This window comes from Gobius niger (assembly GCF_951799975.1).
Source record: "Gobius niger genome assembly, chromosome: 11".
Lineage (NCBI taxonomy): Eukaryota > Metazoa > Chordata > Actinopteri > Gobiiformes > Gobiidae > Gobius > Gobius niger.
This window is the reverse complement of record NC_136862.1, coordinates 21,924,594-22,187,376: the sequence shown is the minus strand read 5'-3', so window position 1 is coordinate 22,187,376 and position 262,783 is coordinate 21,924,594. Positions and strand designations below refer to the sequence as shown.

General features: G+C 41.0%; 26 protein-coding genes, 1 long non-coding RNA gene and 1 pseudogene across 37 annotated transcripts; 14 read left to right on the top strand and 14 right to left on the bottom strand.

Annotated features, from left to right (window-relative positions):
* Nucleotides 1–1,435: 1,435 nt before the first annotated feature.
* On the bottom strand, nucleotides 1,436–9,950 carry LOC306969959 (protein unc-119 homolog A-like). Of its 3 annotated transcripts, none has more exons than XM_079565761.1 (5): nucleotides 9,283–9,950; nucleotides 3,527–3,640; nucleotides 3,206–3,296; nucleotides 2,644–2,816; nucleotides 1,436–2,316 (listed from the first exon to the last, which is right to left on the bottom strand). In XM_079565761.1, the coding sequence occupies exons 1-5, from the start codon at nucleotides 9,557–9,559 to the stop codon at nucleotides 2,204–2,206; spliced, it is 768 nt and encodes a 255-aa protein (XP_079421887.1). In that variant the 5' UTR covers nucleotides 9,560–9,950; the 3' UTR covers nucleotides 1,436–2,203. The 3 variants fall into 3 exon arrangements, with proteins under 3 accessions (XP_079421887.1, XP_079421886.1, XP_079421885.1); XM_079565760.1 differs by having other exon boundaries at nucleotides 3,206–3,299; nucleotides 9,283–9,949; XM_079565759.1 differs by having other exon boundaries at nucleotides 1,440–2,316; nucleotides 3,206–3,305; nucleotides 9,283–9,946.
* cryba1b (crystallin, beta A1b) lies at nucleotides 9,422–14,775 on the top strand. Of its 3 annotated transcripts, none has more exons than XM_079565764.1 (7): nucleotides 9,422–9,542; nucleotides 12,922–13,099; nucleotides 13,316–13,378; nucleotides 13,454–13,572; nucleotides 13,718–13,859; nucleotides 13,951–14,093; nucleotides 14,231–14,775. In XM_079565764.1, the coding sequence occupies exons 3-7, from the start codon at nucleotides 13,340–13,342 to the stop codon at nucleotides 14,376–14,378; spliced, it is 591 nt and encodes a 196-aa protein (XP_079421890.1). In that variant the 5' UTR covers nucleotides 9,422–9,542; nucleotides 12,922–13,099; nucleotides 13,316–13,339; the 3' UTR covers nucleotides 14,379–14,775. The 3 variants fall into 3 exon arrangements, with proteins under 3 accessions (XP_079421890.1, XP_079421891.1, XP_079421892.1); XM_079565765.1 differs by having other exon boundaries at nucleotides 12,922–13,103; XM_079565766.1 differs by lacking the exon at nucleotides 12,922–13,099 and having other exon boundaries at nucleotides 9,444–9,542.
* Nucleotides 14,776–15,600: 825 nt separating this feature from the next.
* Nucleotides 15,601–24,790, top strand: LOC306969948 (Golgi SNAP receptor complex member 1-like). Its single transcript, XM_079565742.1, has 9 exons — nucleotides 15,601–15,665; nucleotides 16,390–16,510; nucleotides 16,709–16,784; nucleotides 16,879–16,980; nucleotides 17,056–17,147; nucleotides 19,549–19,623; nucleotides 22,046–22,075; nucleotides 22,307–22,389; nucleotides 23,851–24,790. The coding sequence occupies exons 1-9, from the start codon at nucleotides 15,635–15,637 to the stop codon at nucleotides 23,973–23,975; spliced, it is 735 nt and encodes a 244-aa protein (XP_079421868.1). The 5' UTR covers nucleotides 15,601–15,634; the 3' UTR covers nucleotides 23,976–24,790.
* Nucleotides 24,791–25,274: 484 nt separating this feature from the next.
* On the bottom strand, nucleotides 25,275–26,923 carry LOC306969947 (trafficking regulator of GLUT4 1-like). Its single transcript, XM_079565741.1, has 3 exons — nucleotides 26,032–26,923; nucleotides 25,650–25,776; nucleotides 25,275–25,559 (listed from the first exon to the last, which is right to left on the bottom strand). Exons 1-3 carry the CDS (start codon nucleotides 26,434–26,436, stop codon nucleotides 25,537–25,539), a joined length of 555 nt encoding a protein of 184 aa, XP_079421867.1. The 5' UTR covers nucleotides 26,437–26,923; the 3' UTR covers nucleotides 25,275–25,536.
* A 1,687-nt stretch (nucleotides 26,924–28,610) lies between these two features.
* Nucleotides 28,611–38,490, bottom strand: LOC306970817. The gene is made up of 3 exons (XR_013793416.1): nucleotides 38,415–38,490; nucleotides 29,117–29,695; nucleotides 28,611–28,663 (listed from the first exon to the last, which is right to left on the bottom strand). It is a non-coding gene; the product is annotated as an uncharacterized lncRNA (long non-coding RNA).
* A 7,933-nt stretch (nucleotides 38,491–46,423) lies between these two features.
* Nucleotides 46,424–48,533, top strand: liat1 (ligand of ATE1). Its single transcript, XM_079566481.1, has 2 exons — nucleotides 46,424–46,712; nucleotides 47,188–48,533. The coding sequence occupies exons 1-2, from the start codon at nucleotides 46,613–46,615 to the stop codon at nucleotides 47,541–47,543; spliced, it is 456 nt and encodes a 151-aa protein (XP_079422607.1). The 5' UTR covers nucleotides 46,424–46,612; the 3' UTR covers nucleotides 47,544–48,533.
* Nucleotides 48,534–50,388: 1,855 nt separating this feature from the next.
* Nucleotides 50,389–55,944, bottom strand: LOC306970781 (apoptosis-inducing factor 3-like; the record flags this gene model as incomplete). The annotated part of the gene is made up of 18 exons (XM_079566811.1): nucleotides 50,389–50,531; nucleotides 50,610–50,685; nucleotides 50,798–50,896; nucleotides 50,976–51,093; nucleotides 51,182–51,258; nucleotides 51,328–51,391; nucleotides 51,468–51,539; nucleotides 51,613–51,728; nucleotides 51,970–52,100; nucleotides 52,170–52,261; nucleotides 52,406–52,492; nucleotides 52,571–52,683; nucleotides 53,364–53,445; nucleotides 53,522–53,566; nucleotides 53,888–53,997; nucleotides 54,066–54,175; nucleotides 55,389–55,485; nucleotides 55,926–55,944. 18 exons carry the CDS (start codon nucleotides 55,942–55,944, stop codon nucleotides 50,393–50,395), a joined length of 1,647 nt encoding a protein of 548 aa, XP_079422937.1. The 3' UTR covers nucleotides 50,389–50,392.
* Nucleotides 55,945–57,244: 1,300 nt separating this feature from the next.
* Nucleotides 57,245–61,367, bottom strand: LOC306970780 (F-box only protein 40-like; the record flags this gene model as incomplete). Its single annotated transcript, XM_079566810.1, has 6 exons — nucleotides 57,245–57,463; nucleotides 57,783–58,122; nucleotides 58,428–58,559; nucleotides 58,790–59,076; nucleotides 59,313–60,461; nucleotides 61,350–61,367. 6 exons carry the CDS (start codon nucleotides 61,365–61,367, stop codon nucleotides 57,245–57,247), a joined length of 2,145 nt encoding a protein of 714 aa, XP_079422936.1.
* Nucleotides 61,368–61,638: 271 nt separating this feature from the next.
* LOC306970779 (F-box only protein 40-like) lies at nucleotides 61,639–66,451 on the top strand (the record flags this gene model as incomplete). The annotated part of the gene is made up of 9 exons (XM_079566809.1): nucleotides 61,639–61,668; nucleotides 62,036–62,059; nucleotides 62,174–62,756; nucleotides 63,331–63,791; nucleotides 64,486–64,665; nucleotides 65,050–65,288; nucleotides 65,509–65,640; nucleotides 65,884–66,160; nucleotides 66,233–66,451. The coding sequence occupies exons 2-9, from the start codon at nucleotides 62,057–62,059 to the stop codon at nucleotides 66,449–66,451; spliced, it is 2,094 nt and encodes a 697-aa protein (XP_079422935.1). The 5' UTR covers nucleotides 61,639–61,668; nucleotides 62,036–62,056.
* A 1,166-nt stretch (nucleotides 66,452–67,617) lies between these two features.
* ccdc92bb (coiled-coil domain containing 92Bb) lies at nucleotides 67,618–70,964 on the top strand. Its single transcript, XM_079566424.1, has 4 exons — nucleotides 67,618–67,884; nucleotides 68,115–68,266; nucleotides 68,831–68,878; nucleotides 69,353–70,964. The coding sequence occupies exons 2-4, from the start codon at nucleotides 68,134–68,136 to the stop codon at nucleotides 70,072–70,074; spliced, it is 903 nt and encodes a 300-aa protein (XP_079422550.1). The 5' UTR covers nucleotides 67,618–67,884; nucleotides 68,115–68,133; the 3' UTR covers nucleotides 70,075–70,964.
* Nucleotides 70,965–109,193: 38,229 nt separating this feature from the next.
* LOC306970045 (clustered mitochondria protein homolog) lies at nucleotides 109,194–119,204 on the top strand. Of its 2 annotated transcripts, XM_079565870.1 has the most exons (27): nucleotides 109,194–109,580; nucleotides 110,003–110,148; nucleotides 110,714–110,885; nucleotides 110,951–111,091; nucleotides 111,163–111,266; nucleotides 111,894–112,048; nucleotides 112,125–112,250; nucleotides 112,377–112,524; nucleotides 112,617–112,709; nucleotides 112,937–113,155; nucleotides 113,485–113,660; nucleotides 113,740–114,054; nucleotides 114,344–114,471; nucleotides 114,960–115,061; nucleotides 115,341–115,441; nucleotides 115,658–115,810; nucleotides 115,977–116,039; nucleotides 116,123–116,355; nucleotides 116,626–116,710; nucleotides 116,877–117,030; nucleotides 117,480–117,619; nucleotides 117,704–117,784; nucleotides 117,930–118,055; nucleotides 118,134–118,255; nucleotides 118,436–118,529; nucleotides 118,617–118,748; nucleotides 119,112–119,204. In XM_079565870.1, the coding sequence occupies exons 1-27, from the start codon at nucleotides 109,439–109,441 to the stop codon at nucleotides 119,187–119,189; spliced, it is 3,729 nt and encodes a 1,242-aa protein (XP_079421996.1). In that variant the 5' UTR covers nucleotides 109,194–109,438; the 3' UTR covers nucleotides 119,190–119,204. The 2 variants fall into 2 exon arrangements, with proteins under 2 accessions (XP_079421996.1, XP_079421997.1); XM_079565871.1 differs by lacking the exons at nucleotides 118,436–118,529; nucleotides 118,617–118,748; nucleotides 119,112–119,204 and having other exon boundaries at nucleotides 117,704–117,795.
* Nucleotides 119,205–120,361: 1,157 nt separating this feature from the next.
* On the top strand, nucleotides 120,362–137,479 carry pafah1b1b (platelet-activating factor acetylhydrolase 1b, regulatory subunit 1b). Of its 2 annotated transcripts, XM_079565543.1 has the most exons (11): nucleotides 120,362–120,525; nucleotides 126,813–127,051; nucleotides 130,699–130,783; nucleotides 130,858–130,932; nucleotides 131,903–132,109; nucleotides 132,916–133,084; nucleotides 133,248–133,350; nucleotides 133,604–133,832; nucleotides 134,882–134,983; nucleotides 135,058–135,214; nucleotides 136,338–137,479. In XM_079565543.1, exons 2-11 carry the CDS (start codon nucleotides 127,020–127,022, stop codon nucleotides 136,409–136,411), a joined length of 1,233 nt encoding a protein of 410 aa, XP_079421669.1. In that variant the 5' UTR covers nucleotides 120,362–120,525; nucleotides 126,813–127,019; the 3' UTR covers nucleotides 136,412–137,479. The 2 variants fall into 2 exon arrangements, with proteins under 2 accessions (XP_079421669.1, XP_079421670.1); XM_079565544.1 differs by lacking the exons at nucleotides 120,362–120,525; nucleotides 126,813–127,051; nucleotides 130,699–130,783 and having other exon boundaries at nucleotides 130,858–130,931; nucleotides 131,901–132,109.
* A 6,874-nt stretch (nucleotides 137,480–144,353) lies between these two features.
* On the top strand, nucleotides 144,354–161,834 carry mntb (MAX network transcriptional repressor b). 4 transcript variants are annotated; one of them, XM_079566031.1, is made up of 7 exons: nucleotides 144,354–144,694; nucleotides 148,417–149,005; nucleotides 149,089–149,130; nucleotides 149,507–149,599; nucleotides 149,703–149,814; nucleotides 158,857–159,049; nucleotides 160,535–161,834. In XM_079566031.1, exons 1-7 carry the CDS (start codon nucleotides 144,622–144,624, stop codon nucleotides 161,341–161,343), a joined length of 1,911 nt encoding a protein of 636 aa, XP_079422157.1. In that variant the 5' UTR covers nucleotides 144,354–144,621; the 3' UTR covers nucleotides 161,344–161,834. The 4 variants fall into 4 exon arrangements, with proteins under 4 accessions (XP_079422157.1, XP_079422158.1, XP_079422159.1 ...); XM_079566032.1 differs by having other exon boundaries at nucleotides 144,355–144,694; nucleotides 148,417–148,975; nucleotides 160,535–161,833; XM_079566033.1 differs by lacking the exon at nucleotides 149,507–149,599 and having other exon boundaries at nucleotides 144,357–144,694; nucleotides 160,535–161,832.
* Nucleotides 161,835–166,230: 4,396 nt separating this feature from the next.
* On the bottom strand, nucleotides 166,231–173,579 carry LOC306970829 (septin-5-like). Its single transcript, XM_079566860.1, has 12 exons — nucleotides 173,569–173,579; nucleotides 171,899–172,276; nucleotides 170,909–171,005; nucleotides 170,238–170,324; nucleotides 170,043–170,166; nucleotides 169,665–169,799; nucleotides 168,121–168,238; nucleotides 167,628–167,729; nucleotides 167,397–167,493; nucleotides 166,810–166,972; nucleotides 166,452–166,551; nucleotides 166,231–166,359 (listed from the first exon to the last, which is right to left on the bottom strand). Exons 2-12 carry the CDS (start codon nucleotides 172,223–172,225, stop codon nucleotides 166,288–166,290), a joined length of 1,422 nt encoding a protein of 473 aa, XP_079422986.1. The 5' UTR covers nucleotides 172,226–172,276; nucleotides 173,569–173,579; the 3' UTR covers nucleotides 166,231–166,287.
* Nucleotides 173,580–180,728: 7,149 nt separating this feature from the next.
* Nucleotides 180,729–181,706, top strand: LOC306970687 (olfactory receptor 1E16-like; the record flags this gene model as incomplete). The annotated part of the gene is made up of 1 exon (XM_079566715.1): nucleotides 180,729–181,706. One exon carries the CDS (start codon nucleotides 180,729–180,731, stop codon nucleotides 181,704–181,706), a length of 978 nt encoding a protein of 325 aa, XP_079422841.1.
* Nucleotides 181,707–183,594: 1,888 nt separating this feature from the next.
* Nucleotides 183,595–184,581, top strand: LOC306970686 (olfactory receptor 6C2-like; the record flags this gene model as incomplete). The annotated part of the gene is made up of 1 exon (XM_079566714.1): nucleotides 183,595–184,581. One exon carries the CDS (start codon nucleotides 183,595–183,597, stop codon nucleotides 184,579–184,581), a length of 987 nt encoding a protein of 328 aa, XP_079422840.1.
* A 3,355-nt stretch (nucleotides 184,582–187,936) lies between these two features.
* LOC306970685 (olfactory receptor 1-like) lies at nucleotides 187,937–190,186 on the top strand (the record flags this gene model as incomplete). The annotated part of the gene is made up of 2 exons (XM_079566713.1): nucleotides 187,937–188,899; nucleotides 190,157–190,186. The coding sequence occupies 2 exons, from the start codon at nucleotides 187,937–187,939 to the stop codon at nucleotides 190,184–190,186; spliced, it is 993 nt and encodes a 330-aa protein (XP_079422839.1).
* Nucleotides 190,187–195,133: 4,947 nt separating this feature from the next.
* On the top strand, nucleotides 195,134–199,282 carry LOC306970684 (olfactory receptor 1500-like; annotated as a pseudogene). The gene is made up of 2 exons: nucleotides 195,134–195,752; nucleotides 198,461–199,282. The product of its transcript is annotated as an olfactory receptor 1500-like (transcript).
* A 2,944-nt stretch (nucleotides 199,283–202,226) lies between these two features.
* Nucleotides 202,227–203,501, top strand: LOC306970683 (olfactory receptor 1500-like; the record flags this gene model as incomplete). The annotated part of the gene is made up of 2 exons (XM_079566712.1): nucleotides 202,227–202,855; nucleotides 203,471–203,501. 2 exons carry the CDS (start codon nucleotides 202,227–202,229, stop codon nucleotides 203,499–203,501), a joined length of 660 nt encoding a protein of 219 aa, XP_079422838.1.
* A 1,021-nt stretch (nucleotides 203,502–204,522) lies between these two features.
* On the top strand, nucleotides 204,523–205,470 carry LOC306970682 (olfactory receptor 1J1-like; the record flags this gene model as incomplete). Its single annotated transcript, XM_079566711.1, has 1 exon — nucleotides 204,523–205,470. The coding sequence occupies one exon, from the start codon at nucleotides 204,523–204,525 to the stop codon at nucleotides 205,468–205,470; it is 948 nt and encodes a 315-aa protein (XP_079422837.1).
* A 3,046-nt stretch (nucleotides 205,471–208,516) lies between these two features.
* Nucleotides 208,517–212,202, bottom strand: LOC306970681 (olfactory receptor 2AT4-like; the record flags this gene model as incomplete). The annotated part of the gene is made up of 2 exons (XM_079566710.1): nucleotides 208,517–209,516; nucleotides 211,970–212,202. The coding sequence occupies 2 exons, from the start codon at nucleotides 212,200–212,202 to the stop codon at nucleotides 208,517–208,519; spliced, it is 1,233 nt and encodes a 410-aa protein (XP_079422836.1).
* A 2,705-nt stretch (nucleotides 212,203–214,907) lies between these two features.
* On the bottom strand, nucleotides 214,908–215,858 carry LOC306970680 (olfactory receptor 5B2-like; the record flags this gene model as incomplete). The annotated part of the gene is made up of 1 exon (XM_079566709.1): nucleotides 214,908–215,858. The coding sequence occupies one exon, from the start codon at nucleotides 215,856–215,858 to the stop codon at nucleotides 214,908–214,910; it is 951 nt and encodes a 316-aa protein (XP_079422835.1).
* A 21-nt stretch (nucleotides 215,859–215,879) lies between these two features.
* LOC306970679 (olfactory receptor 5B2-like) lies at nucleotides 215,880–218,344 on the bottom strand (the record flags this gene model as incomplete). Its single annotated transcript, XM_079566708.1, has 3 exons — nucleotides 215,880–215,888; nucleotides 215,989–216,093; nucleotides 217,406–218,344. The coding sequence occupies 3 exons, from the start codon at nucleotides 218,342–218,344 to the stop codon at nucleotides 215,880–215,882; spliced, it is 1,053 nt and encodes a 350-aa protein (XP_079422834.1).
* A 21-nt stretch (nucleotides 218,345–218,365) lies between these two features.
* On the bottom strand, nucleotides 218,366–220,830 carry LOC306970678 (olfactory receptor 5B2-like; the record flags this gene model as incomplete). The annotated part of the gene is made up of 3 exons (XM_079566707.1): nucleotides 218,366–218,374; nucleotides 218,475–218,579; nucleotides 219,892–220,830. 3 exons carry the CDS (start codon nucleotides 220,828–220,830, stop codon nucleotides 218,366–218,368), a joined length of 1,053 nt encoding a protein of 350 aa, XP_079422833.1.
* Nucleotides 220,831–220,851: 21 nt separating this feature from the next.
* LOC306970677 (olfactory receptor 5B2-like) lies at nucleotides 220,852–223,316 on the bottom strand (the record flags this gene model as incomplete). Its single annotated transcript, XM_079566706.1, has 3 exons — nucleotides 220,852–220,860; nucleotides 220,961–221,065; nucleotides 222,378–223,316. 3 exons carry the CDS (start codon nucleotides 223,314–223,316, stop codon nucleotides 220,852–220,854), a joined length of 1,053 nt encoding a protein of 350 aa, XP_079422832.1.
* A 21-nt stretch (nucleotides 223,317–223,337) lies between these two features.
* Nucleotides 223,338–225,802, bottom strand: LOC306970676 (olfactory receptor 5B2-like; the record flags this gene model as incomplete). The annotated part of the gene is made up of 3 exons (XM_079566705.1): nucleotides 223,338–223,346; nucleotides 223,447–223,551; nucleotides 224,864–225,802. The coding sequence occupies 3 exons, from the start codon at nucleotides 225,800–225,802 to the stop codon at nucleotides 223,338–223,340; spliced, it is 1,053 nt and encodes a 350-aa protein (XP_079422831.1).
* Nucleotides 225,803–225,823: 21 nt separating this feature from the next.
* On the bottom strand, nucleotides 225,824–228,287 carry LOC306970675 (olfactory receptor 5B2-like; the record flags this gene model as incomplete). Its single annotated transcript, XM_079566704.1, has 3 exons — nucleotides 225,824–225,832; nucleotides 225,933–226,037; nucleotides 227,349–228,287. The coding sequence occupies 3 exons, from the start codon at nucleotides 228,285–228,287 to the stop codon at nucleotides 225,824–225,826; spliced, it is 1,053 nt and encodes a 350-aa protein (XP_079422830.1).
* A 15,482-nt stretch (nucleotides 228,288–243,769) lies between these two features.
* On the bottom strand, nucleotides 243,770–245,801 carry tpbgl (trophoblast glycoprotein like). The gene has a single exon (XM_079566438.1). It carries the CDS (start codon nucleotides 245,558–245,560, stop codon nucleotides 244,484–244,486), a length of 1,077 nt encoding a protein of 358 aa, XP_079422564.1. The 5' UTR covers nucleotides 245,561–245,801; the 3' UTR covers nucleotides 243,770–244,483.
* Nucleotides 245,802–262,783: the final 16,982 nt, after the last annotated feature.

The following is a 262,783-nucleotide window of genomic DNA, read 5'->3' as shown; positions in this document are numbered from 1 at the left end:
ATACCAGTTTTGGCTCTCAATGCCTTATAAACACAAGTTTATATGGGCATGCTGTATGTCGTTTTAAAGCTAAGAGTTAGTTTTAACCTCGGCAAATGTATTTTTGATCACCGCACAAAATGCTGCGCTAGCAATAGCATGCTAAAGCTAGCGGGTACATGCTAAGTATAACGAAAACTTATCAAGGCTGGGTCAAAAACTTTGATAGAAATACCTAAAGAAGCCGAGTACAATAAAGTAACCACTGCCGAAGCCAAGTGTTTGTTGTTTAGTTTAAGAAATATCTGATCTAACATATTTGAAATGATCAGATCACTTCATGTGAGTTGTTTATATTAATATAACCTAAAGCCTGTCATTTACCCAAGGATAATTAGTGTAGAAGTCCAGTGACCCTTGTTTAATGTTTATCCATTAGTTTATCAGTAGATATGATTGATATTTGATCATGACAATAAAGTATGATTTTATTGATCTTAAAATGGAGAAGAGTCAATAAAATGTTTCACTCAGAGAAAGCCACTTTTAAGAAAGTCTCTTGGTATCGGTAGATATCGGATATCGGCAGATACTCAAACCCCAGTATCGGTATCGGTATGAAAAAAGTTGGATCGATGCATTTCCATATGTAACCTGAAATGTTCCGCAGAGTGGCTTTAAGCAGCGCAACACACACAGGTCCAAACTCACTGGAATGTTTCACAATGTGAATTACCAACAAAAAACATTTACTTTCATGAAAATACCAATTTAATAATAAACAGTGACCAGGTTTTAATCAAGTCCTTCTGAAAAGGAAAAATACCCTTTATATTTTCTCTTTAACAAAGTAACAAAAATATACCTTGACGTGGTCCACAAATAGTGCAACTTCAAGCCTTTTTTTTCTTTTCTTTTTTTAAATACCAGTAACTACCATTGAAACTATACAGGTCTAAAATAAAATAAAGGTTTGTTACACAAAATGACAACACATTTATGGCCACTGAAAATGACCATTTCACTAATTTGTGCTTTCAGCTCAGACAAAAAACTACAATAAAATACAAGTCACACAACGAGCAGAAATAAATAACAAACAGGTCGCACTCTATTATTTCTACGGTGCTGTCTACAAAAGGTGCTATTGGTCTCTGAGTATTTTTATTATTGTACTGTAAACCGTCAAAAGTCAATGAACCAGAGTTGAAAACATGCTTCAGACAAATGCACAGAAAAACAGGTCTAAAGGGGCTATATGCAGTGATGTAGGTAGTGTCGATGTTTGGTGTGCAGTTCTCCGTTATATTATTGGGCCGATAGTGTGTTGGGTGTAGATTAGCTGCTACTGGTCTGTCCCAAGGCTGCTGTGACTACATACAGTACAAAGCTACCACTGAGCACGAAGCGAATGGAAAATTACATGAAGGGCTTTCAGAAAGTTGTGAAGCATCCGAAGCATAATAAATGTATCGCAAACCAAAATTCTTCTTCTTTATTCTATTAAATCGCTTTGTGTCAGTTGTGTTGGAGGTGCTCTATTTTTGTAAATATAATTGAATAAAGTCCTCTGCAAGTTACAAAATATCCTGTTTCCAGGGCTGTCATGTATAACTGCCAAACATGTTCTGAAATGCAAGTGATTCGATGTGATTAGTGGATTATATTACCGTGAGCACACTGTGATAAAGGGCTGTGCTTCAAAACAAAATGCAAATCTACTTGCAAGCACAGTCAGAAAAATCACAATTAGTCCAGCCTCTTTTTAAACATTGTCTTATTCGTTGAATGGGCCGATTTTTCCCTGAGAATGTGTTAACAGTGAAATGTAGAGATGCAGAGTTCACTGAGACAAAGTAAAATACTGCTGTTAATAAATGTATTATTTTTGTTCTCTCTACACACATTCAAGCTACATATAGCCCCTTTAATTCCACAAATTATTGTTCAAGACAAAACATTTATTGTTTAACCTGAACAGGAAAAAAAAAATCCTCTATCAATATTTTGACTTTTAAGACGTGGCAAAGGAGCGAGGATTTGACTCTTGTTTGTTACTTGCTGGTTTTGAACCCACCACAGACCAGACCAGTGTGGACATGTTTGGAGGGCGTGTCTTTAGGTCCTCCCTTTTTAGTTCAAGTCCAAACCTCCTTGGTCTTTCTGAATATTGAGTCTTTCTGCCGTCTGTATTTGTCGTATTATTTTTATTTTTTCCCCCCCTCTATGTGCCGCCGTTGTAGGAGTAGTCCGCCTTGTTGTGCATCACCAGTTTATTGTTCACAAAGTAGAAACTGTCGGACTGCGTCTCATACGGGTGCAGGACCATCTCTCGGACTGTGGCACAAAAACAAAGCAGCAATTAAAAATCCTGACGTTTTTTTCCTGAACTTTTCCCTTCACGTGACGTCACACCAATTCAAGGGTGCACTAATTGCTTTTCAAGGTCAAAACAACAGTAAGTTACATCTTGCACCTTTAACTAATCTTTGATTGTTTTTAACTGTATAGTTTGGTTCAGAAGGCTAGCGCCCTCTACTGTTCTATTTAGGGAAGTGACCTTTTCATGAGCTGCACTGTTCACAAGGACGCCAACATTGCCCCAGTGTTTCATCCATTTCTCATCGTTAATTTAAAGCAATAAAAGTAAAAGTGCTGACTTACTAGTGTCCTCAGAGAGAGGGGGGAACTCGTAGATGTGTTCGCAGGTGTTCTTGCTGTTGGGCATACAAAACCCAAACTCAAAATCAAAACTCTTCAGCAGCTTCTCCCTGAAATAATGCCTCTCGATCATCCGGAAGTTCTCAATAGGCATGTCCCCAACAGTGAACTCAACCCTGCAGTCAGCACAGAGATTACACTTTAATGTGGGATTATTGACTGTTTGTGTAACTCAGTCATGCAAGAGTTTTCCATTGTAGACAAAGGCTCTTAGTCCATTATCGATACTGTTTTTTTTTAGTATTGAGAACAATTTGCCTCTCACTTCAAGAGGCTACATCGGAGTAAACAGAGGGATTGATACCGATTCTCACTGACCAATAGAGGTTATAGGGTAATAGTTATTTTCGGGAAAATAGACTAGTGGTACCAATAAGTACTAAGTATAAACTGTAGCCTTCTGCTAAAAGACCGCTGACAAATCAATCCAGTACAGACGACTGACTAAGAACCTACGTCTACGATTATTCTGGACTGGTTTCGGTGAGAATAATGCAGGACTTACGTGGCGCCAACTTGTCTCAGTCGTAGGAAGGCAGGAGTGAACTGGTACCGAACGAACCTCCCTGCATTCGGGTCAATGTCCCTCTTCTCTCCTGCTTTATCTCAAGGTAATACAAACATTTGAATTAAATAAATAAATAAGTGAAAAACCGCCATCATCATCAAACAATATTATCATGATCCAGGAAGTCACAGTGGACGCACAAAACACACAAAACATGAATCAAGTTATTGCTGGCTCTTTGTTCCAAACGGAGCTGCATATTGAGTTGTCCTGTTTTGCCTGATTGGGAAAGCGTATTCTTCGTATCACGGGGCTGACCTGTTAACGGAGGTTTGGTGATCTCAAACAGCACGGTGCTGGTCTCCATGTCTCTGATCTTGAATCGGGTGAAGTCGATGTTGTAGATGTTTTCATCTGGACTGCACAGGTAATCTGAGAGAAAACAGTTGCACATTTCAGAGTTAGTTTGCTACAGATACTAGATACAATCAATACTCGCCAACACTGAAAGAAAACATTGTAGGGAAATACTAAAAGCTAAACTCAGATTCTTCCCCTTTGTCTTTATAAGGTCAAAGTGGGTCAAAGTCAAACATGCCCCGCTGGGAAGAGGGGATTCTTATTTGGCGCTTCAAGCAAGGCGACAGCTTTTTACCATTAAAGGAACAGGCCACTGTTTTTCTATACTGAGATATGTTCTTACCTGAGCTTAGACGAGTTGATGAGTACCTGTCTGGTCTTTGTGTGTGCGCTCAGTCACGCAAAAAGACCAAAGATGTTATAAGCATTTAGCCTCTCCTCCTCTCCTCTATGGATCCAAATGGGGATGAAGCTTTAAATACGATTACGTAGTTACACGATCCAAGTAAAGTGAAGATATTACTGCGTGGACGTCGAAGTGCTCCTAAGGTGTTATTACGCCTCACAATATAGTGCCCCTTTTTATCCGCTTAGAAAACCGATGTTTCAATTTGTGTGACTATACTTGGATTGTGTAGCTACTCACGTAACTGTATCTAAATAGGGGAAAAGTGGAAGAGCTTGGGCGCTTCTAACTTCTTTTGCATAACTGAGCGCACACACAAAGACCAGACAGGTACACATCAACTCGTCTAAGCTCAGGTAAGAACCTATCTCAGTATTGGAAAACGGCGGCCTGTTCCTTTAACCTTTGTCGTGGTAAGCTACATAAAAGGGACTAAATCATTCTGAACACTTGAACCAATGCTGATCTTGATAGAGAGGTTTTAGCTTTAATACATCTTCAGTCAATTCAAAATGTTATTTGTCATAGATTAAATGACAAATCTATAATGCATCCAGGACCTTTTAATGAATTAACAAAGGATCAGGCTTGTTTTAGAGATATTGTGTTGTGAATAGTTCCTTAAAAGGAGGAAATGACCTGTTCTTTTTACTACCTGACAAAAATAACCATATTGTTTGTTAGTGCCAAAGATTAAAACTGTGACCAAATTTGTGATGTGACGAAATTAACACCAACTCAAACACAGTGGTGGTGAAGAGGAGGGTTATTTCTGTTCTTCTAATCCGTGCTGCCATGTCCAGCCTGTGTCACTGCTCATTACCATCCCACGACAGCCTCTCACTGAGGGCTGACAAATGCACGTGCACCGTCCTCAAAATGTGCCTGACTCTTATATACGTTTATCGGTCCATACTTTGAGTCTTATGCTAATGCTCTTGGGATGTGTTTAAAATGTGCACAATGGACTCAGTCTTCCTTTTAAAACACAAATCGCAAATCGGGATGAAGCCCAGAAAATATAACGCATTCTGTTGAATACCTTTTCGGTCCACAGACAAATCATTCCTATTCCCTTTGCTCACAAATCTCCTGAGGATAACTCTCTGCTCCCGATTAGGTGTACAGTGCCGTTCAAATTCACGCATTTATGTCACAATCTCAGCACACAAAACCTCCCGAAAGTGGGGCAGGAAGGCTGTCAGCAGCACATTGTCTGGTCTATTTATTGCAAAGTGACGAGTCCTGCTTTTTTGTGTGACAAGATTTAGTGTGGCAACAAGCTGTACGTGCGAGTGAAGAAGTGTGACGTGAATTCATACTTATCAGCAAAAGGTTAGCCTGGCATAAACACTGGAGGCTGCTGATGCTTAGCTATAGCTAGTAGCTATGGCCTAATGATGCCCCAAGAGGAAGGCTCAGTGAGAGACAGAGGAGAGCTGGAAAAAGTGTGATTTACGTACACAGATCTATAAATAGTTACAGGACTTTTGGGCAATTATTACTGAGCATATTCTGTGTCTGGAGAAGATGATAACACATGGAAATAGGGATTGGGATTTGTGAGTGACGGAGTAAGAGGGAAATACAGAAAGTTATTTTATTGGGGGGAGGGAATGTTGCTTTTTATGACCAATTTAAGTGCACAAACCGTGATGTTTTGGCCATAAACACTGTGATACCAGCATGAAAATATCTGATATAGTTCAGTGTATATGCAGCGGAGGCCTTCGTTTTTTGATGTCACTATTAGTTTTGACTTTGAACTGCTTTGACTTCAGCGACAGCATTTTGTTCTTGTTGTAAAGTGTCGTCCGAGATTAATTCCAAAATTTGGGATCAGAGCGGAGCTGTGGGTCTAAATTAATCTGGACAGCCGCTCCGTTCTGCAGAGAAACACGGTGCAGCCGAATCAAAGGGATTTTTGATGGAAACAAAAAAGACTAAAAACATTTTGCAGTTTGATTCTGTTGTAGAACATAAGATCAAAATGCTGTGTTTGCTTAGAGAGAGAGACAGAGAAAAAGCACAACACAACTTCAGAGTTTAAAATGTTCACCTTGAGGCTTAAGTGTGTAATCAAAATCGCACCCGTTTGTACATATCACTGTGTTTGAGTGAGTTAACGTTGCTTTTTTTAGCTCTTGTTTATGCGTGGGTGTGTGCAGGTGGATGTGGGTGCAGGGATTTGAGAAATCTTCAGACTGAGGGGGAGTTGGATGAATGAGTGTATGGAGTCATATGTTTGAGCAGGCTCTCAGTAGTCCAGGAAGTATTAACCGTAGTGACGCTTAAAGTCATCAAAGGGTCTGAGTTGATATGGGGACATTTCTCATCTATCTACAGCTTCTTCTCGCTCTTGTTGTCAGACGTGTGACAAGACAAGACAAGTCAAGTCAGAGAGGTCTTATTTAAGATATAGGCCCCTCCAAGGAGGATGGGGCTTGACTGCCAACACCCCTCCGAATGTTTGCAGTTTCACTCCATGAGCAAGTCTTGGTTTTGGGCTCGGACAGAGACTGAGAGGCATGAAGACCTACTGTATTAGATAAATAAGAAAAAGAATAAGAAAGACCTCTTTAACTTGTTCTTTCTGATCACACGACTATCACAAGAAGCTTCTGTGGATAGACTCAATCAACTCAGTCCGGTCGAAGACTTAAAGCGGTCATCTAAATGGGTGGGTTTACATTTAACGATTTCTTTGGTTCTGATCATGATTTCGATTTGTGCCCTTAGTATTTGTATACAGTATTGCCTTTTAGAAGCAACTCAAACCATCTGCTTCTTCTGAAAGTTCACCCTTGCAGAAGCAGTATGTTAAGAAAAGCTGCATTAAACCATCGTCACATGGATCAGATGTTTGTTTTCTATCCAAACAGGGACAGGAGTTGAAAATCAACCATGGCGATAAACTCATAGCATCAGTTCCAAACTTTGTGTTGTAACTATGTCTAATTTGTCGAGGACCCAAAAACGTATTATTTGAAACTTCATCATTTATAACATTGCTTGTTTGTGTCACTATGGCCTTTCAAAAACACTTCCACTCTAGCTTCTTTATCAAATCTGCAGCATAACTGTGTATCGACAATGGGAAGCCAATTGTAATGTGAAGTATTTATTAGTAATACAAATACATAACAGTGAATCAAATAAAAAGTGCCTTTATTTGCGTTTAGTGCCATAAATTAGAGTCGAGGAGGAGGAGGAGAAGGAAGTGTGTGGGAGCTTGATGTTGCCGTAGAGACTGCGTGGCACGTTGCCATAGTGACAGCGTGGTTGTTGTGACCGATTTGCACATGTCTCTCTCCACCTCCGGTGATGACACTGCCGGACCACGCTAGGATTCAGCGTGGGAGACAAAATCATTCAGAATTGCACTTCCTTGGACAATGACAGGTATAATAATTCTAACTCCAGCTCTAACTTTAGAGCGAGTGTGATGCAAAAGCCACTTTTCATTCTCCTTTCGCGACAGAACAGAAACACTCAGAATGCTTTGTGCTAATAATGTAACATTGTTGTGTAAGTGTTACTCTCTGCTTTAAATAGTCGAGTGCCCTGCTGCCATCTGTTAGCTGACGGCTGGCTGGAGGTTTCTTTTTAAAAGCCTCATATGAATTGATAAAGATACTTTTAACAAACATGGAATGGATAATAGATGAAGCACAGCAAATTAGTTAATATGCAAAATTACTTTCCTTGGCAATGCAGACCAATAAAATAGTTTTTTTTTCTACTTTCTCTCAAGTTTAACATGTAACAAAGGAGACCAAAGCTTAGTGGAGACTCAAATGTTGGGCACTGGTATGAAGTTTGCCTCTTCATGACATGTGAAGCCTCCTCATTGTATTACATTTCATAGAATTGTAAAAAAAAAATGCAAGTTGGGGGTAAAATTGAAACAAAACTGTCTCTGTGAAAAAAAGTAGGTCAAAATGAAACAATCATGTATAATCCACTCCTCAAAATCATGTCAGCTGACCAACCACAGCAAATGCATTCATCGCACAATCCCTCCTTGTGCCCAAAGAAAAAAGTGTTTGCCATTGAAATGTGTATTTTTAGGGCAATAATTAGGGCTTCGCAATTTAGGAAAAATACTAATAATGAATTGGAGATAATAGTTTTGCGATTGAAAACTCACTTTGATCATGTTCAGATGCATAAATATTTGAGAAAAGACTGAAAAGTTACAGTGAGTGCTGCTAAACTAATACAAGAATCCCATACATTTCAGGCAATGGTCTAAACTGGGCCATATACCGCCTTCGCTCTGCCCGATCCTGTCAGGGATCGGCACACTTCCGTCAGTCTACCCCAGGGCAGCTGTGGCTACAATAGTTGCTTACCACCACCGATTATGGAATCCCATATAACCCCACATAAAAGACCCCAAAGTTGTGATTTAATTTCCTGTAATTGTAAATGAGTGACTTTTCTCTCCGCAGCACACAGGGGTCTCCACTTCCTTCAACACTCGTCTGCAACATACTTTACACACTTGTAACATAGTTTGACATAGTTGAAAACCTCACACCAAACTGAGCTCTTTCCTTTTCCCCATGATGAAAACAAGAGCTCCATTTGTTTCTTACACACTGAAATCGACTGCACATTATAAATGACCAGTTTTTGTTCTTGAATAGCTTCATTATTAGAGAAGCGCCTCAGCACCAACTCGGTTCATCATCTGCGTTTGACCTTTCCCTGCTCAACTACACACTATATTTCTCTATAGACAACAGCGGATTACAACTTTTTATTTTTCCTCGAGTACTTCAACATGACCATGACTTGTGAATGAAATGTTTCCTACGATGGGCTACACACACATGCTGATGCCAAGGTGTGAATAATAGACTATATGAAGCTGTTGCTCAGTGACCCTTGCAGTGAAAGGTTGTGGTATGTCTTATAATAATGAGGATATTGTGTCGGGGTGGGATAAATCATATGGGGTATTGCTTTTTTGTTTAACCCACCGGCAATATGTTCATTCAAGATCTATTGTCATGATCAATTCACCATCCTAATCGATAGCGGGGTGGAGGATGCAATGATATTTTCCCAGCATATGTTAAGAAGCACATTTTGTTCGTCCAGCCCTGCTTAATCCCCACTGCAACTACATTTACTCGTCTTCATTCCTGGGCCGGAATAGATTATCAGCCTATAGACAACGAGGAGACACGAAAATGACATGAAGTATGAGTCATCAGTCAGACTGCCCCCCCACCCCCCCACCCCCACCTGTCTCCTTAAACATCGCATCAACAACATCGCCGTTAACATGTCTACTTACTGCCAGTGATTTTCTGTAAGCCCAGCACGTCCTCCGGCGTGATCCCGGTGCTCGTGAGCAGCTCCTCCTCCGTGGTCACCGGGACCCCCACTACGTCTCCCGAGTTACAGCCTTTTTTGACTTTCATCCCCGCTGCTTTCTCCTTCGGGCTGCCGCTTCTGCTGTTCCTGCCGCCTGTCTCCGCGTCCGCGGGTGGATTATGGGTCCCGCCGCCGGCTGCTGTCTTCGCGCTCGCTGCGTCCTGGCTGTTGCCTCTGCTGGTACAAGAATAGCTCATTCTCCGCTCCTCCTCCTCTCGTGCCCCCCTTCTTCCAGCCCAAGATACTAAACAACTGCGTCCCTCGCGCACACGGACGCTGCCTGGTTATCCGCAGCTTAATTAGAATCTTGTCTATTGCGAGGTTGCAGTCTGTCTCTGTTTTTGAAGGTGGCGCACGCGCGGCACGCACGAGCCCTTTCTCCAATTTGTCTAAAAACAAACGCATACAAGACACAGCGCCTTCTTGGCTCGCCTGTTTGCTTTCAATCAGAGCAAAAGTCGATGTTGGTGCGCTGCAAATTAAACAGAGGCACCAGATGGTCGTCACTGACAAGGAGATGGAGGAGGAGGGCGCGTGGGGGGCGTCTCTTTCGCGCGAGGCGGACAAGCGGCACCTGACTGCTCTGCGCTCCTCGCGGCGCGCAAATGCGTTTTTACGCGCCACTCGACACCCAGACACGCACAACCATCATATTGTTCGTACTGTAGGCTATTGCATTATGCTCATTCAAATAATATGACTGATCGTATCGGTTTTGAACCATATTTCTCCAAGTCTTAGGCAGTGAGAGTAAAGACAGAGATTAGAAAATGCAGACAAACAATGAAATAAATTAAGTTCAATGGCGCCAGAATTAAATGAATGAAAAAGTAACGTGGCCTTGTTTATTTGTTTATTTACCTATTCGGGTCTCCTTTAGCTGTACCCCTGGACCTAACCTTCCTGTGGTCCTTAAAAAAATAATAACAATAATAAGACTACACAGTGTATACATGCAATACGCCGTTTATCGATTGCTTCACTGAAATTCACCCTAATCTTATTCTGTCACGAAACAATTTTAAATATATCCTTTTACCTAACTACTAACTACACAGCACAACTCATCTTTGACCACCAACTGAGAGAAGATCATTTAGTAGGCTAATAATAATATTTGTGAATTGTGTCGCCTGAATGAACTGTTCCCGAGTTACATAATACGTCTCTGTCTGCAGTGACAAAAGACTTAATTACCACAAAAGGTCATTCATTAACTGTGAGATTATTCCCTCCATAAATCACAAATAAAAGAAACTGTGGTTCTGAGCAAATATGGAGAGGACGCCCCCTGGAGGCACTTTGTATCAACTGCAACCTGTAGCCCATAGATTCTGAAGGCGACAATTCGATTTGGAAACTTTGGAAATTGAATACTTCATCAGCCCATATGGGTGGGACATATAAAGACAGCATGTGAACAATTATATAAATACTGATAGAATAGATCAGCCTTGTGGACACTTAGATAATGTTCACTCAAGACAGACAGTCGTCAAGAAAGGATATGACTAGAATTTACCAGAAATTTCATAATATTTACCCAAATGTTTGCAGATTGAAGCTCCTGATGAGAGACCAACAGGCCCATTTAATGGCCGACCTTCCATGGACCCACCACCTACAGGAGGAAACATAAGGGGCTGGTGCAATGTGATTTGGGCAACTCCAACAGCTGCCCCCACGACCTGGCAACAGAAAAGTGGAAGAAAATGGATGGATGGATGTTTTTGTGTAAGCATGCATTCCGAATAAAACGAAAATGCAGCTAAAATATAATTCATCAAGCCTATTTAGAAATGGAGAAAGCCTTTGGACAGGGCTTAAGATTCTGGTGTCTCCCGAGCTACTAGTTGGAGATCCCTAGATTATGTTGTTGTTGGGTTTTTTTTTATCTGATTGAAAAATGTCACGATTCAGTGCACCCCTGTTTGTTCCAATCTGCACCAATGAACCCTCCAACTGCCACCAATCACAGTACTGAATGTTCTAACCACTGAGTTTTCTCAATTATGGGATGCTTGATTGCAAATTTTGCCCACCAACATGAGGCAGAAGTAGGACGCAGGCACAGGAAATCTTAATTTTTAAATCCTTTTGCTAATATTTGAAGTAAATGTCCCTTCCTGTCTGTTACGTTTGATCAGTATAGTTTCACATGTTATACAAATCACAATTTAAGATAGGAAAAGTATCCTTTGTACCAATTCACTATTCAGTTTGTCGACAATATGGGAGAAAATTTGACCAAAGGGTTCCACCACGAGATCCACTGATGATGTTAAGCCTTATTATGCTCAGCCACTGTCTGCTCACTATACCTATAGCGTTTGGTGATGTGCTTCAGTCCATAGGCAGCACCTCACTCCTGCCTCTTCACTTTAGCCTGCTGACTTTGCTGGTCTCTTTGTCAGGTCTGAGCTGCCGCTATCAGCAAAAATACACACGGACATTTGCACTATTGTGAGGACTTTCATTCACATAATGCATTCCCAAACGCCCTTTACACAAACGGCACCATCACAGCAGTAAAGTGGGAGCAAGTACAGCAATGAGGGGTCCAAACTTCCCAAAAGGGTTGATCCTGATATTTACTCAATAAGCAATAAGTCGCTACTGGTCAGCTATTAAAATGCATTGGTAAGAAGTACAATAGTATTTGGTAGAGACAGAAAATGTACTCATAATCAAATAGAAATCACAATATGACATATGGCAAATCCAAACTGCAATTATTTGGCATATTTTGTACTCATATAATGTAATAATATATAAGATGTAATTCCTTGTGTGGCCAGTTGCAATTCATTTAACTTGTATGAATAAATAATCTTTATTATTCAGCCTTAAACCATGTTGCTCCTGCCTTATTAAGTCAGTGGGTTAAGATGTTCATTAAATATTATAACGGCTGCTCTGGTAATGTGTCGACTTTAGCCAGCATTGTTTATAGTTCAGTTCAGGGCAAAAGGATGATCTCATTTTACAGGTGAAATGGATGATAAAGTCTTACAGTCCATTTTCAAAATATTCTAATTTTACGAGATTTCTAATTTGGGGTTTTTACAAGCTGAGCCATGATAATCAAAATGATAACAAATAAAGGCTATACTTATGCCACTTTGCATGTAATGAGTAGTTAGTTTCAGTTTAAGAACAACAGAAATGAAAGCACTTTTTAACGATATTCTAATATTCCGAGTTTCAACTGTTCTTTGAAGTGACATATAACTTTATTCTGAAATCTTTGCTTTAAGCATGCACGAAGCTGTCGGTCACAGCTGCTGGCGTCTGTGTAAAGATACTGCAACAATAAAGTTTACGCATGTGATTAGTTTTCACTACAACTCACATACAACAACAGATTTTTTCCTTTTTCTATTTGATTCAATAATTTCTACTTTGCTATATTCATGTAGAGTTCTGAAACCAGATCCTCAGCTTTGTACTGTATGTTACAGTTTATTACCACTGTACAGCTTTTCCAAAACAGAGTGCGTTTTCGCTCTGTACCTCATACAGCCATGACGGCATGTTGTCCTCTTTGTATGCTGCTCAGTGTTAACCCCACAGAGGAAAAACAATGGAGGCCAAAACAAACTGCTGACATGAGTCCAGGCTGTGGACCAGGCGTGGCTGCCCCAGGCCAGAGGCTATCAGCAGTATATATACCCCCATAATCCACCACTACACAGACCGTTCAGTGGGACCCTGCGACGCTCCAATCACCATTTTGGGTAGGTCAGTGTTAGACAAACATACAGAAACTCCATATTTACTTGTGAAGAACTGCCAACAGATATTAGTTATTGATCTTTACTTATTTTGACAAAACTAAACACAAGCGAGATACCATTTATATTTTTAGGATGAACCTAAAGTTGACAATAGTTTGAGAGACTTTATCATTTTCATATGTTTCTGTTTTATGTGTTTAACTTTCTGTTTTATAGGTTACTACTGATAAACAAGACAAAATGGCTATGACAAACAACATGCCCATGGGCCCATGGAAGGTGAGGTCGCTGTTAAATAAAACTATTACTATACGATACCATGTTAGTTGAAGGCTAAGTCTTTGTTGTTTGTAGATCACTGTCTATGACCAGAAGTGGTTCCAGGGCAGGCGTATGGAGTTCACAGCCTGCTGCCAGAACATCATGGAGTGTAATATGGAGAACATCCGCTCCCTGAAGGTGGAGTGTGGCGCGTAAGTGTCTCTACTTCTCCACTAGCTTTTAGTCTGTGTAGTAAACATGTTTCTGTCCATCTCATGTTTCTTTTTCTTTTCTAACAACTTAGAACTTGGAATTGCTCAAATAAAAACTAAACTAATGTTGCGTTTCTGTCTGTAGCTGGGTGGGCTATGAGCACTCCAGTTTCTGTGGACAGCAGTTCATCCTGGAGAAGGGAGACTACCCCTGCTTCGAGTCCTATATGGGCAGCAACTCCTACCGCATTGAGAGGATGATCTCCTTCAGGCCTATCTGCTGCGCCGTAAGTAACAGCTTGTGTTCCCTCATATTCCGTACATAGTGTATGTAACAATTTCTCTATAAAGTTAAACGGATTTCTTATACACTGACAGAACCAGAAGGATTCCCGTATGACTATTTATGAGCTGGAGAACATGATGGGACGCCAGTTTGAGCTGTGTGACGACTACCCCTCACTGCAGGGCATGGGCTGGATGCACAATGAGGTCGGCTCCATCCACATCCAGTGTGGCGCGTAAGTAATGTTTACTAACTGATATTTTCTAACTATTCTTGTATTTTTTTATTTTGTTTGATTCTTCATATAAACTTTATACATAGCATATAATTGTTTGCAGAGATAAGTTTCATATGACCATTTTTCTGCCACAGCTTTGTGTGCTACCAGTATCCTGGTTACCGTGGATACCAGTACATCATGGAGTGCGACTGTCACGGAGGAGAGTACAAGTGTTACCGCGAGTACGGCTCCCACGCCCAGACGCCTCAGATCCAGTCCATCAGGAGAATCCAGCACTGAGAGGAAGAGCCCCATCTCCTCTCCCCAGCCCGCCCCACCTCTCTCCTGCACTGCTTCCTACTCCTCCTCCCGAAACATCTTCCGGCTCTACGGGACCAGCTAGTTCAGACTGCCCGGTCTTGAGCTGGACTTCAGGTGCTCACTGACGCCAATTGTTCACAGCATGTTGGCTTTTATTTTTTAGAGAAACATAATTGAAAAGTCACAATATAAGAAAGACAGAAAACAGGATTGACATTTTTTGAGATCCAGCTGAAACAGAGGCCTCACCTGAACAGGCTCAGGCTCCAGCGATGGCTACTAACCTGTCTGTCTTTTAAATCAATCACTTTGCTGTAACTGTGATATCCATGACTGACTGCCTATGTACAAGAATAAAGAGAATGAGTGAACATCACACAGGTTTACCAAATGAAAGTCATGAATTTTAACCACAGATGAGTCCTTTCATTCTTTATTTGTTGTGTGTTGTATGACATTGAAAGAAATAGAGTATTATTCAAAGGAAACAATAATGCAAGCTGCGGAAGCGGACGATATAGAAATGCATGTCAGTGCAGGATATGTGTGGTCGGTTTTTAGCACTCAATGCCATCTTCATAAAGGCTTCAAGTTCATTGTGAAACAATAATGCACATTAAATGGGTTGTGTTATTAGTCCTTATCTAGCGTGGGCTAGTGAATCATTTGAAGGCTCTCACACAATGATTCCCAACCTCAAGTCCCAAACCATGAAGCTTCACATTGATTGGGTCCCCAAAGCTTCAAACAAAACAAAAAAACATCCAAGTAGGTTGACAGAATATAATGAAATGATGGTATTTATTAATGTGCCTTTAATTGTTATAGGCCTAATTGAAGTTAATATTAATCATTTTAAACCTGTATGGGTAAAACTACATACAAGCTTACGATTTAAAATATGGAATGGACACAAAAACTATTATCCACGTGACGTTGTTTTGCGAGTGAGTCATTGAGATATTATGATTATGGTTTGAAATTGTGTTCAAAGAAATCACTTTCTACTTAGGCCAAGCTGTTCTAGATGTCTGTGGGTGGTGTGGGAAGATTAACTCACAGGATCCAAGTGTTCGCATTTCGCTCCAAAAAGGCACTCGCTTGAGTCTGGCTGGCAGTGGCAGTGAACACAAAGTAGTTACTCCAAACGCCGCAGGAGGTCACTGTGGATCGAAAACTTAATTTGCGACACTAGCTTTCACTTTACGGCGGTTGATGACTTGTCAACAACAAACATGGCGTCAAGTAGCAGCGGATATTGGGAAGGTAATAACATTTTTTATTTAAATCTTAGTTTATGGTTTGGTACACTGGTTACGAAATTATTTAAAGGTCTGGAATAAATGGTAATCTAGTTTATCTTTTAGCTTTGGAGTTACATGACTGGCAACCTGTTAGCTTCTGTGTGTTTGGCTACTAGCTAAGTAGAAACTGCTAACAGTAAAAAGTTAAAAGCTTGATGTCAAAATGGTGGATTAAAGATACTTCCTACATAGGCTACCTTACTTCATACAGATTTTATATGATGAGTTAAATATTGTACAGATCCAGTGCAAACAGGACTGAAAACTTGGTCGCAAATAAAATGTTTTATAACGTAAAGAGTTCGGGGAATGTGACGTCATATTGCTAAGCATTATGGGATTAGCAGCAATTGTAAACTAATGGAGATTTTAAAAGTTAAAATACTGGAGTTATTGTTCACATTAAAACACTTGGACACTGCAGTGTGTTAGATGTATCTACCAGCAGTAACACAGCACCTAACGGTGTTATTCCATGGCTATTTTCTCCAGTTTTTATACTGTTTTTAGCTAATGTTAGTCAATGGAAATGTATGCTCACAGCTGCAAAGATGGCGGACCTCCATGGTAACTGTGGAATTTCCCGAACTCACCTCAACAAAATCAAACCTGCTAAAACCTCCCTTAGGATTTATTTGTGTTTGCTGACCATAATAATCACAATACTTTTGACCTGTAATCTTTAGATTTGAGAAAGCAGGCGCGGCAGCTCGAAAACGAGTTGGACCTGAAGTTAGTGTCTTTCTCTAAACTCTGCACGAGTTACAGCAGCGGCAACAATGGCCTGGGCATCAGCCAGAGGACGAGGTACAGCTGGACAGTGAACTATTACACTTTGTTGTTTGACCAAATATTTTCAAAGGACATTACATTTTTAATAGCTAAATGCTTTTTTTATATTCATACAGGCTCATCATTATTATGCCATATCTCAACAATGACCGATTATTATCTTTATCTTAATGCTTTTTTGTGTCTAATCTTCTATCCTTTTGCTGTGGTTAGGTCTGATTCTGTTGGATCTCCTCACGACAATTTGATGGTGGCCATGACCACTGAGATCGAGCAGCTCCTGTCAAAAGTAGGTTGTTCATTGACCCTTGTAATGTATCTCTTTTTTGTTTACTTTGAAATACACATTTTGTGACAAAACTACACTCTTTATCTTTTTATAGTTAACAGCTGTAAACGACAAAATGGCTGAATTCACAGTAGGTGCTTTGCCACATAACGCGGGGTTGATGCATACGTTACAGAGACACAGGGACATTTTGCAGGTTTGTTGTTGTTGTTTTTTTATTGTCTTTTAGTTTTCATTGAGTTTTACTGAACAATTACTTTTTCCTTTTTAGGACTACACAAATGAGTTTCACAAAACAAAGACCAACTTCTTCAGCCTCAGAGAAAGAGAGGACCTGCTGGGCTCCGTTCACAGAGACATTGAGTAAGCACTTTTTAGAATCAATTCAGAGCTTGGTCATTTGTTAAAGCCACACTGTGTGATATTTCACCCCAGAAATGAGACAAACACAAGCTTATTTATTTGTGGTGTTTTTTGGGTGAAAATGACCTAAAAACACATGAATCTTTACTGTGAGCAGGCTAATCGTACCTGAATTTTACATTTGCCGGGAGCAGGACATCACCAGCTTGTCTCTATGGAAATGTGGCTGCTTTGCTTAGAATTCAGGTAGCAAGGCTGTTGCAATGCATGTACGTTAATGTCAGTGTACCCAGCAGGGGGCAGTAAAGTCTCAGTTGTGGTTTTTGCCCCATACCGTGATCATTACAGCTCTCATGTTTCAGGCTAATGAGGGGCACCTCCTCCTGTTGCAGCGCTCTCTGTCTGTATCTCTGCCTTCTCTGGGGAGATTCTCTAAGTGCCTTCTCCAGTAAATCAAACCACAAGGCTTTCATTCGGCCCGAGCTCGGGGAGAGCGGTTACGTCACGTCCGACCAGCCCTGGCCTGGTTTTAGATGTGAGAAGGGAAAGTGCCATAGATGATTACGATTTATGAATAACTAGAAGTTAGTTATGTGTCAAGTTTTTTAGTTTAGAGAGCAGTAGACATCAAGCTCAAAGCAGTATTTCAAAGGAAGTGGTTTACCTGGTAAATTGAGCTTGGAAATTAATTTCACACTCACAAATCAAGTGTTAGAACCACTTATATTGATATCATATTAACCCTGAAGTTAAATTATTCATGAATATAATCGCATTAAACAGGCCGTCCGGGAACCCCGAAGTCGTTTGTAAAAGCCTGTTCATGTGATTATAACGCTTCATTGAGCTCCAAAAAGAAACAGTGTCTTTCTGCAGATTAAGTTTAATTTATGAAAGTTTTAGTTCTTAATGTAGGTGGAAAAGCGCGGTATAAATTGAGACCATTTACTGTAAATTTTAGAATAAAGGATTATTTTATGGAAAATCAGTGGAGTTTATTAAAATGTTGTCCAATGCATTTTATAAAATTATTACTCTGTTGCAAATTTGAGTGAACACAAAAAATAAAAAGTGACGGGCACTTAAAGCCTCGAGAGACTCTTCAACGTTAAGACAATTCAATTTGGGTTTTTCACATTGGAAATCAATGGACACTAAATCATGATCATTCATGTCAGGTATCTTTTCCTTTACGGTCTATGTGTAATGCTTGTGCAGCAGTTTTGATCATTCTTACCTTCTGAAGTTGTTTCTGTTTTTTGCCTGGAGAGTTTTGTTGACTCAAGCTTGGAGTAAAAATTGATCGCTTCTAGCCAAGGCAGTTAGTTAAAGTTATTTCTGTGACACTGTGACCAAATGGGCTGTAAAACTAATGGCCAAACATTATAAAATCAGGCCGAATGGGTCAGGTGTATCCTCTGATAGTCACATGGGCTGTGCCATTTGTAGCATTGCGTTTATATGCTGTGTACATATGAATATTGCTGATTTGGCAATATTTCTGTACTGGTGATATATTGTCCGGCCCTATAGGTAATCAGTGAAAGGTTTAGCCATGATGAATTGTGACCGATCAGAACAGGGCGGAGCTGGTGTAAATAAGAAATGGAGGAGGCTTAAGCAGAGCTAATTACTTAAAAGCCTTAAACGCAGGAAGTCCACAATCAGCACAAAGTCATCACTTAATAGGAACGATACCTGCTTTTGGCTCAAGTGTAAGTTGATAATGATCCGTGCATTATAATGTATATCAGCTACAGTCATTGTAATTAGATAGAGTCTAGAGAACGTTAACTTAATACTCCTCTTGGCTCCAGAGCGTGACGGACGAGTAGTTGACGAAACAGAAGCCTTAATGATGGTTAAAACAAATAATACATTTAATCACACAGACACTCACTAGGCTTCTGTTGCCATGCTGGTGCATTGCTTTGACATAATCTGTATACAGTCTATGACATTTGTTCTCAACCCAGTAATTAGACAGATATTACCATTAGCCTGGTCAAATCATGGGCATTTTGAGAGTTAATAATTCTATCATAGAGAACTCAACTCTCCTCCAGTTGTTTTCTTTGTTGAAACTAGATGAACTACAGGCTCTTTAATGTTATGATGTCACGTAAATGCAACCCATGCATTTCACTTAACTTTGCTCTTACTTTAGATAATCATTTTGATAACCAGACAAAGTGGGAGTAGAAATGCCAAGAAACCCCAGTATCTTAAAATCATGTGCGTTCTATAATTGAGGATACAGTGATGCAGAGTTTTGTTCCTGCCAAGATCAAGTTTGATATCTCCTGCATGGTCGTTCTAAGGGAAGCTTCTGAGCCGTATCTTCTTTCTGTCTGAAAGTCAATCTCATTTTCTTTATCTGTGTCTTGTCCTTTTGGTGAAGGTCGTACAAAAGCGGCTCCGGAGTCAACAACAGGCGGTCCGAGCTTTTCCTGAAGGAGCACGAACATCTCAAAAGGTAAGTATAGTAGTAAAGCTTAAAAATGTCTTTTTAACTTCAAATGAAATGGCTGAGTGGTTACCGCTCTCACCTCACAACAAACGGTCCCATGAGATCTTTCTCTTGGGAATTTAAATCTTCTCCAAGCAGGTTTCCTCCATCAACCTAAAACATGTACAATACTGTTGGCCAGTGGTTTTAAATGGTGGTACTCGGGCTTCTTCGGGTGGTAGTCAAGGTTATCTGCAATTTTAGAATTTATTCATTTTAACTTAAGCCAAGTTTCGTAGCAATTTATTAAGGTTAGGTGTAATTTTAGGTTTTGACATGGTCTAGATCCAGTTTAGACATAATTCAGCCCAATTTAAGTATAGTTTAGTTTAGTCTTGATTTCCTCCTCTCCTCCAGCTAGGGTGAGGCTTATCTTAACTGTGATCTGAGTTCAAGAAGAGGAGATGGGTTCCTGAGTGCTGCTCCGGACAGGTTGCCCTTTGACATTGAAAGATGGGTTAAATGCAGATGACAAATTTCCCATCGGTGCCATTAAACATTTCTGCTGAGGCACCAAAATGGCTCTGCTCTTGAGTGTGTCAGGTCGAAGTTTCCTGGTCAAAGAGTGACATCCCATTTTAATTAATTTATTGTCTTTTATTAAATTTGTTTTAAAAAAATGTTGTTTTCCACAATTTTGTTTTGTTTTTTCTTGTTTTGACACAATTTGATAAAAACACAAAGTGCTATTTAAATGAATATTATTGTTCAAATTCGCAACATTAAAGTTATCCCAAAAAAAAAGTTCATATTGTGCCGCCCTAGTCTGTGTAATTAATTGTTGCAGATATTCGGGAATTTAGAGAGACATTTTAATAATAATGATAATGATGATGATAAGAATAAGAATAAGAATAAGAATGCATTGGTTTTATATAGCGCTTTTTTAGACACTCAAAGACGCTTTACATTGTATTATTCATTCACTCCATACTTTGTGGTGGTAAGCTACTATTGTAGCCACAGCTGCCCTGAGGGAGACTGATGGAAGCGAGGCTGTCAGTCTGCGTCTTCGGCCCCTCCGACCACCAGTAACATTCGCTCAGGCTTCCTGGTGTTACCAAACAGTCTCCCATACAAGCACTGACCAGGCCCTTCCTGCTTAGCTTCTGAGGTCTGACGGGGGCGGGCAGAGCAAAGCCGGCATGGCCCTGATGACCACATGGGTATGGTCATCAGGGATGACCTCTGTGCATTTGGGAGTTCTCAATTAAAATAGCCAGATCTTTATTTACAACAACAAAACATGAAATTCAATAGGTGCAGATCTGGTTTACTGATGTGTGTGGCCCAAACAGTAATTATGTAAGAGGTGAAATGCTATATGCCCAAAAGCATCTCATATATTGATATGAAAACCTCTGCTCCGAAAATACTCTCTGTACAGACCTGAACTCAGGAGGTATTCGTCTCACATAACTATCTGAAAACCACACTCTATATAAATACTGAAAACTTAAAGTCGAGCTGCATGATGTGATATTTTACTAACCCATTTGAACAGGGTATGTTCCTCTAAATTTAAGCAAAATTATTACCATTCGTTTTTTCATCAAATTGTGTGAAAACTAGGCTCAAAAATAGCAAGTCAGGACCAAAACAAGGCTGATATGGAGTTAAATTTGGGAAACCATGAGATTAGACTGCAGTTCTAAACAAAATGCTAACCCAAAACCACAAAAAATGAAGAAAATGGTCTCCACTTAAAGGCCAGAGAAGTGCCGATGAACCTAAGTCAGAAAAGTGAGGTACTGATGAAGAGGGGAGATGGAGGCAGCGGGAGAGGATGGACAGACAGAGGAAGTATAGAGCTCTGTATTGATTTTTGGTCTCGAGTGGAGTCTGCTCTGCACACTTCAGCCCTCGCACCGTCACTTAGTGCTGGGATAATGGCAGCTGATGTTGGCCCTTCATGCACTGTATACCATAGGACTGTACACACATGCTACACTTGAGTGAGAGTATAGAAATGATTAGTCACTGTTGCACCCAGAATCCGCCGCTTGTGATCACCAGTTTGGCGGCATTTTCTATAAATAAAACATTTTCCATTAACTATTATTAACCTCATCATATTTTTAGTAGATGGTGGAAGGGGAACAATTTATAATCCTACCTGCTATGACCACATCAACATGTTTACTCAGTTTTTCATATTGTTCTGTATTTAAAACTCCTTCAAAGCCTGACTTATTTGACTGTAACACTGCTCTCTCGTAGAATAAACGTTTTCCATTGACATCAGAAAGGCTTGTAGCCCATTGAACTTGTTTTGTTGAATCTATTGCATGCAGCTTTCTCAACTATGTGTCTGGTGAGGTTTTTTGTAAGCGAGATCTTATTCATATTGCATTTAACGTCTATGTTTTTCCGCTGTCCGTGTTCACAGCTCGGATCGGCTTATTGACAATGCAATAAGGTAAGCTTATTGGTGCATTTGCCCCACCTCCAGTTACTCTTCTCTCTCCCTCTCTCTCCCTCCTGCACTTGATCTGTTACATTCCTACAAAGACCATAATCAAGCCTGTCCACTTCCTCAACCTTAAAACAAGTTCACCCGTCGCTGTTGCACGAATTTTACATTCTGAAGCCCTGTTTTAAGTTGAAGTCCTTTCCCCTTTCTCATTACTCTGGTGGTTCTGTATTTCAGCATTGCCATGGCGACCAAAGAGAACATGACGTTTCAGCGCGGGATGCTTAAGTCCATTCAGACCAGAGTCACCACTTTGGCCAGTATCCTTTATCACTTACTGCTTTTGTAGGCGCTCAGTTTCTTCTTCTTCTTTCTTCTTTATTTTGAACATGTGAGCAACGCAACGCACCTTTACAGTATTTAGTCCTGGGGTTTCCAACAAAGCAAAGGTTTTAAAGGGCATGTGTTATGCAAAAAAGTCATTCTATCACAGGGGTCACCAACCTTTTTTCAGACGAGGGCTACTTCAAGGGTATTAAGTTCTTCAAGGAGCTACTAGTTAAAAACAAATCCTAGAGACTTAAACGTACACTGTTTACTTATAGGATATTATATCAACATAGCTTTATTTTGAACTCATACTGAGTTACAAGAACAGAAATAACTGTATTTTTAAGAATCAGATTCAAGAAAATTAATTGTTTTTCACCTTAGAAAAAGTCTTACGGGCTACTGGGTATACCTCAAAGGGCACCACATTCCCCACTGCTGTCAGACTGTACAATAAGACTGTAAAGTAACATGTGCAATTATCTCTGTATCAGCTGCACTTTATTAACTCTGAGTGATCTTCTTGAACGCCGACTGTAACAAGTGAATTTCTTCTTTGTGAGATCAATAAAGGATTATCATATCTTATCTTATCTTATTGGTGACCCCTGTCTAGCATGTTTGAGTAATCTGGCACATCTAGTACATTTTGCTCTTTCACAATCAAAACACACTCTGGTAAACGTCTTATAGAGGAATCCATGATGTTCCTCTGAGTTTTATTGTCTGCACATCTTCACTAAACTTCTCATTCTGTCCACAGTCTAACTCTGTTTTCCTGTTTCCACCATTGTTATTACTCCAGTTTGAACCAGTGATTTATTTATTGTTATAACTACTTACATCATACGGGGTACTTTCTCCAAATATATCATACTCCTTCACAGGCCAAGGTGTGAATAATGTAGCACCTTTAATGTTGTCAACTGGACTGGATTGTTTTAGTCGAGACATTTCTTCTGTTATCCATGGAGCTTCTTCGAGCTCATCTGTTCATCCTCTGGAGCAAACTGGCTTTAAGCTCCCCCCCTTGAGCACCCACACTACTCAAACAACACAGTCAAGATTACTTCTTTGATAAACCTCTATGATCTGTCACTTACTGTTTATCACTGCTTCAGAATCAACTACATCAGTTTTAGAATGTATCTCTATTGCTGAATGTCTATCCCCTTACTGCCCTCTCTCTACTATGAAGCAGTAATGTAGAGAAGCAAATACTAAGGTAGACCTGGTTAGATTATTAGGAAGTGGATTTTTTTTTTTTTTTGGAGTGGATAACAATCATATTTGTGTGCTTTCACTCTAGCTGCTTGTGTGACAAAGTTGCAGTTTCTTTTTTTGTAAACAGGCAGGGTTTCCCCATGTTTGGATTGTAAGTTTAAAAGTGCTGTTCAAGCAGATCAGGCCTGTAGGATCACACTACTATTCCTTGACTCTTCTGTCCTCAGACCGTTTCCCTGCCATCAACAGCCTCATCCAAAAAATAAATTTGCGAAAGAGGCGGGACTCTCTGATCCTGGGCACAGTGATCGGTGTCTGCACCATCCTTCTGCTGCTCTACACTTTCCATTAATGCACCTTTTTTTTTTTTTTACCAACAATCATTCACACAAGGACTGCACAGTATGTCGCCAAATACTTGTTATTACAATATTAGTTGACGCAATAATGGAGGGTGACAATTTTAGTCATGGTTTTCCTGATTTAATTGAATTTACTTGCTTAAGTTCTGATTTAGTAATTGTCTGGCTTTAAAAAACAACAAATTGCGCACAATGTAATAGGACATGCTATGCTGAAATAGTCCAGTAAAATATTGAAATAACATCATAATAATCAAGACGGTTATTGAATAATGCAGTTTTCTCTCATATTGTGCAGCCCTAATTCACACCCCAGTCATACTTTTACGATACACCATATACAGCAATACTTTATTTTGAATAAATTTGGGAAGAAAAGGTTTAATTAGGGATTTATTGTATTTATTTACCTTGTTTGTATGACACAAATTATTTTACACATTGCAGTTATTTGTAAACATGAAGTTTTCCTGTTGTATTTTCTATGCCTCAGTGGCAGCGCCGAATAAAACAGTCACTTTAAACTTTGGTCATGCTCATTCCGGACTTTTATTTCCAACATGCAGAACCTATGGCACAGTTGCACAGTATAAATGTAGAAACATGGAGATGGGAGTGCCAAGACCAGTGCATACAGTAAACGGCCCCATTCAAGTTAAGTAGCAGAGTATTCATTTTTGGACAAAGTTTCAGACAGTATAGGCTCAGTCCAGTCAAGCACTACAGTCTGATAGACCTGGACACGGCAAGACCACAGGCGACCACAAGGAAACACGCAGTTGATTGAGATTAAGTAAACATAAAAACACCACAGAGGCAGATGAAGTGATGATGAGTAAATTATGAGGATATGTTTTTGAATCTTACAAATTGATATTTATATTTGCACTTGCTTTTCCCAAAACCTTTGACTATTCTAAAGATGGAATATTCTGTTTTTAAATTGTAAATAGCCACTAAACCAATTTTGCATATTTTCGGCTGCATCTTATGCCTTTTGTTGACAGGAACCATGTGGCTACTGCCTCAACAACTATGGGCCTTCAGGGGGAACTTGGTCAATGACAAACAGAAACAGGCAACTTTTCGCTCACATTCAACTGGACATTTAGAGTCACAAATTACACAACACATGCATGACATTCGAGGGTAGGATAAAGCCCGAGAGATAGCCACTCTGTCACTGACACATGGTAAATATTTTTGGCGGCTTTTACCAGTAACTGAGTTCTCAGTTTTATGGTTGCTCCAATAAAACCTACAGCAACTTACTTCCTTACTTTCCCATTAATATAACAAAGTGCATGATGTCCATTGCACCACCAGCAAAATTATAAATCAAAAATCCTTAATCAGACTCTGCCTATACTTGACCTCCACTGCAGAGTTTGAAGGATTTTGTTGGAATAAAAGAGAATAAAAGTTGACTCCATCTGTTTTATCTTGACTGGCGTCCACTTGAGATACTGTAATGTCTTTGGTGAGTGATTTTGTGCTTCTTCAAAAACGGCTTGAGACCGCTGCTCTGTCTCATGTGCAAATGTAGTTCCTTCAGTCTGAATGCTGCTGAAGCTCTGAGGAAAAGCAGACAAAACTTCTGAAAAACCGGACATAATGTAATACTAAGCCTCAGTAATGCATTTGGCTCATTGCTCTGTAAGTACCTATAGTGAGCACGATGAAGATGATGACTGCCACACCCAGCAGGATGGCCAGGCAGCTCAGCAGCATCGATAGACGCCCATACTTCCGTGCGCCTGCAACGTCTCCGGTATGCAGCACAGACTTGGACTGAGGGGAAAGAGGTTAACATTAAGTGTACATAAAACACACACGTCCAACTTAACTGTAAAGTTAAAGATTACAGTCCACCAGACGCTGAGCAATGCAATCTTCACAGTAACAAAACATGGGTCTCAAACTCTCGTTTGGTGATGTGTCTTCAGCATCATCCCCTCCTGCTACATCAATTATTTAATCTCTGAGCTAAACGGGTTTGATTAAACTTTTAAAGACTTTTACGCACAGTGATTAGAGGTAACTCACCACATTAGCGTACCACAGCGCACAGATGTTGAACGGCCAACCGGGACAAAAGCAGGCCACCACTGCCAGCCACAAGTAACTGTCTGGCTTAGACCCAGGGGGTACCGGGGAAGAGAGAGGGCCGAGGCTCATGCGGGACGTGGACTTGGGTGGGGTCGCCAGCTGCCCCACGGAACCGGACTTCAGCGGTGATCGGTGCCCATTTTGGTCCGCATCCAGGGAGCGCACACTGCCGCGGATGTTGAGCGAGAACGAGTCTGATTCTTTGATGTTGCCATCGTGGCCCGTGGGCTCCGTGGTGCCGACGCTTAATAATTTCTCGGTGTCCTGGAAGTCGGTGAGGTTGGACACCTCGCGCTCACCCAAGGCGCTCTTCTCGAAAGCCGCGTCAGTGTTGATGGCCATCACTGACAGATGAAAGTGCGAGGGGCGTGAGACGGAGCTCTTCCTCTGTGAAAAAGTAAACTCTGATTTTAGTTGTTTTCCATTAGTGTCATCGACTTAAGAGAGACCTCGTGTGTCCAAATTGTCCTGGTTAATTTAATTCAACTCCATGTAATTCCTTTTCAAAGATCGGACTTAAAATGACTCTCAACCGCCTTTAGCGTCCGGGCGCACGCTCCCTCTGCCCCTCTGTCAAAGTAGCAAGAAATTAGTGGACTCCTCTCATCCCCACATCACCAGTGTCTGAAGTCTACTTAGGCACCGCACAAGTCGTGTGACAGTGCAAAAAAAAAAAAAAAAAAATCCCACACAATTAATGCGCTTTTGGGGTGAACACGCGCGGTGCGTAAAAGGTTTCCATTTACGCGCGGCGGCATCGGCTGGATCAGCATCTACAGGAGTGACTGAGGGGAGGGCTGGGCATCACTGCACAACTTGAACCACATTTGAGATGCACACGCCCCGCTGACTCAGGGCAGCTCCACGGCACTTATTTGACATGAAACTCCCTCAACAAAACATCTCGATAAACGCTCTTTGTAAAGACAACTTAAGAGTGATAATTTTACTGCATCAAGAATGTAACAGTAACTGATATGCCCTGGCCTGTACATCTTCCCTATGGGCCCCAGTGACGTATAGTCACGCAAACCAGCCACGGGTTTCCCATTCATGTGTAGCACTTTTCCAGAGGCTTTGCAATTATTACTCCAGTAAGCTACGCAAGTAGCCACAGCTGCCATGGGGCAGACTGACGGCAGTGAGGCTGACAATCTGCGCCATTGGCTTCTCCGACCACCACCAACCACACGCTCACTCTATGGTGTTCCCCAGTGGTCTCCCATCCAAATACCAACCACGTCTTCCCCTGTTTAGCTTCCGAAATCTGATGGGATCGGGGCGGGCATAGCAAAGATTGCTTTTCATTTTGTACGAATCGATTTCCCAGATCCTAGTAGTTTTGTTATACGTTTTTGCTCCTTTATTTGTGGGGGTAAAAAAAACCAATAAGTTCATGGTAGGGCTTATTATTTGGTCCGATCACAAGTTTTGCTGTTTCACAGTCTTGTTCTATGCTTCCATCTTCTGGCAGTTTTAGGAACTACAATGAAGCCTGTAAAAAGGTGTGTGTAGGGCTGAATTTAGTCTATTGGTTTAGTCTCGTGCTGAGAAAGATGTAAGAAATGTCATTGATATGGTGGAGGTGGGAAATGCGAGGCTGTTAAAATATGCAATAGAAAAATGCTTTTTTGCTTGCTGCAGGCTCATAGAAAGAACACAGTTCACAGTGTGAATTCTAATTTTATTTTTATTGTTTTCCTGCCTGAATCAAGCGCCAGCTTTGTTCTTCCTTTTGTTTTAATGATGGTGGAAAAATGCTAAAAAACAACACGTGTCATATTGTGTTCAATTGTTACTGCATAAATGACTGTTTGTATTCATTTACCCATCTATCTAATCTATCTAATCTGTCTGTCTGTCTGTGTGTGTGTGTGTGTGTGTGTGTGTGTGTGTGTGTGTGTGTGTGTGTGTGTGTGTGTGTGTGTGTGTGTGCTATACAAAGCATATATATATATATATATATATATATATATATATATATATATATTTATTTTTATTTTTATTTTCTTTATTAATTATGTTCATGTTCATGTCCATGTCAAGAGAGTCAATAGTGATTCTTTATGAGGTGCTGTGTGACATATGTCTAAAAAGCATTTCAAATAAACACCTAGTATAAATTCAGACCAAAAGATGTGTCTTGTACAATCTGGAAATACAACCAGATATTCTCTTATTTTATTTTTCTCTTTTTTCACATGTGTCTCAAGTGAAGTTGTCAAGAAAATGATTCAATCTCTATTTTTGAGTCTTTTAGCCTTCATATGCCTGAAGCAGTTGGGCATTTTTAAGTTTTATGACAATAATAGCTGTGTATTTCAGTAAATGTAACAAAACACGGTAATCACACACTTTTATTGGGCAGTTTAATATGTTTATCAGTACAGGAAGTGACACAGGGCATCTGGCATATTGTAGGCTTGATACTTCTGGCTATGCTTCCATGAGGAAGAAGAAGATCTTTATTTGCATAGCGCCTTTCACAGACATGGTCATAAAGCACTTTACATGACACCACTTTATGAGGGAGAGGCTGCTTTGTCATTGTGGGTTAATCAAGCCCACTCTTTTGAATCAATTTTAAAATTCTGCTGATTGTTTTTAAATGCCTAAATTCGCTGGCACCTAAGTATCTGTCAGAACTGCTGCAGCTCTACTGTCCTTCCAGAGCTCTGATGTCTGCAGACCAGCTCCTTTTGTCTGTTCCTAAATCCAAGCGTGTGTCCAGAGGTGATCGAGCCTTCTCAGCGGCGGCCCCTAAACTTTGGAACAGCCTTCCTCTACATGTGCGCTCGGCTCAGTCTATGGAGGAGTTTAAAACCAAATGAAAAACTCATCTTTTTGCTTTGGCCTTCGGTTCTATGTAGACCAGACACAGTTTGTGCTTTTATATGTTACCTGTTTTTAAGTTTTATTGTGTTTACTGTACATATTGTTACTGTACTTGTACAGCACTTTGGTCGACTATTGTTTTTTTCTTTAAATGTGCTTTACAAATAAAATTGACATTGACATTGACATTTTGAATATTGTTTAATTAGCCCTTAAAAGTATATGCTTAACATTTGAATTTTTATTATTTCAAGCCTTGGTCAATGTAAAACATGTGATTTATTGAAGTAACCAAATGGAAAGAGCTTAAAATGATCTGAAATTGCTAGAGCCTGATCCGCATTTATGTACCAAAAAGAGGCTGGGACTGGGAAAGTCGTGATTGGACCATGTAATAATATCTGCCTGTCATCTATCTGTCTATATGTCTATCTACATATCTATCTGATAATGTAACAGAGGAAAAAGGCTTGTAACAGTTACATTGTTTGTTGAGGAATCTTACAACAAAGGGAGCAGTGTTATGTTTTGTAACCATAACAGTGTCTGATGAACAAATCCATCACATTTTGTAGCCCTCTCTGGTCGGTCTTCCTCCCATGATGCTCGTGTCCACTCGTCCGCGGGCAGGGCAGACCAGAGCCGTTCTTCAGCTGGCAGCTTTAGCATGTGAACACCAACATAAAGCTCGCCAGTGAAGAACCGCTGTGTGTCCGCCATTTTGGATCAACGGCGTCTGCGTCTTTAGCTTCAGGTGCACTCATTCCTGTTGGAGAGAAACAAAGAAGAAGCATTTAATTTCCTGTGTGGCCTTAAGCTAGACAGTAGACAAAACACAGATAGTCAGCTCTGGAAAATATGCCAGACTATTGCATTTGATTCTCAGTTCTCTTCGAGTGCACTGCTTTATTTGTGGTATGTTTAGGTTGGGAATTTCAATGAAATAATGTATAATCTGATCAAAGTGTAAAGGTCCTGGACCACGTTTTGTTTTCTAACCCAAGTAGCAACATTCAAATTGTAAAAGCAGAATTTGTGGGGGAAAAATACTGTGTTTTATTTGTTTCCTCATTCATTGCTGAGGTACATGGCCTTTAGGTTTTATTCCCGGTTCAGTCCTGCCTTAGAACTGGTTTGGTTAAGACACAATAAAACATGTTTGTGTAGGCTCTCATCCAGAAGTGTTAGACATTTAAAAAAAAAAAGTTTAATGTTGACTTCTGGCCAAGAATATAGTTAGTATAGTATAGTTAAAAAGACCTAGATCTCTTTCCAAAGGCTCCACCCGACTTCTCCCAGTAGCAAACCATAACAGAGGGACATACTTAACTTTATGCTACCAATACGAGATGAAACTTTGCCATTTTCCCTTTTTGACCCTACAGCTGTGCAGTAGATGGGTAGCAGTGAAGTGCACTGGGCTGTGAGTAACTGAGTGAAATCATCTGAGAAGAGCTACATGACCTGACCCTGCCACGCACTGCCGCCTGTGTCTCCTCAACCACAATGCAGGAGAAGTACTACTTTGATAAGATTTTAAGTCCGTTTTGGTCCCGTTACTGTGGTTACGAGGAGAGAGTGCGAGGTCTTCTTCTGAATCCTGCCACAGATAGCTGAGATGTGGGCATGTATGGTTGGGGTAAACACTTCCACGATAAAAGAAGATTGTTGAAGTGTTGGTGTCAAGGTCAAGCAGCACACTTGCCATTTTGACAGTATTCCAGAAAGGCATGTGACAAAAAGATGAGGACATGAAAAACAATGTTCATTACACAGCTATTTTTAATATTCACTCGTTGTTGGTAGTGTATACCTAATTCATCCCATGTGTTGTTTATTATCGTAGCAACTCCTATTAAAACGGATGGCAAACCTCTCCCTCACTGTAGTTACACAAATGCCGCACATTCCTGAGGCATAAAGTGGCAGAATATTGCCCGTTATTTTGACTGCAGCGTGGGGCGGGTCACTACCATCTAAAAAATCCCAACAATTCCCTGATAATAAGAAGAACTTGTGGTTGTACTTTTCCACTTTGCGTTGCTCATTCGAAACAGTGACTCAGCGCCCTCTTCTCGCCGCCTGTTCTGACTTGCAAAAAGTTTCCATCCTGTTAACTTAACTCCCGCTCGATACCTTTATTTGTCAAACATGCGTCTCTTATATTGTACTTGTTGATGCATCGTTCGGTCCTTTCATTGCATTTTAAATTGTTTTTGTCTACAGTTGCAGGAACCGGCGGTCACATCCTTCTTTCTGTAATTACAAGCCCCGGACAGGAGAAGCATCCAAGACTCTGTAACAAGATGAGAGTCTGACACAAAATGGCTCCATAGTCATTGTTGCAAATGGAATTAACGCAATGGATGAAGTGTGAGGAGGCGCCTGAGCTGCCCATTTCCTGAAAGTGTGAAGTACATGCACTGTCAAACAACAACGGGAACAAAGCTCGGAGTTTAAACTTTCTTACAGGCCGAGTCGTTTCCGAATAAAACGATTGAAGCCAAATCTGTGACAGCAGTTGGTGGTTTGATCCTAGTTCTGGCCAGTGCATACAGTGTTTGTATGATTGGGCAAGGCATTTCCCCCTCCTTGCCTCTAAGAGTGTACATACACAAAGATTTGCGGGATTGAGACGTAATCTCTCTCCCTTATACAATGGACTCTCTTCAAATCTTGACCATGGAAACTGCCGGTGCAAAAGAAATGCAAGTGACTCGACAACCCTTTGTGTCGCCCACAGCTTATGCCAAATCTGATCCGAAGAGTGTGAAAAAGCGTCTAAGAAGAAACTTTGGAAAGCTTTTCTAACAATCCCGGGACAATTTTGCAGCAAGTAAAAAAGCGCCGTCTTAAGAGTACACAAAAAAAAAATTGGATTTTGAGATGACCAACAACCAGTTTGGTTCACAAAAGTAGGATAGAAGGGCAATATTGCATTTGGTTTGTTTGGAAGAAGCAGTCAGGTGAGAGTGAGTCATGATTATCTAACCCAGAGCCCGCTCCTGTGGTTACAATCAAGTGATAAACTGATAATAATGTCCTAATCACTGTCAGTCACATTATAAGTACAAGTTCAGTGTCCAAAAACACAGTAAATGTTTTGGCCTGGACTCCATTTTGGACTTTCTAAGCACCAGGTGGAGTAATGAGCTAGAAAAGCAAAATTCTATGAAGAATGCCAGGAGAAGGATTCTTACAGCAATAGTTACTTGTACTGAAATCAAATAAGAAACAAAATGTGTTGCACTGCTACAAAATGGACACGTAATAGAGAGAAGATTATAGGCCTTCTGTAATATCATTTTGTACCACTAGATGGAGTCATGAGCAACAGTTATTATACAACCACAAAATGTTTCACCTTCTGTTCTAGTTTGTTAGCCCAATCAATAACAGGGCAAGACATTGATCATTTAAGTTGATGATTCATACAGAATAAGCTAAATCAGAAGAAAACTAAATGATGGTAAGGGGGTATTGAAAGTCCAGGGCTGCCTGCCGTTCAGGGCGGGGCCTCTCTGAGTGGACTTCACATGTGTTGCATGTTCTCCGTGTGTCCGGGACAGTTTCCTCTCAGTGCTCTGCTTTCCCCCCCAACGCCCTCCACAAAAATGCACCGCACAATAGACACAATATCATTCGGCCAGAGAGGGTCAGTGCACGGTGGAATAAAAAGCTATTACTGCAATCAACAAAATGACAAACAGTCCCCAGTCATGGTAGTTACCGCTACCAAGTTTGACCCAATAACATGACACAAAGGACAGTGCTTATTACATTTTAACAGTTTATATGGAAGTTTATTTTTCCTTTTCCCTTTTGTGGTTATCACTCTGAGGCGTTGGACTGAACACCTCACTGCTGATTGTCTGCTTCCATTGTGCAGTGATTTACATATTCATGTGTCAATGATAATGCCAGATGCCCTTCCTGCTCCTATCCCCCCATGCGCAGACTTGGACATGACCCAAGGAGTTTGACGTTTTGTGGTCCTTTGTGACCGGGTAAAACTGGCACAATGGATGACCAGACCGTACTGCAGTCTATAGCATGTGCATATCACACTGATCTATTTTTACGTCAAAGCATTTCATATCGACTGCTCTGTCTGTCCTCTCCACCTTCTCTGCGTCTCTTTCTGTCTCTCTCTCAGATCAGACAGTCCAGCATTCCTAACATTCCCGCTGCGTATGTTAGAAATTCCATCCGACTGCGGGCTCAACGAGTCACTCCTCCTTTTCCAGTTTTTAAAATGTACCAGTTTTTTTTTTTTCTCCACATTTTGGACCGGTGCACTATTCAGCTTTGTATAAGTGATAATGACGGTAAGAGCCGACTTGCTTTTGAATAGTCTCTGCTGTGAACAATTTTCATTATTGCAATTGTGTAGCTTATTACATAATATCCAATAGAGCTCTATCAAAGCCCTTAACAGAATAAAGAGTGCTTTTGGTAAGTCTACCTTCCTGGAATATTGCTGTTGTTTTCTGCCTCTTATGCACCTCTTACAGATAAATTGCTCTCATCTCACGTGTCTTTGTGATTTAGGCAAAGACAACACACTCATAATAATGTTTGAATCTTAACTTTGATATGATTTTTTTGATTTGATTTGACTGTGATATTACATTAACCTAGTATGAGGCTTGAAAACATTATTATAGGTACATCTGCACTGACATCTTACAGTTAAAAGACAGTTAAGTCTGAAAAACTGGGCTGTCCGGGATTGCAATTTGGCCTGGAGTGCCGAAAGTTAGAAACTGTGAGACTTGTTTCACCCAACCTCATGCAAGCAAATCGATGGCACTGGATGGATGGATTATAGGGTTATAGAATGTGGAGGATTGTCTTGTTTTCCCTCTAAGACACAAACAAATACAGGAAATCCAGATCGGAATGCTCCATAAAAAAGTCAATTTAGCATTATATTGTCTTTGGTGAGGTACAGCCTGGATGTGCCAATCTAATAAGGCTACTTAATATTTAGAATAATTAAAAAACATGGTTATGTTATATACGCCCCCAACACCAACTGCCATAACATCTATCAATTTAGCTATCAAGTGAAAAGGAATATGTGGGGAAAAGATACATGTTTATTTCCAAATGCGATTGGGGTATGCAAAGGTTTTGGTTGAAATTTCCCTTTTTTCAGATATTCTAAATTTAGTGCATTGTTGTCAGGAAAATAAATAAATATACTCCTTTGATTTTGGTATAGGACTATGACAAAGAAATAAAATAACAAAAAATCTAAACCCACCATTACTATTTAGTTACAAATAAGGCCTGTTACAAAGGCACCACTAGGCAACGATGCCCCTCTTGCCCCACCTGTAATTCACATCTGCGCCCTATCGTCATCCATTCACTACATATCACACACCCTCCATTTCCTCCACTGAGACACATTGCAGCCAGTGTGAAAAGGGCCTTGAGACGACCAGGTTATTTTCCATGCAACATGCAACAGCGTTTGGGAGATAACGCACATTCAAACACACAAAACGCTGGCCTTATCTGGGGGCTGTGGACGTGCAGGCATGACCAGGAGCGAGAGAGGACATGGGGAACCGGGACAGGCGTGCCACGGACAAAAAGACTGCACCATCATGTGGTGGCCGGTGCAATTGAGCAGCGCAAAGTAACATAAGGCGAGATAGTGGCATAAAGGAAAGGATGTGGGTTGACCAATGGGGGTAAAAAAAAAAAAAAAGGATTTCTATGGTTACGGTAAAAAAGAATAGACATAAAAGCACAAAAGCTGAAATTTATCACGTCAATAACACCTAACATGGCGGACATTTCAAAGGCCATTTATAAGTTTATGTGCTAATGGGTGGCTCTCGACCTTCTAAACAGAACTGAATAAACTGTCACATTTATATCATGTTTTCAACCTCTATTACTGTAGTTCTTCACTTTACACCAGGAAACCATTCACCCCCTCCACACACTACCAGTGCGTGTAGACACTGGGGGAAAGGTGAGTGAAGTGTCTCTCCCAAGGACACAACAGCAGTAGGCCGTGGCAGGAACCAGGATCGATCCAGCGACCTTTGGATCAGTAGATGAACGCTCTTCCAACTGAGCTACTGACGCCTACATTATGAGACCCTATGTACCATATGTCTATCAATGGTCCAGTGCAGTATAACAGTTAATAGGAGACATATCCGACTGACTCGCTTTAAATACTACCACAACTACAGTGAATACTCCATACTGCTGTGTTTATAGGTTGTGAAATAAACATTAACACTACTAAAACTGGCTTTAACACACTGAGATGTATAGATTTTTGCCAAATCACGAGGCCCTATAGCATTTGCTTTGGATTTTACACAGCGCGGCTTTGGTGCGGCTGGAATTCATGCTTCTTGAAAATGAAACGTACTGAGTAACCCGTCCCTAAATCTGAGTCACGAACAAACGCTGTGTTTAAATATAATGAAAAGCTGGAAACTGCTGCTGTTGCATTGAGGTTTCACAAGTATGTCATCTGACCTTTTTTACATACGCTGATGAACGCTCAAGTCTTCGTGAGACGACCTGGAGGCTCATGCAAAGAGACGAGGGGTTTCAGGCTCATTATGTGTGAAGTGTAAAAAGAATATGGTGGAAACACAAGATCTGTGGCAGTCTGGGGGGTGAATGTCATTGATAAAAATGACAATCAATATTCTTTTTTTTTCTGGTCTGCCTCAATGTGTAAAAAGAAGCGGACTGACTTTACAATTCACTACCAAAGCACTGAAGTGTCACTTTAAAGTAAACCCTTTTTTGTTTTGTTTTAACACAGCCAATTATACTTGATATGATAACTTTGTATATCGTCCAGTGATCTTGCAGTTATTGCTCTGTCCTATCTGTCACAACATGTCAACAACACCTTTTACCTTTTACATAATAATAAGTAATAATAGTGTTTACAATATTATGAGACAAGGCCACAATCCAAAAGTGTCAGTGCAAGAGCAGATGAGGTCCAATGCAGCCCTCACTATTATAGCAAATTACAGTATTTTGGGTTCAGTGAATAGAGAATTTACCCCTGAACTAAATAACCAGAGTTGGCCTAAGCTAGTTGTTTTACCCTATAATATATTAACAGACTAAATAACATGTAGTTGTTGCACATGAAATCTAACAAATGCACACAAAAAAGTGACAATGCAAATACAACACCTGCCCAATAAGCGCTCCCGGACGGTTTACGTATCAATGAGGTGCATTCCTGCCTGAGCTGAGGGCGTGAAGCTGGTGGAGGGAGTCAGCCGACTGTCCCAGATTGCAGCGTGAGATAGAGACCGTTCATTTTAGAGCAAGAATGGGACAAATACCGAGAAAACAGACAAAAAGGGCGGCGGCTTCAGAAATGTGCTGATCAGAGACACTGCAGCTACTGCATATGCGCGGGGCTATAGGGCTATGCGGACGGGACAGAGCACGCAAAATCAAAATGGAGGAAAAATGTGCAAAGTTTGGGCATTTGTTCAATTCAAAATGTTTGAATCAATCTAGTTGCAAGGGGTGTAAGGTCTACAGCTGATATTTGCATCAAAAGTCAAAGTTTGGATAATCTATTTGAAAACATGTTACATTTAAGTTATTCTTTTTTACATTATAATATCCTATATGCCATTTAAATCTCTTTGGCAATGCTTAATCCAGCCACAGGACTCACACAAGCCAGTAAGTGCTCAAGGTGCCGGTCCCAAGCCAGAATAAATAAAGTAGAGGACTACTGTATGCATTGTGTACTGCAGTTTACAAGCCAGGACACACAGCGGTAAGAAGGGCATCTGACATACAGCACCTTCTGCTCACAATAGACCTGTTCTAACGTTCATGTCATGGATGTACAGTAAAACCAGCTCTGGGGGAATCTGCCATCCGCCATTTTCATCTATCAGTGGAGCCCTTCTGAAACAACATACACACAGGACATGTTGTAGTAATAGGGCTGCACACAATACTGCTAAATTACAGTAATGGTAAATCAATAGAGCAAGAACCCACTATATATCAAAAAAAAACCTTGACATCTTCCATCTGACTTAGATTTGTACAATTCTTGCTAAGCCTTGCACAGCCTAATGGAACAACGTATGAATACTAAAAACGGTTAATTTGAGTCCTTTTAGCCTTTGTTTGATCCTTATTTTCTATTCCTACATCTTAGTTTTCACTGAATTCCAATGAAAGGGCTTAGTGACATATCCGAGTAATACTGTTAACGCAACATTCAGTTATTCTTCATCTGACGTGCCGCCCTAACACATAACCTGACATCCCTTCTTTCTTTTTTTCTTCTTGCCCCTCTCTGACACAGACACGCAATATGAAGGAATGAAGGGTGTAACCTGGTTGAGCAAGATGGCCTCACTTCTGCAAACATGAGGCACACACACAGCCCCACACACATAAGCCTATATGCACCGTGAGGGGCTTGAGAAATCGGTACATGCATAAGTTGCTGTTTAACTGGAGAGATTGCCCCGCGCCATGTGATCCTCGCTGATAGGCCCTGGCTTATGTCACAGAGTCCGCGTTTGCAATGGGACCAGTGCATCTCGTGACAGGGCCTATTGCGCATTCCTACCGGCGTACTGAACCCTGCTGCCTGTACAATTATGTAAGACAGGGCTGCCTGCAACACTGTAACATGCCACCCCCCCCTCCTTCTCCTTTAAAAGTACTCATTTAAACATAACCCCACTGCACCTTTTTTTGATACCAACACAGGAAATACAGAGAAGCAATGGGTTGGTGGAGGAATTGTATATTGTGGTCGGGCCTGCTTCAGCTCCTACGTCATCAGATTTCGAAAAGGCACTCACTGTTCCTCAAAGTTTTGACTCTGCTTTGGTGTGTCTCGGTTAAAAGTCTGTCAGCGTTTTCTCAGAAGAAGTGGCTTGACATGTCCCTTATCTTCCTGTTTTTACCTGTTTGCGCTGGCCTTTTCCCTCTTAGGCCTTGTTTCCTAAACTTACCCCATGCAATCATATAGTTTAAATCACAATACATCACGTCAATCAACCACTATAAAGAAATGCTGCTATCAAGACACAGCCCAAGTCTTCCCTGCGTTTCATTATGTAACTAAATTAATGGCACATTTATCAAGGTGGTCCAAGAAATGATCACTAAATTGTCACTCAGATTTTTTATTGCAACTCGCCCACGTGTTGCTGGGAGATGCAGTGATTTTAAATCCCCTAAGAGTGATCAGATGTACTTATAAAGGTTCAATATGTTCTCCTGTTTAAAGGCCTGGGCTGTGACATATCTCAAGGCCTAACAGTCAGGCAGCCACAACTCCCCAAGCACCCAATCTGTATGCCAGAAGAGTCACACGACGTAAATGCATAGGAAATTTAACCCTGTGAAAGAAATGTGTTAAGATCCGAACAGGCTATCCAGACTTGAGTCAAACAAAGTGGCGTTAGGTTATTAGGGTTGGGTTATCGTTTTACCAGGCGAAGTAGGTCATCCGGTCCGGTACACACTGAATCACACTTGATAGGAGAGGCACGGAACCGGCGCAGAATCACGCGAGGGAGAGACCGACACCGAGCCGTGCGGAGTGCCCCGCCTTGACCGCGGGCTGGGTCGCTCCTCTTAAGCAGGCGGGCGGCCACTGGATCCGGAGGAGTTCGCGGGAGCCTCGCCCACCTCTCTGCCCCCCCTCTCTCTCAGTCTGTCCGGGGCTCTTCCTCTTCACATCTCCGACTGGGTCTTTGGTGCTGGAGCTTTTGGAGAAATTTCAATCTAAAGGCGTCCCGGGGAGAGCACTTTCCCCGCACGTAGACTGCTGTGGAGAAGAGAGAGATGGCAGCTTCGCAGGACTTCAACCCCCTTTTTACACAACTCAGTCACTCCCCTCTCTCTCTCTCTCTCTCTCTCTTTCTCTCTCTTTCTCTCTCTCTCTCTCTCTCTCTCTCTCTCTCTCTCTCTCTCTCTCTCTCTCTCGCGCGCGCTCAGTACACCCTCCCTCTGTCAAATACACACCCATCTCGGAGCCACACACGCAGCCGGCTTCTCCTCGATCAGCTGGCAGCGTCATGACGTCGGCCGCGGACATGGGAGTGTGCACGTCAAAGTACGCGCGGGTGACGTCAGCACGCAGGTTTGCAGCAGGTTATATAGCAGATTTCTTGGGGGAACAGTATAAACAGCTTAGTATTTCCTGAACATTCTGAAGAAGGTAGGCCCTGCTTTGTTAACCTAGCTGTGTAGCTATTCAAAACAGGAATCAAGAGACGTACAGAGTAAAACCTCGACATAATATGGCCCAGTATAGCCTCCATTCACATCATTGATAATAGGCCTAATTAAAGATGCATTATGCAACTTTTTATATGGGAAAAAAAGTTTGACCTTGTAGTGACTCAGCGGCTTTATGAGTAGTCTCTACAACACCGCAGGATCAATTGTTCATTTTTTTCACTGTTGACGGACCCTCTCACCAGAAAACCTACTAAACAATTGATCCTGGAGCGTTGTAGAGACCACTGTGATCGAAAGTAAAGGCGTCATGCTGACCACTCATACAGCCGCTGGGTCACTACAAGGTCAAATACGCACAAATATCAACTTTTTTCCACATACAAAGTTACACAATGCACCTTTAAACTCTAATTATAAGAGTGGTAAAGATTCATCAATGTGACAATAGCCACTCATAAGGCTTTATGATTATAAAAGCACAAGTTGTCTTATGTAATCTAATCAAGTTGTTGCATAATGACAAATATTTCAGTGAAAATACTAAAGTTATTCTATTTTATACTTGACATGGACAAAGACAAAAGTGTGCAAAGAGCAAATGGCCTCCAGAGACATCAGCAGGTCAAGATGAACCTGTTACCCCTCAGCCGCCCCCACCTTCACCCCTTCTCTCCCTCTTTCTCTGACGCAGGCCTTTTGGCATCTCCCTCCCACACTCCCACCTTCTTAAATCTGGTCTTCTCACTCGAGTCGAGAAGCTCGAGTTCTTCCCTCTCTCTCTCCTCAGCTGACAAACCAGGCACGCAGCAGAAACCATGTGTACAATCAGCTGTCGGTTCTCCTCATGTTATGCCTGCTTCATGTTTCAAAAGCTTCATCAGTCATTTTTATGTGTTGCATATAAAAGTTAATGAGCTCAAAGCACACGGTTTCCAAGACATCTAAACCCACAGCAAGCAATGACAATTGAGATCCTTTAGCAATATCATGTAGGCGGGTCTTTCAAAGTTTAGGTTTCATACTCTAAATTTGCTTAAGGGAAAATGACAGATATACAGGGGGTGTCTTGTGTTTCTGAGGGTGGTCTCTTTATCCCCATGCACCTCTCCACCATGGCCCCCACACTGTCCAGTGACCCCTCAACTATACTGGCCCTGGCCTCCTGAGCTTGCTACAGTTTTTGACTGTGAGATGTTTCCCAGCACAGCAACATAAAAAAGGGACTGCAGCTACAACAGACTGATAAAACTTACCTAAGAATGTGTGAACATATTCAAAGGAGTGTTTCTTTCTCAATGTATTAAGTCCCTATATTCCTTTGTCTGGTTGTTCTTGAGCCACAAGGCTGTGTCGTCTGTATGCTTCTGAATATGACAGGTGTTTGAGTGGATCTTGAAGTCAGACAAAGAGGAAACAAACAAGACTCTTGTGGAGCATTGACATTGCTTTCAATAGAGTTCAAGGTGGTGTTTCCCAGCCTCTCACAGTGAGACTGACCCGTCACATGGTGAAGCTCGAATCCACCCCCAATCCCAACAGCTTTTGTTAGAGTATGAATCCACCAGGTCTGGTGCAACAGGGTATGATCCAAAACCATACTGTACATTTTGCCCTGTAAATAGAATAAAATATACATTACATTTTGGGTGTATTTTGACATACAGAACAGGAAAAATCCAGCCTCAGAGGACAAATGACCAGCATACATCAGGCCCTTTTAAAAAAGATACATTTTGATAAGATGGCGTTGATGATATGCAATGGAACTCTAAATGAATTATTACATTTCCATTATTGTTTTGTTGGTGACATCGAGTTAAATCGCACAACAAAAATAATAAATCCTCCTAAACAATTAATTTAGATTTTAGAACTAACCAAATGTTTACCAATAAAATCAACTGTATATAGCAGGCCTGTAGTTGTTGTAATTGTAGTACTGTACTCAGAGGGCCGCTGTGACCCTGCCAAAAAGACAGTTTCCATGGAGACGATAATCAGCTTCCGAAAAGGCAAACTGTCATTTCATTGAGAGTCTGCTGATTCAGACTGATGTCCTTTCAGTGGTGACTTACAGGAAATAAATCATTATCAGCCTGAATCTGACGAGATTATGGAAATGTTAAAGGAAATAAATAGTCTTAAAATGGGGTGTAAGCATCATGTAAGCCACGTCCAAGCAATAACCACTTAAAGTGCACATGGCAGGTTTTAATGCTTTTGAAAATATGACCTATGAGCTACTGACAGGAAGTGACGTGGATATGAGTAAAGTTACGTTTGTTAAGTGTGACATCATGCATAATAAGAAACTACTTCTTGAACTGTTGGGTTGAGTTCCATAGACAAAGACGGCAAAAAAATGCAACTCTATCTGAATCTCATGCTGAAATAGCAACAGATAAAAGCAAAATGTAGATTTTTCAAATCTACATTTTTGATATTCAAAATAAGTGTATGGAATTGTGTATGAAAAAAAAAAAGATAATTAATGTCAGAATAGTAATATTGTAATATTTCTTTGCGGTCATGTGTTTTAAAAAGAGCCTTGTAGTCGACTATATAGCAGATTACAATCAGCTTAAACCCATTATAGTGAATAATGGCTAAAGTTCAGTTGGACCCGGAAGCAGAGCAAAAGAGCTTTTTCTTTAAAAGGACTATGCAGAGTTTAAAAATGTTAAAATTATGTATATTCCTCCCTGTACTTGCTGCAACAATATCCTAATTTGTAGATTGAGGTCAGACCTATTCTCCACAACTGCCTCTAAAATCCTGCACTGTCACTCCAAAAGGTGTTAATTCGGGTCGGAAGTGCCGTCATGCACGAGCTTAATATAGAACCTGCAGTTACGTACAAGACCAGAGGTGGCAGAAGTGAGTATGAAAGTGACCAAATTTCATCTAGCCCCTTTAAGTTTGCATGTGTGAAAAAGCATCCCTAAAAGCACTATAGGCCGAAGTTTCTCCTCAGACCTGACCCATAATTCTGCAGCAGCAGGACCAGCATGGTTTTAGGCTTTTGATTACCATTAGCGACACATACCATTATAATAAACCAACTTTATAATGTAAATTACAGGAGTAATCATTCACAGTATTATTAGGTAATTGGATACTCTTTTGTGTAAGATAGCAGTCTAGTGGTGACACTGCAGCTAAACAAGTAGCTTCATAGCTGTCTAGATGTTTGCTTTTGCACTGTTTTGGCAACTGTAAATAAAACTATAGACACAGCTGCTCACAACGAACATGGCAAACTTTGTCCATAATGTTAAATTTGTAACATTTGATCCTGAAATCTAAACATTGGGCTCTCTTCCAAATCTTTTCTATAATCAACGGGAAAGTAGCATTGTCTGTGTTGATCACTTGGAGCATGATTGTTTGTGTTTATGTATCAGACTTTTGCATCAGTTAAATGACTCTTGTGACATAGCGAGTCGAGCAACAAAGACCCAGGAATGCTCCGCAGTGTGACTTTAAAAACACAGATATAGGCTGTTCACAGTCAGGGAATCAGGGAAAGGAAAAACAAACAAACTGAGTCATGAAATGAGTCATTTCTATGCAGTGTGCACTCAGGTGAAGGACTGATAGTCACTATGTGCATGTAGGTTATGATTCTGCTAAAGGTACATTCCAATCAAACTGCATAACAAGTAACACCTTGATGGCACAACAGGTAAACAAACACAAGCTATTAAAACTGCTGTACTGTATAAGAAATGTATGATAAGAAATGCTAGTTATGCTTTCTGAAATTTAACAGTATTTAAAACATTAGATTTTTTTTTAGCTCCCTTCAAGTAAGTATCTAGTTTGTCAACAGTGATAAATTGGTCCAAAAACCTGCCTGACTTGTCTTTCTGAACCAGTTGAACTGTTTGTTTATGCTCAGCTGAGTAGGAGCTACTTAGCAATGACGCTCATAATGTCCTGTCAGTGGAAAAGCAAACATCAGTTGGGGTTTCCGTGCATTGCAAGTCCTAGACGAAGGTTCTTGAATCATTATCTGTACTCAAGGGTTGAAGGACGTTTCATCTCTCAAGAGGTGAAACATACACTCCATCTGCAGAGAAGATGACTCTGGAACCTTCTTCTAGGATGAACTCCTGTGTTGACCGAGAGCTCACACAGACATGGATTGTGAGCCGAACACGTTTTTGAAACAGAGATTATTCTACAACCATAGAATATTTTGCAAGCAAAGGCTGAATATTTGAGTTGTCTGAAAAACAATCCGTGTTATGAAGCTACTCTTGAATGTATGTGAAATGTTGGACCTTTTTTGTTTATGAGGTGCAACGTCGTTTGTCTTTTGACACATGTTTGATTACTGTGAGTCAGATTTGTTTCTTCCTGTGTATTTACTGGCAGACTAGTTCTCTAAGTATTTTTAGTATGCGAGGCACTCTCCAAATAAACCATGACTCAAAAGTTTGCAATGAGTGTAAAACTTGATTAGTGCTAATAAAATCTTGTTGTTTGTAATCCCACAGCATGCTTGTGGTCTGAGGAAGACATGGAAAATAACCAAAACTAATCTCAAATAGGCCTTAAAGAAATGTGTACAGTTTCTGAAACATCAGAAAAAGTACTTGCCATCACCAGTCATGAATTTAATTCCAGGTTGGATAGATTTAGTTGCAAACATGTTGGAAAGTCACAAAGTACTGTGCTAGGTAACTAAATTTTAAGTTAAATTTTTAATGAATACATTTTACCTTTTCTTTTAAAACTAATTTTAAAATGTTTGTGTAGGCTCTTAGTCGTCCAGGAATTATCCATAGAGGTAAAAATTTAAATCTCTACAGCAATATATGTGACATACGTTTACTTTTAGACTTTTAATCTGATACTTTTACTTTAGTACATTTTTGACACCTGTAACTGGATGTTTTGTAAGTAAAGAAATTTAGTACTTCGTCTCAAGTAGACAGAGTTAAGTGGTGTTCTGAAATGTATACAAGTTCAATAAAGCAAAATGCAGTTATAGTTAAAGCCACAGCGCGAAACATTTCACCAAATAAATTGAAATCTGTGAGCGTTTCAACTAACAGTGTGATCCAAAAGGTTACGCAGTGTGCCTTTAAGAGCAATACGTCTTGTGTAGTGGTTGCAATAACAGATGCTGTTGATTACTAAAAAAATGTAAACAAATTTACAATATCCAGCTCTGTGTCCAAACATGCATGTTTGGACACACATGTTTGTGTATAAGCACACAGCCCATCCCCTGTGGTGCTTGCATGTTTGAAGCGTGGGGAGCTTGGATTCTTTGGGACAGGAATAGGATGGAAACTCCCCGGGAAATACCATGTTCAGAGAGAGACTGTGTCAGAGGTGAGGTATGAACACATGGAGAGGTTTAGACCTAAGACAAACACTTCAGTCTCAGCAAAGTAACAGGAAGTGCACTTACGTATTTCCCCAAAGCAGGATACCAACAAGTGTCTAAAAGTGTTTGTTAGAGCCACAATAAAGCCTTTACATTTCTGACATTTCTGTGCTGCTTTCCACTCATTGAAGGTCTACAATGTGGTTATAGAGAATCATGCTATTTCCTTCGGGTGTGAAAAACACAAATTGCAAACTAAAAATTCCCTCTAGATACAAGAGATTAGTGTAAAACACACTAAAAACATAAAGGGCCAGAGTGAGTGAAAGCCCATAATCTGTGTGGTGTTTTTACATGCATGCCTCATGTGTGTTCATTAACATGCTCTTTTCCGACCAAATAAATAAATAGGTTACAATAAATTACATATATGTTTGAACACTCCCGATCTGTCTTCATATTACGACAGGAGATAGCTATATTTTCACCAATAGGCTAAGATTTAGCCTAAATTAAAGATGAGGTTATGAGCATAATCTTTACAAGCCCAACACAATTGTTGACTTAATAACTTTTCTCTGTAGCTGTAGCTGTACCTCTCTCTTGGTACAACTATCTTATGAGCTAGAGCACTAAGATATTTGAGGCCTACAAATTTCTTCTTCTGAAACACTGAAGAGGAACCAAGAGTCCCCCACACCCGCAGCACAGTGGAGGCGTCACAAGAGGAGCTACAAGAAACAAAAAAGGGACAAACAAGGAGGTATCCGGGCAAGACTCAAAGCTAAGCCACACATGCCTGCTATTGTTCTGGCTAATGGACGTTCACTGGAGAATAAAACAGATTAACTGCTAAGCTCTTCCCAGAAGATGGTGAAAGACTGTTGTGGAGCGGAGGGAGCTGCGCAGCAGGAAGAGGAAGGAACTAGTTTCCAACACAAAAGACCGCAAGTCTCTAGCACTTTCTGTTCCAAAATTATGTCAGAAAATTGGTGATTTAGATGGCGGGAGCATCGACCTCATGGGGTTCAAAAATTAAAGTGCAATTCGACGCCCCCTCCGACAGATGACGGCCAAGGTGGCCGCCTGGGTTGTTGGTCTTGTTAAATTATCTCTAAATCGCTCTCACAAAAAGAAAAAAAAAAGAAAGAAAGAAAAACTGTTATTTTGTAGCTACCTTTTCTGTAATGTGTGTTGGTCTTATTTACAAAGGAACAGAGTTGAACCTGTTCTACACATAGGCTACAGGTGCTGAACAAGTTCATTTATTTCTGTAATTCAACTTAAAATGTGAAACTAATATATGATATAGACTCATGACATGCAAAGTAACATATGTCAAGCCTTTGTTTGCTATAACTTTGATGATTATGGCTTACAGTCCATTTTCAAAATATTATAATTTTATGAGATTTTTAATTTTTACAAGCTGAGCCATAATAATCAAAATCACAACAAATAAAAGCTATACATAACTCACTGTGCATGTAATGAGTCTATAATATATTAGTTTCACAGTTTAAGTTGAATTACAGAAGTGAATGCACTTCTTCATAATATTCTGATTATATGGCGAGCACCTGTATGTGGTCAGAAAACAAAGAGCATTAGCGCGCCCGCATGGGACTATGGTGGTAACGCAAAATTATCAGTGGTCCCTCCTTTTTTCTTTTTTTCCCCTTTTTTTTCTTTGTGGCCCTCAGTGCACTGGAAAAAACTCTACACAAACAAACAAGCAAACAAACAAACAAATAAAACGAATTTGGTTTGGATACATTCGCGCGTAAACCTCTCATTTCTTCTTTTTACGCGCTGTTGTCTTGGAGACGCGTCACCAAGCAACGCAGCGCTAATACGTGATTGTGCTTGTCCGGAGCAAGCGCACAACACACTTGTGTGTTTTTGGTAACTTTGCTTACACCTTTGTCAAACAGAATCGACTGTAGCTGTCCAGCCTTTCTGCCAGCTCGGGTTTCTTTGTGCGTAAAAGTTGCCTCGAATGGTTAACAGTCGCGCTGTTTTTGTCCAAGGTGTTTTAGCCTGCTTTTCTTCTTTTTTTTTGCATGAATCGCTACGTTTAGCCTAGTGAGTGTTCGTTCGAGAATGCCAGATGATAAAATCTCAAAATCCTCGCCACAACCACAAAAGAAGAAGAAAAAGAAGAAGAAGAAGAAAGCTGATAGTACCTCACCAAAGGATGCAGGTAAAGTCTGGATGAAATACTTGTTTACTGTACCCTAAAGTTTAAATATAAAGCACTGTCAATATCAGATGTCTCTGCTGCAACTCTTGCAACAGTAGCCTAAAACATCTTGGAGGATAACATCTTGCAACAGATGTTATCCTCCAAGATGTTATAGGCTACTATTATTACCACCACAACTACTACAACTACTACACTTCTGCTGTTTTAGTTACTTTACCTTATTTTCCTTCTGGCTGCTCAGTCAAGACTTACTTTTAAATGCAAAAGACAAACCCGCACACAATTTTAAAGCACTTTCTTATATTTGTGAAATAAGGCACGTATTTGCTTCTGAATTGGTGGCTTCAGTGACTTAAAATCCTCTCACTATGGGACACAGCCATTACCTGACCTGTCGAAGGTTATTAGTAATCTAAACCCCGCTTTTGTTTGTGGCTTTGTCCACATGTTCACACTCACTCTCTTTGCACAGATCAACTGCACACAACGGCCTCTGCCCCACCAGTGTTTCCCACAATGGGCCCATCTCGACCCCTTCTGCCCAAAGTCAAATCATCCCCCAAACAAGACTCGGAGAAGGGCAGCCGTAAGTCCAAGAAGTCCTCAGTGTCCCTGCTCAGCCTGGTGTGTAAGTCTGGGGAGTCTCCGGTGCAGAGCTTCCTGTCCCAGCTGAGTGCCCAGGCTCGGGAGAGTGTGCGCTGGGAAGGGGCACTGACCGACCCCCTGGAGGAAGAACTGCGTCTAGAGCGGTACCGGGCCAACAGGAGACTGCGCTACTTCAGACACCGAGAGACACAGCTGAAGGAGATCGAACAGGAAAACAAGTAGGAATCAGCAAAATATGATGCTAATGCGTGAGTCACAAATCCAAATTGAACATTTACAGTGGACAGGTTCTTTTGCAGAGTTCAAAATGGCTTATTTGTCATTGAAACCAAGGCTTGTACTTTTCTTTATTCATAGCAGTGGTTTTACTGTAATAGCCTTATCTGTTTTAGTGAAATTAAAATATCAAGTAATTCATTCGTGATCAAACCCAGTCACATCCAGTCGACATTTGTTTCATTCATAGTGTAATTGTATTGTGTATGTTAACAAAATAGACATTTTAGAAAAGCAAGACTTGTCATATTAACTTAAACACACTTTGGGTTATTCCAAACAAAAAGTGGCCATATTTAAGTCTACATTTACACAGAATATTTCTAAACAATCCCATGCGGGTCTGTACCTAATGCATTTCCATTGTAACCGTCTGCTCAAAGGACTTGTTAAAATCTTAATAGAGGATTTGCCCACTTCGTGCAGAGCTTGTAAATTATGTAGCGCTCCCAGAAAGATACAAAGTTGGTGGTTGTGGGCTGAAACCGGAGCCCGTTAATACCACTGACCCTCAGGGCTCGGGTCGAACAGAGGAACAGAGGAGAAAGATGGATTGAGATGAGGAGACGTGTTACTGTCCAAATTGTGAAACTCAAGACTTTGAATTACTGGACTACTGTAACAAGTGTTGCTCTTTTTTTTTGTTGCCCTTCATAATAAAGTTATATTTTTATGACTTGAATTAAAGAGTGCAGTCATTTTTCATTATGATACACTGTGCTGCTGATATAAAGTGGCTCCCACCTGGTGTCGCTTCAGGAACCAACTGTAACCTATCATGATAAGCCACAACTCAATAAAGAAGAAAAAAAAGTGGAGTTTACATAAATAAACAAATTAAATTGAGAGTTCTGTGGATTCAATCACTGATCAAAAGGGTGACGACAAACCACTAACAAATCCAGGACATTATCATCCATTGTTGGCAAAGTTCTATTAAAAATCATATTGCAACCCCCTAGTAGGGCTGAAACGACTAATCGATTAATGGACAACTAATCGATTACTAAAATAGTTGTCAGCTATTTCAGTAATCGATTAATCGTATTCTAGTAAACACAGACTAAAATAGAGCAAAAAAGACATGAAAACTATGTATTTTGGATGAAAACCTACTTTGTTTTTAAAGTTAGGATCTGCAGTGTTTTGTACTTTGTCTCGTCCAATCAGAAAGCAGAATTAGCACAAAGAGCCCCCCACAAACATTTACTTTAAGTTTACTCCATCCACATGTCCTCAAGCAGCGTCACTGTAGCTCTATGTGATGAAAAAAAAATAAAAAAATAAAAATTTTCATGCACCTTTTCACAGCCAAACGATTAATCGATTAATCGTAAAAATAATCGGTAGATGAATCGATTACCAAAATAATCGTTAGTTGCAGCCCTACCCCCTAGTAAATCAGGGGTTCACACTCACAATATTTGTTCTTATGGATCACTGGTTCCCATCCTCTTTACACTGCGTTCTCTTGGGTTCATTTAAACTTGGAGTACCCGAACGTAGGTTGTGAAAACTAAAACTTCTAATGACTAATGAAATTACTGTTAAGTTCCTTTGAAAATGATATTCAAAACTGGTACAGATTCACACTCCCTTTAAATAATCCCTGCTTCAGTACCGGGTCCCCAAATCCCTGGTTAGGAAACACTGTACTATTGATAATTATTAATCGGTTTCATATGCCTGCCTTTTCCTATTTTATGTTTCCTAGGTTGTCATTTTTCAAAGTTATCATCTAATATAGACCAACAGTAGGAGCATTAACGAACACCATCATGGTTAAGAGGTTTCTTATTCATAGAGCTGTAGTGAAAAATACACACTTCTGTTACAGCTGATGGCCAGTGGATGGCAGTACTACCCATACACACAGAAACAATGAGAGATAGTTTTTGCCTGAGATGATTTTATGTAGCAACATAAACTCGAACAGGACACAAGTGAAAGAAGTACATTTCATCTTTCTTCATCACTCTTACCAGCTTCTTCAAAATGAGACCCCACACATGTTAAAACAAGGCCTGCCCTGACATGCAAGACTTGATACTACATGTAATGTATATGGACACTAGAACAAGACAGCAGTTCTTTTGTGTTGCTTTTGTCACACTGTCATTGTGGGCTGTTTGGGATTCTGTTGTCCGTGTTGACGTAGTTGCTTATTTCAGCAGGATTCACTCAAAGAGCTGCAGTTTTTCTACCGAAACTCATTTTCTGGATTTCAGACACCAGCAACTTTTATCATTCTCTTTTATCATATTGATTTCACCCCAATTATGGCTCTATTTGACAAACTATTATTGATTGCCCACAATGTAAAACAGCAAAATAAGTATAAACTAAACACTGATAATGTACCCAATCTTTCTGTAGTTCTTTTCGGGATCTGAAATGCTCGCAGATCAGTGCAAAATTTTATTTCCGAACAAAGATGAAAAACAGAACCAGATAGTTTGTTATTCATATGCCCCAATTTACATAGCATTTGTACTGACATCTGTTTTGAAACCACAAAAATCCAAAACATGAAATTTCCTATAGTCTATAAAATGTGATACAGGAGATAGTGTATCCGTGAGGTATCTGTTGTTTTAGACTCTTCCACAAACCTACAGTCTTCGTTCATCGATATGGACAGTGCAGCTCTGCCCGAAAATGAACAAAAACATAAATGAAAGACTTTTAGGTGGCAAAAAGTCAGTGTTGAATGACCTTATGGTAAATTCATCCAGCTTAAGTCATCTGATCTGCACGGACAACGTGTTTAAGTTAGACATTTGTATGTACTTCGGTCACTGGTTTGATTCTGTAAATAGTTTCACATACTGTACTTCTTGTTTGGTGAGAACTCGTCCAGTCAGCAGCCTCTCGGCCACAGCAGACACTGGTGGATCAAAGTTAAAGCTCACCGCAGCTATCACCTCCTCATCTCTGCAAAACACAGGCAATTAACAAAAAACAACAAAATGTATGTTTGTGACTGGTGGACTGACCCAAACCAGTGCTTACTTGATGTACAGTCCTAGAAACTTCCTATCTTCAACTTTTCCTTTTAAGAGGACTTCAGTGTAGCCCTCACCAAAGCCTGCAGACCACAGGCACACTTTTAAAGCACGACACAGACAAATCTATTGTACGATGTTATATCCTCTGAAATCTGAAGGAACTACTTCTACTTCTATGCGTACTATGCTCACCTGCGTATCGCATAGTTTTGCCCAACAGGACGGTCCAATAGAAAGGGACAGAGTTGAGTTCACTCTGTCTCCCTAACATGTTCAGAGCAGCTGTCTTCCCTGAGCAAAAAGAAATCACACCATACACAGTAAAACAGTGTATGCAAATACCTCTGAGTGAAACCCTTCACATTTTTACCATGTGCTTGTGCCATCTGCCAGTGGCCAATGTTGACCTGCTGGTTTTTGGCCATAGTCAGGGGGAAGGTGCAGACATCGCCTCCACAAAACACATCTGCCACATTGGTCTTCATAAACTGAAATACACCATCAAAGGAAATTCACATTATCTCAATACGAAATAGATGTTGTGTATAATTGTTGTATGGTACAATAAACACAGACCTTATCGACTACTACAAATTTCTTGTGGTCCATTTTAATTTGAGTTCCTCGAAGTAACTCTGAGTTTGGGTTTACGCCTACAAAGACGACAAACATCAGCGCAGTAAATAAAATTGTTATTTAAAACAAAATGTTATTTTACTCACCAATACCAACAATCACAACATCAACAGGAATCACCTCCCCACTTTTTAACACAATTTCCTTCACCTTAAAAGGCACAGAAAATCATTTCAGGCGCCTACAACTGCAAGATCAATACACAAAAGTACAAATAATGCTTTACTTTCCCATTGGCCTCTCTGATCTCTGCCACAAATTGATTCATATGAAACTTCACACCTTTATCCTCCAGCATCTGCAGAAATACTCAATAACTTTAGCTCTCTGTCCACATGTATACCATTAAAACATGCGCCGTAGCTTCTCACCATGAGGGTAATTCTCCCGATCTCTTTTCCGAGCGTGTTTTGGTACGGCGCGTCGCTGCTGCCGATCACTGTGATGCTGGAGGCTTTGTTCAACATGTATGATGCCACCTCCATCCCTGAAAGGAACACAAACACAGAATCATAGGCTAAAAATGATCCACAGTGATGTCAATTAAGAACCATTGTCATAGCAAATTAGAATTAGGCCTAGGCGGGGGCCAAACATGGCACTTTTAGGAGGTTTTTATGGCCTGTATGTGGGATATGTAAAGGGTCAGTAGTAACCGATATGTTGCATATTACTTATTTTTTTCCCCGTGTAAGAGATGCGTGGGTTCAAATGGACACAACCAGTACCAACAAAAGAAGTTCCCACGAGGGCGACTCTGGTCCCCTCACAGGTCGCATGGATTTGACGAGCGTTTTCTGGCGTCTCCAGCATCAGCACATTCTTCAGGTTCATCCCTGGGACGTCAAGCGTCTTGGCTCTGCAACAAGCATGTTTATCACTCATGTGTTATCGTACATTATTAACGTCATGGCTGCAGTGTGTGCACCTGCAGCCGGTGGAGATGAGCAGTTGGTTGTAGCTCTGGATCGTCCCATCGTCAAATGTTACTGTCTTTGCATCTGTGTCCAGTGAAATTGCCTGTACCACAAAACACACACAAAAAAAGTTTAGACAACGGGCAAGTCCATGACTCAGGGGTGTGCGTGTCCGGACTCTTGTTGTGAGGATGGCAACAAAGCAGTCTTTCAGGCTTAAAAGAAAAAACAAGGCTGCAATGCTCACCTCTTTCTTGAGCCACACTTCGATGTCATAATGCTGATAAAATTCCATTCCTCTCAATAAAATACTTTCACTGTGCACATTCATAACCTGAAAATGAAAGTATGATATAGTTCTTTAAACACAGCTTTAGCTACTTTTAGCTTGGTGTAAATATCAAATCCAGACCTTGCTCAGTCTTGTTTTGTCGTACGGGAGGAGGTAATCTCGAGACACCATGATGATCCGACCGCTGTAGTTTTCTTGGCGCAGAGTTTCTGCACAGCTCAGAGAAGCTGCTCCTATGTGCATTCAGATAGCAAACAATTCATACCTGTCTATTCATGTTGTTATAAAGTCTGATATAGGAAACATTTGAATCATTGTTATGAATTTAAAATAAAAAAACAATCTACACTTTGGCTTTTAGATCAACCACCTTTCTGTGCCACACACAAACAGTTAAGAACGTTTGGGAGTAATATGTACAGTATATGTATGTGGATCATGGGCCACGAATCTGAATCGCAGTGGGACTTTCTCGTTAAGTAAATGTAAGTTTTTATTCAAACAGCATATATTGTATAGGTTTTTAATTGAGGAAGCATTACATTGTACAGTATTATTGCAGGGTAGTTTTTTTGCCCGTAGAAAACACATTTAGATTATTTTAGCTTCAGACTGCTGCATAATCAAATAGAAATAATTAAATGATAGATAAGTTTGTGATCTTAAGTTCAGGAGCAGGACCACACCTCACCTACGCCATTTCCGGTCTCCATCCTATCCTTATTTCTCTACATTTTATTCATTTTATCTTATAGGTCAGCGAGGATGAAAGCCCAACGGCAACACAATGTTATTCGCGTCATCTTGCTTGTTCAATACAGTTATTTTCCTTTAATTTGAGCTTGTGGCCCTTGTGAGTGAAAAGGCACGCTTTTTTAAACCACTGTGTATTAAGTCCAATACAATCACCTACCTCCTCCTATGAGCAGAACAGTGTGAGGGTTTCCAGGGTCTCCTACTCCCATTGGTTTTATCCTCTTCCCCTGTCTGACGTTCTGGAGCATAAATTAAACAAACTTGATTAAAAAGTAATTAATGGTCACCTCACTATTGTGATGAAATATCCTGTACCTTTTTATTTATGGACACATACACTTGGTTGTTTTGAATCTTGACCTTAAAAAACAGACAACAGTCACCTTTATACTTTAAGCTAAACCAATGCATTGAAGTCAACTGTCTCATATGTATAATTGAGGACACATATTTTTTGAGGACTTTTGACCATTCAATTGATATAATAACCATCTTTTGTATTGGTGTAATGGTGTACATTGTATCACTTGAAACATTTGGATGGAAAAGTGTGGGTTTGAGTCTCCCGCTGCCAATCCGCTGTGTTATACTGACCTTTATTTTTCCCACCTATATTTTTAGTCCATTTGAAGTTACTGGGTCCTAAGTTCCTGATTGACTGAAGTGTAATAAACAGTGTACCTTGTGGCAGGGCAGACTGTCGATCCCAGGAAACTCCTCTAAGTCTCCAGTGTGAGTATTGAAGCAAGAACCGTGCCACGGACAGCGCACTTTGGTCCCAGAAATCACCCCTGAGCTCAACAAAAACACATCATTTAAAACGCGTCACTCGGTCAGTACATTTGATTGTCTCTCTTACCTTGGCTGAGGGGTGCGCCGTAGTGGGTGCATTGGTTTTCTAGAGCAGAGTATTTTCCCCCAGTGTGGGTCAGCAGCACTGTGTGGCCCCCAACCTCCACCTCCATCATCCTAAAGCAAAATGGTAATTATAGGACTCAAAGAAGTAAAATCACTTTTCTTAGTAAGTGAACCTAGATAGCCATGTTTTTGTCTGCATTTTTCAGCAGAATGTAGCTCTCATCTCTAGTTCCTAAGCAATTCATTATGTATATTATTGTGAATATTGAAGTGTGGCCTTTAGGTGGCAGCAAAATCGTGGGTAATCTGAAATGGACTCAGGCAACGTTAAATTGAGTGAATGGTAAAGTACTTTCTATAATGTCATGCACATTGTGAACCGTGCTATAGTGATACCTTCTGATTGTGACGGGCTGTGATTGTCAGTGGGGTTGAATGTTGGGGGAAGTAAAGAATATTGTTATGGTGAGTGTATTGTTCAATAGGCACTGTTCATTCATTTTCTGCAACCAGGAACTACAGAGAGAAACTAGCTATTAAGTTGGTGTAGCTAACCTGTCTTAATAAGCCTAATATCTCATGTACATCGTCCTTAGACAAAGACATAACTTTTGAAATAGTTTTGTTGAAGTTTAGTTAGCAAAAACACTGCCTTGAATTACAGGTGCTGTTTATTATTATTGATAATAATAATAATAATAATAATAATAACAACGATAATACTAATAATAATAATACAGATAATAATAATAATAATAATAATAATAATGATAATAATAATAATATTAACGATAATGATAATAATAATAATAATGGCTTTCACATGTACAGTATTATGCCTGTATTTCTCAAAGCGGTACACTGTCGTCTTTAAGTCACTCCACACTTGGTGGTGATAAGCTACTACTGTAGTCACAGCTGCCCTGGGGAAGACTGACGAAAGCGAGGCTACCAGTCTGTGCCATCACCAACCGACCACCACTCACTCACTACATTATTTCTGGCCTATTGTACATGTTTTTAGTGGCAGACACGGAGAGAACATGCAAACTCCACACAGAAAGGCACCCTCCGGCCAGGAATCGAACCCGGGACCTTCTAGCTTTGAAGCACAAGCACTTAACACTGCACCACCGTGCCAATAATCACTGACTTACACTGCGTTTTCACAATCATTCATTATGGGACATTTAGATTTACCAGTCCCCATGTACAGGCAAATGAAAAGTACTTACTTACTGGCAACTTCATAGATATGCAGCATAAAACACTATATACAATCTATAAATAAATAAACAAAAAAACAAATAAATAACATCCTTACTGTCCTTCCTTGAGGTCAGACTCCAGACACACAGCCTCTGTCACCTCATCCTGGTTCTCTTCTGGATCTGACTCTAGAAAGGGCACATTACTGGAAGCTTAAGGACATTCATATTTATCATATATATCATATTTATTACACAGAGCTATTCTAATGTTGTTTTCTACTGTTGGACCAGGAACTATTACAGCTTTCAGTATTGTTTACACTGAGTAAGTGTAGACCTACAAGAAAGAACTCACTTTTTATAAGTTTGGGATGTTTGTCCCTCTATCACCAAGTAAGTTAAATTACAGAAAAATGAAGTATAGTACAGTTACAAGTGGTAAATAGTCATTTCAGTGGGGATAGTAATCAGTTGCATTTATTCAAGTACTTGAGTAAATTTTGAAAGAGTTTTTTCATCACAGCGTTCTATTTGAGCAATATTATATTGAAGTATAAATACTGTTAACTAAGTTAAAAATGTGGACACTCCTTCCATATGTTGTCATCTTTCAGTGTCCCTCCTGTTTAAGTGTGTGGTACGTTACTCACGTGGCTCGGTCCCAGACATGTTCGTAGTTCAGCAGCGGCTTCACAAATGAAAAAGATTTTCCTCACAAAAAGTCACACAGACAAACATTCAATTTATAACAGGAAAGCAGAGTCCGTAATAAGTTCTCCATCTCTATAAAAGATGGTAAAAAATCATATATGATGCAAGAAATGTATCCTTTTTTGGGCCAATTTATGTGATTATTTTCGGTGATGCCCTGTGCTCCGGTCCCATTCAGTATTGTCGAAAGTAAAGCGCTGGTTCTTTTGTGTGGAACAAACAGCAGAGAGAGAGAAAAGGCTGACTGAGCAGCCGCCTCTGAATGGACTCCACAAAGACCAGGTGACAACTACAGCCAATTCATTTTAAATAGTCAACTTTAAATGTGTTACGGAAAAGATCGTCCAACAGGGAAAACAATAAAACAACAGTAGTACTTTCTCACTTTTCTAAAAGTAACTTTAACTTTACGGCAAAGAAAAAATGTGGTTCCTGCAGAGGTGTTTGGATTACATTAAGTTGTATCATTTTAGATACAGAAAGTTCTGAAAGGTTTCAGACCTCTTTATTTATTGCTATTTTATGGAGTACAAATCCGATACATTCAGTAAAAATTCTAGCTGGACACCATTACACGTTGACAATTGCAATTTATAGTTTTGATAAGATCTTTGTGAAATAAGTAGACCCTAACAACTGCAGACCCACTGCTGTCACCTTTGTTAAAAATAAATATATTTATTTCTAAATCATATTCATTTATTATTGACTCATACGTGTACATTTTACTTAGTAAAACTTGTGAAATAATTGTACTTCTCAGAGTAGTTTTATCACACACTTGTTACTCCTACTTGCGTAATATCATTTTGTAGAATAAGTCCTCCTACTTAAGCTCTGCGTAAACATTTACAGAATATGTACATTTTGAGATTCTTTTTACTGTATCTGAAGATTTTTTTCTTTGCATCTGCTCTTTCGTGGGTTCTTTTATTTGTACCTCAAAACAAAACATACTAAAACATTTACTCCGGTACTTTTACAAACTAATTATTTGGATGACAAACTATTTCTCTGGAGACTCTACTCATCTCTAGTTTACAGCAGTTATCTCATACAGTACCTGGTTAGTCTCTGTCCTATTAAGCTCTAAATATTTGAATTGTCCAAATATCTATGGATAAAATGTATGACAAATTTACTTCCATAACCAGAGATGGGCAGTTATTGCTCCATACTTAATTTGCATGTGTCATTGGGACCTGTATTGTATTTATATTTTTTCATAAAAGACAATATTTCCCAAGTCCCTAAGTCTCTAGATGATGGATTTTTTGTTCTTGAAGAGGCTGACCAGAGTGTGCCCTTTACGGTTCATGTCATTGTGGACCTGTTCTTTGATTTTAGGCAGTAAAACCCTCTCGGGCCTGGGCTCGGTCTCGTAGTACGGACACACTCTGAGGTGCTCCGACAGCGGTGAGACGTCCCGGAAACACCATGCGTCCACCGGAGAGAAGAATGAGCTGAACTCCCAAACCTGAAAAATAATAATATAATAATAATGGTTTACACTTGTATTGCTCTTTTCAAGCCTGTGTTACCAACTCACTCACACCACTGTGCATATTAGGTGATGCAATATCCATATCAAGAAGCCACAATAAAAGTTACTGAAAGTTTTCTGTTTGTCGGAGATTCCCATGTTTGTTGTATAACATAAAAACAAAAACATTTGGAAAAGTTTCCTATTTTAATTCTTATTTCAAAATTAACTGCTTATGATTTTTGTTTAAATTTCATAGTTTAGTTATATAAAATGTAGCTATTTTTCATATTTCTCTTCTATGCGGACATACCTTATGCATCACTCTCCACTTTGCCGTCCCATTTGAGTATGTCTTCCTCTCCCAGTGCAGGGTAACCATGCCCCTGTCCTGCAGCTGTGAGGAGCACACCTCCCTCATCAGACGGGACACCAGAGCCATCTGGGACAGAGACAGACTGTCCAGGAAACTGGCCACGTGGCACAGAACCTCATAGGGAAGGGAGCTCAGAGGATCCTCTCCCCCAGCAGCCCGGCGCCCTCTTCCACTCTGGGGAGCAGCAGGGGGGTCCCGAGAGCTGCTGCTAGAGTACGGGAAGGCGTCCTGGGTGAGAGGAGAAGCCGGGTGGAGGCTGAAGCATCCCAGATGTTCACTGAGAAAAACAGATTTAATAATAGCACGTCAACATTACAGTAAATGGTGGTTTACAGTCAGCCTACAACGATCATAAAACATAGCAATAAATAATATCTGTAACTCATCCTGACACAGCCTGTCTCACAGATATTACTTAAAGAAATGTAGAAGTAAACAGACAATCTTTTATCACAAATGCAAACAGTTTACAAAGTGCCCTTGGTCCCCTGAAGTGTGCTACAGTAACCAGTGGAGGGTGCCAAAGATTATGTGATTGACATTTATGCAATTATTTAAAGTAAAACATCTGTTAGCGCTTACTTGTAGTTGACAGTAGCCTCACAAGTTGAGGGTCGAAATCTCCTCTGACTGTAGGTGCAGCCCAGATAGGCCAGCGGACACCTCTGCTCAAACCAGTCGTTCACACACATATGGATGTCACAGTGAATGTTCCTACAAAAACACGATCAAAATCACAATCAAGTGGGCCTACTGCTAATGTTTATCATTTTGCAGTAGCCTAAAGTTAATATACTATTATTTTTTTGTATTTTAGCATCACTGCAGTTTACAGCCACTAGGGGTCACTGATCTGTCTCAAACCGTTTAAAAAGTACAGTATGTTGATGTACAGGGAGCATATGAAGTAGCGATCTGAAGCACACAGGAAACTCCTCTCTCACTTGTAGTGCTGTCCATATTCGCGGCGTTGGAAGCTCTGGCCGCAGAGGAAAGTGAAGGCGGAGGAGGCCTTGTGATGGCGGCTGGTCACGCTCTCCACCTGCAGCTGGAGGTGCAGCTCCGGGACTTTGGCCACGGACAGGTCCCACAGAGACGCGTCGCCGCTGAACGGAGCGGACAGGAAGTGGTACGTCTGCGTCCCCTGGTCTTGGAACAGCGTGTCCGTGGACACGCTCTCCGCAATCATGTGACCCCGCTGCTCCTTCTCCAGAGAGCACAGCAGCGAGGCCTGAGGCGGGGAAGCAGTGGGGACAGGTGAGGGCGAGGACAGGTGCAGGCAGGGGATGCAGGCAAAGTGATGTAAAGACTTGCATTCGAACTGACATACAGACTGCAATGTGTAATTTGCTATATTTGCTGTACATGATGATGAGTTTACATGTTGTACTTTAATTTGTTACTTGATCTACATACTGTGGCCTACTGGTTGTTCTCCACCAATCAATCCATATGCATTTTCCTCACCTGTATCTCCTCCCACACAGGCATGTCCTGCTGCGTCACGTTCAGGTCGCTTGTGTCCACTGACTTATTCTCCCTCTTGTAGAAGCTTGGGTTTCTTATTCGGCCGAGCCTGGCTGCAAAACTGGTCGGTATTTTGAATGTACGCACTGTCACAATCTTCATGGGCTCTATGCATTTGTACATAGAATTATTCTTTTTCGCTTTGGAACCTGCAGCAGCTGGAACAAGAGCAGCAGTTTGTCTGTTCACACCTGACGCCCCAGAGCACCCCTCACTGGACTCATCTTCTTCTGCTAAAGTGCCCAGATTCTTCCCTTGCGCTGTCCCGGAACTTGCCCCAGCCTCTCTGCACCCTCCCATCTCCATACTGAACATGCGCTCCCAGGCCCTGTAGCTGTCCAAAAGCTCTGGGTCGACTTTTTGTACATAAGCCATGGCCTCTCTTTCTGCTTGGGTCGGTTCTCGCACTGGGGCAACTTCCAGCAAATCCTCCAAACTATCCTCTTCATCCTCGTCATCATCTTCCTGAGCGAGCCTACTGGCACCAAAGTGATACCTGTCAAAAGATTCCCATGTTGTTGGTTTTGACGCTGCTTCTTTTGCCAGAGCAGCCTTTTTGAGTTTTTCTTTCTCTCTTCTCTTCTTTTCCTCTTCCTCTTCTCTCACCACTGTCTTGGTCAATTCTGGGAACAGTCTTTTCATTTTTAAGGAGTGAAAAAGCCTGTCCTGATCCTTCAAAGCCATTGCTAAATCCAAACACCCCCCATCGACTTTCTCCTGCATTAGATTTTCTAGTAATTCTGTATTTTGGTGCGATTGAGCGTCTTGCACAGGCCACCTGTTCCACTCCATGGAGCAGGAGACCACGCTGGCGGGACAGTACTGCAGGTGCTCTGCCCGGGCCGAGCGGGGCATTTGGAGGGGGCAGCCGAACTCAGCGTTGATGCATGGGACGCGGACGTTGGGGCAAAGCAGCAGGTGGTCCTCCTCTTTGCACAGGTGGAAGAGCGCCCCACACAGGAGGCGACAGGAACTGAGCGGGCAGCAGACGGAGGGCTCCACCCGGGCCCGGCAGCGGCGCAGGAAGCAGGAGTCACAGTGGGTGTGGCCTCCTTTTTGACGCTCACGGGACGAGCGAGAACGGGAGCTCTGAGAGTGAGATATGGAAATGTACAAGTGTTATGCATCTATACTTTATTCCAGTGGTTCCCAACCTTTTATCCTTAAAGCCCCCACAAATGTATCAAAACATGAAAAGAATTGCTAATAAGAATTCATTGCAAACAAATAAACTGGAATTTTTTTTCAGTCATATATGATCACCCCCAAGGGAGGCCCACCCCCCAAAGAGAACCACTGCTTTATCCAACCTGAACCACGATGAATTAGCTTCAGTACACAGGCCTTTGACAAAGTTAAGTTATTTTTTTTTATTTTTTTTATTATACTATACTGTACTATACCTAGGCATAATTTATATTTTAATAAAAATTTGTTCTGAACAAAGATACAGGGCATCGTTGTGTAACTCAGTGGCCATTTTGATTATGTCATTATGGCAACACATAACACATTTCTTTTGGCTCAGAATGACATTCCTTTAAACTCTAAACCACAAGTGTCATTCATTATAAACTTGGCAGATTCCTTTTAACAGCAGTTTTGTACTACATTCTGATATTCCTCATGCATTATCTTTAACATGTTATAGAACAGTCGCAAAGACATGCAAACCCTGCTAAGACCTCCTTAAGATCTTGTCCAAACGTTCTGCGACATGCCACAAAGCTTCTCTTTACACACACTGTACATTCAGATCCTACCATTCTTAGCTCATCCATTGGATCCACCCGCTGTAGATCTGCCCTGAACAAAACTATTACAAAAAAAACAAGGTCTGTATTTCAGACTTAATCCCTAATCCTATATGAGCTTAAAGGACATAGACTCCTTGTGCAGCGTCATGTATTTTGGGCCATGTGTATCTGCTCTTTAAATGTGTGCCAGTTAAAAATAGGACTGACCATGAAATGTTACACAGGTGCTGTCTGACATGGCTAGGGTTACTGGCTCTGGACACTGACATCAGGAGGACTTAATATTATATGTCATTTTGTTTAGCTACTTAGGTTTGTAGACTTGGATTGTAAAGTTTAAACTAGAGCTTTTCTTGGTGAGTTGGATTTCGCTTTTTTTTTTTTTTTTAAGAGTTGTTAAACTTTAAGGGGAAAAGACATAGCATTTGTTCAATTTTAGGAAAGTGTGTCATCCTTTTTGTGTGTTGTTGTACTACTGTTGCCTTGGCTAATTTTAACTTCTGAGCTCACAAGAACTGACCACGTCTGCTTGGGCTTGGGTAAGACTTGTTGAAATTTTCATTTTTTTTTTACATTTATTTGAAAAGCTGTGTGCATGTCTTGTGTTAATGTGCAAATTGCATATCTTTAATGCAGTTATGATGGGCCTACAGGCTTTAAATTGTTGAGGAAAAGGTGGGAGGAAATGTGGGTTAGTAGGGCTCACAGCATGAAAAAATATCAGTGCTGTATTGTAAATAATTCATACAAATATACTGTTATTTCAAGTGAAGATAACTTATCGCACAGTCCATGAACAATTGGAGGCCTTGTTTTTGTTGTTTTTTTCCCCCGCAAAACCAAACAAAAATATGTTATGTGCATGTTATGTCTGATATTTCACACATTTTATTTTTACTTTTGCAGCATTTATCGACATAAGCAGCTATGGTGAGTGGCATTTGCACATTTTCTCTTTTATTTTGAATGGTGTCAGAACCCATTTTTTAATTGTACCATTAGATACATTACAAGGCAGTTTTAACAATGTCTTTCACCATGCAGAGTTATCGTTCCCGCTCGTCCCGTGAGCGTCACAAAGGAGGCCACACCCACTGTGACTCCTGCTACCTGCGCCGCTGCAGGGCCAAGGTCGAGCCCTCTGTCTGCTGCCCACTCAGTACATGCCGCCTCCTGTGTGGGGCGCTCTTCCACCTTTGTAAAGAGGAGGACCATCTCCTGCTCTGCCCTAACGTCCGCGTCCCATGCATCAACGCTGAGTTCGGATGTTCCCTCCAAATGCCCCGCTCGGCCCGGGCGGAGCACCTGCAGTACTGTCCCGCCAGCTTGGTCTCCTGCTCCATGGAGTGGCTTAGGTGGCCCGTTGATGAAACAAACCCAAACAGTTTTAAAGCATTGCAAGATAATGTCCTGAAGGAGAGAGGTGAGCAGAGTGAGGAGGCGCTGGATGTTGGTTTGGCGTTGGTGGATCAGTCGGAGCTTTACTCCCGACTCAGAATGAAGCCACTGTACCCAGAGCTGATGGAGCAGGGCGAAGAGGAGGAGGAAGAAGACAGGATAGAGGAGGAGAGGAAAGAGGAGGTGGCTGCCGGAGGGATGTTGAATGGTGAGGCTGAGGAAGAACCAGGTGAGACACTGCTGTAGATTTACCGTCTCTTCTCTGCCGACATAGAAGTGCTGTGACTTCCTTCCTCCGTTGATGTTTAAGGTTGAAAAAATAGCTAACAGGGCCTTTAATATTTGTACAGCTTCTGCCTGGTGTGGGTAGCTTGATTGAATTCATGACTTTTGACTCCTTTTTGGGCGTCTTTATCCAAGCGTGATCTTTATCACTTCAAAGTCTGTGTATTGATATAATATATACATCATAATAGTGCTTATTTAGGATTGTAGGACTGTATAAACTGATTTCTGGAATTCTTCATCCAATCAACACTTTGAATTTGGTCACAAAGGGCAGTTCAGGCCAGTTTAACGTGGCTTCAACTAAATATCATCTGAAATTATACTAAAAATATTATTAGCTGTCAAACATATGTTAACCCACCTCTGTCACAGACTGCCCAACTGACTGTTTAACTGACTGCCCAACTATTTGTCTGCTGCGCCGTGACCTAGCAGCCATAAACTCCTCCCACTTGGTCAACTACAGTACTGTAATATAGAATGTTTATTTGTATTTTATTGCTTGTCCCCTACAGCGGTGTCCACACCTGCTCCTGTGTGTGAACCTGTCTGTGCAGAGGAACCTGCGAAAATGACCCGGAGCCAGATGCTGAGCGCCATAAAAGAGAAGAGCAGCATCATGGACATGATGTTTGGGATGGAGCGAGGGGCGTGCGCTGTGGCCGAGTCAGAACAGGACGAGCCAACACAAAAAGGCAAGACTGGAGATAAGGAGACGAAAAGCACAGAGAAAGAAGGAGCTTCTGCCCAGCCTCCTCAGATAAACACCGAAATATTGGGACACGCCCCGTGGCAGGAGGGTGTGCTAGAGAGGCTGGGGAGGGACCTGACCCCTCAAGAGTATAACATGTACATTGTGCACCATGGACGAATGCTGATGACCTTCGGACATATCCAGGCCTGTACCCCGAGAGAAAAGGACTTTGTTTATGGAAGTCTGGAGCCTATTCCTGTCCAAACAGTTCGCTCGTTCAAGGTAAATACACTGTTATATTTTATATGGTTTTCAGTATCGGAGGCGATCACAATATGTTTTATTGTGTTTTTATAAACATTTTTTATACTATGGACCATTTAAATTTAATTTTGTCTCTTGGCACCTTCCACACAAGAGCTGAGTTATTAGCTTTACAGTGGATACGCTTAAACCTACCTGCCTTAAGGGTCTCAGCACACTGCTTGAGTGGATGTGAATAGGTGAGCACTTTAAGGTTAATGTCAAGGTAAGCCAGCACAGTGGCTGAGCGGTAACCACTCAGTGTGGAGTTTGTATATTTCTCCCCCCGTGTCCTCAGCCAAAAACATGCACAATAGATAATTCCTTCAGCCATGTGATTCTGACCATCAGCTTGGCTCCACATCTGGAGACGGCGCTGCACTGCCCAGTGCTCCTGAAGGGTGACCCCAGCGGCATCGAAGGATGGGTCAAATGCAGAGGACAAATTTCCCTACGGGGACAATAAAGTACACCTTAACCTTACTCTCAAACACTAATACAATCAACCCACTGAGCAATGACATCAAACATATGTACACAACAGAAGGGGGAAATAGGAGAGTTCAGCTTTTTGCCCGGTGTCTGTATAAACTTGTGCATAAACCGTTTTATCTTTAATGAATGTTTTCCTTTAAGTTTACTTTACAGGTTTTGAAATCTTTCCTCCTCTCAGATCCCGGATAGTTACCACTACAGACGCAAGGTCCATTTGTATGAGTGTGCAGTCAAAGTACAGACCGAGACTCGAGAGACAGACACTTCAGACCTGGGAGCAACAGAGGAGCAGTATTTCACTGATGAGGCCAAACTTACTCTACTGGGATACGCTGAGAAGGAGGTCATGGGCCATAAGGTAGGGTATGATGCGTTATTACTCTGCTGCTTATCCACTTTTGTACATACTACTCATTTTGGACATGAGCAAACGATATGACCCCCATAGATTTGGCCAGTACAGTATTTCAGCTGTTCAAGTCTATGTTTAATTTAGAGAAACCTTTACATATTTTATGTCTCTCTTTTATATTAGATATTTAGAGCAACTTTAGCCGTATTTTAGACCTGGTTCTATCCATGTTTTGACCCAGTATAATCCTTTTGTGGACCAGGTATTACTTCTCAAATTTAACATAGAGTTAAATGTATAGATGGATTTAGCATACCAAAAAAAAGTATCACGTAAATAGCTTGACTTATGGAACTGAAGACCTGTGATGTTCGGTTCACTCTGCCTTAGATTTGTGAGATGATTTCTAAGGATGGCCTCTTCGTTGACGAGGGCACGCAGACCTTTTCTTTTCGCTCGGCTCCGTTCACGTCAAATACTAGACTCTCTGACGTCACAACGGACTGCCCGCCCACTCTTCACCTCCAGCTTCAGGCCGAGTCTGTGAGCGGCCGCAACAACCGAACGAGCGCCTTCGCCTTCACCTGTGGGCACGTTTTCCACCGCAGAGAATACGCTACACATGTCAGGTATATAACTCCAACCAGCCAAAACAATAGGACCACTTGCACTCAGTTTTATGGGAGCTTTGGTTCTTCTTTTGAACAACTTGAAAGATGACATTTGCAAAACAATAATGCCTAAGATGTACACTCTTCGAACCACATACAACCCAGTCATAATAGATTCAATGTTGAAGAAATGTAAAGAGAACTAACACTTTAATAAAAACCTTTATTTTTGTCTTAGAAATGTCCACAGTGATATTCAGACAGGGCTCAGTGGCTGGTTCGAACAGAGGTGTCCTCTGTCTTATCTGGGATGCACTTACAGCTGCAGGAGGTTTCAACCATCAACACATAAAGCTACAGTCACCTACAAGTAAGGTCCACAAACAACTTACAAATAATACCTAGGTACTAAATAACTATTGTGTAAGTTATAAAGTTCAGAGAATTATGTATAGAATGGCATCTTTTTGTTGAGATCACTTTGACATTTAGGCGGTTTTTCAAACATTTACCTTTACTATTTAAGTGTAACTGGTAGCAGTCAGATCGAAATACTATGAAATTTTGTATATATAAAACAAAGTACTGTAGTGATTCATATCCATCTGTTTAGCCAGGAGCTGAAGACTTTTAACCTCCGCCCTGCTCCTGCCTGCCCTGTGTGGGACATCTCTCAAACTGCAGGAGAGGACCCTCTGAGCTCCCTGCCCTACGAGGTTCTGTGCCACGTGGCCAGTTTCCTAGATAGTCTGTCTCTGTCCCAGCTGTCCCTCGTGTCCCGTCTTATGAGGCAGGTGTGCTCCTCTCAGCTGCAGGACAGGGGCATGATCACCCTCCACTGGGAGAGGACGAGCAGCTCCCGGTTCAAGAGTAGATGGACTGCCAAACCTGTGAGTTCTCCAGAGAAGTATGTGAAAATCAATGACAAAACCCTATAGTAAATCTTTGTTTGTGTTCTGCAGGTGTGGCAGTTCAGCCACCTCTTCTCCAAAGTGGATTCTTGGCACCTCACAGAAATCGCTCCGATCTCGTCTCATCTAAAAGTGTGCCCATTTTACGAGCAGCACGTCCACAGCTCCCGTGTGGCTCTGCCCAGTCTGAGCGAGACACAAAAGAATGACCCTTTTCCACACAAACAAACTCTGGCCGCCCACTTCACGAAAAATAACAGGAAATCATGAGGATCTTCATCTATATTACGTTTACATTAATGCGCTTTGTTGTGTGTTTGTCCTGAGAGTTAAAATTGGATACGTTAATTTTGAAATTTCCTTACCTGCTCCCTACAAGATGGCAATAATATATTTTAAATATGGTAATAAATTTGTGGTAAATACCACTCTTTCCCTGGAATTGACTTAAGTGTTTATTTAAAAAATATTAATACAAAAAACACACAAAAAACTTAATTGTTTAAATCCACAAATAAATAACAAGAAAGGCATTTTAACTTTTTTATGCTCAAGATGAACATGATGATAATCATAATAATACTGATGATATTAATACTAATAATATCAAATTAAATGAGTTCATCAGGCTTAATTAATTAACAGGTAATTAAGATTATGAGCTTATTAATGATCATGGGTGATTAATCATGATGAATTCTGTGCAGCAGATACAGACCGCGGAAAGACAAAACTTTGTATAAACTTACAGCAAAAAATGAAATCAGTAGTTCATTGTGAATGTGCCCCTTAAACTAAAGCAACAGGTTCAACATTTAGCTTTGCCTTATCAAAAACATAATTTAAAATAGAAATAATGATGATAATATAGACTTGTATTGCACTTGACCAGCCTGTGCCACAAGTTTCTTAAAGCACTTATACTGCAGTCATCATTATTCATTCGCTCCATACTCAGTGGTGGTAAGCTACTATTGCAGCCACAGCTGCCCTGGGGGAGATGGACTGACGTGAAGCTGCCAATCTGCGCCATCGGCCCCTCCAACCACTCATTCACACACTGCATTCACTCAGGCTTCCTGGTGTTCCCTGGCAGTCTCCCACCCAAGTACCAACCAGGCCTGCCTGCCTAGCTTCCGAGATCTGACGGGATCGGGCAGAGCAAAGGCAGTATGGCCACATGGTATGGTTTATTTAAATCTATCTACAGTTAATTTAAGTCAACTCTTCTGGCCCTTGTCCCAAACGTAGGCTATATAATTTTTGAAAATAGTATATAGTGGCATAGTCTTTTATTAGGCTTTTCATTTCCTCATCATTCGGAATAAAAAAAAAGACAACAGGATTTAAGCTCTAATGCCTGCCCCTTTAACTCGAAAATCCGAAATCATTCAGCTGATATCCCTTTCACTGCCTTTATCCCCGAGCCCCGCCTCCACGCGCTCCAATGACAGCTGCTCGGCTCCGCAGACGCACTGCACGTACGGACAGAAGGTGATTTCTTCCATCCGCTGCGTAATACGCATTCGCTGAAAAAAAAAGAAAGAAAAGAAAAACAAAGCCGTGGTTAAGCATCTTATTGAGAGAAAAAGACGTCGTTTTGCATTGGGCTTTTGTTTCACGCCGCATCAAGGACAGAGCCATCAGAGCGAGACGGGGATCCATGAGAGGCGCTGGAGGCAGAACATCGCTTCAGTTTCAGGGTAGGCCACTGTCACTGCAAACGGAGGCTCTTGCAAACACAGGGATTACACAGGGTTGAATTAAGATGCTTTACGATGCAACATATTATTTGCCAATGCCGAGAAAGACATAAGCGTCTCCATGTTGCTCATTTACGCATTACACTGACTATCGCATCAGCTATAGTGCGATCATGTATATCCCTTGCCCCCGTTTGTGCACAACATAATGAGTGTTTCTGGTGGTGCAGGTTGTGTGCGCAGAGAGCCATGGAGGAGGCGGGTAGGCTGGAGCATCAGGTGGCCAGTGTGGAGAGGGGCATCGCCTTCCTGAAGCAGGAGCACCGGGCCATGCTGACCGGGCTGCAGCTGGAGATAACCAACCTGAAAAGACGCTGCCACGGTTCGTTTGTTTACTTCTGGTGGTAACGAGAAATAGCATCCGGCGCATAGCCAATCAATATAGTTATTTTGTTTTTCTAATCACAATCAAGTCAGTCAGTTAATGTGTAGAAAGTAAATGGTCTATAATCCATCAACCGACCAAAATCACAGCAGCAGCCGCCTTCACAAGCAGGGACTTCCAGCTCCTCCAGGTAGGAAGAGGCGTTCACAGGCCAACCAAGAGACATAGTCCATCCAGTGTCTCCTTGGTCTCCTTCTAATGGGACTAATCCAACTGGAAATCTGGAACTAATTTTGCAACATCACAAACTGTATGGTGAACCCAACTGTTGTCTCTGACTGCAACAGTACAATACTTATACACATTTTTTCTACTGCTATAACAATAGATATCCTTATTATCATGTTACGTTAATGTAATTACTGAATATTCAAAATTCCGCCTTCATAATTTTGCATCTATGTGTGTTAAAGACCTTATTTAATGTTCCACACATACCATCTAGTCAGTGACACTTTGGTATGTGTTTTATAACTGTGCATTTGTGTTTGCCTTTTGCAGAGTTGGGCTGTGAGCTGGACTCCAGGTTTCCCGACAGAAACACAGCAGGTATCAAATTATATCAGAGAAATAGGAAGTACAGATGATTTTTCTGGTCACTGTCACAGAAGAGATCGTCTTTCATCCACATCACATCGGAGCTAATGTTACACTGATACAGGGGCAGTTTTGGAGAGACACAGTGCAAAACCAACATACATTAGCGCTGACTTATCCAACATAAATAAACATGCCAGATGCGCTGTTGTGGTAGGTTTGTTTAACTCTGGTCTAAACTGCAAAGAAGTAGTTCTACAGCAGGATCAGTGAAATAAATGCCTGTGTTTCTTGTGTTAGTTTAGCTGTATATATTTCAGATATCTCTCAAATGAGCCATTCATTTTTATATTTAATGTGATCTCACTTTCTGTGCAACATGGTACTTTAAGATGTATTTGAATGATGTATTATTCAAAACGGCATAATATCCACTACTATTTGTAAGTATTTCATTATTTAACTGTTTCTTAATGTCCTTCTCAGAGGAGGAGGCAGAACTGGCAGCGCGATTTGAGGCAGTAGAGCGCCTCCTGAAGGACCAACACAGTACAATCCTGGCGGCCCGTGGGGATCTGCGTGCAGGACGGGCCCGAGTGTCCGCGTTGGGACGGAGCCTCAGGGAAGAGGAGCGGCGTTTTTTGGACGAACTCAAACGCCGAAGCCATAAGATCACACTGATGAATCGAGATCTACAGCGGCAGAATACAGCTACAACCACATTATGCCAAGAGCTGCATAGTGCCAGGTTAAAACTATATCAACAAAAACAGGGCCAGGAGGGCGGGGCAGAGGGGACAGAGGGCGCAGAGGAGACAGCCAATGACCAGGAGGCAGCAGTCGAGGAAGAAGATGAGGAGGAAGAGGACGACTATGAAGATGACAGCTCAGATTGGCTCTTGTCCCCGCCCCCTCCCGAGTCTCCCAGCCAATCAGAGCGCAGGGTCTCACGGAGCAGATTGAGCATCAGAGAGGAGAGAGTCCGAGCCTGTGTCCCGCGGGAGAGGGTTACATCCCCCCAACGGCCCCTCCCTATGCCCGACCCCGCCCTCTTCCTGGTCCCCCTGAGATACCGGCTGCTCCGACTGAACCGGCCAATGAGAGCACAGGAAAACGAGCAGCTGGATGACGAATGGGAGGATATAGAGGAGAGCGGGGTGCCCAGCAGAGTGGACATGGGTGCGGGAGAGGGAGAGACTGCCTTGTGATTGGCAGCAGGGAGGAGTAAAGAGGTCTTCCATTGAAAAAAAAACAGTGCCGACTGAGCCCTCAAGGATAATAATGATGGAAGCATGAGAGAAGTAACTGTAGTTGTTTGTAGAAGTGAGATAGGCTGTGATTGAAATGGCATACAGCTGACAACAATGTATAAGTAATGGTTAGTAAATTAACATAAACAATATTGCAATAATTAGGACTTAATGAAGATATACCTAAGTGTTTAACTGTTCATATCAGCCATCAGCAGTGACACAAATCATGATTTCAAAAGTAAACAACACGCAAAAGCCATATCTACTTATTACTAACACTACAATATACTATACAATAACTGCAACTATAAGCAGGTTTACAGAACCATCTTGGCTAAAGCTGAATCAGATAAAATCTGTCAAACTATAATGTGACAATAGGCTTTGCTTAGTGTTAAATATTTGGTCGTGTATATGTACTGTATGCCATTTCAAATATATCATTAGTTAGTTGCACTGAGGTGTGCAGTTTACCTATAAACATTTATTGAACTTGTCAAAGTTGATAGTGGACTCAGTTGTTTGGGGTAAGATTCAGCTGAAGCCTGTTGTATGTGGGCAGCGTGGTCATGAATACTAAAAGGTCTCTTGATTGTTCTCCAATGTTTTGAACAGAGCCTCACTGTTGGAGCAACGTCTTGGGGAAAACGTTTTAGGAGATTTAAACACAGCTTTGTCGTAGCTAATGAGACGCCTCTGTTTTAACCAGCCATCACAGTTCAGACTGTGTATACTGCTTCTCACTGCTGCTGTGTTCCTCCAGGTCAAATCCACTGTAGACGGCTTTGTGACATTTTGTATAATTTGCACTTTATTAAATTCATGCAATGTGCCTCATGGCAGATGAACAATGTGTTCTTGTCAGTTTTTCAGTCTTTCAATTGTAATACATTAAAACCTAAGGAAATAAATAGCCTAAGAATTTCTCAGGCTCTTATAATAGTGCCACTGGCTGCATTTTTAAATATTGAACATTTTACAATAATAATAACTATAATCTACCCTTTCCAAGTCGCTCCCCAAAGACTTTCTCATTTCACTTAAATTTAAATGTTTTGATTGCATTACATATTTGCAATGGGATTTTGGTCTCTTTGTTCATTTTACAATACAATTGAGAATTATGCATTTGACATTCTACAATGTGTTATGCAATTTACTTTTTGATAATGTATTATGTATTTTTAGTTGACTTTTGAGAATTATGCATTTGACATAAAAGAATACGTGGTGAAACAGCACCATCTTGTGGTTACAGCATTGGATCAGCATTGCGTCTCACGCGCATAAGGTCTCTTTATTCAATTGGCAATGCAATCCGCTCCTGGCCAATCAGAGAAGAGTTCGCCTCAGCAGCGCGAGCAGCCGTGAACCACAGCCAGGCAGGCTCGGGCTATGTTGACTTCTTGCTGGTGGAAATAATTGCAGTCATGACAGATTTGATGCAACAGCAACTGATCAGACTTCAGGAAGATTCAGAGCTAACGTTTTGGTAAGCATTTGTCTGTGGGTAAAAAAAAGCTAGTCAGACTGCTAACAGGGTGCTAATGCTAAGCTATCCTGTAGCCTCGATTCGAGTGTTTATGACCAACCTGGCATACCATGGTTCCCAGTGTATGCGCGTTGTGCCATCACAAGAACTCTGGTAGCAACAGCGGACATTGATGTGCACAGCGTCGACCTGCGCTCACACCAATGGTCCTTATCAGTCCTGGGTCTGTCCTGTTTACACCCAGTTTTTACCTGATTCATTGTGCTAGATATAACTATGTCCTTTGGTTTTGTTTTGCACAACACCCAGGTGCACAAGTTCTCAAAAATAGTCAAAGAGCAATGAGTCTAGAGGTTTTAGAGTTAGCCTATGTTATTAAAAGTAATAAAGCCGTATAGGCATGAGACACTGATTCAATTAATATAGGGAGAACATTGCATGAATATCCATAGACACTTTGTTTACTGCAGCATTCTGTCACATGTTGATGGGTGTTATTATGTCAGGCAGCAAATAAAAGAGTCCTTAAACTTTGTGTAATTGCTAATTAGGTAACAAAAAGTCACTTAAAATAAAAATATGGTGGAATGAGCTGTTTTGGATTCGACTGTTTATTTTTGCACAGATTGGTCAGACGAGTCTCAAAGGTATGATGGGTCCACAGCCATCCATCCTTTCACAGCCCAAACTCCAGGAGCAGATGCCCTCCTTCCAGTGTGGCGGTTTCCAGTGTTAAAAAAGACAGTGCAACATGGGTCTAAACGCTTTTAGGCAAAGGCATTGTGACGGTTCATTTGTTGTTCACATGATAGACAGAGGGATCACGCTAAAGCAGAGAGACATTGTGGAAGCGATTTTTACATCTTTTTATATCTTTATATATTGTGTAACTAATTTTTAGATGCCCATTGTAAGCCAAAAAAAAACATTGTAATTAAACTTGTATTGTCTAATTGTTACTTGTATAGAGAAAAAAGGTGTCTTTTTATTAATCATTGTAGAAAACTATAGAATCTAGTTACAAATTCCATGTAAGATAAGATAAGATAAACCTTTATTGATCTCACAAAGGAGAAATTCACTTGTTACAGTCGGCGTTCAAGAAGATCACTCAGAGTTAATAAAGTGCAGCTGATGCAGAGATTATTGCACATGTTACTTTACAGTCTTATTGTACAGTCTGACAGAGTAGGCTACTTTTTTACCCACAGACAAATGCTTACCAAAACGTTGGATTAGCTCTGAATCTTCCTGAAGTCTGATCAGTTGCATCAAATCTGTCATGACTGCAATTATTTCCACCAGCAAGAAGTCACCGTAGCCCGAGCCTGCCTGGCTGTGGTTCACGGCTGCCTGCGCTGCTGAGGCGAGCTCTTCTCTGATTGGCCAGGAGCGGATTGCATTGCCAATTGAATAAAGAGACCTTTGGCGCGTGAGATGTTTTGTAATCCGCAATGCTGTAACTACAACATGGTGCTGTTTCACCACATATTCTTTTATGTCAAATGCATAATTCTCAAAAGTCAACTAAAAACAGAGCCACCTTAACCAATGAGCTACCATAGTCAAGGGCCCTTTGCGGCATGACTAACCGTATGCGATGATTGTGCTAAGCTCCTATGTGTGTATCTGGAGTAGGCCCGCCCTACCCGGCCCAGAGGGATACATGTAGGAGTAGCAGGGTTAGGGTTTTTGTGAGATTTACGGTTAGGGTATGCGCTGAGGGGGGTGGGGGCCTACACATCTGTTTAAGCCCCGGAGCCTATGGGGGCCTGACTAAAAATACATAATACATTATCAAAAAGTAAATTGCATAACACACTGTAGAATGTCAAATGCACAATTCTCAAATGCATTGTAAAATGAACAAAGAGACAAAAATCCCATTGCAAATATGTAATGCAATCAAAACATTTAAATTTAAAACATAAATAAAATATGTATTGGCAAAATGCATAAACATAATGCAAAATACATCTTTGTAATGTAAAATACATTTTTAAAATCTAAAATGCATGTTGATAATACAAATCGCAAAGACAAATTGCACGGTGAAAATTAAAGATTGCATGGCCAAATGTCAAATACAAATCTAAAATGCATACTAAAATAACATAATGTAAAGCCATTTGACGATTGCATTACAAATTGAATAAAGCTGCCAATACGCTTCCATAGGATTTGGCTCTCTTGTCTGTCGTCGTTACACTGCTCTATGGGATTTTTGTTTAAAAAAAGTCTCATTCCAGAAGATGCTGCTGTTGCCATGGAAACCATACTAAACTGTTAGTGTTTAACTAAGTTAACGTAGTTATTCTTCAAATATTTCTGTGACGACATTAGCTCATTGTTGACAACTCTTCAAGAAGCGTCAAACCTCAAAGGATCATCTGTAAACAAACTCACCCACAACAGGATTTGAGGTTTTCCTTGGTGAGTGACTTTCATATAACGTTTATATATAAGCTTTATTCCCCCTTGCAGAATTATGTTTTAAAGATAATAATGTAATGTGAATTGTCCTAGTGATCTGCAACGGCACCAGATTGAAACAGCTATGTTGTTTGGGGCTTGTCTAACATTACCTGAAGCATGTTGTTGTTGTTTTTTGTAAAGCAACACAAAAAACATAGGCTATGTTAAAGCTGACTTTTTGTAGAGTGCATTTATTTTTGGCATCAAGCTGTAAACACAGCAAAAAGGGAAGACAGAAGCACAATCTAAATTATAGCAATTCATTGTGGGGGTGGTCCTCCTGGCTTCCCTTTGTACACATGTTATAATTTTTTCTGAACAATTCAAGGATGCAGGAGGGATTGTGAGAGCTAGAAACAAGTTTGGGCCAAAACACAGTTTGAACAGGAAAAATCAGGTACTCCAGCTTTATTTCACTTGGTTAATCAGCGTAACATTACCCAATAATTTGGTCAGAACAAAACATGTGCAGCTAACGTCATAACAAGTTAGCAAAACAAAAGTGAGGAATTGTCTCCATGGAGACGCTGAAGGCTTCCTTTGACTACAGGTGGGACAAACATGGGGTTTAATGTCAAAGTGCATTTGTTAGGTTTTAAAGCTTTTGCAAATATGACTTGAGATGGATAACATCTGTTGTAAGTTGTAAGTATCATTTTATTTCAGTGAAGCAGCAATTTAATGTAGAAATCTTGCACGGCAACAGTTTAAAAAGGTTTCCCTCTGTCTATGTCACTTCCTGTCAGTGTCCAATAAGGAAGTGAAACTATAGACATAATAAAAAATGCTCAAACTAAAGAAAGCTGGGTACAATGTTTAGCAAAATATAATTGTGTTAATTAGGTTTTAGCAAATGTGTATGATGCAAATTGCAAAAAAAAAAAACGGCTTGATGAACTCTTAAAATGTTTTACCCATCAGTGCTAACTCCTCTTATGGTGTCTGTTACAGGAAAACACCATCATGAGTGGTGGTGGTGGTGACGAGACACCACACCCAGACGAGAAGCCAGGGGTCATGAGCCTCAGTGAGACTCGGAGCTGGTGCCTGAAGGTGGCGGAGCACCCTGTCAGGAAGGTCGTCACTGCGATTGTAACAATCCTGCACTGTCTGGCTCTCGTCTTATTTGACCCCTGCGCTGATAAACGCAACGCCCTCTTATCGGTGAGATCTGTTTTTCTTTTTCTTTTTTATTTCACTCTCATTAATTCTGCTTCTTTACAAAGTGTGTCATATCTAGAATAACTGCAACTTATGACTATTATCTTTCAAATGCCATTGCACCCTTTTTTCTAAAGACTCAAATACAGTATGTTAAACAAGACTCTATATGTACTGATACATTTGCATTCATTTTTTGTTTTTGCATAATGATCACAAAATAATAAGGCCTTTCAAACACATGAAGCATACACTTAATAATAAAAACAATTACAAACAAAAGGCAAATAACACAATCTAATCTTAATGCATGCCTTCATTATGTCTAGAAACTGGACCATGTCTTCTTCGTCTACTTTCTGATTGAAATGACTATCCTGGTGCTGGCTCACAGCCTGAAAGGTTACCTGAAAAACAACTGGAACAAGCTGGATGCCTTGATTCTGTCGGCTGAGTAAGTATTATGAACACATTACTAGGCTTTGGTCTTAGAACGTATGCGTGCACTGGGACAGACTGCAGAGAGTGAACAAAATCCACACTGCATAATATTTCACCTCATTCATCATAACAACACCGCCCAATAAGTGACCTCCTGTTTCGATCCAGCACGCCAAAATAAAAGCACCATCTTATTCATTAGTTTATCAGTTCAGCAGTTCATTAATTTAACATTCTTTCTGCCAAGCTATTAACAGATACACACTTAAAATGTGTGCATTTAATTAAATTCTTGTAATGTTGCAAGTACCTGCTGAGCTATTTTGTTCCCTTTTTTTTTTAAATCTTATCTTATCTTTTTTAATCTAATACATAGATGTTATATGAACTGCAAAAATACATCAGCTTCAGGTGAGAGTTTACAACAGCAACTATCACACTGACTGATTATTCTCTACAGACTTTCATTGTCAATAGCTCGATGTATCTCAAGGTGAAAGACATGCACATCAGATGTCCTTCACTTCAGTGTAAGTTTTTTTTCCCCTGCTGAACTAATAGATACAGACGGCATCTTGTCATAGAAGGGGGCGTGGCTCTGCCGAAGGGGAAAATAGAATCTTCTGGGAAACACAATTTTTCACTCTTTTTACCCATTTTCTGGTGGAATATAAACTTATTTATCATAAAGTCAAGTGTAAATCGGGCCCATATGTATATTTTATCACGGCAGAAGTGCAAAAACTGCAGTTGTAGCTAGCGCTAGCTAGCTGTTAGCATTAGCCCGATGCTAACATGTAGCATCATGTTAGCATTCTCTGTTATTAATGTATTTATGGGCTGTTGAACCACTTTGCTCCTCCCCATGTCTTCGTATCTTTATTTAGTAGAAAACTATATTCATAATTCAGTGTTTGTTGAAGAAGTTTTTGAATAATTAGAGAAAGTTTAAATTTTTCAAAATTGTTTTCCCCCTTAACTGTTTTCAAACATTACCGTCTGTATCTATCCATGAGATGAGCTGTGTGCTTTTATTTTGGCGCGCTGGTTCAAAACAGGAAGTCACTTCTTCAGCAGCGTTGTTATGATTTGAAGTTATGCACAGAGTCAATAAACCAAGTGTTATTATTTGAGCAAATTATATGGTTGAAAATCATCAGACTGAGAAAAGACTACAGGAGCATTAACATCTTAACCCCCACTTTAACCGAGTGCATTTTCTCCAGTTCAGCTTTACCCAAATCCATAAGATCACATCTATGGGCCAGTGTAGCACCTCATTTATAAGATAAGACCAACAAAACTCATCTTAACAGATCTTTCCTCACGTCATCGTCACCTTTAAAAAAAAAGGAAAAAATGTGGAAGAGCTTGGTCGCTTCTAACTTCACCCCCATTTGGATCCATGGAGGAGAGGAGTAGAGGCTAAATGCTAACAACATGTTTGGTGTTTTTGCGTGACTGAGCACACACATTAAGACGCAGGTACGCATCAACTCGTCTAAGCTAAAGTAAGAATATATCTCAGTATGGATAAACTGTGGCCTGTTCCATTAAGGACAGCGCTATCCCCTGAGAGGTGGGCTGGTCAGTATTCGGTTTGTAAGATGGTTGAACTAATCTCAGAAGTACAATAACTTCAAAAAGTTACTCAAGTATATGTACTCGATGTATTACTTGCCTCTGCTTGGGACGTAGCAATGTATGTATGTGTGTTTCACTGTGTGGACTTGCATTGCATATAATCCAATATCTACATTTAACTTTTACTGAACTTAAACATATTATGTCTACAACACCGTTCTACAAGTGAGCTACAAGCACTACTAATATTTATCTCTGTCAGGTTCCTGGGATATGTCCTGCTGTTGTTCTCCTGGGACTTTACAGTGGTGGTGGATCCTCTGCGGCCATTGAGGCTGATCAGAAGGATACCTAGTAAGTTCAAATTAAAAACAAACGCAGCCTTATGAAAATGAGCAACTTACAGATTGTGGCGTTGTCTGCCCAGGTCTGCGGACGAGCTTGGAGATCATCTTGGGAACCTTTCCCATGTTCTTAAGAGTCACTCTTCTCATGGCTCTGCTCCATTTGATCTTCGGCGTCATGTCAGTGCAGCTGTGGAAGGGTCAGCTGACCAGCCGCTGCTTTCTCGGGGCGGAGGCTGAGTGAGTGTATAAAGACCATTACGCTTTCACAGGCAAAAAGCTGTTCAAAATCAAGTAAAAAACAACCCATGCTTGCTTGTACTTTCTAAATAGCCCCTCAATGGATTTCAACATTTTTACATAAGCTTGTTGAGTCAAATTGACTTCCTGTCTTGGCAAAACAGCTCATGTGTCTCAAGTCCTCGTTATTTATACTATTTCCCTCCATGCTTTAAATTAAGATCACAATGAACATCAGATGTAAGATATGTTTTAACCTTGCCATTGCAGCTCTGTCCTCCAAGCACACAACAGAAGCATGAGCGAGTTCTATAACAGCCCCAACCTGCTGCTGCCGTTCCTGTGTTCGACCAACGACAAGGACGGGCGCCACTGCAGTGATGTGCCCCCCACAACCGAGCAGAACATGGTGTGTCACGACGCCCCCGAGACTCCCAGCGAGTGGTCCAACAGCACCTGTGTGGACTGGAACTCGATGTACTCCGAGTGCCGCCGCGGGCCCTACTCACCGTACAGAGGGGCGGTGAACTTTGACGATATCGGACACGCTCTCATCACCATCTTCCAGGTAAACCTCCTCTCGTTTCTTTTGTTCTCGGTGCTTTCCTGGGGGTCAGAGCTCATAGAAGCCAAACTAGAGGCCCTGTCCAGTGCACATTTGATTATATGTATTACAGTTGCAACATGTCTCGGTGTCTATGTCTGAACTGTTCTCAGGTGATCACATTGGAAGGATGGTCCGAAGTCATGTACTTCGTAATGGATGCCTATTCGTTCTGGAGTTTTTTGTTTTTCATTTTGGTGACAGTCGTAAGTTCTAAAAAAACAAAACAAATTGCAGTGAGGTCGACACCGCAGCTGTGTTTTACAGTACACTGGTTGCGTGGATATGTTGTAAACTCCTGATATGATTTCAGATTGGAGCCTTCGTCATGACGAATGTGATGGCAGTGGTCATCTCGACTGAGTTTGGAAAGTGTTCGAAGGCGCACGCCCAAAGTGAGTCTGCGAGGGGCACCACTGCACACCAGATGGTACTTAGTTGTGTGAGACACTTGCAGGAGAAATATCGGTAAGATTAATTAACAAAACGTTGTCTCTGGTTAAAGCAATTTTGTGACCAAACCTGTATCTGATTTCAGCTGTCCTTACAACTTCCAACGGATCCATGTGCACAAACTCAAGAAGATAGTTGACAGCAAAATCTTCGATCGCTCCATCCTGATGATTGTGTGTCTCAGCATTCTTCTCCTGGCCTTAGAGCATCACAAACAGGTTTTGTTTTTTAAAAGAACTTTGTGAAAATACTGATATTTTGTGGTTCTACTGTCATGAATTTCTTATATATCATATATTTTCTTTATCGCAGCCCCAGCAACTGACAGAAATCCTTCATGTCTGCAACATTGTGATCAATGTGATCTTCATTGTTGAAATGGTTGTCCGTATTCTGGCTGATTCGTACGATTACTTCACAAAAATGGACACGTTGGCTGACTTTTTCATCGTTATGGCCAGGTAAAGTGTGCACATTCTCAACAGTTTTAGCTTGAACATGTGTAGAGCATGGATAGAATAAATCTGTGATAACTATGTGCTTGGCCCGTGTGATGCAGCTCCATTGAGATGATGCTGACCAGCGAGGGAGTGTTGGCCATGCTCAGAGCTTTCCGCCTGCTGCGTTTGGTTCGCCTCATCAAGTTCCTGCCGATGCTCAGGAAACAAGTCCATATCCTCACGCAGACGGTGATACAGTCCATCTCACTTGTGTTCTTGATGGTGCTCTTCGTCTTCATTTTCAGGTATTTATCTATTTGATTAAGTTTGCCTGAGGTATGTCATCTCTTTTTCAAGGGGGATCATTCAATTCAGTATTTAACACAACATGGCCAACACACGTCACAGTATTTGTCTTCACATAACCCCATTGAACCACCAAATCTCCAGATTATTACCTAGCACACAGTAGCATAATAACAACACCCCCACACCAGTGTTTAACACTGACTGGGATTCTCTTCGCTCTTACAGTCTGCTGGGATGTCACTTGTTTGGCTGCAAGTTTAAGTTTCTGACCGAGTCGGGACTCTGGCGGAAGAACTTTGACACTGTCACATGGGGCATGGTGACTGTGTTCCAGGTGAGTTTGGCTCCTGATAAACCCAGCATTGGCTCAGGATAATGTTAGAGCTGATGAATTTCCACATTCCAAGTAAGAAACCAATAGTGATTTGGAAATAATGAATACTGGGGCTTTTTTCATACTGAGAATAGGAAGAATAGAATAGAAATGAGCAAAAAAACAACAAAAAACTCCCTCATATTGATCTCAACATAGCTCAAAAAATGAATGCTTTCTACTCCTGTACTACTCATTTTATACAAACATCTTCACGGCTCTACTTTTATTGTTTAAAAAAAAACAGCTTAGTCCCTTAGTATATTGTAAAAGCCGTATGCGCTGTGCGTCTAATTAGAAAGCCTTTCTTGTTTTTGTTCTTGTTTACATTACTGTGTCTGTATTGCTCTCTGGAAGTTGTGAAATGTGCTCATAAACTCATCCCTGTGAAGAATTGGGGTGCTGGAAATGTGTTATAAAAGTTAGGAGTGAGTTTTGACTACAACTAACCATTTAAAATTCACGCACTCCTCATTCCCATTTAAATGTTCCTACAATGAAATAGAAACACTCTTTGCTGTGCAGATTCTGACTCTGGAGGACTGGAACTTCGTGCTCTACAATGCAATGGTCGCTACCAGCCCCTGGTCTGCCATATACTTCGTTGTCATCATCATGTTGGGCAAGAATTTGTTTCTCAACGTCCTCGTGGGGATCGTTGTGGACAAGTTCCATTCTCATGTAAGTGCCCACCTTGTTCTTTGTAAGACTTGTTCATAGGTAGGTGATAATAAAGCTGGTGTTTGTCTGTTTTGGCGTTTCAAGAAAACCCAGGATATAAAGTCTTCTGATTCTGAAGAGGAGGATGACGATGCCTCTGAACATGTAAAGTTCACACAGACATAAAAGCATTCAACAGCCATATAGGCAAATGGGCAAAGTAAGCCAGTACATTCTTTCTCTTGTTCTTACTTCTACTGAATTTTGTTGTCTTAGGGTCTGTGCGGGTTGATTCGGTTCTCTGTGCAACCTGGGGAGACCGCTTCACAGGACGCTAATGTAAGGCCACCACACCAGAACAAAACTGTCTTTCATTCATCACGTCATAAGTTTTCCTCTGCTTCAGGCCCCATGGTATCAGATCAGAATTCCACAATGGGTCTTACAGCGTAAGGAATACTCGCTCTTCCTCTTGTCTCCAGAAAACAGGTTTGCTTTGTTCACACACTCGGACAGATTCTGACACATTACACATTCTAATTACGAGAAGTCATAACATTCTGAAGGGCTTGTTATGGCATAACTCACACCGACCTGCATGACATGATTTTATATTTAGACTTGTGTTACTTCCTGTATGTGTACCCGAATCCAAAATGTTCCGCAGTGTGCCTTTAGCTGTGCCATGACAATCATAACAATGTGACATGCTCCTCTGTACTGCATGCAGGTTCAGACTGTTGTGTCAGAGCATCACCTTCTCTCAGGTTTTTGAGTACTTCATTATGTTCCTGATCTGTCTAAGTTGCATCACTCTGGCGATGGAGCGACCCAGCCTGCATCCTGAGAGCACAGTAAGAGCAAGCCTCAGATACACTTCACACTGTCCTCTTGAGCCGTATGTTACAATGGGAGCAAAACTACTGCTACCACACAACACTACTGCTACTGAAACTACCACTAACACTGTGACTAATTAATAATTACCTTTTGTCTGTTTGTCTACAGGAGCGATTCATCTTAACCTACAGTGACTATCTCTTTGCCGGACTGTTCTTTGTGGAAATGATCTTAAAGGTAAACAAAACAGAAAATCCAGAAAATCTATTTCTAATCTAATCATATGGCCTGTGTTCCATAGTTTAACCTGTTCAGGACCGCCGTCCCTGATCAGGGACTGATTCCAGTTCCATTGACTTGCATACAGTATTTAGGAAAATTATATTTCGACCAATATAGACATGTGGCACAGATTTTTAAACAGGCAAATTTCCCCAAAACATCTATTCCAGTCATGGAACACCATCACATAAATTAAAACATTAGTTAAGGACAGAAAGATAAAAAAAAAAAAAATGAAAATCGAGCATTAAAATTAAGCATTTCTTATCCATATTAAATTCTTTGTGGTCCAATCATAGGTTGACTGGATTTTTTTGGTCCAAAATACTCAATTTCAACAAAATACTCTTTTTGGAAAATTTGGCTCGTTATTTTCAATTTTCACGGTCAGAAATTACCTAAAAATTCTCCACAAATGAGAAAATCTTCTTGTAAACAAACTTTTTGGCAATTCCAGTTCTGTTTCCTTAATCCTAATGACTATTCTCTTCAAAATGAGCCGTTTCCCAAAGAAATCCATTGATATTTGTGCTGGCAGTGCTCAGTGGGTGCCAGAAGCACATGTTAGCCACATGTTAGCCACATTAGCATTTAGGCACAAACTTGTCTAAAGTGTCCATGGGGCCATTGATTTCCCAGGTGACAGTGGTACATCTGTGTAGAGGTTCATTGTCTCTGTCCAACAATCTGCCATTGTCCATATCAACAGTGAATGAAGACGTGTAAAGGCTCTTTTCTGAGTAAACAAGGCGGCCATTTTGTTTTTCGGGGGAAGGGTGTGATTGACCTTTGTGTACTGAGATAAATATGGAAAAGAAATGACCCACTTCATTTTGCTTTGATTTAGTCCATTTTTGGGAGGTTAGTTGTTGCTGCGGCACTTTGTTTGACACATTTGTGAAAATATTTTTGCTTTTATAACATTTGGCACTTTGGAGAGGTTTGTGCACAATGCTAATGAGATATAGCACCAAAACACTACAAGGTTTACAAATCCAACATACTTGGACTTAGACTTCTGAAATGTTGCACACATGCTGAGTGCCAGTAAGGTTACAACTGTACTAAATTTGGAGTGTGTGCTATGAAGTATATTTTCAGGAAAGACATTTCAGTTTATGTGTAATTTTCGATATATAAAAAAGCTATATTTTTTTAAATTAATTTTATAGCTAAAGAACCTTTTTACATTTTTTTGTCACAATGTCCTTCTAAATGTACAAAGAAGCTACTTCTTGTCCTGATTCCTATGATGGTTCACATCAGCAATTTGGTAGAGTATGTTGTTTAACAGTAATTTTAATATGGAGAGGTTACTGTTTAATTTAGCCAGGCGAGAGTACATCAAAATAGGTGGTCCTTAACAGGTTAAAGCCGTACTCCAGAGTAGTTCAGCCAGTGAATAAAATAACATATTTACTGTATTTAAAGGCGCACAACGGAACTTTTCCCCCAATATATAGAATAGAAATAGAAGTATTTTGATACTTTTCAGTTGAAAAATCCCCCCAAACATGTGCATTTTCTGTGAGCAGCTCACCTCTCCTCAGACATGACTATATGGAGGCAGACAAATATGGGATTTAAATCAGGTTCTCATCCAAATCCATTCTTTGATTACTCACTGCAAATATAGCATTTTCTGTGTTGAGCTGGTCATTAGGAGCATGTTTTGTATTGCTGGCAATGGTATAAGCCATAGTTATGCAGTGTGCCTTTGATTACCCGTCAGTATTGTGGGACCTGACTGTACCTTTGCTCAAAGCGAGTAATCACCAGCTCGTCTTTGTGGAAATGTTATGCTTTACTTATATAGGTAGTCAAATACATAAGATCCTATTCTTTATCTGATAAAAAACAGCAATAGGAGCACTGCACTGGGGATACACAGCAACAAAAACTGCTTAATTGTTTCATCAGCAGCAGCACTGTTGTGTGACTATACAGAGCAGAGTGGATTATTTTATTCCCTTGTGTGATCTTCATCATGAGATCGTAGATGTAAACTACAGACTCTGCTGGTGTTGACCAGGTGATCTCTCTGGGCCTGGTAATGGAGAAGGAAAGCTACGCGCGGGACCCCTGGAACGTCTTGGATGGCCTGCTGGTGATCCTTTCCTGCGTGGATGTGATCATCACACTCTCCGACAGTAGCCGTGACCAGAACAGCGTGCTGGGTGTCCTGAGAGTGCTGAGGCTGCTGCGCATACTGCGCCCGCTCAGGTCAGCCTGCATAACCAACAAGCACTGCTTTCCCATGCTCCTTTAAGGTGCAATGAATGTTTCTAAAATCACATTACATGTTAGAGCTGCACAATATACAGACAAATGATCGTTATTGCAGTATTATGTAATGTGATTATTTAAGGCACAAGCAAAGCATTCACTGAGATCAATTTCCATTTTAGTTTTGGTCATAGAATTTCTAAGTTTTGTTTTAACACAATTTGATATAGAAAAGCTTATAATTCTTTATTTAATGGAACATGTTGAAATGGCTTTGTAAAATTTTGCAATAATATTGTAACTGCAATATTCAAGACATTTATTCAATCAAACTTTTATTAGTTGCCATTAATAAATTGCAAATAACTGAAAATAACTTCATGGGGTCTTATTCAGTTAAATCTGAACCTTTGGTTTGCACCTCCACATACAAAAGTGGGTTGGGTATTTTCAGAGGGTCACAGGCCTAAATGTCTTTTAATACATTGTTTTATTTATTGAATGAGTTTTGACAGTAATGTAGCTAGCATGTTGGCATGATCAATGTTTGTCTCAGCAGAACTTTGTTGCTAAGCAGCAGATTGTTTATAGGTTGAAATGAATAACTTTATTTAGGCCAATGCTGTTGTGATATATTAAAGGGGGGTCTGGAGGCTACACCAAGAATAAAAACTACAGAGTTGACAGGTTTAAAACATAATAGACCCCAAAGATATTTTGTTTGCAGACACAATTATATGCCTGCCCTTGTGATTTCCTAATTGCTACCATTTAATTGTGCTTGGATTGGATTGTGATAACTTTTTTTCTCTGTTCTCCAATACTGAGTGTGCTTTGAATATGTATCTGTTTCCAGGGTCCTGAAACACTTCCCCTGGTTGAAACTGGCCATCAATGCTCTGTTGGCCTCTGTGGCGCCCATCGCTAACATCGTCCTGATCAGCGGAGTGTTCATGTTCTTGTACGCGATCCTCGGAGTGCAGGTAGGACCGCACTCGCACACAGGGTATTCCTTTGAAAGTCCGTGTACCCTGTTATAAAAAAAAAGGTTACATGTTTAGCTGTGATCTAAAAAACTCTTCTAACACATTCCTAACATCGAGATCTTTCATGAGGATGAGTTTATACAGATGTTTTATTGGTTTCGTGGAGCTGAGTGACCTGGTAATTTTTACAATATTGACCTTGGCCTCCGCAGGCTAATTGTTTTTAGAATAAATTCTTCTTCTGGTTTAATTGGCCCTACAGGGAGGGCAAAAAGTTTAAACTGTGTTGTAGCTAACTGTAACTTTCCAGGTTTTCACAAGGATTAATGTTTAGTGAGATCTGGCTGTTCCCCAGACCTCACGCATTAGTGGTCAGGACAGTCTCCCATGGCTGATGGCGATGTTATGCAGGACAACCTTTTTCCTCCAACCAAACTCGCACGACCGACGAGGGGTGGACGGGGAGTATAGGGTGAACACATAGGGTGCTTCTGTTTGTGTTCAGGTTTCGGCAAACCATAGACATTTTAGTTTGACATGATAGATCTCATAAAAGCCCGTCTGCTTTTACAGCGTACTAAAGGACAAAACATATTTCATTCCACTAGAAGTAAGAACACTTCAGGTATAGGGTCTGTACGATTACTCAAAAGATACTGCAGAGGTCACACATTTGTCTGTTTTCCCATAAATGTCTATACGAAACACAATATACTGAAAGTGGGCAAAATGGATTTACTTTTACTATGCATACAAAAAAGGAACAGCCCCTTCGATACTCGTTGATGGCTTCATGCACTTCTCCTCTTAGATGTTCAGCGGAGCCTTCTATAACTGTGTGGACGTGCATTTCCAAGACGTCAGGAACAACAGCAACATCACCAACGAGGCGACCTGTCTGCTGTACAACCACACATGGACGGATAGGACATACAACTTTGACAACATCTTCCAGGTGAGTTTCTGGGAGGATCTTCGTTTTTAAGTGCCTTATTATTGCCATTGTTCCATGCAAATCCCATACTCGGATGTCATTATCTTAACGGGACGCTCTGATGTGTTACAGGCACTGATGTCTCTGTTTATTATGTACTCCAAAGACGGATGGGTCAACATCATGTATGACGGTGTCGACGCTGCAGGAGCAAACGTTCAGGTCCCACCTACCCTGCAATAGACTTATCTTGTCCCAAACAACTACATATCTTGTCTCCATGGGTTCTTATCATGGTTATATCCCATCTTTCCACAGCCCGTGACCAACTTCCGGCAATGGATCGCCCTCTACTTCATCTCCTTCATGATCATCAGCTACTTCCTGCTGGACATTTTCATTGGCACCCTGGTGGATACGTGGTTCTCCAAAGTCCAGCACGACAAGACGCTGACCGAGGTGGTCGTGGTCAAGGCGAAGAGGAAACGTGGACTAACTCGAACTGTCTGCGGACGCCAGTGTGAGATGAGTCAGTATCTGCCGACTCTGGAGAAGATCCTCTCCGTGGTCATCTTCGTCAACCTGTTCGTTATGGCAATCGAGCATAATGACCAGCCCAAGGTAAGCTCCTCCACCCCGTATCGGCGCATCCAGAGGCTCGGGTGACCGAGCTAAAACACTTGCTTGTCTGTGTGTGCACAGTACGTCGAGGACATCATGAACATCTTTTTCTACGTCGCCACGGCCATCTTCATATTTGAGCTTTTCTTCAAACTGTGGGCGTTTGGACTGAAAGATCTCTTCAGCGACTGGTGCGAGGCCTGAATGAGACTCAGGTTGTTCTGAACAAACCTGGTTTATGACACTCCACATCCTTGTTCAGGTGGATCGTGCTGGAGCTCGTGGTGGTGGCGGGGTCCATCGTGAGTCTTTTGCTCTCCGTGCTACATCTGGAGGACAAACTCCCGTTCAACCCAAGCATCATCCGCTCACTACGAATTCTCAGCCTGGCACATGGTAAATATGTATGAATCAACTTATGTACACACACCAAACATAAGATTAATTATTAGGACCATCCACTCATGTTATATCGGACTGGGAAAAGCTATTTAACACACCAATGAATAACACATCATTAATATTATCAGCTGCAGCAAAAAATATCAAACAAAAAGATGATTTATTCTTGGAGAAGAACTCACAGTTATCTAAGTAAAGCGCTTTGTGACTATGTCTGTGAAAGGCGCTATATAAATAAAGATCTTCTTGTTTTGTCTTTTCAGTCTTCAAATCCCAGAAGATTCAGGTTCTGATTAAAACAGTTGGAAAGACTCTTGCACAGGTAAGCCAGACCAATGTGCTTCTCCTCTTATGTAGTAATCAGACATAACACAAACTCATGACACAATACAAAAAAATAGGACTGCACAATGACACAATCAACTTGAAATTTGCAGTTTGAATATTTCCAAATGGTAAATTGCAAAGCAGGTATTTAGGAAGTATAATATACAGTAAGTCTCCTTGGGGTGTTATTATGTTTAAAACACACTGAGTATGTAATGTAGACCTTGCATTAGGCCAGCAGTTAATTTCTCATTTCATGTCACACTTCAATACTTGCCAGAAAAATTGCAAATTAATGTTTGTTTGTTTGTTTTTTTCAAAACTGACACAGAATCAACAAAAAGTATTGATGGTTGAAGAAATGATTATTACAATGAAATTGATAACTTTTATATGTGAGACTTAAAGAGACTAGATGCAAGTTCCAGTTGGTCATTTTATGCTCACTACTGCCACCTCAGGTCTTACCCATAACTGCAATCTCTATATTAGGCCACTGTTTTTACATACTGAGATATGTTCTTACCTGGGCTTAGACGAGTTGATACGCACCTGTCTGGTCTTTGTGCGTTCCCGTGGAAGAGTGTGCTAGCTTTCAACTTCACCCCTGTTTGGATCTATAGAAATATATTGGGAGAGGCCAAATGCTAACAACGTCTTTGGTCATTTTGCGTGACTGAGGGCACGCAAAAAGACCAGACAGGTGCGTATCAACTCGTCTAAGCTCAGGCAAGAACATTTCTCAGTATGTTAAAATGGTGCCCTGTTCCTTTAAGCTCGTGCAGGACGGCACTTCGGACCCGAAGTAACACGTTTTTGAGTGACAGTGCAGGATTTTAGAGGCAGTTGTGGTGAATAGGTCTGGGCTCATTCTACACATTAAGACATGGCTGTAACATGTAGGGGGATGAAAATAGTTTGTTTTAACATGTTTAAACTCCGTATAGTCCTTTTAAGTAACTTGAATGTTGATTCTTTTTGCAGGGTGCAAATTTGTGCTCCTTGTTTGGATTTTTCTTCTTTATCTACGCCATCTTGACCGTGGAGTTGTATGGAAAGATAGGTGAGCCCTTCATTACATTCCTCTATAGAAGTAGTAGTGGTACTTGTACACATGCATCACGCTCTGATTTGTGTGGTGTGAGCCAGAGTGCACCGATGACTACCCGTGTGAAGGGATCAACAGATACACCAACTTCCAGAACTTTCCCATGGCTCTGCTGACCCTCTTCAAGTTGTGCACGGGAGACAACTGGAACGGCATTCTCAAGGTACCGTGTTTTGGTCCAGCCTCAATTACATCAGCACAGACAAACAAGTTCAACACTTCTAAGCTTGTTTGCTCCTGTTACAGGACACTCTGAGGAAGTGCCGGCCTGGAGACCCGGACTGCATGGACTATCTGTGGTGGGCATCACCTCTGTGCCTCATAAGCTTCACCATCATAGTGCAGTTCGTCCTGGTGAACCTGATCGTGGCGGCCATCATGGAGGCACAGGAGCAGAGCAGCTGGGTAAGAACATGTCGAATTTAACAGTCCATAACAAGGTCCAGACCAATCGGTGCAAAATTGGGATTCAGTGTTTCTCTGTTGATGGAACCCTCTCCATGGTTATGCATACATACCATTCAGAAAACCTACCAGAAACCCGAAAAACAACTGATCCTGGAGCATAGAGATTACTTGCTACTTACTGATTGAAAGTAACAATGCCATGCTAGCCACCCTTACACCTCCTGGGTCACTTCTGCATTATGTAATTTTATAAAAAGTTACATACTGTCTATTGAGCACATCTGACTATAAGCTGCACAAACAAAATGTATTACATCAGTACTGGAAATACTGGACTTTTCTCGTGCGTGGTCATATTTCAACCTCTTAACTCCAGTTCAGATTTACCCAAGTCTAAAAGACCTCATTTGAAAGACTTACAAAACTCATTGAAATGTATCTTTTTCCTGGCATTGTCACTTTTTCGACAATTTTCTCAAATGCTTTTTTGTTGTGTTTTCGTCACTTTTTAGTCATGTTTTTGTCCCTTTTCTATTGCTCTCTTGTGGCTTTTTTCTCCCACTTTTTCGTTACTTTTTTGTCACTTTTTCATCACTTTTTTGTCGTATTTTGTCGCTCTTTTGATGCTTCTTTTGGTTGTGTTTTTATCGTCATTTACGTATACTTTTTGTTCGCTATTTTTAGCCTTTTTTTTCCAAAGAGCTTTTAGATTTTTCTAAAACTTGACTGGAAAGTCAGAGTTATGCATCATTTGAAAGCTAAGACCTAGACAAGTGATCGGAATTTTGTCACATTGTTTGCGTTTTTTTTTTCCGCTTTTATGTTATGTTTATGTTTTTTGCTGTGTTTTTTGCCTCGATTTGTTGCTATTTTGATGCTTTATATCAAGAAACTTTTTAGATTTGGCTATAACCGAACTAGAGAAAATGTGCCCGGTTCAGGTGCGGGTTAAGAGGTTGCGAGAACAGTGGCCTACAGGTACATTTTCTTTTATAAAAGTGTGTTAAGAACTTTAAGAAAGTTTATGAATACGGTTTTATTATTCTTCCATGTGTGTTCAGTCAAACCAAAGCACTGCCCGCACAGCGCCTCCTCCTTGGGAGTGTTGCCATGTTTAGAGCCGCCCTCCTCGGCCTGTCTGTGCCTGTGTGTGTGTCTGTGTTTCCCAATGGTCAAAGCTGCTCAGAGCTGGACCCGTGGTGACTCACTCAAGGCTGTTTGATTGAATTTAACCCGCGCTTCGCTTTGTCCCTCCATAATATTCAAGCCGCGAGCCAAGGGACTTGAAAAGCATTAAGTTCAACGGTTACCAGTTACAAATTAATGCTTTCAAAAAAGTCACAACAGAAATAACTGTATTTTTAAGCATCAAATTACAATAAAATGTGTGGTTTGATTTTTTAGAAAATTGTCTCAAGGGCTACTGGAGTGTCCTCCGTTATAGGGTCGATGGTCACTGTGTCAGAAAATATAGAGGTTAGATTACACTTCTTGGCATGCTCGGAGAAGAATAACTTTTTTTGTATAGAGCCTTTCATAAGCCCTTTACATAGGACAATTTTACATTCACTCCATTCTCAGTGGTGGTAAGCTACGTATGTAACTTCAGTTTACCCTGGGGGAGCGGTCACGCTGACCACCACCATACATTCACTCACACAAATCATTCATCCTGGCCTATTGCACATATCTTTAGTGGTAGGGAAAACCGGAGTATCCAGACAGGGGGAGAGCATGCAAACTGCTCACAGAAAGGCCCCGTCCAGATGGGAGTCGAAGCCCGGACCTTCTTGCTGAGAAGCACAAGCACCACTGTGCCGTCCAAAATTATCCAAATCCTCCCTACAACCACCCCTGACCATCTTTTTCAGCAAGCAACATGCATTCCTCTGTATTTGATTAATCAGTGCATTTGTTTGTCATACAGGGTAGCGCTGCAGTGAATATGGTATACATATCAGAGGAATCCAGTTCATCCAGCTCCAGTTCAGACTCAGAGGAGGCACATGGGAGGTACGGGAACTGGCGGGATTCTTGGAGCAGCATAGACTCTTCAGAGAGGAGGGCGGAGTCTCCAGAGAGCAGGGCGGAGTCTCCAGAGAGCAGGGCGGAGTCTCCAGAGAGCAGGGCCGAGTCTCCAGAGAGCAGGGCCGAGTCTCCCAATGATCACATGGAGAATGGAGATTACAGCTCCGAGACGTCTGGAGAGAGCCAAGAGTGACACATCTACGTTGTATCTACCTTTCCTTTTGAAAGTGTGTGTAAATGAGTCAGGCTGCAACTAATATTGACTGATGTTTAGCAATCGACAATTCATTCAATTTATTATTTTAGTTTGATTAGGCAATGCAGCCCCAATGAAACCCTTGACAAAGCTGTAAAAACATTGTTCTATGATCATTTATTAAAGCATTCTTTAAAAGAACAGAAATGTCTTATGTTAACACACGTGATGAAGACAAATGCATTTTCTTTTAATGATACTATTCAAACAAATAAACAGTATTATTGTTGGTTGAAAAACTTTTAGCCACAAGACTAGTTCATTTATTTATGGACCTAATCCCTACATTTTGTTTTTCTTTTTTCAGATTGAATTCATAAACAGTTCCCAGGGCTATATCCATGTTTTGCATAAAGTTTAAAACAGGGCTTTTACTTTTCATACTATTGGTACCTCTGCATAAAACATTTGACCTTGATTTGGCCTCTAGTTTATGGATCACTTTTCAACAGACAATGCATGTTTTTACTGGTCTTGTGAGAATGGAATGTAGAAGCACCAGGGATGTATAATTCCAGTGATATGCAGAGAATGTTGTATTGTTGTCATTGTATAGCGGCGCTCTCATTTGTAATAGGACATGGAAGCACGCCGCGTATCACTTCAAGCCAGGTATGCAAATAGAATGAATATATATCTGAATGAAACGTACAGTATGCATTACAATGTGGTATAGTAGACCTATTACTTCACTTTTGGAAATGTGGTCATTGTGCTGGCATCTTGGAACTAAGCATCCGATGTAGGTTTTTGCCAATATTATCCCAATGGCCGATCCAAGCAGCCTTATGTAAATACTGTATTTTCCAGACTATAAGTCGCTCCGGAGTATAACACGCACTAGCCAAAAATTGCCTTGTGAAGAACAAAAACAACAGGCTGAATAGGCGTACGATATGCTAACATGACACATTGATGGTTAGCTACATGAAGCATAAACAACAAACTAAATAGGTGTGTTAACGTCACATATACAGTTAGATAACTATAGCATAAAGAACATACCAAACGCTCCATCTCACTCCAAATCACTAAATCCTAAATGTTCATCCTTTGTGTCACTTCTGAACAACCGCCATGGCAACTACCCGGGCACCGAGGCACAACTGCACCGTTGACAAGCCTCTCCCGGCAGCACGTTTTTCAAGCTCTCATTTGCGAACCCATTCCTCTAGCTGTGGCCATCGAGCTTTTAGCCTGTGATTAGCTATTTTTGTTTTCTTCATTGCGGTAAGAGTGACCTCTGCTTTTCGCTCACTCCAAACTTTCTTTCTGCTGCTCGATTAGCCTGCAGTGCCCTCTAGTGGCATGTGAAAGTATACATTTGAATTAACAAAAAGAAAAAAAAAATCACATATTAGTGCTTATGGTCTCGAAAATACAGTACATATTTTTGGCCCTGTGTAGCACTTGTAAAATAAACCAGCAAAAATGCAAAAAAATACAGGTTAAGAGACTTCACCTGACTGGTGTGACCCGGGAAATGATCATCAACAACTAACATTGTGCAGCGGACAGTGGAAAGTGATGTAAAGCTAATCTTCCTCCTCCACCCTCTGCGTGTTATGTCACTGTTACCTTTTATGAACTGTTTGCAGAAGTCACATCAAACAATTAAAGGTCCTATATCATGCAAAATCGACTATTTGGTGCTTTTAGCCATGTTGTTATGCTATTTCCTTATCAAAAACACCCCCAGAGTGTTTTGTGGCTTCATTCACGCAGCTCTCAGTAATCCTCCTGAATCCTGCTCTCTGAGGAGCTGCTCCGCCCTCTCCTGGTGAACGACTGAGTGTTCAGTTGTGTCGTAACAGCGGAACGGAAGTGCTCGACGTCTGTAAAGCAATGTCTTACAGCCTGATTTTAATTTGTAAAACAGCTTTTTCATCATTTCTGTCGTAAGAGAGAAACAAAGAGAAAAAAAAAATAAAAAAAATAAAATAAATAAATAAAAAGGATGTGCCTGAGGTGCTTCCAGGTCAGCTGTGGCCAAAACAAACACATCCCTGAGCGTCTGAACAGATCAGTCATGTTTGCGCTGCAGCTGTGAAGATGGAGCTCGTTGTCATCTATTCTGGACATCTGTTCTTTATTCTTACCTAATGATAATGTCACGGAGAAAAAGAAGCGCGTTTGGCTACAAGGACGGGAGTTTATTCAACCTTTTTCAAGAAGAGGCCACTCGTCTAGCTGTTTTTTCTCCAGGATTCAGCGACTATCACCAAAATATTGTTTTTCTGTGACTGTCTCTGATGGATGTTTGGTGAACCTTCACCAGAACCAAAGTGGATTAACTTTTATAACCAACGCGAGTCCCATAATGTAAACAGCGATGGAGCAGAGCGGTGAGTCAGTCCAAACGCGGGTTAGCTTGTGTGTTAGCATATTAGCATGTGTGTTAGTCATTTATGAAGCTGTGTTGCAGATGTCAATTCCGTATAACTGCATTGTGAAGTAACTTCACTTATTGCTGTTTATTTACAGTATAATACAGTAAAGTTGTATGTGCCTCATCGAATGAATTGCTCACATAAATAGTGTAATTGGCCGGATGTCAGTGCTGCGTGCGGCTATGGCAAGCCTAAAGCTGTTGCCTCCGCAGTGACAATGAAATCTCTATTAGGGCCATGATTCAGGCCCCACTTTCTGCGGAGTGTGAAGGCCATTCACCGCTGTGGCTGCCATGACACTTTTATAAAATACCGTCTGGGTTAGAGTGAAAAATAAAAGAGGAAGGAGCGAGTGCCTTGGATGAGAGTCTTCAGTAAAACATGATAGATAGGCTATTAGACTTTTCTATGATGATCAATGTAGATGTAAATAAGATGCTCAATGTACAAGAAATGAATTAAGCAAAGTTTAAAAGGTAGGGCATCTTTGACTATGCAGTTCAATAAGCGAATAACGAATAGCAGTAATAATGGTTGGGGGTGGGTGGTTCAACTATCCAGACTATACTTCACATAGAGTTTGTCCTTGGACAAAACACTCATGTCAGTGTTCACTCCTTTGGATATTGAGATATTGTACCACTATGGCACAATTCTGCTTTTCCAAATAAATTTCACATTTAATCTTTCACATTTGACAGACACAAAGGTCCATCTACTAGAGGCGAGAAGAATGAGCTACAATATGACCTCCTGTTGGCCCCGAATGCAATCTGCCTACAATGGACGGGGCATCTGTTGTAGGTTCAGACTTAACTGAAAGAGAACCTCCCCTCTGTGCATTACCATGAACACCTGTCTATCCCGAATGTTACTAAAATCATATTGTGTGAAAAGACAATGCTGATAAATATAGACTAGTATGGCACATAAAGGGTAACTGACATGACTTTAGCATATTTTGTAATATAGTGATGCACCTTGTGAAAGCCCAATCTTGTCATATCTCATATCTCAGAAGCTAAGCAGCGTCAGGCCTGGGTTTACCCGGAGGGTTTCTCTTTAAAGCAGAACTAAGTAGCTCATGCCCTTAGAGGTCATAAGCTCCACTGCAGGTGCCATAGCATGATGCATTTTTTTTTACACATTAATCGTCCGTGAGAGTAAATACTACGCTGATAGAAAACACAAAGGGACAGAGGGATACTGAACATTGTGCCATAGCCCAATTACACAATGGAGATCATTTTTGTCACAAAAACTTGGCTGTAAACACTGCTAAAGTGGCGCTAGCCCACAGTTAGCTTTGCCTGTTAGCCTGTTAGCTTCTTCTTCGGGATTCCATTAGTGTGTATTGCACCTCCGCGTCGGAGAAGGGAAAGCTGCAAGTGTGGTTTTCTGGCCAGAGACACCAGGGGGAGATGAAAGACCCCCCAATCATTCCGTTAACACTTGTATTGTCCCCCAGAGGGACTACGAAAAGGATTTATTAAGGTAAAAAAATTGCTTAGTACTGCTTCAAATACCTTTTACACCCACAGCAGAAATCTACGAGGAGATGCATGGGCAAATCTCCACGACGTGCTGCCTGCAGACCTCCACTGTGAGGTCGCTTCCGTTGCAGGCTCCACTGTCAGGACGCCTCCACTGTCAGGACGGGAAGTGCATACTTTTTTTGGGTGGGGGCGGGGGAATGAGTGCGTTTAAATGCCGATTTTACCTGCCTTTTAATTCGAGGGAGGCCGGCGAGTCAGCGTATGTCCAGAGTAGCGGTGAGTTGCTGATTTTGCAACTCACAACTACTTTGGACTCACCGCTACCGCCGCTACTCTAACCAGTGGTGTAGTGTACGTGTAACGCAGGTATACGCTGTATAACCACTAGAAAACCTGCAGCATTACCGTATAACCACTACGTTTATCACTCACGTGCGCAGTGTTATTTTCTCTCTGTCCAATTGGACACCAGCCCAAACTTGACAACAATTTCCTCGACTTCTCATCCCTCTCTCTCTGTCTCCGTCTCTGCCGACAGACACGGTTCCCTCTAGGCTGCGCTCGTGCTCCCGTGTTGTCTGGGTATAAAATAAAACCCTGAGAATGGCTGATAGTGATAGAGGCTTATTAACGATCCTCATGGTGCTGGAGGAGTCAGCTCAGCGTCTCCTCTGTCTACGCCACCTTCCCTGTTCATCCCCGCTCTGAGAGTCCTCCATGTCGCCCATCTATGCGCATTTCTCAGTCTCTGCAGGGGCTCGTGACAGCGGCATTGGGCAAAGGCAGTGACAGGTGCGGGCTAGTCTGTGTTTTACAACAAAGCGCTGAAGTGCGTTTTACATTCGGACTCTGGAGCTGTCGCTGAAGGATTGAAAGAGTCTGTAAAGTGGATGCGCGCGCCTACAAGTCCTTCTCCACAAAGCAGCGCGCAGGGGGTTGTGTATGTGGGCTGCGCAGGCGCTCGTTCTACAGTGCGAGAGTCCTGACATCAGCTGATATGATCAGAGTGTGTGGTGTTAGGGCAGACTGGGCTTTATTCATTTATATTTTCACACTGTTTCTGCCCTGGAAAACTGGGAAGTCGATGTGCTACGACGCTCTGTGACTGAAAACAAAGGGCAATAACTTTGTTTCCTTAACTTTGCGGGAGGAGCGAAACAGCGCCGCCAATTTTACGCTGGTGGCCCAGAAGTGTACTGCATCCGTACTGCAAGGCATTACAGACAGAGAATGAAATAAAAGGCGAAAGTTAAGAGTGTTAGTATTAACCATAAACGGCCGGACCGCGGAGATAGATTTTACGTGATATTTTTTGTACTAATTAATACTTTTGGGAGGAAAGAGATTCAACCTGAAGTGCGTTCGCGATTTTATTTTGAAACGTATCCCGTACATTTCCCGTCCTGACAGTGGAGGCGTACTGACAGTGGAGCCTGCAACGGAAGCGACCTCACAGTGGAGGTCTGCAGGCAGGTGCCTCTCGCAAATCTTGTCTTTAAAAGTAAATTACATGTCCAAAAAGGATGTACTTCCCTGATGTAAACCAGATCAATTAAATTCTTCAGCAAGTAACAAAACTATAGGCACATCTAGAAGTAGAATCTTTTCCTTTAAATTCCGAACATGCTCATTGCGAGTCTGCCCTAAGGTTTTTGACGTCCTTGGTACATTGTGTTTCTGGACGTGCTGAGTTCAGTCAGGAAAACTCCAGCCGCGGTGACATGTTGTGATACTTTTGATTTATCATCTGCTGCCCTGATGAACGCTCAAAGGCGCAAAGTCATTAAGATGCTGTATACGTGGGATATAGGGAGCGGCGAGGGAAAGTTCTTACGCGTTGATAGGCCCCTGCTAACCTTCCGGTGACTCCTGAGCTCTTGTAGCGTGACCTTTATCTCAGCGCTGAGCCGTTTCACATTTGGGCTGATTTAGTTGACAATTTAAAATATGCAGGCTACCAGCCACTGAACCAAAATCATAAGTAAAGTTACAGCTCTGCTTCTGGACTGAGGGCGATGACAGAGATGGAAGAGGGATTGTTGTCATTTCACCTCTCACCCATTGATGTATTTTTTTTTTTCAAACTCTTCAACTTTGGTTTGCGAAAGAGCACTTGGATGCTCCACAGCATGCAGGCAAAAATATTTTGTGGACTGATTAACCCAAAGTTGAATAGTTTGGGTGGAACTCACAACATCATGTGTGGAGGAAAAATGGAACAGCACCAGCACATCCTATCCCCACTGTGAAGTATGGTGCAGGAGAATCATGGTGTGGGACTGTTTTGCTGCCTCACGGCCTGGACAAGATGCTATGATCAATGGAAAAAGGAAGTCACAAGTTTATCAAGATATTTTGCAGAAAGGCCTGAGACATTCAAAACAGTGTGATCCGTTGTATTAAATAGCTGGCTGACCTTCTTTTGCAGATTAGACATGCACAACGATCAAATGAATTATTCCTATTTACAAAACTGCTGCAGTTCAGCGAGATTCAGGGGGTGTACTCACTTATTCCTCCCTGTCTTGGGAATGTTATGACCAATAAAAATATGATAAAATGTAAATTTGGGTGGTATTACTTCAAGTAGACACTGTTTACTCATTTTTATGATTTTCATAAAGATAAAGAAGAAGTGAGACTAGGGCACTTCCGTCAACTCAAGCATATGCAAGTGCAAACACATTTCTCTCACTCCTAAGTTGAACTTCTCTCTGAAAGGAAGCCAGGTTTGTTGTTCTGCGCGGGCGAGTTTTTGACTGCTGCATACAGTATCTGCCAACAACATGCGCACTGGAAGATGTTCCCGCTTCATTGCTATATCTTTGTACATGCTGATTCTCATTTCTATTATCTGTAACATAGTGCTGTTTTTTCCTGGCTTGGACGTCAAATATGCAAAAGATGGACATATCACTGAAGAAGTCAAGTCTGTGGGAGGACTTGTAGGAGGTGGTGTAATGGTAAGCTTCAACCCGCTTCAATTTCTACGCTGTGTTAGAATATATTCTAAAAGTATCTGCTGGTTTTGGATTTAAAAAAAAAAAGATTCAATAGAGAATCAATCAATCAAAGTTTATTTATATGGCTTATATATTTATAAAACTGATGCATTATTATTATTATTATTATTATTATTATTATTATTATTATTATTATTATTATTATTATTATTATTATTATTATTATTATTATTATTATTATGGTGTTGTAGGTTGCATTTGCGTCAGATTTGCTGATTGTAGTTTGGCAATGGCGGTGGATACAAAAGTAATATAAGCTCTTCAATCTGTTCTGGCTCAGCTCCCAAATATCCAGAAATTAAAATTCAAGCCTTGGAATGCGCAAGGAATGCCCCCAAGGGTTATGATAGCTGCTTCACTCACTCGGGTGCATTACATACGTCACGACCAAACGCTCGTGAAAGTCAGATCCAAATTCGGATCCTCTGTACGAAATGGGTACGAGGTATGGACCAGGCTAAGACAAGTAAACAATGACATTTTCCTTAGGTGTTTTTCCCAGCACTGTTCATCCACTCAACTGGTACACTGGGCAGCTGTGGGAATCGCTGTGGGGTGAGTGTCTTCATTATCAAAAATATAAAGTTTCTTATGTGGTTACATATGCCTTTGTAGCCTAGTAAGTTAAGTGATTTCATGCTTTTAGTTGCGGAATTGAATACATAAATTGGTAACGCTTTATATTAAGGTGTGCTCGATGAGTATTAATAAGGTATTAATAAGCAGTAATAATATGCTTGTAAAGCATCAACACACTGCTTATTATACTTGTATCTGTTAACATACTAATAGGCCATTAATAATACACTTATTCATAGCCAACCCTTAACCTCACCCTAACCTTAAAACTTACCCTAAAATGATTACTAATGCACCTTAATCTAAAGCGATACCAAAAGGTTTACACTAAAGGAGCAACAGCAATAATGGAAAAAGTACAAATACACAAGCAACATATGAAGTAGCAGTAATAGCCTACAGTGTTTCACAAGTAGAGGTACAGGGGGGAGTACTCGGAGCATAAATCAAAGGTATCCACCTTATTTCTACGCCCCATGAGCTTGCCTGAAAGATGGGGGGGGGGGGGGGGGGGGGGGGTTTCCTGTATGACCGGGGGCAGTGTTTGTTTGCATGGAGACCGTTCGCTCTAATCCACTTCTTTTGAGCTTTAGAGGTGTAAACTATGTGGAAACACGATCTGTCACAGCTGAAACCAAACCACAAGCCGTGATTAGTGGCTCACAAAAAACATATGACTGAAAATCGCTCTGTCAAAGAGTTTTCTGAGGGGGATGCGGATTGTTTTGCTATGTTATTTCCAGGAGCCCATTGTTGGGGGTACAGAGGGAAGGGAGTAAAAGTGGGATAAAAGTGCATATCACATGTATATGCTGTATATTTGTAAATAATTATGCTATAATAAATTTGGACAATAAAAACTTGATCACAAAAAAGAGAATGGATAAAGGTAATATATATTGATCTCAATGATCTAGGAAAATACATACACAGAGTCTACAAAGTCAATCCCTCAGGACATTTCTTTTTGGGTGCCCAGCGTTTCTAGAATCATCCAATGGGCTATATGCACAGTGACCCCACGTGATTTCCGCCTGGACAGTCAGCCAGAGGCTGTCCTTCCTGTCTGTCATCTCTTCCCATTAAAAATTAGCAGGTCCCACAGAAATGAAGCAATAGCTTAAGATTTGGTAAAGGACAGCGAGTAAAAGTTCGGATGTGGCTGGAGCAGGTTAAAAAATATTACGTGAGACGTAACGACTTCACTGGAGGAAACCTCCGTGTTCATAACGGTGGATGTTTTTGTCTTGAAGCTAACGCGGCTAACAAAATAAAAAATAAAACTAGCGCAAAGTTTTGAACGAGCCAGCGCAAAAAAGAATCGTCCTGTTAGTAGTTTAAATAATATTTACTTGTTTACATGTTATATTATCATTTTTCAACACTAGCCTTTAGCTCTAAGATAAAAGCTCCTACCTTACGACAGCTGGCGTTTCCTTTGGGTGCTGGATTCACAGCGAACATGATGTTTGTAATACGTTGCTGTGACTGTCCATCAGTAACTCGTTGTCCTTAACCAGATCCTGAGCTATCGCTATTTTTTTGTGGGAACCTGCTAATTGTGAACGTAAACGACCAGCGACAGGAAGTGCTGCGTCTGGCTGACTGTCCAGGAAGACGTCACGTGGGGAAACTGTGCATATAGCCCATTCTCTTCAAATGCCCAAAGGTGTTATCAGGTTGATGAGTGTAGTAGTTGAGTAGAGAGTTTGAACAGAATTGGATGATTTGCAAAACGCTGGCCATATAAGTGAATAAATGTCCAGTTGAAACTATTTAGTGCTCCAAAACTGTTGGGAACCACTGGCCTAAAAGGTAAAAGGTAGAGACAAAGCCACAGGCCACTACAGTATGTTGTGAATTCTGGTCACAAACAAAATGGGTAAACATTAAGCCTGTTCTTTTATTCTGAAAGTTCATAAAATTGACAAATGTACTATAATTTGATGCATGCTTTTTCCCATAAACGTTTGAGTTTACAATATACTGATGGATTTCATTCCATTTCTAGAAGTAAAATCAGGTATAACTCCTTTAAGAATCTCTGTTTGTCATGTTGTTACTCTGACAATACAAACATGAGTTACTACGAAGAATGTCAGGGAGCAGATGACATAGGGGAGAATTTTGAGGTAAGAAAGTTTTTTTTTTTTTACCAAGACTATATTTTGTTTAGTGCAGATACTATTGCACATACAACCATATGACTTAAATTAGATTAAATTGTAGTTTCTCAGGCATCAAATGTGATGCACATTTTCCTCTGCTAATTGCAAACCATTATGCTAATACAGCTAGCTAAACAATGGCTGACAGGGGTGGGGTGGGTTGTAACACAACCATCCCCTTACATACAATTAATGACACTTACTTGATTAGACAGTGGAAAAGAAAGACTGACAGATCTGTGCTAATGTTAAAAAAAAAAAGCATCTGATGTGGCCAGAAAGAAGGGCACGTCAGATCAGTTGCGGGTAGTGGGGTAGGTTGTAACTAGGGAACACCATGTAATTGACATCAACTCACGAGGTCTGTGATATTCTTGCAGAGGTTTGAATTGGTGCTATTTGTAGTTAACAAATGGCAGTACATTGTATGAAAGTTTGAGAACTCTAACTCAAAAATTCAGTGAATTGCAGGTGCTGAAGCAAAAAGTGTTACACCATACCCTATGTCCCCTACCTATAAACCCCTATCTCTATTTGATGGTGATCAGGAGAAGATAATATAATACATTGTTATGGCATTTTAAATGTTTCTGACTGTCGCTTTATTCAACTTTTCAGATGCTTTCTTCCATTGTGTTTGCTGCTGTGGGTATGGCCGGCGCCTTTTATAGTTTTTCTATAGCTATAACGGCTTTGCAAAATGGCCCTCTCTGCTGTGTTCAAGGGGTTTGGACAACACCATTTAAAAACAAGTATGTGATGCCTGTTCATTATTGAGATTTTAGTTGACATTGACATGTGCTGTAGTAGGAGCACTCAGAGACTCAGAGGCGCTACAGCCGCTGTAGTGTCTCTGAGTCTCCACACATGTTTGATAAAACACCGTCCAGAACGAGCTGCTCTGTGGAAATGAGTTTCGTCTCCCGGTGACTCCTAAAAGTCCACGAGGAAAAGAAAGCACCTCACAAACGTGCACCACAACACAAGAGAAAAGAAGCGGTCTAAATGCACACGCAGTTTATCAGATATAAGTCAAATTAGTTCCAGTAGCAGAAAGAGAGATATGAGACTGATGGAGAAAGGGCTGACGGAGGACATAACAGGCGCTACGCACTGAAGTCAGTCCCGGGGTTGAGTGGGAGGCGACCGGGGGGACAGATGCGGCAGCCCCCGCAGAAGACCTGGATGCCACGAAGTCTGCGCATACGCAGGAGTTAATTCTGTGGCGCACCTCCACAAATTAGTCTATGTGTGGGAAACACTGGATTAAAAGCCCAGATGAAATGTCCAGATCTTGACTTTTCACAAGTTTCTGATGGTCATTTCTGGGGGCGAAAAGCAAATTATTTCGTTTTTGCCACTCAATGTGTTAATGGCTAATATTGTTTACTCTGTAGGCTCATAAGAAGTCATAGATGCCAATTATAACTTCATTACAAAAGTTCTGTTTTCGATTAACATGTTCTGTTTAATAAATAAAGCCATTTTAAAGTATGCAATATATGTGAGCCTTAGAGGGGGAAGTTTTGAGCAACTGCGTGTGGTATAGACAAACTTCCTGTGTTCTGAGTGTGCTGCCCGTTGCGGAGCAACTTGTGAATGTGCAAACATTTCCGAGAAATTAAGCATGGCTTCTTGGAAACCCCTCTCTGAGTCTGAAATAGGTAGTATAAAAGGTAGTTAGGTAGGTAAAGGTAGTTTCTGCCCTTTGTTGCATTGCTTTTATTGCATTCTCATTTCATTTTGTTGGCTAGCCATCAGAGATAGGCTACAAGCGACATTTATCGACAAGTAAAAACAAAACAAAAAAAGGCATGGTTGACGGCTTTACGAACGCTAGCTCTTGTAATGTCATCTGGGTTTCAGATGACATCATTCTAGAGGCCTATAATATTATATAAAGGTGAAATTATTTTGTTTATTAGTAAATCTTTGGTCTTGTACAGAGAGATCCAGACCCATTGTCTGATATTAATGATCATTTTTGTAATTTTCATTTTAGTTATGTGAAAATGTAATGCTGTTAGTAGGAAAAACTGGCTCCTGCCCCCCGTTGGGTCCTGTGACATCATCACATTCTAGAACCTGCAATCCACCAATTGGCTGAGTTGACAACAGGGTGTGGTGCCTTCCACTTGATCTTGGAGGTCGAAATTTCAACTGGAATGCACACTAACTCCGTATTTCCGACTCGGAAACTCGGGACAGAATCAGCTAACCCTACATGACAGTTTACAAATGTGAAGCTTCAATAAACCACGTTATTTGGCAGATGTTTCCCAAATAAACTTGTTAGATGTCAAGGCAAAACGGATAAGCACAACGCTTGTCTGTTTCTAACATATTAATAAATGGTTAAAAAGAAAACATGAAACTACTACTGTTAAATCATAACTGTATTTACAAAAATTATAATAAATACAATTATTATTATTATACTATTACAATGAAGTGTCTCTGTCAATAGATTATGATGCTCGAACATGAGCAACAAAGTTGTAACTTTACCGGACACATAGCCTATCTCTGATGTTTCCGAGCTGGACAACTGGAACGGTGAAAACGTTTTATCCAAGTTGGATTTTCCGACTTCCAACATAAGTGGAATGCACAAATTCAAACTTCCAATCAAAGACATTCGCTGTTGGTAAGGTTGTCCCCTTTCTTACACTTTTCTAAATAGGAAATCAGTTTTGTGAGGAAGGAATTTAAAGGGTTGAACATCAGTAAGTCCACCGGGTTCAGTTCATTGTAATATCGGCTTCTGTCCTCCAATGACATTTTGACATTTGTAGCTGAACCAAAACCAAACTGTTCATCACTTTTCATCACTGTGTTCTCCACCTTTTTGACAGCGGCAGTGACTACATTACTGAGTGGACGTGGTGGGGCACCTGCATAGAGCCCAAAGGCATTGTCCTGTTTAACATTGGGTTGTTCAGCACTCTGTCGGTCACAAGCGCCCTCCAGGTGATCCTCTGTGTATCTCAAATTATCAACGGCCTCTGCGGGTGTCTTTGTGGAACCGGCATCAAAGAAGAGGTGAGATAGTAGTGGTAGCCTACTCTAAATAGAAGTATTTTTGCTTAATGAGCCAACATACATCTTCCTCCTTTTTCCCCTCCGCCATCAGATTGAGGAATTAGAACAACACCCAAGAAGTCCAGATATGAATGACCCCACTGGAGCTTACAGCACTTTGTTTGATCGATGGAGAATATGTCAACACGATTAAAGCATGCAGCTTTGGAATAAATTGTACTTGTCCTGGGACCAAATTTAAATAAACTGAGATATAATGTTCAAGATAAGATAAGATAATCCTTTACTGATCTCACAATGGATAATAAATCATCATAAATACATCATCGTTAAAATGATTTATTTTAAATACCAAATGTCTGGAATACTAAAATGCAATATTTTGCTTGCCCCACCCCCTTGATCATTCAATTGAATCTGAAATTAAACCATTAAAATATTTGTTTTAATAAATGTTTTGTTTTGCATTATTTTGTCTAGTGATGTGTCCTGTACCTGTTTTATTTAATTTTAATCAACACAATATTTTCAATATTAATTATTATGCAAGAAATGTGTAACCCTGTTACCCTACCATTTTTTTTTAGCATAGTATAATAATAATAGTAATAATAAAATAATAATAATAAAATAATAATAATAATAAAAGGTCACATGACACAATGGAATTGACGTCATTTAACACTTTTCCAACAGCATGGGTAAAGCAAAGCATTCCCGCTACGTTCCACCTAGCAGGAATGCTAGTAAAGCTGCAGATCGCTTGTCCGAGTATGTTTACGATCAACTTCAGCACACCCCTGGAGCCGCTGTCTTCGTCCTGGGGGATCTCAACCACTGTCGCCGGGAGCAGGCGCTCCTTGGATTTTTTCAGTACATTAAATGTGGCACTCGGAGGGACAAAACCTTGGACAAGTGCTTTGGAAATATTAGGAATGCTTAGAGAGCAAAGGCACTCCCTCCATTGGCAAATTCAGTAAAAAAATTCAATAAAAAACTTTAGGACTCAATGAAGAGGATCATGTGCATGAACAATAATAAACAGTATTTGGTAACCTTAAATGACGAGGAATATGCCAACAATTTAAATGACTTCTTCTTGAGGCATGAAGCTGACAGCTAATCTAACTTTTCTACACTTCTACAACTGTTGATGGTGACTTTTGTGTTTTCATTAACCCGCAGGAGGTCCAAGCCATTTTTAGCAAGGTAAAAAAGCCGTTGGTCAAAGAGAAGAGAACAAATCACACCTGTGCTTAAGTCTCTTCACTGGCTTCCTGTTGAGTTTAGAGTCAAATTTAAAATCCTGTTCCTCACATTTACAGTGCCTCTCGAAAGTATCTATACACCTTGAACATTTGTACATTTTGTCATGTTTACAACCCTAAACATAAAGATTCTATTTTGATTTTTTTACAACATCATGAAGGTCAAGGAGCACCACAGAGGTCAGGGATAACGTTCTGTAGAAGTGTAAAGCAGCATTAAGTTATACAAAGATTTCCCAAGATTTAAACATCTCCCGGAACACTGTTCAATCCATCATTCAGAAATGGAAAGAGTAAAGCACCACTGCCAACTTACCAAGACACGGCTGTTCACGTAAACTAACAAACTGAACAAGGAGAGCACTGGTGAGAAATACAACCAAGTGCCCCAAGATAACTCTGGAGGAGCTGTGAAGTCCTGCCGCTGAGCTGGGGGAATCTGTATATGGGACAACTATATGTTACTCTACACAAATCTGGCCTTCATGGACGAGTGGAAGAAGAAAGCCATTATTGAAAGGAGGCCATAAGAAATCCCGTTTGAAGTTTGCTAGAAGTCATATGGAGGACACAGCTCCATGTGGAAGAAGGCTGTGGGGCTGCTTTTCCTCAGCGGGGACTGGGGAGATTGTAAGAATAGTTGTGATGATGGATGGAGCCAAATACAGGGACATTTTGAAGGAAAACCTGCTGGAGTCAGCAAGAGAACTGAGGCTGGGGCGGAGATTCACCTTCAGCAGGACAATGACCCGGAGCACAAAGCTAAATCTACAATGGAATGGTTCAATAAAAACATAGTAATGTGTTAGAATGGCCCAGTCAAAGTCCTGACCTAAATCCTATTGAAAATTTGTGGAATAATGTGAAAACTGCTGTTCACAAACGCTCTCCTTCTAATCTGACTGTTTTGTAAAGATGAATGGGCTAAAATGTCAGTCTCTACATGTGCAAATCTTGTAGAGTCAAACCCCAAAAGACTTGTGCTGCTATTGCATCAATAGGGGGTTCCACAAAGTATTCATTCATGCTGTATGAATACTTATGCACGCCCCACTTTTCACTTTTCTATTTTTTGAAAAATAACAGAATCATGTATCATTTTGCTTTCACTTCACAGTTGTTGGTTACTTGTGTGTGAACGTTCAGTAAAAAAAATCAAAATAAAATCTTTATGTTTAGGGTTGTAAACATGACAAAATGTGCAAAAGTTCAAGGTGTATGAATACTTTCGAGAGGCACTGTAAATCCATAAAGGGTTTAGCTCGGCTCTATCTCCAAGACACTATCATTCCATATCGGCCAACCAGAGCACTCCGCTCTCAAAACTCAGGGCAAAACTAGTGATTCCTCGAGTCTCTAAAATCACTGTAAGAGGCCGAGCCTTTAGCTACCAAGCTCCGGCTTTATGGAATAAACTCCCAGCCCACATTAAAGAAGCAGAGACAGTCCCTACATTTAAGACTAGGCTCAAAACGTACCTTTTCGAATTAGCTTATAACCAGGTCAGTGAGGTAAAGTTCTAACCCACAGCCTGAAGTAAAGCTGCCTCAGGACAGGAGAAACACTGCTGTGAGAAGTACGGTACACTGAGTGCTATCCTCTTCTTCTTACTGCAGACTTTGTCTTATTATGATACAATATTTAATTTATCTGTAGTCTGTTCATTACTATTCACATGGTGTCTCCTGTCCCACTCCCCCTCGGGAGTGCCTGTCAAGATCGAACGGATGACCTCGGCTGAACGGAGGAACCCTACATACTGGAATCTGAGGACTGGACGGCCTGCGATCTTAGCCCGTCTGCTGAGGGATCCTTTGGCCCTGGGTCTCTATAGCCTGTCCGTCCATGGGAGTGGATCTCTCCTTCTGTGGTTCTCCCCAAGGTTTCTCTTTTCTCCCGCTGGGTTTTTGAGTTTTCTATTTGTAACTTTGTGAAGCACTTTGTGACCTTTGTCTGTGAAAGGTGCTATTTAAATAAACATTACTTACTTATTTACTCTGGCTTCCTCTACCACTAAAAACATGTACAATAGGTAAATTGTATTTCATGAAAAAAAACCCGGAACATTAAGCCCTGCAATCTGAACGTAGGCTTTGAAAGTTTACTATAGTCTTCAAACATTTGAATGGTAAAAGTAAGACTAAGATAATTACCAAGAAAGATAAAAGAAGAAGGTTTCTTTTGCCTCTATTAATGTAGGTAAGTAATTGCTAAATTCACGTTTCAATGTCGTTTGATTGCATCGCAACCCAGTCACAAGTTTGGCGTCAGTCGTCAAACTGTCTCCAAAGGTCACGTGACCGTGTGGAATGTGTTCCCAGGCCGTGCCATGGGCCGTGCTCAGAATCTCTGATGTCCACTGCAGTGCTACCATGGCAACCAGGAGGATGCTGTGAAGCCAATGGTCAAAGACTAAAAAGAAAACGGACCAACCAAAACATGACACTTACTTTAATTATTCATACCATTAAGATTATGTTCAAACCACATTTAATATAATATCTAGTTACTTGCAAATGTACAGCGTGTGAGTGGGTATACAGGAAGTTACATCATAAACGGGGGAAAGGTCGCCCTCTTCTGGACCCCAATAGGAAAGGAAAGCTCCAAGTTGCAGCTGCTGTGTGTGAAGGGCAGACACACGGTACTGAGCAAGGGCGCAGAGAGCTACTGATCACTCCTAGAGGGAACCCGGGGAAGCCCAGTGCCGCAAAAAGAACCACAAAAAGAGGCTTAGAGGATAGAGTTTAGTAGAGCATCCCTGCAGGAGTCTGAAAGGTAAGGACGCCCACCGCCTGTCAGTATTTAATGCACATGCTATGGCACTTCTTGCACTGCATGTCTGACTTTTGCAACATCTCTGGCACAGACTTACTGGACACATTTTGCACCTAGAATTTGAAATGTAATCTTGTACCAGAAACGTAATACAGCTTGCCAATATGACAACACATCTGTAAAGAAAAGCTGTTAATGGTCTCTGCTGTTGCACTGCCTAATTGTACAAAATAGATGCATTAATAACATATGCAGAGACAGAAAGCAGTTTTGGTCACTTTTGTTTTGAGTAGGCTTTGTGTGTTTTAGAAGATGATGAGGATGATGATGTATACTATCATAATTCATTAGTTGGGGAAATCTCATTGTTCAAACTGCTTTTTGGTGGTGGCAATGATATGCATCTGTTGCATATGTGCTCTGTGTCTGAGTGAAAGCAACCAAAAAGCGCACACACAAAAAAAGAGCCAAAACTGAAAGGAAAACTGTCAAATTAACAACGTAAAGACACACTGCGGAACATTCCTGGTCCACCAAGTGAGATTTCATTGTGTCTTCTCTACTTTAGAATGTTTGTCTTCATCTGCATAGGTCAGATTTCTGCTTGACTGAACCGAGCAGAGAGGCATCATGGGAAACGTAGTCCAGTGCTGCTGCCTTCTCTCACGCTACTTCAAGTGTCGAGATGCGCCACCCCCGTCTGGGCCAGAGAGATCCCCTTTACTCTCCAGCGACGCAGAAACCGAATCTATCGGCCCAAGTCTCCATGACGACACGGAAGAGGACATGATGGCCCTATCCGCCGATCCGGCCATCCCAGCATTGCAGCCAGACAACTTCACATACCCTGATTTGATATTAAGCAGTAACATAGGGGCTGAGGCGGCTGTGGGGGAGCCCGTGGTTTGTCTGTCGGTGTCTGAGGCAGAGCTTGGACCTGCGGGAGACACCGGGAGTAGGAGAGAAAGGCTGTACTCCGAGGTGGAAACACAAACCGAGTCTGAGATTGAGATTTTAAAAGATGAGCAAATGCTGATGCTTGTGGAAGTTGAGACACAAACAGAGAGGACAATGGGAAGCCCAAAGACACCAGTGAAAGAAGAATCGACAGAGATGAATTTACATTTTTTGGGTGATCATTTGGAAGCAATGACGAAATATTTTGAAGATGCAGCAACTGGTGTCTTAAAAGAGACACCGCACCGAGTCGAAGATGCACAGGCAAACCTATACAGGGAATATAACAATGGCCAACTAGATACTACTGTGGAGTTGAACATCAGCACTAGCAATAATAGTTTTGCTGTCGGAAAGAGTAAAGACAATATCGAAGACAGAGTGGAGCTAATAGATGAACAAAGAGTTAAAGAGAAAGACGTACAAGATGATAGTCAGGTGAAATGTGAAAAAGTGAAGTGTCGTGGTGCAGAGGTTTTGGATCAAAATGTGACTAAGATTAATACTGAAAGCTCAGAATGCCATTTATCCACGGAGGAGACACAAGATACATTAGGCTGTCAATATCAGATTGAGGAGTGCACAGTTAGTGAAGATGCCAAGTCTGAAGACCCTCCCCAAAAGATGCACAGTGACTGCAGTTTGCCACTCGTAATGGATTTGGAGACTGCGCTTCTTAATGCTGAAAATGTGGGTCCGGACGACTCAAAGCAAATGACACTGTTTTTGGTTGATGAGATGTTTCTGGAAGATCCTCACATTAGAAGTAAGTAAATCCTTTTTCACATGTATTGCATAATCTCTCTGGTCTTCTAACACAGCCTGCAATAACTTTAGGAAGAGCAAACGTTCTGTTTTAGGCAGGATGTTCAAATTTAGCTTTGTTTTGGTCCGGGTCTTAGGTTTGATGAAACACAAATTTGATGAAAAAACTTCCTCATGATTTTTCTTTTGATTTAATGGAACATACTGTGTTGAAAATGTAAATGGTTAGAAATGCATTTGAAAAATCTAAAAGGTATCTAAATAAATTGGATGGCACAGTATTTTTTCTTAATTTGCAGCCTTTTTCTCAGCGTTTCCCCCTCCAAAGGCTTGAAATTGTTGCCTCCCGTGCCTCTTGTCTTATCTCAAAGGCTGATATTTTAAAATTCATGTTACTTGACAGTTGCTAATTTTTTTTTGCAGAAGTAATTTCTCAAACTGAAGAGGAGTCTGATGAAACAAAGCCATTGGAAGAAGATAATGGAAGTATTCAGGATGTTGTCGATATACAGGAGATGAACTTAGTTGTAAAAATCCAAGCTCCTGGAGTGGATATTTTCGAAATCCAGGTACGACCTCTTTCATTTTTAAGACTTGTAGCAGCATCTAGTGGTGGCAGTGGTTTACACGCAGCCCTTTTTGTCAGAGCTTATGTAGAGCGCTACATACTGTAGTTTTATAGAAGAGTGTGACTTGAACAACAAGTGTAATACTTTGACAGAGCGCTAGATTTAATTTATTCATATATATCTTAGAAAGGCTGTACCCGTTTAGAATATCATAGTGAAATCCCATTGGCACCCTTACAGTATACTGTATATGTTTGCAAACATTTGTAGGAACATAAACCGAACGACCATAAACCTGAAAGTAGCAGGGGTCTTAAAAGCAATTTGTGAATGCTAATATTGTAAACATTAAGGTGAAAAAATCTTACCAGGACTATATCTTCCCTGGAAGCCATAAAATAAACTCATCCCATATCAGGATCTTAGGAAAGCATACGCTTCAACCATAATTAACAAATTAGTCGGAACAAGAATTGCCGTAGTGTTTGCAATCTTCCCCTTGTACATATATCATTAGTGTTGATTTTACCCCCAAACATTGTGCCACACTTGTCAAAATTCACAGGTCTCAGGTCAGATGCTTGTGGCGGAGCTTCACCAGGTATTGATGGACCACGAGCTCACCTGCCACCGCACATGTTTCTCCCTGTGGCTGGGGGGCGCTGTGCTGGACAACCTGACGGAGCTACAGTGCATCCAGGGTCTGCGTGAGCGAGAAGTGATCAAAGTAGTGGAAGGTACTGACCTTTGTCTTTAAAGTAAGTCATGTGTGCACAGTGTTACGTTTCTCATGTCGTTACAGTGCCCTACACAGTCCGCGATGCTCATCTTCATCTCAGGCACGTGAAGAACCTCTTGAGAAGTCTTGACCAATCGGAGGCCTATAATGGACTAAATGGATGCTCTGTTTCTTACCTCAACTTTATTACACAAAATAACAAAGGTGAGTCCAAATTATTCTGTTTAATAGAAAGAAAGATATCCTTCAATTTTAATCAATGACACTCCTCTAAGATGTAGAAAGTGGGGGGAAATTCCTGCATCCTCCTGAGTATATCCTCCCTGGGTGTAAGGACAGACCTCTTGCCCCTCTGCTATCGGACAAGAATGAAAGAAAGGTCAGATTTTAATCATCACTTATGTTATAATCAGGCCGTGCTGCAAATTAATCTGAAATAGACTATTATTGTTATAATGATAAATAGGTTTCTCGGGAAAATAAAGTAAGGTTCTTGTTTTGTTTTTATGTATCTGGAGGTGTAAGGTTTTGCTATGACGACACTATAAGCATTACTTAACTTCTGACACCTCGCCTTAATGCATTATCGCCAGTTCGACTTTACCCAAATCTAAAAGCTTCTGGACTGGAGAGCAACAGAGTAACACCTCATTTGAAAGAAAACTGGTTGGAACTTTTTCTTTATCACATTGTTGGCGCAGTTTTGTCTCATTTTTGATGCGTTTTTGTCATATTTTTGTTGCTTTTCTGCCTCTTTTGTTGCTACTTTGTTGTTGTTTTTTCGGGTTGCTTTTTTTGTCGTGTTTTAGTCACTTTTTTGTTGTGCTTTTGTCACTTTTCTCGTTTTCGTCCTCACTATTTTGGCGCTTTGTACAAGAAGCTTATACATTTGGGTAAAGCCAGACTGGAGAAAGTGTGCTCGGGGGTTAAGAGATTAAGTTACTATGTCTTAAACTATCATGATTAATTTTTTGTGGTATGTTTTTGTGCATGTTGTTTGGAGAAGCCATTACTGTGTGTCCAAGTGTTGACACTGAGCAGCTGGAACCCTCCTCCTGGAAACAGGAAGATGCACGGAGACCTGCTGTATCTCAATGCGCAGACGAAGGAAAACAAGGAGCTCAACATCACGGCATCAACACGCGGATTTTATATCAACCAGTCTGTATTTCAAGTTTCACACAGTTATTTAACCAGCATCTGTGTTTTACTATGATCTGTACATCGACTGTTACAGATCGACCACTTTTCATTTCAACCCCAAGCCTGCAGTTCCCAAAGTCCTGTGCCACTCATTGGTGGAGCTGCTGAGCCAGGTCAGCCCTGCATTCAGGAAAAACTTCACCATTTTGCAGAGGGAGAGGTGAGAGAAGATGATGAACTAGATAGTAAAGTCGAAAGAGAAAATTCATTTTGTCATTGCACTTGTCTCATGTCATTACTAATAAACTGAAATATTGTACTACTCTTTTTTTAAAAATGTTTTTAGGGTTCAGCAGCACCCCTATGAGAGAATCCCAACTCTATATCAAACATATACATGGGTCGCTCCTCAAGCTGACCATACATTGGATGGTATCAGAGCAGAGGAGGTACACAGCAGCCACACAGGGCAGGACGAGCTAACAACTGGACAGGTTAAAATGAGACAAAATCACACCTTTTATATGCAACAAAGTTTCACAGCCTTCTTAAACTTGACTAAAAGCTGCACTGTCATATCGTGCAGAGTCGGGACTGGAACGAGGAGCTACAGGGATCCAGAGAGCTTCCCAAAGCCACATTACAGGATCGAATTTTAAGAGAGAAAAGCATTTTCAAGGTGAGGCAAACCATATAGTAACTCAAAAGTGGTAGCATTTGGGGGCCGCATTGACAATGAGAGTGAATGAATACAACTCTGTATCTAACTATTACAGCTTCTAATGTTATACAATGGGAGCCAATGATTTTAGTTCATGAAAAATAAACCAGCTCACTTGTGGTTGACTAAACTAGAGATCAGGGCAATCATCGGGTAAACTTCATGTGTCCATGTGACTCTCTCAGACCAGTGCTGACTTCACGGCGGCCGCGACCCAAGGAGCTGTGTCTGTCGTTGATGGTAACGCTGTGCCTTTAAATCCAGCAGAGGCTCCTCAACAACAAATGTTCATCTGGAACAACATGTTTTTCAGCCTGGGCTTTGACGTGTCAGAGCACTACCGTCCTGTAGGGGGCGACACTGCTGCACATGTTGCGGCTCTCAGGGACCTGAGAGGGACACAGGTAACTAACATGGCAATCACTGAATAAAGGTGCATTAGATTACAATATTGTGTTCATGTAAATCTGTCTCAAGAGGGGGTTTAAAAGTTTTGAGTGAAACGCAAATGGCTCTATTATCAACCAAGTCACTCTCCAACACCTTTCACTTTCCCACAAAATCTACTTTTCACATACTGAAATGGCCTGCTTAGTTTTGAGATCAGGCTGATAAATTAATGATAAAAAAAAAATGGTGATTGTAATTGACATGTGCCTTTACATTGAACGTGAATGCATAGGAATACAATTGTACGTATATAAAAAGTATCTCACTGACTATTTTGCTGAAGGCTTATGCAGCACTGGACGTTAATGGGCTTCACACTCTCGGGACGGCGGTGGTCGATTATCGAGGAGTCCGTGTTATTGCGCAAACTATCGTACCGGGATTATTAGAAAAAACTCAAGAACAGCCTCTTGTTTATGGATCCAGTGACTACGGGACAACCGTATACACACACCCGAGGTAACACACACACGCTTATCAACATATATATATATGAAACAAAAGACTCATTTCTGAGATGTTTTAATTATTTTCTTAGATTCGTGGAGCTTTTAGATAAAACCAGTCGGTCACTGAAGGTCCAGCGTCACACCGTATTGGATCACGCCGATTCTCCAGTCGAACTCTGCTCCGGAGTCGAAACCAAAGGAATTTTTGGAAACGATGGACGTGCCTATATCCTGGACCTGTTAAGAACTTTCCCCCCTGATCTTAACTTTCAGATGACAGAAACAGCAGCTAAACCGGGTGAAGTTATACCAAAGGAGTGTGTTCAGTTTGGGTATCCACGTCTTTGTCGTCACAGGCTGGCCAACCACAGACCAGAGCTAATAGAGGCCTTTACACAACATAGGTCAGTTTAAAGTAGATTATTTTAGATGTCATGTTAACTTGGGATAACATGGTTATGCATTTTTACAGCCCTGTTACTAAAAATAAAATAATAACCATGTTTCCTGGTACAATCTTAATATCAGTAATCATTGATCAAATTACTATTAAAGTAGAATGACAGTGTGTCCTGTTGAGTGATTACAATGTTCTTACACTTTTAGGCCATCCTATATCCATGCAATGATTATACTGTGTAGAAAAGTCCTACCTATTCATTTGTTTTTCAAAGGATGATTGTCTTTTGGCAGATATACAATTTATGTTCAGACGGTAAATGAAGAACTAAAAGAAATTAAAAATGGTAAACGGCAAGAGTCTGCAGCAGATTTGACGGGAACTCTCTCAGAGAACAAGCATGAAGCACAGAGAGTCGAAGGTAAGCTGTACAAACTCAGAAACCTCTCATTGGTTTTAAAGCAGGTCCTTAAAAAGGTGGGAAAAATGTTAGAGGAACAGGCCACAGTTTTTCCATACTGAGATATGTTCTTACCTGAGCTTAGACGAGTTGATGCGTAACTGTCTGGTCTTTGTGCGTGCGCAAAAAGACCAAAGATGTTGTTTGTATTCAGCCTCTCATCCTCTCCTCTATGGGGCCAAACGGGGGTGAAGTTAGAAGCGACCAAGCTCTTCCATGTTTTCCCTATTTAAATACGGTTACATGAGTAGTTACACAATCCGAGTGTAGTCACACAACATCAAAATTAAAAATGAAAAAGAAACATATTACGAATGACAGAAAAACACAAAAAGAACTGTTGTTGTATTGATAAAGAAAATGTTAATCTCATTATTATAACAGAAACCGCAGGCTTCATGTCTTGTAACACAAACCCAGTAACCTCAGTGATCTATTTTTGTTTGCAGATGAACTTGAACAAACTGTGATCCCGAATGTGTGTAGGTCTTTGGGATCAGGCAGCGACTCCTGCTTCGACATCCGCTTCAACCCTGATGTTTGCGCTCCAGGTCTGACTAAAAACAAATCAGTGATAGTGAAACTACGGAGAGACTTGTTTAATCTTGCACACTGTTCTTCTATCAACTATCTAGTAGCCTGCTTTCATTACCCACTTTCAAACTCCACAAATATTGGACTTCCAGTAATTGTTTTTATTGGTCACAAGATTCACCATCCAGCTCTGGTGATACATCAGTGTATCATTTTCTAGAATTTTATGCCAAAATCTTTTTTGAATTGAGGCCACAAATCACCGAAAATCAGTCCTATTTTGTTTGATCTTATAGATGTCCGCTTCCCCCCTGAATATGCTGAAGAGGTTCGGAAGCAGAGGAATGTATTATGGGACGTAGCTGCTTTTCTAATCTCTCGCCAGATCCCTGCAATGGTAAGGCTTTGAAGCAATGATCTCTAATCAACTCGTGTTGTTATGACCAGAGGTGGGTAGTGCTACTTCAAAATACAATTACTCAAGGAGAGGTAAAAAGGACTGCATGATATAACAACTCCAATATGGCTAACCCCCTCTGATTATGAGAGTATAATTATAGCCTATTTCTATGCCATTATCTTGCTTTTTTATTTGTCCCTATACCCGTCCTAGTTGACAAACTGCTTGGAGCGGCCCACTGTGGTGATGGATGGGGCGACCTTGACCTCTGTGCTGCACCAACATGGTATCAACATGAGGTATTTGGGAACTGTCCTGGAGCAGCTTGACTCAATGGAGGAGTGTGAGAGGCTCAGACATGTAAAGGTACAGTAAAAATGCCACCGTTTATGCTGCTTCTTTTGACGTGGACGCTATTATGTTATTTTTTTCTTACCTGTATATAATGCTTAAACAATTCTATTTGATGAGTTGATGTAAAGTTGAATGTATAATAACGGTTTAGTTTCATTTAGTGTCCTGTCGTTCCCAGAGGATTTGTGTGAGTGAGGCCATTGTGAGAAGTGCCAAACACATCTTTAGGAAATATTTGCTGGTAAACAACCTACTATACCACTACACACAGACTACACTCACGCTGTCTATTGTTTGAAATGACAGATGTCCTGTTTTCTGTAGGACGTGGATCCTGCCTCTCTCTCCGCTGCTGTCAGTCACTTCCTGAACTGTTTCCTCGGCTCTTCCTCCTGTGCAGTCCCTGAATCCGGACCCGATGAGGCCCTCAATAAACGCAGGAGTCGGAAAAGACGCAGCCGAGTTTCAGGAAGTGTTTGGGCAAAGTTGACCTCCAGTGACCTCTGGGGCAGGATCACAACAGAGGCTCAAGAGTGTTACAGCTACCCAATACAGAGGTGTGAGAGACCAGAGTCAGATCATGGCAAAGAGAATAGCTTTAGGGAGTATTAGATAACAAAATAATCATCTTGGCTAAATGATGACAGATATTTTGAATCCAAAATAAAGACTATGTTAAATGTTACAATATTTGCTACGGTAACCTCTTCTATGTTTCAAAAAACAGAAATGAGGTTACCATGTATGTTATATAATGTAATGTGTTGTATAGCGTATAAGAATATTCTTTATACTCCGAGCTAATATAATGTCCTCTTTGTGTTCAGTGGGAGCGTAGAGCAAGTCATAGAAGAGCACAGCATTCAGAGGGTTTCTCTGCTGAGAGAAATCTGCACCAAAACAGGGATCCAGGTCAGACATCTCATACATGACTTCATAAAACATTTACACATACATTTATGCGTCAGACAAAGTGGCACAGCAGCACGGCCAGTGAAAGAGCCTTTTCATATCCATATGAATAATTTCACTATATTTAGATGGGTCTTTTTTTCACTGTCACTGTCTCTGTGTCCAGGTGCTTTTGAGAGAGTATGTCTTTGAGTCTCGCCACAGATCAGTGTTTGTTAAAGAAGACATAATGAACATGTTCCCTGTCGTCAAACATCTCAATCCATCTTCATCCGACGCCTCTCAACTCGTTCAGCAGGCTCAGAGGACAGTACAGAGAGGTGGGGGAAAAAAGGGAATGCATGCATAAACTGTTGATATTACACTGAATTTTGCAGAGGCGCTAAACCAGGAAAGAAATTGAGATTCTCATTTAACAGTTCTCAGGAATGGCTGTGAGTGTACATAATATTCATTGGGCAGTTCATATTATAGATGTTATGTTGCGGAGGGGCAGAAAGAGTCACTTGAGGGGTATGAGAGAACAAAAAGAATATGTTCAATGTTACAATTTTAGTTGTACTAGCTAGCTTTTTTGGCTTTTTGGTTGTTCCTTCATCAAAAATGTATCTGAATATCTATATCTTTTTGTTTTGTTTGTTTCATTTCACTGCATTATTACAATATGAATATTTAAAGTTATAAAACAGTTATAATTTTTTTTTATTTATCCAGGAAAGATACATCGAGATTCACATGAATATATGACCTCAAGACCCATGTTTTCTAGGTCTCCTTAAAGACGGCTATGACTTGATCAGCCGTGCTCTGACCCTGTTCACCAGTGTCTGTGGAATATTGCATGAAGATGTCTGCTCCTGTCTGCGCCTCCAAGGACGACTCAGCTACATACTGGGACATTACACTGATGTACTGTATCTGCCTCCATCCATCCATCCCAAACTTGACCTATTGTCTTTATTTTTCTAATCTCTAAATCTCTCTTTGTGACAGGCTATTAACCTCCAGGCAAAGACAGTTATTATCAGTGAGAGAGTGCAGGGTTTGGACCATCCTCAGACCATTCAAGATTATGTACGTTTTAGGTACATTGTAAAATATGAATTATGAATGGATATTGTGTCACCTTATAATATTGCAATAACAGTCATTTAATTATACAGTACATAGTGCAGCCCTCTTTGTCACCGCATGTAAATTTGTTTTTATTCTGGTTTAGACACATCTTGCTCTGTACTTTTTTGCTGGAGGTCAATGCGCCACCTCCCTCCGCCTCCTATATCGCGCTCGGTATCTGGCACTGCTTGTATGTGGGGAAGACCATCCAAAAGTTGCATTAATAAATGTAAGTGAGATAGATTTATATCTAAAATGCATGCTATGAATGACTTGTTAATAGTTCACTTTTTGTCATGTTCGCTAGAGTATGCTGGGTTCGGTGCTACATGGTCTGATGGAGTATGACCTCTCACAGAAGTTCCTTGAAAATGCCTTAAGTTTAGCATCAAAATACTACGGTGCTGCATCCCTTAAACTTGCTGAAAGGTAACACATTTCTACAAGATAATTGCCTTCTATTGCTTGCCTAAAAATACAATTTTTTGTTGTTGTATTTTTTACTCTGGTTATTCCATGAATAAGTGGCATCCATAAATGATTGTCAGCTTTAAATGTTGCTTGTTGTGTTGCCAATCGAATTGTGTTGTGTGATTTTCTTCCTTTAAGCCATCATCTGCTTGCCACTCTTTTGGAAAGTAAAGGTGACTTCAGATCTGCTCTACAGCACGAGAAAGAGGCCTGTGCAATATATCAGAAACAGGTGGAATTAACAACAAATAATTCTATATATTTGAATGTTATTTACTTTTTTCTCTCATATTACCAACAAAATGTTCTAATATACAAGGATGGGAAAGACCATGGCAACACATTGGAAAGCAGAAACTACCTGAAGAGACTCACGGAACAAGCTGTGAACCTCCAGACAGCACTAAATCAAGTCTGCTGTGATTCAAGTGCCTGTTTCCCGAACCTGATGGTGTGTTGATAATCCTTCTTGTATTATGCAAAACACTAAGAGCTAATTATTATTATTTACAATGTTGGCCTGAAAATGCTTCAAGTACACTTAAAGGGCATTTGAATACACCACTTCAAATTAAATGTAAATAAGCAATGACTCATGAAACTATTGTTCGTGACTGTTATTATTGTTATTATTATTATTACTATTATTTAGTATTCTAATTTAATTTCTGCCTTTTGCTGTTACTGAAGAAGGTAATATATTTTGTTTTCATCTTATAGAAAGATTCAACACAATGTTGATAATATTTGTTTAATATTGCTTGATGAACTTCTTAAATTTGTAATAACTTATAATATTAACTTGTATTTTTAGCTGTCTGTCCCCGATGCAGCTACAATCGTCGAACAGCTGAACCTAACCTGTGACATTGTTATCATTCCTCTCAGGTAACTATGTGCCTATGACGCCTGTCTTTTGGTATTTTGAGAGGTTGAAGATAAGGCATTCCCACTTCCCGGCTATTTGTTCATGTTGAGACTATGTGCTGTGAATGAAGTTCAAATGTACTGAATGTGGTTATATTGTGCACCCTACTCAAATGATAATTGCTAATACTAAGCAGCAAATCTTTCTTCTTTCTTAGCGCAAACAGTCTGAGAACAAAGAAGAGAGACATTTGAAGTCAAACCATTCAACACCTGCTGATAAAATACAACAATGCTGACTGCATTGGAGGAAGATTGTGAAAGGAGACCAGACCTCATCAGACACAGAACTGGGTCAAATATATCTATACAAGTGGAAAATAGCTTTGTCCCACTAAGACAGGTGCAGCCACAATTAGGAAGATTTACTACTGCTAAAATTATTGGAAGAGTGACTTTCAGTGTGGTGAAGACAGCAGAACAACATCAGTTGTATTGTTACTAATGCTTGATTGTAATAAAAAAAACAACTACTGCCCCCCTTGGAATTATTTTAATGTATTTTAATAATACATTTGCTTTAATATTGCTGTTTTAAATACAAGATTAATTGATTCTTGTTGCAGTCCTTGGGTCTATACATTTAAGGTAATGTTTACAAATACAGTACAGAGAATAATTGTAATCTGTCAGATCTAAAGTGTGTCTTCTGTCCACTGGGGGTCGCTGTTGTAAACAGCTAGTTTAATTATTTGATTTTTTTTGGTTGGTTGGTTTATTTATACAGCCTACCTCATATAGAAATAAGTGTGTAAATGTGGAATTGTATACGTTCAAAGAGATATTTTAGATAATGTCTTCAAACAAAGTTCTCTTCATCTGTAAAGCTTTTGAAGTATTTTTGACTATTTTGGAATTGTCTCTGTATCAGCTGGACCCCACCCAAGATATGCAGCTCTAAAACATATTACTATAGCTAAAGTTTTTACTAACTTAAAATAGGCAGGCAAGGCAAAACATTATCATTTTCTGGAGTAGTCACTAGTTGAGAAAACATCACAACGTATTTACACCACATCTTAAGTCAAACCACATTTTAAGTGGTATAAACAGCATTATCATTTAATAAAGTCTTCATATTTATTGGAAATCAACAGACGTCTTTTGTACGTCACCGTCATCTGAGCGTGCGCGCTCCCGTGTCTACTCGCGACCGTTAGCTGTGGCCGGAGAATGCTGCGGCTCCTGTAGATCTGACCCACCAAGCCGGCTGACAAAACCACAACACCAAGGCCATACCAGAGCATCTACTACATGTTTGGGCCAGGAACTAAACTATGAATACATCTATATGTCTAATGGTGAGTTGGTTGTGCTTAGATCTACCAGTGTATGTGATTTAGCACTTAAAAGACTTGCCGTGTTGACGACGATGTGGCTGCAGTGTCTCCCGTCCCGATCTCAAAATGGCGGACAAGCTAAGCTAAATGGGCATAGTTGGCATTGGCAGCTCCATCAATCCTGTGGGTCCAGCCTAAAGCAATATAAAACTATCTTTAAGTTGTATCATATTGTTTTCGTTAAGTATGTAAAACAATAAAAGAAAAAGAATTGTGGTTTAGAGAGGTCATTGTAAAACGCAGCTAACGTTAGCTTATTTATGAACATTGATTAGTGTGAGCTAACGTGGTTAGCTACCCGGCTATGCTAATGCTGTCATTCCAAAGCCTTATCTCCGCGGCCTTTTACAATATTGAATTGTAATTGTAGAGCACAACAGTGAATGGTATGGTGCAAGTCTTGACGTTACGCCGTCCGTGTGTGTCTTCTGGGTGCTCCAGGGTTTGCTTCTGTCTCACCGCGTTTGTTTCTCGAAACAATTTCCATTACAATGTCAGATTTGTTTAAGTAAGGCATTTGGACGTTTTCGGTTGTTTGACCAACATGCTATTATAAATGTGTGTGAGTGGCCATATTAAGTTGAAAATCCAGAACAGTGAGATGACAACTTCATCCTTTACGTCATTTAGCTAAAGCTAATGTTAGCTACAAAAGGGCGTTGCTGAGCCATTGCTGCAACTTTGCCCTTGTGCCATCGAATCACGAAAGACGCTACTTCTCCAAGATTTCATATTATGCTCCAATTATTTTAACCACAGTTGTCGTTTTATTATAATATTTACTGTTTTTGTTCTGATTTGCCTTACGAGGGTTGACTCAACAAAGGTTTGTGTGAGAAATCGCGATCAGGGTGGAGACTACATGAATCTCTGATGTGATGGTCATGATAACAGCCCAGGCTTTTGATACGCAAAATCCATGACCACAATGATGTCACTTTGATTAGAAACGACACAAGATACAACCATGTGTTACATTTAAGGTCAATATTTGTCTTGGTTCAGATGATTATAATGGTGAGTGACTGTAAACTTTGCACTGCCAATGCTGACATTTTGTAGTCTGGTCTAAAAAAAATATATATTTATTGTTTGCACTATTTGCCCCTTAAAGCTGTTTCATTCATTGCTTATAAGAAACCTAGTCTGGCTACTATTTAACCACATGTGACTGCACATTAAGTACTTCGAGAAGCATTTGTTGTTTATGCAGAGATGTTTACTATATACAGCAGCAAAATTATTATATATATTTTTTTGTACTGAGCTCTGTCCTGTTGTGCTGAAGGCCAAAATGAGACAAATTGTAGATGGTTGTTATTGTTGAATGAATGACATGCCTAGAAATCCTAGCTGAAAATAACTGAGTGTTTTTCCTTAGTTCTTGCTCTAAATGTGCTTGTTCTCTTGTTTAGTTGACTCCTTTGGCTAAAGTTAATAGTAGTTTCCCTGTCCCTTTTATAGCCCATGCGACCTGTTGATGTTGTCTGATGTTGATTTAGAAGGTGTGCTTCTTTCGCTAAAAGAAATGTGGCACTACAGTCTTAAAGTATTCATAGGCTTATGTAAAATCCAGTGCAAGTGTGTACAGTAGAGGCCCTAGTTTAGATAAAGCATACTTAAAACATTGGGCTGAATGTTAGGAGCTCAGAAGGCATTTGTTTCCCATGACAGTAAAATTTACTAACTCATATCGTTATGGAGGAGACATGGAAACATTGTTCACACAATTTAAGAGTAAGGGTTCTCAAAACATTATTAAACTGACAGCAGGCCTTTTCTCCTTTGTGAAAACATGAGATATTCAGTGCATGTCAACATTTGTCAACAGGCTAAACATGTGACATGTTTTTTTTTTTTACCTGTTTGTGATTAGCTGTTTTCTGTTTTATTAAACAAGAAAAGTTTGGAAGGCCATGGGCCAGACCACTGTTTGGTCTCTTCAATGATTGTTGACTCAGTTGAAAGTGAAGACTTGTCACGACAACCTGTGTATTAGATAAGTGTGCTTCAGAGATAGGACTTTGGTCAGTTCCTTTTGGATTTATGCCTGTATTACAAGCATTAGGTGAACTGTTGATAAGTGCACATTTCGATAAGCTTAGTCTGAATACTGGCTTCTCTTGTGTGTCTTATTTGCATAGACGACTCTGTTTATCTCCACTCTGACTCTATAGCAGGTGTAAGAGATTGTGAGGCTTATGTAATAGTTTGATGCAGTTGTGTTTGGTCAAAAGGTTTTGTTTTGTTTTTATTGTAGAGAAGAGTGGTCTTAGTCAAAAACACTGTCTTCTCCCTGGTGCTTGTGGCTCTCATTAAGTTTGCAGCAGGAGTGCTTTCTGGGACACTTGAGGCCCATGTTTTGTCTTGTGCTGCGGCGGCCTCGCCGCTTTCACTGAAAAGCAATCCTCGTATTTCCCCTCATCACAAAGGCAAATGTCAGGGTGAAAACAGCAAGACATCACTAGCTTTATAGCATGGGTATCATGCTTTTTACACTTTTATTAATCATACAATTTGTTTTGAAACTGCTATAAAAATCAAAAACATTTGACAAAGTTTCCCTTCACTTGACCTAACTTTTGACTTCTCTGTTGGTTTAAGACCCTGCCCCATTAGATAATTAGTATTTTTTGGAAGACATTTGGAAAAATATATTGATCAGAGACATCGGCATCGGCCAATAAAAATCACCAAGAAAAAAACCTAGGGCTGCTCGATTATATAAAAAATAATAATCGTCATTATTTGAGTCATAATTGAAATCACGATTATTCAAACGATAAAATAATCTTTATTTTATTGATTTGTTTAGTGATGAAAAAAAAAAGCTAAATATTTTCTTTGGACAAATAAAGTACAAATTACATTAAATATGCTCATGTTTCTAAACTAATGATTTATGCCTCACCTGCCCCCTGCTGGCCAGCCCTCACACCTGTCCAAAGAAACAGATCTGTGATGATGTCATCACACACTGCTGATGTTTCTCAGACAAGTATTTGCTATTAGCACGCAAGGGTAACAAAAATAATCAAGCGGCATGAAATGATTTGAGTTTGCTTTGAGCTGCGTTCGTGAGATCTGCTAGAGTGAAGAGTTATTGACTCTTCTGCCGGAACCAGCGCCTGGGCAAAGGATCTGAGCGGCTTCTAAACTTCTGTTCTTCTTTCAGCATATGGTGATCAGTGGTGTTTTCACGAGAGCTACTTATAAATATTTTGAACATTTTCATCTCGACAAATACAACAGGGCATCACGCAGCGCTGGTATTTAACTAGATTAGATGTGCTCCTACAAACAGGGGACTTTCTGCACTTCGGATGGACTAGCGAGTGGCCATCATTATAATAGTTTTTTCTTGATTATGCTGTTTTTATAATGAATGATGATATAATGGAAAAAAACATTTCGACCTCTAGTTTTTTGTTCCTGAAAGAAGCTGTTGCAAACTGTTTGAGAGGTATCAAGTTTGACACAGTGGCTGAGCGGTTGGCCTCACAGCCAGAAGGTCTCTGGTTAAATTCCCGGACTGGAAATCAATACGGAGCTTCATAGAGGCCTTCGTGATCGAAAGTAAAGGCGCAATACTAACCACTGATACAGCCACTATAAGGTCAAATGTGCATTTATAAAACTTTTTTCCCCACATTAAATGTTCCATAATGCACCTTCGAACTTTAACTTTCATTCCCTGCATTTCATACACAAGAAAAGGAACTGAGCTATTTTCCCTCTAATGGTTCTCAAGAAGAAAAGGACCAACGTAAAAGAACTAATGTGGGTTGAATTTCCTTTTAGCACAGAGCTAATTGAGATTCATAACATAACCTCAAAATTCCACAAGACGTTGATCTTCCTTAGGGCTCTGGCTGTAGCCACGAGGTAAGTATTAACGCAAAGTAATCCCACAGAAATGTATACTTGATTCTACTGTAGTTGTACGGTTCATTTGGCTTTCCTGTATTGAATATTATTCAGACCAAGGATGCTATATGTAATTGTATTTGAGGCAATTTGAGCACCAAATGATTGAAATGGACTGAATCATAAAGATGCATCTTATGACAGCAGGTGGGGTCGGAAAAAAAACGTAATTTCTTAAAATATATTTATTGAACACGCTTGCGCCATGGATACACTTTAATCAGGAAAGTGATTAATTTAAATTTCCAGTTGAATTTTTTGAGACGGTGCCTCATTGGAAGTACTTGGCGTTGCAGTGGACTGTACCCAGGCAGACATGGCTGTGGTGTGTCTGAAGTTAATCCTGTTAGCGTCCCGTCAGTCTTTACAGTGCTGCCGCTCGGTGCCGTGTGCCTCTGAGGAGCAGAGACTTGGGGACGTCTTTGTCTCGCCTTTAAGCAGCTTAGTGCCATTGTGGCCACAGGTGCCAGCCGCCCTCGGCTCAAGAAGTGACTGTTTACAATCACTGACTGCTTGTCCGTGGCGTGTGGTCTGCAGCGGTCAGTGGCACACAAATCCACAACAACTATAAATAGGATGAGCCTATTGTGAGGCGTCCATGCAGCAGGAACAAGGTAATGGACAGTGATGGGACCTTTGCTGTTCAGCTCGGAGCATTTTCATTATGTAGTATCATGACAAGCAGTTGACGTTTTCATTTAGTCTTTTTTGTAGTGGTAGAAACGAGTACATTGTTAATGTTATTTTGAGGATGCATCACTAAAGGAGATTTTCCCTGTCCATCTTGCCATTTTTTGCTTGTGCCCAAAAACATACTTGTTGAGTTTTTATTGTTGGTTGGACGTACAGTTGCACAAATGCGTGATGACGATAGTATATTGTGATTTTTTTTGCTCAATTTTTTGGTCTAAATCCATAAAAGCTGGCAGCTGTGTCCGATGTTCTGTTCCTGATGCAGACGGTTTCTCTGATGGTGTTTCCCTGCTTGGTTCCTCTGTACTCGGCGTGATGCACATCATTTTTTATTTGTTGTTGTGTGTTGTTGTAGCGGTTGGGTGGTTAAAAGTTTGTAAAACATTTTGTGTTACATTTTTTGTTTTGAAAAACACTTATCAATAAGGTTTTATTGATTTAATCCTTGTTTCAGTCTTATGAGGTGATGGTGGGTCCAAATGCCTACCAGTTGAGATTTGCTTGTCTAAACTAATGCCAAAACAAGGCTAGATTAGTACTAATTTACAGGAAATCATGACTAAATCAGATTTTTGCTGTAAGGATGGTAAAGCTCCAAATGATGTTTTGCTCGGTCAGTGACCACTGCAGTGATTGTAGTTCGGCCCTGATTGTATTTAAAGCTCATCACTTAATTCTCATTGATTTCAGATATAGATTTAATTAAGCTAATGTAAAGGTTGTCCATGTGAATCCTGAAGATTTATGTTTTCATGAGTTATCTGGCCTTATGCAGCTGTTGTTTTATCAGGACATGTTCAGCCTGGTAGACTAAGCCCTGTTTCGTATCATAGGTATCGATATTGCTGAGTAGTTCCTCAAAAAGGATGCACAGATGTGTTCTGCAGCTGTATACTGTTACTAATGCTATCGCATACACTCTGCCTGTGAGGCTCTGCAGGATCTAAAAACTCTAATCACTGAGTATACATGTATTACCTTTTTGCCTTCATTTAGTCTTTACAGTTGAATCAATGGGCAGAATGGAGAAACGATTGTTTATTTTTTTTCACACCCTGTGGTACGGGACGGGTACTCGGTGTCACTGACTTCTCTGAGGTCAGTGTCATCGATATTTCGGATTGAGAAAAAAAGATCAGAACAACACTTTTCTAAATGCAGTCTCATCCTTCCTAATGAACTCTAATAGTCAAATGTCCAAGTTTCATAATTACGTGTTGAACTTGCTCGGAGTGTCTGAGGCAGTGAGTGTGGGAGACTGAAGTAGTGAACATAAACTCCTGCTTCACTGTGACTGATGCTCATAACTGAAACAATAAATCCTCATCTCACATCCTCCATGAAAACAGATCACTGTGATAGTGATGATTAAATCCAATTTTCATCTCTTTCCCACAGTTCCACACTCTTCCCTGCTCACTTCTACTATTCTGCATCAAATATATTTGAAAAGCTCAGCATGTTAAACAGTTTTCAAACAGAGATCTTAGATTATCTAGCAGTGACTCAATGTTGCACTGTGGAAGTTTAAGTCTGACCTTTAGACACTACAAGTGTAAGTAAGTGTAAGAATATGAATAATTTAATGCCTGTTTGTGTCACTCATATCCTCCCCCTTTCTCTTCCAGGTAATGGCTACGTCTGATTGGTGAGCTTGTTTTGATTCCGGTCGAGCCATAAACTCCAGTTGACTGTCAGTGGGACGTCCCATCAGCCCTTGTGCCTGTGTGCTCCGTCCTGAAGCCGCTGAAGGGACCTCTGCGCTCGTTCCAGTCCCAGCTTCAGCTCCTCCTTCGACCTTTCTCCCCCAGAGGGAGCCCACAGCAGCCTGCGCCATGGTGCTGTCCCAGAGACAGAGAGACGAACTGTGAGTGCTGCACACTGTGTAAAGTGTAAACAGGCCGAGGGTCAGCGGCACACGCGGCCGTCTTCATGTGAACAACACCGTGACTCTCCACATGTATTTAGAGTTTACTCAAGAACTGGAGGTTTATAAGCTTTATTGAAAATGCTGAGGATGAGGGCAGCTCATTAAAAACACAATGTCATTGGTGAATGTTGTAAAAACAAAAGCATTATGCCACTACTACTGCTAAGGTCTCGGACTGTGTTCACAGCAAGTCATTTGTTGTGACAAGTTTGGTTATAAATTAGTCATTAGTCAAATGCATAAAAATATGCATTTGCATATTTGTGCAAACTGTCATTGACAGTGTACTCAATAACTTCTCTCGCGCCTGATTAACACAAGCTTAGTGTTTCGCCTCTTGATTTCAGAGAATTGTGCCATCTCGCATTGTGTGATTTTTATTAGTCCCTTTTCATTCTTCGTACTTGGGTAAACTGCAGACTGAACACGTGCCTCTCCGATTGGTTAACGCATGGTTCTAGAGTGTAAGTCTTTGTATGGAATATTGGCATTTTAACAAAGTTAAGATTGTTGTATAAACTCTGTCGTCCAAAGTAGTTTTCAAAAGGTAGTCGTCTGGTCAGAGTTGCTGAGAATTGAAGATTCGCCAAGAGGTCGACTGATAGGGTTTTTTTTCTATGGTGGATGGAAATTTTTTACTATTTTTTTGGCTGATGCCAATATGCACCTGAGGTTTACAAACCTGACGATTTTCATTGTGAAGTTTCTCAGTTTCCCGGAAGTCTAGGTAGTTTGTAGGAAGACGGGAAGTCTCTATCACTGCTTTTACGGCGAAAATGGCCTTTTAATCGGCTAATATTATAATACACCCATAAATCGACCCATTACATCAGCCGGCTAATATATCATTATCTACATTCACCTCTTGTGTAAGAAGCTTCCTCTGAGTTTATGCACTTGTTTATTCAGTTATGGAGACTTGTTCTTTGCCTTAACTTGTAATCGAGTATTCTAATTCTTATAATATTATCTATTCACAAGATTCACAAGAGCTTTTCCTTATGACTTTCTGAGGTAATTCATTGTTACTGTCAATCTATCATATTAAGCACCATAACATTATTTCCACACTAATAATAATAAAATTTTAATAATAAATTTTATTTATATTGCACTTTACATTTCAGCGAAACCTCAAAGTGCTACAACAGAATAATAAAATCTGATAAAAACAAAAAGAACATTCACATAGTAAAAACAACACAGCAAACAAACAAACACTGGAGATGTTCTGATGCAGTATCATGCGAGCAGTGACTGCACAGCCCTTCTTCCTGCTCTATGCTTGAGTTTACCACTAACGCAGGGTTTGGAGCCAGGCTCCGTGTTGATGTTGAAGAGGCTGATACACATGTTGTGAGGATATGGTCATGTAAAGAGACCACTGAACAGATGTGGCCTGGGGGTGCCTCAGTTCACAGCGACCCCGTGAATATTTCATAACCTCCTGACAGGAGCGAGGCGTGAGGGGGAGGGGGCAGTCTAATGTGACGCTGCAGAGGAATCTGCTCTGTGTGCAATTAACTTTACAGTAGATAAAGAGGCTGATTTAATTAACACAATGTGCAAATGTAACAGCTCTGCAGAAGCACCTGACACTCAAGAGCCTCTTCAACACAACTCGTGTATTCTGCACATGGGACGTGGTCAGAATCATGTGCTAAAGCAACTATTAAAATATGTTTTCCTCTAAGTTTGATTCCAACATTAAGATAACGTTTTGCAATACATTGTCGGTCTGCGCTTTTGAGTTTATTGATGAGGCTGGTTTCTTTCCATTGGACAAACCTGTGCCAAACTTTTCATTGGCAGCGTCCAAGTTTGTTTTGGGCTCAGAGCAGGCAATTATAGCCCCTACAGGACAATGGTGATTCTCGCAATGCTGCAGTTAATATGAAATTCTATGCATATTGATTTCTCTTTTTGTTTTGTTTAGCACTGTTAGCTCTCAACACAGTCTGACACTTCTGCTCCCAGGGTTTCAAGCTCAAATGGACTGACAATATTTGATTCATACAAGTATCCACAATGCGTTCATTAAAAGTAATTTGTCATATTTTAGTGGCTACTGGGGCTGCACAATTTAGGTTGGATTGTTTTTAAATAAAGAAAAAATAAAGATTGAGTTAACTTTTGAACACGTTCAGTCACATGCACATTTGAGGGGGAGACTGAAACAACTGTTGCAAAGCAGGTTTTAGACGTACGACCCCATGGAGATGCAAAATGATTGGAAGTACTGTTGTCCCAGTACAGTGATACAATGCAGTTATAAATATTAGTATTGCTCAAATTTCTATCTTGATTTCATTACTAAGAATATTTTAAGATAAGATAAGATAAACCTTTATTGATCTCACAAAGGAGAAATTCACTTACAGTCGGCGTTACTTCACAGTCTTATTGTACAGTCTGACAGCAGTGGGGATGAAGGCTTTGCAGTAGCGCTCCGTCCTGCACTGAGGGTGTCTCAGTCTGCCACTGAGAGAGCTGCTCAGCTCTTCTACAGTCCCGTGCAGTGGGTGGGAGGTGTTGTCCATGATGGAGGTGAGCTTGGCTAACACCCTCCTGTCCCTCACCTCCTCCACAGAGTCCAGGGGGCAGCCCAGGACGGAGCTGGCCCTCCTGACCAGCTTGTTCAGTCTGTTCTTGTCCCGCTCTACGCTGCTCGGGGCCCAGCACACGGCAGCGTAGTGGAGAGCAGAGGCTACCACAGAGTCATAAAAAGTCCTGAGCAGAGGCCTGCTCACTCCGAACGACCTCAGTCTCCTCAGAAGGTGGAGGCGACTTTGGCCCTTCCTGTACAGGGAAGTTGGTGTTCCAGTTGGTGTTGTGGGACCAGTCCAGTTTATTGTTGAGGTGAACAACCAGATACAGATACAGATTTCAATACCACAGTGCTAGAATGGAGTTGTAAAGAACATTGATGAGGTGAGCCACTAAGTTGCTGCTCAGCTAAAATGTTTAGCAAAACAAAGCTAGCTTATCAACAGCTGTTAGCAGTTGAACACTCATGCATGCAAAGCATTGAACATTTATAATATCACATTTATCATTTTTAAGTTCTATTATAGCCCTTTTTGCAGTAGATACACCACTGCACTCTTTTCCATCGTGGCCTTTAATGTTAATTATCAAACTCGGGACTAGAGGGTTAAACATCAGCTCTGCTCAAAGCCCTGCAAAAGTCTAAAATTAGCCACTTCACTTATGAAATATTCAACTTCTGACTCATAAAACCCCCTATTCCACTTATTTATATAACCATGTAGCTAGTGGGCGTTTGAGTTGTTTTAGTGACTGTGGTTGCCCTGTCAGCTGCCTGTGCCCAGTCCCTCCACCGCACTACAGCTTTCCTCTCCCTCTCCTGGTGGAGTTTCATTCTGACATTTGCAGAAGAACCAGAAAACGTCAGTCCCAAAGGTCCCATGTCAGGCAGGGTGTGGCGTGCGCTGCTTTTTAAGGAGGAGTTGATTTGTTCTTAAGGTGGAGCCAGTTGTGTCTAGTGCATTTCAGTGGGTGAATCGAAACAATCTAATTCAATAGATATTTGAACAAAAATGTGTATGTTTGTCTTTTCTCAGAAACCGGGCAATAGCAGACTATCTCCGTTCCAATGGCTACGAAGAGGCCTATTCCACCTTCAAGAAAGAGGCAGAAATAGATATGGTAAATAAATATTATTAATGTAATTTTACAAGTAATATCATTTGTATTCCATTAATGCTTTTTTCTGCTCACAGAACGAAGAGGTAGATAAAAAATATGCTGGTCTTTTGGAAAAGAAATGGACCTCAGTAATCAGATTACAAAAAAAGGTAAGATGATTTTCAGCGTTTCTCAAGCTGCTTCAGGAGGTGCTCAGGGGCGTCAGCAATTTTAGACCATTCATTTCAAGTTATATTATTTTTTCTGCTTGAAGCTGGGCTTACACTGTGATTTTAGAGACGGTTTTGAACATGCCAAATGAATCCATCACACGCAGGAGAGCCCGAACCCACAAATAAGGACTTGCTCACAGTGTACAGAGGAATAACACACACGACTGACCTGCACACACTGTACGAGAGAGATGACCAGAGCGGCACGTGCGTTACTATGGATACAAGTTTGGTCTGTCCTACCACCCAAACATCACGTCTAAACACCCATTGAGTAACTTTGGCACCGCTAACATCAGTGACACGTAGCCTTGCTTAAATTAAAGAGCCTCTAACTTAGCTGACTTTGTATCGGCAGTGATGTACTCCAGAAGACGTTATCCGGTGTGCTGCTCTCTGTGCCTGCAGCCTCATTTTACCGTGTCCACACTGCTTTTAGCTGAGTTCAGTCGCTCTAACACAGCGCCATGACGCACAACAAACATCAAACATGTCATAAAACTCTGCGACACTAGGTTTTTCAGTCATACATTTGGAGACAGAGAGACCGAAAGATTGTCTTCAAGTGTCACGTGATCAAAATGAGTCCCAAAAATCTCATTGTGAGCCCAGCTTAAGTGATGCTTTAAGTAGATTTTTCTGTGCAGTTGTTATTGTCCGGATTTGGTTATGGGTCGAAACATGTTTGAGTTGGCACTAGGTATTTAAAGTTTTAGAAGCACTACACTTAAGAGATCTTTGAAAATGTAGGCTTTTAGCAGCACTAATGCAATTACAAACTGAAGTGATTCATTATGATCTGTCAGTGCTGTGCTGCTATTTGTGCAGATATTGATTTCAACGTGAAAGGGGCCTGATTTATTTGTGTTTGGTGAACTTTGTCTGACAAATCCCTCCTCCTGTGCAGGTCATGGAGCTCGAGTCGAAGCTGAACGAGGCCAAGGAGGAGATGACCCATGGGGGGCCGGTGGGGCAGAAGAGGGACCCAAAAGAGTGGATCCCTCGGCCCCCGGAGAGGTACTCCCTCAGCGGACACCGCGCGCCCGTCACACGAGTCATATTCCACCCCGTCTTTTCCGTCATGGTCACAGCCTCCGAGGACGCCACCATCAAGGTTTGGCCATGGTTTCATAGAAATACTGCTGTTCACTGTGGCTAGGTCTATGCAGTCTTCATAAAGAATTATATTTTGAAAATATGTGTAAAAATGAGTCACTATGATCTTCACGTCCCTCACTGCTCTGGTGTTGGTGCAACCCTGGCCTTCCCTTCAAAGCCTCTGCTGATCTGTGGCTCCTTTATCCTCCATCTCAGTTCACTCAAACGCTAAACCCAAGCTTAGGTTTAGCCGTGAGCTTGGCTAAACCCATGCTGTGGGTTTAGCCAAGCTCACGGCATCCTGGGAAATATGCAACCCTCTGTTTTAATTTGAGCCTTTTCTCTTTTCTTTTCTCTTTTCCTTTGGAGCCTTTTATTGATTAACTGAGTGAACTGTGTCAGCAGGAAGTGGGTTTACACTGAATTAAATGGCCACGTTTGTGTACTGGAGGTTTAGACGTGCACTTAGAGAGACTTACTGCCCACTGATTGGAGCCCTGGCAGTGACGGATTCCTTTGTAATTGTAGATGCCTTGCCTTCTATCGTATTTTAGCTAGAGATGCTACAATATTTGCAAGATCATGGTGTCTCAGTCAGCTCGTGTGACTAAACTGCATTGTAACAGCTGCATGACCATGTCCCGCTTGCCCTTTTTAGTAGAGCCAACTTGATGTAGTTATTGTGATAATCATTTGTTTACTCTTATTCATTAAGGACTTGTTACTGCATTTTAGATAAAGTTTAGCTTTTCTTCAGTAACTGGACAAAGTCGCATATCTATTTTTCACAAAATCATAGAAGCTTGTTTTTTGTCTTCACAGGTTTGGGACTATGAGGCAGGGGATTTTGAGCGCACTTTGAAAGGCCACACAGACTCGGTGCAGGACATCTCCTTCGATCAGACGGGGAAGATCCTGGCCTCGTGTTCAGCCGACATGAGCATCAAACTCTGGGACTTCCAGGGCTTTGAGTGCATTCGGACGATGCACGGTGAGTGTGGGGTGACTTTGTCCATCGGAGTGAATGCTACGTCCAGACCATACCTGTTTTAATGCTTCCCTGCGTCACTTCTTTGTACTCATGCATTGTAAACTGGTCATTTGTAAAAACAACTTACTAAAGGGTATTTTGTGTATTTTTTTTTCTGTTTCAGGGCATGATCACAATGTGTCATCTGTAGCCATCATGCCAAATGGGGACCACATAGTGTCTGCCTCCAGAGACAAGACCATCAAGATGTGGGAGGTGGCCACTGGGTGAGTCAGCCACGGCGTGTACCAGGGCTGCTTCATATTAAGAACGTGAAACTTCATATGATATTTGATCTGTGATATACATACTCTATTTTACACTTTATACTCAGTGGTGCTTCGTTCATAATTAAACTCTGGAAGAGCGTTGTTACATTTTCAGATTAATTTTACATCCAGTATTTCTTGCATTTGCAGCCCTACATTGTGTTACTTGTCAATTTGAGAATAAACCACTGACTCTCCACTTGTGTCGCAGTTACTGTGTGAAGACGTTCACGGGCCACAGGGAGTGGGTGCGGATGGTACGTCCGAACCAGGACGGTTCTCTGATCGCCAGTTGCTCTAACGACCAGACGGTGCGCGTTTGGGTGGTGGCATCGAAGGAGTGTAAAGCTGAGCTGCGGGAGCACGAGCATGTGGTGGAGTGCATTGCCTGGGCCCCAGACACCGCCCATCCCACTATACTGGAGGCCACTGGATCAGAGGTGTGTCTGACTGCCAAGAAAGCTTGTATAATAACAAGAATAATCATGTAAGCACCAACCTTTCATTTATTTCTCTGAGTCTGGGTCAGTCAGCAACTACAATCTGCACGTGACATAATAAGCTTTGTATTATGGGAATATTTAATCTATTACGATATCAAGTTTACAAGTTTCATGCCTTTTGTATCTGGAATTTTGATTACAGCCAATGAAATCTCAAAGTTTTATATCGATCAAATCAGACCACATTGTCACTAGAGGAAGAACAAATTAACCACCAAAATATTTTCTTAAATGTACTTAACAAGAATGTACCTGCGTAGATGTTGTTGCTTCATCTTCTCTTAGAGGAGCTTCTTCTTGTTTTGTTAAGTTATACTTTATTAATCTCTGTAGAGAAATTAGTTCTCTGCATTTGACCCATCCTCAATGTCGCTTGGCGACCTGTAGGAGTAGTGCTCCTACCGCACTGCTGTAGGTGCAGGTTGCCGTCTATCAAAAGTATATTCATACTTGTGGAGTAGTGGATTTAGAAAATTTAGAAAATATATTTCTGATTTTAGTATCAAGCTGCTATATTTGTGAATGGAAACAATTAAGTGGTCCGAAAGCTTTCTGAACACACCAATCTCACTGTTGACTTTGTGTCATTTCTTTTTGCGTTTGTTGTGACCTTAAGTTTTGGAAACGGGGCGTGAATGGGACTGTCCCAATTGTTTTTAAAAGCGGTGGACCCCGGTGCATTAACATGCTTCAGTGCACCTTTAACAATTGTGCACTTTGTGAAAGTGCTCGCAGCGCAGTGAGAGTTGGGGAGGGACAGGCACTTGCTCAATGTTGTCAAGGTGATTCTGCACCTCGGGGCTGATTATTATGGATAATTTACAAGACCATAAACCAAGGCAAACTAAAATGACCCATGACTTGTTAAGTGGCAAAGCACTTTTGTTGAGGGTGTGCTACCTTGATACTTGTTTTACTTCTTGAACGTTTATACTGAACCAAATGCTATTTTGGATATATCAACATTTTGTCTTTGTAATTTCCAGAACAAAAAGAGTGGAAAGCCTGGCCCATTCCTGCTCTCCGGGTCCAGAGACAAAACCATTAAAATGTGGGACGTGAGCATTGGCATCTGCCTCATGACTCTGGTGAGTGAGCAGGCTTGTTTATTGCATTGATCTGCCCAGGATCTGTTTTTTCCTCATGCTTGGTCCATCTGCAGGTGGGCCATGACAACTGGGTGCGTGGCGTAATGGTGCATCCAGGAGGCAGATTCATAGTGAGCTGTGCTGACGATAAAACCCTGCGGATCTGGGACTACAAGAACAAACGCTGCATGAAGACGCTGTATGCTCACGAACACTTTGTTACCTCCCTGGGTAAGACATTCCCTTGCACAAGTGTTGCTGATGGTCCTATGTAGGGCTGGGCAAAAATGTCATTAATTAGATAAAACATTGCTTAATCGTAAAATCGGGTCTGTCACTCCATGTCCACCTCACGTGCGCCGTGTAGCCAATTTCCCAGCTTTTTAGACCACTCCGTTGTGTCTGTTTTCGGAAACAACACCAGTGGAGAACCCAGCGACTTTCTGACAATCTCTGCTGCTTCACAAAGGCCGCGTGTTGTGTTTAAAGAGTGCGTGATGGAGTTTTCTTCCACTAAAACACCTTGGATTTCCCCGGTCTGATCCTCGGTCCCTGTGTGTCCGACACAGCACCACGCTTAGCTCCGCCCCCTTTCCTCTTTGTGAGTGTCTCCATGGAGACGGCTGTCAACTTGGTAGGGGTCGATATTTGGGTATTTTAAAATATCGTCTATCTGCCGAGTTTATGCCGTTTAAAGGCCAATATTTCTTGAACTGAAAGGGCTGGAAAGAGCTCAGTCAGAGCTTTAAAATGAGCCTCCCACAACTAGACCTCAGGGGAGCAGAGAAACATTGCGATGAAAATCGGTCATAAGTTTGTACACCTTGGATCGCATTTTACGTTGCAACACTGACACATTTTACAGTTTTGAAGCATCATACACAAGATTATAGACAAGACGTTTGGAAAAATCGGCCTTAGAAAAACCCATATCGGTCGACCTCTAATAAATGGGCTTGGCTGAGCAGTTTTCTTATGAAAGATCAGTGAACTCTTTTAAATTTATTTCCAATAAACATCAATGTGTAAAAAAAAAATAAAAAAAATAATAATCTTTTTTTGGCCCAAATCGCCCAGCCATAGACTCTTATGTGATGCATTTTAAACTTCTTTGAGCTTTTAAGCGTGTTTAAATGTTAAGTCCTGCTTCGCTTTGTAAAGAGTATCTTTTTGAATCATCTGTGTACATAATAAGCTGTCAATACCAGGCACGTCAGTTTACTTGAAGAAATGCCAATGCTTAAGCAACCAAAAGTAGCCTGAACAATATGGAACCCTCTTTTTATTTTATTTTATGTGATTTAACTCTTGCTAGTGAAAATGCTCACGGCCCGTTTTTCTTTTTTCTGTGCAGATTTCCACAAGACTGCTCCCTACGTGGTGACAGGCAGCGTCGATCAGACAGTCAAAGTTTGGGAGTGCCGCTGAGGTCTCCTCCTAAATCCAAAAGCAGCCCTACCCCGTACCCTCTGCCCCCCCCCCCGCCTTCTACACCCGCTCCTGTCCCGACCTGTGGCACTCCAAACCATGGCGCTTCCCCCCCCCTCCGCCCTCTGCCCCTCTCTTAACATCAGTCCAGCCCTTACTACGATGACTATTGTCCTTTTCTGTAAATTATTCTGGATGTAGGGTACGCTTAATAAATGTCACGCAGTCTCTGACACATGAACACACTCAAAAAGATGAGAAGTATTCCTTTGCATGGTGAATCAAACTTTAAGAATTGTATACTGTTGGATTTGACAAATTTGCATACTGTTCCCATCTGGTCAAAGGGTGTAAAATTTTCGGTTTTAACAAGGAACCCAATGTGTATAGCCTCTCGTTGTGGAGGTAGTTTTTATTTTGTCATGTTTTCATTGTGCTGCGTGGATGAGAGAGAAAGTACTAACAAGGGTAAAATGGTTAAGAGTACAAGGAGTTTTCTTTTTTTTTAATTGTTAGGAAACTTTTAAGCGGGATCTTGATTCGGTGGTGAGAGAGCAAAAAGGTGTGTGTGTTCGCCGGAGTGTTTGATACGACAGGAGAAACTATTGAAGCTTCTCGTCCACTTTGTCCATCAACTCATCTCTCTTTAACGCTTTATACTGTAGTAAAGACTCACAGGACCTTAAAAGTTGCCCCAAGCTGCTGGAGAGCACTGGCCCAAAGCGAAGTAACGAGTGTGAAGAAGACAGAGGAAAAGATAAAGGCTCACATTTTGAAGAGATTTTTGTGTGCGTGCGCGTGTGTGTGTGTGTGTGTACGTCGTCCCCCGAATGATTTATCGCCCAGTGCTCGCGGTCTCTGCCTTGTTCAAAAACCCCCCATCGAGGGCCTCCGCACTCGGGACGGTCATCCTGCTTCTGTGGTCTCACCGCTTTCTCTACTACTATTACACAAAACACTTCTCTCACACACACGCAACCAAACGCACACACGCACAATACAAGTTGTGTATCAATATATCTGGATGTCATTGTTTGCAACATAATAAATAAAATTCTGTAAATATAACTTAATTTGTGGTCTGTTCGTGGTTTTAACTGCGCCAATACTCGAGTCTCCAGGAAGCGGAGACTCAATTTGTTCATAGAAAGTTGAGGATGAACTTATTTTTAAAGCCACATTGCGGAGCGTCCCACTAAAAAGACAGCAAGACACTGACCTCAGAACTGGCACGCTTCTCAAACTAAGGTTTTATTAATCGGTGGTGCCTTTTGTGATAGCGGCAGCAGGTACATGAGCAGTGCAGTTGGTAACTTCCTGAAGACCAATTACTTAAGCCGAGTGGAGTGATTTGACATCCACGGGGCAGGAGGACAGTTCAAGCCCCTTATCAATTATGTACAGTACCCCTGCCTCTCTCTCGTCTTTCACAGCTGCCCGCACTTGCCCACACACTGGCATCACTTCCTGGAGCCTCCACCGCAGTCTCCTGGCAACAGTTTCCACAGTAGCGAGACATCAGCACCACACCCTCCAACATCATGAGAGAGGGAGTGGGGAATCTAATACTACAGTGGGTATTGATTTTGAGCCTATTTTACTTGTTCATTAATACTCCCCCCACAAGAATGCCTATAGAGCACAAAAAAGCGTTGGCCTGCAGATCTTATCCATGGGTCTAAATGGATGAGAACTTAAGATTGTCATAATGTGATTGAGCTCAATTCCACCTCCACCTCATTATTAAGATCTTGAATTCAAACTGATGAGGATGTATAGGGTGAGGAATGAGAATCATTGTGATTGTCATGCTTGGGAGGAGAGTCCAGACTGAGAGGGGGCGGATAAGGGTGCTGAGGTTATATAGACAGAAGGCCTTGAAGAAGACCAAAGAGGAGATGCCAGGAAAGCGAACATGAGCTGTATTAGACGTGTTCACCAAATGGGAAGCTTCCAGTCCATGTGTAAAAAAAAAAAGACTGAAGTGTCTGTATGGGATGCTGCAGGCCCCTGTCTGTATTACTACTAGCGCCAGAAGAAAACTCAAAAGAATTCACTAGGGAGACACACTGCAGTGCTGCAAAGACTAGACTTTGTGGCTTAATGAAAGGATAATGACCTGCCGCAGACTCCAGACCTGTTTCTTTGCTGGGGCAATGGAGGGGAAAAATTGGCCTACTTTTTGATCTCACGACTCATGATAAAATATTACTGTAGCCTATTTAAGCTCTATTTGCATTGTAGGCCTATATACAACCTACGGACCCATGTGTGCTGTATGCACGAACAAAAGACAATGAAAAGTGAAAAAACACAACTTTGTTTGGGACAGTTCTTTTGGGTCCCCGCAAAGTGAAAGGAGCAGTGTGGGAACGCTTTCAAGGTCACCATCACCTATGCGACTATCTAATGCCACATTATTATTATTGTCCCATTGATAAACCCTTTATACCAAGAGTTGTCCTCGCTCTGGGAATTGTGAGCACACGTTTGGGGAGGTTGAGTGGTGTCTGAGACTGTACTGAGGATCCGTGGCTCGTCATATATAGGTTTCTGTGTCATCCTGCTATAGGCGCCGCGCGATGGTTTACGTGAGCAGCGTTTTAATCCACTCAAAGCCGCTGGAGGTTGTCAGGAGGTTGTGAGAGGATTTAATAAAGGCGCGGAGGGGTGCAGTGGCGACCTCTAGTGGTGATGACGAGAGCGGGTGAAAAAAGGAAGCAGCATGCGACAAGAAACATGAATGGACAAAAAAAGTAAATAAAAAGGTTGCGATTTAATTAGGCTGATTGTACAATATTCGGCTAGTGTGGAACTATAAAGGGGTAATGAGGGGTGAGGCATTTTGCTTTCCTGTTTACATATTATTACAACATCCTGACCCCATTTCCTGATAATATAGGGCTACAGTTTTGTTCTTGTTTTGTTATTTAATGCTTCTTCAACACATTTGTGAAGAAAATACAGTATTTCACATTAAATATGCTGAGAGTCACTGCTCTATAGGACAAGAAAGGAAAGACAATTAGAAGTTTCTAATCCATATTTTTGGTGATATGATTTTTTTCAAATGCATCATTGTTGAATATATGCAAGACATAAAGCAAAAGAGCATCTAGGCTCTTTAGGCCAATGCACTTTACATAACTAGAGTATTTTATTACTGTCCCTTATGCAATAAATAACAGCACTGTGGTATTTAGAGGAGGGTCCGTGTATCTCCCTTTTTTTTAAACTAAGAAAGTCCTATTGAGAAGTCAGAACTTTCAGTGTCCGTCTTAGGCCCTATTCTTTTTTTCCTTGTACCAGCTGCCCCTGGGCTCAATCCTTAGAAACATGGTATGTCCTTTCACTGCTGCGCAGATGACTGCCAAAGGTATGTACGGCTTCAGAAAAAAGAAGTCTTCTGCAAATGTGTCTAAATAATGTCAAAGCCTACATGGCCCTAAACTTTTTGTATTTTAATGACTCAAAAACGGAAGTCATTGTGTTGACTTTCCAGTTTCAATCCCGTTGAGTTTGAAAACGTGTATGTCTATTGTCAAAAGGAAATGGTCAACCTGGATTTTAAAATGGATCCATGTTTTAAATCAGTTGTGAGGTCCAGTTTCTTTCATTTGAGGTAGCTCGCTAAAGTTAAGCACCTTTTGGCATGGCAGGACTTCACACAGTAATCCACGCCTCTGTGACTGCTTGGCTGGATTACTGCAATTCTCTTTATTTTGGGGTAAGTCAGTCCTGTGTCTCCTGACCGCAGCTAGTACAAAATGCAGCAGTTCGTCTTTTAACTTACACACGAAAATTTGAGCATATCACCCCCCATTTTATCTTCACTTCACTGGCTGCCTGTGTCTTTAGGATCCATTTTAAACTGCTTCTATTTGTTTTTAAATGTCTAAATGGTGTACCTTTCTGAGCTCTTACATCCTTACACTCCATCTCGGTCTCTGAGCTCCTCCTCAGCGTCCCAAAGACCAACCAAAAGTTATACCGAAATTAGAAAATTATGGAATGACCTGCCTTTACACATGAGACAGGCTTCTTCTGTGCCTGTTTTTAAATCTCTTTTGAAACCGCATCTGTTCACTTTGGCCTTTGACACAGCCTGAGATTATGATATTTTATCAGATTTTATTCATTTGTATTTCATGCGCTTTTTGTGTTGTATTGTTTTTATCTCACTACTTAGTTGTTTTAAAGTGCATTATAAATAAAGTTCATTTGCCATTGCCAAGTCCTTGCCAAGGGAGTTCCTTGAACAAGGAAAGGTAGGATGCAATTTCCCCAATATATATATATAAAAAAATATATATATATTCTCCTCCTGCTCGGGTCCTCTACCAGAGGCCTGGGAGCTTGAGGGTTCTGCGCAGTATCTTTGCTGTTCCTAGAACTGCACTTTTCTGGACCGAGATGTCTGATGTATTTCCTGGGATCTGCTGGAGCCAGTTTGGGGGGTCACTGCCCCGAGTGCCCCAACGACCACGGGCACCACTGATGCCTTCACCCTCCAGGTTTTCTCCAGCTCTTCTCTGAGCCCCTGGTATTTCTCTAGTTTCTCGTGTTCCTTTTTCCTGATGTTGAAGTCGCTTGGTATTGCTATGTCGACCACAATGGCTTTCCTCTGCTCTTTGTTCACCACCACAATGTCCGGTTGGTTCGCCATTACCACTCTGTCCGTCTGTATCTGGAAGTCCCACAGGATCTTGGCTCGGTCATTCTCGACCACCATTGGAGGTGTTTCCCACTTTGACCTTGGGGTTTCCAGCCCATACTCTGCACATCCGTGAGGCTGCACGGTAGCGCAGCGGTTAGCGCCTCCACTTCACAGCTAGAAGGTCCCGGGTTCGATTCCCACCAGGACGGGGCCTTTCAGTGTGGAGTTTGCATGTTCTCCCCGTGTCTGCGTAGATTTCCTCCGGGTACTCCGGTTTCCCCTACCACTAAAAACATGTGCAATAGGTGAATCCTCCAGCCAGGTGATTCTGACCATCAGCCTGGCTCTACATCATGGAGATGGGTCCCCGGGCGCGGCACTGCCGTCGACCACAGCTCCTTACGGGTTGCCCCAGCGGCATCGAAGGATGGGTTAAATGCAGAGGACGAATTTCCCTACGGGGACAATAAAGTATACAAACAAACAAAAACAAACAAACAGATGTTCCTGTACACTATACCAGCCACTTGGTTATGGCGCTCCATGTAGGCTTTCCCTGCCAGCATCTTACACCCTGCAGTGCTGGATTGTCTCATTGGCCTCTTTGCACAGTCTACACCTGGGGTCTTGTCTGGTGTGATAGATCTGGGCCTCTATTGCTCTGGTGCTCAGCCATGATGAGTGCCTCTGTGCTGTCCTTTAGTCCGGCTCTGTCTAGCCATTGGTAGGATTTCTGTATATCAGCCACTTCAGTTATGTTTCGGTGGTACATGTGGTGTAGGGGCTTGTCCTCCCATGACGGGACCTCCAGCACCTCATCTTCTGTTCCCCATTGTCTATATATATATATATATATATACGCATATAAGCATTTTTACAATCAGTAAAAATGCTTCATAATTTGAAGCATGTCGCACAAAGGTCTTTTTCATAAATGTCTGCTCTTATAACATACTGCAGGGCAAAACTAAGTTTATTCCACTGTAAAAACAAACTAACTAACTAGAGATTAAAAAACGTAATAGTCTACTGTGAGCCTATTACTTTTACTTATCATGATAATTAATTAATTTAAACACACCTTTCATCATTTGATGTATACTGATAAAAGTAACCCAACCCTCTGAAATATGTGGGAAGAAAAAAAAGTGAAAAATCTCTTTCAGCCCATCCACTGCCTGCATCGTTTCATATATCATCTTACTCTCATCATGACAGCGTTAATTTTCTGGGCATAGCATTGATTGGCTGTTGTCTGTTGATGCACAAATGATGCAGCACTTCTATGTAGGTCAGTCCCTCCCAGCTGCGCTCTCCTCTGTCTCCTCTGTACATTCAGACGACTTCCACACACTTTTCCTTTTTCCCCTCTTTTTTCCACACTGCAGCTCATGTGCTCACCATGTGCTGCGGCTCCTTGTCTCCTCCCTCCCTCTCGTCTCTCTTCTCCATTCATTTGCCTCACGCTCCTGGTCGTGCTGCAACAGCCTGTTGCCAAAGACACTCCCCAAAATCACACTGTAAATTATTCAATGGAAATGAACAGAGTAACAAGTGTAGATGCCACAGCATTAATTCAAATTTAATTAAAGTTATGTGTAGGCTTATAGATTTTGAATTTTCTGTATCCGAGCAAAATGTGCTATTTGAATTGTGTTTGTTTTTGCCCCTTAAATACATTGGTTGTGGGGTGATTAGTTTTGAGGACACCTCCAGTTAGATTGGATTTCAAATAATTGTCTAAATGTGGATGAATGTTTTTTTTTTTTTTAGGCTTAATGTCTTTTGCCAGTATTTGTATATTATATTCATCTAGCAGTCCCACTGTTAGTCTACTTATAAAACAAACTTTTGGTCAAAGACCTTTGAAAGCTTAATGTGCGCGTCGTCATGTTGCTGTTAAGACACTGAACCCCATGGTCTATGTGTTTATGAACAAGTGACATCTGATCATGAGCTGTTACCATGCCACACACTACAGACCTATTACAATGGACTACTGACGACCACTGGTGACTTTATGTTCAGTGTGATATAGTTTTATGTGTACCTGTAGTTTTTAATAAAGGAATTGCTTATTCAAAATGCACAGCAGGATGTATTCATTATAGGTAGAATAAATGTTTTACTGTTTGATGGCTTCAAGGAAGCACTGAAATATGTTGTGGGCAAGAACAGTGTATGGTAAGAATGAGTTCAAAGTTTTCTTCTGTGATTCAGTTAAAGACAATAAAACACATTTATGTAGGCGTACACTTAATCTTTTTAAAGCAAAAAATTGTCACGTATAGAGTTTGGAGGCTTATTTTCCGTTGTTGACTGAAATAGAAAGTGAAGCCACATTCATGCCCTGGTTAGACGTGAACATCTTAAACATACATTTAACGCAATATTATGACTCCGCGACCATTTACTGCTGGGGAATCACAAAGTGTTAAATACTCCTGCACATTCAGAGAAGGTTTGTTTTAGTGGTTGTATGACGGATTAAAAAAACAATTATTATTATTGTTAATAATAATAATATATATATATTATCAGTGAAGTGTACACTATTAAATGCTTAGGTTATACCAGGATGATGTAGTCTGTCTACCTGGGCAAACAACTGAATAAAGCTGACTTCCCAGCCCAAGTCCCGCCTCTCGCTTTGACTGACAGCTCAGATCTCGAGACAGAGGGGTGGCTAGTCACGCTCTCGCCATGCAAATCAGCCTGGCCCGGGCCGGGCGGGTGCCCATGTGGACCAGCACCATGCCTTGTTGTTCTGGTCGCTGATTGGCTGTGTGCTGCCTCATCGGACTTCACGCGCTGCGGGCTTGTGGTCTTCTACAAAACCAGGATCGGGATCAGATCTGCTCTAGTGCAGGACTCGGTGACCTGGTTTTACACAAATCAAATAAAGTGCACAATGTCATGTTTTTGGGAAGACGTTGCTGAAGGCGCGCGCTATTCTTCAGGATTACGATAAGACACAGTCTCGTGTTGCTCTTCACAGTGGTGAAGTCCCCTCCATACTGAGTGTAAGCCATGTACGCTCAGCCTATGTATTGCAGGCTATTATAATCGTACAGGACACTATCGTGAAAAGCCCAAATGTTATGGATTGTGGTAAATCGACACACTAGTCCTACAGCGACGAAAACTATGAAATAGCGAGATATTAAACGGTATTTTGAAGTTTGAGACTTGCCATCGGTTTACTCCACTCCCGGTGCAGAAACAGACGGCTGCACTGTCCGTGTTTTAGCCCAGGCCGTAGTAACGGGCGGAGCAGCGGCGCGCGGGGCGGATCCTGAGAGAACACGACTCGCCTTGTTGTGTGTATCCCGTGCTCGCATCGCCATCTTGTTGCAATCCTATTTTTACGTATGCAAGGATCTACCTAACCCTCTGCTTAGTTCAAAATCAACTTTTTCCCTTTTCCTAAACGCACGAGACGCCCGGGTGCGAGGGATTCATCGGCGCTTCCTCGCGGACACCACCCAGCCTCGTTCTTTTTTTTTCGCTTCTGTCCCGGGCACCGGGTCGCCGCGCCGAGCATTTACGCGCAATGAGCATCGACACACTTTTGGAGGCAGCCAGGTTCCTGGAATGGCAGGCCCAGCAACAACAGACCACACGTGGTGAGTGGAGCCTGCAGCGACCCGGCCACTTTTTAACTATTTCCCTCATAATGGATCCGCTTGTGCGCTCGTGGAGAGAGATGGAGAGCTTGGGGCGCACACTTGGACATGGTACAGCGGTTCAATGTGGGGTTAGTGCAGGGTTTGGTCTCTGTATTTGGACAGGAATACACTCTATTCCTAAAACTGGACTTTGCGCGCTCCTGGTGTGTGTAAAGACAATTGCAACACTCAGTGAGTCACCGCGCGCATGTTTGTGTGGCTGGAGTTCCTGTCAGTGTCTGCTCCTTTTATGTGCACTATCTTTGTTGAGCAGCGACGCTTGTCCAAGGGGCGCAAAGTAGTGCAGGGACAGTGTAACACAAAATGATTGCAGATAAATGCAGACACCAAGAGAGAATGGTTTAATAAGTGAGTTTTTTGGGGTGTCCAGTGGGTGGGTGTCCAGGGGGACGTGTGTTAGAAGAGAACTACGCTCAAAAACTTGATTATTGTTTGTTTGATTAAAATAGGCAAGTCTTATGCGAGTTAATTAGTTAGCTGATACTTATTTAAAATTGATACATCCAAATCCCCCTCCTCTGCTGTTCATCAAGTGCACGTTTTCCTCAAATTTGCATTAGTTTCAATTGTGTGCTCTGTTGGAGCCGTTTAGTTTGGGTTTGGCCCAGTTTAGCGCGTCGAGTCGCGGCAGGGCGGTGGCGAGCGGAGGCAGCTCTTTACATAATGCCCTGACATTGCACAGAAAGATATCTTATGACACACACTGGGGCGGGACCTCGCGCACACAGGGACCGCTTGAGGTGTGTGGGCGCGCACGAGCTATGTCAAATACTACTGTCTTATAATTAAGTCAATCCAATGCGGTGCCAAAGATTAACCTTGATTGGTATCTGCGCTATGTGAAGAGAAAGACATGAGGGGGTGCTTTTGTGTTTGTGGCCTTTGATGACGTGTCAGACACTTACCCTCCCCCCTGCATACCGCGTGCTACGGCCCGCCCACAGCACCACGTGCACTCATCCTCACCCCTCCCCGCTGCTTCAACCCCCACACACGCACAGATCAGGGCAGTCTCCTCCCCGCATCTCCATTGAGTTCTCTGACGGTGGCGGGTAGGGCTCAGAGAAGGGGGGGTAAGTAGGACATCCTACCCCAGCAGAGCCTTTCAATGCTGGAGTTATGTAATACTTTATGTTGCGTGCGGTTGGCAATCTGGAGCATGGATATTGCTCAGTATGAGCCTGGAAACCCATTTGGACTCACTACTGGGTCAGGAGACCCGGCCATTGGAACTGCCTGGTACTTCGATGCTTGAGTGGACTTTATCCTCACAGGCTGTTGCAAAAACATGCAGACAGCAGCTTCAAATATCATGACAAGTTTGTTGATAATAAAAACAACCATAGCCTAATTTCCAAATACACACAGGTCCCCCATGTCCTCTCCTCTTAACCCTGCCCTCTTTGTGTTTTGGTGAGTGCCTGTATGAACTCCAGTTGGGATAGTATGACTAATACTAAGTCATAAAATTAGAGAAATGAACACTCATATAATGTTTGCCATGATGTCGTTGGGTGGACATTGTTCAGACTGGACGTCGGTGAGATGACGTCATCAGTTATTATGTTTCTACAGACACCACAGATGTTGCCTCACACCGTAGCATGTGGAGCATGTGTATCGTGTCTGTAGATGTGCGGCTGTAAGGACTGCAGTGGCTTTGAGGAATCCCTGGGATCTTCTGCCTTTTAATGTTGCTGTTTCCATGGTAACGGAGGACTTTCCAAATGCCTCGGATCCACTGCTATGAGGCCAGCCTCGTGTGTGTGTGTGTGTGTTGTCGTGTGTGAGTTGAGAGCGTTGGCATGAGCACACCGTGGGAACATACTGTCTCTTCCTTCTTTGGCGCTTTTTGTGCTACTGTTTTTCATCATTGTTGTCATGGTGCCCGGTTCGACTGACCCACCTGAGCGGCTCCACGCACCCCTCTCCTGTTGGTCGGAGGCGCTGACGTATCCCAGAGGCGCAGGGACAGTTTTACTGCAGCAGGCCAATCGTTAGTCTCTTTTGTTCAGTCAAGAGTCAGACAGATGAAGAAATTAACCCTCTGATGTCTAATCTCCATTACATAATCTGCATCTGTCTCATATGTGGCAATGAGTATCTTGTGTCACCCCACACTTAAGGCTTCAATAAAAATCAAGTTTGAATGTCGCAACTGTGCATTTATTTAGGTAATAAAATGTCGTCTGCAAACACAAAATATCCTTATTTTGTTTTAACCCTAGAAGTTTATTTATGAAGTTTGTTTTGAATGATTTTAGGTTATTGTTTGAGACAAATGTATTAATCGGCATTTAAGTGACACGCTACAAATCAACAATAATGATTGGAATGTCTTGAAATTAAGCAGTGGAATTGATAAACTGTGAGCTTAATGTGAGCACTCTATACCAGGGGTCTCCAACCTTTTTTACCCCGTGCGCTGCTTTTTCATTAACAGAAAAAAAGGCGACACGATACTATAAAATGTGATCAAGAGTCATCAAACATGAAAAAAGACGTGTCAGCATCAAAGCCGATACCAAATATGTTATTAAAAAGAGTGCTCACAAAGACTTAATTGTTTTTCCAGGGCTTTGTATAGTAATTAGAGCCTGTATGATTGGATCTCTCTGTGGGTCATGCATAATAGAGCACTAATTACTTACATTAATAAGCCTCAGCCCCTCCTTCGCTCATCAGACTTACCGCACTCATCACATTTTTACATCAAGTGTAGTTTTCTGCCCAGCTACAGTCTCGTCCCTTTTCTGGCAAAGAATGTTACCCACTGACCTGATCACCACGTGTTGCCTGTTGTCGCTCAGGTAGCTGCGAACCATCTCCAGATCTTGAGCTAGGTTCTGTCAGGGCAGTCTAGCTTTTGGGCTGATAGTCACTGAAACACCCAGAGGAAAACACCACACAGGCCCCACCGGGATGAAAGCCCTTATCAGCCACCCAGTCAATGTTTTAAAAGGTGGAATCGGATATTCGGCAAAAATCCAACTTTTTACAGCTTTGAACCATATTACATCGTTGTTCCCTTAGAAAAAAACACACCGGAGTTTCTTTTTTGACCAATTCATGCTAAATTAAGGAACCTTCAAATCTTCCACGACGTTGCTTCACAGAGAAGTAAAAGTGAAAGAAAAAGAGCACACACTGACTGCAGCACCTTCTGATACTAGTGCTTTTGTCCTACGATAGCTACGATGGCAGATCTAGAAGCGTTTGTTTGTTTGGATGGGGAGCGGCGGGAGAAGGGTCTTTAAAGGGACAGATGCAATTCTCTGCGTAGGTTAAAGGGACTATAGGGAGTTTAAAAATGTTAAAAGTAAGTATTTTCCTCCCCCTACATGTTCCAGCCATGTCCTAATGTGTAGAATGAGCCCAGACCTGTTAAATCCTGCACTGTCACTCAAAAAGGTGTCACTTCGGCCCGAATTGCCGTCATGCACGAGCTTAATATAGAAGGTGCAGTTACACATATGGCCTGAGGTGGCAGTAGTGAGTATAAAATGGTGAACTTGCATCCAGCCCCTTTAAAGAGACAAACAATAAAAGGCGACAAAATGTAAGATAGTGATGAATCATTAGCAAATTACTTTTAGAGCCTCATAAAGCAGAATATAAAGTTTCAATGTATTCAACAATGTCCTTTCCCTGTTTTGCAGAGGACGGTAAAGACAAGGATGGCATCAAGCAGGAGACAGAGTCCATTCGCATAGACCTAATAAACTCCTCTCAGCCAATCAGAGCGAGCCACATCAGCTGGAGCGATGACCCGAAACGGCAGCGCCACTCCCCGGCCACGGCGCCTGCCTCTCTGGCGCCCCCACAGGTTCCCATCGCCGTCATCCCCATGGTACCGGTCGTCACGGCAACCCCCTCCGTCCCACCCCTGCCCCTAACCACGCCGATCGCTGCAGCCGCCACGCCCCTCAACACCTCCTCTCCGCCGGCCAAAAAGCCTTGCTCCCCGTCCCAGCAGAGCCCCCGGCACCTCCTCTGTGCGACGCAGGTGAAAGTAGAGCCGACCCCGATCGCGTGCGGGAAGCCCGGACAGACGCAAGTGCACATCCCGTATGGGGCCACTTTGAATGGCCCGACGGTGCAGCACTCCCTAGTGGCGACACAGACCACAATGCAGCAGCAGCAGCAGCAGCAGCAACAGCAGCAGCAGCAACAACAGCAGCAGCAGCGGCCCAACGGTGTGACCATGGAAGATATGAGGTTGGTCCCAGGGAAGAGGAGGCCAGGAGGGTCAGTCTGTGTCCTGTCTGCGGGACTTGAACGATTTTGTGGTTTAAATGTATTTGTTCATATGTTTCTCGTGTCTCTTGCAGAGCGGGGACGAGAGAGGTGCACAACAAGCTGGAAAAAAATAGGTTTGTATTTTCTTTTTTCTATAAAAGAAACAATACCATTTTGTGAGAGGTTTCTATACATTAAGGTACATGCAGTGTTCCCTTCAAAATCACACTGAATGCTGACAATGGAGATCGGCCTCAAGAGTCTTAATTATGCTAAAAGTTGTTTTTAAACTATGCTTAAATTGTAGTTGCAAAGCCCTGTACCAAGCATGTAGGAGGAGCCAGTTATCAGTTACAACGTAATCAGTTTGCGCGCTCTGGAAGGCCGACTGCTAACATTAACCATTAGCCATTAGCTTACCTTCAAAACATAGTATTTGACCGCAGTGTTCACCTGGCAGCCTACAGACTCCCCTGGCTTTATTTTTGCTGCCTCCATTGTGTGTTGTAGTGGTACTGTCTTGCGTTTCCCCCCGTGGGACCGCCCAGCCCAGCACTACAGACTACAGAGAACTACTTGCAATGGAAAGACTACAAGTACCGAGTAGAGTGAAGCTGTGTACTACTTTGGAAATGGCTTATAAACTGACATTAATATACAACAGATTGCTAGGGGTTGCCTAATTACAAACCCTGCCTCTCTTTAGGCGAGCACATCTAAAGGAGTGTTTTGAGACTCTGAAGAAGAATGTGCCGAATGTTGACGAGAAGAAAACCTCCAACCTTAGTGTCCTCCGCAGTGCCCTACGTTACATCCAGGTAGGGCATCTCCTCTTTGGACAAAAGTGTTTCGCTCTTTTGGGACCTAACTCTCTTTAAACATTGACATTTCAAGACACTTTTCTTAGAATTTGCCCTGATTTTTGCCCCCTTCATAATGTACAGTAATTGATGTGCTATGCTTTCTTGTTTGTCTCGTGTCTTGCTAAACTCTTCTTGTGACCAGATAAAAATGTCAACCATTTGAAACGTTTTATGAATAACTCAGCATTTTCATTCGCTTCAGTTTGCTAGTACACTATATTTTTAAGCCCAACCCTGCAGCTGTGTTTCGACCCATTTGCGCATCTTCGAGTAATCTTTGAACCTTCCCCAGAGGTTATTATTAGGACCGTGGCGGAGGCTCCCCAAAAGCTCCTCCTGAGGTCATTTTTATCCAAAAAATGATTTCCTCATCTCTCGATCTCTTGCTAAACTCAATCCGTTCCTCGAAAAAAGTAAAAATCCTTGCCATAGCTTTACTACTGCCACACAGCCTATTTTTTCTTTTCTTCCTCTTTTCTCTTTATTGAAGCAGCTGCGCAACAAAGGGGAGCAAGAGGAAGGGGCAGTGAGCGATTGCGTGAAAATCAGGAAGGGAAACTACTGGATATTTTGTTTCAGCTGTTTTAGATCAATCTTGCATTTTCTTGCCAACACTGTAATCTAGTGATGACGGTATGTTAATAATAGCCTCTCTTCAAGATGAAGTTTACAGTCTTTACTTTTCTTGGGTACCATGGGTGCATTTTTGTATTTTGTGCCAACAATGGCCCCCTGCCTGAGACTCATTGCAGCGTTTTTCTGTAAATATGCAGCATGGATTGAGCTAACCGTGCAGAAATAGCAAAAATAGGCCGTGGGATGGGAGAATTGGTTCAAAATATGACTGGCTGCTAGTATTTTGGATCAGTCCTCAGGGAAAAACGTTGCAGAGGGAGAACAAGACATTTGTGCCTGCTCGTCTTAATGACCTAAAATACAATCCACGCTGAAAATCAACTGTTATTTTGCCTGATGCTGACTACAGTGTAGGTAGGGCTGGGCGATATTGGAAAAAAAATGATCACATTTATTTTCCCCATTGATCGATCTCAATTTTTTATTTGATTTTTTAATTTTAAAGATAAAACCAATAAATGCGGAGCCTCACAAGGCCACGACTTCACGGAGTTCAAAAGACGATCAAACTTACAATTCACAGTTAATCCGGCTCATCCATGGCTGCAGCCTCAAAAATAATCCACATGGTCCAAATACAGCGATAGCTTCTTCTTCAACGGTAAACCTTTTGTCCGTGTGCAAAAGTGCCGATCCTCAAAGGGCTCCTCGTGTGTCTGTTTTTCCCTGTGACGGGTTACGAGTTTGTAGCTGATTTTACACTTAAATTCACCAGATTCTCTTCTCTTGCTTTGGCGTTTGCCTTTCTGTTTGTTGATCCGAGTATTCCCTGGGCTGGACCTGACAGGTGCTGCAGTGTCGCGGCGCCTAGAATTTTTTTTCCAGAATTCGACTGGCCAATATTTCTGTCGATTAAAACGCACCACGCGATTATTGAGATCGCCTTTAATGCTTTTTTTTGTCTTATAAGATTTTTAGATGTCTCATTGTACGGTGTGGGGATGGTAAAATCGTGAGCTGCTCTCGTCTCCACTGTGCGATTGTTCAAAGAGACAATTGTAGCTACAACTAGACGATAATGAAATTTGGAGTCACGATTATCTTGGCCAAAATAATTGCGATTAACGATATTATCACGATATTTGCCTTTGGTTTAAAAAAAATCACTGAAACTGGAGAAATAATGGGGATTGGGCAATTATAAGATATTCTTCTTCATTGTCTGCTGTCAATGTCATATTGAGTGAGACATTAAGTAAGCATTTAAAGGCACACTGTGTAACATTTTGGACTATACTGTACTATACTTGTCAAAACATGCCAAATGAGCAGCTCGACACAGAAAATGCTGTTTCTGCAGTGGGTAATCAAAGAATGGATTGAATGAGGAAGTAGCCGACTGAAATCTTAAATACTGCTGACTTTAGTCACATCTCCATGGACACGTACCCACTCCCGGTAAAGTCACTGGTACTGGTTGTCTGATTTAGCGATTATCTTCTAGCACGATAATCACGATAATCAAAAACATGTGGCGATTGATTAATAGTCACATTTTTATCGCGATTAAAGATTTCTTTGTTTAGCGTCCCATGCCTAGCTACGACCAAAGTTTTGTCGTCGCAGTTTCAGGCTTCAGAAGGCTTGTGTTTAGCTGAGGTGAGCGCCACATGCTAGTGGTGTTTATTTCCACGGAAAAGTGCAAGGAAAGTCGTGTAAAATGCGGAGTCAGACCCGCTCGTGCCCGGCCTCTGTTGCTTGTGACTCTGGCAGCGTGCGGTCTGCGCTGATGTGTTGACGGGACACTGACTCACTCTACAACTAGCCTTCCAAAGTATCAGACACTCCCTAATGCCAGTCGTAGCTCCTCTTTGGTTGAACGGCGGTTCTATTGTAAATCTTTGTCCCAGTTTCACTGTACGACCTACGACTGAAGATTTTCAGCCACAACATAAGATTTTTCCATCGACGAGTGGTCGCTCATCGTAGACGGCCAAAATCATACAGTGTATACAAATGATTAAAATCGCGACTAAGATTAAAATTCAACTGATTGCCCAGCCCTTAGTGTAGGCTATCCAAGCTTATTAGTGTTTTTTTTGAAGTGGTGAACATTGTGTGTTGTTGTCGAGGTAGAGGTCAATCTAGGATTCTGCGGTAGATTTTTCATATTGCAGTTTCACTAGTATAGGTTCACGTAAAACAAAAACCTGACAAAACATCTTCTCGGTCAGCACAAATGAACTAAAGTGAAATGATTATACACAAGTTTTAACTTTTATTTAAAAGACAGAGGCCCATAATATATAGATATTAGCCCCTGCCCTCCCTCTGAGATTTTGACCAGGTTGAGCATCTGGTATGCAACCTTTGCCAGTTGAATGTGTAAATCATGACACTAAGGAAGCAGATGATCTGATATGGCAGCACAGATGGGGGAAAAATACAAACCACATAGAGGTGTTCATTTCCAAGGTCATGATTTTTATCACCATTCTTGTACACTTTATGTGAACTAGAGATGATTGTGGTTTAATCGGAGTTCGACAGTGCCTAACCTATAGTGTGTGTGTGTGTGTGTGTGTGTGTGTGGAGGGGGGTCTGTGTTTGAGCATGAGCTTTATTGCACAAAACACAAAATCTCCAATTAATTTTCTCTCCAAATTGAGTCATATCACTCTCGCAATCTACACATAAAATCTACACATGCCATCCGTTTTTTGTATCAAACTACAAATTGGTTATTTCTCCTGCAGTCTAAGGAGGCTCTTTACCCTTATTTCACCTGCTGTTCGGCGAGACTCCCTCCCTCTCCCCGAGCCATGTGCGCACAGAGCACATGGCCAGACTGCGCCCGATGTCGTCACCGCTCCGCTCTGCACCTTTTATAGGAGGGAAGAGCGACGGGGAGAGGCGGAGGAGAGAAAGAAGGAAAGAAAGAAGGAAAAGAGAGGAGAGAAAAAGAGCAAAGAAAAGAGACGCAGAGATAGGTAGAGGAAACACAAGGAAGAAAGAGGGGAAGCGGGGGAGAAGGAGAAGTACGTTTTGTTCAGACCGTTGTCCCCAGAGTTGGAGGCAGTCGCTGTGTTGCCATGGTGATAACACATAGGGAAGTGAAGTGGTGCCTGGATATATATACAGTCAGGTGGATTAGTGGCGTTTGCTTTTCATTTATTTCAGTATTGGTGACGTTTATGGGTCTTGAAGAGGCTTTGCCCATAAAAAAAACATTGCAGTTGTGGAGAAGGATTTTTTAGCTCTTGCTATCAATGGTTGGTTGCAGTGACACGTTTCTATTGTGATGACTTTTTATCTTTCAAAAGAGTGAATATTTTGTTTTACCGAACTCATTCCATACATAATTTTTTTCAGCATTTCCATCCTGCATTCTTAAGTCGCATTCTTGTCTTTTTTTTAACTTAAACTCAGTTTTCCTGCGTCTGTCTGTCTCTTTCTTCCTCTCTCCCCCCCCCCGCTCACAGCTCATCATATGTCCTCACCAACACTCGTAACCATAGCAACAGGTGGCAGGTGCTGGGCGGTTTTCTCTTTAGATGGTCCGTTCCTGTTAAACCCAAAGAAAGATGTTGGAAGTTGTTATTTACACAAACATACACGCCATCCTTGTGTGCTGCCATTAGCCACCTGTTGGACCAAACTTCAACCTCAGTACAATTAACAGTGTTTCTATATCGGGTGTTTGATGATTAGGGCTGGGGGCTTCACTTTGTTCAGGATCAGCAGGCCCACGTTCATACTCCTTAAAACTCCTTAAAAAAAACAAACACTTGTCTTGAATCATTTATTTGTTTTGGGGCAAAGCTTTGTGCAGTCTTTATATTTAGACATTGTTTTCTATTTGTATGTAATGTTGATGCAGTTGAAGCGATTCCTCTGTACTTATTTATTATACGGTGAAAGCTGCTGTAATACATCTGTGGTTTCTAGTCTTATGCATTTGCTGATGTTGGAGAACCAGTGAGTTGGTGTAAGCAGTTTTTCCGATATGGTTAAGTGTTGGTGTTCGACTGTTCGTGCAAATACTGCGTGGATGTATTGAACTGTGGAGGAAGCGTGGGGTTGTGCAAAGGAGGGGGTTGGTAGAGCAGGCCAATCATATGACCCCAGCATCAACTTACTTCCCCAGTGTTAGCCAATCAGGACACGCTATATGTTAATACAGTGAATCCTCGTGGATGCGGTTACCAGGGTTGTTTCCTTGGCGATAGTGGGATGCAGACTTGGGTAATGGGGACATCTTCAGTTTTGGTCCTTGAGTTGGCAAGGCACTATACAGTGTTATGAGTTTGCTGTATCAGCTTTCCTCCGTAGTTTTATATGGGTTTTGACTTCAAAGTCCTACCCTGAATGATTGATTTACTCGCATGTATATATATAAAAAAAGAAAAGAAAAATAGACCCGGAATTTTAAATGCGACTAACTGCTAAGATTTTTTTTTCTCAATACATTTCATTCTTACAATTATGTCGGTAAATGTATTTTTTCAGTCCAATGTCATGCTTTAAGAGACCAGCGATGCCTTCTGTGCCTTCTGTGTTTTTTCTGTTTTTCTGCTGCTGCTTTGCTGTGACTGAAGTTTTTGAGACAGTTGTTTTTTTTACCCTAGCCCTACTGCAGTAACTTTCCCCTATTACCCTCTGTCCCTATACTGAGGCTTACAGTATAAAATTATTATTTTGTGGGATATTCAGACCAGCCGACATGTCAAACCTGAATGAGTACACAGAATAAGTACACACAAAACCATGTGTATAATAAATAATAATGCATTGGTTTAATATAGCGCTTTTCTGGACACTCAAAGACGCTTTACATTGCATTTTTCATTCACTCCATACTGATGATATTAAGCTACTATTGTAGCCAGAGCTGCCCTGGGGTAGACTGAAGGAAGGCCACCAGTCTGTGTCATCGGCCCCTCCGACCACCACCAACCACTCACTCACACACTGCATTCATTCTGGCCTATTGTACATGTTATTTAGTGGTAGGGGAAACTGGAGTACCCGGAGCATGGAAACTCCACACAGAAAGGCCCTCTCTGGGAATCAAACCTGGACCTTCTAGCTGTGAAGCACGAGCGCTAACCGCTGTGCTACTGTGCCACCATATATGTCACCTACCAGATCAATCGGTCAGAGACAAATTATCCAAAGACCGAACATATACAGTTATTGTAAATAATCTAATACAAACAATGGTGAATTTACGGATCAAAACTACAAAGCCTTTTCTCCTGTACACGTGTATGTTTTGCTGCACAATGGAAATGTTTAGTACGAGGCTGATGGCGGTCACCTAACTAATACAAAGTGAATGTGTAAATGTATTCTATAAATAAATTACAATATTATCATAAAAGCTTACTGTGCAATTCTCGATTAGAAAATACTAATTTACTAATTTCTACTAAAACATTTCATTAATATGTTAAAAAAATACTTTGTCATGTTGCATATCTATCTTATGGAATGGACTTGGAGGATTATTGGTGGACTTGTGCGTTGTCGGCTCGAGCGATTGGCTGAGATCAGTTGATCTGTTACGAGCAGGGTTTTTTTGAGGGCAGTGAGGGTTTTTTTTTTTTTTGCAGAGGAGCCTCGCGAGTGGGGCCGTCACGTGCAGCTCTTAGTGTAAACAGCTTTGCTCAGTGAAGGGAGCGTCCGGTTGTGAGGTCATGTGACCCACATGCTCAAATTCAGTGTTCTGAAACTATCATTTGGAATGCCAGAACGAGTCACACAATCAAGCAAAAAGTAAATAAACAATGTAAGTTACAATTTGCTTTTTAGCCGTTCATGGGGACAAATTGTCATGTCATGATTATTTTCTGTTTTGACAAAGATGCAATATTTATGCCTACTTTTTCTTTGGTGAAGGTGTATTGTGTCTTGTAGAATTACACTTTTCATTTGCAGCTAGTTTCAAATAACTTCAAATAAGCAATCAATCAGTGAATTCATAGGTGTCTGACAACATCTTTTGTAATTTCTGACCCGTTAACCTTAATTTCCCGCGCTCTCTCTCTCCCTTCTTATCGCCTTTACTTACCACCACCACCCCACTCCTCTCCATCCAGTCCCGCCTTGTAATCTATGTTAATGCCCTTACCCTGTTGTGTGTACGTCAGCTGACCTGCTCAAACTGGGTCACTTCGAGTCGTGCCAGGAAATCTGTGCTGCGGCCTTTTTTTTTTTTGTAAAGTCACTCTTCAACTTCCTTCTATTCACCTCACTCCAGTAGTATTGTCTAGATCTAGACCAAATATTTTCTGTGGAGTGAATTCTTTTTGCAAATGGGGCACTCCATCTGATAGAAACCCTCACCCAACAGAAAATACAGTTTAAATGAGTAAATTAGCATAAATCCTTAATTCATCATGAAAGGAACAAGCTTTAGGGTTGGTTAAGGCAATTTTCTATCTTTGTAGTGCTGTCCTACAAAATCATTTACATGTGCGGATCTATATGGATGTGTCCTGTCCCGACCTGTTGTGTTCAGTCCTCAACTGAATGTCTGTATTCATTTGGGGTACTTAGTGATTGCTGATCAGTCCGATGATTGGGACTTCTACAGAGACGGTGGAACAACCAAACGATTATTGAAAGAGTTGACAACTATTTTAGTAATCGCTCAATTGTTTTCTGGTTCACACAGACTCAGATAGAGCAAAAATGACATGGAAATGTTGTATTTTCTGATGAAAACCTACTTTGTTTTTATAGTTAGGGTATGTAGTGTTTTGTACATTGTAGATTTCATAAATATCTGTCTGTTGGAGGCTCTAAGTGCTAATTCTGCTTTCTGATTGGACGAGACACAAACATTTACATTAAAGGGATATTTCAGGATTTTTGACATTGGGCCTCATTTCCTAGTTGTGTTGAGTGTTGTTGATTTCTGGAGACATAAATATATTTTTTAATTCATGCAGTCCTTATATTTGAAGAGTTTAGTGGTGTTAGGCTAGTGCTAGGCTAGTGCTAGGCTAGCGCATGTCTATGGTAACTAGTAGCCTGCATTAAAAACAGTCTGACCCAAGCACAGTGCACTGGAGGCAAATCACTTATAACACCAGACTACCGATATAAATGTCTGTGTTGACTGAATAATTTTTGAAATATAACCATTTTGCATTTAAAATAACTTATTTGAGCAGCATCGGCTTCCTGGTTGTAAGCTACGCAGCGGCGGAGTGATCTGCTCGGTTCCTGGATCTGCAGTAGTTTGTTACGGCCAGCATTACTACACGTGGAATTCACAAAGGAGCTTTCTACAAATCAGATATGGCAACATTTGGAGGACTATCCCATGATTTTGAAGAGGTTTTTAATGCTGGCTGCTAGTTACCATAGCCATGCGCTAGCCTAGCACTAGCCTAGCACCACGAAACTCTTCAAATATAAGGACTGCATGAATTAAAAAAAAAAAATATGTCTCCAGAAATCAACAACACCGCATAAGTAAAAAAAAAAAAAACACTCTGGATAACTAGGAAATGAGGCCCTATGTCAAAAATCCTGAAATATCCCTTTAAGTTTACTCCATCATCACGTCCTCAAGCGGCGCCACTTTTCCTTTGTGTGATAAAATACAATTTTCATACACCGTTTACAGCAGAGTAAATAGTTAGTTCCTAGTCGCCGTAGTTGTATGGATTACGGCTGAGCCAGGATGATGATTTGCAGGTTTGTCATGTGTTCACAACCTGTAAAGTTAAGACTTTTTCAATTGTGGAGTATAACGATGGAGAATTGCAATTAGCACTGTGGCCGTGTGCCAACCTGCCCTGCTGTGTAAACCTCCTGTCAAAAGCGTCATTGCAACATTGACCGCCCTTACATTAAGCTCAGTCCAGTGCAGCAAGAGTCCAAAGCACAAAACAAGGACTTGTACATTCTGCTAATTCAGAGACGTCTGTTAGGTTATTTGATATCAGCGTTGAAAAGCTGAGATTCTGTGAATGTTCAGCCTGTGTCGGACCCCCTAAAAAACAAGCCTTGTTTCGAGGAACAGGGCGGAGCTACAGTCCTTCAGGCCTGCTTACATTTGCATGAATTAAAGCTACTCCGGAAACGCAGGGGAAGTGGACAGCTCTTGCAAACTGAGAAAGTGGGAAGGTTAAACTAGTGCTGTGGTGGCAAGATAAATCGCAATTGAATCAAAAATGGCAAATGTAAAGCTCTGGCAATCTTTTTTTTTTAAACGTTTTTATTGCACTGCATTATGATTTCCCCTTTGAAGAACAGACGGTGATCTCATCATCTTATCGAATCCAAGTTCATATCTAAAGCACATTAAAAACAACAGATCATAACAGTCATTCTCAATAGTCAGTGTCTGTCATTCCATTTTCTTCTGTTCACTGACTTGTGTATGTTTCTGTGTCTCCTGCGCAGACTTTGAAACGCAAAGAGAAGGAATATGAGCACGAGATGGAGCGCCTGGCGCGAGAGAAGATCGCAACTCAGCAGCGATTGGCTGAGCTGAAGAACGAGCTGAGTCAGAGCATGGACGTTGTTGAGATCGACCGAGTGCTTCGTCAGACCATCCAACCGGAGGACGACCAGGCCTCCACCTCCACCGCTTCAGGTACGAGTTACACATATGTTAGAGTGCAGAAGGCTTTAACATGCTTTAAATAAACAGGTTGTACAGTTATAAGAGATACACATAGATAAGAGATACTTTTATTTGTTATTCAGATGCACATTGTACACAGAAGGGAATTTCGTCACATTGTACATGCATTTATTATTAAAACTGGTGCTTTAAAAAGAGGTAGTGTAATAATGAAGGAAGTGCAAACAAGCTCAGGGCAAAAATGAATGTTGTGATAACAAGACATGATATTGAGAATTAGCTTTGGCTAAAATGTTGTAGTATGTAACATGAGTTTATGTGACATACTTGTCCCTATTCAAATAAACTTAAAATATTAGGATAGAAATGGCATTGTAACAATGTGATAACTTATCCCAAGTAATGCAAAAAATATTACTTTTGTAAGTAATGCTTCCAATCCATGCCATTACCAAGAAGATACTGGCCACATTTACTGGTAATTCCTTGGGTTGTAGTCCTGTTTGATCATTATGATGACATTTTCTGAATTTGGACAGTGCCCTGTTTCTATTTAATTAACATTATGGCCATGTTATTACACTTAAAGTTACAACAATATTGACATTACCACCTATTGCCGTGCGCTTACTGTGTGCAAAGTAATAGTAGTGAAGACGCCAGCCAAATGGATGGTAAACAGACCAAAAAAATGTGACTTCTTTGTATTCCAATGTCAATGTCAAATTTATTTATAAAGCACATTTAAAAACAACCATTGTCGACCAAAGTGCTGTACAAGAACAGTAACAATATGTACAATAAACATAATAAAACTTAAACATTGGAATATATAAAGGCCCAAACTGTGTCTGGTCTACATGAAACCGAAGGCCAAAGCAAAAAGATGAGTTTTTAATTTGGTTTTAAACTCCTCTACAGACTGAGCCGAGCGCACATGTAGAGGAAGGCTGTTCCACAGTAATTCCACACTTATATCATATCAATTGAAATTTTTGATTAAATCAGATTTTTTTATTTTAAACATATACATATGATTTCTATCTTCCCAAATATAAACGGTTCATGAGATAGATATTTAAAGAAGGACCAAACTATTTATTCCAGGGTAATCTAGTCCCACATCAGAATCAATAAACTGCAACCAGGGCTCGATCCTTGTTTAAACCACGAACGAGAGTTAACCAGTTAAATCAGCAGCACAAACATTTGGAAAAGATAAAAGTTATACAAACCACAACAAAGGAATAGTCGGTCTTGGTCTCTAAAAATATTATACATTTTTTGGTACCTGGTTTTCCCCCGATCGTTCCTGTATCTGTGTAGCTGTCCTCCTGGTGTTTGGTCAACCACTAAAACATGCATTGGTTTCCCTCACCAGATTCATTGTGTGATTTTGGTGGGTAAAGGTAACATGAATGAAAAGGGAAAGAAAGGTGTAAATGCAAAAAAAGTCCTGTTCAGTCCTAACTAGCTTTTGCTTCTGTGTTTCAGAAGGCGAGGAGAACTTCGAGCAGGACATTGATGATGACATCCCGCCTCCTCCCACCACCTCCACGCCACTCCTCAAACCAGCCCCACCACAGATCCTCCAGGCCCAGCCGCTACTCGCCCCTCACCTGTCCATCCAACACGCCACTCTGTCCGGGGTCCTGACGGCTGCCCCCACCGTGTCCAGTGCCCCGGCCCCACAACACATCGCTCCCGCCCCTGCCCCGTCCGCTCCCGTGGTCACGGCAGCTCACCCCATCCAAAACTCTACTGTCCAGGTCCAACCCACTGTCATCGCCCACGCTGCCGTGTCCCACGCGTCCGTCATCCAGGCCGTCAATCACGCCCTGCCGACCAATCACAAACACCTGACTCATATTGCGCCGTCGCCAGGGCCCTCCCCCGCCGCCACCCCTCAGTCAATCACAGCTGCTCCCACTCACCAGCCCATCACAGCGCAGCAAATCGGACACATCACAGTGCACCCTGTGGCTCACCTCGGGGCGCAGATTCAGTCACACCTTCCGACGTTATATCCACAGGGGGTCTCCGTGTCTCAGCCCACGATGGTGGGGCACATCACCCATACGTTCACCCACCACACCCTGCCCCACGTGCAGGCGAACCCACAGGCAAACGCTGGCGCTCAGGTGAACGGCGCGACAGTGGTTACCCAGGGGAGCCAGTCTTTAGGAAAGCCCACAGCAGTTTTGGCACCGCACCCTCAGCTAGTGGGGCAAACGGCTGTCCTGAATCCGGTCACAATGGTTACGGTGCCCACCTTCCCTGTCAGCACTCTGAAACTCGCCTAAGTACATGAACAAAAAACTGAAATGGCGGCAATGAAAGTTTTTCTTTTATTTTCCACACTCCACAGAGACAGTTTAAACGACGGACATAACGGCAAAGATCTCAAGGGACGTTTGTGTTACGCTTTCTTTCAGTGGCCATAAAGCTCAAGCCATTGCCGCTGTTATATGGAGGCATCTAAAAGTGTCGTTTCGTGGAAAAGTGCATAGTTCTGTAGTTCCAATCAATAAATTGCGTCCAGTATTTCCGAGTGATAGACGAGACTGTGTTTGCCCTCCATGGTCTATTTTTCTATTGTGTAATCCTAAAAACGCAGCAGATTAAGTTGGTGCGATATCCTGCTATACTGAACATTATAGATTATATACAACACACAATAAGAGACAGGCATTGTATTGACAAAAAGTATTTCTATTTGGATCACGGTTGCATTCACGGCCTCAGCACAAAAATGGTCTTTTATCATGTACTATTTTGGTTCAATCTTTGGTGACTCTTAAGCTTTACCACAAATGGCCTTCCTGGCCTCCTATGGATAGACAACACACAGTAAAATGTAAGTCCGTTTGAGAACCCTAAGAATGTAGTTCAAACATAGATAGAAACAACGCTGGAATTTAAGTTTATGATTTGCCTTAAGTCAATAATCTTTGTGATTACACAAAAGTTAATGTACAATGATGTAGTGTCAGTGGTAAACAGTTTATTGCAATCTGCTTGATAAACAAATCAAACCATTAAAGCAAATGAACAGAACATGAAATATACTATTTTGTCCGTACAATATAATCAGTCTATTTCACTTTGAATTGAGCCACTACAGCAGCGCATTCACTTTTCCACAACTCATTTTAGATGCACTTGAATTTGTGTTTCCTTGAGCACTTTGCCTTCCTTGTTTCTTTTCCTAAAGCACTAACACAATAAGCTTCTCACTCAGGCATCAAGGATGTACTTTGTTCCTCATCCACTCACTGAAGGCAATGAAAGTTAGAAAAAAAGGTGATGAAAGGCGTGCCAGTTCTGTGTTCTAATGATCATGTTTTTGTTTCATGGGACACTTTTTGTAATGGGGGAATTAATGGTATGAATGTGTCAAAGAGCAGCAAAACTGTGGTTTGTGGTGCTACAATAACTGACTGCACACTTGTTATAAGGGTGTCCACGCGTTATTAAAAATATAGTGTCAAAATGAATAGAACTCCCTCTAATGACGTTGATGAGATTTAAAAAAAACAATATAACATATTGAAAAGTTCTTGATATATTGTTGTAAACCATTCGACTCATCCAGCTGTGTAGTGTCCTGCAGAAATGTTTGTGTTTTCTAAAAGCATCTATGAATGGCACAGGGACCTATCAATTAATACTTGAAATTGTTAACATTTCTCACAAACTTAAAAGTCGATAAATGAATTACGTAAGCTAAAATCTATATTTAGAAATGAGTAATTAGTAAATAAGTGAAACTGAACAACAGATGAACTGCTCTCTTCATGTTCAACACACTGCTCCAGTTGTAACCTAACAGGGAAGTTGCCCAATAGTCAAACATGTACTTTGACCTGTTGGGTATAAGGCTGAAACGGCCCCAGCCGTGTTATATGATGCACACTGTCCCATGCTGACCATAACATTCTCATAACAAGGCCAGAGCACAGTTAGGGACTGAAGGACAAGACCCAACAAGCACAAAATGGGACATAATTGTATCAGATCAATTAAAGAAGAGCAAACAAACCCTCGTTATGGTTTCCGTTGCCTGGTAACTGCCTGGCCATCAACATCCAACCAAAACTCAAAAACCGAAATTACAAATGCTTTTAAGGAAACTTCTGGAGTACCTCAGCTAAATGTGTGAGCGAGTATTGTAGTACCACCACAACAACCACAACAACAACCTGCTCTTTAAACATTCAGTTACAGGTTTCCTTTTGTCATTGTTTGGGTCAAGTTTCCCGAGCAGCACACTCAACAAGAGCAATAGACGTCTCATTTACCGTCTTCATTTTGATGCAGCTGCGCCCCCTGCTGCCTCATCCGGGTATCATACATCGATTTCTGGCACACTGAAGGCTGGGCACAACACAGTATATATTATTTAACCATGATTATTATCGAGTCATGGTTAAATCACGCGGTTACAAAGCAACTGGAACAAAACGTACGATTTAGGTTGATTAGGTTGTCGTCTTTTTGCAAAATAATCCATTGTCCCATATCGCTACCCAAAATGAAACCAGTGCAAATCTTCAAAATTCCATGTTCCTATATTTGATTTTGATTTTTTATTTGAGCGAGTAAACTTGAACCAAAACCAAATTGACAAATTGAAGGTCACGATTGTAACTATGTAAATTTCAGATATGAAAATTGGAAAACGTGTTGTGGCGCCATGTGTTCTTTGTGTTTTTTGTTTTTGTTTTTTGTTTTGTTTTTTTTCGTCCGTGTGATTGTTGCGTTTACATGACTGTCTTTTGAGCCCAATTCATTTTCTCCTATCAATTCTGTGTAACGCTTTTCTCTCCTTGTATGTTTTGTACCTATATGTAAGTGAATCCTATATGCTTTATTATGTACTATATTACTCCTACTGTACCTGTAGCATGACTGTAGTTTTTGGGTTAGTTTTGCTCCCCTCTTCTTGTGCATGATGAGCGAGTGGAAGGAAAAAAAAGATAAAAAAGAGAGAGAAAGTGTAGCAAGCGAGAATATTTTTTTATACAAAGGTGATACTGGTATGATGAGCCTATCGTGTGTGCCTAAAACTACAACTCAGATTTCCTAAACACTGTGATGACAACCTTCTGGCAGAACACGTTCACTTCAATGTGCAAAATGAAAGAGACAGAGATTACTGTCAAAAAATGTTTGTCTTTTTTTTAATATTTGTTTTTGTGAGCTTGAGTGGGTGGAATATTAGGAAAAAAAAGTAAAAACGGAAAAAAAAAAAAATCTCGATTACCCTACTATTCTAATTGAGTTTTGTAATATCTGTATGTATGGAGGTTTTGTACATTTGTGATTGTATGCACGTTTTGAGTGTATGTATCTAAAGTTGGAGACAAAAAGCTTGTTACGTTATTTTTGCATGTAGGAGGCTGTTTAGTTTTGAGTTTTCTGTTTGTGCGTTTCTTTTCGGGACCATGTATAAAAAACTGTACAACCTGGGCAGGATGATCTTGGACCTCATGCAAACATTGATATATTATATGAATATAACGTGTTTTCCCTATGGAGAAAGTTTTAAGTTATATATCGCCTGTACACTTTGGGCTGCCTTTTAGATCTAACTGTCCACTGTTTAAAGAATACATGAATAAACATATTAATGAAGAATTATGCTGACGGATTAATAAAGATTCTTATTACATTTACAACAAAGCTGTGTCCCTGTGGGTTTATTTTTATATCAAGAATGTACAAAACGAACAAAAAAACAGGAAGAAAACAGGAATATGAAATAACATCACATGCAATAAAAAGGGAAGTAATTCACAAATGGGTCCACTAGAGGGAAGTGTAACACTTCTACCAACATTAGTTTTTTCAATCAACTTGATTTCTAAAGGCCCAGCCACAACAAAGCCAGTAATAATTAATTCTATCAGATGTTCACATGACACAGATTCATCATAGAAGTTCTTTTTTGTCTTTTTTTTTTTAACACATTATTTTGATTTTTGTTGTTGTGAATCCTCAACCACAAAGTCAGTACGCTCCAAACAAAGTACAAACCCGATACATAATCACGTATACCTATATTTTCTTCTGGCCCATAGTCTTGTTAGACAGGATTATTTGTTTATTTGGTTGGGACAGTGCATATTAAAGGGACTATACAGAGTTTAAAGGAATAGGCCACCGTTTTTACATACTAAGATATGTTCTTACCTCACTTTAGACGTGTTAATATATCCCCCTCTGGTCTTTGGCCGTGCGCTCTGCCAGGCAAACGGAGCACATACGCAGCCTCTCCCATATGTCACATAGCTCCGAAAAAGCTCACGATAGAAGCTACCAAGCTCTTCCACGTGTTCCCTATTTAAATAAAGTTACGTGAAGTGTTTTCATGCGAAGTATATTTACACAGAAATGTAGCATGTCGATTTTATAAGCAGATAAAAAGGGGGACTATATTGTGAGGCGTAATGATACGAGGAGTAAAACGTCCGCGCAGTAACTCCTAAAGGTTATTGACGGAAGTGAGCGGGGGAAGTCTTTAGGAGTTACTACGCGGACGCTGTGCTCCTCGTATCATTACGCCTCACAATATAGTCCCCCTTTTTATTTGCTTATAAAATCGACATGTTACATTTCTGTGTAAATATACTTCGCATGAAAACACTTCACGTAACTTTATTTAAATAGGGAACACGTGGAAGAGCTTGGTAGCTTCTATCGTGAGCTTTTTCGGAGCTATGTGACATATGGGAGAGGCTGCGTATGTGCTCCGTTTGCCTGGCAGAGCGCACGGACAAAGACCAGACGGGGATATATTAACACGTCTAAAGTGAGGTAAGAACATATCTTAGTATGTAAAAACGGTGGCCTATTCCTTTAAAAATGTTAAAATGATGTATTTTCCTCTTCCTACATGTTCCAGCCATGTCCTAATGTGTAGAATGAGCCCAGACCTGTTCACCACAACTGCCTCTAAAATCCTGCACTGTCACTCAAAAGGTTGTTACTTTGGGTCCGAATATCCGTCATGCACGAGCTTAATATAGAAGGTGCAGTTACGCATATGACCTGAGGTGGCAGTAGTGAGTATAAAATGGCCAACTTTGCGTCTAGCCCCTTTAAGGATCACACATGAGACATGCACGTAAACACGCCGCGCTGGATTGTAATATAACTGTTCCACACTCGCACTCATACACACATTCTCCTTCATTTATTGACTTAGTCTCTCTCTCCTTGGTCCCACAGACGAAACAGTCTTTTCAGCATCCTCCTTTCTGGCTGTTCTGCATCTGCTCCTGGATCCTCTCCAGCACCTCCTGCATCCGCCGCAGCTGAAGTCACATTAAATGGACAAAGTAAATGCAGGTTAGTTACGATTACAGGTCAGGGAACATGTGGTCAGGGACAGGGCCTGTGAGCGCACCTCTTCATCTTTCTCCAATAGAAGTCGCTCTGTTTCCGGGTCCATGCCCAACGGGAGAGGGAGGTCCGGCACACCCTCTTCTCGACGCTTCTCACATAAACTATGTGAGATTAAAAAAAATGAATAAACATCAGAAAATGAAATCTATGTACACAGAAGACAATTACTGCAATTACTAAAACATAACTTGTACATCACCATGTACATTTTATGTTTATAACCGACTTTGTTACAGCTTACAGTTTACAGTGTGCTGCTTACACTTCATGAGTTTTTTATGCCTCCAGTGTGATTTTCAATGAAACATAAAGCTTAAAATGATTTGCTCTGACCACTGACGTCCTTCCCTTCCTCTCACCTTCGCTGTCTCTCCTGCACCACCATGCGCGTCATGCTCTGGATGCACTGTGCTCTGTAGTTCTCGTAGTGGGCCTCCCGGGTCACGTCCTTCAGGTCCTGCATGTGGGTCCGCACCAGCATGTTCCTCAGCAGCAGAAAGTCCGAGTGCGCCGGGTTCTCCACTCAAAGGGACAGACCAACAGATTTCGTTTGTGACATCATAATACTGAATATGTGCCTGTATATGGCAACAGTTCTCCTCCTGAGGCACGGGTATCGTTGGTGGTTTGTAAGGTACAGTAACGGGGTATGTTTCTAGAGGAGTCTCTTTTTATGTTCCAGTTTTCCAGTATTGTGGGTGGAAAAGAAAGGACTGTCCTGTGCACTGATTTAACCCCCTGCTATTATTTCCTGTAATCCTTTATGTCTGCTTTAAAGCTAGACCTTGCTATATTTGAGAAACTCTTCTTTGAATTCTCTCAGCAATCATTCCGACCTTTTTTAGTCATGTTTAGTTCTGGTGGATGTAGAAAGTGGACATAGAAAGTGAAATACTTTTCGATGATGCTCTGTGTAGAGTGGGTAGTGCTTGTGTTGTGTTGATACCTTCTACGACTCCCCAGGGGTATAGACGACCTCTGACTCGGCGACCATTGCTCTCAACTTGAACGTTGCTTCCAATTATTGCAAATGGGATACTGTCCTATAGAGGGAAGAGCAAATGGATCGTTAGCAAATATTTAAGTGATTATTACCTTGAGCTTAAGAGATGATGGTCTCCTAAAGGAAACATAGCACCAAAAACTAAGAAAAAATCATCAAAATACTAATGTGAACCTTGAGAATCTGGTCTTGTCTTTTTAAATCCTCCTCTTCATCTGAATCGTACTCAGGAAATTGGTAGATGTTGATGCCAAACTGTTTGATCTCTTCTCGGATCTAAAATACAAGGAATACAGGAATCTTTAATCTTTAATCCTACATTATTAAGCAGTATTTTTGTATTTTCAGTAGAAATTCAGACCCAAAACTGCAACAAAATAAAATGATAATCAGACGAAAAAAATAAAAGTCAAGCAAAATAAAGTACACATGATGGTTAAGGTTTGCTGAATGATTTGGCTTTTTCTATGGTGTGTTTTATGGAAATAGCATGATTATCACATTGTTTCAAATGCTACGACACGGCAAAAACATATATCTAGAATTTCATCAGTCACCTTTTCTCTCTTGCTTGAGAAATTATTTTTTGAACTTAATGAACAAATGGATCTACTTGATGTTAATATTTTCGACTGCTTCCATCCTCCATTAATAACCACTTTCTCACCTTCATTTTCTTCTTGTGCCTCTCTGTTGCTGTCAGGCTGTCGGCTTTGGCCAGAATTGGGATAATGTTGACCTTTTCATGTAACCCCCTCATGCACTGGACGTCAATAGGGCGGAGCCTAAAAGAAAACAATGTAAAAATAACTGTCTGGTCAGAATGAGGGAACCAGGTTTATTTTGTTCTCCACACTTTTTTGGTTTCAATTTAGTTTGACTTTGAACAAGTAATGATAAGCTTCAATAGATTCCAGCATCGTCCAGACCTTGTTCCAGAATGTCTCATTCATACAACATGGAACTCTGATTTGTTGTAATAAATTGATTTTGAAATTGAATTTCTTTGTGTTTTGGGCATTACTTTTCAAGAACACATGTGTCAAGGTCAAGGCCCTTTGAGGAGCATGAATTCCTGAGCATGTCATAAGAAGTTTGCCTCTAGCCCATTCCTGTGCGGAGTTATCGATTTTTAATGAAATAACCAGTTTGCTCAATCCAGCCACTAGGGGGCAGCTTAAAAAAAAAAAAAAAGAATTCCACACGTGTCCAGAAGAGGGCACTGACACAGTAAGAGATCAGGATATAAACAGCATATTATAGCCACGTGGTAAATGGTCAGCCTGCCCCAGGGCAGCTGTGGCTACAATAGTAACTTACTGCCATCGAGTGTGGAGTGAATGAACAATGACTTTATGTAGCACTTTGAGAAACATGTGACACAGGCTGATGAAGCAGAATAAGTGTAAGCCGTTGTTATTTATGAGGCCACAGTCCTCTTCACTATATTCAGCGACCCGCCGTGGGGGATGAATTTCGGCCCACGACCCAAACGAGTTCGACACCCCTGTCCTAGGAGGAGGATTTAAAGACATGGCGACGGAGGGACGCCAAGGGACAATTATCCACCTGCTGCTTCACTGTCGACTATTGAACAACTGCTTCACTGTTTGGGGTCTTATTGTTGATTTACAAACTGTTGTTCTGTTTGACGCCTCTTATGCCACTGGCATAAATTGTTCATAACCTGCAAGCTCAATCCTGACAGAATCAGTAGTTCACAAACAACTGAGGATTGACCTTGTGCTGCTCCCAGTGATCTGTTTGAAGATCGAACCACCTGAGGTTTGGGCCGTTTGGGCAAATCAGGTGCCAGTGTTGCAGTGAGAAGGCGGGTGTAACATTTGCCGACAACATGAAACACTTTAATTGATAGTAATAAACAATGCGGCGAAGAAAGAATAATGCAAGGTATGCTGCTAGACTCTCAAACACACATCACATTTTGTCACATGTGATTGGCTAAAAGCACTGCACAAGATGAATTCTCAAGTGTTTGGGAATTCATACCACAAGATTTCAGCTTGCCCACAAGATTAGTGATGTTGGTTTTATGTTGAGTAACTGGTCTCTGTTGTGCCTTACAGATTTTTACGAAAACAATCTAGCAGGGAATATTACTAGGAAAATGAACCAGGGACAGGTGACCACTGTTGAGCTCCAACTGATTTCATTGAATAAAGAGTTTGAATATGCTGAAGATTCATGTACCCGTGTCCGTATGGGGAGATGAAGTAGAGGCAGCAGTGCACTCTGTTGTCCACAATGTTCCTTCGGTTCAAGCCGCTCTCGTCTCTGAAGTACTGCTCAAACTGGTGGTCAATGTAGTCCTCAAGGTGCTTCCAACTAAACACATGAGTAAAAACAATGTGTAGAAAGTTATGTAATGCCTGATGGCTCTGCTGCTGTGGAGATGGGGCGGAGGAGGCTTGTAGCTGAAAAAGCAGGATGACGGTGAGGAGAACGTTCCTTTGTACGCCCGGCTTGAAAGATAATCGACTGAAAGAAGCTGGCAGTGATGGTCTGACAACGGCAGAAAAGCGGCACCTCTGGCTGAGTTTACATTTTACATAACTAGTACAATCTTACCTTTCTGTATTGTTGACAGCGTCTCCAAACCCTGGTGTGTCAATGATGGTCAGTCTCAACTTGACTCCTTTCTCCTCTATACTGACCGTGTGTTTGATGATGTCCACAGTTTGACTGATCCGCTCTGCACACACAACACAATTACTGTATTAGACTTTTAAACTAAATCTGTAAAATATATTCATGTTACCTCACCTTCTGCATTTGGGACCTTCCTGTCTCTGTACAGTTCTGTGAGGAACAAGCTGTTGATGAGAGTGGATTTGCCCAGACCAGACTCCCCTGTAGCCAGAAAGAAGAGTTGTTAATACATTTATTTTGCACTAAAGACTATGCGTTGTCGATGACGATTCTGATCAGATAATAAGCTGAAGTGAAAAATCTGATAAGTAACAAACAACCATTCCAGTAGTTCAATGATCAAGCAGTTATTTCTATGGCACTTTTTATACAGTTTTGTAAAAAAAAATTCAAACGAATGATAAGGACAATTTAAACGAACAGTTCTTATCAAAAGTTGAGTTGTTGAGGCTGTTGCCATGAATACTCTTATACCCAGAGTGAGACCTGGCTCTGACAGTTTGCTGAGTGTCTCTTCTCGCTCTTCACCCACGTTTATCCCAAACTGTTCCATCTAATATAACCTACTGGAGCAAAAATCACTAAATATTGTTGTCATACCATGACGTTTCTAATAAAACCTGTTCCTGCGTCTGTTTATTGACCATATAATGATTATTTATAACTAAAGTAGCTAATTGAATTGTTAACATATAACTGCAAACAACTATATGTATTGCCTTCAAAGGACATTAAGCATTTCAACTTGAACTAAAAAACGATCCTGTGGATCCTGGGGTACTTACCAGCCACCATGACCGTGAAGGTGAAGCCTTTTTTCACTGTTTTTCTATGAACCTGGTTTGGAAGCGTCGCAAAGCCAACATACTCCTTGTCTTGATCCTGCAAAGACGACATACAGAAATGTGCATGGTGGTTAACATGAAGACAAAAGCACTGGGCAAGAGATGGAATTTTTGTTATTGTTTTCATGGATACAACATACTCAAAGTACTTCAATGGGAGAGTTATTCAAGCACTCCATACTTGGTCATGGTAAGCTAGGTACAATGGGGGAAAAAAGTATTTGGTCAGTTCCCCATAGACTTTCTATTGGATTTGTATGTGGCCACAGCTTCCTTTGGGTAAACTGACAGTAGGCTGCCAATCTATGACCAACCACTCTCTCCGCACCACAGAGTTTTGTACTTTTCCCCCAGAAATACATCAGTCATACGACACAGTAATTTTTATTACAATAATGCAAACTTGCAAAAAGGAAAAGTTAAATACAACATATTTTTCATGAAACCTACATGGCAGATTTTAAAATTGAATGAACATCTGTGAGGGAGATTCCCATCAGCTACCTGGAATTCTCAAACAGGCCCAACTCTGCGTAAGATCTTAGATTTGTGGTAAGGTAAGGTCAGATGGGTAGACAGATGCTACGGGCATGTAATAGTCGCCTACCACCACTGAGTATACGAGCGATCGCTGTTATTGTTTACTTCCGCAATTTTCGCCGGATGTTTTGGTGAATGGTAGGCTGATGCATACAGGCCTCTAACTCGGTTTTATAAAATGATAGATCTGTTACAGCGCAAGAGAAGCAATGTCCTGTTTATGGACAATGTTTTTGCTGATCATAGGATTTTAATAAAATGTTTCAAATATGAAAATGTGAAATGCCTATCACGGCCAACGGATGTGACGACATTGTGATCCCCGTATGGAGTGAATGAATAAGGCACAAAACAGTTAAGTGGCTTTGAGCATCTGGGAAACTGCTATACCTCTGGAGAGTCGTATGGGTCGAAGCGTCCCCACGGGCTGCGGGGTCTTGAGGAAGGGCTGAGGGGTGAGTCCAGGGAAACCTGGGAGACCAACGGCCTTGTGAGTGCGGGGCTAAGATCTACATCTGACCCCACTCTGCTCCGCCTGGGCGGGACCACTGGGGATCCAGCCGGGTTAAACGGGGCGGTACGGACGCGGCTTGGCGATGCAGGCAGACTGGCGTGTCTGCCGTTGGTTACCTCTGTCCCAAAGAAAATTGCTGAAGTCTGTTTTGGTGAAAACAGCAGCGCGTCATCAGAGGGGGAGGAGGGGGGGAGGTCTCTCATGGCAAAAGGAAACTGCGCATCTTCTCGATTTGAAATAGACAGACTCGCCAACTGTGGCAGGAGAAAAAGCAAGAAAATACAGAATCAGTGATAAAGAATTACACTTCACAAAGACACAAAGAAAACCTAATCCATTCTAATCTACACTGCAAGCCTTGGTTAATCCTGCAACACAAAGGCTGGTGTGAAGACGACTGAAGATGAACAGTACACACGCTGCTACGGCAATGTTGACGTGCATGTGACAGGAAAACCTACACATTTCACTAGATTATAGTTACTTTGTTACAAAATCAGAGTCACCAAAGTTACGCACCTAATTTCCCAGGTTTGACCTTTTTTTGTAACATTTATCATTTTGCTTTCTATTTGTATTTTTGCATTGTTATATAACTAATGTTTCAGGAAAACAAAATATAACTCTCTACTAAAAAAAAATACTTGAATTCTGCATAAGAAAAAGAAAGAGAACCTCTCATATGCACATGTGCAAGTTTGCTTTCAAAATGGTTTTTAAAATGGAATTGGTGGCAATTTTGAGTTCAGTCTAGGACTCCCTTTTTGCACTCCCGCTCTGTGATTAGCCTCGACTTGTGATCTCATTACACCTTCACAGATACCTGCATCCATTTGTTAGTCAGAGAGACACAGTCTGTAATAGATTGTAGCACAAAACATGCTTTCTTAAAAGAAAATTTGCAAGTTTACTGTAATAGTTTTAGTTTTACAAGTTACATCACTTTGGTTGCAGTGTATGGGACTCATGGCGACGTACAGTGGGGAAAAAAAGTATTTGGTCAGTTCCCCATAAACTGTCTACTACTACTACTACTTCCCCCCCCCCCCCCCCACTGTACATAGAATTATTTCAGATTAAAAAGAAGGTGCAAGTGATATGTCATTTTCAAAGTATTTCTTAGGAAAGATGTTTTAATTATTGCTGTTCCTTTTATGGTAAGTTGTGTACACTTACACACATTTTGTAGTATAGATTATAAGAAGATAATGCAGTGTAAAAAAGTTTTTGTTTTTGTTTTTTTGCTGCCAACCTTTGAAAACATTGAACTTGAAGAACGGTGTCAATTATTGGTCAGCAAAGATAGCTTTACATGTTTCCCCATTTCTCAAGTTAACACAGGCACAGCACTGTTTTGAATGGCCACACAGTTGACCTGATCTCAGTTCCTCTGGTGTTCCTCCATCTGTCAGCTTCATTTACCCACAAGGCTTTGCAGCAGGCTTAACCCAGACTTCTAATGCTGTGTGGGGGTGGGAGATTTACAATCTAAACAAATACAAGGTAATAATAAACACGTATTCACAACAAAAGTTCAGTAACCTACCTCCTTTTCTGAAAGAGTCGCAGCTTGTTATAAAAAGAAAAGTGCAACAATCAACAATGAAGAAACATGAGAAAAGACATTCAATAAAACAAACACATTACATGCCAAACATAACAGACACAGCTAAAGAACATTGGTTAAAGCGCCGCATCAAGGGCCCATTCAGGCCTATTCAACAAGTGACAGACAGGATCTAACGGGGCGCCTTACCTTTTTTGTTGTTTCTGAAACGCACCGGAGACGACATGTGCTCCATAATGTCTCTTACAATAAGACCAAGACCAAGCGCGAAAAATACGATGTCAACAACTTTCAGGACATAAAAAAACATTCAAAGTAGAAGAGAGAACATGCAGCGCGATGGTGAATGACATACAGGCGCTGCACAGACAGGACTGTGGAGAGAGAGAGGCTTGTGGGACAATCTACTGCGCGACCTCCAGTTCCGTCAACTGTGCGCGAGGATATACACGACTTCACCACCAGGGGCGGTGTTAACGTCACTGCATGCACTGCACGCAGTGAAAACACAACACAATACACTTATGTGGCACAGATTTTCGATATTCACCTGCGTTTTCTTGGTCATGTTGCTGACAATTACATTGCCATCTAAAGTGTAATGCTGTATGTAACACGCTGAACGTGTTTTTTCTTTTGCCAAAAACATCATGGCGCATTGTTTAGCAAGTGCACAGGTAAGTTAGCAGAGTTTACAAGTTAAGGAACATCTCAATCTTGACCCAAGTAGCGCCATCACAGTTTGCAAACGTACTAAAGTCCGATTCTCTTTGAGAAGAAGAACATGCCCGTGTCGACTGATGGCTGATTCTCTTGCACCTTAGATACAGCAGAATGATGCCTTCAGTGGTCCAGTAGAGGTCCAGGTCGTCTCTTTCAGGGTGGAAGACCAGAACTAACTGTAAGTGATTTCACACATACTTAATACTAGGATTATTAACACTGGCAACTTGCAAAACACAGAAATGTCTATTTTGACTCTCTATAGGGCACTCATTGAAATGCTGTGTAATAAATAATTACATCTTTAGAGTGTTATTTGTGGACCAAACACACGTTTTACAAAATGAAAAGCTGGAGGGTGAAGGCATCAGTGGTACCCGTGGTCATTGGGGCACTCGGGGCAGTGGCCCTCAAACTGGAGGAGTGGCTCCAGCAGATCCCAGGAAATACATCAGACATCTCGGTTCAGAAAAGTGCAGTTCTAGGAACAGCAAAGATACTGCGCAGAACCCTCAAGCTCCCAGGCCTCTGGTAGAGGACCCGAGCAGGAGGAGAAAGAGACCGCCCGCGGTGGGTGAGGAAGAGGTTTTTTTTTGTATATTAGGTTTTGTTATGATCCGATACGTATCACGATACTCAGGGACCGATCCGATACGTATTGCGATATTCATCTTATTCCGCCCCGCCCACTTTTGCCTCTTTTTGCTTTGTCTCGGCACTTCCGTTGTACTGACACTTCCGGTCGAGCGCGAAGCCCGTTCATTTAAACGGAGAACGGGGGAAAATATTCTCCGCTCAAATCTGATGTTTAGTCGATTGATTTGTGTAAAATGTCCAATGTTCATTTGCACCAACATGTCAACACTGCACCGTTTCTCAGCACGGCCTAACAACGGCTTTGTTTTTGTGTAGTAACTGATTTTATCTGGGCTTCTCCAGTCCCATATTAACTGATAGGAGAAAAGGGGCGGGCACAATTCATGGCCCATGTGAATTTCCGGAATAAGGTGAATAGTAAGTAATTATGATAAGGAATATGTTTACCTTAAATTGTGTAAAAAGTCATGTGTCTAAAGTTATAAACCAAATGCCATTTGACATTTACTGAAGTGTTAAGATTGAAAAGTGCATTAACACAAAAAGTAGCAAAGCGCTGTAACTCTTACTGGAAAACAAAGGTCAATTTTTTCCCCCCCAAACACAAGTATTGAAAGTATTGCGATTTACATCGATTCACATTTGAAACAGTTTTAAATCGATTTTAAATCGATTTTTGTTGAATGTTGAATGTTGGTTACATCCCCAGTTGTCTGACCACTGTGTTTCTCTGATTGGTTAAAACTTTTCTTCCATAACTTTAGATGGAAGTTAGAGTAATGAGAGCCATGTTCCCTCTAGAACAGTAATTGTGTTCATCAACAGTCTCTGTCAGGTCTCTGCTGAGACTTGCACAGAAAAACAGACAGGACGTCCCGTGGGAGGATATTAACAACACAGCGATTGCTGCAATCAGCACTCAGCTTTGAAAGGCGACTGGAAATGTAGCTTGATAACAATGACATCATCTCCATTGCACTCCTGCTGTTTCTAAGATAAATGTATATAACGTTGAATAATCCTTTGAATAAAACACAAAGAAACATTGAGGATTAATGATAGATGGTGCATTGATAATGGTTTATGAATGATCAGTTGGCTGTGAGAATGAGTGAGCACAGTTTTACAGTTTTGCTTCAGCTGAAAATTTGACTTAATTTGACTTCACTTCTCACTTGTGACAGTATCGAACATGTGTTTTATCTCCAAAAAATGTCAACAATTCCCACTTTTTTGTACAATAGCATAGGGTCTCCCTACAGGCCTCTGGTTCATCATTCTTCTTAGTTAATTTCTCAGGTCTCTCTTTGGGGACTTATTTGAGCTGTGAAACACCCAGGGAGCTGGACTCATTCATTTGGTTGTAAAACCTCTATCAGGGAATCCCAAGGGTCTATTAGACAGTGTCCAGAGAATTAATTTATCTTCTGTTGTAGTTTATTCAATTAGGCCACATACATGTTATTCAATATGGCCTGTGGAATACAGTATACAGTGCCACTCGAAAGTATTCATACACCTTGAACTTTTGCACATTTTGTCATGTTTACAAGCCTAAACATAAAGATTTTATTTAGATTTTTTTAACTGAACGTTCACACACAAGTAACAGACAACTGTGAAGTGAAAGCAAAATGATACATGATTCCGTTATTTTTCAAAAAATAGAAAAGTGAAAAGTGGGGTGTGCATAAGTATTCATACAGCATTTTCTGAGTGCATTAAATTGCCTTTATAACGTTCCTAATGACTCCAGAATGTTCACACCTTGGCCTAACCATTAAATAGAGGCCACCTGTGTGTAATCTACTCTCAGTATAATTTCAGCTGTTCTTTCAGGCCCTCAGAGCTGTGGTCGGAGTGTATTGGTCACTAAACAACATCATGAAGGTCAAGGAGCACCAGAGAGGTCAGGGGTAAAGCTGTGGAGAAGTTTAAAGCAGCGTTAAGTTACACAAAGATTTCCCAAGATTTAAACATCTCCCGGGGCACTGTTCAATCCATCATTCAGAAATGGAAAGAGTAAAGCACCACTGCCAACTTACCAAGACACGGCTGTTCACGTAAACTAACAAACTGAACAAGGAGAGCACTGGTAAGAAATACAACCAAATGCCCCAAGATAACTCTGGAGGAGCTGTGAAGTCCTGCCGCTGAGCTGGGGGAATCTGTACACGGGACAACTATAAGTCGTACTCTACACAAATCTGGCCTTCATGGACGAGTGGAAGAAGAAAGCCATTATTGAAAGGAGGCCATAAGAAATCCTGTTTGAAGTTTGCTAGAAGTCATATGGAGGACACAGCTCCATGTGGAAGAAGGAGCTTTGGTCAGATGAGAGAAAAATGTAACTTTTTGGCCCAAATGCAAAACGTTATGTATGGAGCAAATCTGACACTGCTCATCGTCCTGAGTGCACCATCCCCAGTGTCAAATATACGGGGGGAGAATCATGCTGTGGGGCTGCTTTTCCTCAGCGGGGACTGGGGAGACTGTAAGAATAGTTGTGAAGATGGATGGAGCCAAATACAGAGACATTTTGGAGGAAAACCTGCTGGAGTCAGCAAGAGAACTGAGGCTGGGGCGGAGATTCACCTTCAGCAGGACAATGACCCGGAGCACAAAGCTAAATCTACAATGGAATGGTTCAATAAAAACATATTAATGTGTTAGAATGGCCCAGTCAAAGTCCTGACCTAAATCCTATTGAAAATCTGTGGAATAATGTGAAAGCTGCTGTTCAAAAACGTTCTCCTTCTAATGTGACAGAGCTTGAGTTGTTTTGTAAAGAGGAATGGGCTAAAATGTCAGTCTCTACATGTGCAAATCTTGTATAGTCAGATCCCAAAAGACTTGTGCTGTTATTAGAGCAAAAGGGGGTTCCACAAAGTATTCATTCATCTGTGTGAATACTTATGCACGCCCCTCTTTTCGGTTTTCTATTTTTTGAAAAATAACAGAATCATGTATCATTTCACTTTCACTTCACAGTCGTCTGTTACTTGTGTGTGAACGTTCAGTAAAAAAAATCAAAATAAAATCTTGATGTTTAGGGTTGTAAACATGACAAAATGTGCAAAAGTTCGAGGTGTATGAATACTTTCGAGAGGCACTGTATATTGGAGAGAATAACCTGTGACTAACTAACTAATATGACGCACAGATTCACTTTTAGCTCACTATAGTACACGACAGAAATCTGGCACATGCTGTAGTCAAACGTTTTTTCAATACTTTGTGTCATTGTGTCATTGTTCCATCTCAATTCCCCAAAGGGAAGGTGTTTGTCTTTCTGCTACTGTATTTCCATCTTCTGCACAAACAGCTCATTAAGAGCTCATTATGAGAGTGTGACATTGAACTTTCAGCTGGGAATGAGTGACCTCAGGCTCCAGAGAGCAACTCTCACAACAACTACCTCAGAGTCTAAACTCACTGTGCAGCAGGCACAGTGAGTTTAGACTCTGAGGTAGTTGATGTGAGGCAATTTTAACCATTTTGCATTTAAAATACCTTATATTTGAGCAGCATCTGCTTCGTGTTTGTATAAGCTCTGCGGCGGATCTGCAAGAAAATAGTCCCTCAAAATGCGATTATTCATGTGATGCAAGGTCAGCTATATTCCAAAAATGATTCTATCGACACAGACATTTATATCGTTAGTCTGGCGTTATAAATGATTTGCCTCACACTGTGGCACTGTGTAAGACTGTTTTTAATGCAGGCTAGCTGACATCGTAGAAATGTGCTAGCCTTGCACTAGCCTAGCGCCACGAAACTCTTCAAACATAAGAACTGCATGAATTACAAAAAAAATATCTCCAGGTACCAGCAACACTCTGGATAACTAGGAAATGAGGCCCTATGTCAAAAATCCTGAAATATCCCTTTAATAGACTTTTGACTAATTAATGCTGCTAAAGCCACAGGCCCAATACAGTATTGCACTTTATAACTCTCTCACTTTACACTGTATTTATTAATTCACTCCTATAAGGCTGCAGCAACTACTCAGGGGGTGGAAGGTTTGGACGATTATAAGGGCCCTGGGCTGACAAGGGCCCATGAAGATAATGACACTTTTCAGCAGATAATATAGACCAATATATGAAAAGACTTATATGCTGTCAGACTGTGGGCCCTAAATATAGCCAATTCTATTGTTATGATCTTCATTTTTAATGAATAAAAACATGTACTCATTATTCTGCCCCCCTTCATTCATAATGGTTAGCTCCTCCATACTGCTGCGTGCTGACTGGCAACATGTTGGGTAGAACTGGAGCTCCTTGCATAAGGCTTCGGCCTCTTGTCACTGCTCCTTCACAGCCACATCACGTCAGTATTGAGATGCTAAAGCGCGTTCTCCCCTTGCGCTTCTCATTCAGGCAGAGAGACGCACTCCGAGCTCATGTCAGCTGCCCACAGCCAAGCCACTCAAACCGGGAACACTGTCACCAAAACACCGATCACTGCAGCATCAGCTCGGTCACTCAGAGCTCACTGTGCACTTAACACTTAACAGACCAGCGTGAGTCTGCACCTCACAGTCTGAAATGAAGTTAAGAGCAGGGGCTTACTGTAAATTACTAGTAAATATAAGTACATTTAAATTAACCGTTTAAGGCAGGGGGGCCCAAACTTTTTGTCTCCGAGGGCCAAAATTAAAAAGTGCCTCTGAGTCACGGGCCAAACACGGCGATGTCAAGCACGAAAAACACATATAACTGCAAATTACAAAAGTTACTCTATTTTATTTTTTCGATAGCCTACATTTGCATTTGTTTCTATCCATGTAAATAACATGCTATATTAAAACAAATGGTAACGATGGCAAAAGCCTAGTTTTAGTAGAAAAAAAATCAACCATTGTAACAATTTAGTGCAAAAAATAAAACAACACCTGTATCTACAGCACCTACAGTAACTTTACCTCATTCGTTAACTCAAAGAAAATGCCACATTACATTATTTTGAAAGTGTAAGTTCAGCATCAATTCTTTTATAAGTCAGTTTTTAACATATGCTGATGTTGAGGTCAACAACCTTTGCAATAAAAAATGGAAAAACTGTGAAAGTTGATGCTACAACGCTCTGTAATTGATAAATACCAAGACACCACAACAGTGTTTCCTTAACTTTGCGAAAGGAGTGAAACAGCGCCCCCAATTTGACGCTGGTGGTCAAAAAGTGTACTGCATCCATATTTACCTTTGAGAATGAATGGAAGAGAGTTAGTATTAACCACACGCAGAGCAAAAGTAGGTCACTCTCTGGAGGGCCAACAGAATTGTTTCGGCGGGCCATATTTGGCCCGCGGGCCCCACTTTGGGCACCCCTGGTTTAAGGTGACCAATTACAGTACATTATGGGAACAACTTTGTTTCAAAAGAAGGCATCTTTTGGCCTGGTGTGAAAAAGTGTTCAAATTTACACATGTGGTCAGATCTGTTGGCAACATATTCCACTGTCTGATGGCCACACTGGAGAAAGCAGAGACGCCGAGTGCTGATGTCAGCATTGTAATGTCAAGGGGTGTAACCTGAGTATAATAAACCTTTGTACTAAAAGAAGATGAAAAGGGAAAACCTCATCTCATCAACTATTGTCCAACTCTTGTTTCAAATCATGAATTTTATTTGTATTAATTACTATGAATGATAATGGCCAAAGCAGCATCTTTATTGGATGATGCAGATTTGGTCATTTGAATATTTGGTTAATTAGTTCTCGACCACATCACCAGTCAGAGATGAGGGCTTCTCCTGTTCACTGCTGTTGTCTACTCCCCCAAACAGCAGACACAGACAAGTTTTACAATGGACCTATTTAACTCCGCTTTAGGCAGAAACATCACATTTGTACGCCCGTCTCATTTTATTATACGCGGTTTTATAGGCATTTCAAATGTCAAGTATTACTATGTATTTCTGTTCTTCATTTTTATCCTCTCTGTTTTAGGGAATGTGTTTGTGATGCTACTCCTACTATTGGACCATAACCTGCATACTCCCAAATACATTGCAGTTTTTAGCCTTGCTGTTTCTGACTTGCTCAACAGCTGCGCATTGGTCCCAAAACTCCTTGATATATTTCTGTTCAACCACAATCTTATTTCTTACAGCGACTGCCTGACATTTCTGTTTTTCTGTTACATGAGTCTCTCTATGGAAGCCCTGAACTTAGTGGCTCTTGCCTACGACCGACTCATAGCTATAGTTTCACCACTGCACTATCATATCAGAGTTACTAACAAGGTCATGTCGGGGCTAATTGCATTTTTCTGGACTTTTGTCTTACTAGTTTTACTTACAGCAACTGGCCTACTAACTCGACTTTCATTTTGTGATTCTGTGGTTATAAAAAGCTATTTCTGTGATCACGGCCAGCTGTACAAACTTGGCTGCAATGACACATCTCCAAATCGGATCATTGCCTTGTTTCTAATTATTGTTATCCTGTGGCTTCCTCTTGCATTCATTTTGGCAAGTTATATTCGTATAGGCATTGCGTTGCTCAAGATATCGACGATGAAAGAAAGAGTGAAAGCCTTTAAAACTTGCACTGCGCATCTTTCGTTAGTGGCGATATACTTTGTGCCGATTTTGACCACGTTCACAATGAGTTCAGCCATAGATCCCAACATTAGGATCATAAACCTGTCGCTAACCTCTGTGGTGCCTCCTCTGTTGAATCCCATCATTTATGTGCTGCAGACCCAAGAAATCAAGGACTCTGTGAGGAAACTTGTCAAAGTAAAAATACAAAACGTAATTACAGTGAAGATAGTGAAATGATTATTAGCATATTGTTTCTGTTTTTGTCCCACTTTGCGTTGCCTCATTTTTGTTCTTGATTTTTATTTGTTGAATTTTAAGTTGGATGACCTCATGTGTTGCTATAACAGGAACCCTCACGCTTTAATGTTTTATCTATTTTAAAAGTGTAACATAACACAGTAATCGCACTGCCTTGTAGGGAGACCATTATCTGTTCGGGACTACAGAAATTTTCGCATGGATGTCGGAACCAATCACAGAATGAGGAGGGACGGCAAGACGATGACGCGCTATTCGATATACGGAAGCTTGTAGTTTGTTTACGGATAAAACAAATAAAAGTTTATTTACGGATCTAACATGACAGCAGCATGACTATCATGCGTCTGCACGTAGCCATAGCCAATCGTATCATGGTATCAGATGACTGTAAACTTTTGAGCTAAACTTTGTAGAACATGGTCTAAAGCTTGATCAAAATATGGAGTCGCTGCTGTCATGTTGGATCTGTAAATACTTTTTTTTTTTTAAGTTTTATCTGTAAACAAACTACAAGCTTCAGTATGTCGAATAGTGCGTCATCATCTTGTCATCCATGCAAATATTTTGGCCATGGTCCTCCGGCTCGAAATGATTCGAGCGCACACAGCAGCAGCGCTCGTGTGCTCTAAAACGATAGCCTGGGTATTCCCAGGCTGAAATTCTCTTTAAAATTCAGAACCAAATGTGTCATGTATCTCATGTTGAAATATATTGCAGAAATTATTTATTTATTCCTGTAAGAAAGGCTAGATGCTGTAGGTCACACAATATTTGTCTTTCAGGCATAATTAAGGCCTGAAAGAGTTACAGTACTGCTCAAAAGTTTGGAGACACTTTTTATGTGTTGGCTTTTCTTTATTTACTTTGTGTGATTCTCATCAAATACATTAAACTAGAAATACACATATGGGATTATGTAGGAAACAAAAAAGGGTGAAATAACTAAAAACATTGTTATATTTTAAATTCTTCAAAATTGCCACCCTTTATTCGAGGCATTTTCTCAATGACCTTCATATAATGAGGTCGTCACCTGAAATAATTGAACAGTCTGCGAAGTGAAAACCATTTCTGGTGATGAAATTGTGAAGCTCATTGAGAAAAAGTCAAAAATGCTCTCCCCAACCTTCAGAAGTTTCCTGATGATTTCTGAATGATCACATGTAGACCAATGACTAAATAGAGTCTACCTGTGTGTAATCTAATGTCAGTTCAAATACAGCTGCTCTGTGATGGTCTCAGAGGTCTGTTAAGAGACTATTGGAGAGCAGAAAGCATCATGAAGTCCAAGAACACACCAGACCGGTCCAGGATCAAGTTTTTGAGAAGTATAAAGCTGGGTTAGGTTATCAAATCTGGCCTTTATGGCAGAGTGGCTTTTTCGAAAGAAAAAAATTGAACTGACAATAGATGACACACAGACATAATGACTAAACTCTATTTAGTCATTAGGTCAACATCATTCATCATCATTCATCATCATCGGGCAACTTCTCAAGGCAATTGGTTGCACTAAAAGGAAAGGGTAGATACTTTTGCAAACCCCACTTTGTTTTGTGTTTGTAAACGCATGCATTTCACTTCACGATTGTGTGTCACTTAGTGTGCGTCTTTCACGTAAAATTTCAACTCAGTATATTTATGTTTGTGGACCATAGCGTGGCAAAATGTTGAAAAGTTAAAGGGGGCGATGCTTTTTCAACCCACTTAGATTATATTCTGTTCAATCAAAACAAAGCCCAGGATCTGTGCCCAGTGACGTCAGAATAGTGCACAGATGTGGCTTCGGTCTCCTACAAAAGACATGGACTCAGATGCTTTTCAGCAAAGGGACCCAGCAGCTCACACCTGCTTTTAACTTACAATGGAGTTTTTTAACCCTACCATCAACAAGAACATCACTTTTGTGCGCCCTCCTTATTTCATTATAGCCGGTTTTTCGGGCATTGCCAATATTAGGCACTACTACGTCTTTCTCTTTGTTGTTTACATTGCGTCTGTCATTGGCAACTCTCTCGTGATGGCTGTCATACTGTTGGACCATAATTTAAGAACCCCAAAGTACATTGCTGTTTTCAACCTGGCGTTTGTCGACCTGTTCGGCAACACTGCTCTGGTGCCGAAACTTCTTGACGTTTTCCTATTCAACCGTCCGTATATTCACTACAACGACTGCATGGCCTATTTGTTCTTCTGCTACACTTTTCTGTCTATACAGTCGTTTAACTTGGCTGCGCTGGCCTATGACAGACTAATGGCGATACGCTACCCATTGCACTACCAGGTCAAAGTCACAAACAGATTCATGCTTTGTTTGATCGGAGTTTTTTGGGTCTTCGTCATCCTTGCTGTTCTTATTTCTGTTGGGCTCATTACAAGGCTTTCGTTTTGTCAATCTGTTGTAATAAACAGTTACTTTTGCGATCACGGTCAGATATATAGGCTCGCTTGCAATGACAACTTTCCTAGTTACGTTGTAAGCTGCCTATATCCTATACTAATATTTTGGCTGCCTCTTGCCTTCATTCTCTTCAGTTATTTATACATAACTGTCACTCTGGCTAAGGTTGCAACAGTGCGCGAAGGACTCAAGGCGTTTAAGACATGCATAGGCCACCTGTTATTAGTGTCTATTTACTTCATCCCATTACTGATAGTGTTTACTCTAATGGAAAAAATACACCCAAATGCAAGAATTATTAACCTGTCCATGACTTCGGTTTTCCCTTCGATGTTGAACCCCATCATTTATGTTCTGCAAACCCAGGAAATTAAAGACTCAGTGAAACGGTTGCTGCAAATCACCAGAAAGTCTAAAATAGCTGTTGGAAACAAAGCTGTGAAAATGTGAATGTGCATAATATGTGAGTCACAATGAGTATGTCATGTGCTAAGCTGTAGTTTATTTAATCACAAAGCAATCTGATCATATTAATAAAAAGAGTTCATATCTGAGGATGCCCACTTACATATATACCGTGAGGAATGGGGAGAGACATTCAGCAAATTGCGAGATCCTGCCATATGTGACACACATGTTTGACATGTTTGGCGTTATTAATATATGTGTAAATACTATTTTAGTTTTAGATTATGTACTGCTAGTTATCTATGAAATCAAGATTTGCCTTGGTCATTGTTCATAAACGTTGTGGGTGATAGCTTCTCGATTTCCCACTTTCAAATTAATTTTATGTACTGGTTATGTCATGTCTTTGTTTTGTCAATAAAAATTGAAGATAATAACAAGGTTTGTTGTACTTAGTCAAATAAAGAGACAGTGAAATAGTTCAGTGCGAGGTGTACTTAAAGGTATCTGTACATAGTCATTAGAGGTTCTTTTATTATTATTATTATAATCCCAAACTAAAAGAAGAAAAAAAGAATATGAATATAAAAAATATTTTTAAAAACATTTTATGGATCTTTTAGAGACGAGCTTCTAAACATGATGAATTGCTCTCTCCAGACGGGGGTCTTCCCTGCTGCGTTTAAAGGGGCGGTGGTGAGGCCCCTGTTGAAGAAGAGCAATTTCGACTGTAAAGATTTGAACAATTTCAGACCAGTATCCAACTTACCATTTTTAAGCAAAATCTTAGAAAAACTTGTCTTTATCCAACTTAATGATTTTATTACTGCACATAATGTCCTTCCGTCCGGCTTTAGGGTAAACCACAGCACCGAGACCTAAAGTCATTTAATCTAAATGACTTTAGATTAAATTATGACTCACAGAAGGTCACAGTGTTGGTTCTTCTGGATCTGAGCGCTGCCTTTGATACAGTCGACCACACCATTCTTTTAACTTGTTTAAAGCACATCGGCCTCTCTGGTGCTGTACACAAATGGTTTACTTCCTACCTCACAGACAGGATGTTGATGGTGAGTGTGGATACTTGCCCCTCTAAGGTCCATAAAATCACATGTGGTGTGCCCCAGGGCTCAATTTTAGGCCCAGTGCTTTTTAATCTGTATATGCTCCCTCTTGGTGATGTCATCAGGAGACACAGGGTCAACTTTCACAGTTATGCTGATGATACACAGTTATACATCTCCATGTCTCCTGATGACACCAGGCCAATAGATGCACTTTTTAACTGCATTTTAGATCAAATCCTGGATGGCAGAAAACTTTCTCCAGCTTAACCAGGACAAAACTGAAATGTTAATCATCGGCCCTGAGGCCCAGAGAGAGAGACTTTTACCCAAACTACAGTCACTGTCTATGAATCCTTCCTCACAGGTGAAGAACCTGGGTGTGATCTTTGACTCTGAGCTGGCGTTTATTCCACACATTAAGAATATCACAAAGATAGGTTTTTATCATCTAAAGAACATAGCCAGAGTCCGCCCCATTCTCTCTCGGGCCAACACGGAGACGCTCATGCATGCTTTTATCACCAGTCGTATCGACTACTGTAATGCCCTGCTCTCTGGTCTTCCCAAAAAGAGTATCTCAGGTTTACAACTTTTACAAAATTCAGCAGCTCGTGTCCTGACGAAGACCAGGAGGCGGGACCACATTACACTGGTTTTAGAATCGCTGCATTGGCTCCCTGTGTGTTTCAGGATCGATGTTAAAGTTCTTCTAATGGTTTTTAAATGTCTTAATGGTCTTGGTCCTTCTTATCTTTCAGAACTGCTTTTACCCTATGACCCTTCACGGCCCCTTCGCTCCTCCGGCAGGGGTCTCCTAGTTATTCCTAAAGTCAACAAAAAGACTCATGGTGATGCGTCTTTCCAATATTACGGCCCTCGCCTCTGGAACAAACTGAGGAGGAGCTCAGGGCTCATGTTTTTAAGAGCAGGCTCAAGATCCACCTTTTTAGCTTAGCCTTTAACTGACTAATCTATTTATTTAATCCTAATATATAAAATGTACATATATCAGAGGTTGTCCCAGGCGCATTGTTTTAAATGTTGTAATCTGTAAAGCACTTTGTGATACCTTTCGGTATGAAAAGCGCTTTTTAAATAAAGTTTGATTGATTGATTAATTGATTGATTGATTGATTGATTGATTGATTGATTGATTGATTGATTGATTGATTGATTGATTGATTGATTGATTGATTGATTGATAGATAGATATGAGACCAGTCAAATACTTTGAAACAAGTGAGTAACCACAGTCACATAGACAAGTCAAAACTACTAGTGGGTCCTAGCCTGAAAAACCTGAGAACTCCTCTTCGGATTGATCTCTGTCCCAGCACAACCATACAAACTTTATTTATAAAGCATTACTGTAAAGACACAAAACTAACAACATAAATTTTAGCTAATAGAGAAGTCTTTATTATAGTACATTCTACACATAAATTAAAAAAATGGCCTATTGTACATGTTTTAGTGGTAGGGGAAACTGGAGTATCCGGAGGGAACAGGGAGAACATGCAAACTCCACACAGAATGGCCCTCTCTGCCCGGGGATTGAATCCAGGACCTTCTAGCTGTGAAGTACAAGCGCTAACCACTGCACCACCGTGCTGACTAATACTTACTACAACAGCTCCCTATATGGCTTCATAATACTGTTCCAGATAACATTTTTGCCAAATCAATTGTAATAGGGTATAAAGTTCAATGGAAATTCATAAGACAATGTCTTGTTTTTTTTTTAACTTTGGAAAAAAGTTAATACAGTGGTTTGACACTCTTTATAAACATCCTGTTAGTCGAGTGATTAATAACGGTCATGTATCAGACACTTTTTTATTAAAACAAGGAGTACGCCAAGGGTGTCCTTTGTTACCACCATATCTCTTAATCTTATGTATAGAAATCCTAGCTGTTAAAATTAGGAACAATCCAGATATACCAGGCCTATTTCCAAACGGCCAAGAGATTAAGCTGAAAATGTATGCTGATGATGCAACTTTTTTTAAATAAAACCAACACAATCCGCTTTGGAAGGACTAATAAAGGAACTAAATAGCTTTTCAAAAATATCGGGATTGAAACATATAGTTACTACTGCAAACAGAATGCAACAACAACTACTATTATTATTATTACTATTAGCATCTTCCCATAGGAGTAGATTCTTATTACCTGGAGTAATATTGTTTTTTTGGTGTGGTGTGATGTAATGTAGCGAACTCCCTTTGAGGGCCTATGTAAATGTAGATAAAAGAGGAGGGTGAGATCTGAGCCGGAGCCAGGGGCAGATTCAGGACACTGCACTGGTACAAGGCTGCACACACATGGAGTTTTTTAACTCTGCACTGGGAAAAAACATCACCTTTGTGCGCCCTCCTTATTTTATTATCACTGGTTTGATCGGTATTCCTCATGTGAACTATTACTATGCTTTTCTTTTTACTATTTACGTTCTGGCTGTGGTGTGCAACATTCTCGTGATGTTGGTAGTAATCTTGGATCATCGTCTAAGAACTCCTAAATATGTTGCAGTGTTTAGTTTAGCATTGACTGATCTATTGCTGAGTTGTGCTTTGGTTCCAAAAGTCATTGACACTTTCCTATTTAGTCATTACCGTATCTCATACAGGGACTGTCTGGCCTTCATGTATTTCTGCTTTTTCTTCTTCTCAATGCAGTCTTACAACTTACTGGCTTTGTGCATTGATCGACTGGTGGCTATTGCAGATCCACTTAAGTATCACTCCAGAGTTACCTTCAAATTCATGTTTTCTCTGTTGGGCGTTTTCTGGCTCTTCGTCTGTACCATTGTCCTGACCTCCACTGGTCTGCTCACAAGACTCTCCATTTGTGATTCTGTCGCTATAAAGAGTTTTTTCTGTGACCATGGCCCAATCTATCGACTCGGCTGCAATGATGTGACACCCAGCCGCTCAATGGCAGGTGTGTCCATCAGTTTAGTTCTTTGGATTCCCTTAGTGCTGATTTTAGTCAGTTATTGTTGCATTGCTCATGCTCTGTCAAAGGTAGCAGTGGCCCATGAGCGAATTAAAGCTATGAAGACATGCTCAAGTCACCTCACATTAGTGGCCATTTACTACTTGCCAATTATCTTTGTTTATCGCTTTGGTTGGTCAATTCATCCAAACGCTCGAATCATAAACGTCTCGCTGACTTACATGTTGCCTTCAATGTTGAACCCAATCATTCATGTATTTCAGACCAATGAAATAAGACAGTCATTTAAAATTCTTTTCAAAATGAAATCGTTACTAGCCACATCAAAAGTAACAGCATGTGTTTAGTATTGGCCTAAAACTATGATCATTTATGAAGTGCTGTTTTTTGCTCACAAAAGTGAGGAAAAAAAATATTACTTTTTTATTTTTTAAAGGAATATAACAAAAAAAGTAATATATTTTTGCATCTTGTAACTTTAATATGTTACCCCCAACACTGATTAGCATGACCAAAGCAGCATCTTTATTGGATGATGCAGATTTGGTCATTTGAATATTTGGGTAAATTAGTTCTATACCAATTTCTTCATAAAATATAGTCTCTGTTGACCCTTTTTAGTGATGTGATCTGTATTTTTGTCAGACTTTAATTTGTCATCTGAGATCACACCCAGATACTGTGTATGATGGTTGGGCTGTGTGTGGACTCCCGCTCATATTAGCATTTAGGCACGAACTTGTTGAAAGTATCCTCACGGCCATTGAGGAAATCGACTATCTCTGTCCAACTATATGGCATAGTCAATATGAACAGTGAAAAGTGGCGTAAAGGACTCTTTCCTTTTTCACAGTGTCCAATGGTGGTTTACTGAAGCATTTTGGACCACGAATGTTGTTGAAATAGTCATTTTAAAATGTACATGTTACTGTTTAATTTAGCCATATTACTATAGGTGGACCTGATGAAGTTAATAGGTTATGTGTGTTGATATGAGATGCCATTCTTGCACTGACTGCACTCTAATTTTATCTACAGGTACAAATAAAGAACCTTGACATAGCCTAAAGTAAATTGTCTTGCAAACATAAAACAGTATATCTGAGAAGACTGACAGTGAATATGGCAAAACACACCTCGTGGTCTAAAGCGTTGCCCGCTGCTTATAAATGTAAGAAGCTCTGAGTGAGAGCTGAGGCACAGGTTCAGGACGCTGAGCTGCTGGACACACATGGAGTTTTCTTAACCCTGCGCTTAGAGAAAACATCACCTTTATGCGCCCTCTTTTTTTTTAAATCTCAGGTTTGATCGGTATTCCTCATGTGAACTATTACTATGCTTTTCTTTTCACTATTTACGTTCTAGCTGTAGTGTGCAACATTCTCGTGATGTTCGTAATAATCTTGGATCATCGTCTAAGAGCTCCCAAATATGTTGCAGTGTTTAGTTTAGTGTTGGGGGATCTATGTGGTACTTGTGCTTTGGTGCCAAAAGTCATTGACACTTTCTTTTTTAACCACACTTCAATTTCCTACAACAATTGTTTAACGTACATGTATTTCTACTTTGTCTTCTTCTCGATGCAGTCCTTTAACGTGGCTCTGGGCATTGACTGACTTTTGGCTATTGCGGATCCACTTAAAGGGGGGGTATTATGCAAAATCGACTTTTTCAAGCTTTACATCATGTTATGATGTCATTCCCTCATTAAAAACATGCCTGAAGTGTTGCCTTAGCACATTCACGTATTTTCAAGTAATCTGTAAAAACTCTGATGGCAGCCATTTTAGGGATAAAACGCCTGATTCCTTCAGGGAACGCCTCCAACCTTTCGTCACCAGCCGAGTAACCAACCACTGCTCCTCAGCAGAACCACGTCCCCGCAGTCTAGCCCTAAGATGTAAACAGAGTCATCATGGAGGATTAGCTTCATGTGTTGTGAACCGGAGCCACAGCAGACTTTTACAAAGACACACATCAGTGTTTCTGTTACCTGAACACCCAGGACTAAAACCGGTGACAAGAACACTTATTTCAGCGGCTGGTTCTGAGCTGGGAATGTCTTAGGGCCTTGATGATGCACAGAGCACAAATAAAGTCAATAAAACCACCACACTCATAAAGAACCGTTTAACAACGATCACACACGGAGCCTGGCTTGTTGATTTGCAAGTTTATTGCTCACATTTCATCTACAATGGGTCATAGCCGAGTGGTTTTCTCCCGGAGCTAACAAGCTAGCCGCGACAAGCTAACGGGAAAATTCACTGAATACAAGCAGCATATTATGCACTAAAAACGCCACTAAAACAGGCAACTGCTTGAAGCAGCCTTTATGATGATCACACACGGAGCCTGGCTTGTTGATTTCGTAGTTTATTGCTCACATTTCATCTACAGTGAGTCGTAGCCGAGTGGTTTCTCCCGGAGCTAAGGCACTATTAGCCGCGACAAGCTAGCAACTTTCACCTTCACAACATTCATTGAAAACAGGCAGCATATTATGCACAAATAACGTCAATAAAGCAGGCAACTACTCGAAGCAGCCTTTACGATGATCACACAATGAGCCTGGCTTTACACATTTGTGGTTTATTTTTCTTTTCATCAACAATGCTGAGCTGTAGTCGATTATAACAAGTTAACGGGTAACCTCGAAAAACCATTATCCACCTACACAGATAATGTCCGTCTTTTGAATCGTATGGGCTCCTGCAGATCCTGGTGTCGTCCATGGGGGTATAGTTAGAGATCCATAGGGCATGGCAGTAGCAAAGAGAAGCCTCCAAACAGCAGTTATTTTTCAGGCAAGAGCCCCGTCCAAGCGTCCGGTGTGGAAGGTTCGTCTCCAAATAATATCCGGTGTGGCCATTGTTCACAAAGTGATAAACAGTGGCTCCTTTCCAACAATAAAAATTAAAATACACCGATCGTAGTTTCAATACTGTTGAGACAACGAGCGGAGTGTTGTGATGCCACAGACAGCGTGTGGAGGGGGCGTGTCGGGAAAGGGTCAGAGGTTTTTAAAGAGACAGGGGCCTATTTCAAGTCATTCGCTACCGCCATTTTGAGAGAGCAATTTTATACAAGGCAGTTATTTTAATTTACTGCATTGACAGACCAACAGAAGGTTTCGTCATCATTGTAGTGTGCTAGACTGGTGCTATGTGGCTGAAAAAAGCATAATACCCCCTCTTTAAGTTGTTAGATATACGTCTATTTTGCATAAACCCTGACTGGCACTCATCAATAATCTTCGGTAAAATCATCTTGATTCTAGAGGCAAAGATTGAAGCAAGAATTGTGTAGTCATTATTAGAGATGGGGCGCCAGTTGTCAAGTTTTTTTGCTTTTGGTATGAGGGTTATCAGACCTTGACTCAGTGTAGCAGGAAGTGAACCTCTTTCTATCGACTCCTCAAACACCTTCATCAAAAAGTTAAATTGGTTGAAAATGTCTTATAAAATTCAGATGTTAAACCATCGTTTCCTGGAGATTTATTTGCTTTCAGTGATATAATTGCATCCTCTACTTCTTTCACATCCATGAGACTATCACAGCGTTTTTTGTCCACTTCTGGAAGCTGTTCTGGAGTTGGCAGTGTGGAGAAAAAGGCATTAGCTGACTGTTGGCAAAAAGTAGAGGCATAAAGGTTACTGTAAAATTGGGCACAGTAGTTAGAGATAGCCTTTTGATCGGCAGTAACAGCACCATCTATTGACAGCTTTTTAATGGCATTTTTATTGGCTTGTCGCTCTAGTCTAAAAAAGTAGGCAGAGTTCTGCTCACCCTCTTCAATCCACTGTCTGCGTGATCTCACATACGCCCCTTTGGCTTTTTGTTTGAATATCTCGTCCAACCTATGCTGCAGCTCATTGAGTTCAATTTTTTCGGGCTCCGTAATATCATTAATCGATTTCGACAGGAGAGAGGTAATTTTAAGAATATCATTTTCAGTTTCCCTTTTTCTCCTTGCTATATCACTGCTAAATTTGAGGAGATATTTGGCGGCCTCAAATTTAAAGAGCTCCCAATTAAGACTGTAGTTTTCTTGTTCTCGTGCTTTCCCCCAAAATTCTTCTATCAAACTAGAAATTCTAGTAACCACCTCCTCACACTCTAAGATTCAATTGTTTAGTTTCCAGTATGAGGTTTTGGGATGATTCTCTGAGGGACAGATGCTGAGACTTATTGTCTTGTGGTCAGTCAGTGGGGCAGGTATTATCTCTGATCGATACTAACCAATAATCGATCCGGGATTGCCTCGAAAGATTTTTATTTGCCCATGTATATGACTTCAGTAACGGATGGCTCTCTCTCCAGGAATCAGTCAATCCAAATTTTTGGGCCAAGGCCTTCACAAAAGCACCCAAAGAGTCCGATCTTTTGGGGGGCCATCTATCCAGATTATTATTTAAGACAACATTGAAGTCGCCTCCCACTATGATAAAGGACATGGGATATTTTTTGACCCATATGGACAGTCGGTTTTCTAGGTTGTTGAATAATTGTCTGTTGTCATTCTGGTCATTGCACCCATAGACATTTGTCATAATGTAATGGTCATTATCTTTTTCCAAGATTAAGATAATGTAACGGCCAGCCTTATCAATATCAGAGTGTAAGATTTTGCCATTGTAACGATTTCTTAGGATACCAACACCCGCTGACCGCTCAGTGCCGTGGGCAAACCAGACGTCACCCCCCCATTGGGATCTCCAAAAGCTCTGAACTGACTCTGTTGAATGACATTCTTGTATAAAACAGAAATCAGAATTATGCTGTTTGCGGTATAAAAAAATAGCTTTACGCTTAATTAGGTTCCTCCTCGCATTTAATGAGATAATAGACAAAGACATGTACCACACAGCCAAAAATTAAAAAAAACACACAAAAAGCTAAAACAAAAAAAAGAAGGTGTTAAACCAACCACCACTTTGGTGTAACACTGAAAAAAAACAAGTCTCTTTATGACCTCAAAGAGGGAACATAAGAGACCATGAGCCGCAAACCTTGTGTAGTCTCCTAGGCAGTTGAACAAAAAGTGTTTAACAGAAAGTGACCTGCTATATATGACAGGTATTCATAAGTTTAAGTTCATAGGTTTTGTCAAATACTAATGACCTTAGCATTGAGCCTGACATATTGTGATGAGCAGTGGGCCTTAGCATATGTCACAAAACAGCCTATGTTAACTGTATAGTTACCCATTCCCATGTTGAGAGTGATCAGGTGGGAAGATTTCTTTCCCGTTAACAAATGCTCGGCCGCCGGCGAAGTGCGCCGAACGGCCTTCCTTACGTGCTTTGTCCACAGCAGGGTAAAGGAGCCGCCGGTTCTCCCTCTCTTCTGGAGACAGGTCCTCCGCAAATTTCAGATGCCTGTTCATCAGTAGAGTTGAGTCTCTTCCTGCACGCCAGATAGCGTCTCTGTAGTTGCGATGGGAAAACCGCATGATGACCGGTCTGGGCCGCGTGCTGTCCGTCTTCTTAGGGCCAAGGCGGTGGGCAACATCGATCACCCCCGCAAGCTGGTCCCTAGCCTCCGGCAGCAGCTCCTGGCACAGCCGAATGATCTCCTCTCGTACGTTCTCCTGTTCCTCCTCCCTCAGGCCGTACAACTTCAGATTCTGTCGTCGGGAGTAGCTGTCAAGTCGCATAATTCTCTGTTCCAGCATCTTGATTTTTTCTTTGTCATTTTTGGACTCTGTAGTCAGAACTTTGACATCGTCTCTCACTGCAATAAAGTCGTTCAAAACAGCTTTGAATTTGTTTTTAATTGCTGTCATCTCTTTGGTGTTTTCTATCATTTCTCGTTTCATATCAGTGATTTCAATTGAGTTACACTGCAACAGGCTATGCAGGGTGTCTAGCCTTTTATTGATGTTCTCACTGAAGAAGGAAAACTCCTTGAGGATAATAGAGGTAGCCACGTCAAGTCCAGAAGTGCCTGCTGAAGCCGTGGTAGCTTAGCTGCAGGGGAGACCGCCGCGGGCGAGACTGGCAGTGGAGGAAAGTCTCCCATGCTATCAGAGACAGTTTCTCATTGTCCTTCATAGTCATGCATGTTTGTGTAGTAGACAGTCTTAGCTGAAGCCTGTACTGCCAATTTGTTGACCGCTGATCCAGAGTTGGGCGGGGAGTTGTTTGTAGCTGCGAAGCTATCGGTAGAGTTGAGCACCCGAGGCGTATTCTTAGACTTGCTCATTCTCCTTTTTGGCCTTACCATTCTTGAGTGGCCCACAGCGAGAGAAGAGACCTTGAGGCAACAGTTCGTCAGGTCTTAGGTAGAGTTTTGTTCACATTGAGGTTGGTTTGTGGACTCTAGGCATGCAGGTTCAAGATGCCATGTCGCTCTCAAACCTAGCCTCTTCTGCTCCCCTACTTGACAAACGAGGAGTCCTTATTACCTGGAGTAATATTGTATTTTTGGTGTGGTGTGATGTAATGTAGCGACCTCCCTTTGAGGGCCTATGTAAATGTAGATAAAAGAGGAGGGTGAGATCTGAGCCGGAGCCAGGGGGGCAGATTCAGGACACTGCACTGGTACAAGGCTGCACACACATGGAGTTTTTTAACTCTGCACTGGGAAAAAACATCACCTTTGTGCGCCCTCCTTATTTTATTATCACTGGTTTGATCGGTATTCCTCATGTGAACTATTACTATGCTTTTCTTTTTACTATTTACGTTCTGGCTGTGGTGTTCAACATTCTCGTGATGTTGGTAGTAATCTTGGATCATCGTCTAAGAACTCCTAAATATGTTGCAGTGTTTAGTTTAGCATTGACTGATCTATTGCTGAGTTGTGCTTTGGTTCCAAAAGTCATTGACACTTTCCTATTAAGTCATTACCGTATCTCGTACAGGGACTGTCTGGCCTTCATGTATTTCTGCTTTTTCTTCTTCTCAATGCAGTCTTACAACTTACTGGCTTTGTGCATTGATCGACTGGTGGCTATTGCAGATCCACTTAAGTATCACTCCAGAGTTACCTTCAAATTCATGTTTTCTCTGTTGGGTGTTTTCTGGCTCTTCGTCTGTACCATTGTCCTGACCTCCACTGGTCTGCTCACAAGACTCTCCATTTGTGATTCTGTCGCTATAAAGAGTTTTTACTGTGACCATGGCCCAATCTATCGACTCGGCTGCAATGATGTGACACCCAGCCGCTCAATGGCAGGTGTGTCCATCAGTTTAGTTCTTTGGATTCCCTTAGTGCTGATTTTAGTCAGTTATTGTTGCATTGCTCATGCTCTGTCAAAGGTAGCAGTGGCCCATGAGCGAATTAAAGCTATGAAGACATGCTCAAGTCACCTCACATTAGTGGCCATTTACTACTTGCCAATTATCTTTGTTTATCGCTTTGGTTGGACAATTCATCCAAACGCTCGAATCATAAACGTCTCGCTGACTTACATGTTGCCTTCAATGTTGAACCCAATCATTCATGCATTTCAGACCAATGAAATAAGACAGTCATTTAAAATTCTTTTCAAAATGAAATCGTTACTAGCCACATCAAAAGTAACAGCATGTGTTTAGTATTGGCCTGAAACTATGATCATTTATGAAGTGCTGTTTTTTGCTCACAAAAGTGAGGAATATTTAATGCTATTAATACTGTTGACCTTAAAGTAACCCCAGTAAGATTGTGCACGCTCTCAGCTGTTCTCATGACAGGTATCAGGCCGAATCTTCTGCCAAGCACAACAACAGCTTTGGTTCAAGCAAGCCTGGTATCTTGACGCAGGCTATAGGATTTTACATTATCATTTGAAGTTACTCATTTAGCTGTTCCCCATGTTAGTATTAGCACATACACTCCATAAGGCTCACAGATCCATAGACTGAAACAACAGAGACATTTCCATTAATTTATTTATAATAATTGAAGTTGGTTTTGAGTTTGTTTTCAAAGCATCCAATGTTCGTATTTGCGTTCCAAGAACTGAAGCTCCATAGTTTTTACCTCCAAAGCCAAACAGTCTCATAGTCGGACATTTGATTACTCAAGCAATCCGTGTGAGTGTTGTAGCCGCTGTCCTGAGCCTCACACCGAATCCACAAGAGAGGAGAGTCACAGGTACACAGATAGGAGCAGGACAGGAGCCTAGGCTATTTTCACACATGTTGGAGCGCCTTGTAGGTCGCCTCGAGACCGCCTTAGCTCCAACTGCATTTACTCCAAAGTTAGTTAAGTCCGTGTTCACACGCGCTCGCACAAAACATCGCAACATCAGCCACGTAATAACGATCAGCCACGTAACATCAATCAGCTGTTCAACAAACTTATTGCCATGACAATGGGCATCAACCTGTCAATCTGCCGACACCAACACACACGCACGTACAGGCACACTTCCCCGATGTGGTCACTCCTCTCCCTCCTGGTTAAATAGTCGTGTTGATGCGTAGTCATTCTTTCTTCGTGCAAAAAAGAGGCATCAAAGCGAGAATAGCTCACCAGAGGTCGGCCACATTCACACCACATCTGCTCCGACGCAGAGGGCGGCTCAGGCCGCTCCGAGACCACCTGTATCAGCTGCAGTCAGAGCGGCTGTTTAGACCGTCTAGTGCCGCTGTCGGGCCAAAAGTCTCTTTAAGCCGACCTAACCACAGCCTGTGTGAGAAAGCCCTAAATAAACATACACTAATTGTAAACAACTGCAGTTTGTACATTTTAATAAAATAATAGGGTAGATTTAGCGACATACCGAGGTCATGGTGCACCCCTTGTGTTCCCCGCACATGCTCACTGCTCCTCCAGGTCCCCCATGCGACACTGAGGATGGGTCAAATGCAGAGAACAAATTTCTCTTAAGAGATTTCTCTACAGAGATTAATAAAGTATAACTTAACTTAACAATCAATACAAACCATTTAAATACACTTGTAACTAAAGTTACTTGAATTGTAATGAGTAATATATGTAATGAGTAATATGTTATATTCCTTAAAAAAAAAAAGAAGTAATATATTTTTGCATCTTGTCATCTTTAGTATGTTACCCCCAACACTGATTAGCATGACCAAAGCAGCATCTTTATTGGATGATGCAGATTTGGTCATTTGAATATTTGGGTAAATTAGTTCTATACCAATTTCTTCATAAAATATAGTCTCTGTTGACCATTTTAGTGATGTGATCTGTATTTTTGTCGGACTTTAATTTGTCATCTGAGATCACACCCAGATACTCAGAAACGGAATCAATGACTTCTCCTTGTATGATGGTTGGGCTGTGTGTGGACTCCCGCTCATATTAGCATTTAGGCACAAACTTGTTGAAAGTATCCTCACGGCCATTGAGGAAATCGACTATCTCTGTCCAACTATATGGCATAGTCAATATGAACAGTGAAAAGTGGCGTAAAGGACTCTTTCCTTTTTCAGTGTCCAATGGTGGTTTACTGAAGCATTTTGGACCACGTATGTTGTTGAAATAGTCATTTTAAAATGTACATGTTACTGTTTAATTTAGCCATATTACTATAGGTGGACCTGATGAAGTTAATTGGTTATGTGTGTTGATATGAGATGCCATTCTTGCACTGACTGCACTCTAATTTTATCTACAGGTACAAATAAAGAACCCTGACATAGCCTAAAGTTAATTGTCTTGCAAACATAAAACAGTATATCTGAGAAGACTGACAGTGAATATAGCAAAACACACCTCATGGTCTAAAGCGCTGCCCACTGCTTATAAATGAATGAATGATAAATAAATATGAATGATAAATAAATCTGTTTAATGATTTTTTTTTTAACCCTGCACTTAGAGAAAACATCACCTTTGTGCGCCCTCTTTTTTTATAATCTCAGGTTTGATCGGTATTCCTCATGTGAACTATTACTATGCTTTTCTTTTCACTATTTACGTTCTAGCTGTAGTGTGCAACATTCTCGTGATGTTCGTAATAATCTTGGATCATCATCTAAGAGCTCCCAAATATGTTGCAGTGTTTAGTTTAGTGTTGGGGGATCTATGTGGTACTTGTGCTTTGGTGCCAAAAGTCATTGACACTTTCTTTTTTAACCACACTTCAATTTCCTACAACAATTGTTTAACGTACATGTATTTCTACTTTGTCTTCTTCTCGATGCAGTCCTTTAACTTGGTGGCTCTGGGCATTGACTGACTTTTGGCTATTGCAGATCCACTTAAGTATCACGCCAGGGTTACTTTCACATTCATGTTTTCTCTCCTCGGTTCATTTTGGCTGAGCATCTCTGTAATGGTTTTGTTAGCAGCAGGTCTTCTCACCAGACTCTCGTTTTGTGAATCTGTTGTCATAAAAAGCTATTTCTGCGATCACGGTCCAATTTATCAACTCGCCTGCAATGACTTGACCCCTAGCTACGTAGTAGGCGGTTTGCTTCCAATAGTAATTCTTTATATCCCCTTTATTTTTATCACAACTTGTTACCTCTACATTTTCTATGCTCTGTCAAAAATATCTGTCGCCCAAGAGCGAATAAAAGCTTTAAAAACATGCTCAGGTCACCTTTCATTAGTGGCGATTTACTACTTGCCAATCATTTTTGTCTATCATTTTACAGCTCAAATTCATCCTAATGCCAGAACTATAACTATCTCCTTAACTTCCATTTTGCCGCCGATGTTAAACCCAATCTGTTTTACAGACAAATGAGATCAGGCAATCGCTAAAAATGATCTTCAAAGTTGAAAAAGTCAGTGTGAAATGACTGTTTATGACACACCAAAGTAAGAGGCCAGCACTTGGCTTGACTCTTCAAGTTAGTGGAGAGCTTATAGACTTAGACTTATATCAGAGTGTGGGATCACTGCTTTGGCAGGATGACATATTGCTTTTAATGTGAAGGCAAAAATAAACTAAAATACTAAAATCTAAATGAATAATGTATATTGTCAACGGGCCACCTGTTTTGTGGTGATATTGTCCACGTTCACCTTTTGAAAGATGTCAGTGGGAATTATTCTATGTGAGCCATTCTTGCTTGTTTATATGTATTTATAAGTGTTTTTGCCCTGGGTAGTGGGTTATGGCCCCTGTTGATAAGCTTGTAGCTTTTTGGGCGTCCATTTTCACAATGTAGCATTGCTTGATGGTTTATAAGTTGAGTTTCCTGATTGTATGTGCAAAATTGTGAAATAAACTAAGCTAAACTAAACATGACATAATACAGTGATTGAAATAATATTCAGAAAAAATACAGATAATATTGAAACCTGCAATGGAGGGGAAAAACATAAATAAAACAATTAATTTCAATGAGAACATGGAAGAACGGCCCTAATGCGTTAAGTGACGTATTAGTGGTACGGTAGTACAGTGGTTAGCGCTCGTGCTTCACAGCTAGAAGGTCTGGGTTTGATTCCCACCAAGGACGGGGCCTTTCTGTGTGGAGTTTGCATGTTCTCCCCGTGTTTATTTTTTTTTCTTTCGAATGAGTTTTGTGCCAAGAAATAAAAAAAACAGAAAAAGATTAAACAGAGGACGGAGTCCAAAATTGGCTCAGTCAGACCAGGCTACACAATAACAAACATTTACACTTTGATGCTCAAAATGGAGTGGGGACTAAATAGAACTTAATGAGCCCCATCTCAATTTTCCAAAGAGTAACAAGTGTGCTAAATATCAAAATATTACATCATATCACGTTGGCCTTTTAAATGTTCACATTTTGCACGGCTGTTGTCCTAAAAGAGCACCTGATCGCCTTCATTGAATTTGAACCCATGCACTGTGTGTTTTTATTGCCCTTATTTATGTTTGTATTGACCTTGCTCTAAAGAGGTTTGTGGCAGGAAAAGATCTTCTCAAAGAGTTTAAGTTTAAAAACTTGCACATCTCACTTGATGCTTGTAGTGATATTCAACCAAATGCTCGAATGATCAACTCAACTTTGACTCACACTATACCATCTCTGCTAAACCCTTTTATCTGCTCCATTTAAAAGGAAGAGATAATAATCATTCATAAAGAATCTTTTCTCAAGGTACAGCTCCAAAAACATATTATTGATGGTGTGTGCACCAATGGTCTAGTAGTGGTTAAGGCTTTATTCACTCTATTGTTGTGCAACATGTTATTTTGAAAATCTAACTGGAGATTTATATCACATGTTACAGTATGTATTTTTCTCTGTATTTTCTGTACAGAAAGTACAGAAGTGGCTGGCATAGTGCACAGGAACATCTCTGTAGAGTATGGGCTGGAAACCCCAAGGTCAAAGTGGGAAACACTTCCGGTCATGATCCCTGTCTGTTCTCCTCTCCCCCCTCCCCTTCTGTGTGTTTGTGTGTGGGACTTACCTGGGCGGAGAACTGATCACACTACAATCAAAACTGTGTTGAAATACCTGGTTCATCTTCCACTCTTTGCCAGTTCGTCATTACTAACTATGTGGTAACAAGACTGCGGCTCTAGAACTTCCTACTTTCTTCTTCCATTTCAGATGACTCCAGCCTCAGCTCAGACTGCTCAGTACCCACCTGCTCCACTGGCCCCAGCCCTCTTACCCCCTTTTTGAAAATAAATTTGTTAAACCTTCACTTTGGTCCTGCAAAGGTAGTAGAGAATGATCGAGTCAAGATCCTGTGGGACGTCCAGATAGAATGGTAATGAACCAATCAGACATTGTGGTGGTCGACAAAGAGCAGAGGAAAGCCGTTGTCGTCGACATAGCAATATCAAGCGATTTCAACATCAGGAAGGGTGAAGGCATACGTGGTGCCTGTGGTCGTTGGAGGACCCGGTTCAGTGACCCCCAAACTAGACAGCAGATCCCAGGAAATACATCAGACATAGCAGTCCAGAAAAGTTCAGTTCTAAGAACAGCAAAGATACTGCACAGAACCTTCAAGCTCCCAGGCCTCAGGTAGAGGACCCGAGCTTGGAGGAAGGAAAGAGACTGCTCGCGGAGAGTGAGGAAGAGTTTTTATATATATTTCTACGTCTTGCTGTGTACAATAAACTTTATGGTTGTTTTTTCTTGACGAACCAAATACAGTCAGATGGCCATGTGCAAGTAAGGATTGATGTTACACTGATCTTACAACACTCATAAGGATTATTCTGAATCTGAACATGACTGGCAATGTTTTATTTGTGTTGATCTGTTTTTATTTGAGCATAGCTTTGTGTCTATGGAACGAGCAGGCAGGTGTAAGGGCGTAAAGGGGGCGTGAGCCCCTGCCCCTTTTGCTCCTGGCCCCTCAAGTGCCTTTTCTCTCCATACCTTTTATTTATTTGTATTATATTTTGTGTATCTTAAGCCCCCCCATAGTCCTCCTTACCAATTGCTCTGCCACTGCGATAAACCTTATTAGACTATATGAACCAATCGCATCTGCCCCTGTTAGTTCATTATGTGTTGGCCATTGGCCCCGCGCAGAGTGCAGTGCAGTAAAGTGACCACAGGATGTGAATGCACCCTGAAATTAAACACAATTAAACTAGCATGTTAGTGATACTAATGGATCCTAATGTTGTTGTTTTCTGCTGTGACAGTGAGATCATGTGACATGGGCCAGTGTCAGGAGAGTGTGATGGGCGTATTTAACACCAGCTTCAGACAGAGCGTTTCTACGGCTATAGTCATGTGCAGTCAAGTACTGCTCTATATTTTTCCTTTGCTCAAGTGGTTCAGTGCTGTGATTCGAAACATGGAGGAAAAAACTTTTCTTAATATGACCTTTGTCCGTCCAGCTTACTTTTATATCAATGGCTTTTATGACTTTCCACAAGGCACTTATTTCTATGTTTTTATGTGTTTTGTTTATGTTATAACGTTTTTTGGAAATGTTGTTCTTCTTTTGGTTATTTTCCTGGTCAGAGCTCTGCATACGCCGAAATACATGATCGTGTTCAACCTGGGAGTGTCAGACCTGTGCGGCAGCACTGCTCTCATCCCCAAACTCTTAGACACTTTTCTTTTTAAAAACAGATACATTGCTTACAACACTTGTCTGTGTTACTTCTTTTTTGTTTCACTCTTTGGTAGTATGCAGTCATGGACACTTGCTCTAATGGCTTATGACAGGTTTATTGCTATTTGTTTCCCTTTACGTTACCACAATCTCATGACGACACCGGCTGTTTCAGGGATGCTGGGGTTTGTTTGGCTCCTGGTTACAAGTGTCATTGGAACTGTAGCAGGCCTCATTAATCGTCTCTCCTTTTGTAAATCTTTTGTTATTCAGAGCTTTTATTGTGACCATGCTGCACTGTATAGTCTAGCATGTAACAGTGCTGAGCTAAACCAACAATTTGTTGTGTTTGCTGGAATGGTCATGTACATTTGCCCTATATTTGTGATTGGAGGCAGTTACATGAGCATTGCTGTGGTACTGAAGAGAACTGTCTCCAGAGGAGAGCGGCTTAAAGCTTTCAGAACATGCACTACTCATTTGATCCTTGTAACTGTATATTTTGTTCCTCTTTTGGGCTCCAGAATAGCTGTCTACTTCCCAAACTACCACCCAAACATTCGAATGATAAATTTCACTTTATCTCAGACGGTGCCCTCTCTTTTAAACCCTTATATCTACTCTTTAAAGACTGGTGAGATGCTGACGGCCATCAAGACTCTGTGCAGAAAATATATACCTAGAAGGTATACCTGACAGAAATTCATCTTTAACATACAGCAATGTAAGAACAATAGAGTCACAATTTAAATGTATTTTTCCCCACACATTTTAGACATGTGTTGGTGGGCAAACATTTCTTGCATAAATTGTTTTGACATAGGGGACCATTTAAATATTTAATTACTGTTCAATATTTAAATATTTATTCAGCTCTAGTCAGCAAAAATCAGACATTTATATAGAGAGCATTATGTAATTTGTGTTAATTACGCTCATATGAAAAGTATGAATCGACATGTTGGCTTTGTGTTTTACAGAGTGCAGATGCTGTGGTTCTCCATGGTGTAGCTTCAGGATCCATCTTCAGTTCAACACAAACCGAGATATTAATTTTAACTTGTATTAAAGATAAGTCACAGTTTGTTTATTTTGGCAAAGGCAACTCACTAAAAAAAAAAATATATATATATATATCTAATGATAGGGCATCAATCTCAACCTCATTCATGTGAATTGTCCCATATTGAGTGTGAAGATGGTGCACGTTGCTCCTCCTGTAGAACATGTTCCCAAAAGGGCAGAAACGCAGTATCTTCACTGTAAACAAAGAACAGCAACTTGTCATTCAAAGACCTGCCTCACTTGTAAAGATCTAAAATGCATAAACCAACAGGGTTTTACAAAAGATACAATCCAGGAGGATTCTTCCGCACACCTGGTCCGAGTGTTGTCACAGATGCAGGAAGTTTCAGAATTTGTTTGTCCTGAGTCTTTGTGTATTTGCACACAAAGGTAAATTAGCCCAAAAATATGCAGTTGCAGCCAACCAGAGCATAGCTCATTGCCACTGTTCAACTCATTTCAGCGTGGAAAAAAGTATACCTCAGTCACGTGGTCTTTCACTAAATAGCTACTTAGGAGTGTCACTCTTTGATCTTGGGATAATTAAATGAAAGAATAGCAAAATACCAAATACCTCATCTCAAAGTGTTGCCAAATATTTAAAAGAGATCAACTAATACTCAGATGTAAAAAGACAATGTGTGGTGTAAAGTCATGCCTCAAACTCAACTCTACTTTACCGCAGAAATCATTTTAATATCTCTATTGAAAATAATATTCATTAAGTACTCCTTGTTGTCCCCTGGTTTGGAAGACTTTAAAACTTTAAATTTAATGCTTTAATAAATCAAACAAGCGTTTTGTTGTGTTGTGTTTATGTCTCCAATCCATTGCATGATAAACCACGTGACGCTGCCCTGCACAAAGGTGCAGAGGTGCTCCTGTATATAAAAGTCTCAGTGTCTCTGGCTCTACATTTCATCTTTAAAACTACTGTAACCACTAACTGCTTCAGCCGACATTGATTATGAACAGAGAAGAGACAAACTCATCTGTTACACGATTTTACATCAATGGGTTTTATAACTTTGCACATGGTAGATATTATTACATTTTTCTGTGTTTTGTTTATGTAATTACTGTTTTTGGAAATGTTGTCCTTGTCCTGATCATTTTCCTGGTCAGAGATCTGCATACACCCAAATACATGATTGTGTTCAATTTGGCCATGATAGACCTGTGCGGCAGCACTGCGCTCATCCCCAAGCTCCTGGACACTTTCCTGTTTGAAAACAGATACATCGCTTATGAGGCCTGTCTCAGTTATATGTTTTTTGTTTTGCTGTTTGGCACCATGCAGTCGTGGACACTGGCCACAATGGCATTTGACAGATTTATTGCTATTTGTTTCCCTTTACATTACCACAGTATTGTGACTAAACCATCTGTTGCAGTGATGCTGATGTTGGTTTGGTTCATGGCTATAAGTATCATGGGAAGTGTAGTTGGCCTGGTCAATCGTCTCTCTTTTTGTGCCTCTGTGGTCATTCAGAGTTTTTACTGTGATCATGCCCCTGTGTACCGCCTTGCGTGCAGCAGCACAGCAGTAAATCAGAAGCTCGCCCTGTTTGGTGGGGTCATCATGTTCTTAGTTCCCTTGGCTCTTATTGGGTGCAGTTATGGGAGTATTGCTTTTGCTCTAAAGCAAAATGTTCCTGGAGGAGAACGTCTTAAAGCTCTAAAAACCTGCACATCTCATTTAATCCTTGTGGGTCTGTTTTATATTCCGCTCACAACCACAAACATAGCTGTTTACTTCCCAAACTTTCACCCAAACACTCGAATGATCAACTCCACTTTGACCCACACAATACCCTCTCTACTAAACCCTTTTATCTACTCTCTGAAGACGGAGGAAGTACTGACAGTCATCAAAAAGATTTGTTTGAGATGTAGAGCTTACAGTAAAAATTAGCATGAATAGTCTATGTACACTTATAAAACTAGAAATACAGGCTGTTTAATTGAATGTATTTAGTCAACGTGAACCTGTTTTTGTGCATGACTTGTAGTAGTTTAGTTTAATCTTTATTTAAGGGACAATGTACAGACACATTAAACTCATGGAGACAGAGAGGATGTACTGCACCATAACACCTCTGTATGTGAGGTAACCAGGAAAAGTTCAATATTTCATGTACAGTTTTAAAACAAATGGATATTGGCCCAAAGGGTTTACTGGACAGGACAGCTCAGGGTCAAAGGGAATGAAGAGCAATTTATTAAAACCGGCACTTGAACCCACTACGCGGAGGGATAGAACTGTGCTCTGGCATATGTGCAACAGCCTCAATCACTAGATCATTTGACCCCCGGAAAATAAGATGCTGCATCTCAAGGGGCATTCCAAGAAAGAAGGAAGAATGCGCTTAGATATTGAATTTCTTACAGAATTTATTCCTTACAGCGGCATTGACAAAAAATTAACTTGAGTCTGGACACTATGGCTACTACACGGACAAATATGCAAAAATCTGCTCAATATCCTAAATGTAATGTCAGAATTTATTGAAATCAAAGTCAAATTGTCAAAACATAACAGATAACAAATGTTTTAAACAAAAGGAACCTCACCTTTAACTTTGTAATAATCACCAACTCTTGCTCTCAAATGTATCAAGACAGGAAAATAATGACCACATTCACTTTACATTTTTAAAAGCATTTATTTTTTCCATGCACAGGTACTCCATTCTCACATGTCAGATTTGATGATTTTTCACCATTTAAGTTGCTCAAATAATATCTCTTTTGTTCCAACCCCGACCACGCAAAGCACTGGGCCCCTCCTGCAGTTCAAGGCGCCTTTGGGAACCACTGCTATAGGTGATAAAGGCGCATCAACAAGATGAAGAAATGTGGTTATCTGGTTCCCTCTAGTGGTCAGGAGTTGAGATAGGTGGAAATTGCAGACAAAGCGTACTACTGTGTTTCCTATAGCGCTTTCTTATATAGGCGAGAATATCTGATTTCCCTAATATTAAACTCGATATCTTACTGTCTTTACTTCAAGAAATATTAAGGGGAGACACTACATGCAACATTCAATTTTTTCAGTTTTCAGGTTTTGGGCCAAATTGGTCTCTGAACAGATAAGCTTTCACCCGGAAACAGAAAATATGACTAATCTTCACAATAACATGTTTAAATATTGCGCTGATTCAATGTTCCCCCATAGACTTATATGGGACAATGCAATTTCAAGGGCCTTTTTCTCAAAACACATTTTTCTGTCATTGTGGCGACACTGTGTCCACGTCAGTCGGACCTAAAGACTTCAAATTTTCCAGCCTTGGACTGAACAATACTTGGAATATTTTTTTCAGAGGGATTTTTTATTATCTAATCCATAGCCCCATTTATTGAGTTTTGAATGTCAAAAAATTAGGCGAAAATTAAATTTTAACAATTTTTCCACTAAAAAACAGCTTATTTTAAAACTAAGAAATCCAAAATCCCCTCTGAAAAAGTCTTGGTAACTCATTCATCAATAAAATGAAACCATACATTTGAATGTAGCTCTATCCATTATTCAGATTTCGTCGCCGAAAAGATGGGAAATTTGGGGCATTTTTAGGCATAAAACACCTTGTTCTTATATGAAAAGATAAAATGACAGAAAACTTGCCATGTATTTTTTTCTCACATTTATGCCAGTGATCTACAGCAAAAGTTTCAAATTGATATCTGTAAATATACATTTTTTCCCTATTCACCTGCAGTGTCTCGCCTTAACATGTATGCATGACCTGTATGTAATGTGATATCAAATTGTCTTTATGTTTAATGAAATATGATAATAATAATAATAATGGTTTACACTTGTATTGCGCTTTACAAGCCTGTGTTGACACGTAGTCCTTAATTCACTCCATACTCGGTGGCTGTTGTCGCCACAGCTGCCCTGGGGTAGGCTGATGAAAGCGTGGGTGCAAATCTGCTTCACCTGCCCCTCTGACCAACACCAACCACTGATAAAATGTGTGAGATGATATATGTATTTGCTGTATGTATGCAAACTAGAAACACAGAAAATGATAAATAAAAACAATCATCCAAGTAATAATTACGATTGATCACACACTTGTTTTGCTTTACATTCTTGACAATGCTTGCACGTGGGAAAGGTCGGTGAAGTGTCTTGCCCAAGGACCTGCTCTGCCATCTGCACCCCTGACCCCGCCCCCGTCATATCATTTATTATGAAGAAGAGTATACAAAGCAGGTCAATCAAAGCAGTGAATCTGACTTTCTCCATTCAGGCAGCGTTATTATTGTGGTTGTTGTGAATAGGCCAGAGATTCAGTTCTTTCAGAGGCCAAAAATAGAGCACAATAATAATACTCAAGTTTGAACAGGTGTGGGCCGTAGATAAGCATTTCAACGAGCTGCAACAATAAAAAGCCACAGCCATTGTAAACACATCCAATTGCTGAATCATTCTCACAGAATAATTAAACTGTCATAAAGCATTACAAAGAGGTGGTGTAGTCATTAATCCCACAGCAAACACAATCACGGAAATGGACAGACTTTGGATTCAGTGGTGCAAAGACGCAAAACTTTTCATGAGCAACTACTGGGGCGGTAGTGAACCAATATAATGCGAACACAATAATCAAAGCTGTTTCATCGCAATATTCCTATGTTTAGGTGTTCAATATAAAGTACTTTAAGGGGATATTTCATATTATGGTTTCATGATGAAGCACCTTTTGAGGAAATTAACTCACTGAAATAGTAGTTTAGAGACGGAATACAATGTACAGAAATGTGAATATAAACATTAAGAGAAAACAAGAGAGAGATACATTTAAGAATATGAGTTGCTAACCTGTGAAATGTAGACAGTGTTGTCCCATTTTCTATTATTACGTATAGTTCGTTGTGATTTTTAGAAGTCAAGGTCAATGGTCTTTTTCTTTAGATTTTCAAGTTTGCACTGTATCATCACATCACAGTCAGATTCCTGCTGTGCCAATTTTCCACTTCCTCACGAAAGCCACAAGTCGCACTTTGATCTCTTTTGTTTTCAGTGTGTATATAATTGGATTTAAACACGGCGGGATGCAAGAAGCCATTGACAAACCCAGAACCCGGTGGTCTGGGTCAATACCACCGAAAAACAGGCCAAGTATATAAATAACCAACAGTGGAATGTAAAATATGGCCACCAAAATGACATGCTCTACACATGTCGTTAGAGCCTTGACTCTTTTGTCAACAGACTTCATGCTGAACACTGTTATTATTATTGAAAAGTAAGTCCCGAGAATAAACAGAAATGGCACAACAAGAAGAAAAATTGCCAATGATGATGCTGTGTAAAAGTGAATTGAATAATCATTACAGGACAGCCTGTATGTCGGGGTGTAGTCACAAAAGTAGCTGAAAACTCTGACTGATTTGCAAAAAGAAAGCCAAGTCATTATTCCGGTTGAAAAGCTGACGACTGCCAAAGTTACTGACCAAGTTACTGCCACAATACAAGTCATTACCTTCATTGTGTTCAGTGAATTGTGCCGCATAGGAAAGCATATGGCCACCAGCCTATCATAGGCGAGAATAGCCAGAGCGTAGGACTCCAAGGAAGACATTGTGTAGTAGAAGTACATTTGGACCAAGCAAAGGTTAAATGGGATGAAGTTGTCCTTTGCGAGGAATATTTTGATCATACGGGGGATAATAGATGAGTTAAGGATTAAGTCAATGACAGCAAGGTTAACCACAGCTAAGAACTTCGGACTGTGCAAGGCATTGTTGAAGATAATGACATAAATGACCAGACAGTTAAAGATGACAGTAATGGCATAAACAAAAGCTAAAAAGATAAAGTAGACACTGATTAAAGGTAAAGTCTGAAATCCAATGATGTAAAAGCCAGGAGGGTGGATAACGTCTGTGTTGTTCCTTGTGGTTCGGAGGTAGGGCATAGCTGGAGTCACGGGGCTCTGGTGAAACCTTAAGAATCCAACAATTAGATTAACATACAGTATAAAAGAACAAGCAATAGAATAAACTGTCTAATACTAGGATTAGTAAAGACACTAAGTGTGACAGTCAAAGTTTGTAGCAATCACAAAGTTCAATAAAGAATGAATTACACCGTCCAATTGTACAACACACTATACACTATAATAAAAAATGATTGTAATGCATTTCTGCAGAGAGCATACTGTACCTGCCTGAGCCTCTGAACTACTGCATGTGCCACATATCAATGCTGAAGTTATACTTTGCCAGCTACCTCCAGGGAAAAGGAACTCAGCTCATTACAAGAAAGTGTGAAGCTTCTAATTAATGGTTTCAGGTAAAATAGACACAGCCTGCATACAGTATATCAACCAACACAGCAATTAGGATGCTGTCTCCACTCTCCAGAGTAGGAACTGATGTAATAGTGTTTCAAAACCTCAAGGATGCATATCTTTGGGTTTTAATGATATCCCCCCATTTTAACTGAGCACATTTTCTCCAGCTCGGTATTACCCAAATCTAAAAGCTTCGACTGGAAAGCAACAGAGTGCCGCCCAAAGACCTACAAAAGTGATTATAACTTTAAGATAAGATAAGATAAGATAAGATAAGGTAAACCTTTATTGATCTCACAAAGGAGAAATTCACTTGTTACAGTCGGCGTTACTTCACAGTCTTATTGTACAGTCTGACAGCAGTGGGGATGAAGGCTTTGCGGTAGCGCTCCGTCCTGCACTGAGGGTGTCTCAGTCTGCCACTGAGAGAGCTGCTCAGCTCTTCTACAGTCCCGTGCAGTGGGTGGGAGGTGTTGTCCATGATGGAGGTGAGCTTGGCTATCACCCTCCTGTCCCTCACCTCCTCCACAGAGTCCAGGGGGCAGCCCAGGACGGAGCTGGCCCTCCTGACCAGCTTGTTCAGTCTGTTCTTGTCCCGCTCTGTGCTGTCCGGGGCCCAGCACACGGCAGCGTAGTGGAGAGCAGAGGCGACCACAGAGTCATAAAAAGTCCTGAGCAGAGGCCTGCTCACTCCGAAGGACCTCAGTCTCCTCAGAAGGTGGAGGCGACTTTGGCCCTTCTTGTACAGGGAGTTGGTGTTGTGGGACCAGTCCAGTTTATTGTTGAGGTGAACACCCAGATACTTGAAACTGTCCACCTCCTCAATGTCCTCCCCCTGGATGTTCAGCGGTGTGTGCGGTAGTGGCTTCCTCGTGAAGTCGATCACCATCTCCTTCGTCTTACTGATGTTCAAGCGCAGGTGGTTGCGCTCACACCAGTCCACAAAGTCTAGGATGACTGACCGGTACTCCAGGTCGTTCCCCTTAGACACACAGCCCACAATGGCGGAGTCGTCGGAGAACTTCTGGAGATGACAACTGTCCGTGTTGTATGTGAAGTCCGATGTGTAGATGGTGAAGAGAAACGGTGAGAGGACGGTGCCCTCAGGGGCCCCGGTGCTGCAGACGACCACCTCAGACTCACAGCTGCGCAGCCGCACATACTGTGGTCGGTCCGTGAGGTAGTCGATGGTCCATGCGGTGAGATGTTCATCCACTCCCGCGTCCTCCAGCTTCCCCCGCAGCAGCGCCGGCCTGATGGTGTTGAAGGCACTGGAGAAGTCAAAGAACATGACCCTCACAGCGTTCCCGGCGTGCTCTAGCTGCGTGAGCGCCCGCTCCGACAGGTAGATGACAGCGTCCTCCACTCCGATGTTGGGTCTGTAGGCAAACTGCAGCGGGTCGAGGGTGGGGCTTACCACAGAGCGGAGGTGGGTGAGGATGAGCCGCTCCATCGTCTTCATCAGGTGGGAGGTCAGGGCGACTGGTCTGTAGTGGGCCGGTTCCCTGGCGTGCGCTGTTTTAGTCCCTGTTTTTGTCACATTTTTTAGGTGTTTTTCATCTCTTTTGTGTTATGTGTTTTTGTTGGCTTTCCAGCACGTTTTTCGTCACTCTTTTGATGCTTTTTTGGGCATTTTCGTCATGTTTTAATGTCACTTTTTTGTTGCGTTTTTGTCGCGTCTTCGTCACTTTTTGTTGCGTTTTCATCTTCATTTTCGTCACTATTTCAATGCTTTTTTTCCCCCTTCTTTTTGTTTAAGCTTTTAGATTTGGATAGCGGCAAACTGGAGAAAATCTGCTAATTTTTTGGGTAAGAGGTTGATGATATTAGAAAAACTAAATTAAATTAAGGTGACAAACAATTTTTTCAGTTTTTAGATTTTGCCATTAAAAAATGAAGGCATGACTTAAGACTTTAATATCTAACTGGAGAATGACAAAGGACAAAATGTAATAAAGCATTTAATGCTTTGTTGTTAAGAACATGATTATACTGTACATAACGCACTTACAAGATATTCCACAGCAGCAATTCAATATATTCTGCATGTACATCCAGTTGTTGTGACATAGCAGGTCATACTATTATTAGCTCGTATCAGACTGTGTTTCTTTCAGCTTTTTCAACAGTTGCTCTTTCCGGGCCTGCTGGAAACTGGACATACAGTTTATGAAGGTCTGGACATTTTTCTGACACAGTCTCCAGTCCTGATGCTCGGCCATACAGTCCTGCAATGCATAATGTTGTTCTCCACAACCAGAGCGCAAGATCATGCGGTCCACTGGGTCCTCCTCATCCTCTGGTTTGCTGCGATCGTGCACAGGAGGAGACGCCATTGAGTTTGGACACACTCAGGATGGAAGTCTGCGGAGAACAAGAATTATCATAGGAGTAAATGATTTCACTTCAATTGTACGTATGTCGGGGTCACCAATGTAGAGATGCAGAGAAGAGAGACAAAGACTAGCTGAGCCACTACAAATGTATGCATCTCAAACAGTCAGTGAATATATTCTCCACTGCACTCATGAAACTTTAATGTATTCTTTGTTGTTCCAGTTGTGTTGCTTATTGAGTTTTTGTTTGTCTAGACATTGGGAAAGATGTGACACGTCCCCCCTGTCTGCGAGAGAGGGCGAGCCCGATAATTGGCTTTTGGCTCCTGAAATGGCTTGTCATTGGCTTCAACTGGCATTTTAGTGGAAGGCCAGTCCGATATATATAAATATCTTGTATTTTAATAGGCTTCTATCCCGTAATTTAACAAAATTAAAATACAAAACACTCTCTCCAGGTCACCTCACATAGCCTCGCGAGAACGGCCACCTGCAACAGCCTGGGCGGCAGTGATCGCGAGGTTTGTGTGACAGTGGGAACAAACTCGGCTGTCAAGTGTCACTGCTCATTTTCACTAAAATATACTGTCAAGCACAAATATATCAAACTTAATGTTATGAGTTAAAAAAACACTGTCTTGAAATCATCCCCACCTCAGTGTCCCGTGAGCCAAGGGGTCCCGACCCAGACTTTGGGAACCACTGAATTACATCTAGGAACCACGAACCCATTCACAGTCCACACTTTTATTTATTGATGACCAGTGTAGACACTGGAGGCAAAGGTGGGTAAAGTGTCTTGCCCAAGGACAACCATGTGCACCTGCGGTTTCGATCTGCTAACCCTTCGGTTACAAGAAGCCCCTACCATGAACATCTTATTTAATATGAGCTCAAAAGTAAAACAGTCAGCTGCTTGAACCATAGGTTATGCAGACTTTGCTCTGCAATGACATCACACGCATATTTTTTTCAAAGCGCCATATTCTCCATGAGCCTGTGTGATGTCGCTTGACAGCGAAATGGAAAGCTCTTGGACTGGCCTTCCGCCAAAGAGCCAACTGAAGCCAATGGAAAGACATTTCAGGAGCCAAAAGCCTTTTCACGGTGTCGGCCCTGCTGGAGACAGCTCTCACTAAAACGTGAGTCCACATCTTGTTGAACACCGTACTTTAATCATAACCACAAACTATAACTATCAACTGTGAACAAAACATGTGTAATCTTATTGATATAAACTTCCAATAGGTAAAAGAGAAGCTACAAGTTAAGGTAACTTACATAAGGACGGATGGATGACAGTAAACGGCGTGTCAGGCAGAAAAAGTCACAAATATGAGTCACATAAGTAACATAGTGTTAAATCATTACGTGTATAAGAAATACAAATGTCCGGTTCATTGTTCACGCCTCAGTGACCGTTCTTACCTGTTTTATGGCGACACTTGTATAAAATGACCACAATGTCCTTCCAAGCTTCACGGCATAAGACAGATCTATGGGGGATGTATTTTGATGCAGGACCAGAGCGCAACCACTAAATTCTTCCGCCGGCGCAATGAATAGTTCCGCTGGACAAAGCCCCACACAGGGCTCTGCCTGGATCTGATGCCCCTGTGCTTTACAGCGTAAATTGTCATGTGTGTCCTTTGCATTTTGAACACATAAATGACAAAGTATTAAACAATTAAGAAACATTAATTCATCCAGTTTAATGTCTGTGTGGATATAAAAAGTATACATGAGATATGAAATATTTGATGAGGGTTTGACACTTTCACTTGATTGCCAATTTCATTTGGTTTCTAAACAAACTCTTAACTACAATGAACCTTCTCGACAAAAACAAAGATTGTTGTGGACTGAGCAGCTGTTTCCTTTTCTCCTTTTCCTTTTCTTTTGTTTGTGATAACTTTGTTTGTGGAATGAGTAATTTATTCTCCTGTGTAAAAACCCACTTTTCAGACAATAATTACCCCAGACAAACCTAACCAGTCCCTTCTGATACAGTATCACTGGAAACATGGCTTTGAACGAAACAAACAAGTTGAACCTAATTAGACTGTGAACAGCTGACGCAATTCATGCTTTGGCAAAGATCAGTCTTTATTCCACCACATTTCATGATTCTAGAAATTTTTTTTTCTGTTCGCTTGTTTAGACTTATGTGTCTGATATGGAAATTGAGTCTGTTAATAAAGGTGATGATAAATATATATGTATATACTTTTATTCGTTTAACTCATTGCTTTCACTTTTGCAATATAAAACAAAATAAAAGGCAGTGCAACACATTTTGTTGTACTATTTATAACAGTACTAGTTAAGAAGTACTATTTATCAAATACAGGCCATGGGAAAGTGTATATAGACTTTATAAAGGCTTTATGAAGAGTGTTTACATCTAAGCTCTAGCCTTAATACAAATGGAACTGTTTTTGCAACCTTGTTGCAAGAGTCAAGAGTCTAAAACAAGCATTTGCAATACCAGATTTAATATTGATAAACAATGTTTTTAATGTAAATTTATTACAAGATTTGGAATATTGACAAAAGGATTTTGTAAACATGCAATTTTCACAATGCATTATTTTAGGTTCTTGTCTAAAATGCTACATTTTAAAATAAACCACATTAGGCCTCATCTCTATGGTCTCCATGGTTTCAGTTTATCCAAATATGGACTGCACCTGATCAGAAAAACGTCACACTCTCACTTTTAGTTTCCTAACCATAGCTAACCATCTTGTCTTTATCTCTTTGGTTTTTAAAGAGTACACTATGGGGTTAATGCACGGTGGAAAGCAGGAGGCCATAGACAGAGTAAGAACTCGCTTGTCTGCATCTATCATTCGAAAGTAAAGGCCGAACACAAAAATGACGAGTATTGGGACAAAAAACACTGCCACCAGTATGAGGTGTTCAATGCACGTGCCCAAGGCTTTCAACCTGCTGCTGACTGTTTTCATCCGAAAGACTATCACCAAAATAACAATGTAGGTTAGAATAATGAAAGACAGAGGCAGTATTAGATTGATCATGCTGGATGTTGATGCCATGGACCAATGGAGTGATTTATCATTACATGCTAGTCTAAAAACAGGGGCATAGTCGCAAAAATAGCTTTGAACTTTGACTGAATCACAAAAAGACAAGCGTGTTATTATAATAACACTATACATAAGTCCTCCTAAGTTGAAACCCCAAGTACACGCGGTTATACAGAACATGGCTGTCATTGTATTGATGGCTGCTTGTCGTAAGGGAAAGCAAACTGCAATAAATCGATCATAGGAAAGGATTGCCAGGATGTAAGACTCCATTGCAGTGAATGCATAATAGGCGTACATTTGTACCAGACAAAGATTATATGAGATAAAGTTGTCCTTAAGTAAAAAGACTTTGATCACGCTCGGGATAATACTTGTGCTGAGCATCACGTCAACTATAGCCAGGTTAACGACAACTAAGAACTTAGGGGTGTGCAGACATGGGTCAATGATAACTATAGCAATTAGAAACGTGTTGAATATGACAGTAAGCAGGTAAACAAAAGTTAAAATGATATAGTAGATTTCAATATGAGGAAAGTTCTCGAAAGCCACAATGTAGAAGCCAGAAGGGTAAATGATGCTGGAGGAGTTTGAGGTGAACATCATGGCAGGTGGCAGGAGCCTTCACGGTATCTGCAAAAGGCAAAGGGTACATTATAGACCCTTCTGTCGCTACTATCAACACATAATCATAGACTTACATTTATGCAAACATGAATCCATCACATCTCACCTGATGTCTCTCGATGTAGCTGTGCAGGCGCATGTGCTCTTGTTCATCCAAAGCCTGCCCTGAATCTCTGGCCACTGCGCTCAGAAATATATCCTTCTCATCGATCTCAGGAGGCAAAGCACGGCAATTAACAACAACACCGTGAACTTTCTCAAAGTAAACTTTGACTTAATGTGATGATCAACAAAGTTTTTTCTGTATATTTGTGCTGGTAAACAATTCTAATCACAGTCCGTAATAAACTTTGGCCTAGTTGAACAATATAGTATGAAGTAGGGAAGGTTTTTATTCAAATTACTCTCTTTCAAGCCTTTTGTTATGTTGTTTTCATAGCAATGAAGTCTATGATAACGATATAAAAGTATATATAGAGAGTTGCTGTTACTGTTTTATAGTTTAAGATTTGGTTCTTCTGACCAGTTTTTGAATGAATCTCTCAGTTTTCCTGGCATGCTCCATTGTTTCACCTCATCCAAGAGTTTTGTCAGTTAAATTTAGCACATCTTTAAAACAAACCTGAGACTCAGCCCATGCATGTATGTCCTCTGTAGTGGACATCGTTCTTGTTCTGTGAGTCAGGCTGTTGCATGCTGTCTATGTGAATCTTTTTGTCCTGTACAGAGGACATCCAAGACTTTCTAATAATATATAATGTGTTGTGGTGTCTCTAACACAGCATTTGAGACTTAGTTTCAAAATGGCCGAATTTCCATCAGCCAAATTTTATGAACCCAAAGTTACTGAGAGGGCTAATTTCTGCAAAAGCAGAGAAAGAACTACACCAATCTTATGAATTCTTCATAAGCGTCTTTTTTAATTTCATAATAAATTGTTGACATTTTTCTTCTTCTTTTTAAGCCCTTTTTGAAAAACATTTTCTCTCCATGGCCTTTGTAATGGACATCAGGACTAAATGTGTCTTCAAGTGAAATCTAAATCTATATGAGAGACTTACGGTTAAATGAAAATGAGAAGAGTTTGTATTAATTAGTGACATTCAGCCTGGGAGCTGTGAGAAGATGAGCTGAAGGTCCCACTGTTAGAGCAGAACAGCGGAGGTTCAGGTTCAGAAGAGGAAGCATCAACTGAGGACACAACAGGTCTGAGTCTGTGCTGTAGCATTAGTGTCCATTATGGGGGAAGAACTCGGGGGTTATTAAGAAAAGGGTTTGTGTGTGAGCACTTTTGTGTGGTTCTGTTTTCTAAAACAGAACCCAGACATATGTCACATCTGTGTGAGCGATCAGCGTCACTGTACATTCATTTACATACATTTTTTGAAGAATCATTTTAGGTTCTTGTCTAAAATGCTACATATTAAAATAAACCACATTAGGCCTCATCTCCACGGTCTGCAAGGTTTCAGTTTATCCAAATATGGACTGCACCTGATCAGAAAAACTGGTCACACTCTCACTTTTAGTTTCCTAACCATAGCTAACCATCTTGTCTTTATCTCTTTGGTTTTTAGAGAGTACACTATGGGGTTAATGCACGGTGGAAAGCAGGAGGCCATGGACAGAGTAAGAACTCGCTTGTCTGCATCTATCATTCGGATGTAAAGGCCGAACACAAAAATGACGAGTATTGGGACAAAAAACACTGCCACCAGTATGAGGTGTTCAATGCATGTGCCCAAGGCTTTCAACCTGCTGCTGACTGTTTTCATCCGAAAGACTATCACCAAAATAACAATGTAGGTTAGAATAATGAAAGACAGAGGCAGTATTAGATTGATCATGCTGGATGCTGATGCCATGGACCAATGGAGTGATTTATCATTACATGCTAGTCTAAAAACAGGGGCATAGTCGCAAAAATAGCTTTTAACTTTGACCGAATCACAAAAAGACAAGCGTGTTATGATAATAACACTATACATAAGTCGTCCTAAGGTGAAACCCCAAGTACACGCGGTTATACAGAACATGGCTTTCATTGTATTGATGGCTGCTTGTCGTAAGGGAAAGCAAACTGCAATAAATCGATCATAGGAAAGGATTGCCAGGATGTAAGACTCCATTGCAGTGAATGCATAATAGACGTACATTTGCACCAGACAAAGGTTATATGAGATAAAGTTGTCCTTAAGTAAAAAGACTTTGATCACGCTCGGGATAATACTTGTGCTGAGCATCACGTCAACTATAGCCAGGTTAACGACAACTAAGAACTTAGGGGTGTGCAGACATGGGTCAATGATAACTATAGCAATTAGAAACGTGTTGAATATGACAGTAAGCAGGTAAACAAAAGCTAAAATGATATAGTAGATTTCAATATAAGGAAAGTTCTCGAAAGCCACAATGTAGAAGCCAGAAGGGTAAATGATGCTGGAGGAGTTTGAGGTGAACATCATGGCAGGTGGCAGGAGCCTTCACGGTATCTGCAAAAGGCAAAGGGTACATTATAGACCCTTCTGTCGCTACTATCAACACATAATCACAGACTTACATTTATACAAACATGAATCCATCACATCTCACCTGATGTCTCTCGATGTAGCTGTGCAGGCGCATGTGCTCTTGTTCATCCAAAGCCTGCCCTGAATCTCTGGCCACTGCGCTCAGAAATATATCCTTCTCATCGATCTCAGGAGGCAAAGCACGGCAATTAACAACAACACCGTGAACTTTCTCAAAGTAAACTTTGACTTAATGTGATGATCAACAAAGTTTTTTCTGTATATTTGTGCTGGTAAACAATTCTAATCACAGTCCGTAATAAACTTTGGCCTAGTTGAACAATATAGTATGAAGTAGGGAAGGTTTTTATTCAAATTACTCTCTTTCAAGCCTTTTGTTATGTTGTTTTCATAGCAATGAAGTCTATGATAACGATATAAAAGTATATATAGAGAGTTGCTGTTACTGTTTTATAGTTTAAGATTTGGTTCTTCTGACCAGTTTTTGAATGAATCTCTCAGTTTTCCTGGCATGCTCCATTGTTTCACCTCATCCAAGAGTTTTGTCAGTTAAATTTAGCACATCTTTAAAACAAACCTGAGACTCAGCCCATGCATGTATGTCCTCTGTAGTGGACATCGTTCTTGTTCTGTGAGTCAGGCTGTTGCATGCTGTCTATGTGAATCTTTTTGTCCTGTACAGAGGACATCCAAGACTTTCTAATAATATATAATGTGTTGTGGTGTCTCTAACACAGCATTTGAGACTTAGTTTCAAAATGGCCGAATTTCCATCAGCCAAATTTTATGAACCCAAAGTTACTGAGAGGGCTAATTTCTGCAAAAGCAGAGAAAGAACTACACCAATCTTATGAATTCTTCATAAGCGTCTTTTTTAATTTCATAATAAATTGTTGACAATTTTTTTTTTTGATTCAAGCCCTTTTTGAAAAACATTTTCTCTCCATGGCCTTTGTAATGGACATCAGGACTAAATGTGTCTTCAAGTGAAATCTAAATCTATATGAGAGACTTACGGTTAAATGAAAATGAGAAGAGTTTGTATTAATTAGTGACATTCAGCCTGGGAGCTGTGAGAAGATGAGCTGAAGGTCCCACTGTTAGAGCAGAACAGCGGAGGTTCAGGTTCAGAAGAGGAAGCATCAACTGAGGACACAACAGGTCTGAGTCTGTGCTGTAGCATTAGTGTCCATTATGGGGGAAGAACTCGGGGGTTATTAAGAAAAGGGTTTGTGTGTGAGCACTTTTGTGTGGTTCTGTTTTCTAAAACAGAACCCAGACATATGTCACATCTGTGTGAGCGATCAGCGTCACTGTACATTCATTTACATACATTTTTTGAAGAATCATTTTAGGTTCTTGTCTAAAATGCTACATATTAAAATAAACCACATTAGGCCTCATCTCCACGGTCTGCAAGGTTTCAGTTTATCCAAATATGGACTGCACCTGATCAGAAAAACTGGTCACACTCTCACTTTTAGTTTCCTAACCATAGCTAACCATCTTGTCTTTATCTCTTTGGTTTTTAGAGAGTACACTATGGGGTTAATGCACGGTGGAAAGCAGGAGGCCATGGACAGAGTAAGAACTCGCTTGTCTGCATCTATCATTCGGATGTAAAGGCCGAACACAAAAATGACGAGTATTGGGACAAAAAACACTGCCACCAGTATGAGGTGTTCAATGCATGTGCCCAAGGCTTTCAACCTGCTGCTGACTGTTTTCATCCGAAAGACTATCACCAAAATAACAATGTAGGTTAGAATAATGAAAGACAGAGGCAGTATTAGATTGATCATGCTGGATGCTGATGCCATGGACCAATGGAGTGATTTATCATTACATGCTAGTCTAAAAACAGGGGCATAGTCGCAAAAATAGCTTTTAACTTTGACCGAATCACAAAAAGACAAGCGTGTTATGATAATAACACTATACATAAGTCGTCCTAAGGTGAAACCCCAAGTACACGCGGTTATACAGAACATGGCTTTCATTGTATTGATGGCTGCTTGTCGTAAGGGAAAGCAAACTGCAATAAATCGATCATAGGAAAGGATTGCCAGGATGTAAGACTCCATTGCAGTGAATGCATAATAGACGTACATTTGCACCAGACAAAGGTTATATGAGATAAAGTTGTCCTTAAGTAAAAAGACTTTGATCACGCTCGGGATAATACTTGTGCTGAGCATCACGTCAACTATAGCCAGGTTAACGACAACTAAGAACTTAGGGGTGTGCAGACATGGGTCAATGATAACTATAGCAATTAGAAACGTGTTGAATATGACAGTAAGCAGGTAAACAAAAGCTAAAATGATATAGTAGATTTCAATATAAGGAAAGTTCTCGAAAGCCACAATGTAGAAGCCAGAAGGGTAAATGATGCTGGAGGAGTTTGAGGTGAACATCATGGCAGGTGGCAGGAGCCTTCACGGTATCTGCAAAAGGCAAAGGGTACATTATAGACCCTTCTGTCGCTACTATCAACACATAATCACAGACTTACATTTATACAAACATGAATCCATCACATCTCACCTGATGTCTCTCGATGTAGCTGTGCAGGCGCATGTGCTCTTGTTCATCCAAAGCCTGCCCTGAATCTCTGGCCACTGCGCTCAGAAATATATCCTTCTCATCGATCTCAGGAGGCAAAGCACGGCAATTAACAACAACACCGTGAACTTTCTCAAAGTAAACTTTGACTTAATGTGATGATCAACAAAGTTTTTTCTGTATATTTGTGCTGGTAAACAATTCTAATCACAGTCCGTAATAAACTTTGGCCTAGTTGAACAATATAGTATGAAGTAGGGAAGGTTTTTATTCAAATTACTCTCTTTCAAGCCTTTTGTTATGTTGTTTTCATAGCAATGAAGTCTATGATAACGATATAAAAGTATATATAGAGAGTTGCTGTTACTGTTTTATAGTTTAAGATTTGGTTCTTCTGACCAGTTTTTGAATGAATCTCTCAGTTTTCCTGGCATGCTCCATTGTTTCACCTCATCCAAGAGTTTTGTCAGTTAAATTTAGCACATCTTTAAAACAAACCTGAGACTCAGCCCATGCATGTATGTCCTCTGTAGTGGACATCGTTCTTGTTCTGTGAGTCAGGCTGTTGCATGCTGTCTATGTGAATCTTTTTGTCCTGTACAGAGGACATCCAAGACTTTCTAATAATATATAATGTGTTGTGGTGTCTCTAACACAGCATTTGAGACTTAGTTTCAAAATGGCCGAATTTCCATCAGCCAAATTTTATGAACCCAAAGTTACTGAGAGGGCTAATTTCTGCAAAAGCAGAGAAAGAACTACACCAATCTTATGAATTCTTCATAAGCGTCTTTTTTAATTTCATAATAAATTGTTGACAATTTTTTTTTTTGATTCAAGCCCTTTTTGAAAAACATTTTCTCTCCATGGCCTTTGTAATGGACATCAGGACTAAATGTGTCTTCAAGTGAAATCTAAATCTATATGAGAGACTTACGGTTAAATGAAAATGAGAAGAGTTTGTATTAATTAGTGACATTCAGCCTTGGAGCTGTGAGAAGATGAGCTGAAGGTCCCACTGTTAGAGCAGAACAGCGGAGGTTCAGGTTCAGAAGAGGAAGCATCAACTGAGGACACAACAGGTCTGAGTCTGTGCTGTAGCATTAGTGTCCATTATGGGGGAAGAACTCGGGGGTTATTAAGAAAAGGGTTTGTGTGTGAGCACTTTTGTGTGGTTCTGTTTTCTAAAACAGAACCCAGACATATGTCACATCTGTGTGAGCGATCAGCGTCACTGTACATTCATTTACATACATTTTTTGAAGAATCATTTTAGGTTCTTGTCTAAAATGCTACATATTAAAATAAACCACATTAGGCCTCATCTCCACGGTCTGCAAGGTTTCAGTTTATCCAAATATGGACTGCACCTGATCAGAAAAACTGGTCACACTCTCACTTTTAGTTTCCTAACCATAGCTAACCATCTTGTCTTTATCTCTTTGGTTTTTAGAGAGTACACTATGGGGTTAATGCACGGTGGAAAGCAGGAGGCCATGGACAGAGTAAGAACTCGCTTGTCTGCATCTATCATTCGGATGTAAAGGCCGAACACAAAAATGACGAGTATTGGGACAAAAAACACTGCCACTAGTATGAGGTGTTCAATGCATGTGCCCAAGGCTTTCAACCTGCTGCTGACTGTTTTCATCCGAAAGACTATCACCAAAATAACAATGTAGGTTAGAATAATGAAAGACAGAGGCAGTATTAGATTGATCATGCTGGATGCTGATGCCATGGACCAATGGAGTGATTTATCATTACATGCTAGTCTAAAAACAGGGGCATAGTCGCAAAAATAGCTTTTAACTTTGACCGAATCACAAAAAGACAAGCGTGTTATGATAATAACACTATACATAAGTCCTCCTAAGGTGAAACCCCAAGTACACGCGGTTATACAGAACATGGCTTTCATTGTATTGATGGCTGCTTGTCGTAAGGGAAAGCAAACTGCAATAAATCGATCATAGGAAAGGATTGCCAGGATGTAAGACTCCATTGCAGTGAATGCATAATAGACGTACATTTGCACCAGACAAAGGTTATATGAGATAAAGTTGTCCTTAAGTAAAAAGACTTTGATCACGCTCGGGATAATACTTGTGCTGAGCATCACGTCAACTATAGCCAGGTTAACGACAACTAAGAACTTAGGGGTGTGCAGACATGGGTCAGTGATAACTATAGCAATTAGAAACGTGTTGAATATGACAGTAAGCAGGTAAACAAAAGCTAAAATGATATAGTAGATTTCAATATAAGGAAAGTTCTCGAAAGCCACAATGTAGAAGCCAGAAGGGTAAATGATGCTGGAGGAGTTTGAGGTGAACATCATGGCAGGTGGCAGGAGCCTTCACGGTATCTGCAAAAGGCAAAGGGTACATTATAGACCCTTCTGTCGCTACTATCAACACATAATCACAGACTTACATTTATACAAACATGAATCCATCACATCTCACCTGATGTCTCTCGATGTAGCTGTGCAGGCGCATGTGCTCTTGTTCATCCAAAGCCTGCCCTGAATCTCTGGCCACTGCGCTCAGAAATATATCCTTCTCATCGATCTCAGGAGGCAAAGCACGGCAATTAACAACAACACCGTGAACTTTCTCAAAGTAAACTTTGACTTAATGTGATGATCAACAAAGTTTTTTCTGTATATTTGTGCTGGTAAACAATTCTAATCACAGTCCGTAATAAACTTTGGCCTAGTTGAACAATATAGTATGAAGTAGGGAAGGTTTTTATTCAAATTACTCTCTTTCAAGCCTTTTGTTATGTTGTTTTCATAGCAATGAAGTCTATGATAACGATATAAAAGTATATATAGAGAGTTGCTGTTACTGTTTTATAGTTTAAGATTTGGTTCTTCTGACCAGTTTTTGAATGAATCTCTCAGTTTTCCTGGCATGCTCCATTGTTTCACCTCATCCAAGAGTTTTGTCAGTTAAATTTAGCACATCTTTAAAACAAACCTGAGACTCAGCCCATGCATGTATGTCCTCTGTAGTGGACATCGTTCTTGTTCTGTGAGTCAGGCTGTTGCATGCTGTCTATGTGAATCTTTTTGTCCTGTACAGAGGACATCCAAGACTTTCTAATAATATATAATGTGTTGTGGTGTCTCTAACACAGCATTTGAGACTTAGTTTCAAAATGGCCGAATTTCCATCAGCCAAATTTTATGAACCCAAAGTTACTGAGAGGGCTAATTTCTGCAAAAGCAGAGAAAGAACTACACCAATCTTATGAATTCTTCATAAGCGTCTTTTTTAATTTCATAATAAATTGTTGACAATTTTTTTTTTTGATTCAAGCCCTTTTTGAAAAACATTTTCTCTCCATGGCCTTTGTAATGGACATCAGGACTAAATGTGTCTTCAAGTGAAATCTAAATCTATATGAGAGACTTACGGTTAAATGAAAATGAGAAGAGTTTGTATTAATTAGTGACATTCAGCCTTGGAGCTGTGAGAAGATGAGCTGAAGGTCCCACTGTTAGAGCAGAACAGCGGAGGTTCAGGTTCAGAAGAGGAAGCATCAACTGAGGACACAACAGGTCTGAATCTGTGCTGTAGCATTAGTGTCCATTATGGGGGAAGAACTCGGGGGTTATTAAGAAAAGGGTTTGTGTGTGAGCACTTTTGTGTGGTTCTGTTTTCTAAAACAGAACCCAGACATATGTCACATCTGTGTGAGCGATCAGCGTCACTGTACATTCATTTACATACATTTTTTGAAGAATCATTTTAGGTTCTTGTCTAAAATGCTACATATTAAAATAAACCACATTAGGCCTCATCTCCACGGTCTGCAAGGTTTCAGTTTATCCAAATATGGACTGCACCTGATCAGAAAAACTGGTCACACTCTCACTTTTAGTTTCCTAACCATAGCTAACCATCTTGTCTTTATCTCTTTGGTTTTTAGAGAGTACACTATGGGGTTAATGCACGGTGGAAAGCAGGAGGCCATGGACAGAGTAAGAACTCGCTTGTCTGCATCTATCATTCGGATGTAAAGGCCGAACACAAAAATGACGAGTATTGGGACAAAAAACACTGCCACCAGTATGAGGTGTTCAATGCATGTGCCCAAGGCTTTCAACCTGCTGCTGACTGTTTTCATCCGAAAGACTATCACCAAAATAACAATGTAGGTTAGAATAATGAAAGACAGAGGCAGTATTAGATTGATCATGCTGGATGCTGATGCCATGGACCAATGGAGTGATTTATCATTACATGCTAGTCTAAAAACAGGGGCATAGTCACAAAAATAGCTTTTAACTTTGACCGAATCACAAAAAGACAAGCGTGTTATGATAATAACACTATACATAAGTCCTCCTAAGGTGAAACCCCAAGTACACGCGGTTATACAGAACATGGCTTTCATTGTATTGATGGCTGCTTGTCGTAAGGGAAAGCAAACTGCAATAAATCGATCATAGGAAAGGATTGCCAGGATGTAAGACTCCATTGCAGTGAATGCATAATAGACGTACATTTGCACCAGACAAAGGTTATATGAGATAAAGTTGTCCTTAAGTAAAAAGACTTTGATCACGCTCGGGATAATACTTGTGCTGAGCATCACGTCAACTATAGCCAGGTTAACGACAACTAAGAACTTAGGGGTGTGCAGACATGGGTCAATGATAACTATAGCAATTAGAAACGTGTTGAATATGACAGTAAGCAGGTAAACAAAAGCTAAAATGATATAGTAGATTTCAATATAAGGAAAGTTCTCGAAAGCCACAATGTAGAAGCCAGAAGGGTAAATGATGCTGGAGGAGTTTGAGGTGAACATCATGGCAGGTGGCAGGAGCCTTCACGGTATCTGCAAAAGGCAAAGGGTACATTATAGACCCTTCTGTCGCTACTATCAACACATAATCACAGACTTACATTTATACAAACATGAATCCATCACATCTCACCTGATGTCTCTCGATGTAGCTGTGCAGGCGCATGTGCTCTTGTTCATCCAAAGCCTGCCCTGAATCTCTGGCCACTGCGCTCAGAAATATATCCTTCTCATCGATCTCAGGAGGCAAAGCACGGCAATTAACAACAACACCGTGAACTTTCTCAAAGTAAACTTTGACTTAATGTGATGATCAACAAAGTTTTTTCTGTATATTTGTGCTGGTAAACAATTCTAATCACAGTCCGTAATAAACTTTGGCCTAGTTGAACAATATAGTATGAAGTAGGGAAGGTTTTTATTCAAATTACTCTCTTTCAAGCCTTTTGTTATGTTGTTTTCATAGCAATGAAGTCTATGATAACGATATAAAAGTATATATAGAGAGTTGCTGTTACTGTTTTATAGTTTAAGATTTGGTTCTTCTGACCAGTTTTTGAATGAATCTCTCAGTTTTCCTGGCATGCTCCATTGTTTCACCTCATCCAAGAGTTTTGTCAGTTAAATTTAGCACATCTTTAAAACAAACCTGAGACTCAGCCCATGCATGTATGTCCTTTGTAGTGGACATCGTTCTTGTTCTGTGAGTCAGGCTGTTGCATGCTGTCTATGTGAATCTTTTTGTCCTGTACAGAGGACATCCAAGACTTTCTAATAATATATAATGTGTTGTGGTGTCTCTAACACAGCATTTGAGACTTAGTTTCAAAATGGCCGAATTTCCATCAGCCAAATTTTATGAACCCAAAGTTACTGAGAGGGCTAATTTCTGCAAAAGCAGAGAAAGAACTACACCAATCTTATGAATTCTTCATAAGCGTCTTTTTTAATTTCATAATAAATTGTTGACAATTTTTTTTTTTGATTCAAGCCCTTTTTGAAAAACATTTTCTCTCCATGGCCTTTGTAATGGACATCAGGACTAAATGTGTCTTCAAGTGAAATCTAAATCTATATGAGAGACTTACGGTTAAATGAAAATGAGAAGAGTTTGTATTAATTAGTGACATTCAGCCTGGGAGCTGTGAGAAGATGAGCTGAAGGTCCCACTGTTAGAGCAGAACAGCGGAGGTTCAGGTTCAGAAGAGGAAGCATCAACTGAGGACACAACAGGTCTGAGTCTGTGCTGTAGCATTAGTGTCCATTATGGGGGAAGAACTCGGGGTTATTAAGAAAAGGGTTTGTGTGTGAGCACTTTTGTGTGGTTCTGTTTTCTAAAACAGAACCCAGACATATGTCACATCTGTGTGAGCGATCAGCGTCACTGTACATTCATTTACATACATTTTTTGAAGAATCATTTTAGGTTCTTGTCTAAAATGCTACATTTTAAAATAAACCACATTAGGCCTCATCTCTATGGTCTCCAAGGTTTCAGTTTATCCAAATATGGACTGCACCTGATCAGAAAAACTGGTCACACTCTCACTTTTAGTTTCCTAACCATAGCTAACCATCTTGTCTTTATCTCTTTGGTTTTTAGAGAGTACACTATGGGGTTAATGCACGGTGGAAAGCAGGAGGCCATGGACAGAGTAAGAACTCGCTTGTCTGCATCTATCATTCGGATGTAAAGGCCGAACACAAAAATGACGAGTATTGGGACAAAAAACACTGCCACCAGTATGAGGTGTTCAATGCATGTGCCCAAGGCTTTCAACCTGCTGCTGACTGTTTTCATCCGAAAGACTATCACCAAAATAACAATGTAGGTTAGAATAATGAAAGACAGAGGCAGTATTAGATTGATCATGCTGGATGTTGATGCCATGGACCAATGGAGTGATTTATCATTACATGCTAGTCTAAAAACAGGGGCATAGTCGCAAAAATAGCTTTGAACTTTGACCGAATCACAAAAAGACAAGCGTGTTATAATAGTAACACTATACATAAGTCGTCCTAAGTTGAAACCCCAAGTACACGCGGTTATAAAGAACATGGCTTTCATTGTATTGATGGCTGCTTGTCGTAAGGGAAAGCAAACTGCAATAAATCGATCATAGGAAAGGATTGCCAGGATGTAAGACTCCATTGAAATGAATGAATAATAGACGTACATTTGCACCAGACAAAGGTTATATGAGATAAAGTTGTCCTTAAGTAAAAAGACTTTGATCACGCTCGGGATAATACTTGTGCTGAGCATCACGTCAACTATAGCCAGGTTAACGACAACTAAGAACTTAGGGGTGTGCAGACATGGGTCAATGATAACTATAGCAATTAGAAACGTGTTGAATATGACAGTAAGCAGGTAAACAAAAGCTAAAATGATATAGTAGATTTCAATATAAGGGAAGTTCTCGAAAGCCACAATGTAGAAGCCAGAAGGGTAAATGATGCTGGAGGAGTTTGAGGTGAACATCATGGCAGGTGGCAGGAGCCTTCACAGTATCTGCAAAAGGCAAAGGTTACATTATAGACCCTTCTGTCGCTACTATCAACACATAATCATAGACTTACATTTATACAAACATGAATCCATCACATCTCACCTGATGTCTCTCGATGTAGCTGTGCAGGCGCATGTGCTCTTGTTCATCCAAAGCCTGCCCTGAATCTCTGGCCACTGCGCTCAGAAATATATCCTTCTCATCGATCTCAGGAGGCAAAGCACGGCAATTAACAACAACACCGTGAACTTTCTCAAAGTAAACTTTTACTTAATGTGATGATCAACAAAGTTTTTCCTGTATATTTGTGCTGGTAAACAATTCTAATCACAGTCCGTAATACACTTTGGTCTAGTTGAACAATATAGTATGAAGTAGGGAAGGTTTTTATGTTATGTTGTTTTCATAGCAATGAAGTCTATGATAACGATATAAAAGTATATATAGAGAGTTGCTGTTACTGTTTTATACTTTTAGATTTGGTTCTTCTGACCAGTTTTTGAATGAATCGCTCTGTTTTCCTGGCATGCTCCATTGTTTCACCTCATCAAAGAGTTTTGTCAGTTAAAAGCACATCTTTAAAAAAAACCTGAGCCCATGCATGTATGTCCACTACAGAGGACATACATGCATGGGCTCAGGTTTTTTTCTTGTTGTGAGTCAGGCTGTTGCATGCTGTCTATGTGAATCTTTTTGTCCTGTACAGAGGACATCCAAGACTTTCTAATAATATATAATATGTTGCGGTGTCTCTAACACAGCATTTGAGACTCAAAATGGCCGAAGTTCCATCAGCCAAATTTTATGAACCCAAAGTTACTAAGAGGGCTATAGTTTCTGCAAAAGCAGATTAAGAACTACATCAATCTTATGAATTCTTAATCTGTCGGACTTTTTTATTTTTCAATATTGTTTACCGTGTTTTTTAGATTTAAGCCCTTTTTGAAAAACATTTTCTCTCCATGGCCTTTGTAATGGACATTAGGACTAAATGTGTCTTCAAGTGAAATCTAAATCTATATGAGAAACTTACGGTAAAATGAAAATGAGAAGAGTTTGTATTAATTAGTGACATTCAGCCTTGGAGCTGTGAGAAGATGAGCTGAAGGCCCAGTGTTAGAGCAGAACAGTGGAGGTTCAGAGGAGGAAGCATCAGCTGAGGACACAGCAGGTCTGAGTCTGTGCTGTAGCACTAGTGTTCATTATGGGGGAAGAACTCGGGGGTTGAGTTCTTCCCCCAGAATCACACTTTGTGTGATGTACAGAGGAGAATCACACTTTGTGTGATTCTGTTTTCTAAAACATCACTGCTCTGTAACACACTCACATCCCACTCACATATCACACCTGTGTGAGCAATCAGCGTCACTTTACATTCATTTACATAGAAGAAACGCCGACCCATAATCATCATGACTAAAAAGGTGATTTAAACTTGAAATGAAGCCTTAACGTAACCTAATTCAATATATTAATTCTCTCAATTTATATTGATCTGATATAAGATAAGATAATTCTTTATCGATCTCACAATAGAGGAATTTACTTGTTACATCAGCTCTCAAGAAACACTCAAGGTGTGACAGGAATATCAATAATCAATCAATCAATCAATCAATCAATCAATCAATCAATCAATCAATCAATCAATCAATCAATCAATCAATCAATCAATCAATCAATCAATCAATCAATCAATCAATCAATCAATCAATCAATCAATCAATCAATCAATCAAACTTTATTTATAAAGCGCTTTTCATACCGAAAGGTATCACAAAGTGCTTTACAGATTACAACATTTAAAACACAACCTCCCAGATATACATTTTATATATTAGGATTAAATAAATGGATTAGTCAGTTAAAGGCTAAGCTAAAAAGGTGGGTCTTGAGCCTGCTCTTAAAAACATGAACGTTCTCTGCAGCCCTGAGCTCCTCCTCAGGTCGTTCCAGAGGCGAGGGCCGTAATATTGGAAAGACGCCTCACCATGAGTCTTTTTGTTGACTTTAGGAATAACTAGGAGACCCCTGCCGGAGGAGCGAAGGGGCCGTGAAGGTTTGTATGGTAAAAGCAGTTCTGAAAGATAAGAAGGACCAAGTCCATTAAGACATTTAAAAACCATTAAAAGAACTTTAAAATCGATCCTGAAACACACGGGGCCAATGCAGCGATTCTAAAACCGGTGTAATGTGGTCCCGCCTCCTGGTCTTCGTCAGGACACGAGCTGCTGAATTTTGTAAAAGTTGTAAACCTGAGATCCTCTTTTTGGGAAGACCAGAAAGCAGGGCATTACAGTAGTCGATACGACTGGTGATAAAAGCATGCATTAGCGTCTCCATGTTGGCCCAAAGAGAATGGGGCAGACTCTGGCTATGTTCTTTAGATGGTAAAAACCTATCTTTGTGATATTCTTAATGTGTGGAATAAACACCAGCTCAGAGTCAAAGATCACACCCAGGTTCTTCACCTGTGAGGAAGGATTCATAGACAGTGACTGTAGTTTGGGTAAAAGTCTCTCTCTCTGGGCCTCAGGGCCGATGATTAACATTTCAGTTTTGTCCTGGTTAAGCTGGAGAAAGTTTTCTGCCATCCAGGATTTGATCTAAAATGCAGTTAAAAAGTGCATCTATTGGCCTGGTGTCATCTGGAGACATGGAGATGTATAACTGTGTATCATCAGCATAACTGTGAAAGTTGACCCCGTGTCTCCTGATGACATCACCAAGAGGGAGCATATACAGATTAAAAAGCACTGGGCCTAAAATTGAACCTTAGGGCACACCACATGTAATTCCATGCACCTTAGAGGAGCAAGTATCCACACTCACCATGAACGTCTTGTCTGTGAGGTAGGAAGCAAACCATTTGTGTACAGCATCTGAGAGGCCGATGTGCTTTAAACGAGTTAAAAGAATAGTGTGGTCGACTGTATCAAAGGCAGCGCTCAGATCCAGAAGAACAGACACTGTGACCTTCTGTGAGTCATAATTTAATCTAAGGTCATTTAAAATCTTTAAGAGGGCGGTCTCGGTGCTGTAGTTTACCCTAAAGCTGGACTGGAATTTCTCAAGGACATTTTGTGCAGTAATAAAATCATTAAGTTGGATAAAGACAAGTTTTTCTAATATTTTGCTTAAAAATGGTAAGTTGGATACTGGTCTGAAATTGTTCAAATCTTTACAGTCCAAATTGCTCTTCTTCAACAGGGGCCTCACCACCGCCCCTTTAAACGCAGCAGGGAAGACCCCCGTCTGGAGAGAGCAATTCATCATGTTTAGAAGCTCGTCTCTAAAAGATCCATAAAATGTTTTAAAAAACGGGGTTGGGACCGGGTCCAAAAGACATGTGGTGGGCCTCACTGAGGAGAAAACTATCAAACATCTCAGCATTAACCAGGGACACAACAGTGTGCACTTTCAGGAGGAGGGATTCGAACCCCCGACCTTCCGATCATGAGACGACCTGCTCTACCATCTGCACCACTGTTGCCCCAAGTGGCGATAAAAACAGTCTGACCAAAGCACGGTGCACCTGAGGCAAATCACTTATAACACCAGACTACAGATATAAATGTCTGTATTGACTGAATATTGTTTGAAATATAACCATTTTGAATTTAAAAGAGCTTATGTGACCATGTCTGTGAAAGGCGCTATATAAATAAAGATCTTCTTCTTCTTCTTCTTATATTTGAGCAGCATCAGCTTCCTGGTTGTAAGCTACGCAGCGGCGGAGTGATCTGCTAGTTTACCGGATCTACAGTAGTTTGTTTACCTGCAGCCGGCATTACTACACATGGAATTCGCAACGTTTGGAGGGCTACCTTATGATTTTGAAGAGGTTTTTAATGCAGGCTACTAGTTACCATAGACATGCGCTAGCCTAGCACTGGCCTAGCACCACTAAAGTCTTCAGATATAGACTGCATGAATTATACAGTATATCTCCAAAAATCAACAAGGGGCCCCATGTCAAAAATCCTGAAATATCCCTTTAACTATAGGGGGGAAAAAATCAGCCCACCTTAAAGCAAATTTGCACTACTCTAGTCGACGTACACTTGATAAGTGATGACAGTGGCTCAGGTGTAGACTGATTCTTTGGTTGGTTTTCCTGAGTTTCAGTCCGTTCTTGGGCAAGACACTTTACCCATATAGTTTATGTGATTGGTGGTAGAGACGGAATGGATTTATAAGATGGAAAGCCTTCACAAATGAACAACGTTCTGCTGTAAAAGCTTGTAAAGCGCAATGCAAATCAGAGCCACAGGTTTAATCTTTGAATTGTTTTAGTTTTTGTATAATAGTGTCTTGTTTCGACTCCTCAATTTTCATTCTGTATGCCCTTAACATTTATTTATTTGCCTTAAAAGGGACCGGCTGAAAATGAATCAATTGTGAGTCAAGCCAATACTACAGTTCCACCAACATCTAAAAGTTTAATTCATCAATCACTCTCTGTGTTGGGACTGGTAAAATCAGCCTCAGGCACAGCTTCTGTTCCCCACAATGTTTAATAAATAATTTATCATAAAAGGAATGGATTCAGTCAAGTGTAGGTCAGTCCATGCCTAACTTTGTCAATACCTTTTTAAATTCCATTTTATGTGATTATGTGATTTGCAATTGTAATCGACATGAATATGACATAATTACCCATGTGCAGATTGTTATCTCTGACTCTTTGCTCCTTCATTGGACTCAACTTCTGCCAGATTGCTCTCCGGGGCCCTCCTAAACTTTCATATGTGGAGCGTGGGGGCAATTTAAGATTCAAAAACAATGACATTAGGCGTAAATAGTGTAACAAAGAGCAAGGTGACCCCCCTCAAGATGAAAGGCTGACTCCCAAGGGCCCGGCTAACGAGTCCTATTTGTGATGTCATTAGCAGAGGATTCTGTGTATTGACCTTGGTCTTGTAATAAACAAAGAGTTGAGTGTTGAGACTTGAGCTTAATTAATCTCATCTGCCTCCATTATCAGGCCTTAAACTGGGGCTAATGGGACGAGGGAGTGTGGCGATGCTAACGAGCCATTAGTGTTTGTACAATTATACCATTTAACTTCATGTAGACTATAATGACCGCCCAGTGACCTGCTCCCACAGGACTGCATTATGGAGAATGATGCAAGCATGAGGACAAGATATTTTCAAAAGTTTGTATCACTACAGCACTAGGGAATGGATCGTTTAGTTCAAACTTTTATGTTTCTTTTTTATTATTTGTCTGATTTAAATAAAGATATACAGATTTACAGTGTATACAAGATATACACTGTAAAAGTGGCAAAAACATGACAAAAAGGCAATTGAAAACCGTCAAAAAACGTCAAAACCCTACAAAACGCGAAGAAGAAACAGACAGTGTTTAGACTTGAGTAAAGCCGGTTTAGGTGGGGGGGTAAGAGGTTAAAGAAAGAAACCTGCGTTCTTTTATATGGCACCCATTTACACATTGAATGTTGTATTTTTACTTAGTGTTTTTTATCGTTATCGAAGTCACATTTCATTTCAGCTCCTTAATGAACCACATGAGAGACAAGTGCTCCTGTGTGGAGTTTGTTTTCATATTAGATCATTAAGTCTCTGTCCCCAGTGATGCATTCATGCCCCCAGTCATTATCAAGACCAGAGGGAGTCACTGAGCACCACTGCTGTCCTGGAGGGACTTTCAGTCCAGGAAATGAGGGTGAAATACTCAAGGAGATTTTGATCAAACCTGTCTCCTCTTCAAGTTTATTAAAACGGCACTAACAGCCATAAATATTCACTAAAGTGGTTAAGGCCACAGTATAACATTTTATTGTAGGTTAAACAGTTCAAAAATGAAATGTCCTTGTGTCGTCCGAACTGCATTAATGTTTTCATGATTTACATCACGATGAAGTTATGGCCTGGGAGCAGTGGTGAATTATAGCAACTAAAGGTTATTTAAAGACCAGCCATGAGACTTTATGACCCCCTCAACTGCAGCTTATGATTTATAGAAACAGTCACACATTGGTAGTCCTCTTATTAAGCAAAAAATACTTCAAGGCGCCATTTGTCGATGTACTCGAGGTTGACCGATACAGGCTACGTTTTGAAGATGATTTTACATTTTTTTGTTAACATATCATCAAATGTACACTATTAACACAATTACTGTCAGTCAGTGCAATAATACAGAAGCTCCTGTCAGCAGTCAGTGTATTGGTCTTTGCATCAGCTACGAGAGAAGAACATGTTGCCTTTGTCAATATTAATCACAGGGAAAACGGGCAACCTATTTGAAGAATTAAAATTGTGTAGCGTGACTCCCGTTGGCCAGTATCAAAAGTGTTTCATGAAAGGTGCTGCCAGGTTACCAAGGCAAAAAGTGCTCTTGGTAACCTGTACTTTGATATTTTTTATTGTATCCGATTAAAATGTTTATAAATTAAAATTTGATTTCCAAAGTTAATTGGCCGTATATGTGATACAAGGTGTCCCCTTCCCATTTGATAAATGACTCTTCTTGCTCTGAAGTAATGGACAAAGATGATAACTGGAGCCCTCCACTGTAGAGAAGATGGATTATCACTACACATAATTAGGTGTCACTTGAGGTGATGAGGTCTCATTTGTTCTATTGTTCCAATCAGAGCCTGTGTCTATAAACCAGAGGGTTATTCATGCCCAATCCAGCCCCTCAAACCATATTTAAAAACCCCATGTTAGTTTATGATGGTTAGTAATATGATTATAGATATATAATCTATAGGTGCCTTCTGCATGACGTCACACCAACTAAGTTACTCCATATTGACAGGATACATGAACTCCAGATAAACTCACACCAACGTTTCACTTAAAATCTCCATTTCAAAACCGCTGAAATGCCTGAAACTTGTTGCGCAGTTGGATGCAAATATGAGAAATTCTAATGTCTTTACTCTTTTAATGGGGTCCCATTGTACTTTTCAATCGGATATGCATATCTCATCAAATTATTGGCCTATTGAAAACTGCTGTAGCATAGAAGGATTTACTGTCAATGTGAGATTCACTGTTCGTTAATCTGTGAAAAATAGCCATCTATACAACACGCTGTGTCCATTTCAATGTGTTTTACAGTAGGCCGGAAGCGTGTATGCAGGGACGGACTGGGACTGAAAAAGGGCCCTGGACTCTGACCAGCCTGGCCCAAATTAGAGTAAATGCAGCACTTCCACAAAGACATATGTGAACCTCTTACCTCCCATCTGAGCCGAGTGCATTTCCTCCAGTTCGGTTTTACCCAAATCTAAAAGCTTTTCCACTGGAGAGCAACAGCATAACGCCTCATTTGAAAGCTAAGACCTACAAGTGATTGTACCCTTTTGTCACATTGTTGCAGCATGTTTTTGTAGTTTTTTCATTACTTTTTTGTGGCTTTTTGTTGTGTTTTCGTCAGTTTTTTGTTGGTTTTTCATTGCTTATACCGTTGCTTTGTTGTCATGTTTTCGTCACGTCTTAGTCACTTTTTTGTCACATTTTTGTTGCTTTTCTGGCTCACTCGTTGCTATTTTGATGCTTTGCTTTTAAGCTCCTAGATTTGGGTAAAGCTCGGTTAAGGCGGGGGTTTAAGAGGTTAAGGAGAACATTTAGACTGGTGGCCCAAGAGCCAGTGGCCCTTCTTTGATCTTCCAGAATGGACACATGGCCAGTCCTCCCCGCGTGTATGGGTCTGTAATATCCAACAATGACAGTTTGGTGCCGCATTTCCTTGTAAGTGAGTTGTAACAGATGTAGGTGGAAAGACACTGCATAATTGTGTGGAATCGCGATCGTTTTCTGCAGCATTTGCGATGTTTGTTTCCCTTCAAAATGTCACACGCTTGCATTTCTAGTCAGTGCGTTGAAGTGGACCATGTTTGTTTGCTATAAACAACCACATGAGGGCAGTAGTTAGCAATAAAGAGCCATGCCATGTTTCAGAACACAACAATTCCTCATGCATGATAAAGACATAAACCAGTCAATCAATCCATTACACGGTACATTTGGTCAACGATGTTTCTTATAAAGCAGCGAGCCTTTGCAACACGCTGCCAAACTAAATTATCCCATGCACAAACTGTTGTACATTTACACGCCTGACCAAACAGTGAGTCAGAGTTTCCTGAAGTGGGAAGTGTTTTTATGATTGAGTGAAATAATGATGCTTCTTTGTGTATTATTCTATTTACATTTTATGAGCTTTTGTAAGTAGCCTATAACATCAACCTGAAAATATCTTTATATTTTATGACACAATCCGGGTAGTTCTTAAGAGTAGGGTGTATCATGCATTTTAGGTTTAAAAATTAGGTTTATTGGCTGCTCGTCACAGCAATAGGATTTGGCAACCGAAAGCATGCGGATGTTTGAGCCTTTGATTGGCCAAAACAAAAATCTAAAAAAAAAACAACTGTCTGAATGGCCTGGGACTTGCTTTAACATTACACTGTTTATCATAGTTAAGCCAATTACTGAACAGTTTCAGAGGCTAAAAGTTCCAGGCAGAGTTGATCCCTCCCCCTGCGCCTGCGGTGTGGTCTGATGGACGTGCTGTCAGGTCAAATGTGCCCAGCCTGGTGTTACTGCAGGTGCTCTTTGAAGGACAGTATGAAATATTCAGAGTGCTGAGGCTGCACATTTCACACAGCCGTTCCAACGGGAGGCTGTCCATCACTGCTGCACACAAATCCACTGAACGCGGGCCCGACGCTCTCCCCGATGCCTCATTAACACCCATACAGCAGGCGGACGTGAGACTGATGAAAGCACGTTTTAATGAAGGCTCGCGTCGGCTGTGTGCGGCTTTTTCAGAGAATTGGCTGCTGAGTGATGGGCAGCCAAAGGAGTAGCGTTGCTGAATACCGTTTCTGTTGTTTTCTGTTGACTAATTAGTTGGTCAAGTGTTGGCGAGGTAAGGTATTCTTTTGTGTCTCCACTGGGAAGTTTGGACTGACCCTGAGTACTGCCTGAAGAAGCCCAATTATACCACCAATGGGTTATTCAAGGTTATGCACAGTCAACCAGTTTAAGCCTCCGTCCATTTGTTTTAACATCAGCCTGTCTGCCCTTGCTGCTGAATGGTTAATGTATGGATTCTGTAGATCAAAGCGAGGTCACATTTTGTTTTGTTCACACCCTCATTCTCTCCTCTCTTCCCATCAGCTCCGGCCGACAGCTCTTAATTAGAGTATGGATCCTGGAGACCTCAGGACCTGCTGTAGACCAGGTCTGAGCTGCGGTCAGGGACCCATCGACTTGAGGGAGCGCCGGAGTCAACCAGGCGCCGCAGCGGGCTGATTAGAGAGCTGGATTGTGGGTAATTCTCACACCCAAGTTCTCATGACCAGATTAATGGGGCTTTTAATAAAGGGAAGGGAATTATCTATTTTCTTATACTTATGTAATTGACTTGGCTTTGATTTGCGAGGAGTGCAGATGGTGAAAGAACACAGGAAAGTACTAAAGAGGCTCATCAGATGCTTACAATTAAGAATGCATGCACACACACACACCGTGGCTATTTCAGTAAAGACATATTTGTAACTCAAAAGACAAAATCATGCAGTGAATATTTGCCTGTATCATGTACACAGTGTGTCTCAGAATACTTTGGACATAATGGTAATACAACAAACAGTACTGTATCTGAGTACTGCTGTGTGTGCTTTAAGGAATGTATAACTTTGTAATGATCTCTGTAACGATCATGAGATTATTAAAGCCACACCGCGTATAATTTTACCCAATAAATGGAATTGAAATACAAGCATTTATTTTATGACAGATATTTTCATCATTGAAAAGTACCTCATAAATGTACAAACAAACAATGCTTTTTCTGTGAGCGGCTCATCTAAGACATGACTGTACCTTTGCCAGGAGTGGGTACATCTCCAGCTTGTCTCCATGGAGATGTGACTTTAATCAGCAGAATTTGAGATTAAAACAGGTTAGGTTCTCATCCAAATCCATTATTTGATTACCCCACTGCTGTAATAGCATTTTCTGTGTTGAGCTGGTCATTAGTAGCATGTTTTGTACTGATGGCAACAGTACAGTCCAAAATGTTACACAGTGTGCCTTTAAGGTGCACTTTATTGTCCCCGTAAGGAAATTTGTCCTCTGCATTTGACCCATCCCTCGACACCTCTGGGACGACCCCTAAGGAGAAGTGGGTGACGGCAGTACCGCGCCCGGGGACCCGTCTCCAGATGTGGAGCCAGGCTGATGGTCAGAATCACCTGGCTGAAGAATTCACCTGTTGCACATGTTTTTAGTAATAGGGGACAGCAGAGCGCCTGGAGGAAACCGACGCAGGCACGAGGAGAACATGCAAACTCCACGTCCAGGTGGGAATCAAACCCGGACCTGCTAGCTGTGAAGCAAGAGTGCTAGCGCTACCATGCTGCCAGATTAACCTATTGCACATGTTTTTGGTTGATGGGGGAAACCGGAGTACCCGAAGGAAACCCATCCAGGCACGGGGAGAGATTCATATAAACTCCACACAGAAACGGTCTGGGAATTGAACCCAAAACATTCTTTCTGTGAGGCAAGAGCGCTAACCACTCAGCCACCATGAACGCAGCTGTTTTATTTTTGCAAATGTATTAATGTCTTAAAGTTTACACTCTCTGTCCGTTGTCCCATTGATGTCTGTATAAGTTCTCACAACTGTAAAGTGACAGAGTGATTGTTGCTGACAAGGCCTAATATGAATGAGTGGTTCTTCAGACAGTGACACTGACGTGAGACAAGGATCTGCCCGAACCCCTGTCACTCTGCATCGCATCATTCAAAACGTCGGCCTTTAACACACACGTTTTTGCGTTGTGCTTATGTAGATATATCGTCCATGTAGATAGAACAGAATTCACAAATAAGGAGTGCCGTTTGCACTTTGGTGAGAGTAAAAGTAGATATGGTCATGAAAGGTTTTTAACATAATCAATGTTTTTTTTATGGTCACTTTGAAAATAAAATCTAAAGTTGCCTAACTAAACTCAATGCAATTTATTTAGATGTGTTAAAGGAATAGGCCACCGTTTTTACATAATGAGATATGTTCTTACCTTAGCTTTGACGAGTTCTTTAGGACCTGTCTGATCTTCCCCCGTGCCTTCAGTCACGTAAACACAGTGCAGACGGCGTTAGCATTTAGCCTCTCCCTCTCTCCACTATAGCTCCAAAACAGGTCAAGATAGAAGCTACCAAGCTCTTCCACGTTTTCCCTATTTAAATATGGTTACGTGAAGTGTTACACTACAAAGTATAATTACACAAAATTAAACAATGTGGATTTTCTAAGCGGATAAAAGGGGGAACTATAATGTAAGGCGTAATAATACCAGGAGTAGTTCGAAATCCGTGCAGTAATCTTCACTTTACTGCGCAGTAATCTTCACTTTACTGTGCGGATGCCAAACTACTCCTGGTATTATTACGCCTTACAATATAGTTCCCCCTTTTATCCGCTTAGAAAATCCACATTGTTTAGTTTTGTGTAATTATACTTTGTAGTGGAACACTTCACGTAACCATATTTAAATAGGGAAAACGTGGAAGAGCTTGGTAGCTTCTATCTTGACCTGTTTTGGAGCTATAGAGGAGAGAGGGAGAGGCTAAATGCTAACGCCGTCTACGCTGTGTTTACGTGACTGAAGGCACGGGGGAAGATCAGACAGGTCCTAAAGAACTCGTCAAAGCTAAGGTAAGAACATATCTCAGTATGTAAAAACGGTGGCCTATTCCTTTAAGTTTTGCTCTATACAAGGGCAAGACTTGAAAGTTCATGTCAGCAACATTTTTTGCATGATGAATGGGTAGCACCTTTCTTTACAGCACAGTAATAACACAGTGATTGGATGGAGTTAGTATAACTGTGGTAACTGGGGAAAGCAAGTGGAATCATCATGCAGCTCTGTTTGATAATACTGTTTAAATAATAGACTTTATACTGGTTTAGGGTTAGGATTGGTCACATTACTATAAAATAGATTAGGCTAGTGTCCTTATTCTTCATAGTAGTTGTCAAGGTATTTCACTTTTAGGTGCCATGCTATTTCCGTCCTATTATTGTTGTTTTTATTGCAAGTAATAACATGACATTTTGAAACTTTCATTTTTCTGTTGTTTGGTCTGCGTCCTCCTAGACAGACATTTGCAGAAAGAAGAAGATGAGTCACCTCACAGCATAAAGCCAAGGACGATTGGACCAAAGCACATTAATGAATCTTTCCATTTGTTCCACTTTTTCTTTATCTTTCTTCTGCTGAGCTCAGCTTAAACTCTTACAGAGGCACTGGGCTGGATCAAGTCATTTACCTGCAGAGGAGCAGACAGACGGGAAGGAAAAGTCTGAGAGACGTCTCTGGCAAATGGTGTGTTTCGACAGTTTGAGAAGTGAAATGAGAAATTAGGCCATCGACGTGCAGCTCATAAAAAAACAGCTTATTACTGGAAACGTCCTTCTCAGAATAGACGGGCATTCTAACCAATCAGTCTAAAGCCCCATACGTTTGATAACCCCTTCTTTACATAATTCATAGACAAGTGTGTATACAGCCTTGGGGGTAAAGATGCGGCACAAATGCTGGTCACTGTGTCACAAGTTACACTTCTGGCTTTTACTCAATGTCTCTTCTTGGTCCTCGTCCGCAAAGTCTTTATGACATTTCCTTCACCTGGGTCATATTCCTCTTAACACTGTTATGAAAAATGAAATGAAACTTAAAATATTATCGGAAAATGATGAAAATACCTTGTCGTCAGTCTTATTCACAGCGCTACAATTCCCACTGACATGCACTATTGTTTTCCGCACAGCGTGTCTTTAAATACACCGTGCCACAGTGCATTAGCTGCCTGTTTTCTTCTCCGTAAACCCCGCTGTCCTTATGATTAAATGTACAGCTTACATACACAACATGACAGCAAATGGCACCCTCGGGTCACCTGCCACCCAATCTGACAGGATCTCTTGTCATTGTCGGGTTGGAGTTCTCGCGACATGCCACCAGTGGAGTCTGCATTAATTCATACTCTGCGTTAATGGAGAAATCTTATTTTTAGTCATGGAGTGGGTCGTTTTTGACAGTGGTGCTTTTGAAGCGACTGGGCTTCTGTTCTCAAGGCTGAATCAAACATCGCAGAAGAAACAATGAATGGTCGGTATTTGTACACAGTTTTAACTCAAGCTCCTTACAAGACCCTTGACTAAAGAGAGATTTTGTTTAAACTGTCACCTAAGAACACTAATTTAAACTTAAAAGAGTTTGGTTTAGTTCATTTAAATATTATACTTTTGTGCGTGTTGGGTTGTTGGTTGATGAAGGCTATGCCAAACACACAGCATATAGAGCTATATGGAGTTTTCCATGCGGCCAAATGTCCTTCACAGTTAGACACCGTTTGGAATTTCTTAAATTTCTGTCTAAATGGGTTTAAAATTTGGTCTGATCTTTATGAAAATCACAAGAATGATTAAACAGTGTCTGCTTTAAACTAATGCAATCCAAACATTTACATTTTATCATATTTTGAATGGCCGTAACATGTAAACATTCATAGGACAGGGTTAGGGAATCTCACTGAACTGCAGCAGTTTTGTAAAAAGGAATGGTCCAAGATTCACCCTGATTGTTGGCAGTGTCTAATCTGCAACTACAGGAAAGCAGTTATTGCTACAAAAGAAGGATCAACCAGTTATTTGATACAAGGGTTCACTTACTTATTCCACGCTGTTGTGAATGTCTCAGGTCTTTTTGCAAAATTTTGATAAATTTGTGAATTCATTCTTCTATTGATGATAGCACGTTGTCCAGGCCCTGAGGCAACAAAACAGGCCCACACCATGATTCTCCAGCACCATACTTCACATACATACGTGTGTTCCTCCCAAACTATTCGACGTTGGTTTGTGAATGAGCTCTTGGATGCTCCAAAGCACTTCTGGAAAATTATACTGTGGACTGATTAACCCAAAGTTGAATAGTTTGGGAGGAACACACAACGTCATGTGTGGAGGAAAAATGTAATAGCACATCAACATCAAAACCCTGTCCTCACTGTGAAGTAGCAGGAGAATCATGGTGTGGGGCTGTTTTGTTGCCTCAGGGCCTGGACAACGTGCGATCATCAATGGAAGAATCAATTCACAAGTTTATCATGACATTTTGCACAAAAACCTGAGACATTTGTTCAACAGCGTGGAATAAGTGAGTGAACTCTTGTATTAAATAGCTGGCTGACGTTCTTTTGCAGCAATAACTGCTTTCCTGTAGTTGCAGATTAGACGCTCACAATGATCAGGATTAATCTTGGACCATTCCTCTTTACAAGATTTTTTTTTTTGCATGATTGAGGGGGTGTGCTCACTTATCCCTCCCTGTCCTGTGAATGTTTACATGTTGCATCAAAATATGATGACATGTAATTGTTTGTGTGGTATTAGGTTGAGCAGACACTGCTAATTCATTGTTGGGATTTTAATAAAGATCAGAATTCCAAACGGTATATTATTTTTTTCCTCCCACTGTAGATATCTGTTTTTGCAGTTAAACTCTTCATATATTTCTGTAATCTGCCTTCACTCCAGTGTCTGATTACACTGGCGTATTAATGTGAATGGGGGTGTGGTTTCTGAATGGTAAACCCTTGCTCACTGGAGGTACAGCAACAAATATAAAAAAAAAGGAAATGTGACTATTTACCTTGTTTTAGCAAATTGACAGGATGCAGTTTGCACATTTTTAAAAGTTGAATATATTCTGAGACAGAATAAATGGATCTGTGTCTTGACCTTTGTCTGAACCATTAGCCATGGCAATTCAGTTTAAAGGAACCTTCTAGGCTGGTGCTGTATCTGCTGATATTACTGTAGCTCATAGAAACACTCAGCAAATGTTTATCCCGCTCACAACATTGCGGGAAGTCGTCGTCCGCTGACGTTGACAGTAAAGTGTCCTGACATAAAGAACACTGCTAACACTGCACCACTTTCTTCGACCTTTACAAATGTTTGGATGGTTTCTAATGGCCGATCACTCACATGTGTTTGTCTGTTTGCTCAAATGTTTATGAAATATTGAGCTGAGCAAAGTTCCATATTGATTTGCTGAAAGATTGTGACTCTGGAAATATGTTTCCACATTGAAACACCAACTGGGCCTTGTCTGTTTTCCTCTGGCTGCACAGTGAGCCGTGGCAGCCAGACTTGTAAGTACTTGTCACGTACAGTAACTTGTGCTATGTATACATTCATAGACCCAGATGATAATGAACATTTGGGAAAAGTCTTGAAAGTCAGTGATGATTTCCAGGTGTAAGAGGCTGCAGAGATCTTATCAGTGAGAACAAAACCACAGTCTTGTCAGTTGAGTTCTCATTTGTCACTTCATGCATCTTAGATACTTAGTTGGATACACCTGTCCACAGTTTAAAACAATGGATACAAAACTACAAAACAGAGTTTGTACACCTGCAGTGTCTTCTTTTGCGGTCTGATGAGTTTGGCTCACTTTGTATTTCAGGGTACCATTATAAACTGTCAAGGTCCTTGAGGAGCTGTTCTTAAAGAGACAGTTCCGCTTTTCAATCAGGGCCAATGAGATTAGCTGTACAGTGTGTGCACACAGTTTGGAGAAGCAAGAACTGTATAGTTATACTTTGAATGTTGCTTTTATTTATGATGGATGGTTAAAAACATGTTTTACTGTTTCAAAGAGTTCCATCCTCGGAGGCAACTCCTCCAGGGCTTTGCCCAAAACAGACACCAGCACAACAGTTTTCAGAGGACACTCTTTTGTGCTTAATGTTCCCCTCAAACTATCCATTATATTCTCATCATGTTCACAATTGTAAAACTGGCACCATGTGTGGCTTAAAGGGCGTTCTAGGGATCACTTGTAACTGTGCCACGTTCCTGTTCATCAGGCCAGGATCTTTAACAAAATGTTTTCAGGTGAAATGTAGTTCAATCATGTTTCCAGATATATTCACCTGCTCAATTTAAAATGAATCTTAAAGAACTACACCTGTTTATGCAAACTGGTCAAACTACTGTCTCATGCTGATGTAACATACATAGCTCATAGCTTTATTTTGAAAGTCTTGACGTGTCCAGCATGTCCTGTATTGCGCTATCCAAACGTAGGCCACAACTTTCACACGGCCACGTTGGCCAATCTTGGGTCCGAGTCCTGCTCGTAGCGGTAGTGATAGATCTCCATCTGGTCCCTACACGCCTCTCGGATGTTGTTGAGCCACCGTTTGATGCCTCCTCTGTTCAGATAAAGCACCATGAGAAAGACCACTCCAATCAGTGCCAACACGAGGCCCAGAAACACGTAGGATACTGCCTCGAGATTCTCCAGGTTACAGTCCACGTCCTCCGCGCGCAAACGCTCCAGCAGGGCCCCTCTCTTGTTCTCAGGCTCACTGCACATCAGCCGTCCCGCATCGGGACACTGGGAAGAGTTTTTGAGCCAATAATAAAATTCCTCAAGATCACAGTTGCAGTGAAAGGGATTGAGCGCCAGGTAGAGACGCAAGTGCCGCAGCTGATACAAGTCCGAAACATTCTCCTTCGCAAGAGTTTCAAGAGAATTATTTACCAAGACTAATATGTGCAAGTTAAAACTGTCAAACCTCGCGAGGGGAATGGCTTTCAGTCTGTTTCCCGCGAGATCGAGTCTGTGGAGGTTTGCTAAAGTTTGCGAACTTAGCGCACTGGAAAGTTGCGTCACTGCCGCAGGTAAAACGGAATAGTTGAGATAAAGCGACCGTAGTTGTGGCAATCCGAAGAAAGCACGAGTTGAGATTGACTCCAGTCGGTTGTGACTCAAGTCCAGGAGATGCAGACGGGACAGACCGAGAAAGGCGTATGGTTCAATGACTTGTATCCCGTTGTAGGATAAACATACAGTGGTGATTTCCATCTCAGTGGTGTTGTCTATGAACGCACCGCGCTGTAGAATGGACAGGTTTTTACCCTGGACAATCAGATTGGACGTCCACTCTGGAAGGTTCACGGGCAGTTCACCGAAGTCCTCTCCGTCCCGGCAGGTCACAGTACCGGACTCTCTCGCGCACATGCACGACACTGGGCAGTCATCTTCTGCCCGCACTATTGTCAACCCTAAACACAGGAATGCTGTGCATAACAAGTTCCAGCGGCTCCAAACTGGCGGCACGTACTTTTGGAGACACACAGAGTGAAATATCCTCATCTTTTTCCTCATTGCTGTCCCTAAGGAGACGAGAGCTCTCAGTGGACGCGAGCTTTACACACATGTGAGTTAATCTGGTCCGCTTATTTAGATGGTCCTGTTCTGATGATCCATATTCAAACAAGCGTGTCCCGTGCGCCGTGTCCCACAGCCCGGAGCAGAACAGTCTTTGTTTGGGGTAACCGTGTACTGCCAGTGTAAGCGACGAGACCACAAAACACTGAGTGCGAGCGGGGCGGGTGATCCACGCGAGCTCCTGAAGAGAGAGAGAGAGAGAGAGAGAGAGAGAGAGAGAGAGAGAGAGTGAGGAAGAGAGAGAGGGAGAGAGGAAGAGAGAGAGAGGGAGTGTAAGAGTGTAAGAGAGGGAGATAAATAGAGTGTGCGTGTGTGTGAGTGTGCGTGTGTGTGTGTGCGTTCGTGCGTGTGTGTGTGTGAGAGAGAGAGAGAGAGAGAGCGAGAGAAAGAATGAGAGAGAGGGAGTGTAAGAGAGGGAGATAAATAGAAAGAGAGAGAGAGAGCGTGTGTGTGTGTGTGTGTGTGAGAGAGAGAGAGAGAGAGAGAGAGAAACTTTTTGACATTGCACATGCATTTATTGTCAATTTCTTAACACAAGAGAGAGAGAGAGAGAGAGTGGGAAAGAGAGAGAGAGAAGGAGGTTATGAGAGAGGGTGAAACACTAGCCCAACACCGTTCATACGGTTTCACAGGTTACTTCTAGGCAGTGAGGTAGTGTACAGATGGTACGTCTAAGCTAATAGGATTAACACAATTTGATAAAGTTATGGCCAGTATTGGAAAACATCCCCCAGGTTCCAGGATCAGGTTCCAGGATCCAGACCGAATGATATAAGTGTTGAAATGAAAAAGAACTCAGATTACAGACTCAATTACATTGATCAAGTTTGTCATGAAAATGCCAAACATTAGCTACAGGCCATATTCCTAAAATTGTTAAAAAGTTCAGTGCAACTGAACTTTTAATATTTTTTTAAATACAACAACAACAACAACCACCACAAAGAGCACGCAAGGTATTCTCACATTAAAAGCCTTTATTTTTCTGATGCCATATTTCATTTGTTTTTGCTGTAGATTCGTTTTGTATTGGGTGTGGAAACTAGACCTTTTTAATGAGGTCTCTGTCAGTATTTCCTAAAACCCTTGAAAGGAAAAGACGTCTTTAGGAGGATTTGTCGTGATGCCCATATTTACGTTATACAAATCAATGTACAGTCTCCACTGGTTTGCCATGTTGTTTGGTCTATGGTTTTCTCTGTTTGATTTTGATTTTTCAAGCAACTTTAGTCTGCGCCCATACTGCTTTTAAAGCACTTTTTTTTAAGGACATTTAAGGGCATGTGACAGGTTTTCATGTTTCTATTTTAATGGGATAATGCAGTGGGTTGTACTAGAAGAATATATTAAAAGCTTTTTCAGATGACTTTATTTGTTGGTTTGTTTATTTGTTACTAGGATCCCCATTACTGCAGAGAGTCCACAATGGTCCTGAAGAAAGATGCTTTTTTAAAAAGTAAACTGCTCGCTGATCAGCTAAACTCATTTGAGACATGAGAAATTGAGAAATGTTTTCTTCTGAGACACTGAAGAGGCACCAAGAGTCCCCCACACCTGCAGCACAGTGGAGGCGTCAAAAGAGGCGCTACAGGAAACAAGGAAGGGACAAACGAGGAGGTATCCAGGCAAGACAGCTAAGCCACACATGCCTTCCATTGTTCTGGCTAATGGAAGTTCACTGGAGAATAAAACAGATTAACTGCTAAGCTCTTCCCAGAAGGTGGTGAAAGACTGTTGTGGAGCGGTGGGAGCTGTGCTGGAAGGAGGTGGAGCTGATCAGTGCAGGACACCACGCTCTGAAACAGGGACAAACCCAGGAGGTGCTGCACCATTTCAGAGGATCAGAGTGGCGCTCAGTTGCAGTGGGTCAGGACTAACACCTGAACACTATTTTGTTGTACGCTTGTACAATGACAAATAAAGCACTTACTAACTTACTTATTAACTAGTCTTCCTGGGGTCCAGCACAATATTAAGACGCATACAAAATGCACAAATCTTAAACACTACAATATAGTGAGGAATAAAGATAGTAATAAAACAGTAATTTTCTCCCAATGAATAGCTTTAAAATATAAAGTACAAACTACTGGTCTAATAATCAAAGCTTGTAGGGGTTCAGCACCACGGAGAGCTCCCACATTGCAGGGAAGCTCTAAAGAGGCAGAAAACAAGAAAACCTTTTGTGACTGATGTTTGAAAGATGTTAAGACAAACAATAACCTAAAACTCATACAAATGAAGCTAAATGACTTTAAAAGAAAGAAGAGGCAAGTTGTTGAGACCCAACATTAGACAGAAAGTGCTGGTCCCTGCTGCTCAGTAAGCTGGAGTAATAAGAGGCACACGTTATTATTTTTGGAAAAGCTCGTTGGAGCCGACTGGGGACTGTTTCCAGCTGCCTTTGCAAAGCAGGGACAGAAAAAACAGCTCTACCGTACAGCCTGGTAATGACGGTTGGTTTTGGTTTGCATAACATATTGGCTTGTTTGCTTTAATGAGGTTTCCATAGCAAATCCTCTCCCTGGTAATAATAATGGGCGATTTGCTATAGTTAGGTGGTGCCCATCCTGCCTACGTTTTTCCAGGTTTGAGATCAGCAGGAAAGTGCACACTGGGGGTCCTTGTAGCCATACTATTTATTTTAAAAAAAGCCATCATAAGTGCCTCTTCAAAGTAAATGTTTGAAGGTGTGCCGTGGCTGCTGTATTTGCGTGAGAACAGCAGAGTCATTAATGTTGTGGTGACACCTTGGCAAGGATACAATGAGGGCCACAATGAGACACTAGTGCCTTTTCTCTGTCTGTGTGTTCAGGCAGTGCACAGTGCAGCCATAGACAAAGACCATCGGAGCATGCTGTGTCTGATAACATGAGACACGAGCCACTCACAGGTGCTGTCTTTGTTTAGGGGTTTTAGTGCTCATCTAAATTGCCAGCATAGCAATCCCTCTTAAATATGAACACGCCCAATCAATTTGTATTACATGATAAACAATCGCAAAGCCTTTTCCGTGCAGTGATCCTATCAAATGTCGCTGTGATCTGCATGCTTTTCCAGTTGGCGTGGGTTTCAAACCAGATTTTTAGAAAAGGAGTCATGTTTTCTACTCGTGTAGTGTGGCCCGGGTGCCTTTATTTGCAGCTGCTGTTGATTCTTGAATAGTAATGGCAGAAGATAGTGGAGAGGCAGAGGCTCACAGTGAGGACAGATAAGGACTGATGGAGAATTGCTCACTGCTGCCTCTCCCGATAAGCTCTGCAGACCAAATTATAAGTCAGCTTCTCCTCACAGTGAAGACTTATGGGACAGTGTTTATGATCTGTAAACAAACAAGGACATCTGCTGTGCCCCTGTTGTCCTTACGGGACCAGTGCCTCTCCACCGGCCTCTACTCTGCCTCTGTGTGGCCTTAACACAGACACTGACAACGTAATAGATTTTATCAGGCACTGTCCCTGCAATCTCATCACAGCACGCCGGTTGGTTATGGGAGCTCTAGATCATGGTTTGGTGGAAAGGTGCGAGCATGTAATGTTTGGACAGTGTTCGTTTTGACTGGTTTGAATTCAGGTACTCACGACAACTGCAAGATACCAGTCACAAGGTATCAGTACACCAGTTTGTGCCCTTACCAGTGAGGTACTAGCGTTAAGGAAAAGAAGGTATTTCCTATTCCCAGGTATGACTGAAGAGTGAATGAATAATGACTCTGTGAGGCATTTGAAGATGTTTTTATTTTAACTTTATGATAATGTCATTAGTCATCATGTGTTTGATAATGTGTTAAGGCTCCGTGCCTGTGGCTGATCACAACAACAGCCTCTTGTTGATTGTATCTGATTTCAGTCTGAAATTATCATGGAAAATGATAGCGTCACTTTAGATTTCACTGCTTTGTAATCCCCTCCATCCTTTTTTGCCGCGTCATCACTAATAACAACCTTCACACACTGTAGCTTGTCTCTCCAGATTCACGTGAGCCTGAAGCACCAGAGTAAATGAGTTATAACCATGACGACCAAACAGAATCGGAAGTATACCTTATATACCCTGATATAGACCCTGATACCAAATGAATACCCTGATGAATAACTGTGTGTGCCTGTGTGTGCCAAGAGTATTGGACGACCACAGTGCAGCGCCCTCTCACAATCTTTTCAGGACTCCCTATTCAGACTTTTTTTTTTGCCCCTTGAGCATGTAAACTTCCACATAAATATGTCCCACCTGACCTGGGAATCAAACCCAGCGCCCAGAGCTACTCCGCAGTCCGCCTGACCAGAGTCTGACCAAAGGATAAGAGCTTCAGGGCTGAGCGGTGTCAGATCACACAGTGCTTTGTCAGGTGTAAACTTAGCATTCCCAAAGTCTCAGACACACGACCTGCTGCATGATCATTCTCAGAGATAATAAAACTATGGAGCTTTGAAATGTGATTGACACTGCGCATAAAAAAAGGAACGCCATCAAATCAAAACGGGCAGTGCTAAAATGATGCCCTATATAAAAAAAATATACCCACAATGTAAGTATGTTTTATGTAATGATGCAATGAAACAACTCTGTGCATTTCTATGTTGTATGAAAACCCTTCGATAGGCTCTTCCTTCAGTCTTAATCTTGAGTGCCTTCTGTAAGCTGTGTTTGTTATCAACACCGTTTACTGAAGGAAACACAATCCGGCTGGACAAGTACCTCCCGTACCACACCTCAACTAATCCTATAATTGAGGGGTATAAATTAACACCAGCATTAGCTCACAGTATTGCATCATACTGGGCAGCTTTTTTGTGTTATTGTCCATTAACTCCACACGCATCAGCATAGACCCAATAATAATACACTTGCAAAAAAAAAAAAAAAAAATCAAAGATGTGTAGAAGCATTGAATATTAGGAAATATGGATCTGAAGGCATTTACTTATGTTAGAGCATTGCATAATACTATTTCTGACCATTAAAATTGCATTTCTTTTTATTGCATTAATGGTGCAGCCTTAACTAAAGCTTTTAATCATTTGCCTGCTAAAACATTGGCTCATACAGTTTATGGAGCAATGAAAACACTTTGCTAATGTGAAAAATATAAGCATACTATTATCTACAAATAAGACAGTGTGTTGAATTGTGCCTTGAAATGTGTGTTTCTCAAAAAAGCCAGCACATGACTTGTACCTACGGTAATGAACTCTGAGTGAGGAGAGTGTGAAAATGCCATATAGCTTTAGCGTCTTAGTTCCAAAATGCTGCAGGACCTGAGTGCTCTGTGCCTGTTTGCTCTGGCCCAGTTTGAAGCGGGCCCTGGGACTGATCTGAGTAATGGGTCTGGCTCAGAGTCTCCTTCATCTTCTCCTTGTGTTTGTTGTTACTGTCCATCAGCGCAAAGGGAAGTGGGGAGTGAAGGACAGATTGAGTAATGTTGATAAATACACACTAAGCCCTAAAAAATCAGACCCAAGGTGCACACTCAGCTATTCAGAGCTGACTCTGGGCTGTCGTTAAAGTGCCTCCCACGATCTTTACAGCAAACACGCATCAGTCTGTGATTAACTACTATTGAAGTACAAAGCAACGTGGGGTTCAAATGCACTGTATTACAGTATAATAAAGGCAATTCCATGGACCTCAGTGTTGGGCTCACGGCCCAACATACATACACTTTAACTTATTGGTGATTTACTAGTGGTAGTGCCAGTGTCGTTATGGGACATCTGCAAAATCAACTGTTGTGAGCTTTAAACCATGTTATAACACTGTTCCCAGGTCAGAAATGTAGTAGTTTGCTTCATTCACACAGGTTTGATTTTGTTCTTCTACTGCTGGAGTGTTCTGATTTGTATTTCCTGGATTTTATTGCTTTATAGATCAAATCTGTAACTATCCTCCACTTTGTTAAAGTCCATGGATCATAAATGGACCCTTTCTTAGCAGTTCTGCACTCAGATTGAATTTATTTTGATGCCATAGATTTGTTAGCATGACTATAGCTAAAGATGAACGTGTGTATTTTGGGTTTTATCATGGCTAATTCCCCCTGTTACCAGCAGAGGGGGGTAGGGATGTCAAGCAGGCTTCACTACTCCACCTACTGATGAAAAATAATTCCAGTATTATAGCTGAGGGCAGCTTTAAGCTTGATATATCCTATTAGTTAATGTGTATAAGATACATCCAGACACAAACGGTCTGATATAATCCCCTCACTTTCAAATGTCAAATCCCCAGTTCTTAAACACCTTACAGTAAAGCTGTACTAAGTCCACAGCACTTTAGTGACTTAGGACTCGGTAAAACACTTCATCACCTCTTTTCTCACTTTACCTCCCTCATCTCAGTCTGTCTGCGGTCCACCTATGTCTCCCTCTCTCCCTCTGCCCCTGTGTCTGTCTGCGGCCCTTCCCCTAAATCTACTCCTCTGTCCCATCAATAACACATGAGGAGGTGTGAGGAGAGGAGCGAGAGCAAGAGAATGAAAGAGAGAGAGAGAAGTGAGAGGACAAGAAAGGAAAGAACGAGAGAAGTAGATAGGGGGGTTTAGGGAGGGTGTGTGTGTGTGTGTGTGGGGTGGGGTGGGGTGGGGGGTGGGGGGGGGGGGGGGGGGGGTCATGACAAGAGCAGGAGAAGTGGTGCTGAGGTCCACTGTATGTAAGGGGATATGCAGCCTCTGGTGTCAGCTGTCCCAGGACCATTAATTAGTCATTTAGAGTTGTAATGGAGTGAACCGTGGCCAGACAGATGCAGGCAGCCAAACTAAGTACAACCATCGAGACGAACAGGTTTTCCAGCTGCTGTTTGTGCCCTGGGTTTATCAACTCCATGTTATAACGGAGTGCACCTTGATTTAGACTGACATGCAGAGTGACAGAAGACCCGCGGAAGCACCGTGACTCTGAAAAGTCATGGGTTTGAATCCTGCGGTGTGTGGAGTGTGCGCTCTGTAAAGGTGCAGGTTTCGTTTGGGTGTTTACGGTTTCCAAACTCCATCTCTGCAATGTGCTGCATTCTGGCCATCCACAATTTGTTAGAAATGACATGTAGGGTTTGTTTTCAGTACAATGCAACCTGGGCCCCATTCATACATGGTTTGTGATGTCGTCAAAGCAACCCTGTGGCGCTTGAGGTGGTGCGTGCGGCCATCGTTTCACTTGATTTCGCTTCATTGTCGAGCACATTCAGCACAGGACATTGAAATTATGTTACTTTCAAACCCTTTGTGCGAAAAACAGTAACATTAGAGTAAATACAGGGCTATTAATCAAATATGTACACATTAGGGAGGACACCAGGACTGCCCTTCAGTCAGTTAGACCCGAGCGAGTGTCAAGACTCCGCAGGGTGTGACATGGGTGCAGTCTTTTCCCTAAAGATTGTTAACACACCAGTTTTACAGAGTTGACTGAGAAGAGCATGATAGTGATGAAGTAGGAGTAGAGATGGCTTGTTAGGAGTGGCCTCTTTATCCATTTGTATATATTTGAATGGATATTGTGTATATGATTTTAAAAAAAAAGTATTCCTAATGGTAAAGTTTCTTTAAGGTGTTTGAGGACACATTTAAGTGATTCATCTGTACCTATAATGGTAATCTGCGTCATCAGATTTAAGAGTCTTATACGCAACTTAATCTGGAAATCAATAGTCCAGTACTTGAGATCTCATTCACGCAGTTTGTTCCGGAAATAAACACTTTATGGCCATTACAAAACGTATTCCTGTTATTTAGCCACCGAAGACATCCAACATCTCAATATTCATGTTATCAAAGCCATGCGAGCTGCCCGAGCAGTGATTTGTGGCGATTATATAACGATGGCTGTAGATACTTGACCTGAAGAGAGGATATTTAGATAGATAGGATTACAGGTGTGTACTGTAGAGAGACTATAGGAGACTGCAGTGTGCCCTTCAGGGTGCTTTACTGGACGAGAGACGAGAGATCGCCTTACCATTATCCATATCAAGATGTGGGCATTAATGTCGTGGAAAATTGATGGCTATGGAATTCCTATATTAAGTTTTACTTCACACAATAAGGTGCCCTTGTAGGGACAGGCCCTTAATGATGGTAACTTGGGTGAAGTCCAAAGTGTGTGATTGTGTGGTAATATCTTGGAACATTCTTGGAAAATGATCAATTGTGTTGCATTTAATTCAAGTTGATATGTACTGTGAACTTAATGCTAGTTTTAAAGATAGAAGCAAGTTTGCATTGTCAGCATTGTTCATTTCGCGGACCCCCATTTCAAATACTAAAACACTAAATACCTGCCGTGTTGCACGATGTGGCCATCGCGTGCCCTCCGTTTTCCATATTAGCCATCGCATTTCTCACTATCAGCTAACCACGACATGATAGAGATACTTACCCTGCACTCTGCCTGTTTAGATTGAGTTACCAAACAGCTGATATCTGATGTTCAGGTGGCTGCAGCGTGTCCTTGGGCTGTCTTTGGGGCCCGTCCCGTTCGGTGGAGGTGCGGGAGCGCTGAGGGGTGAAGTGTATCAGTGACACCCTGGAAAGAAAGCCGCAGACGGGGCAAGGCACCGGGCGCACTTGCCTGTCCCGTTCAGGAGGGGGTTAAGTCTCAGGGGTGTAGCTGATCTGCTGGAATAAAAAGTGTCATAATCTGCGTTCAGTTTGTCTTAAGGCCAGTGGGTTATTTATAAAGACACCTGGAAATGACACATTTTTAGTTAATGTCAATGTTATTAAGTTATCAGTTTGTTTTTTTGTTTGAAAAGACCATCCATCCATCCATCCATCCATCCATCCATCCATCCATCCATCCAGTTTCTTATGCTTTATCCGGGGGCCGGGTCGTGGAGGCAGCAGCCCAGACTTCCCCATCCACACACACTTCCTCCAGCTGTTCTGGGGGGATACGGAGGCGGCACCAGCCCAGCTGAGAGACATGGTCCCTCCAGCGTATTCTGGGTCTCCAGGAGGCATCCAAAACAGATGCCCGAGCCACCTTAAGCTGGCAACTCTCGAGATGAAGAAGCGGCTCTACTCCGAGTTCCTATCTCTAATGGTTCACCCAGTCACCAAGGAAAAGACTTCTTACTTGCACAATTTGATCATAACTAACCAAATGTTGATTCTGTTGGGAAAGACTCACCACTTCCCTTTTCTTATGGCAACAAATGTACCTCAATATTTATATCTGTAGGTTGATCAGGGGTCTCGGAGCCAAAGTTGAATCCTCGCTACAGTTGATAAGTGTAAGTGCATGATCTCATTACAAAATATTATCGCCTTTGACCCTTGGATCGTACTGAACTGCTTTGTCTCAAAACGTTTGGATGAGGAAAGGGAGGAACCGCAGTGCTGTTTTTGTACTTGTTTTGACTGTGTTCACAAAGTGGTGTCCGATCTAAACTCCGAGTGCACGACCCAGGACATGTCAACACTCTGCGGAACCAGACAGATACGCTGGCACCGGTATTGAGTGGTTCGGATCAGGACCAGGTCAGGGTGAACAGAGACCCAGGGCCAGTCAGGTCGACCTCAGAGTTTGGTTCAAAACAAGGATTAACATTTCTTTTGTCTAATCCGAGTTTTAAAGGGAGTTACTATGGCGATGACATATAGATATAGATTTGAAATGGTGGTATGTCAGAGAGAGAGCGAGAGATTGACAGATTTCAAAAGTAAATAATCAAGTCCTGTCCCCTCCAGATTGGACCTGAAAGCCAGTAAGTTTGCAAAATGATGGGAAAAAAGATTCCAAATGTAAATGATCAGTCTCCCTTCCCCTTCCTTCCGGGTTTAACAGGACCACCAGGGATTCTGATTAGTTGCTTAAATCAGCAAAGGGTCAAATTGTTGGCCCATTCGGTCAATTATATGCATTTTTTTTTACTTGTAAAACTTGAAACCTTTAAGACTTGTGTGATTAGAGACTATTAAACTTACATTAAAAGCCTAATAAACCTGTCAGGTAATCCTCAAAGTCCGGACTGAGCACACGCAAAGGCCCGTTCCATCCATCCATCATCGGCCGGCTCTTGTGCCCGTAGTCAGGGTGAACTTTCAGGACTCTCCGCGGCTGCTGCTCCGCTGGAAACTGACAGCTCCGCCCACAGCACTCCCCTTCTCCTGCTCTTCAATTATACATGAGCGTTTGGAGATTCTGGAGAGGCGCGACGGCCCTCAGAGAGACCGGAGAGAGAGTTGGAGAAGTTGATACCGAACGCACAGTATTGCATATTTTATTAAGTTTAAATCCATATTGTGCGATGTGTTTCTGTAAGTTTTAGTTATTGAATCTATCAAACTTTTGAGGCGGCAGTGGCGCAGTGAGTCTTTGGCAGTTCCAGCACATGTGGTTGTTTCCTAGACAGATATTATCCATGGTTTATTCAAGTTGTAGAACAAAGCCATAGTCAGACCGGCCAAGTCACCTCAAGCGCGCCACAAGTAATCATCATTTTTGACTTTTTAAGCGCTATATCCTTGAGTTCAGTGTTTGACCTCGGCTGTTTGGGAACTTCACACCACGCTTTCTCTCTACAGTTTGAATTGTGTGAATGGATTCAACATAAAGGTCCTCTGGTCCTCTGAGTCGGAGATATTTCAAAACGACCTGCAGTGGTCCCTTAATCTTTTCCAGCTCTGTCCACTGGAAAACAAATGCTGCGAAAGGAGTTCTTTCTTTTGTGATGACAGAGCGGAATAGAGTCAGATTATAGACTGCAGGATTGAAAGCTATATGTGGGGCTGTCCTTGAACCAGACACCAAATCCTGATCCCGCAGAGCGTCTTGGAAGGTAAAGGAGGAGAAAGTGAAATTTCCCTACGGGCGACAATAAAGGATCGCATTACATCCTGAGGTGGGTTAACTTTGATGAATGAGCGGCAAAGGCGCGCGGCGACGTGAGCGGAGCTGTCCTTGGTGCTGAAAATATACCCAAGCCATTATTCTACATGGGATGATGGCATAGATAGATGGGGATGACGAAGAGTGAGATTAACTTACATTTATTATGACGACGCAAATTAACCAGGAAGTCATTATTTTTTATCTGACAGCGGTGGAGAGCTATTCTTAGCTCGGACACGACTGGGCAAAAGTTTAAGACTGGTGCGCAAACTGATCACTAAAAGGGCGTCAATAACACAATTCACTCGTTTATTGTAGATATTATTATGGGTGTGGATTACTTTTTGGAAGAGCCTTTTTAAATGACCCAGTATCGATAAGATCTATAGTCTCTAGAGAGTCCTTCATCATCAGGAGATAATTTGTGTTGATGCCTTAATCTTAACCCCCACCTGAACAAGCACAATTGTACAGTTTGGCAAAATAGTAAAAACGAGAATGAAAATGCAACAATAATATGACAAAAAAGCCACACACTTAGCAGAGGCCTACAAAACGGAGAGGTTAATAGGTTGCGTTCACGTGATATCACAACATTGTAGCCTAAGGGGACTATACGGAGTTTAGAAATGTTAAAATGTATCTTCTTCCCCCTACATGTTCCAATAATGTCCTAATGCGTAGAACGAGCTCAGATCTGTTCACCACAACTGCCTCTAAAATCCTGCACTGTCACTCAAAAAGTTGTTACTTCGGGTCCGAAGTGCCGTCATGCACAAGCTTGATATAGAAGGTGCAGTTACACGTATGACCTGAGGTGGCAGTAGTGAGTATAAAATGGCCAACTTGCATCTAACCCCTTTAAAATTGAGGTGGGGGGCGACTGAAAATTCTAAGGCATAACTATGGTAACTGTGGTAACTGGCGAACTGCAAAAGAGTCCACATCACATTGAAAATCCTTGTGAACCTATTGAACCTAATTGTGTTTACTCCTCATAATACTATGGTAGTTCACTCGTCACACAGTCTGTAAAGTGACTGACCGACACCGTTCACTCTTTTCACTATTTGGATGGAGTTTCCGGCACCACCGTCTGTTAAAACATCGCGCCTACTCTCCCACCTTAACCAGACCTTCGCCCTGGGTCAGTCCTTGCCCCTTGCATTTCTTTATTCCATTCTTTGTTTATTGCTTCCTTTCATAACCTGCTTGGCACTTCCTCACAATATTATTCATCTGTGGCAGATTTACCGCCGTTCAATGGTTCACTCCAGTTTTACGCCAGCGATGAAAAAACAAAGAAAAGGGGTTTTATTTTGTCAGTGAACGCATGAGGCGGCAGAGCAGAGCGCTGACAGCTCAGAATGTAAACCAACCAAATAAAGAAGTTTTTCCCCCAGGGGCCACTTTCCTCTCAATACTTTTTATTCGCTACCGAAGTTCGGAGGCTCTGTGTGTCACCGGGGTTATTGTTCCCCCGAGTGCGGAGAATAATGCTTTCATATGGGAGAAAATAACAGCAATAGAGTGGAGGAGAGGAGGATCAGTCAGCAACTATTTCTCTCATTGTGAAGTCTGTGGGATTGAATTGAGGATAAAAAAAAAAAAAAAAAGTGGCAGAGTATATTCAGCTGCAGGGGAAGTTTAGGTTGTCCTTCTCAAAAGCAGGAGATGCCAGCATAGCAACCAGAATTCTGCACCCAGTTCTGCCAATTCTTATTTCTTATCCTTTTGTGGATAATCTTTGTGTTATTTTAGATTGTGAGAAACACTGTGGAAGCTACAATTCTGTCACAACATGTCGAGTCCAGTGCTTTTTACGGGGTAGATAAAACCTTCCCACCTCAGGCGTTCTCGTTAACCTTTTGTGTTGAATAACTTCTCCACCATTGCTACTGGCTTTAATTTACAGTGACACTGGCTCTGCTTGTGTGAGCTTTCAGTTGTCCAGGAGTTTCATCTGGAATAGTTGTTCACTCACATCAAGATGTTTTAACGGGTTTTTTTGGTCTAGTTTTTTTAACCTCTTAACCCCCACCTGAACTGAGCACACGTTCTTCATTTTGGCTTTACCCGAATCTGAAAGCGACAAAAACGAGAAATGTGACAAAAACAACGACAAAATAGTTACAAAAACATGGGGGAAAAACGAGACAAAAAAGCAACAGAAAAACTGCAAAAAGTGGGGAAAATGTGACGAAAACATGGCAAAAACAGATAAAAGAGCGACAAAAAAGTGACAAAACTGTGACAAAAACACAACAAAAAAAAGTAGCTAAAAAGGCCACAAAAAAGTGACAAAAGAGCGACGAAACGTGGCAAAAGCATGATGAATACGTGATGAAAACACGGCAAAAAAGTAACAAAAAAGCCAGGTAAAAAGTGACAAAAACAACAACAAAATAGTTACAAAAACGTGGCAAAGAAAGCAACAAACACATGGGGAAAAAACAAGACAAAAAAGCAACAAAAAAGTGGAAAAAAAAGTGACGAAAACACGGCAAAAACACGGCAAAAAAATGATGAAAGAGCGACAAAAAAGTGGCAAAACTGTGACAAAAACACAACAAAAAATGAACTAAAAATGTGACAAAAGAGCGACAAAACGTGGCAAAAACATGAAGAAAATGAGACGAAAACACAACAAAAAAGTAGCAATAAAAGCCACAAAAAAGTGACAAAAACAACAACAAAATAGTTTTAAAAAACGTGGAAAAAAAGCAACAAAAGCACGGGGGAAAAACAAGACAAAAAAGCAACCAAAAAACTGCAAAAAGTGGGAAAAATGTAACGAAAACACGGCAAAAACACGGCAAAAAAAAAGTGACAAAACTGTGACAAAAACACAACAAAAAAGAAACTAAAAAGCCCACAAAAATGTGACAAAAGAGCGACAAAACGTGGCAAAAACATGAAGAAAATGGGAGAAAAACCCAACAAAAAAGTAACGATAAAAGCCACATAAAAAGTGACAAAATAGTTACAAAAACGTGTCAAAGAAAGCAACAAACACATGGGGGAAAAACAAGACAAAAAAGCGTGAAAAAAGCGACAAAAACGGCGGCAACAATGCAAAAAAATAGGTAACAATCAGTTTTCTCTTAAATGAAGCGTTGTTACACTGAAGCTTGATTTGGGTAAAGTCGAACTGGAGTCAATGCGCTCGGTTAAGGCGGGGGGTACGAGGCTAACCAGGTGTATGAATACAATAGGTAAGGGTTTACTTTCGTACCATCTTTATTCATAAAAGCTATTCTCTTACTCTTTCATCAGCTCAATATCACTACAGGAGTTTCCTCACAGGGCTGCACCAACATGACTGATTTACAAACAGTTTGTAAACCAGTAATGACACAGATATCAAACAGCGATACAGTATTGGTATCAACACTCGGTTTATGTTATATCTATTACAATACAAACAATAAACACAGACTCTATTTAAAATTCTAATGTTGTGCAGCCGTGTGGTCAGGACTTATGGACAAAGTGAACGTTGCTTTTAGAGTGATGGCTGTGTCGCCCGCACTTGCGCTTTTCCACATTTAGTTCATCTCTCTTCTGACATTACATTAAAAAAAAAAAAGAAAAAACAGTGTGTTTGTCCATCCCATTAAAGGCTCCGGATGAAAAATGAGCCATTTGCTATTTAGGACCAGCTAAAAAATTTAAAGCAGAACTCGCCATTTGTAACTTTCATTCCGGAACATGATTTATTGCCGGTCATTACCATAATGTTCAGTAATAACGGTGCCTTTGTGCCATGACAGTGAGAGGATTTTCATTTTCACATGAGCATTCATCTTGTTCACTTGTTGGAGGTTGCAGGTGACTGCTGGTGCACACACTTTTATGCAAACTACTTAGGAGGATGCAAAACACAACATTAGTTTATGCACAAAACGATAATGTGACTATATTACAGTGCTGCAGTTGGGACACATTTCATAGACACAGATTTGATGCTTGATGCCATTGGAATCAGTGTAATGACTTTTAATTTTTTCACAATTACAAACACATTTTACTTGATGGAAAAAAGTTGTTGTTTTTTTGTGTTGGTTCTCAAAACGATTTGAAAGTGGAGCCTTTCCTTTTCCCTTCCTGTATCTGATGTCTCTTGGGCAGGAAAGGCGGCGTTAGAGGAAATCGTTGTGGGACAGATCCACTTAAAAACGAGAGGGACACCTAAGATCTCGGGATGGGGGCGCTCGGAGAGAGGGTCTCGAGTGTCTAACGGGACGTCCGGAAGCCATGGCTATTATCCATAAAGGCGAACATGAGACCTCAGAGAGACTGGAGGGAGAGATGCGCTGATGAAAGACAGAGGCTTAGGGATTAGGCTCATTGACTGGGTAATGACTTTGAGCTCCCAGCATGCCGAGGGGAAGCATTCGCGTAAATGTTAATGCCTGCTTGAATTGTCGACTTATGAGAATAAAACCAGAGATTTGCTGCAATTTTCCATAATAGTTTCCATAATGATTATGGCTCATAAATGTATGTGGGTCTGATATCACCGCATCTTTGTGCCGCCGCGTGTTGATTAACAGGCTGAACTCACTATGCTGTGGCAGAGTTTGTCACAAGGTTTCAAGAGAAATAACCAGAATAATGTCCAAAAGCTGATAAGACCGTGGACGTTGAGATAAAATTCAAATACAGTGTTAAATTGTTTGTACGTGGAGGTGGTCAAAAATATCATACAGAAGAAGAGTTGGTTTGGAAAACAATAGGAATGCATTTCCTTGATGTGTTGAGCAGACATGCAGCATCCACCAAGACAGGGGGTCCCAAACCTTTCAGGCTACGACCCCCAAAATCACTCAATCAAGAATCCCCCCTTCAGTAAAATGTATCTTGCATTCATTAAGATTTAAGGTGCAAAACATTTCAGATCTGATTTAAAGGGACTAGATGCAAGTTGGTCATTTTTATACTCACTACTGCCACCTCAGGTCTGGGCTCATTCTACACATTAGGACATTGCTGGAACATGTAGGGGGAGGAAAATACATAATTTTAACATTTTTAAACTCTGTATAGCTCCTTAATGATGTTAGTTTGGATACTGTAAATGTATATTTGGCTTAATTTCACTAAAATATGATGTTTTAAATAAAATGAAATGTCAGAAATATAAAAATATTGTCTCAAAGTCATCCTGCCATCCCCATTTCAGTGTCCCGCGACCCCCCAAGGGTCCCAACCCCCACTTTTGGCAACCACTTCCACAAGAAAACCCTTATACGATCCAAACAATTTAGAGAAATAAGTTATTTTTCTGAAATATTATGATTAGATTTTGTCCATTTAGGCCAAATCAGGTTTTGTTTCATTCTTCTCTTCAAACACTCCTGCATCTTTAGAAGCACCATTGGCTATGTCCTCAACCACTCACAGCCGGAGAAACATGACCGAAAACACAAGCAGGCAATTATACTAGGAGGGTGACTATGTGTGATTGATGTGTGAGAGAAGACTGAGTTAGACCCACTAAGGTATGTTTAAACTACAGTGTAATCCAGATGAACCTGTTGGTTGCCGTCTTCCCTGATCAGGGATTTACAGTTAGGTTATGATTAGGGACATGACATGTGATTTAAGTTGTATATCACTCATACAGATCGGACACATTGTTAGAAACTAGAAGAACATGGCTTTCTAATGAGGCATCATATTGGCAGGCTGGCTGTAAGCTCTCCCGTCAATGCGCTTTGAGATTTGGATATGCATAATTGGAGAAAATCACTCTAACTCTAAGATGGAAGATAACAGGCTATTCTATATAAATGTTATTTCCTAAATAATCACGGTGTTTTTCTAATTAAAACAAAAAGTTAAATCTTATAGCGTTCTCCCTGAACCTTTTCTCACACAATATCAAACTGTATTGTTTTGCTTTGTTTCATTGTTATAATGTTTGGTGCAGCCCTGTGAGGTTGGTCTGTGTACGATGTAAAGTAGCGCGTTTACTTTGTGACAGACTGCACACATTTCCCTTCAAAATGTATAAAATGTACTGTATCAGAAAGTACAGCGGTGTTTTACAGTGGGAGCCTCGCCCTCGGGTTTCAGTGCAGAGGTCATAGTAATGGTTACAGCTGTGAGTATAATTCCTGCTCCAGAGCATCGAGTGTTAATAAATGTGCGCTCAGGGCGACTCCGTGCAGCTGCCAGTAACTTTGTTTTGGAGAGAAATCCGACACATGCCTATAAGTGACACTCCACTCGGGCTGCGCTTTATTTGTGGTCGGGCCAATTTTGAGCGCTATACAGACAACAAACCACCAGAGATCACAGGCGCTGCTGGAGAGGGCTCTGAGTGACA

What these genes read in the sequence shown, in the direction of transcription:
- tpbgl (XM_079566438.1), bottom strand. Translation starts at nt 245,560, where the DNA reads ATGAGGAAAAAGATGAGGATATTTCACTCTGTGTGTCTCCAAAAGTAC.
- LOC306969947 (XM_079565741.1), bottom strand. Translation starts at nt 26,436, where the DNA reads ATGGCCATCAACACTGACGCGGCTTTCGAGAAGAGCGCCTTGGGTGAG. An exon ending in CGCTGTGGTACGCTAATGTG is followed by an intron (nt 25,777 to 26,031) that starts GTGAGTTACCTC and finishes CTTTCCCCTCAG; the next exon opens with TCCAAGTCTGTGCTGCATAC. An exon ending in CTTCATCGTGCTCACTATAG is followed by an intron (nt 25,560 to 25,649) that starts GTACTTACAGAG and finishes GCTTTTCCTCAG; the next exon opens with AGCTTCAGCAGCATTCAGAC.
- LOC306969948 (XM_079565742.1), top strand. Translation starts at nt 15,635, where the DNA reads ATGGCGTCAAGTAGCAGCGGATATTGGGAAG. An exon ending in TAGCAGCGGATATTGGGAAG is followed by an intron (nt 15,666 to 16,389) that starts GTAATAACATTT and finishes TGTAATCTTTAG; the next exon opens with ATTTGAGAAAGCAGGCGCGG. An exon ending in GAGCACGAACATCTCAAAAG is followed by an intron (nt 19,624 to 22,045) that starts GTAAGTATAGTA and finishes CCGTGTTCACAG; the next exon opens with CTCGGATCGGCTTATTGACA.
- pafah1b1b (XM_079565543.1), top strand. Translation starts at nt 127,020, where the DNA reads ATGGTGCTGTCCCAGAGACAGAGAGACGAACT. An exon ending in AAGAGGCAGAAATAGATATG is followed by an intron (nt 130,784 to 130,857) that starts GTAAATAAATAT and finishes TTCTGCTCACAG; the next exon opens with AACGAAGAGGTAGATAAAAA. An exon ending in GTGCATTCGGACGATGCACG is followed by an intron (nt 133,085 to 133,247) that starts GTGAGTGTGGGG and finishes TTTCTGTTTCAG; the next exon opens with GGCATGATCACAATGTGTCA.
- LOC306970829 (XM_079566860.1), bottom strand. Translation starts at nt 172,225, where the DNA reads ATGAGAGACCTCCCCCCCTCCTCCCCCTCTGATGACGCGCTGCTGTTT. An exon ending in ACCCATACGACTCTCCAGAG is followed by an intron (nt 171,006 to 171,898) that starts GTATAGCAGTTT and finishes TCGTCTTTGCAG; the next exon opens with GATCAAGACAAGGAGTATGT. An exon ending in GACAAGACCAGATTCTCAAG is followed by an intron (nt 167,494 to 167,627) that starts GTTCACATTAGT and finishes TTCCCTCTATAG; the next exon opens with GACAGTATCCCATTTGCAAT.
- mntb (XM_079566031.1), top strand. Translation starts at nt 144,622, where the DNA reads ATGAGCATCGACACACTTTTGGAGGCAGCCAGGTTCCTGGAATGGCAG. An exon ending in GGAAAGACTACAAGTACCGA is followed by an intron (nt 149,600 to 149,702) that starts GTAGAGTGAAGC and finishes GCCTCTCTTTAG; the next exon opens with GCGAGCACATCTAAAGGAGT. An exon ending in CTCCACCTCCACCGCTTCAG is followed by an intron (nt 159,050 to 160,534) that starts GTACGAGTTACA and finishes TCTGTGTTTCAG; the next exon opens with AAGGCGAGGAGAACTTCGAG.
- cryba1b (XM_079565764.1), top strand. Translation starts at nt 13,340, where the DNA reads ATGGCTATGACAAACAACATGCCCATGGGCCCATGGAAG. An exon ending in TGCCCATGGGCCCATGGAAG is followed by an intron (nt 13,379 to 13,453) that starts GTGAGGTCGCTG and finishes TGTTGTTTGTAG; the next exon opens with ATCACTGTCTATGACCAGAA. An exon ending in CTGAAGGTGGAGTGTGGCGC is followed by an intron (nt 13,573 to 13,717) that starts GTAAGTGTCTCT and finishes TTCTGTCTGTAG; the next exon opens with CTGGGTGGGCTATGAGCACT.
- LOC306969959 (XM_079565759.1), bottom strand. Translation starts at nt 9,559, where the DNA reads ATGAGCTATTCTTGTACCAGCAGAGGCAACAGCCAGGACGCAGCGAGC. An exon ending in CACCAAACCTCCGTTAACAG is followed by an intron (nt 3,306 to 3,526) that starts GTCAGCCCCGTG and finishes TATTACCTTGAG; the next exon opens with ATAAAGCAGGAGAGAAGAGG. An exon ending in CTGAGACAAGTTGGCGCCAC is followed by an intron (nt 2,817 to 3,205) that starts GTAAGTCCTGCA and finishes TGCTGACTGCAG; the next exon opens with GGTTGAGTTCACTGTTGGGG.
- ccdc92bb (XM_079566424.1), top strand. Translation starts at nt 68,134, where the DNA reads ATGGAGGAGGCGGGTAGGCTGGAGCATCAGGTGGCCAGTGTGGAGAGG. An exon ending in CCTGAAAAGACGCTGCCACG is followed by an intron (nt 68,267 to 68,830) that starts GTTCGTTTGTTT and finishes TGCCTTTTGCAG; the next exon opens with AGTTGGGCTGTGAGCTGGAC. An exon ending in TCCCGACAGAAACACAGCAG is followed by an intron (nt 68,879 to 69,352) that starts GTATCAAATTAT and finishes TGTCCTTCTCAG; the next exon opens with AGGAGGAGGCAGAACTGGCA.
- liat1 (XM_079566481.1), top strand. Translation starts at nt 46,613, where the DNA reads ATGCCAGATGATAAAATCTCAAAATCCTCGCCACAACCACAAAAGAAG. An exon ending in TACCTCACCAAAGGATGCAG is followed by an intron (nt 46,713 to 47,187) that starts GTAAAGTCTGGA and finishes CTCTTTGCACAG; the next exon opens with ATCAACTGCACACAACGGCC.
- LOC306970045 (XM_079565870.1), top strand. Translation starts at nt 109,439, where the DNA reads ATGCACAGTGACTGCAGTTTGCCACTCGTAATGGATTTGGAGACTGCG. An exon ending in TGAAGCACAGAGAGTCGAAG is followed by an intron (nt 114,472 to 114,959) that starts GTAAGCTGTACA and finishes TTTTGTTTGCAG; the next exon opens with ATGAACTTGAACAAACTGTG. An exon ending in TCAGAGGACAGTACAGAGAG is followed by an intron (nt 117,031 to 117,479) that starts GTGGGGGAAAAA and finishes CATGTTTTCTAG; the next exon opens with GTCTCCTTAAAGACGGCTAT.